Source organism: Accipiter gentilis, chromosome 18 (genome assembly GCF_929443795.1).
Source record: "Accipiter gentilis chromosome 18, bAccGen1.1, whole genome shotgun sequence".
Classification (NCBI taxonomy): domain Eukaryota; kingdom Metazoa; phylum Chordata; class Aves; order Accipitriformes; family Accipitridae; genus Astur; species Astur gentilis.
Genome location: NC_064897.1, coordinates 26,917,198 through 27,123,113, shown reverse-complemented (window position 1 = coordinate 27,123,113; position 205,916 = coordinate 26,917,198). Strand labels below are relative to the sequence as shown.

At 54.5% G+C, this 205,916-nt stretch overlaps 8 protein-coding genes and 1 long non-coding RNA gene across 20 annotated transcripts; 4 read left to right on the top strand and 5 right to left on the bottom strand.

Moving 5' to 3' along the window:
- Positions 1-1,865: 1,865 nt before the first annotated feature.
- On the bottom strand, positions 1,866-5,308 carry LOC126048014 (beta-galactoside-binding lectin). The gene is made up of 4 exons (XM_049822390.1): positions 5,236-5,308; positions 3,923-4,002; positions 2,461-2,632; positions 1,866-2,075 (listed from the first exon to the last, which is right to left on the bottom strand). Exons 1-4 carry the CDS (start codon positions 5,242-5,244, stop codon positions 1,932-1,934), a joined length of 405 nt encoding a protein of 134 aa, XP_049678347.1. The 5' UTR covers positions 5,245-5,308; the 3' UTR covers positions 1,866-1,931.
- Positions 5,309-21,331: 16,023 nt separating this feature from the next.
- On the bottom strand, positions 21,332-30,688 carry PDXP (pyridoxal phosphatase). Of its 3 annotated transcripts, XR_007508725.1 has the most exons (5): positions 30,020-30,688; positions 28,468-29,718; positions 26,596-26,739; positions 23,879-25,120; positions 21,334-23,355 (listed from the first exon to the last, which is right to left on the bottom strand). XR_007508725.1 is itself a non-coding variant. In XM_049822149.1 (2 exons), exons 1-2 carry the CDS (start codon positions 30,606-30,608, stop codon positions 29,393-29,395), a joined length of 915 nt encoding a protein of 304 aa, XP_049678106.1. In that variant the 5' UTR covers positions 30,609-30,688; the 3' UTR covers positions 27,962-29,392. The 3 variants fall into 3 exon arrangements, 1 of the variants encoding a protein (XP_049678106.1); XR_007508726.1 differs by lacking the exon at positions 26,596-26,739 and having other exon boundaries at positions 21,332-23,355; positions 29,381-29,718; XM_049822149.1 differs by lacking the exons at positions 21,334-23,355; positions 23,879-25,120; positions 26,596-26,739 and having other exon boundaries at positions 27,962-29,718.
- Positions 30,689-31,278: 590 nt separating this feature from the next.
- SH3BP1 (SH3 domain binding protein 1) lies at positions 31,279-41,824 on the bottom strand. Its single transcript, XM_049822148.1, has 18 exons — positions 41,273-41,824; positions 39,392-39,434; positions 38,905-39,009; positions 37,993-38,069; positions 37,588-37,699; positions 37,414-37,490; positions 36,639-36,774; positions 35,906-35,974; positions 35,420-35,510; positions 34,995-35,137; positions 34,797-34,908; positions 34,620-34,701; positions 33,828-33,908; positions 33,603-33,719; positions 33,073-33,170; positions 32,756-32,885; positions 32,475-32,590; positions 31,279-31,990 (listed from the first exon to the last, which is right to left on the bottom strand). The coding sequence occupies exons 1-18, from the start codon at positions 41,332-41,334 to the stop codon at positions 31,644-31,646; spliced, it is 1,998 nt and encodes a 665-aa protein (XP_049678105.1). The 5' UTR covers positions 41,335-41,824; the 3' UTR covers positions 31,279-31,643.
- A 1,654-nt stretch (positions 41,825-43,478) lies between these two features.
- Positions 43,479-54,906, bottom strand: GGA1 (golgi associated, gamma adaptin ear containing, ARF binding protein 1). 3 transcript variants are annotated; one of them, XM_049822600.1, is made up of 17 exons: positions 54,641-54,906; positions 53,835-53,919; positions 53,453-53,528; positions 52,734-52,832; positions 51,298-51,421; positions 50,683-50,783; positions 49,502-49,582; positions 48,957-49,094; positions 48,733-48,814; positions 48,209-48,316; positions 47,754-47,909; positions 46,913-46,977; positions 46,593-46,771; positions 46,194-46,477; positions 45,807-45,976; positions 45,442-45,552; positions 43,479-45,264 (listed from the first exon to the last, which is right to left on the bottom strand). In XM_049822600.1, exons 4-17 carry the CDS (start codon positions 52,815-52,817, stop codon positions 45,154-45,156), a joined length of 1,794 nt encoding a protein of 597 aa, XP_049678557.1. In that variant the 5' UTR covers positions 52,818-52,832; positions 53,453-53,528; positions 53,835-53,919; positions 54,641-54,906; the 3' UTR covers positions 43,479-45,153. The 3 variants fall into 3 exon arrangements, 2 of the variants coding, with proteins under 2 accessions (XP_049678557.1, XP_049678556.1); XM_049822599.1 differs by lacking the exon at positions 54,641-54,906 and adding an exon at positions 54,484-54,634; XR_007508784.1 differs by lacking the exons at positions 43,479-45,264; positions 45,442-45,552; positions 54,641-54,906 and adding an exon at positions 54,484-54,634 and having other exon boundaries at positions 45,875-45,976; positions 46,126-46,477.
- A 14,622-nt stretch (positions 54,907-69,528) lies between these two features.
- On the top strand, positions 69,529-113,955 carry CARD10 (caspase recruitment domain family member 10). The gene is made up of 22 exons (XM_049822605.1): positions 69,529-69,783; positions 85,721-85,826; positions 97,924-98,142; positions 98,507-98,644; positions 98,976-99,301; positions 101,202-101,384; positions 101,738-101,893; positions 102,023-102,148; positions 102,322-102,516; positions 102,615-102,761; positions 103,482-103,597; positions 103,852-103,892; positions 104,600-104,720; positions 105,210-105,390; positions 106,222-106,345; positions 106,699-106,939; positions 107,233-107,302; positions 107,653-107,752; positions 108,233-108,391; positions 110,599-110,720; positions 111,363-111,478; positions 111,725-113,955. Exons 1-22 carry the CDS (start codon positions 69,529-69,531, stop codon positions 111,930-111,932), a joined length of 3,450 nt encoding a protein of 1,149 aa, XP_049678562.1. The 3' UTR covers positions 111,933-113,955.
- On the bottom strand, positions 72,343-80,611 carry CDC42EP1 (CDC42 effector protein 1). Of its 2 annotated transcripts, none has more exons than XM_049822601.1 (3): positions 80,315-80,611; positions 75,873-76,766; positions 72,343-74,835 (listed from the first exon to the last, which is right to left on the bottom strand). In XM_049822601.1, exons 2-3 carry the CDS (start codon positions 76,312-76,314, stop codon positions 74,030-74,032), a joined length of 1,248 nt encoding a protein of 415 aa, XP_049678558.1. In that variant the 5' UTR covers positions 76,315-76,766; positions 80,315-80,611; the 3' UTR covers positions 72,343-74,029. The 2 variants fall into 2 exon arrangements, with proteins under 2 accessions (XP_049678558.1, XP_049678559.1); XM_049822602.1 differs by having other exon boundaries at positions 80,415-80,611.
- Positions 113,956-114,050: 95 nt separating the features above from the next.
- Positions 114,051-144,202, top strand: MFNG (MFNG O-fucosylpeptide 3-beta-N-acetylglucosaminyltransferase). Of its 7 annotated transcripts, none has more exons than XR_007508788.1 (10): positions 114,051-118,695; positions 124,028-124,076; positions 124,610-124,712; positions 124,807-124,960; positions 125,431-125,516; positions 126,886-127,051; positions 127,587-127,672; positions 128,521-128,609; positions 142,723-142,833; positions 144,051-144,202. XR_007508788.1 is itself a non-coding variant. In XM_049822604.1 (8 exons), the coding sequence occupies exons 1-8, from the start codon at positions 118,357-118,359 to the stop codon at positions 128,588-128,590; spliced, it is 1,053 nt and encodes a 350-aa protein (XP_049678561.1). In that variant the 5' UTR covers positions 114,051-118,356; the 3' UTR covers positions 128,591-137,301. The 7 variants fall into 7 exon arrangements, 1 of the variants encoding a protein (XP_049678561.1); XR_007508790.1 differs by lacking the exons at positions 142,723-142,833; positions 144,051-144,202 and adding exons at positions 129,399-129,502; positions 129,611-137,301 and having other exon boundaries at positions 128,524-128,609; XR_007508787.1 differs by lacking the exons at positions 142,723-142,833; positions 144,051-144,202 and adding exons at positions 129,399-129,502; positions 129,611-137,301.
- Positions 144,203-152,340: 8,138 nt separating this feature from the next.
- Positions 152,341-202,557, top strand: LOC126048099 (uncharacterized). The gene is made up of 3 exons (XR_007508791.1): positions 152,341-152,852; positions 169,494-169,677; positions 202,342-202,557. It is a non-coding gene; the product is annotated as an uncharacterized LOC126048099 (long non-coding RNA).
- Positions 202,558-202,640: 83 nt separating this feature from the next.
- Positions 202,641-205,479, top strand: ELFN2 (extracellular leucine rich repeat and fibronectin type III domain containing 2). Its single transcript, XM_049822393.1, has one exon. It carries the CDS (start codon positions 202,982-202,984, stop codon positions 205,406-205,408), a length of 2,427 nt encoding a protein of 808 aa, XP_049678350.1. The 5' UTR covers positions 202,641-202,981; the 3' UTR covers positions 205,409-205,479.
- Positions 205,480-205,916: the final 437 nt, after the last annotated feature.

The window sequence follows — 205,916 nt, the reverse complement described above, 5'->3', positions numbered from 1 at the left end:
AAAGCTCACACTCATCTTTCTTCCCCCACCCTCCACAAAAGAAATCTTTGAAGAGTCTTTCTAAAAAAAAAAAGACTCCCAAGTGTGGTTAAGAGACATTGTGAGATTGCCCCGAAGTACAGCTTGGGGAGGTCAGCACATTTGCTCAGCTTTCAAGATCAGCCCAGCAGAGGAAGCTGCGAGGAGAGACCTCCACTATGTGCCCATCATCACAGCTCAGGGAGGGGGCCTTCACCAGCACCATGTCCCTGCTGTGGTTGAGGAAATCCCCAACTCCCTGGCCTACCGAATGTAGCCCCATCTGCCAGACTGTCAACACCACTGCATACACTGGGCCAGGTCTCTCACCTGGAGGCCATCTAGCCTAGCGTGGCTCACTTTCATACAGCTAAATTCTCTTCTCATCCCCAGAAAGGATGGCCTTATTGATATCACCCCACGGGAGGAGGCCCCAAGCTATGCTGTCCCCCAGCCATGCCTACGCACAGGGTGGCAATGTTAGATGTCGTGTGTGTTGTTATAGATGTAGCCCTAAAGAGCAAGTGGTCATCCAGAGCAGACTGGCTTTGGGCAACACAGGGAGGGATCCAGCTGCAGACCCTCAAGTTGCTTGTACACCCCAAGCGTTCCTGCCTTCCAGCTCAAAATCCCATCTTGAGTCTTTGTCTCCAACTTGTCTCTTCCTCCTCAGCTCCCAATTCCTAGCAGCCAAGCCTCCCTCTGCATGAGCACCTGAGACACAGGACCTGGCAGAGCCTCATGAATTATGGAGTAAGAACAGGAGGTGCTGCTGCCATAGGAGCAAGTTCCCGTGTTCCAGCTGCTCTGCAACCGCTTAATGGGAGGAATCAGCCCAGCCAGGCCTGCAGGGAATCCCTGTAGGACATCAGATTGTTTGTGCTTCACGTTGCTCATGGCCAAGCCTGGAAGCGAGGACCCAAAGATTGGGTGCTTCCATCCCGGGCCTGCCTGCTAACTACTGTGCACTGTGGAAAGGGCAGCTCCCACCTTTCCTATGCCCAACAGCAGTAGTCATTGCTGCAGAATTAGCATTAGTAGCTGGCTGACACCTTGGGTAACAACCCACAACCCAGTGAGAACTATGCCGTAACATCAAACATGCCTCATCATCTCCAGCCTCCTCAGAGGCAGGCCTCAGTTTAGACTGAAAAGTGCTCAGGCTTGTTTGGGCTAATATGAGTGAAGGAATAAAAAAAAACCAACATAGCGGACACATCCTTAGCATCCCACACCCTAGCTGGAAGAAAGGATTTGGATGAGGAGCCCACTGCATGCTCTACCACAGCCAGCAAGGCATCCTTTCCTACTGCTGTCCCCATGCAGCAGCAAGAGGTCCCAAGACAACATAGGAGAGCTGTGTCATGAGTAGGACCAGCCTCTACAGAGGGGCGCAGGCCAAAGCTAGCACAATTGAGGACTCTCCCCTCACCCCATGCCCCACTAGGTTTACCTAGCACAGCAGCTTAAGGCTCTCCAAAGTCAGCTGGGGAGGCTTGGTTCAGGGAAAAATAGATTTAATCAACCCATTTTACTCACACAGGGTAGGGTGTCAGTCTAGGCCTCAAGAGTGGGTGACTTTGCCTAAGGGACCCTTCCACTCTCCCCTCTAGTCACATCTAGACCCAGTGTTTCATCCTGAGACTCTCCTTGGGCTTTTTACCTCCCCTCTTCCCAGCCTTTTGACCCTCACCCTCCTCCCCATCCATGACTTTAAGGGCCAAGGCTGGTACAATCCCACCCACATACAGTACTCAAAGTTGGCTACCCTCCTCCCTGCACCCCTCCAGCAAGGTGACCAACCCATGTGGACTTGGCAGTATGAAACATTAGATTCTGAGACTGGGTAGACCAAAACTCTTTATTTATTGATTGTTTTTTCTGCATCTTTGAGATGGAGGTGCCAGAGGAAGTTATTCCCAGCTGATGGACTGGAGTGTGAAGTCCCCTTGTGCATCAAAGTAGTCAAAGACAGAGAGACCAAGCCGGTTAGGGAATGTGAACTGGTGGCCTGGCAGGTGGACTGTCAGATCATTTTGGTTGACGCCGAAAGTGATCTGCAAGACAAATGGAAAAGTCAGAGAAAGTTTCTGCCAAGATACCCTCAAGCCTTTCCCCTCCACAGCACTGCTGTGCCACCCTTCACTTTGCAGGGTGAACACGCTCAGCAGCACAACCTGCTCTTCAACAGCAGAGTGTTATTCTAGCCTCCCAAGAGATGTCTGTTCCCTGCTCAGTTCACCAGTAACAGCCCTTTGAGCTAGATGGAGCTTGCGTGTTTGATCCCCACCATCCATCACTGCTCAGAGCCCTGGGTGGTGGCACTGGCTGAGCAGGAGAAGCCAGCCACCTCCCGTAGAGACAGCCCCTGCAGTTGGGTGCCCTGTGCCAAACACCCTGCTTTTGCCAGGGAACGTACAGAGGGTGCATCCCAGGCCTCACCTCTATTGGACTCCCCTTCTGGAAAGGGAAGACAGTCTCCCTGTGCTCTGCACCCCACTCTTCCACCTTCTTTGAGTTGCACACAATGGTGTTCACATCACCGTGAGCATCAAAACGGGGGTTGAAGTGAAGCCCGAGGTTGGAAGCATCCTTCCCCAGATTCATAACAAAGCTGCAGAGAAAGAAGACGTCAATACTATGGTAGCATGTTGCTCATTACCATGAACATCTCTGGGTCTTTTGCTCCAAGCCCAGCTGAGGATAACCAAAGAGAAACCCTTTGCTAAACTGCACAGCTTCCCTAAAAAGATGGTGCTGCATCAGTAAGGGGTACTCTCCTCTGCTGGGGTGATAGGTCCCACAGTGCCATCCCTGGGAGACACACCACTTAGTTTCCACAAAGCTTTTAACAAGAGAAAGGTTCAGCACTTAGAGCCCCGAGCAGGGAGTTATCCTGCACCCAAACCAGCTCCCAAGGAGTCAGTTGCTTTCCACAGATTTCCTTTCAGCCCCAAACAGTTAGCTGGAGCTGCATTCTGCCCAACAGCCTTCTCCCCACCCTGCAGGCAGCTGAAATAATTACCATGTCATTAGCTGTCCCAAAGCATCTGCCATGGCAGTGGGAGGAAGCAGCTTCCCAGCCCAGTGTCCACCTTGCCTCCAGGCCTCTTACCCAGGTGAGTAGAGAGGAAGCATATTATTTGGCAAGAGAAAGCCCAGGAGGCTTCACTCCAACACTTTCAAGCTTCAAAGGCACTGGGAAGAGCTGGGACATGTTTCCTGGAACACCGCTAATGCTGGTACAGCAGCTACGGGCTCCACCTTACCCACCAAGAGCCCCCACCAGCTGCAGACCTGCACAAGGGCCAGGGGCTGCTGAGGCTTCCCTGGGGAAGCCAGCCACCCTGATCCCTGCACATTTCCACTTAAGCCCACCAGCTTCCCTCCTTCCTTCCCTGCCAGCATGAGAGGCATCTCCACTGCCTAAAAGCAAACTTCAACACCCTAAGAACCGCTGCTGCAACACGCAGCCTTTCTGTTCACACCATCAGCTGGAGCTGTGGCTCGGAGCATCCACGGAGCCAGAGCAACCCAAGACCTCCCAGCTGCTTGGGCCATAATCTCCTCCTGCTCATATTCATGCAGGGAAGAGGATGTAGCTGTGGGGCCGGTCTCAACCCAAAGCTCAGTATAGACACAGCTTCCATTTCCTTTGCCCTGCACTAGAGAGGATGTGGTCACTGCCAGTGCACACAGCTGGAGCTTCACATCTGCTTCGGCTTAGCCCCTTGGCAGTCGTATGCATCTACAACGTGCGTTAGGCAGTGACTCACAGGGAAGCGCTGCTGACGTTAACTCCTTCCAAATCTGCTCCTCTCCCATTCAAGGGAGGGATTCTTTCTGTCCCCCCACCAGCAGAAGACGACTCGGTGTGGTGCCTCGGCAGCACAGCACAGCTTACCTCTTGGCACTGGGTGCAATTCTCCCCTTGACGGTGAGGCGCTGGCCAGGCTTGAGACCCAGGTTGGTGCATACTGGTCCCTGGGGAACATGGAAGCAGAGACATTAGCTCAGTCCCTGCTGGCTCACCTGCTCTGACTTGGCAGCTCTCCTTGCAAGACAGTGCATTGCTTTGGATAGCTGGAGAGACAGGGAAGCTCCCTTCCCCCAGGGCATTGCACCAGGGACATCCCAGAGAAGTTACTCCAGTCACATGGGACATGTGCCCAATTTTGCAACCTTTCTCCTGCTGCTCTCATCAGCGTATCTGTATTTCACGGCAGTGAAACGTAAATACCTGCAAGCTCCCGTCGCACCCACCCTGTCCCGAACGTACCTGTGGGCCTTTTGGGTCTCGTATCATCCCACACAAGTTGGCTGTGCAGGGATGGAACCTCCACTCCCTTCTCCTGGCTTGGATTTGAGCTTCAAGCCTCACCCAGGTCTGGGGGCTCAGACACTTTGCTCCCCAGCTCCTAAGGGCTTGGTTGTTTTTCTTGTAGGCTCAGTGTTTGCAAGAGCCTTCTCCTGCTCCACGTACACACCTTTCCCCACTTTCTCTCTAGAACTAAACTAAACCCATATGTACTGATTTTTTATCACAGCAGAGGCAAGACCCCAAGAACACTAAGAATCTTTCCCCCACCCCACTTTAATAAATAAGCCTGTGGTTGGGGACACTCCCCGATTAATCACCCTCAGCCTAATGAAAGATAAATTAATCAAAGAAGTGCAATCACTCCTCTGACACAAGCATCTCCCCAGCTATCCTTGACACTCACAGAAGGACACTTCTGTATATTACATTTCCTTATGAGCGAGGGAGAGAATGATTCAGTGACTCATGAAAACTTCAGCCAGGAAACAAGCAGCGAGGCAGCCCAGAAGAGACATTCAGAGAGCAAGAAACATTACCGCAGCCGCTTCCCCAGAGCAGAGCTGCTGTAAAACAGGTTACCCCAGCTCAGGAGCCAATGCAGCAAGGACCCCCCCCACCACCCCGTACCCCCCCAAAGAGAACCTTCAGGGAAACCCCCCCCCACGCTCCTGCCAGAAGAAGAAATAGCAGCCCCCCCTCTGTAATGGATGCAGCAGGGATCCTTCCTCCCCAGCAGCAGGCACCCAGCTCTAGCAGACCCTCTGACACAAGGGCTGACGAGCAGATGGAGAAGAATAGTGCAAGTACCCTCATGCCAAGCCAACGCATTCCCCCCCAGTCCCCACTCCGTGAAGCATCACCTCCAGCAGAGCCACCCCATCCCTTTCTCTACTCACGCAAGACATGGTGCTGCTCTCCAGGCTGGTGCTGCTCTCCACCAAGGACCGGTCCCAGGCAAGTAGCTGATGGGAGCCCCACCCTCGCCTTTAAATAGAAGGAGAGCTGAGTTGTCCCAGCCCTTTTCCACCCCATCTGCCAATCAGACTGAGGAAAGGGTGGGAGGGGTTGATTTTGGGGGGAGGGAGGACGTATCAGGCAGATACCTCCTCCCACCCTCACCCAGGCTTCTCTCCAGGATGCTAAACCCGACCCATCCAAGCAGGCTGCCGGCCGCTCCAGGAGGAGATCCAGCCGTGTGTGGTCGTAAAGCCAATGGAAAATAGTTTTACAATGAGTGTTTTGCTATCCAAGGCTTTTATCCCACACGGAAAATGGTCAGATGGATTGAGACTTGGCGGGAAGGGTCTGGGAGGAGGGCTGGACTTTTCAGCTCTGGCTAAATCAGGAGCAGAAGAAATATCACTGAGGGCACACCGTACCTTAGAAACCCTTTGTGGGCCAGGTGAAACCCCAGGAGCAGAGGACTGAAGCTGGATCCAGGGTCATCCAGCTGCACTATGAAGCCTTGCCGTCCCCAGAGGTTGCCCAGCTTCTGACCCAGCCCTTACCCGCCGCTCTTGTAGGTACAGGACCCAAAGGAGGGAAAATAGTCCTTATTCTGCAGAACCCCTAAACGCCCTCAAAACCGTGCAGTTCATTTTGGTTGTAGGGCACAGCAAGCCAGGAGGAAGCTGTCTTGGAGGGGTGGGGAGGAATTATCCAGGAAAGCTCAGTGCCTGGCTCTTGCACCTACCCTGGACACACCTGGGGGGCTGAGGAACAAGGGGATGGGGGCAAAACGCTCGATCACAATAAGCCATGGGATCTATATGTCTTTTATCTGTCTCCACGTTCTGTTTGTGGCAAGTATGATTCACTCTGGGTGAAAGGATTCCTTTGGAAAAAGTTACCCAATTACTACATGGCTCAACTGTAATTACACTGAAAGAGGAGGGAAAAAATTCAGGCAGTGGGCCAAGCCCGTGGCTTAAAGCTCTCCTTGTCTTGCATATTTGTCTCTAAATCACAAGACGCTCTGTGATTTCCTTAGGAGGCCCAGAACTGAAACTCACTGAAACACTTTCTTCTTCTCTTTCTATGAGGCCCATCAGTTCTCCATCTCCCGAGAACGTGATAGTCCCCATCCCTCTTATCCCCACCAAGCACAACCCCAGAGGCTGTCACCCCTGGGTGTTTCCAGTTGGTGCCGTCGATGCCAGCAGGGAGACCCTCCTGCCTGCTGGAGCCAGGGGCGAGGGGGGCACGGAAAGATTCCAGCCTTCGGCCAGGTCGCTGATCACCCCACGACACAAGTGGGCTGGCGTAAAGGCCAAAGTGGGCTTCTCTGCTCTGACATTCTTGCTCCTTCTTTCCTCTTCTGGAAACCTGCCTCAGGGTTCAGCCTGTGAGCCTGATCCCTTCATAGGGTGAGGGACAAGAAGTGCTCCGTACCAGCAGGAGAAAAAGTGAGTAGAGCCAGCTTCCCTCTGCTCTTGATGTGTGTTTAATTAAATCAATTCCTTTCAAATCCAAGATTTTGTGAGACCGAACCCCTGCAAAGGAACCCAGACGTCTCTCCAAGGAGATGAGCTGCTGCCGGAGCCGTGGTCTAGCAGGTTGCAGGGGCCGGACTAGGAGGGACTGTTCCCTTGCAAGAAATGTTGGATGGGGAAGGGAAACGTGTGGCTATTTTCTCACTTAGAGCTGGAGACGGTGGAGGCCATTTGAAAGGTCAGGGGTAGGTTCTGTGTTTCCTGCACCGTTTCTGGCAGCTGGCCACTGTAAGCCAACCTCAGCAGCCACCAGCTCCTTGAGTCCTGCCTGTGCAGGGACCTTCCTCCGAATGCTGCTGGAAGATTAGAGACCAGCTCATGGATAACAGGTGATAATGAGGCAGGGGATACCATCCCAGGGGAGACTCTGGAAGGGCTGTTCACATGAAGGAAATTCAGCCTTTAGACTTAAGTCTACCTTGGGCAGCCTGAGTTTGTCTGATGGAAGTCCAGATGTCTCTGCTGGCTTTCAAGGAGCCTTGAATTTAATGGCGTTAACCTGACAGGCTAATACCATAGGCACGGGGGCCATGGGGTGTCCCATTGCCTGCAGGCCACGGGCTACCTCCATCACTACAATGCCATGTCTCCTTCCTACCTCTGGGTTAGAGCCACCACGATGAGGTGACAAAGTCTAAATCTCCAGGATCAGCGTCCTCAGCTGGTGTCCCCAGCCGCACTGGGGGACCACGCTCCACCACACTGAAGATGCAGAGGTGCTTGCCCGTTATTTTGAGGAGAGATGCGGTGTAGGAAGAGCCACTGTGGGTTGAGAAGGCCAGAGCCAGGCTGGCTAGAGCTGGCAATCCTCACCTCCTGTCACCTCATTCCTTATCAGTGCGTGGCGGGTCAGTTAGCTAGGGGATGTGCCAGCAGGTTATCAGGCCATCCGATCTGTGAAGGACGGAGATGAGGAAGATGAGGACAGATCACAGCAGACCTTGGTGGCACGGGCTTATCCCGCTGTCTGGGAACTCAGCAGTGGGATAGGGCTCTTCTCCTCCACCCTTCCAGCCAGGCTATTCCTCACCAGGAGAGCTCTCCTGCATTCGCATTGCAAATCCTTACTTTGTATTAGAGGGAGAGCCACTGATCCGCGTCGTACCTTGGGAGGCAAAAGATCTCCTATGCCCAAGCCGAAGGGAATGACTGGACCTGATGCTGTTGTTGCAAACAGAGCCCTTGGCCATGCCAAACTCCTGGCCGGAGGGAGCCGCAAGTGTGGAGGAGGGAGGAATGTCTGTGGGATATTACTTCAGCAGTGCCTCATCTCTGGTTGTGAGGATGAGGCAGGTGGTGTCTGCACCTGCACCTGCTTTCTCCAAACTGGGATTGTGTGCCCTGGACAGGACGGGGCCAGAAGAAGGGGGTGTAGAAGAGCCAGCTGCATCGTGGTTTAACCCCAGCCAGCAACTAAGCACCACGCAGCTGCTCCCTCCCTCCCCCTGCACCCAGTGGGATGGGGGAGAGAATTGGAAAAAAAAAGTAAAACTTGTGTTTTGAGATAAGAATGGTTTAACAGAACAGAAAGGAAGGAACTAATAATGATAATAGTAACGATAATAAAATGACAATAATAATAAAAGGATTGGAATACACAAAACAAGCGATGCACAAGGCAATTGCTCACTGCTCACCGACTGATGACCAGTTAGTTCCCGAGCAGCGATCCGCCCCCCCCAGCCAACTCGCCCAAGTTTATATCTGGAATACCCCTTTGGCCAGTTTGGGTCAGCTGTCCTGGCTGTGTCCCCTCCCAACTTCTTGTCCCCCTCCAGCCTTCTTGCTGGCTGGGCATGAGAAGCTGAAAAATCCTTGACTTTTAGTCTAAACACTACTTAGCGACAACTGAATACTTCAGTGTGTTATCAACATTCTTCTCATACTGAATCCAAGACGTAGCACTATACCAGCTACCAGGAAGACAATTAACTCTGTCCCAGCCAAAACCAGGACAGTGTGCAAGGCCAGAAATCACAGCAAAGACCCCACCAAGCATGTCCTATGCTAGGGGTTAGGCATCCCACTCAGGTCCTGACCCTGGGCACCTCCGCTGTGGCCTGAGCTTCAGAGACAGCTCGGCTCCTGGGAGCGACTCGCCGCCCTCTCTCTAGCCTTTCCTTGCACGATGTCCCCATCTGCTCGCTCCTCCTTGGAAAGTGCAAATTGCCCTTGTACGGTGAGCAATCCCAGACAGTCCTCAAAGAATTGGTGCTGCCTTTGGGGCCTGAGCTCGTTCCCCGACGCTGGCTGTGACCCATCATTCCCGTAGAAGGGACTGGACATCCCCATCTGTAGCTAGGGTTGCCCATGGTCTTCGTTGTAGCTCTTCTCCCAGGGCCTCAGCCTTCTTCCTGCACTCTCCTCGACACCCAAAGAGCCCGTGCTGAGACGGCACAGTTTCTTGAGCTCCCAGCTCTCCTCATGGACATCCCCACCCCTCCCAACCTCCAAGCTGTAATTCAGCTTAGCTCGAAGAGGGAAACATGATTGCTAAGGGTGAGTTTCATCACTGCGAGTAGCTTTGATTTAGGGCCTGCCTTCTGGTCTAGCTGATAGGCACTGGTATACCTCAGCATACCCAGACTGGTCCTGCGTGCTGAGGGCTGCAGTCCAGCTACTGCAAGTTGTGGGGTTGAGTTGAACTGCTGGGCTGAGCTGTTGGGTGGCTCTAACCAAGGTGGTTTGGCAGCCACCAAAGAAATAGCCCAGTCAGGCAAGTGTCTGAAGCAAAAGAGGGAAGATCTGCCCCCAAATCTGCTTGTGAGGGATGCAGCGATAGACGGGGCATCCCGAGTCGTGACCTTGGAGGACTGGGGAAGGGCCTGGCTGAAGAGCCCGTGGACTACGTGACCAAAGTCCACCTGTATACATTGCTCTCCAGCTGGAAAAAGCCTGTTTCGGCTGCAATTACTCCTTCAGTGATTTGCAACATCTTTCCACTGGGAGAGCGTCTTTGTACCTGTTCAGCCACTTTGTGTTATGTGGGCTGTGGTATTTTAAATTCAGGATTAGGTACGCTAAACTCAGATTTATTATCTCGCGGACACAGAGCCTCGCATCAGGAATGAGCCACAGCAGGATCTCCCAAGCTTTGCCTGCTGAAATGTTTCCAACCACATCCAATTTCCTGGATTAGGAGCCGTCTGCGAGGCTCCGGCTCCTGCTGACTCCAGAATCTCTGCTTTCATTAAATCAGTATGGAAATATGTTCCCCAGTGGTGAAGATAATCCTGCAAATGTTATCAAAGGGTACCTGGACAAGGTGTTTGATCCGGGCGAGCCCGAAGTTACAGCTTGGGGAAGCGGGAATGACTCCTGCTCATGCTAATGACACCGGGATGTGTTAGACACACCTCAGAGCGCATCCCAGGAGCTCCCCAAATCCGTGGTCCGCACCTCCTCCCCTGCACCTTTGGCTGCTCACGTTGGGCTCTGGTCTCACCTCTGGGGTGTAAACCTTCCGCGGGCACAGCCGGTGGGCTTTGCAGTATTTGGTGGGGAAGGGAGCGCTCCGGGTCTGCCAGCCAGGGTGGGATCCCTGCGGCTGCGGGACGGGCACAGCATCCTGACCGGGAGGGCAAGGAAGGAGCCGGGTGCTGGGTTGCAGCCACGGGCAGCGGGATCAGCCTGCGTCAGCCCATGGAGATGGTTGTTCCAAGTCATTCCAGTGCTCTTCTAGCACGCGAGAATGACGAGAAGCCATCCACTGATGGGGGATAGGCAGGAGGACTCCTCGCCTGACGGGGCTAGAAATACTGACGACACAGCAAAAAACCACCAAGCCTTCGATTAACTTGGGTGTGAAGGATCCTGACTGGGAGGCTGGAGCAGTGGAGTTAGCAGATCTTTAATGCCAGCCAGGCAGTGACTGGTCAGGAAGGCTTCAGGCTGTTTGCATTTCAGTTGAAGGGCACTTGGCCCAGGACGGCACAGCAAAGGTAAATCAAGGAGGGGCAGCCTGATGCTTTAGGAAAGCACGTTCTTGGTCTTGACGCAGAGAGGTTGCTCGCAATAACGCGGCCTGGACTGGGTGGTTGCTGCACGTAGAGTATTTCCAAGAGCTGCAAATGCAGGTTAAGAAAAGCCTTGCAGCAGGTCGGGCAATCGCTGCCGAGCCAGAGGGCTACAGCAGATCGGGGAGGGCTGGGAGGTGAATGGACTAAGGGTTAAGTCCTCCTGTAGGCAAAGTACAATTAGGGCAGCTTTGTACAATTGTACAACCCTGCCACGCAGTTTGAAACCGATAATATTTTTCTTATTTAAAGAAAATGGGAAATCAACTTCTGACCAGTGGCATGAATTTCCAATTTTCTTTAAATAAATCGAGTTGAAGAAATAGAAAGAAAGGAAAAGGTAGAAGTGAAAATGAGTTGGGGTGCAGCATGCATTGCTCAGGCTGTGCGGGCACTGCAGGCAAGGCTTCAAACATAACCTTTAAGAAATGACATGTTTCGAAAGCAGAGCTACAAGCTCAGCAAGTGCTGACTATAGAGGGGAAATCATGGCCATCGCTTGTCTGGATGTTGGCTAATGACTTCCAGAGGGCCTGCAACATAAGTCCAGTGCCACCACTGCAGGAGAGAAAGGGAATGTTGTGCTAAAATATGATGCTAAGGAGTATTCCTGGGCTGCTGGTTAGTGCTGGGAGTTCAAGGGCAAGGAAATGTAGCTCCATGCGGGAGGGTCAGATGTTTTGGCACTGATGTGCCGGAGCAGCAGAGCTGCAGGCTATCGACTGACTGTGGCCGCTGGCTCTGCACTGCTGTAATACCCAAATTGTGTACTTGCAGTGCCTTAGAAACCTGCCATTTATGAAGGCTATTTCAAGCCTAGAAACGACCTGCTGAGGCATATTCCCTGTCTCGGGTTGTTGTCTGTTAAAGTGACTTTTGAGACACGCTGGGCAGAGGTTTGTTTGCTGTACTTAATATGCAAACTGTAAGTGGATGCTGTGTTTGAACATGTTACCATAACTCAGATGCTGGTTTCAGCTCTTCCAAGAAACAGTGCTCCGGAGAAGTATGTTCATGGAATACAGGCACGTTCTCCTGGAACACCCTTGAGACCGAAACTCAGCCGCATGCCATTTTTCAGTGAGTGATGTGTGTAAAAACCAGTGTGGAATGATAATCCTGAAGAAAAGGGTTACCTTGAATAGGCTTTGCTGGCAGGAATGACAAAGAAGCCTGAGAACACCCCTTTTTTTGTGCATGCCAAGTGGTACCTAGAGTGTAGGCTGTGATATTAGTCTACACACACGGCAGAAACGGCATCAGAGCTGCTCGGGAGGTGATGCCAGCAGGGAGCCTGGAGCACATCAGGTTTTTCTCACTGAGACGTACCCCGCGTGGGCCATCGCATCTGCTTTGGCAAACGCGTTTGTCTGCAGCCGGACCACGAGTCAGCATCGGGGGCACATCTCATGCTTGGAGACCCTCCAAAGCACATGGGACCACAAGGCATCAGCACAGCCGAGCTGAAGCCAAGGCAGGCGAAAGGCCAGCTTGGCCTTTCTGAGGGGCAATGGGGCCCTGCCAGGCAGCAAAAGCTGGAGAAAAGAGAATTGCCTTGGGCGGACAGGCTCCTGCCCTCCCTTGGGGTCCTGTGGGTGGCACAGCTCATCATTCCCCATCATTCCTGGCAGGGGCAGCACCCCAAAGCCAGCGCAGCCCAGGACTCTCCTCCACTGCTTGACCGGGGACTCCCCAAACCCCCAAAACTCCCTCGGGGGGTTTCAGTAGCATGTGCCATCCCTCGCTTGGTGCCCCAAACGCTTCAGCGGTACTGAGCCTTGTTAGGCAGCTGCTGTCTGCCACCCTACAGCCAGCTGGAACCATCACCCTCTCGCTAGTAAGCTGTCTGTTATCTGCCGGGATCTGCTGCTGAAATGGGAGGGTGTTTTGGCAGGGCTTGGCACCCTCCCTTCCCTCGAGGCTCGTACTATTTGGGGAGAGAAAGCGCAGGGCGCACCTCTCCGATGCTATCGCAGGTTGGAGGCAGTGGAAAGCACTGGGATGCGTCATCCCTTGCAACGCTGGTGGTTCCCCCACTCCTTGCAAGGGCACCCAGGCACCCTCCGGGGCCGGTGGGCACACATGCACATCACTCCTGTGGTGAGGCTGTGTCGCTCTTTCAGGAGTTTTTGCAAGCGAATCTCTCTGAGGAAGCTCTTTGCAGAGCCATCTCTACCCCTGCCAGCAAGCACGTCCATCCAGCATCATGATGTCCCACCAAAGGCCTCGCTCTTCCTCACCTCTGGCTTCTCCAGCTTCCTCTGCTCCCTGGGGCAGAAAGCAGGTGCTGAACAACCCTGTCGACACCAAAGCTGGGCTTTGCCTGCCTGCAGCTCTTGGGAAGAGCCGGCCTTGGGTGCTCAGCCCAGTCCAGGTCTCATCTGTCCACACCTTATGGCAAAAGATAGGGTCCACGTTTGGGATGTCCTCAGTTCTCTCCTCCAGATGCGGGGCTGGGGCAGGTTCACAGCAGCAGCTGGTGGGATGGGAATACAGGCTGTTTCGTCAGGAGCACGAGCTCCCGCTCCCGCAGCACTGGCGGCAGAGATGTATCCTCCCTCTCTTCTGCCCTGTGCTCCAGGGTTGGGCTCCTCAGCCTTTCTCAAACAAAGGACCTTCTCATTTTTCTGGAAGAAAGCCAAGGACCAGCTCACATCCCAGCAGAACTGAATGGCTTGGGAGAAGGTGGGGGGAAGCATGTTGATGCACTTAGCACCAAAATAAACAACATGGCTTTGTTCTATGGGATCATAGTCTTGCTCTCGTTATAGTGGACATTGAGGCTGAGCACTGACAAGCTCGTGACTTCGGCTGGGGGTGCAGATCTTGACATGCCGATTGACTGCCCGGCCATGTGCACAGGCGGGGGGCTTTTCTTTGGGGCAGCTTTGAGGATTTTATGAAGCATTGTTGGCCCATGCGCTCTTGGTTGAGAGACATTTCGGTAGAGAGTAGGGTCACAGATGGGACAAGTTGTTGGTTAGACATAACGTCAGCTTCTGCTTAGCCTTTTCGCAGCAGGAGCCTGGGGGAAGAGGGACGGACATTTACTTGCAGCATCCGCGCACCGGTGATTTGGAAGCCTGCTCTTCTCTCCCAGCGCAGAATGTAAGGGAGAGTCCATCAGCCAGCCAGGTATTTTTGGGTGTACCCCATAGGTAGTCAGTCTGTGGGGCATACATCGTGGGATGGGTCAGCGCCGTCTGTTCAGCTGACAGCAGGTTCACCAGATACACCGTGAGGCCAAGTGCTGCTGCGCCAGTGGGAGGCTCAGCCCTTACACCCCGGGGTGCTGATGCCAGAGACTCCCCCAGAGCTCGGAAGGGCATTAATGCATTTAGCTTCTCTCTTGGAAAAAGCAAAGTAAATGGCTGCAAGGGAGTGCAGCCCAGAAGGGGGTGGCAGAAGGCACTGCCTGAGGATGGGGGAAGGCACTGGGCACTTCCCTGTGGGCATGATGAGACAGAAGCATTGAGGAGCAGAAGTGGGACCCCTGCAAAGCTCCTACCTGGGCAGACGGGCATTTATGACTTCCCCTTGGCTCTTCCAGCTACTGATGACGGTTACCCAACAGGGTTACTAAACCTGCCTGACTTCCCCTTCTGCTTCAGAGCCTGGGCTGGTGACAACATTTCAGAGATCACATTGACATGGTTCACATGGTGTCCCCCTGGCTCTGGAGGGCTTGTTCACGCCTGTTCACCCTCACCCTGCAGGTCCACAGCCTTAAGTCCTACAGTCTAAGAATGTTCTTGTGCAGGGTGGATTAGCTTCAAAAACCCTGGACATCTGAGAGGTACCGGCCTCCAGGCCCTCGGGCATTTGCTCCAGAAGCAGGCGACAGGAGGGATGTGTCATTTCCATTCCCACCGAAGCAAACAGGGAAAACCAGGGAGGTTCTCCCAGCCCCTGCACTGGCTAAATTTAGTCAGGCAGGTTCAAGCTGTAATATAATGCACCTCCTCCCATTCAAGGGGAAGATGGGGAGATGAGAGTAGTCTCTAGGTCAAGTCCATGATAAGGAGGTAACCTTAGAGGGAAAGCAATATCCCTACAGGGTCTGCTGTTGTGTAAACTTGCCCCAAGCAGGACAGGCTTTTTGCAGGACCCAGCCCTAAGCCAAACTCTGGGCGAGGTGTCCCCCAACCCAGGCAGGGTGAGCATCCTCGGCTTGTTTCACTGGCTCCGCCGCCCGAGAGCTCCTGGAAGGAGCAACCTGAGGACCAGTGTTGGGTGCAGATGTTGGGTTGGAGCAGCGTGAGCTTGGTGCTGGGCAGCCCCAAGAGAAGGCCACTTCTTTAGAGCTCAGTTTTGGCACCCCGTGGGGTGCCTGCCAGCCCAGGGGCATACAGAGAGGTCCAGAAACAGGGGCCTCCCTGCACACCCCTTGATGAGTGCCAAGCTGGTGTCTGTTGAGGATAAGAGCCGTCAGGGAGGGAAGTCTCCCTGGGCAAACAGGCATCAGCCGTGACTTTCCTGGAGAGGAACAAGCAGGGGGCAAAAGCCCCAGCCCTCCCCAAATGCCCCCCTTCTTAACAATAGCACTGTCAGCAAGGACTTGGGCTGCATGGCAGGGCTCCCCGTGGCCTTCGGGGACTCAGCTAACCCCTGACGAGACGCAGGGAGACATGCCGTTCTGACAGTCCTTCCCGCTTCGGAAACAAAGGCGTTTGTCTCTCTTTGTGGCGGTCTGTTTATTTCGGGGAAAGGGAAGGAAAAACAGCAGAGAGCAGAACAGAGCCTTGCCCCACATGCTTTATTCGACCGCCCTGGGGGTGCGAGCTCAGCTTCGTGGGCAGGGAAGGTTTTACTTGCCGAGCAAGTTGAGGAGGAGGAGGACCTGTGCCCATGAGCAGACACAGGAGGCAAAGCAGTGGCTGGGAGAAGGACCCAGTGGGACTGGTAGGGCAGGGCTGCTGGGGGCCACCCCTGCAAGTGGACAGGACCGCTTCTCCAGCCATGAAGGTTTGAGTCCAAGGAGGATGGCCAAAAAACACAAGCAGGCTGCCAAAAACTGCAAAGGCACTCAGCTTTCCCTAGCTGGCTCCCCACCGATGATAAGAGGTGACCCCAGTTGGTCCAGGCACCCATCCCACCTTCCCTAGGGGCTGGTCCCCTCTCCAAATGGCCCAGCCAGACTCTTGGCTTGGATGCCATAGAGAAAACAGGGCTGCTGCTCCCCCTCCACTCCTCCTCCTCCTCCTCCTCCTTCTGCTGTGCTGAAGGCTGTGGAGGGAGGACTGCCCGCCTCGCCTCGCCTCCCCACAGAGCTCAGCACTCCCAGCTGGTGGGCGAAGGTGCTCCTGAACTTGCTTGACAGGTAAAACCTTCCCTCCCTGTGAAGTCTCTCCCTGCGTTTATGACTGCCTGCCTCTGAGCCAAGGATGCCTTTTTGGCAGTTCCAGGAGTGGGCCCGGCTGGGTGCGGAACACTGGTTTTTCTCTGGGATTTTATTACTTGCTGTGTTTCTCAGGGTGTCTCAGTTGGCTTTCTTTCAAACTCTCCATCGCTTCACGGCTATCCGCTCTCTTCCTTCCCCCAGCCCTGCACGGACCCCACGTACGGCAGGGAAACCACAGACGGCACCTCTCGGAAATCCCTCTGGCCAAAACACCCACTACTGAGCTTCGCTTACAACCGCCACGTAGACTGAGCCATGTAGCATCGTTGTGACGCAGCCGGTGGGTCGGGGAGGAGATGGGGGGGCTCATGCAGGCCCTCTGCTGCTGCTGTGCTCCCATCTCCTCCTGCTCTCTGGCTGGCCGCGCTGGGAACCTGTCACACCAGTGCCAACACTATCTCTTGCTGGGCAATGGCGCTGAGCCCCACACCCTGGTGCCGGGCCGCCTAGCCACATGTTCTGGGCTACCTGTTCCCTGTCCCTCTGCCTCGTGATTACTGCTTGCCTGCAGGGACCCCTCAGGGCAAGGGAGCAGTTTGACCACCCTGGGTCCAGGTAAGACCTTCCAAGGAGCCCCACTGAGGCCAGTGCGTCTGTCCTTGCTGCTCAGACCCTCCAAGCACAGCCCTGGACCTGAATCAGACAGAAAGGAGCAGAGGTCCCAGGACTGATGTTCATCTCCAGATGTTCGGGGCAGCCCTCTGGCAGGGCAGGGTGCCGTGCTAGAGGGATCTGGTCTCAGCAAACACCAGCCTTCATCTCTTCTTGCCTTGCACAATGTCCATGAGGCTGAGGCTTCCTGAAAAACACCTCCTCAAGTTCCCAGGGAAGCCCTGTGAGCTTCCAGTAGCCTGGACCGAGAGGATCTGTTAAAGGATTCACAAAGGTGCAAGCGGATAGGAACTGACAGCAGCTGTTCTCACTTTGGGGCAACTCTGTCCTTTGGGAAAAGCAAACCTGTTAGTCCCAGGTCCAGCATATATTGTGACCTGAGCAAGGTCAGGATCTGTGCTGGGACTGGTTCATTCAATGCAATGGGGTTGTTAAACCCTTGGCCAGGGGCAGAGGCTGCTGCAATCACTTGGTTGGGCTGGATGCGACTGCTGGATGCTGGAGGAGCAGCTGTGGTGCCTCTTGGGCACATAAAGGGATTTGAGACGGAGTCTAGAAGGTGGGCTGCCGTGCCTATAAGGCTGCTAGCTGTAATGAGAAGGAGACGGCTTGCAGAAAGACTTTCTCTCTCCAAAGAGCAATGACTAATGCTGGGAAGCCATCACACCCCATGTTTTGGGACACAGGAATGGGGGCCAAAGGGAAGTGTCATTTAGCCCTGGAGAAAAAGGACAGTGGAAGATGGGGATGAACTTGTCCCTAGAACCAGGGCCTCCTCCTTCAAACCTAATAGTAAGTCCCTAGTCGAGGAAGGGTATTCCTAAACTGCATCTGTACAGCTCTGCAGCGAAGCCCAGGGCGATGGGCCAGCTGGAGCAGCTCTGCCAGAGGAAACCTAACCCCTCCACACACATACCCACCCTTGGGGATCACAGCATTGCTGCCGTTTGGGTCAGGCCAGCCTCAAAAATGCCAGGTTCAGCCTTCTTGAAAGCAGGCAACATAAGCAAAGAGCATGACTGACCAAGGCTGGTGAGCTGCAGCTGCCCGGGGGATGCTCTCGAGGACTGGCCCTGGATGCTGACCAGCTCCCCACCAAGTTACCATTTCCCCTTCGGAAAACCGGCACTCTCCGACTGCAGAAAGGTCAGGCTGTGCCTGGCATGCAGCTGCGTCTCAGCTCAATTGGGGGACAGATGGTTTTACCCCTCAGAGTGAAACCGAGATGCTGGGCTTTGCGCTGCTATTCCCAGAAGCAGAAGTGGGTAAGGATGCTCAGCCGTGTTGCAAGCTGGCAGTCCCTTTTGCAGGCAGGAGGTGGCTGCTGGTTCAGAGCGATACTCCCCATGGGGAAACGGGATGCTTTCCGAGAAAGGTAGGCTCTCGGCAAGCAGCATGCCAGCAGCTCTGGGCAGAGGTGAGAGCTGCTGGAGATAGGGTAGCCCAATTTGCCGGGCATGTGCTTGCCCTTTCCAGGAGAGACTTGCAGATGGCTCAGAAAATTTTGCTTCTTTAGGTTTTTTTGGCATGGCATGGGTCTACCCAGGGCAGAACAACACTCCTGTGTGTTTGCAGAGCCTCCCTCTGTCCGGGGTGCCCAGGGAAGGGGGTCTCAGGCCAGCCCTGCAGAGCCCCAGCACTGTGTCAGGGTGCAGGTGCCTGCAGTGGGCAGGAAAGGATGAATCCCACGGGAAGGTGGAAAGCAGGACATAAACGATGGTTGACACCCGAGCTTACCTCTTTTTTTTTTCTAACTTTCTGGGGGTGTTTCTAAAGACAAGATACTCTTTGGTCTCTCCAAGAGGCTGAAACCTGAAATGCACTGGTTTTCTTTCTTTTTTAATGTAAAGTTGTTCAGTCTTCTGGGATTTGTGTGCGTGCTTCTGGGAACACCATGACATCCACTAAGGAGAATCACCCAGCGCTATAATACCAGGGACCAGGCCTCAGCAGCACCAGCAGAGCTGATGGGAATGAAGGCTTAGGAGCGTGGCACAAGAGGCAGAGGCAGAGCTGGCCTGGCCAGAGGGAGAGAGGATGGTGGGTGAGCAAGCGGTGCTTTGGGGATGAGAACGGGGACCCCGAGACCTCTCAAGGCATCTCCTCCCCAGGGGATGTACCATACCGCCCTGCTCCTGCCTCCACCGAGCTGAGGGAGGAGGATGCTCAGGGCACACCAACACCCACCACTCCTTTTCGGTAGCCACAGCACCCTCCCCACTTCTGGGTCTCCCCCCCAGAGCAGTTTCGAGTGGATGTTTGGCCATTATCACAGCAAAACTGGGTGCCTGGAGGAAGCCTTGCCTCTCCCCAACACCAGGCTCCCATTGCTGGTAGCATCTCAACGCCACACCGGCTGCAGGTGGACCGAGTCCCTGGTCTCCGTCTGAAACCAGAGCAAGCACCGACAGGTCCCAGCTCCCCAACACGCCTTCGCCCAGCCGGTGTGTTTCAGCTCTGCCTGCAGAGGAGCAGAGAGCTCCCTCTCCATATTGCACCCAGGTGCCAAGCCTGACTGCTGCCGGCCGTGCCCGTGGGCCACCTCACCACAGCCTTGGCTCTCCCGAGGCTGGGCAATGCCATGGTGGCAACCTCGCTAGCGTGGTGGTTGCCTTGCTCTGGCTGAGCGTCTGTGGCCTCCTCCTGTTGAAACATCACCCCTCGAGGGCAAACCAGCTGGGCACCGGTGAAAGAGCTGGGCTGAAGGTGAGGGCTGCCATTACAACAGCGAGGCTGCCTACGTGCAGCTTCCCAGCATCGTGCAACCACAGTCCCAAGTGTTCTCCTTCCCCAGGCTCGCATAGCTGCAGAGGAGAAGGGGCGCTGCCCGGCTGCGCTGTGAAATCTGGCTGCTCACCCAGCCTGGATCAATAACTGCCCTCCACGTGGATCTGGAAACGGGCACCACACATGGATTTGGGTCTGCTGCACCCCTCGGAAGGGGTTGCAAATGGCCCTTTTCCTCACCCCGCTACTCCAAACTTCAGGTCTGATTCATAGAGATTTAGGCACCTGAAACTGCTGCTAAGGGTTTTACAGCAGTGCCTGAATAGATGACGTCCTCCTTCGCTTTGACTTGGATAGGCAAAGAAATACACTACAGGCCTGGAAAATAGAAATTGCGATTCTTGTAGCGGTGCAGCCGATGGAGCAGCGAGTAAAACAGTGAGCAGGGTGTCTGGCGTTCATCAAAGGATGATGAAGAACTGCGTAAGACAACTATTGAAGGGAGGATAATGTGCAGACTGGAAAACATACATCTATAGTATTGAAACTATAGGGCGTAGATGGAGGGCATGGTCCCACTAAGAGCAGCTGGAAGCATGACGGAAGATGCCAAGCGACAGCGCGGCACAGCCCGGCACAGAAGGAGCTGATTAAGTGTGCACAAAAGGGAGCCGTGACTTGGATGCAGACTGCAGGGCTGTCAGCCACATTGTACGCTGTTTACTGTCCAGGACACAGCCTTGTGCTCGCCAGTAACCAGGCTCTCCTGAGCAGAGATGCTTGCGTGACCAAGCCACTGCCGACCGGAGCTGTGGGGGGAAGCGAGGATGGGCTGTGATGAGAAACAGCTCCGGAGCGAAGAGCTGCAGCCACAGGGTGGCTGGCTGCACCCGGGGTGCCAGCAGTAGTTAGGGGCCCTGTGGTGTCGACAACGGCCAGCGAAAGAAGCTGACGCCCAGAGAACAGTCAAAATTGTCTGGGGTTATAAATCTGGCTTTTCAGCTCTCAGGAAGGGGCCTTGTTCAACAACTCAGAGGAACGCAAGTTTTGAACATGTGAAGGGACAGGACTTCACACTCTTCTCCCAGCCAGCTGCCATTTATCAACCCATATTTCTGTGAGCGACCTGACATCGGCCAAGATGACACCCCAGACCACCCCATCCTGCTCTCCAACCTTCAGCTGTTCACCCCTGCCTGACACAGCCTCCTCTCTTGTGGTGAAAGCATTCCTGTCGCTGAGCATCAGACTGATGTGAAAATAACTGAGTTTTTTTTGCAGCAGCAGCTTACGTTGGGTTTGCAGATCTATGGAGCAACTCTGACATGGAACCTCCCACTCCTTCCCTCCTACTGAGACAGACAGACAGACAGGAGGCTCAGGCAACAGTGAAAGTGAGGTCTGCTGGAAAGCAATTTCAGCTGCACTTCTTTCTATCCAGTTGCATTTTTTTCCTCTTACCATGCCCAGCACCGAGGCCTCTAGGTATCACCCAGCTGTGTGTTAAAGGACAGGGTAACAACTGGTCTTGGTGGGATGGATGGTGGCAGGGGATGCACAGCTCACACTCCGTTTTGTCTGAGGAACTGACAGGCAGTGGAGCCCCTGGTAGTTGCAATAGAAAGGAAAAAGGAAAGAGAACATTTGACATGAATATTATGAAATGAAAGAAAAATCTGGGGTCAATTGACTCCAGCCAGCATAACGGGAACACAAGGCAGAAGCCTCCTGCATCTAGATTTATTTTCAGCCTAGAGAACAACAGTCTAGGAGATGGAAGAATGAGAGCCCAAGACAGATGACTTACTACAGATGTCTAATTTACTTATTGCACCTGGCACAGCATTCAAGTTCAAGAGACAAGGAGCAGATAAGGATGATCCTTTGCGGGTGCCTTACTCTTCTGCATTGCGGACCATTGCCAGCGCAGGAGGAGGAAATATGGGTAGCGGACAGGATGCCTCCACGTCACTGAGCTTGGAGGTTTGCTGCCAGAAGTCCCAGGGTAGCTCACAGAGTCCTTTTCCAGGGAGTTGTATCTCTTCCTAAGTCACTACAGGGATCAGAGAGATTTTCCTGCTGCTGTTTATGTCCCATTGCTGGAGACGCTGTTCTGGAAAGCTTACAACACACCTAAAGTCGTAATGGCAGAGTTCTGTATTGCATCAACAAGCAGCAGCAGGGGATCTGCCTCAGACCCTCCACTTAAAAGACGGGCCAGCCAGGGCCATGTGCTACTTCCAATGACCAGCCCCCTCCATCCCTGGATTGACCTGAGGAACAAGCGTGCTCCAGTAGGAAGGACTGTTCTGCTGCTGCCGGGTCATCAGCAAGAGACAAGTAACCTTTGGGATGAGGAAGACCACTTCTGTAGAGAGTTCTCCTGAGCATTCATAACATCAGGCTGCCCAAACAGATAACTGAGAAGAAAGCAGCTCAAAAACCTGCACCAACAGGTAGATTTCCAGCAACATTGGCTCAAGGGCATTCAGAGTTGCCTGTGACCAAACAGGAGTCAAACACGGTGTGGGACTGCTCAATGACACAGGTCCTTTCACCCCGAAATTGTTGAGGGAAGGCAACTAATGAGACTGTGGTGGATTACAAAGCTGTGAGCATCAGGAAGCTCAGCCTAAACACAGCTTACGCTCTCCGCTGAAGAGTATGGTCACCCCATCTCCTGAGACGCGTCAATCTCCAGGTGAGCAAGGCTGTGGCAGGCACATGGTCCCCTAGTTGTACTGGAGTGCTGAATGGGAGCGTATTGCCATCCTTCACATCTGCACCCCCAAACTTTGCGACCGCATAAACAGGGACTGGCTCTGCTCAGTTAGCTGAATCAGCAACTTCCACGCATTAGGCCAGAGGAGGACACCATGTCAGGAACACCTCTGTTTTGTGAGGAAAGGGCACCTTGCCAGGGCCAATCAACATTGTCCTGGCAGGTGGGAAATCTCTAATCTACTGCCCACAAAGACTCAATTCCCTCCAGCATCTGTGCTGCTGAGAACAACTACTTAACTTGTCCACAGGCAGCTGTAGTCCAACAGCGGAGCGCACCTGGAGGAAACAGAAAACTGTATCATTTCAGGTTACTTGAAACAGGTTGAGTAGGGAAACAATTCTTGCCCCCTAATTTTAACCAGGTACCATTTTCTGCGCAGCTTCTGTGGGAGCCAGACCAGAGGTTCAGCAAGGGCCAGTGAGCAGAAAGGCTGGCACAGAGCTTCGGGCAACCTGGTGGACAACAGTGTCCATTTAAAGGACAGGTTTCTCTCACCCATAACAAGTGAAGAGAGCATCTCAGTGCTCAGCAATATCCTATTTACGGAATAGAAACTGCTATTTGCTGGAGCTGCACATCTAGCAGGCTAAATCACGGGACAGAACAACCTGGAAGGTTGCAGGCAGCTGCCCTGTGATCTGGGAATGTTTCTGGCATGATGTTTCCCTTGTGTCCATGCTGAAGGCTTACAGAGCTGACAGTGCTTTGCTGCGGTGGTATAGTGAAGCTACAAAGACCAGTATAACCCCCTAAGTTGGTGGAGTTCTTAACGGCTTTCAGTTGCTCTTAGCAGGTTCAGCTGTTCAGTATCTCCTAGGGATCATACGGAGCGCTGAAATAGCTTATCTGCCAGGAGCACTTCCCATACATTATCCACGCACAATTCCCAGGCAGGCAGAGTCCAATGCCACAGCAGCAGTTCCTGGATGTGCATAGCCACGCACGTCTCCTGGGCTGCCTGGCGAGTTTGCTGGAGTCAGAGTCTGTAGAGCAAACGAGGCAGCAATAAGGAAAAAATGGATAATGCCAAGGGGATGGCGAAGGAGTACCTGAAAGCCCATGTTATGGGGTGGATGGGGCAATGCCTCGTGTAAGGAGTGAGGAGAGGGAAGCTGTGCTGCAGAGGAGGGACTCCTACCCACACCGCTGCTGGAGGAAGAGCAAACGCTGGCTGCCTCCCCAGGGCAGGCAGTAACAGGCTGCTGCTCCTCACCTTCTCCTGCTCCTCCCTGCCCGAGCTGCTGCGGGACAGGGTGGTGCCAGAGCTGCCTGCCTTGGCAAAGGGGGACTCTCACTTCAGGTTGGGCGAGTACTGAGTGAGTTCCTAGGATCATGATCCTTTCTTGGCTCTGGAGGCACTTTCCCATGCAAAAAATCCTCCTCTGTCCTGCCAGTCCCAACACCTTCCAGATCCTCCCAGTTCTCTTACCATGTCATGTGGCTGAACAGTAACAACTTCCCAGCCAGGATGATCATTAGTTCCTCATATTAAAGGCATCTACTCACCGATTAATATCTTTGGGCCCATTTGTTGTCTTCCTGAAGTACCAGTCGCTTGGCCAACTTGATAAACTTCTATGATGAAATGACTGGCTTGGCAGATGAAGGGAGAGCAGTGGACATTGTCTACCCTGGCTTCAGTAGGGCCTTTGACAGTGTATCCCGTAAGATCCTCATAGAGAAGCCAATGGAAGTATGGGCTAGGTGAGGAAACAGTGAGGTGGACTGAAAACTGGCTGAACAGCTGGGCCCAGTGGGTGGTGGTCAGTGGCATAAAGTCTAGCTAGAGGCCAGTAACTAGTGGTGTACCCCAGGGGTCAATACTGGGTCTGATCCTGTTCAGCATCTTCATTAATGATCTTGATGATGAGGCAGAGTGTACCCTCAGCAAGATTTGCTGATGACACAAAACTAGGAGGAGTGGCTGATACACCAGAAGGTCGTGCTGCCATCCAGAGGGACTTTGACAGGCTGGAGAAATGGGCTGGCAGGAACAACCCTGTGAAGTTCAATGAGGAGAAGTGCAAAGGGAAGGAATAACCCCAGGCACCAGTTAATGCTGGGGACCACCCAGCTGGAAAGCAGCTTGGCAAAAAGGACCTGGGGTCCTGTTGGACACCAAGTTGAACATGAACCAGCAATGTGCCCTTGCAGCAAAGGACGCTAACAGTATCATGGGCTGCCTTAGGACGAGTGTTGCCAGCAGGTTGAGGGAGGTGATCCTTCCCCTCTACTCAGCACTGGTGAGGCCACACCTGGAGTATTGTGTCCAGTTCTAGGTTCCCCAGTACAAGAGAGAGGGGGACATACTGGAGAGAGTCCAGGGGAGCGTCACAAAGATGATGAAGAGACTGAAGCACCTCTTCTATGAGGAAAGGCTGAGAGGGCTGGGACTGTTTAGCCTGGAGAAGGCTCAGGGGAGACCTTGTCAATGTGTGTAAATACCTGAAGGGAGGGTGTGAAAAAGATGGAGCCAGGATCTTCTCAGTGGTGCCCAGCAACAGGACCGCAGGCAACGGGCACAAACTGAAACACAGGAGGTTCCCTCTGAACATCAGGAAACACTTTTTTACTGTGAGGGTGACTGAGCACTGGCACAGGTTACCCAGGGAGGTTGTGGAGTCTCCATCCTTGGAGACAGTCAAAAGCCACCTGGACACAGTCCTGGGCTGCTGGTGCAGGCTTGAGCAGGGGTGTTGGACCAGGTGACTTCCAGAGGTCCCTTCCAATCTCAACCATTCTGTGATTCTGTGAAAGGGAAGAAAAGCAGTATGCTTGAGAAGGAACATAGGAAGCACCTGTTAATATGCTGATCCCAGGAAAATAGGAACATGAAGAACATTTCAAACTAGGGGACATAAGCTTGCCACAGTCAGGCCGGTGAGAGCAGTCTAGCCAGAGGTCACAAAGCAGTAGAGGAAAGCAGCAGATGGCCATGGAGGAGCACACACAAGACTGCTTCCATGTTACCTGCCGTCAAATCACAAATGCTGCACACGAATGGGAGCAGTACAGCTCAGTCCATGCTGGCTCAAGGGATAGTTTCTTATGGAAGCAGGCTCACCTACTCATATATCTGACTCCTTTCCTCATTGCCCCAAGCTCCCAAAAGCCCAGAGAGACTTCTCACAGCTCCTTGCCTCCTCCATGCATCCATGCCCAAGGATGGCTAGAGTCTGGGAGGCAAGATGAGGTTGCCTCTCCCCCAGCCAGGGGAACACAGGCATCCCTAACCTCTCCCTGGGCCTTGCCCAGAGCAGGCAATGCTCAGCAGGTTGCTGCTTACATCATCCAGCCAGTGGTTGCCACAGTAACCGCACGGATGAAGGATTCGAGGTTCCTGGGGTAACGGAACGACTAGGTGTTGTCTCTATTGCACAGCAGGAAAGGATGATGCAGTTTTCTAGAGGTGCGAAAATAAATACCCTTCCCCGCACTACACCAAGCCAGGCTTCCCATCCACTCCATCCTCCCATGCACTGCCGCAGCTCCACTCTCCACAGCCCTGTGCTCCCTGGCAACTGTGCACTGCTTCCTTGAACAGTCAACCCAAGAAGAAAATCTGCTTTAGACAAGAAGAAATCAGCCTGCCCAGGCTGGAGCCATCACTTTTTTCAGTTTCAACAGCATGTGTGCTCTGAAAGCGTCACCAGACCCACCCGAGGGAACCCAAAGCCTGACCCCCATGAGGGTCACAGACCCCTTCGTGTCCATGGTTTAACGGATGTCTGAAGGGCTTGTATGGAGAACTCACCGTCCCTCAGGGACCCTTCCAGTCTAATTTTCTAATAAGATCTGCTCACACTCACCTTCATTATGTGCAGGAGCAATAGTAGCAGAGGGAAGCCACATAAAACTAAAGCCTGCCAGACCTGAAGGACCCCTATAGCGCTGCTCTCATCTCCATTCAAAGCAAGAGCAGCTCCATGGCTAGAGGCAGCACTTAGCCTCTGCTTCCATTGCTGGGGAAAGGAAGCATATACAGGACACAGGTCACCCCTGTCTGGTACCCTCAGCTACATGAAGATCCAAGGGAAGGCCAGGTAAAGCCTATTCCCCTTCTGCTCCAAGCCCACCTCTGCTTCATAGCAAAGCTCTCAGGCAGAGATGCACCAGATCAAAAGAAGTTACATGGTCATAAGATAGCAATCAGCCATCGCCTCTCCTGAGCTCTGTTTTCGGCAGCAGGCATGTGAAAAAGAAAACCTACTCTGCAGGCTCACCATTTGGGATCCAAAGGACGAACTCTGAAGTCTCTCTTTGGAGAGGTCCCAAACACAGGCTGTAATGCTCCAATTAGCTATTGGTCCTGGTGTGCTAGACTGGGAGACCACAGCCTCCCACCTTCCGTCTTCTAGCTAGGAGAGCTGGAAAGGACAGAGCAAACAAGGCAGAGAGCATGAGAAGCATTCCCCCTTAAAGCACCCTAGAAAAAAGGGGGCATCTCCTGGGGATGCTCTTGCTGTGCACCTTCTCCTCTGTACATGCACAGGTAACCAACTCAACCTATGCAATTTGCAGCCATACTGCGCATTCCCAGCAGTGGCCCCAAGTCACAACACCAGCGCTCTGAGTTGCCGCCCGATACAAGAACTGAGAGCTCTGAAAAATAAATCAGGGCCTGGGTATCTCTAGTTAGGCAACCGGAGTTAGCAGACACATTAGGTCTCTCTCTTGCTTTGCTTGATGATGCAAGCATTGGTCAGGCGCTCATTAAGGGAGTACCAGTCCTCTGGTTGTCTAATTGGAGACAGCACAGACAAAAGGGAGAGACAGACGCATACAAAGGGGACTGATTAAGATGACAGGCAGTCTTCAGAGAGCTCTTTGGATCTTCTTGTATTTTGGAGGGCTGTTTCCCAAGTTATTTTGGGGGAGGCGGGGGGCAGGGAAAGACACTCAGCACCTGGAATTATCCTACCACCAGTAAGTTGCATCTAGTTCTGCCACACGAGCTGACACAGCACTTAACTTCAACCGAGATCGGTTACTGAGCTGAACAGCTGATCTCTCAAGCAGGAGATGCGATGCTTGGTTACCCTCAACAGCTGTTAAAGGGGTCTGGCAGACAAAGGGAAGGATTTGGCTCCCATAGGAGGAATGGAGGACAAAGTATATTCAAGCGATTTCAAACTCTTCTTACCCCAAGTTTTCTCTCTCCTGGCTGGGACCGCAGCCAAACCCAGGGAGAGGATGCAGGCCATGGTAAGCTACAGTCCGGTGAAGGTCGCTTCCAGCTGTATGGTGACAGCCACCTCCCCTTCACTCAAAGCTTAACGTAGTCGAGAAGGGTCACAGCAAAACCATACTTGGGCAGCCCTCAGCCCTCTGCAAGCTACATGCGGGTGACAGAGATGGCACCTCACCCCTACCCCAGCAGAGCTAGGCACCACTGCACAGGGCCACACGGATCATTGGGGTCCACCTGACGAGCAGCAGGCAGACTTCAGGCGCAGCACGAGAAGTCACCTTTCCCCAGCAAGGAATCACTCATGCTGTGAAACGCAAGGGCAGCTGGCAAAGATTGCATCGCTCACTGCTCCAGTTCACCTGCCCGGACCCCGCGCGCCCTATGCCATAGCCCCACCGGCCACCTCCACCCTCAACTCCAGTTCTGAAACCCCAGTAAGAGACAACAGCAAACAGGAGCTGGAAGACACTGTCCACAAGACATTGTCCACCCCTCTCTTGTCTACCCAGCAGCACCCCCTTGAGTGAGGAAAGGTCTTGCCATGTCCTCATCTTCAAGGGCTCCAAGATACCTAGGCCACTTTCATCTTGATGGCACCACAAGCGAAAAAAGGAGCCCATTTCCAGCCTACGCTCACACTTTATTATATACAGAGACACGGTGAGTGTAAGAACATCAACATGGGACATGGACAGTAAGGGAGGCCCAAAGGCACTGCCTCCTGTCCCCTTGGTGCAACCAGTCAGCATCGTTTATACAAATAATACAGTATTTGAACAATAAATAAGTTTGATAAATAAGATCAAGAAATTAAAAAAAAAAAACTTAGAAAGACAAAGCAGCAAGGAATGATTTTGAGGGCTGTGACACAATCACAGCAGCGACAATACCACCAACATCTCACCTGCACACCAGCAGCTGGAGCACAGACCCCCATCAGCCCTTTTCTCTCACCATACTATGGCAAAATCCAACTGAGGAGGGGGAACCAGGGAGAGTTGTACAGTTCACTACTGCTGTGCTGTCGTGGTCTAGAAGCCCTCTCTCCTTCACAAGCCCCTTCGGAAAAGGCGCTTGAAAACCAGGTACAACCGCAGACCCACTGTGCGCAGTCACAGCTTGTCTGTTTGGCACAAAAAAACCTCTCAAACCAGTCTCTTCCCTTTCTGTAGTGCTTCAGATGGGCACTGGCACAGTTATTAACCGAGTCAGGGCAGGGGGTGGTGGGGGCAACATCTCTAAGAAATGGGGGAGAGAAAAGATGAGGCAATGCTCCCTTTCACTTGTGGGAGGCAGAGATGCTCTCATTCATCACTCCAGAGCAGTGGCATGCTCCTTCCACACGCCCTGGCACCGATGGGAGACTGGGTGGGTGACAACACCAGCCAGTCCCCTGGCAAGGAGGGGGTTACCACAAGGACTGCAGGGATGCAGCTCAGTAGTCAAGAGTTACACGAGTGAAGGGACAGCAGTAAAAGGCCGCCACTGGTTATCTAAGAGAAAAATAATAAGACAGCCGGTCCCTAACCCCACACAGACACACTGATTTGACCCCCCTCTCAGCCTCAAGGCCTCCAGCTCTCTCCCAGAGACGCTGGCAGCTGGCATATTAGGGAGAGAAGGACTCTGTCCATCATGGATAGCTCTCAGCAGAAAGGAGACAACTTGAACCCTGCCCCCTCCTGCCAATCCCCCCCATTTTGCCCCCAAAGGGCATTGAAATGTGGAGAAACCAGGAACTGAAGGAATAGGGCAGTGAGAGAGAAATGGGAACAGATGGAGATCTGGGATGGGAAACCTGACCCCTCTGCCCTCACGTGTGCAGACTGCTACTCATCCAGGCCCGGTATCAAGTCTGCAATGCTGTCCACATAGTAGTTGGGCACCAGATCCTTGGCAGAAGCGCTGTCGCTGGCCATGTAGGCCTGTGCCTCTTCCAGGCGGGAGACACCTGTCAGGGTGAGGATGGTGGAGAGGCCGCAGTTCTTGCCGAAGAGGATATCTGTCTCCAGACGGTCTCCCACCATGAGGGTGCGGGATGGGTTGACACCGAAACGCTCCACGATGCAATCAAACATGTACGTGTTCGGTTTCCCCACCACCAGCGCCTTGCGGCCCGAAGCAGTTTCCACCGCTGCTGTGAGGCTGCCAGTCCCTGGAGCAGAGAGGGAAGGGGATAGCGTGGAGAAGAAAGAGAAAAAGAAGTAGCCATGGGCTAGCTGGCGTGCAGCTGGCGTGCAGCTCAGCACCCCGGGTCATGCCAGAGGATGAGCAAGCGGGGTACTGGCAACACGGCTTCAGAAGCTGGCAGGGACGCATGAGGGCAGCCCTGCCCGTCCCCACGGTCAAGGAACCCCCTTGTCAGGGCCTGGGACGGCGAACCCCAACCGAGGCCAACCCCACCATCGTCCCACCGCCATTCCCAGGGGCAGCAAGGGAGGGGAGCGCGGGCTCACCGGGGGTGCGCTGGCCATCGCTGAGCGGGTGCCAGGGGTCGGGGTCGGTGGCTACCAGGAGGCACTGGGGGTCACGTAGGTAGCCGCAGGCCTGCGCCAACTTGGCAAAGGTGAACTGGTCGTCGTAGCCCACCAGGACGGCCCGCACCGGTTCCGTAGCGCCGGGCAGCGGTTCGCCCTCACCCGCCAGGCGCAGGCCGGCATCGCGCACCTCGCCGCGCAGCCCCTCGCCGCCCAGCACGAAGACGCGGCCTCCTCCGTTCCCGTTGCCGTTGCCGGCTTCGCCGAGGAGACGCTGGCGGAGGAAAAGAGCGGAACAGAGCGCGGAGCTGAAGACGTGCTCGGCGCGGACGCCGCGGAAACCCAAGCGGCTGAAGCGCCGTTCCAGCTCGGCCACGGAACGGCGGCTGTTGTTGCTGACGAAAAGGGCGGCCTTGCCGCTACGCCGCAGCCTCTCCAACAGCTCGGGGGCGCCGGGGACGGCGCGCTCGCCCGCCCACAGGACGCCATCGCAGTCGAAGAGCAAACCCTCCGCCGAGCCCAGCACCTCCCGCAGCCCAGCGCCGCTCAGCCGCCGGCAGCTCGCCATGCCCCTCAGCCGCCGCCGCCAGTCAGTCAGTCAGTCAGTCCGTCAGTCAGTCAGTCAGTCAGTCAGTCAGCCAGCCCGCCCGGCCGCCGCGTCCCGCCCCGCCTCGCCGGCCCGCCAATCACCGACCCTCGCCCGCCCGCCGCCACCAATGGGAGGTGGGGAGAGAGCGCCGAGCGGCGGCAGAGCTGTCCTGTCGCCCTCGAGGGGAAGGGGCGGGGCCGAGAGGCGGGAGGCCGGCTCCCGAAGTGACAGCCGAGCCGCCCTGTTGACTGCTGAGGGAGGCGGTGAGGAGGCGGGACAGAGCCTGAGCGCGCTTGCCGATTGGCTAAAGCCACCCTCCCCCGACACCTCCTCCCCCGGGTGAACGCGCGGCGGCAGGGCGTCCCCTGCTGCCCGCGGGGGCAGGGGAGCCGCCATTACCCCTCGGCCCCGTCTCTCCGCCGGTCGAGGGGAGCTGGCTGCCTTCCCGTCCTCGGGCTGAGCCCTGCCTCTCCGCCCTGGCGGCCCCGGGGAACCCCACTCTTCCCTCCTCCCGGCTGCAGCCTGGGGAGGAGCGGGCGGCCTCACACCTGCCTGCGACCGTGACACCAGCTCTTTAAATAATGTAGTTGCAAAATATATATATATATTTATATATCTCCGTGTCTGTGTGTTCCTGGGGCAACAAGGACAAGGCAAAATGGGGGAGAAGGGGCTGGGATCGTGGCTGCGCACCTGCAAATGGCCCCACGGGGCCAACCTGCCCACGCTGGCTCACCCTCTCCCAGACCCCCCCGGGGACCTGAGAGCGTGGCTGACCGGCCACCGGCGGATCCTGGGTCCCTTAGGGGTGGCTGGGCCTCGGCAGGCACACGGTGGTGCGGGGAGGAAGGCTCTGTGGAGATGGGAGAAGAAAGGGAGGCAGGTGGAGGGTCCCAGCCGGCGTGGAGCAAGATGGAGGAGCTGGAGGGGCACGCCGTCCCTTCAGCCCACCCTGGTTTCCACAGCGCCTGCTGGGTCTCGGCAGGGCACCGGACTCCATCTTCCCGGCCCTGCTCAGTTCTCCTCTGGTGGCAATGCGGCCGAGGGGCTTATTCCTCCCGCAGGCAGTGGTTGCCCCTCATCCGTGGCTCCCGGGGCACAGTCCGTGGTGGTCGCCGCGTCGGCCTCGCCGGCAGGAGGCTTAGGAGACGGCGGGGCATCTCGGCTATGGCGGCGTGCCGGCTGCGGGGGGAGCGGTGGTGGGACGGAAGGGGGTCGGCTTGGTACCCCGGCCATCCGTCGCGGCTGGGCTTTGGGGTTGGCCACGTGCTCGGGGGCTGCCGGGGTAGGAGCCGTGGTCCGGGGCTGCGCCACGGGCGGCGGCGGCGGCATCGTGGGTCGGGCCGGAGCCGGGCGCTTGCCTGGAAAGAAAATTAGGGTGGGCTGGGGTTGCCTCTGCTGGGGTCTCTCCCCAGGGCAGAGGGGGTCACGGTGCCGGCCATGAGTCAGGCAGAGGGCTGCAGGCAGACTGACGGACAAAATGGCCCTTGGACATGTCCCATAGTGGAGACCCAAGCGCACACCAGCTTTTGGGGGCTTTTCCCACCTTCTTCCCTTCACAAGGGGCCGTGAGCTTTGACACCTCTTTATGGGGGGCTTTTCAACCCAACACTGGAGGATGTACTGTGCCCATCCCACAGTCCCACCTCGGCTGGGGCTGGAGCACGCAATGAGGGGCTGGATCCTGGCCACGCTGCCCCGGTCAGAGGCCCTTCCTCTCATTTGGTGGCAGGGATATCCCCGGCACCCTTTTGTGCGGGGAACGGCGGGATGAAGGCAAACCAGAGGAGGTGGCATTGGGGGGTGTCATTTCCCCAAGCGCTGTGCCGTCTGGGGCACCCTAACCTTTGCAGGGGGTGTTTTCGGTCATCGTTGGAGACAGCGGCCCTGCAGCTTCGGGAGACGGTCTGGTCGCCACTGGGGAATTCGGCTGGGACCTGGCCTCAGGGTCGCTTGAGGTGCTGTGCAGAGAATGGGGCAAAGCAGGCTTGGTTGGGCATGGCGGTCCTGGCCATGAGGCACCTCGTGTCCACCTGCGAGGGTACGGCCCTTGGCGTGGGGTGGGACGGGGGGAGGACATGGGGAGAGCTGGGACAGCCAGAGCCCCCAGCTTCCACTGGACTTACACTTCTCCGTCTGGGAGAGCGGGTGTGCTGGCCGGAGGGGGTTTGGGGGTCAGCTCTTCCACCGGAGTGGCCTCACCAAGTCTGCCATTTGCAGGTGGCATGAACATGCCCGAGACGTTGAAATCTACCTCTGGGTGGAGAGAAAGGAGAAGACCCCGTCAGGAAGTCCTTGCTACCCAGAGCTTCCCCCGATGACCCTGTGGTGGGCAACTGGAGCAACCCCTCACTTCTCTCCTCCTGGGGATGGAGAAATGTCCCTTTCCCTTCCTCCTCCCTTTACCAGGGCTGCAGCCCCCCAAGCGAGACCCTGGCCATACCTCCGGGGAAGAGGACGTCTGCGTTCTGGATGAGGGCTTCCACCACACCCACCACCTGGATGGAGGAGACCGAGGCCAAGTCCAGTTGCATGGGGTCTCTGAGAGACAGGGATGGTTTGAGGCATCAGAAAAGGGGTTTTGGGGCATTAACCCTTTTGGTGTTCATTCCTGAGGGGGCAGAGCCCGAAGGAGAGACAGCCCAGCCAAGGAGGGGGTGGTGGGGCAGGAGGTGGGCCTTGTTCCCTGTCCTGGAAAACCCTGGTTTGGTGTTGGAGGCTAACGATATTGGAGGCCATTCATGTCACAAGTGCTCCAGGTCTCAGCTACTTTGCAGAGTGGCTAAGAGGACATGTGCTTGGCGAGGGGATGTGCCACTCAGGGACTATGGGGACAAGGGACAGGACTTGAAGATGGAGGTGCTTTAGACCAGCCTGAATGCTGCTGTATCAGCCTTTCCCATGGTGTTTGAGCTCAAGGCACCCCAGCCGGGGCTGGGGAGCTGCCTCCCACCCCTCCGAGCCAGACCTTACCCTGTGTTCTGCTGTGACCACAGCAGGTTGGGGCCCAGCACGATGGCGATGTTGCTTGGAGTCATTTTATTCACCTCCTGGTGTTCAGCCAGCTTGGCTAAAAACTTGATCAGATACCTGTGGGGTAAAAGGAGGGTGAGGGGGTGGTAAGTACGGTTATAGGGAGGGGAACAGCTGCCCCCGGTGATTGCTTAGGGCTGAAGAAGCCCTGTCCCTGCAAAACACCTCAGATTGTTGTAGCTCTCCTGGGGCAGGCGGCTGCAGGTGTCTTGCAGTCGCTGTAGGCGACTGTCAACGTCCTTTAAGCTGCAAGAGAGAAGAAAGAGGAGCGGAGAGCTCAGCCCATTCCCTTTGGCAGAGAGGGACACAGTGTGCAAGGGAGGAAGGCCGGCGTCGGCCGTCCATGCAGGCCATAGCCCTGGGGACAGAGATGCCCTGCTGCTGCCTTTACTGGACAGCTAAGGCAGGCATCCACAGAGAACAAAAATGCACCCCAAAGACTCAGAGGGATTTAATATGATGCTCATCTGGCCCGGGGGTGAGCACCACCTTGCCATGAGCAGCCACCCTATTTTCCCGTGACTATGGGGCACATCGACACTGAGCTGATCCCTTCAGAAAGATGCTCTCCCCCTTCCCCCAGGCTTTTTGCTGTGCCTTCTCCACCACCCCTTCCATCCCAAAAGCAAGAGGCCAAACTGGGCTGGTGGGCCGGTGAGATGGGGCTTATGTCGTTGAGGCTAAGCGGGTCTTCTTCACAGACTAAACTCTTCTTGCAATCAAAAAGGCTGCAGCCTTCCCCCTCCTCCTGCCATGTTTTTTATTGCTATTCTCCAAGATTTTGGGCCATCTGGATTTCTGCCGAGCACAGGACAGAACAGGTGCTGCGTTCTCATATCTCTCCACATGGCAAACGAGGTTGAGCAGCCCTGCTCCGAGTGCCAGGAGGGATGGAGGGGGGTGAGCGGGGGCTTTTTGAGCCCCTCCAGGCTTTTCTACCCCAATGCCCGGACCTACCTGGCCACTTTGACCCATTCGTTGTAGAGCTCGAAGGTCATCAAAGGCTGGGGCAGCTCCCGCAGGTAGGATTTCAGTGCACCTGGGAGGGGAGGGGGAGCGGCAGGGGTGATGGTGGCTGGGGGACGGCAGGGACTGCCCAGTCGTGTCCCCCTGCCCGGCCTCGTCGGCACCCACCAGCCACGGCGTGGGGGTCCGAGTAAAACTCCTCCAGGGCGTTGGAGCCGCTGGCCAAGCTGCTCTTCAGCTTCCTCAGCACTGAGGCACCCGCTGCCAGCCGAAAGAGTCCCTGGGGGTGGGGAGGAGAGGGAAGGGACGTGGGGAGGCTGCATTTGGAGGGAGAGGGTGACGGGGGGGCTCAGGAGTGCTGCCCACCTCCTCCCTCATGCCGGAGGCCAGCAGCATCATGACACAGGCTTCGATGGGCAGCGCAATCTCCCGGCCCAAGCTCTTGAGGTGCGTCTCTAGGGGCACGCCGTAGTACCCTGCCACTGGGGTGTCTGCGGTGAAGGTGGGCTCTGGAAGAGGGAGGTGAATGTCGGGAGGGATGGCAGCTGCCAGGGCCATCCGGCATCTGGCCATCTTGCTCCGAGCCGAGCCTGGCTGGGCGCAGGCAGAGGCAGGGCGGGCAGCATCCCCAGCCTGCCTCAAGCTGCGATCCCCATCCCACCAGCCTGACGTGGGAGGCAGCAGGAGGTGCAGGGAGGGAAAACTTGCCTTTCCCAGCCTCGCCGGCCACACTTGCATCCCCCGGGCTCGGCTGCAGCCCTCCCCGGGCTGCACAGAGAGCCAGTGGGTACCTGTCTTGCTGTGGCTTTCCTTCAGCTCCGCCAAAGCTGAGTCCAGAGATCCCAGTGACTGCCGGTGGTACTGGGCTTGGATTTCCAGCAGCTGCCGGACAGGGGACAGGCAAACAGTACTCAGTTTGGCACCAGCCCCTCTCAGAGAGACCCCATCCCCAGGACATTGCACCCACACGCAGACAGGATGAAGGGGGAGCTGCAAGGGGAATCCCCCTGGGGTCTGTGGGACCATGTCTGTAGTAAGGTGTAGAGGGCAAATTGGAAAGGGGGGGGGGTCATCGGGACAAGCTGCTCTGTTTGCAGTTGGTGCTAGTGGTGGCATTAACCCACGGTGGATGGAGCAAGGCCAGCTTTAGGCATCTGCTGGTGCCTGGGGTGTCCCTTGCCCTGGACGGAGGGCTTGGTGCGGATGGGGACAGGGCTGGGCTCAGACATAGCCCAGGAGATGTTCACAATTGAGGAGGAGCGTGAGAGAGGACTTACTTTGATGAAGTAGCTGGCGTAGCTGTCCTCTTTGGTGGAGAAGTGGTAGAGGTCAGCCATGTACTCATCCTGGGAAGGGAGACACAGAGAAGAGCAATCTTTCACCTCCTCCCTGGCACCCAAGGAAGAGGGGACACCTTCACAAAGTCCCCTCATCCAGGCTGTGAGTTGTCCAGACAGGGTCTCCGGGTGCAGTGGGGGGCAGGCTGGGACTGTGGGGGGATTCCTCCTTGCCCACGTCGCTTGCATTTGGGTAGTGACAGTGACCTGTCCTACAATCAGCGTCCTGGCACAAGTGGCTCAGGGTCAAGAGGTCCCTGCACCTCCAGCTCCAGTGATCCCACGGGCTCTGCCAGACAAGGCACTGGGCTTCTCAGAGAAACAGGGCCAAAGTGGAGAAAGTTTACGTGAACGTCCCCTGCCACCCAGCACAGACCCCAGCTCAGCTGGCTCCCAGCCCAAGGGGACCCCATAAGCTCCCTGCTCTAGCCCCTGGAGTCAGTCTCCTCTCTGCACCAGCTTGTGCTTTGAATCCTTTACTCTTCTTCTTCCCAAGGCTTGGGGCATCTCCCTATTTCTGCTCCTTGAGGGACCGGTTTTCTTGTGGAGGCCGGGACGTGCCGCCTGGCTTGCATCCGTCTCAGCGTGGGGGTCCCTTGGACAGAGCCGGTGGAGGGGAGCAGGTCTGCAGCCCCGGAGCTGCCGCCAGGGGAGAGCGAGTGACTGATCTCACCTTGCACTGCTCCACCTTCCTCTTCACCTCCTCTTCCTCTTCCTTCAAGATCTCCAGTTTGTTGGCAGCAGAAGATGCCCCCGGGCCAGCACCGGTGCCAGCGCTGTTACTGGAGCTCTTGGCAGCTTGGTTCAGCCTTTGGGGTGGGAGAGAAGAGGCACACCCCCGGCCTCAGCACCAGGGACGTGGGGTGGGATGGGTGTGCAGAAGGGGTATGGGGACCGTGACAGGGGATGGCAAGTCACGGTCCTGCCCTGCGGTGGTTTTTCCCAGCACCTCTCGCTTCCCTCACCCAGAGAAAGAGGCTGCTGCACCAAGGGGTGCGACCTGGTCGAGATGGGGAGCGCTCAGCACGGCTGCCTAAAACACCCAGGGTCTGCAGGACCCTTCCCATGCCCCCTTCCTGAGATGTCCCCTGCTGTCCACCCTCCAGCCAGAGGGAAGGCAGAGTGGAAATGAGCCATCAACGACCCACAGCTGCCCCGCTTTCCCAGAGAAACCCGGCACGGCACGGGCTACCCCGCGAGCGTCGGAGCGGGGCGATCTCAGTGGCACCGAGCACTTTGCTGCCTTTGGCGACGGCACTGCCTTTCTCTCCTGTGCCATAGAGCCTGCATTGAGGGGCGGGCAGAGCATTCCCGAAGAGCTGTTCCCTCTTCAACTTTGTCCCCAGCCCTTGGAAATTCGCTTTGCAGGGCAGTCATCTTCCTCTCTCCCCCCAGCCTGGCTGGGAGCTCTCCCTGGTATGCCCTGACCCCACCAGCATGCCCCGTACCTGCTCTTGATTGTGTTCCAGTCAGAAATCAACTTCTGGAGGGTCTTCTTGCGCTTCAGGATGATGGGAAGCTCCTCCTGGGGGAGAGAGAGGCCAGAGTGAGTGGGGGAGGCTTGCGGATGGGGAAGGGGGGGTGGGACAGCAAAGTGGAGACAGGAGGGTGGCCAGGGCTACCTCGCTGAGCTTGTTGAGCGGCTGCAGGACGTCGTGTTCCACAGCGATCTCGAACTCGGCCAGGATTTTGGCCAGCGAGCTCTGTATGCAGCAGCCCATCTCCAGGGCTTTCCTGCGTGGGGACGGAGACAAAATGACTGCGGGCTGGAGCCATGCCACTTTCTGACCCAACACCCCCCGTCGTACCCGTACTCATGTTGGGACCCTCAGCCAGCCCCTGGACCCTGCTGCAATCGGAGGCTGAAGGCGCTGGCTCTTCCTTCTCCCCTTGTGACACCAATGTTTGCTCCGACAGGGTTTGACAGCTCAGCTTGGCTGTGGGAGCCCCTCAGCCAAGACAGTGGCTCTGCCAGGGTCTGCCATCTTTTGGGGTCACCCCCAGCACTTTGTCACACTGGCACTTACCCGAGGCTGGACTCTGTGTCCAGTTCCTTGAAGCTCTCAGCCATCGTCGTGGACAGAGTCATCAAGGGCAGCTTCTTCTGCAGAGAACCAAGGATTTGGGAAAGTGATGGTGAGCTCGTTTGTGGCAGCTCCCTCCCCGTGAAGCATGCCACAAGACATGGGAGCAAGTGGCCAAACCCTGCGCTGAGTCCTGCCTCCTTCCCTGGTCCACCCATCTCCATTGGCCCTGGGGCCTGAGGGGGGGCCCTTGGGATGTCCCTTCAGCCAAAGCCAGGATCCAGTTAGCTAAACAAGACGCTGAGGCTCCATAGTTGGTTAGAAAACCTCCAGTCTTCTCTAAAATAGTCCCCTGTGGTGGACCGTGACACTGACAGAGACCGTCACCAAGCCCAGCCCTGCCACAGCTTCAAATGTATGGAGCAGTTTAATCACCGAGAGTAATTAAGCCAAACTGGGGCTTGTCAGGCTACCAAGAAGAGAGGAGCCCACAGAATCATGGCAGGGGCTAAGGAAAGTGTGAGAGGGATCCACTGTTTGCTTCCCAGACGAAGGCTGGTGAGGACCAGCCAGGACGTTCAAACCGAGGAGGAGGAAGCGGTAGCACCGCTGTGCCCAGCCATCCTGGGGTGCTCCTCACCGCAGCGCACCGTGGGTGCCAGAGGTTCACAGGAAGGGACGTGGACAACGGGGCTTTGGAGGGTTATTCAATGCAAAAACCACCGCCTCTGTCCCAGGAGGCCTCAAGTTAGTGGAGGCTGAGAGGGTTGTCCTGCTCTGCTCTACCCGGGTCCCTGCTGGAGATGGGACCTAGCCTGGGCTTTGGGCCATCCTTTGGCAAAGCCGGAGCCTGGCATCCCATTTGGGGGACGGAGCCGGGGCGAGTGTGGGCTGTGGAGGGAGGACTCCACTCACCACTCGCTTGTCCATCTCGGAGCCGCATTGCCCTTGCAGGCAGGCTTGGAGCCTCTTGGACACGCTGTGAGCTGCTCGCTTGGCTGGCTCGATCCTTTGCTCAATCTGGGGGCAGAAAGTTGGGACTGGGGAAGACCTTTCGCCAACCGTGGGTGGCCCGAGGCCATCTCCCCACCACCCAGCTCTGGGCGTGGGTAAACGCGGTCAGCATCCCGCGGCAGACCAGAGCATCCCTGGTCTAGGGAAAAAGGACCACAGCTCCCGGTCAGGATCCATCTCTCTGTGAGCAGCCGGGGAAGCCCTTTCCCGTGGCAGGAGCCTGCCATTCCCGTAATGCCATGGTCCTGGAGTCACTCCCGGGCAGGCTGGCAGATCCCAGCTCTGTGACTTGGACGTGCCGGCAGCGCAAATCGCAGGCAGGAACGGGGCAGGTTCCCACACCCAGGCACAAGCAGGCACATGCCTGCCAGCCCAGCCCGTGCCTCACCTGCAGCAAGTCTTCTGGCAAGAGCTCGGTTGCTTCTTGGGCTCTGCAGAGGAAGGAGAAAGAGCCATCAGCAGATGGGGGTGACCTCCGCTCAGCCTCCTCGGGAAGACAGATCCGTATGCGTCTCTTTTTGGGCTCCCGGGAGCCGGAGACGCTGGCTATGGCCTGGACCATCGTACACGAGGTTATGGGCAGAATGAACCCGGGGGGACAAGAACAGCAGGAGCGGGGCAAGGCAGCCAGCCTTGCTGGTTGGTGGACACCCCATCAGATCAAACAGGGCTTCCAGTTCAGAGCATCACAGTCAAAACATCCAGATGCAGCCTGTTTTTTGAAGGCAGGGTGCCTAGCAGGACCACGGAGGGATGTTCGCTGGTGAAACCTTCTACCCTGACCGCCTGCCTCTCCCCTGAAGGCAAATCCAGGGCAGTGCTGTTGGAGCCCAGCACGTGTCTTTGCAGGCCAGAAGGTGTGGGGTCACCGGTGCCGGAGCAAGGATATCTTTGTGGTCAAGTTGGGGACTAAGACCAACACCAACACCCAGAAAAACCTACATGAAACCAGCTTTCTGCTCAGTTTTGCAGCAGGTATTAGGAGCAAATCTGGCAAAGGAAACTTCCGTCTCGCAGCAAATTCTGCTCAAAACCAAATTCAAACCCCACCAGCTGCCATCACCACCAAACCTCCCTGATGCCTCCCACAGAGGAAACCTCGCTTCACGGCCCGCTGTCATTGCTGTGCCCTGGAACCCCGTTTGCTTTCCCTCTGCTGCTGCTGCTTTTTCTGCAGTTCACGTTTCTCTCTTTTCACCGCCCGCCAGAGCTGACGTGGGACAAGGCCGTGGAGCCGCAGGAAACGGGGGCGGCTTGGTTGAAGGCAAGAAAAATCATGTGAGATTGTGGCCCGCGGAGGAGAAGCTCTGCAGAGGGTGAAGATCTTGCTCATGGACTGCGTGAGCTGTCCGGCATTACATGGAAAGGAGGTGCATCTAACATGGAGAGGAGACATATTGAGGGAGGAGGGATGGGAAAGGGGATCATTCCCTCTGGGGAAGGCAAGAAGAGCAAGAGGCCACCAGGATGGAGGAGCTGCTTCCCTGTGGCCAGTCTGCTGGGCTGGCTGAAGGACCTCGGTGGTCCAGGGGACACAGTTGGTCCTGCTCAGCCTCCCAGCACTGGGGAACCTGCGGAGGTGGCTGTAGGAAAGAGGGAGCGAGGGGGCTGGGAAGGGAGGGCCCAGCCCTGTAATTTCAGTTCTGGGTTTTGCAAGGGGAGAGCTTTGGAAAGCTAAAAGAGAAAAATAAGGAAGCTGTGGAGGTAGGATGGGGCCGGAAGGATTTGTGTGAAGCTGTAAGTCCTCTGTGGGTGCTCCGAGGATCCCCGGTCCTCTCCTTGAACAGCATCCTGGGACACCCATGCTGCCGGGCCAGCTAGAGCTATGCAGGGCATCTGGGTCCTGGGGGACACCCCGGGCTCAGCGGGGAGGGCAAGTCCCAGCTGCTAACACCCTCCTGGTCACCGCACAGCCAAGGGCATGTGGTTGGAAGGTCCCTCTCCATTGCCCTCACATCCTGGGGATGCCAAGCTCGGGAAGGGCCTGTTTCCAGATGGATACAGCATCCCTGGGAGAGGTAGCTGGGCTTGGGAATCATGTCCCTGCTGAGCAGCACCAGTGCAGCCTTCCTGCTGCCCTGTGGGTGTGGGGGAGCTGGGGATTCACAGCCCCTCAGCTTACGCAGAAGATGCTCTAAACCCAGGGTCATTCCCCCCTTTTCCCTGGCCACCGGCCCTGGGAGATCAGTCCAGCCCCAGCACAAGCTGTCGAGGACTGGCATCCCGCTCCCTCACAGCCCTCCGGCACAGGTAGCAGAGAAGTCCTTACCGGCTGGTGATGTTGGGATGGGACAACTGCTGCCGCATCCGATTAAACTGCCTCTTCATCATCTTGAGAGCCGGGAGGAGACCACAAGAGCTGCTCCGCTTGGCTGTACCCGCCGCTCAGCACCCCTCGGCGACGCTTGGCATCGGATGCCGGTGGCCCCTCGGCTCCCCAGAGCCGCTCTGCCCCTTGCTTTTCCCTGAGGACCTCTCGCTCCCTACTTCTCCCCTTCCTTCCCTCGTTCCCCCTTTTTCTCTTTCCCCAGCTGGTCCCCTCCCTCGTCCCCCCCTGGGGATGCCCTGCTGCTTTCTCTTCCCGTCCCTCGGACTCCCTTCTCCTGCTCCCTCTCTCTGAGTTTCCTTCCGCCTCCGTCCGCCCCTCTGCCGCAGATCAGGTAAGAGCAGTTCAGGGCTCCTGCTTCGCTCTGTGTTCCTGTCACCACCCCACAAGTATAAATAACTTCAGCCCAGCCTTAAAGGGGAAATATTATTACAGCAAACACGTAACAAGGCAGGACAAGCACATGCCGCTGCCGAGCGCAAGCAAAAGGCCCACGCTCTGTTTCTTGCTCTCTGTCTCAGCCGGGGTGGGTTTTTTTTCCCCCCCGCTTGCCTTGCTCACCACCAGCTGCACCACGGGGCAGCCCATGGCCGTGCCAGCTGGCTGTGCGGTGCACACGGGGTGCCCGATGTACACCCTGCCCTACCTGGTCACCCAAACTCTGCCAACGCTCCTCGGGCACTTCTCCATCCTCTTCCCCCTGCGACATATCCCCCTCGTCGTGACGAAAGCAGGAGGACGAGCAGCAAAGCCACCCCTGCAACTCCTTCTGTGCCCCCCACCCCGCTTTTCCTCCCTGCCCGTTGCCGAGGCTCTCCGAATCCACCGCAAATCTGCGGCCAAGCGCTCTTGCCCTTTTCCCCCGGGGAGGTCCCCTTCCTCCCCGCTCCCCCACCGCTGACAGAGTTCCTCCGAGCAGGGCGGCCGGCCCAAGCGCAGAGCAGCAGCACCCGGGGACCACAAACTCCCGGTTCACAGGCTCGGGTGCTGCCTGCTCTCTGCAGATCTGCAGCAGGGCTCGCTCAGCTTTTTTTTTTTTTTTTTTTTTGTGTGTGTGTGTGTGTCTAAAAACATCCCCCTCACACCATCACTGCCTTTGCTGCTGGCTCTGTGAGATGGAAACCTCGCCTTATCTCTGGCTACCTGCAGCTGGGACTTTCCTTCTTCTGCACTAAGAGCAGAGGTTGCTGTTGGCTGGGTTACACGGCTGGCAAAGGAACTAACACACAAGCCCAGATGGGAAGCGGTCAGCTTTGTGGGCAGATGAGAAGCAGCAGAGGAAAAAGAGGTGGAAGGGCCACTTCACCTGTGCCCCAAAGCCTGAGGAGCAATAATTTGGGGACTGCTGTGCTCTTGGCTCCTTGGTGGCGGGGGCAAGCCTCCAGCAAGTGCATAGCAAAGCGGTGCTGGCAGCTGTTTTCAAGCAGAGGGAGCACAATTCTCCCTGCCCAAAACCACCAGATTGCTCTAAACCTGTGGCCAAGCACATCTGATCCCCCAGCTGCAATCCCCGGGGGTGTTCCTAACACGCATTGTGGTTGCTGAAAGCAGACAAGGGCTTCAAGCACCTATTGCAAAGACAGAAAAGCCCCACCAAACCCTTGCTGTCTGCATCAGGTGGTGGCCAAGCTGTGGTCTCTTTCGTCCCATGCAACATCAGAGCCCTGCTCCCGGAGCTGGCGCTGCTGCTCGCCAGAGCAGATCCACCTCTTTGCACCCCTGCAATAAAACTGCCCTGCGGAGCCACTTCTTCCAAGAAGCAGCCCCTGGCAAAGCTGCAAACAAAAAAAAGCAGCAAAACCCCTGCTCCCCGGGGGCTGTGGGGCACTGACCCCTGCCCGCGGTCTCTTCCCGGGGAAGGAGGGAAGCAGGCAGCGCCCAGCTCGCAGCCTGGAAATGACTCTGCTCTCAAACAGGAATTGAGAGTAGCTGGGGGACTTCCACCATCCCCTCTCCCTGCTCACGGGAGCGGGGAAATCATCATGACAAGGCCCCGGAGTGAGTGGGGGATGAATTACAGGATTGCAGGGGCAGGATTCGAGATGGAAACGAGCCCTTGCAGGGTGGAAACAGCTCCTCAGGGGTCAGGGGAGGGGAAAATACATGCCTTAGGTCAAAAGGCAGAGGGACAGGATCAGGAAAGAACTCTTTTATTTCCCATAAATACAGCAGATTCTTCGCGCCGGGCGTTTCATTTTAAATCTTTTTGTTTGTTTTCTTCCATTTACAGAATTTTGCACTGAAAATATATACAAGTCTGTTCAAGAACCAAACAAGATCTGCAAAGAAAAAACCCCTACAAAACCCTGAAAAGAGACCAGAAAGGGAAGTAAGACACAGCAGAACACCAGCATAAAGACCTTGCTTCCCCCTCTCCTCTACTGCTCGCTGCGCCCAGCTCCAAGACACCTCACCTTCACCGTCCCCAAGCCAAGAGCGCGAAGCACCCCGCTCGCTGCCTCCGACCTCTGGCGAGCCAAAGCAGGGCTGCAGCCTGCCCCTGCTTTTAAGATCAGGCTCTCTTAAAACCAGCTTAGGGACGGGAAGTGGCTCCCGTGGTCGCCAAGTCCCATAGGGATGGGGTTTGCCAGGGGATGTGCCACCCCTGCGTCTCCTCCGTGCCTGCAGATCCTCGCTCTTGTGTCACAGTGATCAGGCGGCTGGGGCGAGCCCCCTCCCTGCTGCAGGGAGCCAGGGCTGCCCACGGCTGTGGGCAAGGGTGCGCAAGGCACAGCTATACCCCCCCCCTCCCCATACCCCCCCAGTGCAGAGCTCAGTGGTGCCCCCCCATCAGTGATGGGCAGGACTCCAGTCTCTCCTCAACTCCTATAGCCCCTCACAGCGAGGAGACACCGAAGAGCTGAGAAAGCCCCCTGCCCCACCACACTCTCCAGCCCAGTCAGGGGGAGGAAGACCATGTGCTGCTTCCTCTCCCTGTCGGCCAAGTGGCTGTGGGGAGACTCAGCTCCCCACCCCTGCCCCCAGCACACCCCTCTCAGGGCTGGCAGGTGGGACAAAATTCTGGCAGCAGTCCCTAAAGCTTGCTGTGGTAGATAAAGCAGGTGGGAAGGGTGTGGGCTCACTGCGGGGGGGGTTCAGTGCCCAGGAGCTCCAGCTGAAGGGGACGGGAGGGCACAGAGCCCTTACCAGCACCGGGGGTCCCACTCCAGGGCCCACCTCCCACCAACAGCTCTCTAAGCAGCTGGAAGGAGGGAGATAGGAGATCATTCCCCCTGACCCCCCCCCTGCCAAAGCAAGGGCAGCTGTCTGCTCTCCAGTGCTAGAGAGACATCTGTCCAGCCTTGCTCCAAACCAGCTCCAGTGTGATCCCACCACATGGGAACCACTGGGGCCCAGCTCCAAGGAGGGGGCAAGGGGGAGCACCACAGAGCATGAAGCAGCTGAAGGGCTGGGAAGCACGGAGGGGACAGACAAGGAAAAGGATCTTCCTTCGCTAGGCCCTGCCCCAGGCTGAGGCTGTTAAATCTCCCCAATCCTTGTTCCCCACTGCACCTAGAGGCGGAAAGCAGGGTTAGAAGAGAAGCTGGACAGACTGGGGAGGGAGTGTTGCCTTCAAAAGAGCAGGGAAGGCAACTGTTCACCCACACGAAGCTTTCCACTCTACTCCTAGTCTTGTGGGATGAACATCTCCTGGCGTCTCTGCTCTCCTTGAGGCACGCTCCCTCTGGCCCTCGCCCGGCTGCCTGGAGAACAGAGCGTGAGCGGCAGCCCCCCACCCGCCCTCCCCATCTCCTCAGGCTGCTCCAGCCCTGCAGGGCTGGCTTCCCGAGGACTCTGCAGTGTAGTGCCTGCAATGTGTGGCCCTAGAGGTTTCCCCAGGACTCCGGTGGGGGGAACTGGTCCACATCCCCCATTTCATTGTAGGTTTGCTCTCCCATGGTGAAGGTCAGTTTGTACCGTAGCCTCACTTTCTCCTGCAGACAGGGGAGAAAGGATAAGCAGTCAGAAGGGCGGGGAAGAGAGGCATGAGGTACAAACCATTCAGGTCTCTAGGAAGCTGCAGAGAGCAGAGGGAATAGAGACAAGGTAGGCAGGCTTTGCCCAGGCAGCAAGACCAGCCTCTGCTCATGCCTCAGGGACGGTGCCGTTACCTTCTGTGGGTTAGCAAGCAGCAGGACTTGTGTGATGGCACTGGGGTGGACAATGGGGTTGAACGCCGGCAGCTCCGTGCCTGAGGGAGGCTGTAGCTTCACCTTCATCACCTAGGGAGAGAGAGAGAACACCACCACACATTCCTGAGGGTGACTTGGCAGCCAGAGACCTTGCTCCCGTATTTGAGGACCTTCCACTGTCTACTCAAAGAGAAAAAAACCATTGTGCTGGTTCCTGCTAATCTGAAGGCAACACAACTCGCTCTGAGTCCCATGGAGCTCCCTCCACCCACCCTGCCTTTCCTGCAAAGACAGAATCGCACTTCAGCCCAGTCTGGAGACCTCAGCTGCTGCAGCCACCTTACCTTGGGGACGGCAGACTGAAAGACAATGTTGCGGATAGGCTGCGGGGCCGTGCTAAGCATAGAAATCACCACCACAAGCACATCAGGCCTTTCAGGCAGGGCATCCTTAGCAAAGTGGAAAAGGACACGGAAGCCGTGCTGATCATACACTGTCACAGGGAGGATGCTGCCTGTGGAAAAGGCAGGGACAGGCAGCAGTCAGCCAGGAGGGAACTGGCCCTACAGCAACCTTTCCCCACCACCCAAACTCCATACAAGTGACAGAGACGCTACTCCTCCTCAACCTCCACAAAATCCAAAAAGCAAAAAGTTTCCTCACATTCTTCCCTTCCATGTGTGCACGATTTGTTCCCCCCAAGCTTGCCCCCCTCTTTCACCCTGGCTCACTGGGTTTGATTGACTCCAGAGGCACAGTGATGTTGGCCAGCGAGATCTCCTGGGGCAGCACGGTGGCAGGAGGCCGTGGTGGGACTGCAGTACTTCCTGCTGGTGTGGTGGCAGCTTTTGGAAGTGTAGCAGGGGCAGACAGCTCCGAAGTCAGGGGCAGCGTGGGGTTAGGGGACACACTCTGGAGCACAGGCAGAGCGCTGGGATTGTGGGCCGTGGTGCCAGAGCTGCTCCTGTTCTGGAGATCCCTCAGGGTGAGCCGTGGGGGTGGCTGCTGCTTCTCCCTGTAGGGAGAGAGAGAGAGAGCAAGGAGTGAAACAGGGCACTGAAATGTCATGTGCAGCACCCCAAAAATGGAAACGATGGGGAGAGATGTGAGATTGCACTATCCCTGCTTACCATCGCACTTGTTGAGACTCTGGAGGCAAAGACTGTTGCAGCAGAGTCTTGCCCAGGAGGTCCAGGTCATCCAGGCCACTGGTGAAAGGAGAAGGTTTTGGGGAGGATGCGCCAGCTTCTGCTTTGACTGGTGGCGTTGCCGTGATAGGGGTGATACTGAGCTCGGTGCTATCTGATGACTGTAAAAGAGTGCACGGGAGAGTCCCTCAAGCAGGGCTGCATATCAGCACCAACCATCAGATGTGGGATGTTTCCCTACCTACTCCATTTGCTGCTTTCACCACCCTCCCCACCCTCTGCCCTGGCTCCCAGCACGTTACCTGGAAGCTGTTCCAGCCACTGCTGTCACCAGCCTGGGCAGGATGTGGTGCTGGGTCATTCAGGCCTGCCAGGGGTAAAAGCAAACATGAAGCTTAGCTACCAAGTGGGTAAGAGCATTAAACAGGGCCCAAATAAGACACAGAAGCAGCAAGGCAGAACCACCAATGTGGTCTCCATCTCTGGCCCCCATCCTTGCATGGGGGAGAGCTGGGAGGGCGATAGTGTTTTTTCTGCCCAGAGATCCTCATTTACAGTCTAGTTCTCACTGCAATTGGCAGAGTAGTGAATACTACTGGGCTGGCAAGCCCAACTGACCACGTTGTCTACTTCATGCTGTTGTACTCAAAGCACCTATCTTAGGAAACAAGACACTTTGTTGGGAAAAGCATGACTCTACAGCCTTCTAGGATTGGCACCTCACAAGATCTCCATGTCAACAGTTCTGGAAGTCCAATGTATCTGTTGTCTGCTCGTGACTTCAAATGCAAGGAGTAAAGATGAAGAGCTGGGGGTGATCCAACCTTGTGATCCCATCTGGGGATGGCCATTGCATCACTGTTGATTTACCTGCCAGGTCAGTTTTCCCAGAGCAAATCAGAGGGCACATCCCTGCAGGCTCTCCCTGACTAGCCAGGAAAACCGCATGGGACTGACGTTCAGAATCATAGCAGAGTCTTTCCCTCCTTCTGCCTCACACTAAGTGAAGGACACCTCGTGGTCTTTCATTATTCACCTCTCCCAGAGCTCTCCCTTATTTGCGTTCCTGCCACAAGGAGAACATCCATGCAGACTGTCCAGAGTCAAGGAGAGAATAAAGAGCTTTTGCTCTGGATTTCTCACCTAAAGACATGAGTTCATCATCCAGCAAGGAGACAGAGCCAGCTTGGTCAGGCACAGGGACTGCTGAGCCACCTGAAAGGGTGGGCAAGGCTGGGTAGGAAGGGCCTGTTGCTGGAAGATCCAGGCCTGACAGATCCAGAAGTGCTGAGGTGCTGCCTGCAAAGAAGGAACAAGCTGAAACAGAAACCCTTATCCAGTGTGCTGAGGCCAGTTCCCATCCTTCCTCACACATGAGAGAGGGAACTCCCCCTCTGCTCTCCCTTCCAATTCCCTCTCTTCATGCATCAGTCATCTCTACAAGCCAATTTCCTGATCTCACCAGTCCCAGTCTGACATCCTGCAGGTTTCACCTTTCCACTTCTGTCTTCTCTTACATTGCAATTACATACTGCAGGAAACCAGCAACAGGGTCCCTCTGCTTGACCTTCCTGTCCCCATTCCCCAAGTCTCCTCACCTCGAAGGGGACCAGCCACCGTCTCCCCATTGATCTCTTCTCCCCGTACAAGCTGCTTGTAGAGATTGATCACCTGTGTCAGATTGTCATTGGCTTGCAGGATCTCTGCTACAACAGAATAGGTGGGAAGTAAGTTTGAAAATTGCGAAGAAACAGAGAGAGCGACTTCTATACCCCAACTCTGTCTGTTTCTTCAAAGCAAGGCCCAAGGAACTGCTAACAGCCCACTGCAGATAGCGCTTTCGCAATTGTTGCTGCAGACTGCACCAGGGTACCATGACACCTCCATGTCAGTCTCAGCAGGACAAGCTTAAGCATCATTCCTACAGTGAAGCGGAGGAAGCCTGTAACACCGCTGATTGCCCCTGCTTAGTGCCAAGCCACAGACTAACTAACCTACAGTGAGCAGTCACCCCAAACAGAGCGGCAACTGCTGATAGATGGCATGCCACGGGCAGCTCAAGCACAGGCTCCCTGAAAGAAGATGGAGGGAGGACAGAATGAGAAAGGCCAGATACGCTTACCCAGAGCTTCATCATTGTCTTCTGTGTCACTGGCGAGCCGGAAAAGCATGGGCCTCATGCGCTCGCAGCGCTGATACAGCTCCTGGGGGAGAGAAGAAAGGGGTGTTGAGGCAAGCAGCAGGATGCTTAGCTGGGGGTACAAAACAGGCAAGAGGAACTTGGGGGGATAATGGTCACCCATCTCTGCTAAGCCCAGGGAGGGTGCTAGGATGGCCTTTCCTCACCTTCATTAGGTCCTCATTGCTTTCCGTTGTCTCCCCCTTGCTGTAGCTTGTCACCATCTCTGTCAGCAGCCTCACATTGTTGTTCACCTCCTCAATGGCATTCACCCTCTTGGAGATCTTCTCCATGCGCTTCTGGTCCTGGAGGGGAAGCACATAGGGAAGGATGTCCTTGCTCTTGTCTGCAACTTGGAGAGGAGGAAGGCTGGGCCAGACAACACTCCAACGCCCTGGACTAAGGCACAGCAACGCTGCCCTCAAAACAGCTCCCACTCCAGTGGAAAACTCCAGATCATCTGTGGCCCAGCACTTGCCAAACAGGGATGGAATTGCTGCAGATCTAGTACTGCAGCAGGGCTTGGGCCACAGAAAGCGCCCACAGCCATTCCTTCAAGTAGCCAAGGGATGGCAGAAATCACACAAGGACTCTTTAGCAGCTGCTGCTGCAAGATTTTGGGCAGAAGCTCCTTATGTCTGCATGAGGACAGAGACCCACTGCTCCCTTAGTGCCAAGCATTGCCACCCAGACCATGACCCCCCAGCTCCACCTCCTGAACCATCTCCTTGATGAGCTTGTTGGCAGCCCGGAGGTCCTCGGGATGGGAACTTTTCAGGAGACGAGCCAGTATCTGCAAAAAAGAAGTTATCTCTGAGCCCAAGTTGATGGGTGGCAGCCAGAGTCAATTGTGCAACACTAGAGCCAGTAGAGTTACTACCCCTGCCCCAAACCCATATCTGGCAGAGGCAGCAGACAATGCCAGCCGTTCGAAAGCCCAGCCACAAGAGCTTGTGGGCCATCAGAGACCAGGGAGAGAAGTAGTACAACCGGTCTTCCTTTTCCCGTTGTGGTTCTGGTTATGTAAGATAGATCTTTCCCTGAAGATCCCCTGCATTCAAAACCTGCTCCTCCCTGCCTGTTACGCACCATGGAGACCCTGGAGCACAGCAGCACCGGTACTGAGAACAACAGAAAGCCTGGTTTTCGCAGGAATTACCATGGGATTGTAATGGACTCCTACTCGGACCTCTTCACACGCCTCTTCGCAGGTGCAACTGGTAAAAAGGGAGAGCTCCCACTTTCTCTCCCCCTCCACAGACAGTGAACAGTGCCACTGGCCACCTACAAATCTTCGTTTGCACACTGTGACCCATGGAGGCAAAATAAATCCCCTGCAGCAAATTGGGATCGCACCTCTGCTGCAGAACTAGACCCAGAGGAGCCTAATACTTGCTTAAATGTATCAGCACTGATAATGCAGGGGTTTGCCTGAGTGTTGACACAATTCTGATGGAAAGGCAATATAGGATGGGTCCAGGAGTGTATAAGTAGTTGGGCAATAAGTAGATTGCAGTGCTGGGGGTGGGGAAGAGATAACAGCAGCAGCATCTGGGGCTGGGATTTAAACCTCATGGCCTGGAACTCAGAAGCCTGGAGACCACACAGCAGCAAACCTCCCAGAACCTGCTGGGCTAATGTCAGCGCTTCACCCTTTGCACCATCCTGCAGCTAAGTGCTCCAAAGGTCAAACAGACCCACATGCCCCACCTCTGGCTGTTTCCTTTGTCATGATTTTGGAGCTGGCTCTCAGCATTCCTGTGATGCATTTTCTGAAGGAGAGCATGTGGAGCAGGGGGGTGAGTCTTTCTGGATCTCTACCTCAAGGGGATAGGAGATCCTGGAGCAGGGAAGATGTTGCCCACCATCCCTCTCCTTGCCCAGAGCCCTTACCTTGGATTTCTCTTCATCATCAAAGATTATGTTCTTGGGCCGAGGGGGAGGTGGTGGAAAAGGAGCATCGTCAGGCAGTTTTGGGTCGCACTTCACAATCCCTGCAGTAGACACCAATGGAGAGGTCAGGAGGACTCGCCCCACTGGGGGATGGGGCTGCCACCTAGGTCCTTTCTTCCCTAGTGGCCCACCAAACCCAGCTGGGACTGAGGGTGTGTGGGTTTGCTCCTGCTACCCATGATCCTGGATTGTGTTTTCATGGAAGAACAGCCCTCCACTCCCAATAAATATCCTTTCTTAGAAAAACCCAGCATCAACTGCCAAAGCACTCACAACCCTTCAGTCACAGACCTTTCCAGTGCCCCATCTCCTGCAGGAGCAAGCAGATGGCCCCTCCAACCCATCAAGAAACTCAGACCACCAGCAACTCCCTCTGGCCAGCTAGGAGCCCCAAGGCACCTGCTCTTGCACCTGCCCCTGGCGCTGAGCCAGACTGATGGCTGTGCTGGGTCTGGGCACAGGAAAGGGAGAGTCTGTTTTGGATTCTACCCGGACAAAAAACGGGGAAGGGCAAACCATCCGTGCCCCTTCCTCTTTCAGAGCACTGCCTCTCACCTTGTTTCTTCAGCATCTGGTAGGCTTCTGAGATCTTCACCTCATGAGGCAGCCCTAACGTCCAGCTGTACATCAGCTCCAGGATCTTTGACTTCACTTTTTCTGGTGTCCGACTGCCAAGATACTAGAGGAAGAGAGAAGTGGTGGCTTGAAGCTGATCTGAGCCGTTGCAAGCCTGGCCTGTTCCTCTCCTCCCCTCCCCCAGGAGAAGTGAGACCGTTCCCAATGGCACAAGGAGGAGGAAAGAGGAAGCAAGCAGGAAAGCTCACGAGGCCCTTGCAACACGTTCTACGCTGTGCTTGGTTTCCACCACAGGAAACACAAGAGGTGAGAGAAGTGCTGCACCAGCAGCCCCTCAGAGACACACAGGAACAGGTGGAAAGGCTCAGGCAGGTCTCTGTCACCTTGTGAAGGAAAGGGTACTCCAAACAGGAGCTGCTCAGCACAGCAGCCCTCCAGGAACAAGGGGACAGCAGAGCTGGGAGAGGGGAAGGACTGTGGGTAACAGTCCCTGGGGCAGGGCCCAGCCCTCTCTCTCTCTCAGGGGCACTCTCCAAAGCCTGGCACCTTTTAGAACTAGTTGAGCTCCAGATGACCAGCACCCAGCAGTGAGATGTCCAAATGTTACAGCTCTCCCTCTGCCATGCATTCATCCTTCACCCTTCTCCCCTTGGTCTGCTGGGGACATTGGTGTTAGAAACAGCACATGTGCCACTGGAGGCCGGTGGCTTAAGGTACAGGACATTCTCTAGGGCACCTAGCAAGGACTTTAGGATGCCGCTGTCACTGTCCCTGACTATTTGTTGACACAGATCACAAGCTGTGACTGGCAGATGAAGGGTTTCCTTAGTCATATTTAGTCTGTGTTCCCTTAACTCTATAGTTGCTGGTATTAACTGCCTTGATTGAATAGGAGAGCACGCACAGCTTATTCTGCTGCAGGACCAGCAGCATCAGCAAAGGAGCAGGTAACAACGTGGTGCTTCAGATGGACTCGCCACAGCACCACTGACCAGGCCTGGGCTTGCCCTCTGAGAGTGTCTCAACCAGGCTGGGACACCCCAGAGAGACGTGGTCACGATGTCAAAGCTGGGGGAGGTTCCTGAGCACATGCAGCACAGACAGAGCCCGACAGAGATGCAGGGAAGGTGACTCCAGGCACGCACATGAGCTCAGTAGTCTCACAAGCGCTGGTTGCATCATGTCTAGCTGGCCCTCAGCTTCCTGCATGAAGAATCAGTTGGAGCAGAGGGGTGAAAGCTCACCTTCCCAACAGAAAACTCACCAGGGAACAAGGAGTAAACCTCCTACTAGCACTGCCCTGTTTCCTCCACAACCCAGCAGGTGCCTGACCTTTCTGCTCAGCCACCACTTCTTCCCAAAGCCCTCCTGCCACCAGGCTTCAGTCCCCTCCAGCACGATGTTCTGAGACCCACCTTGGGTGACACCACTTTGATGAGTTCATTGAGGAAGCGGAACTTGCCCACCTCGTCGTGGAAGCGTTTGCCGCAGCTCTTCATGCAGGACTCCAGCACCTGGGGAGAGGGGCCAGGTGAGCCCCAGCATGGGGTCAGCAGCAGGTTCAGGAGCCAGCTCCCTCCTGCTCCACCCTGGCCAGGCATGGAACCTATGGCTATCCTCACAGCAGCTGAGTGGGACACCCCCTTGCCCTCCCAGGTGGCCAAGCACCCTCCCAAAGGGAAGCAAGAAGATTTTCCTCTTTGGGGTCAGTCTTTCCAAAGGTGGCTCAACAGCCCATGGAAAGGGAACCCCTTAGAGAGCTCACAAACACCGGGGTTTCACATCATGGATCCACAACACCATTAAGAATCATAGAATCATTTAGGTTGGAAAAGACCTTTAAGATCACTGAGTCCAACCATTAACCTAATACTGCCAAGTCCACCACAACAAAGCACAAAAAGCTTCCTATCAACTTCAACAGGTTATGATCCTTCCTAGCAACAAGGCCTTTCCTACCAGTCACCCCTCCTCTCTCGTAGAATGACCTTCAGCCCCTCTCCCACCCAAGGGCCCAGGTGCTCCAGGGCTTTCTCAGAGGGAATTCAAAGCTTCCCATGCTCCTCCAGTCAAACTGGAGCAACTCCACACCCTGGCCCTCCATCTAGTTCTACCAGCCTGCAGATGCCCTTACCGTGAGGGCCTGGATAGCTTCCCATTCCTGCGGAGACTGGATCTTGTGGGCAAGAAGTCGGGTAGCAAGCGGAGGACTGGAAGGAGCGAGGGGAAGAAAAAAAGCTAGCCCGTTATTGCTGAAAAGCCAGGTTCCTGTGTTTCTGTCTAGGAGTCCAGGGTTGAAAAGCATGTTGCAAGTTTAAGGCACTGATAAGGCACCAAGACACCTCAAAACCCTGGGGGAACCTTCTGTTAGCGGACCAGGACCCCCCACCCACCCCTACTTTGAGGAGCTTTGTGCCTATTCAGCTCTCAGGACAACCCCACTGAATTTTACCGGGTGAGGAATCATAACCCATGCTGCGACCCAGAGCACCCTGGGGAAAGGACAAAGCGCTTACCCCTCTAGCTCCTTATTGAGCTGCTCACAGAAAGCATTGATACCATCCCAGTCCAGGTCCTTGTTCAGGGGGTTTGTCGCTTTGTCTGCGGGTGGGAGAAACGGACAGTGAGAAAAATCTCCCCAGGCTCCCACCCTGTAGAGGCGAGGGGCAATATCACTCCCGCTCCCTCCCTGCCAACTCCACCAGGTGCATCGGTGGAGGACGACGTGTTGGGAAAAACACGCCCGCATCCACTCGCACCTTCCCATAGAAACCCGGCGCACAAACCCCCTCACCGCCACCGGCGCACGTTGACCCATCTCTACTGCGACAGACGCCTGCCAACTCTCTCCCTGCCCTGCCATCAGCTCCAGGGTCTCCATCCTCAGACCCCAGCCGACCCCACGACCACCCACCCCTCACGCCTGGCCCCAACACCCCCATTTGCCCCAAGCCAACCCCTCCAGGCTCACGCTGACACCTGCGATCCCAGACCCTCTCCGTGACGGTCCCCCACCCCTTCCCTCACACCCCACTGCCCTCCCCTTCCCCAAATACCAGCACCCCCTCCCCGTTGCCCCCCCCCCCCCGCCCCCGGTGTCGGCCGGGGCCCGCCGGCGGCGCGGCCGGGTCGTGTCGTGTCAGAAGCGGTTCCAGCCGCACTCACTGATGCACGCCTCCAACGTTTCAGGCTCCATGGCGGAGGGTCCCGCCGGTTTACCTCAGCGGGGTAAGAGGGCTCCGCCGCCCACCCGCCCGGCCCGGTACCGCCGAGCCATGGAGAAAGGACCGAACCGTCTAGAGCGCCTCTCCGACGGTCTTACCATAAAGCACCGGAAGTTGGGAGGCGCAGAGCGCCGCCCCGCTCCCAGCGCGCCCCCTGCCGAAGCGCTCCTCCAAGGCACCATAGAGTTCAGCGCGCAGAGTTGGGGGGGGCGAAGCAAGGCGCAGGACGGGGAAGGAAGCGGAAGGGCTCCAGGAGAAGGACGGAGAAAGCAAGTGAGAGCAAGCGCAGGCCGGGAGCGCCGGAAACCGAGCGTCGGACGGAAACAAGCCGACCTCCCTTCCCGGAAGAACCGTCGTACTGGCAGGTGAGGCCACTTCCGGTAGAGAGAGCGGGCACTTCCGCCTGGCGGGGGAGCCGCGTGTCCTTTCAAAGGACACGAGCCCGCCGGCGCATGCGCGCTGCGCGCCCGCCCGGCCCGGAGGGGAATGGCGGGGACCCGGTCCCTCTCCTTAAGGCCTTGGCGGCTGTGGGCGGCCTCTCGGAGGGGCTGGGGGCTTTAGGAGACATTATAAATGCCAGTAGGCGAGCCGCCATGCCCTGGTGGGAGTTATCTTTAAGTAGCTGCCGGTCGTGCCCTGGCAGGCCTTTCTCCTACCCAGCTGAGCAGCTGGGGGGAGGTTGGCGAAGGCCTGGAAATAACTGAGGGCTTTAGAAACATAAACTCCATTTGTTCTCTTTCTCCTTGCACCTCTGGTAATCCAGGGCAGCCCTAACTGTATCGCTTAATACCGCTCGTTTTCTCTGTGCCCCAGTGGTCTTGGAGGGAACTGTGTTCCTGTGGTGATTTATTGCTTTTGTTGTTTTTAAATAATGCCGGTGAAAGGTGCCAACTCGATGCCCTTTGGGGAGCACAGGCCTCTACCTCTTTGAAGAGTCCGCGGTGTACCGCATCAGTGCTGCTGCTCAAAGTCGCCCGCTGGGGCTGGCCCTGCCGGAGCCTTGGCCATAGGAGTGCAAGTACGATACTGCCTGTTCAGCCTTAAAGCCTCTGATCCTGGAGATAGACCTCTGAGTCAGAGTGGTCCTGCGTTGGGTTACTCATTTACAGTGCTAATCCCGCAGATGGCAGGCGAGGGAGCTGCCCTGATGTCACGCCTAATGTCTTTTCCTTATGGCTAGCTATTGTTTTGGGGGGGGAATTTTTGGCCATTAAAAAGTACTTTTCAGTGCTTGAATGTAGTTCTTTTTTTAACTGTCAACTGCCTTGTATCACAAAGCCTTTTTTTTTAAGTGCCTTTCATAGAAAATTGCCACATCCTTCCCTCTGCTGTGTTTAGGCACGTTTTACACGAGTTATTTTAATCTTATGAGTCAGCCTTGCCTGTCACTAGTACCTCTTTGATTTTTCTGAGAATCCTTAAGTCATCTTTAGGAGACTGAGGCCTAGATACTGCTCTTCTAGGTCATGTACAATCTGAGTAGAAGGCATACTTCTCTCCAACCCACAAAGCCATGCCTCTGAAGGAGTGGTTTTGCAGTCTGGTGTTTCACAGCCCCCTTTTGTTCAGGTTTCGATCCCTTGGAGTCTCAAGGTTGTTTATTTTTCTCTTTCTGGCAACACCCAGTGGTTACCAAGTCTAGGATGAATGGAGGGCTGCGCCTCTTTTCAGCTGGTTGCAAACAATGGCGAGTGAACTCATGCATAACTGTTGTGTCAGCAGCGGCTTTTCAGACTTTGCTTTTATTTCTCATCGATTTAGGAGTCTCTTTTCCCTTTGGTTATACCCGCTTTCCATCTAAGGAGGACCCTAAGTGCAACAAAAAAAGAGATCTGAGTCTGAATTTTGCTCCCTATAACAGTGGCTAGATGATACGTGAGGAAAAACCTTTCTCTTGTCCCACGATTTATTTTTGCCAACAGCTGGAGTCCCAAACTAGGTTTGGATGGAGTGAGACGCTCCATGTTGTAATTAACACCGCTTCCGAATGAAGGTACTGGAACTATAACTAGCTCCTAGCCAGTTGCGGAGCAAAGCGATTACGTGCAGGCTGGAGGCCTGGGTAGTTGGCGTGAAAGCTTGTGCTGGCGGAGGGGTGCAGGATCCCAGGTTTGGCAGGCCTTGCAGCATGCTGTCCCGCAGAGGGCAGCAGCAGGCAGGGGAGAGCTCCTGCCTGATCAACCTGAGCTTAGCAAATGCTCTTGCTGCCTGTACAGTCGAGGTGAATCCCAAAACAGGCAAAGTCTCCCTCAGCCTGGAAGGGAAGGCGGCCTCGCAGGAGTGGCCGGGTCGCCTGGGAGAGGGGTTTTCCACCCACCAGGTCATCTTCAGCCAGCTAGAACCGCCCTGTCACCCTCACTCTGTCCCAGCTTTTGTTTGGTTTCTCTGCCTTGTGTGTTTACACGAACCCTGCAGTGTTTTTCAGATGCGCTCGTGTGCGGCAGCAAGAGCTTTCCTGCGCTTCCTGCTGGGTCGTCGGCTCTGGCCTGTGATGTGAGGTTCCTTTCCCCGTTACATTCCTGTTTCCTTGGCAAGGCATTCTGCCAAGGCATACCTTTCACTTTCCTGAAGCTCAGTACTGCAGTCTTTTGTTCCCTTTTCTTGTTTTCCCGCTCCGGCTGACTGCAGCAGCTGGTTCCTGGGATTTTGGCTCAGTTTTACCTCTGCTACTTTCTCTTGGAACAGGACTGGCAGCACCTCTCCTGACATCACCTCGGACCATGCACCTCTTACGCAATCCTTTGGATTTGCAGCCCTGCTATTCCCTGACCTTGGCTAATCTTTCTTTTGCAATACTTGTAAGCACCTTTCCCAGCAGAGGGTTGCAATTAGAGAGGCAAGTATAGAATTGCATACTTCTCTAGAGGGAGAGCAGGTTTGAGCTCCTTTAATCTAATAGGAAATGTCTCCTTCCCTTTCATATGCAGCACTTTCTTGTGGTATGCAGTCATCCACCAGGATTGCTCCCTTCCATTTCTTTCAGCATTTCCCTTTTCGCTGTAGGAAGACCTGTCACCGGTGATCAAAGACATCCTTCTACAACTAGGGGAGCAGAATGAGGAAACAGGATGCTGGATAAGGGATCAGAAAACCTGCTGGCTACATCTCTGCAATTAAGCGTGCCTCGGAGCAAGACTCAAGGAAATACACAGCTATGCTCACTGCCTCAGTTTCCCTGGTCGTTAGCATGGGGGTAATTGCACTTGCTTCCTTTGGGGAATTGCCTTGACCTCTGTATCCTAAATTTCCTTTGCACGTTGGTTCTGTCATTAGAGCAACTGGCTGAGCGAGACAAGCAAATACCAGAGTTAGGGGTGAGCCGTGCAGATTGCTGCTCCTTGTGTTCGAGCCCTCCTTCCAGACTGGGCAACTCAAGGGGTCTCTTGATCCCTCGACCGAGTGGCCGGCAGTGCCCTCCTGGCCAGAGTAGGGAGTGGCAGTGCCTCTTTACCCCCTGGGGAAGGCTCACCTGGATTTGCCATTGCCGATAGCTTCTTCCCAAGAGAGGCCGGGGCAGTCGGGGGATGCTCTGAGAATATGGGAATGCTCTTGCTGCTGAGGAACAGTATCGGCAGCAGGCAAAGGTGAAAGAAAACCAGCAGTTCATAAGCCATGACTTAGGGGGCTGGTGGGTTATATATCTGGGTAAGCCAAAAACAGAACAGGGAGAGAAAGACCTGCCAGGTTAGAGAGAGCGGCTTAAATTTATGGGGCTGAAGTGAGCATCGAAGGCCCCAAGCCCGCAAGAGGGAGCCTTGATGAAGTCATTCACTGCACCACTGATGAGATCAGCTCCAGACTGGAACAGATCCGCTACTGATACAGTGTGCTTGGGATTCAGGTGTCATGAGAGGCACTTGAAAAGGTGAACAGATTCACCCATGCTTGCTCTAGCCCTGACTTGCTGTGTTATCGCTAGCAGATGGAAGGGATGTCATTAGAAAGCATAAGTATTGGGGAAAAAATGGTATAAGAGCCTGGATTTTGCTGAGATACAGTTTGGCTCTAAAGAACAGCAGGAGGGAGAAGGAGAAAAATCCTATTGCAAATGCATTTTTCATGGGCACCCAAGCATGATCTGAGCAGAGATCGGTGACACAAAACTAGGCATCCTGGAGCAAATCAGGGAGCCCAGCTGCGGCAAATCCCCAAGCCTGGATGATGAATACATCCCTGCATTGCGGCGACAACGAAGTGTGACTTAGTGAAGCGTTTGCTGGGGACGTTTAGCGTAGCAGCAGCCCGGGGAGCTCAGAGATGCAGCCATGTGCAGCCTCTCTTTTACAACGCGGCACAGGGAGGAGGCACTCTCGCTGCGGGGTGCCCTGGCGCCGAATGCACGTGCTCTCGGCTGTGCAGCTGGCTCAGGTTTGGCAGCTGGTGAGCTTGAATAGATGGGTTTTGGCCCGGGCTTGAAAATCCTCCCATTGCCAATGATCCTGCTTTGGCTGCAGCTGCCTCAGGTTCCCTAGGAAACTTCAGCTCTGGCTTAAGTCCGGACTGTGAAATGACAGGAGGAGGCAGTCCGGCAGCTCTCTGCCTCCAGCCTGGCTGCTTGGCCTCTGCCGCTTGGCACCGCAGCCAGCTTCAGCCCCGCTTTTGGCTGCGGCGAGGAGCAGCAGGGCGGAGTGAACCCAGTGCCGGGGCATGGTGGACGTGGGGTTAGGAGTAAAAAGAAAACTGTGACCCAGGAGGAGGACGGAGACGCAGAGTCTGCATACGCAGATTTCCCGAGGGTGGACCTGGCCTTTCGTAGGCTCCTTTCTGGTTCCTCTGGCTTCGTCTGTCTTAGTAAATGCAACAGGAGCAGGGCCAGGCCCGGGTGCTGCCTCGGGGTGATGGCTGGTGCCTTGCAGTTGTTAGTAGCCTCCATGGTGTGGTTTTGGGCTGTGCCAGTTAGCAGTGCCTCAGTGCCCAGGCACGGCTGGGGACCGTTCCCAACAGAGCCTTGGTGTCGCCGAACATTTAACCCCATGGATGGGAGCTGTGACCTGCTCCTTGCATTTAAGGCCAAGAGCGAAACAGCTACACCCTGCAAGCCCAGGTCCCTCTGAAGGCAGGCTTTTGAAGTGCGGTCCCCTGCAGCCTGCATATTTACCCCCTAATCTTCCACTTTTCCCCTCTCTGAAGATGGGAAATGTCACGCAACAGGTTGTAGGTGAGTGTGTGGGATGGGAGTGCGTGCACCAGACTGAAACTGGGAATCGCTCTGTCTGCTGGGCACGGCTGAACCCAGGGTTGTGACTCAGTGTCCTACACCCCGTGTTGTGGATCACTCACCACATTTGACCTCCTGCCTTGTGGGGTGGGAGAGATGCTATGAGGAAACGTTGCCTGAGCGCATGAGGTCATGGGGGTGTGGGGACCAGCTGCTGGATGCAGGGGACCATTCCGGCCTGGGTGCACAGACTTGTTGAATTTGCCCCGGGCAAGCAGAACAAGGAGCCCATCATGTTGCCCACGGAGCACATGATTCTGCAAAGGCTTCCCGTGCATGCAACTCTGTCCTGTTTCCCCCACCACCCCAAACTACATCAGGTTTGGGAACTCACTCAGAGAGCAGAACGGGGGCAGAGCTTATGTATCCTCCATTTAATGTGCTGCTGACAGACAAGTCCCCCAGCCAGGAGAAGGATCAGGCGCACACCTCCGGATGCATCCGAACAGCCTCTGCCTTGTCTCTGCCTGGAGGGGCTGTGTTCGAGTGGCACGCTGCTGTTCCCCTCAGCCCAGCGGGCATTTCGAAGGCAGCGTCCACGTTCTGCGTCTCACTGCAACCACGTTGCACCTTTGCCGTCCCTGATTTGCAGCCCAAATCCCCCTCCTTTGTCCAGAAGGAGGAGATGCTCCCAGCAGAGGCTGCTCCTCTTTCCACCTCTCTCCTCGCACAGAGTGGCTTTACGTCTTGAGTAGCTTGCCTCCCTGTAGCGACACTCTGGCTGAATTTCAGGAGGAGGATGCGTGCTGGGAGTCGATGGGGTTAAAAGCAACAGTGTCCCAGTGTGGCTTAAGAGTGGGCTATGAGACCTCTTCCCTCCAGCCATTCTCTAGCTGCTGTGCTTGCTGGTGTCCAGAGCAGGCACTAGGCACACTTGAGCTCATCCTGAGCTGGGTCCCTGGAGAGCTGCGTCTCTGCCGGAGTTCTTTCAGGAAAGATTCCCACCCCTTTCCTAATGAGACCGAGTGAGTAATAGAGATGTTCCTCAGGGACAGTGTTGTAAGGAGTGCTACGTGCATGTTCAGGACCGGAGAGCAGGTCTTCACTAGCTTTTCCCTGCTGTTGTGCACCAGACGTTGATGCGTGTCCCATCTTGACAGAAGAGATAAGCTATCTGCGTGGGGATGGGAACTTGCCTGGCAGTTGCAGCCATCGGTCCTCCTCGCATTGTTCTTATCAGATCTCCTGGCGTGGCAAGTCCATTTGTTGCACGGTGAATGGCAACATGTTTGGGGCTATTCAGCCTGGGGTATGATAAGATTTGTCTGGTGTGAGTCGTATTCAAAGCATTTAGTTTGTAATACCCTTTTCCCCTCTCGGGAACAAGCCTTCTCCATCCAGGAATCTGACTGCAATTAAAACTGGGTTTCTGCTTCGCTGCTGGGGGACTCTCGGGGGGGAGCAGTGCAAAGAAACCTGGGGGCAGCCAGAGAGACACAGCCACGTTCTGGCCCGGGTGTGTTGCCAGTGGTGGGGAAAATGAGGACAGCAGGAAGAGGCACAAACTGGAGGGAAGGGAAAGAGAGCCAGAGAGAACAAGCAGCCTAGCACGACGGCTGGGAATGCAAAATAAACATCCACTGTGGTCAAGCGAGGGCTTCTGTACGACTGCCTAAGTGGAATGGGTCAGAAACAGGAGTAGAGGCTCACAGGAGCAGTCCGGAGGAGGGACAAGATGCCCCATATAGGACTGGTCAGCAAAACAGGGTGTCCTCAAATGCACAGGGTGTCCCTTAGTGCCCAGTATAGTGCTGGAAAGGGAGATGAAGTGTCCCAGCAGTGCAAAGCAGCTGCAAGCAGCTGCTGCCTTGTTCCCTGCGGTACCGTGTGGAGATGAAACATCTCTGGGCAGTGCCGTGACCCAGCAGGCTTGAAAGCTCCTTGACCTGGTGGCAACTCTAAGCAAGGCTGTGGCTGTAGCTTCTCACTGGGAAGCAGGGAAAAAGTAATTTAGCACTCCTCGTGCCAGCGAGAGTTGGGACCTCCTCTGCACTTTGGTTGTCCTTAGAGCTCCTGCAGCAGGTCAGGCTCAGCTCTTTTCCCTGTGGCTTGCTCTGAAGGTCCATGGGTTCATGTATTTCTCGTGCCCTTCCCTCTGGAAGGCGGGGAGGAGAGAAACAGGGAGTCGTTTGTGTGGGCCTGGTCTTTTCTTAGGTCTCCTTCAAATGCAGTTCCCTCTTTAGATGCCCATTTCCCGCACTGAGTCAGTCATTTCGGGATTTGGATTCCCTTTTTTTTGGCAGCTTTTCTCTCCCATTTCCATCTGGTTTGGTTTTTACCATTTCATTTTGCAGGGCCATCAAGGGAGTGTGTTCAAGCTGATTTTGGAGCAACAGATAGTTTTGACTTGACAACCCCTTCCTCTGCAGACCTCAGCCATGGCCTTAGATCCAGGGTGGATCGCCCCTTCAGACCCTCTCAAAGCGGATGGGTGGTAAGGTGGCTTGCTGCTTCCCGGCGGGGATGAAGGATACTTGGCTTTAATGACATAAGCATGGGAGAACAGACCTTTTGTTTTTGCTCCCCTTCTTTCCACCCCATGAGCTGTTAATTCTTGTGGCTTTTCAAAACTTGCTATTTCTCCCTTAGCGTTTCTTTCTCCTTTTTATTTTTTTTTTTCCAGTGGATGAGCCACCCTTGGCATCGTGCCTTGTGCGTGTGACTCAGACAGTTTCTGCTTGTCTGAAGGATTCCTGCAAGTCCTCAGAGTTGTCCAACCCGCCTGGGCTCAGCGCTGGAGCCCGTGAGAAACACGCTCAAAGTGAGTCACGCAGTGCCAGCAGCCTTGTTCTCCCTGTGCGGGATGGACTGCTGCGCGCGGGGACTCGACAGTCACTCTCGCTGCGTGCCCATGCTGTCCTGGGGGGTTGAATCTGGGGTGGCTGCTCGGGGCTCAATGGAGGGAGGTCCCCACGGACCTTTTGTGTATGGCGCAACGCTGCGTTTCTTTTTTGCTTCTTCGAGCTCCAGCCAGCTGGCCTCACACTGTCTTTGTTGTGGGAAATGGTCCCCTTGAAGTCAGGGGAGTTGGGCTTGGAGCATCTCGGAAGTCCCCTGGCTTCCACTGTTGGAAGGCATCCGTTCATTTTGAATGCCTCTGGTTTTTGGACTTAATCGGACCCACCCAAGGGCTAATTTTTTTCAGAGGCATCGTATGCCTCAGCACCTCCTACTGATAGTAGCTGGTGTGGGGAGAGATCAGCATCTCTGATACTCGAGCTGCATTAGCCAAGGGAGCCCAGATTCTTTTTAGCTTCTCAGACAGGTTTGCAAAGCTGGATTTTTTTTAATTATTTTTTTTTAAAACCTGTCGATGGGAGCTTTAAGATGAGACCCTAAACAAGAAGGTTTTTTTGGATGTGAACTTGGGTATCTGTGACTCAATTTCCCCATGTGCAAGATGAGGGGGCTGCCATCTTCCTTACTTAATGGAAAGATAAAGCTGTTGGAAATCTTACTCTTTCGGTGCAAGATGCAAGTGGAGCATAAGACCTCATGAAGCTGATCCTTTGTGGAGAGCTCTTTGGAAGATCCTTTTCCCATTAAGCTAATAATATCTCATCTAGCAAGTCTGGGTAAAGCTGGGAGATCCCAGAAGTCCAGGAGAGGGGGAAGCCATGAGCCTTCTATGCATCTTCTCTTTGCCAGTAGGGAAGCTTTCAACAAAAGTGCATTTTTATCTCCAGGCGTGTTTTTGAAAGCCTTTCCCACAACCCACATTCCTGGCATGCCCCCACGAGGGAAAGAATTAGAGAAATGAAGGCTGGAAACGGAACTGGGTGGCATGTAATCAGTCCTCTGACCTCCCTTCCCCACGCTCTGCCAGTTCAGTTCCTTCTCCTGCCCCTCGGGCAAGCTGAGGACCCCTAAGACGTGACTCATCTGGCTGCTTGGGTTGATGAAATGGCCCTGATGCCTTATGAGCCAGCTCCCATGCACGTGAACAACCTTCCTCCCTGCTCTGTGCACAACTCGTAGCACACAAAAGTGTTGCCACAGACTTCAGAGCTGCCCGGGAGAGGTGTCCTCTGCAAAGGTATAAGGACATAACTTGGCCCTGCGAATGGAAACCATCCACCAGCACGCATTTGAGCTCCCCATGGAGATGGGAGATGTCAGTCACTGTGGCACCAGTGCCTTTCTGGTAGGGTAGGGAGAGAGATGGAGTCTGAGGCTACACCCTTTTGCCTGTGCTCTTGATCTGCTCCGCTACTTGGTGCAGGTTCCCTCCATTGCTGCCCCTAGCCTTGAAGAAAGATGGGGTTTTTCCACATTTTAGCTCTTCAGCTAGCTTTATCCTTCCTCCTCCTTATTCCCCACATCCTAAGGAGGAGAAATTGCACCCTACAGATGAAGGAGGGTGATGCTGGTGGAGACCCTACCGGAGGCCGATGGCCTCTAATCCCTCACCCCCACGTTCAGAGCATGGATGCTACTTCCATACTTCCCACAGGGGCTCCACATGACGCACTGTCAGGGAGCTGGGGCACGAGGGGTGGCAGGGGATTCACCTCCAGTCCTTTGTTCCTTCCCATTTTAGTTGATCCGAATGCAGAGACTTCAACGCCTTCCCTAGAGGAGCCGTCCTGCCCTGGTTAACCTCTTAGGCGTGAGGTTAGTGCTCATGGGTACTAGTTCCCTTGGGCTCATCATTGACTTGGCTTCTCCTGCATCTCCTGGACAATCCTTTCCTGTACACACCCTCCAGATCCACAGACCTGCTTATCCAGTCTCCTGCTTACCTCAGTGTTTGGCTGAGGTAAGTACATTTTGTTCTCTTGGTCCTCCTCCTTTAGGAAGCTGGCTGGCTTTCAGAGCTTAGGGATGGGTTGGGTGAAGGTTGCATCACTTATCTGCTGAGAGGCAAACCAACACCTCTTGACTAAAGGGGAAACCAGTCCTGTCAAACCTATCTGGGAATTTCTGTGACTGACAGGTGGAGGACTGAGCATCTCCATCAGGAGGTGGTGGAAGCCTCTTCTCAGTTGCGTCCTGAGCACTGGCCTCTGAAAATCCAGGGCTCAGCTTCTTGAAATCCACCCCACAGCCCTCTAAGGCAGGGGGCATTCCCCCCTAGGCTTCATAAAAGGGGGAAACCAAGGCAGAAATGTGGCTTAATCGCAACTCCTGGGAGGAACCGCAACCAGGGCCCAGATGAGATCAGAGAACACGGTTTAAATCAGGTCACCGCTTGATATTTATTGTGTGGAGTTTTTCTTTTTTTCTTTACTCCCGCACTGAAATCCTTCCCCAGAGGCTATTCAAGGAAATAAATAGCCAGTGGAAAGGGACAATAGCTTGCTGTGGAGTACAAATTATATGAAGCAGTAGGAAATAATAGCAGAGTGAGCAGCTGCTACTCCGAGAAAGAATGCATGGTCGGTCTCTCCAGCTCCCTTTGCCTTGAGCAGACACTGATGCCCGCTCCACGGCACAGGCTCTCTGGTGCCCTGAGTGCAGAATGGGACAGGCGCCTTTTCCCCTCTGCAGCATCCTCCTCCAGTGCAGCTTCTTTGGTGTCTTAATTAGCACCGAGCTGAAACCGCAGCCTTCTGTGAGGGTGCCAAGGGGATCTCTTGCCTCTTCTTCCAGAGCTTGGTTTGATCTGGGGGCAGCGGCCCACTCATCCACACACCCAGCGTGGCCGCCTTGCCTTCCCCTCTCTCCCTCTTCCCTTCTGGGCTAAGCGTCATGTCTGGCGATGACCCGTATCAGTCCTGCAAGGGACGGTTCATAGCTCATGTCGTCTAGAGAGGACGTGTTGGCTGCCCTCTTCTCCGAGCCCCTTGGAGCCCTTCCTCAGAGCACTGCTGGGGAGGGATGGTGGGGACCACTTTGGTGTGCTGGGATGGATTTTGGGGGCTGCCCCTGCCACAAAAGGCCCCGAGAAACCTCTCACAGCTGGGGTGGTTGGGCTACCTTGGCCGGGAAGTGGGGAAGCTTGTGGTTTTCCTCAGGGCTTCACACCTAGCTGGTTTATCTCCTGCCCGAGTAAGGAAGCAAAATAAATACTGCTGCCAGCAATGATGCCGCTGAGGATCTTGGCAGCCTGCTGGGGAGGGTGGCATTCAGTCTGTTCCCAACAGCTGTGTGGGTGCCCTGTGGTAGAGGTGGCAGCTCTAGGCTATGGTACCTGAGGTGCTGCTGTTTGGAACAACCCTGAGGGTCCTGAGATCCTATGGGTGTTCCTGGTGGCCTGAGATCTCCCCAGGACTAGCAGGAAGGCTGGGAAGAACTGTTAACCCCCAAACTTACCTTATGGGACCTCTGCAAATGGAGCTGCCACATTTTATGGGGTGAAAGCACTCTGCAGAGGACCTGCCCTGCCACCCTTCTGGCTGAAAGCCGACATGGTTGCATTGGTCTCTTCCCTCCTTAAAACATGATATTTTTTTTTGTTTTCTCCGTGCAAAATTGCAGGCCTGCCTTGCTCCCTGTTGGAAGCTCGCCTTGCCCTCGGGTTGGGCATGGCCCCCACCCTTGGACCAGTGACTGCTTGTCGGGTCTCTGCTGTCCCAAGGCACCCTCTGGGAATGCAGCAAAGCCTCCTCTGGTGCCAGCGGTATGAACATGGGTGTCGCACTCCAGTACAGACCAGCTGCCCTCCGGCCAGGATGAACATCTTTATGGGACCCTGGAGAGGCAATCCCAGGCAAGTACCCTATTATAGGGGGGTGAAAGGTTCCTGTATCCCTTGCATCAGTGGCTGCCAGCTTCCACAACCATTGCTTATATTTTCCTCACTGGACCCTCCACCTCCTTTGCAGATGCCCTTTAGCCGGATTTCCTCTTTCTTTGGGATTTACTTTCCCATCATATTACTGTTTCCCCAGGCTTTCTGCTTTGCAGTGTCTGCAGGGAAGTATCAGCCTGCCCCCTTCACCTTCCTTTCATCATCCCAATCACCACCTCCAATTGCACTGGAGAATTTCAGCTCTTCTGTGGTCCCTAAAGTCTCAGCTCCTTCCTATGTGGGGAGCACATACCCCTGCATGAGAGAGGCCATCTGCACAGGGCTGGTGTCTCACCATGCAGAGGCTCAGCTCTGCAGACGAAGGAAGTCGCCAGCGCTGGCAGAGTTGCTGCCTGGTTTCCCACTATTGTTCCCAGTGGCAAATAAAAGGGGGGTGAACGCCCCTGCTGAGCATTGTAGGAGGGGGGTTAATGTTATCTCGATAAAATCTCGTGGCCCCTCTCTGAGCAGCTCGTGCCTCTTTCCTGCCCATCTCCCTCCCTGCATATTCTCACATCCGTGGTACTTGCAGCTCTGCACATAACTCTTTGCACACATAGTTTTCCCCATCCCTCAGACACAAGCTGCTTTTCTTCCTGGGCAGCCTTCTGCTCTGCCAGTGGGATTGGTGGATAAATCCCAGTGAGAGCGATGTTTCTGTCTGGTCTGTGTGGGAAGTGGGGGGAAGGCTCCTCTACGTTGCTGGCCCGGGACCTGGACCTTTTCTCTGCCACAACATTTCTGTGTCACCTTGGCCAGCCACGTAGGACGGGATTTTTCTGACTGAGTTTAGGGTCTGTCTTGGGATGTAATTTCTTGAGCCCTAGAAGTGTTTCTCCCTGCTGGCTTAAAGTGAGTTCAGATAACTAACCCTGATGGTGGCTATGCAAACAGTGTCTTTGTACTGCCCTGCACAGGGACAATGTGGGTTGCTGGAAAGAGAAACCTCCCATAGCCAGTGGGATGCTCTGATATTTTGAGAGGGGGGCTCTGGGTTCTGTGTTCCCCCTGGGATGTCTGCAGGGGAGCAGGGTGACGTGAAGTTGCGTGCGGGTGGGACACAGCAGCGTGATGGGAAACCAACCCAATGCCGAGAAATCACCATCCCCAGCACCTGCTCCTGCTGACTCCACGCCCAGCTCAGGGAGGGTTTCACCAACAGCTTCAGTGACCTCGACAGCAAACAAATTTCCCAAAGCCTGCTGGGCTTTATGACCCCCTGCAAATAGGAAACATCTCCAGGGAAGGAGTGCTTATCAGCGCTTACCTCTGCTTGCTTCAGGAGGCTTTGGGGAAGAGCAGAAGCTGTCTCCCAGCTGGCTGTGCAGCAGCAGGATGACTGCACTCAGTTGCTCTCCACGGGGCTTGGGAAGGGGGCTGAGGGGCTGCTGGTCTCCTGAGCCTTGGCCTCCTCCTCCCTTTTGCTTTCCCACTGGCTCCTGGAGTCTGGCAAAACACCATCAATTTGTTCAACCAAATCTGGGACACTGTCTACTGACTCGTAGCTCTTACCTGGGAAGAAGACAGCAGGGGTGATGCTCCTCTGTGGGGACAACATTCCTGTGTCTCAGGGTAAGGGAGGATGGGGCTGTTGAACCTGATGTGCATGGCTGCTCAAGCGAAAAGGTTTGGGTCTCGATGGAGCTTGGGTGGGGGGTTGCAGATTGCTCCTACTTATTGTTAGCGTAATCCACGCAGCTGGGGCTGAATCTAGAGCCACGAGAAGAGAAGGAGCTGAGATGCCACTCATGTCACTCCTGCAAGGGACTGTTCATAGCTTGTGTCATCTAGAGGGGATGTGTTGGCTCCAAGCCCCTTGGAGCCCTTCCTCAGAGCACTGTTGGGAGAGATGGTGGGGACCATTTTGGTGTGCTGGTGTGGATTTTGGGGGTTGCCCCCCGCCACAAAAGGAAAGAGCTGGGATGCTTCTTTTGGCTGAGCTGTTACATGCAGAAAAGAAGTGAACATGGTGGTCGTACCTCCATGGCCAGCTGGGACGATGCTTGTCCTATATGGTGGCTGGAGTAGCACCCCTAAGGGCTGTGTGTGGTGGTCCCCTCACTGAGAGCCCACCCACCGAGGAAATTGGGAATTGGTTAAATCTCCTGAAGTCCCTAATAAGAGGAAGTGTACATAGGGAAGCTATTTCTTTGGATCAAAGTCTTATAGCAAAGGCTGGATCAAAGGCTTGCAAAGGCGGAGCTGCTGCTAATGTGTAAGCCATAAGGAAGTCTAGGGGTGTAAAATCCTCCATCTGAAGTGTTTCTGAGCTAAACTGCTGGTGGCTCCCTGCCTGGTTGCTCTGTCCCCTGAGGAAGATGGCTGTAAGGGCTCCTGCTCCTGTCCTGTGTCACCCCGGGTCCCCTGGGTGTGACCTGCTCTCACCACTTGTGTTTCTTGAGCTGCAAGCGATGCTGCCCACCAAAGCCTGGGTTGTGGCCCTCTGCTTTAACCCTCTTTGTACCTCTGCTGTCATGCTTGTCCTTCTGCTGAGGACAGGCCTGTTTTCATCTCCTCTCTCTCTGATGTCGTTTCTCACTTTCTGGCTTCACTCAGCCCACTCTTCCCTCACTGAGTGAGAAGCCCATGCAAGACCTCCAGCATGGAGGGGTTTTGGCCATGAGAGGAACACTAGCTGAGAGCAATAGATGTTCTCCTGGCTCAGGCACCTTCTCCAAGTGGCACTGTCTCATTGGCAGTGGAGGAATGGCTGACGGAGCTGCACAGACTATTTTTCTCTCTGCCTTAGGAAAGAATTGAAATCTTCAACCTGGATATGAAGACTGGGGACACCCTGAAGGTCAAGGGCAAGATACCCAGTGATGCTAACGGGTGAGTACAAAGAATGTACTTTGTACTTCGACTTGCTAGGACTGAAGGTGGGCTGCAGAGGGAGGTGATTTTCCAAGGTCGCCACGTACAAAAAGCATGAGCATAGCTCAGCGTTAGGGGAGCCCCTATGCCACCACCGTGCAAACTCCCCTGGTTCCTGGGCAGAATGAGGAAACAGGAGGCATTAAGCGCCTGCAACGCTGATGGAAGAATTGGGTGCAGAGCCGTGTGTTGGATCTCAGGTCTTCCAAGACCCTGTTCTGCCCGTGCAGCTGACCTTCCTTCTGTTCACCCACAGCTTCAGCATCAATCTCGGCTGCAGCTTCTCGGATCTAGGACTTCACTTCAATCCCCGCTTCAGTGAGTCTGTCATCGTCTGCAACTCCAGGTGCTCCAATGCCTGGCAGGCAGAGCATCGTGATAAACACTTCTGTTTCTCCAGGGGCTCCACTGTCAAGGTGAGGGGTCTGTGTGTGGTGGGGGAAGACCCTGGTTACCAGATTCCTGTACCCTAGTCTTCCCAGTCCCATCCAATGCCTCCTGCTCCTTCCCAACACCTCCTAATCCTCATCCTCTGGGTTTTTGGTCCTGCTTGCCATTTCCACTCCTTCAAAACCCCAACAATTCCTCTGGGAATTTTGCGTGAGCCCTGTCTGTCTCAGGCTTTTTAAGTCCTTCCTGCCCCTTGCACCTGCTCAGCAGGTGAGTGCACCAGGTACACATATGAAGGTAAAGGGCGTCTCCAAGAAGCAGGATCTTGCTGCTTTCTACTTTATTTCTCTCCCTAATCCCCTCCTGTGCAAACACAGGCTTTAAGGCAACCCAGAGTTTGGAGCAAAACCTCTCCCTCTGCTCTTCTGTCCTCACTACTCCTGGATCCACACTGCCATTCTGTCCTCCCTCTCCTCCTGCCGGGGATGCTGTCCTAGTTGCTGTCTCCCCCCATCTGATGTCCCGAGACATTAACAGGGCTGCATTTAGGAGCAGTCCTGTTCGTATTGCTGTAGAGAGGATGCTTGTTTCCTCAGTCATGGCTGGCTCTTAGGGAAGGGGTGGCAAGGTGACGGCTTTGGGGAACGATCCCTTTAATTTGCAATGATCAGCAATGTGTTCTCGTCCTGTCTGCTTGTGCGTGTTTATCAGTGAAGCTCCTTTTCCCAGGTCCCAGTGAGCTGGTGAGGGCATTGGGGTGACAGGTTTATACTGCCCTGTTCAGAGCAGATCTAAGCCATGTGGTGTATAAAGACACACTTGGGTTTAACTGCTTTGAGTTTACAATCTGAGTAGCTGAAACAGCCCCGGGAGAGATCCTGTCCCCAGGTCATAGTCTAGATAACAGGTCAGCCCCTTGATATCAACTGCTCTTTTCTTGCATCACCCTCAGCTCAATGCCCAGCACCTTGCTTAAGGCTGTAGGAACCAGGTCTGACCCTCACATATAACAGTCAGGCTTTTCACCTGAATGCTGATGTCCTAATCTTCTCCTTGTCCCCAATTCCTGCCCTTCCTCCCCTCTCTTCTCCCAGTTCATCATTGAGATGCTGGCAGACAAATTCCAAGTAAAACTGCCGGATGGGCATCAAGTGGAGTTCCCCAACCGGCACTACTACAACAAGATCAGCTACATGAGCGTCAAGGGAGACTTCAGGGTCATCTCCTTCAAGCTGGAGTGATGGGTGCCGCTTCCTAGCTCTAATAAAAACCCAAGCAGCGGGAGACTGCTTGCTCCAGCTGCTTTGGCTTCTGTGAGATCTCTGGCTCTGTGGGAAACAAAGCTCAGGGTTTTTCCACCAACAGGAAAGGAGCCCCTGTTGGATGGAAATAGCTCCTAGATAACACCAGGTGCTTTTCCAGGTCAGACCAGGATGTGGGGTGGATAGTAGGTAGGGCAAAGCAGGCTGTAGATGGGGTTCAGGAGGAGGAGGGCACTATGTGATTGCTCGAGGAATGGCTGTGTAATCTCTTCACAATGCACCGTTTGAGTCTCTGGGAGGGAGGGAGGAAGGGGAAGAAGAGCATGGATGTGAGCGATGTGGCATTCAGTGCCACAAAAGTGCGTAATTAAATGTTAGGTTTGGGAACCTCAGGGCTTGGGTTTGATGGGTTCCTCTTGGCTGCTCTGGCAGCCAGCAGGCAGGAGGAAGGGGTGCCTTGTCCTCCCCCAGGAGCAGTACCACGCAAATGGTGGCACGGGGAAGGCAGCACAGGTGTGCTCCTGCGCCAGCATTCCTGCCAGCAATAAGGAGTTATCTTCTTCGACTTTCCCCCTTATCTCGCCTCACTTATCTGCTGGCACATTCCAGCCGGGTTACCTATTACTCTGACATTTCCACACCGAACCCTACTGAGCGAAAGTGAGGCAGGAAAAGGCAGTGGGGAGGGAGGACAGGGTTGGTGCTGGGTTACGTGGCTCAGCACCTTCCAGTCTGTGTCCCTCGCGTGGGACTACAGGTGATTGGTGCAGATTATCAGAAGCTGCTGCTCTAATTAAAAAGTGTCTTGCCAGCCTCAAGCGAGACGGATGTGCGAAAGCAAACATCGGGGCACTTTAGGCTGGGTGGGAGGAGAGCAGAGAAGAGCATCTTATGGAGAGCCTGGTCCAAGGCAAGGTGGCGGTGCCCCTGTCCTCCCTCTCCCCTTCCTCGCTGCCCAACCTGCGGGACTTTCTGCTGCCTGAGCGCACAGGCAGAGGATGTCTGATGGGCTGGAAGGGCTTTAAGTCAAGCCAGCTTTGGGAAGGGTACCGATCTGCTTCAGGCTGCAGATGAATTGTTGCTGGGCTGGAGAGGAAGCTTTGCACCTTCCTGCGTGCTACGCGAAGCCGAGTGAATAGGATGTTGCTTTGTGTTAGCCACGGTGAGTGGCAAAGTACCGGGCTAGTTAATCCAGGGATCCCAGAGGTGCTGGAAAATCCTGCTTAGAGTGGAGAGGATGGGATTTTGTGGCTGGGGCACCGGCAGACACAGCAAGGGAGACGATAAGGTCGCTGCAGCTGAGGGGAGGCACCAGAGGAGAAGTTAGTATCAAAACTGTTTTAATAAGGACAATAATAAGTGCATGGGATACAGAGTGGAGGCAGAAAGGATATTCCACGGATGTGGGTCTTTGGTCTGGAGCTTGTGTTATGGTCTGGGAAGCAGATGGTGGGGGGGCAGCTTGTCCTGAGAGCCAGGGTCCCCACCCCGGAGAGTGCAGGGGTGATAAGGCTGATCCTGCCGGCTACCAGTGGTCAGAACTGGGGGACTCCCCGAAGCTGTCGCCTGCCCCGGCTTACTGCTGCTGGCCGACACGAGGCAGCCGCCTTGGGGAGGCTGAGGGAGAACGGGCTTGCCCGTAACCTCGATGGCCTGACTGCGAGCGGCACTCCCGTGTACAACACGCTTGCACGCTGGAGCCTCTTTATTCTGCTCTGACGAGCTCCCTGCCAGAAGCAGGCGGGTGGCGGGTGAGCTGCGTGGGAGCGGAGCCTTGTGGCCCCCCCCCCCCGACGCACGCCTCCTCCTGTCCCGGAGAACAAGGGGGGTCCTGTGAGGGTCCCTCCGGTGACCTCAGCCCCCGAGCATCTCGTCTCCACGCTGCGGCACAAAGGCGCTTCTGTGAGGGCCAGTTTGTATGTGGGGCAGCGTGGGGGGGGCAGCTTGTTCCAGGGTGGCCGCGTTGCACCAAGGCCACTCGGTGAGGGGCATTAGCCATCCTCCGCGCGTACCCCTGGGAAGGGGCGCGCTGGAAAAAAGGGGTGTGCGCATGGGGAATGAGGAGAGGGGGCAAGGATGGAGAAGAGGTGGCGTAGACCCAAGTGGCTGCAGAGTGGGAGTTGTCTTGTTCTGAGGCAGGGGGAAAGGAAGGGATTTTTAGGGCCCGAACTGCAGAATTTGGTGACCTGATAACCTCGCCTCTGCCTCCATCTAGCCAAGAAGCTTCTCCCCCCCTTGCTGTGAGGGGGCGGGGGTCAGACAGAAAAGGAGCCATCCTAAGTGACTGTCAGCAGCAGGAGGCAAGTGGAAAGATCCCTGCAATTATCTCTGTATGTGCTCTCACCTCCTGAATGCTGAGCTCGTGGCTTTTTTGGGGGGAGGGAAAAAGAGAAAGCTCAGCTCTGTGGGGTTTGCCTGCCCCTTGAGTCCCCAGCTGACCTCCCCCAATAGATAGATGTGCTATACGGGAGGGTCTTGCACCAGCTGGAGCTGGGGAGAACCCCATGCCCTACACGCCAGAGCTATTGGTGTGAATATTTCCAGGAGGGCACTCGTGCCAGTGCAGAGGGCAGTTGGGGGCTTTGGTGGGAGGACAGGGCACATCCCCAGACATGTTGGTGGGGCCAGGCTGAGGGATGGGAGAGAGAGAGATTGCTGGGGGGAACAAGATGGGGTAGGAAGTGGTTTTGGGTTTCTTTGGCACGTGGGAATGTCCCTTTGATGTCTAACGGCAGTGAGGCTGGGAAAGGGCTGGGATGCCCAGCGCTGTGATGCACAGCCCTCACCAGCCCTCTGCAGCAGCTTGGCCCAGCCCCAGGGAGTCCCCCAGGAGACAGGCTCTTCTCCTGCCCCCCCTCCATCCCCCCCCCCCAGTGCCCCCAGCTTGGCAAGGAGGTCACCCGCTGGGTCTGCCAGCAACGCTGGTGCCTGAGGTTGGGGGACAGGGAGGAGGGTGAAGACCCCGGCACCAGTGCCTCTGGAGAGGGGCCGCGATGGGAGGGATGGCCATTCACACCTTGACTTCATCATCCTCCTCCTCCTCCTCATCGGCATACTCGAAGGAATTGCTGCGCCTCCCCCGGGCACCAGCGTACCCCTCCTGCAGGCTGGAGAGCATGGCCTCCTCCTCCTCCTCCTCCTCCTCTCCTTGGTTCCAGGTGGTCTCGGGGGACCGGCTCTCCCCTGTCACTTGCGACCTCCACGAGCTGCTGCTGGGGGTCTCCCACAGACCTTGCGTCCGGGCTTGCCGGGGACCCTCGCCCTTCTCCGAGCTCCGCGGGGTGCTGGTCCCACCGTAATGGCGGGCCAGGACCTGGGCTGCCCGGTCAAACTCTCCCGCCTCGATGGTGCAGTCGTTCCAGTGCCCCTGCCACGGGATTCCTCTGGGCGCTGCCCCGGGCTCTGAAGCCCAGGCAGGGTCCTGTCCAGCACCCTCGATGGCGTGTGCCTCTCCGTTGGCACGGACCGACAGTCCCGACAGCGAGTTGGCTCCCGACAGGCTGCTCTGCCCGGAGTGGTCCCAGAAACTGGTCATTGCCTTGTCCTCTCCCTGGGATGCACCCGATGCCGGAGGGACCCCGTCCTTGGTCCCCTCACCACACAGGAGGTCTGGGCCATCTTCCCCCACCTCGTTCCCGTTGGTTTCGGAGAAGCTCATCACCTGGAGGAGCTCGCTCATCAGGGAGGGCCCCAGGTCCAGGCGGAAGGAGAGCAGGGAGTCCGAGCGCTTCAGCTCTGCTTCCCCGGAGAAGGTGCTCTCTTGGGCCTTTTCCAAGCGAGGGACGCGAGGGATGGTGCAAAACCCGGACTCCAGCCCTGCGAGGCAGAAGGGATGGAGGGTGAGGTGGGGGATGGCTAGGTGGGAGGAAGCCTGCTTTACATCTGCGGGGGACGAGGGACAATGCCACCAAAGTGGCGGAGGTCACGCTCTGGTCTTTAAAGGACAGGCCACTGTTTGTGTGGACATCTCCAAAGCCCAGAGTTACAGAAGAGGGTCTCCAGGTGGGTTCTGGGCTTGGTAAGATGCTGGTGGGGGCTGAGCCAGGCAGATGGGACCAGGAGATGGCAGCATTGCCTCAGCTTGCCTTTCCCTCTGAGCCCAGCCACCTCCCAAGGCTGCTGCAAGTCCCCCCAGATGCCCCCCCCCACCCCGAGACCCTCTGCTCCAGACCTCTCTCCCTGGGGAAAAGCTGAACCACATCCCAGTGCTGTGAAGCTGGAGAAGAGCCACCCAGCTATCCCGTCACGTCCTTCCCACAACCCTTCCCCAAAGGTCCCTCCTGGATCCGAGCCGGCAAGGACGGATGTGGGCACAATGGGGTGGAGTCCCTTGAGGACCACATGGAGATGGAGGGGTTGGCACAGCTGGGGACAGGGTTAGAACATCTGCATGGCGGTGGGGAAAGCCGTGCCATGGGTCCCCTTGACCTCGCAGCCTTGGTGTGGGCATTGCCCCACTGTTCCAGCACGCTCTTGGCTTCCTCAAGGAGGCTGCTCATGGGGAAAGCATAGGGCTGGGGGGAAATGGGGGGCACCCCCTTACAACGACACCACACAGGCTGCCAGCTCTGTGGGGCTGTGGGTGAGGGAGAGGAGGAGAAATCATCCGTGCCTCACTTTGGGGGGCACTCTGGGAGGAGAAATCTCCAAGTGCAGGAGCAAGGACGGCAGTTGAAAGCAAGGTTAGGGTTATCTCCTCACAGGGATGAGCAAGGCTGGGGATTCTTAAAAGTCCTGTCTCTGCTGAGAGCCTAAATTCCGTCAGCAGGGAAACTGAGGCACGGAGCGATGGAGAAGGGCTGCGGAGGATGCACCGTGCCTGGGCACTAGCCTCTGCCCCGCGCTTCACTCACCGTAGGTCTGGTGCGTTTTGGAGAAGCTGTTGGAGGCGCTTTTGAAGGAGAACTTGCTGGTCAAGCCCCGTCCGCCACCACCGTCGTACGTCCCCTCGTTAAGCTGTGGCAGGGAGACGGCGTTCTTGATGATGGGCGAGACGGCTGGGGGGGCGGGCGACGTTCCCGCTTGGCCCCCACCGCCCCGGCTCCTCAATGGCGTCCGGCGGACGTGCCGCAGCGTCCGGGCGAAGAAGTTGTTGGCTTTGGCCGTGTCGGCCCCGCCGTGGTTGCTGAGGAAAGAGGTGTCCCCGAAGACGTCCCCGCCACGTCCCACGTGCATGGTGTGCCGAAAGTCCCCCAGCGGCGGGCTGATCATGTCCGGGGTCAGCTCCGACTTCAGCCGCCGTTTGCCGTGGGAGCCTGACACCCAGCTGAGCACCGGCAGCTTCCCCAGGCTCATGTTGCACCCCTCGCCTTGGCCCTGCCTTTGAAAAAAAAAAGCCCCCAAACCAGCCCTTGATGGGCTTCCAGCACTGGGGTGGTCTGTCACATCCCTGGCCTCCCCATCGCTCCTGCTCCGATGCTTTTGGGGGAACGGCTCACGTCACCTTGGCTTTCAGCAGGTGGGAAGGGTGCCGGTCCCCCTGATTCCCTGCACTACGTCGCGCTCATGAAATCACCCACAGAGGGTACGTCCCCCGTGGCGAGGACGGTGGTGGCACGGAGGTGTCCCCACGGGGTGTCTGGGATCAATCCCGGTGCTGGAAGCTGTGTCTGGCCACGGGCTTAGGGGTTAATCCACCGTCTTCGGCCGCTGCTGGGTGAGTGGGAGCCGGTCACACGTCGGGCAGCGGGTGATGGGAGCTTGGGGTGGGCTGGCAGGGCAAGCGCCTCGGTCCCCTCGTCGGCCACCTAAACAAGATCAGAGGAACGGTGAAGCCCTCGGAGAGGATTTTCCCAACCACAACAGCTGCAGCCCCGGGACTGGCTGGGGACTTTAAAGGCAGTGCATGAGCAGCGTTGGGGAGGTTGCTACCGGCTGTCCCCCTCGCTTGGCACTCCTCTTGGGAAGGAAGAAAAAGGCTTTCCCTGTAAAAAACGTGCTCTCCCTCACCCCTCTGACCTCCCTTGGCGTGCCTCAGTTTCCCTTGCCTGCAAAGCGGCTTTGCTGGACCCATGCTGCAATACAGGCTGAGGATTTCCCTCCCAGGCAGCACCTCCTCCCGGATCAGTGCCCTGCCCGGCTGCCCAGGCTCCCGGGGCAAGAAACCTCTCCCTCCTTTTTGCTATTCAGATGAACCCTTGGGGAGAGGGTGAGGCCCGGGGACCTTCTTGGGAAGGAGGGGCGGCGGGGAGAGAAAATGCAATATTTGTATATTTGTTTTGTTTGTCCTCCTCCTCCTGGGTGCTGGGCAGACGCGTCGGAGCAGCATGGAGCCAGGGGTGCGGGGAGGGCAGCTGCTTTGCAGGCAGGGGAAACTGAGGCACGGCAAGGGAGGTGATGGCTCGAGGTCGGAGGAGAAGGCAGCATGGGTTCCTGCACTCAGGCGGGTCCCGGAGGCACTGGGACAGGCAGCGGCTGGATGCACGACGGCAGGGCAATGACCTCCCCGGTCAGCGAGGAGGATACTCGGATCAGCAGATGTCCCATCGGTGTGTGTTGGCAAGAGGGAGAGGGCTGGTTGGGGAAAGGAGAGGATTTGGGACACGGGGCACCTCGGAGCATCAGTGGTCCAGGTGCAAACCTGGGGACATGTCCTTCCCTGGGCTCAGTCCCCACTCAGGGACTGGGGGAACAGGATGGAGCTGGGTCCCCTCAGCAGGGCCGGCTGTGGAGGGCAGCGTGCCAAGAGGCGATGCAGGAGCCTCGCATCCCTCGGTCCCCGTGTGCCAGGACACCCATCGCTACGTGGCTCCATCCGTCTCCCCCTGCCACGCTGCCTGCCTGTCCCCGGATCACCTCGGAGCAAGCAGTCAGGCAGTGCCAGCGTAGCAAAACCTCCGGAGAAGGGGGAGCCCTGGACGTGAAGCTGCTTTCCCAGCTGGCTACACGTGTTTTCTGCCTTGCCCTGGCCTTGTTTGCTCACCCGGGGTCCCTCTTATCTGCCAGGGGTTAATGCCTGGGGAAGGGAAAACAAACCACCCCCAGCAGCTCCCAGTACCATTGGCTGCCTCCAGGGTGGCAGTGGCTGGTGGCAGCGGGTTTGGTGGCAGGTTGGCTTCCCGCTGCCCCCCAGCTCCCTGGCTTTATGCAGCCCACGTCTGCCTCCTCCTCACGGAGGCCGTGCGGTTCTGCCTCTCGGCCGGGATGGGCCAGGCACGTGGCAGATTTGGGGTGGGAGGACAACCGGGGAGCGATTTCTTCTCTCTTGGCAGAAGCCCACCCATAGCTATTGGGTCAGGGCTCTCCCGGAGTGCAAGGAAACCACTGGGGTGGTCCCTGCAGCACAATGGGGGGGGTCTCAGGACCACAGGCAGAGAGATGCGACCCCATCTTTGAGTTGTCCCCGGGTCCCCCCAGGAAGGTGCGTGACCCCGGGAGTGGGTATTAGGTGAGTTACAGCCCTCGAGTTTTCCTTTCCCTCTGCACACTGGAGCCCCCGAGAAACCCAAAGTGGGGACCGAGCCCTTCAGCGTGTGCTGCAGGACGGCAGGGCTACTCTAAGAGGTGGACTCCCCCCCCCCCAAATCCCCCACACAGCAGAGCTGCCCTGCAGACCCCTGCAGGGGACCGGGGCTGGCATCATCCTAGGGATGGGGTGGGGAGGAGGGATGCGGGAGGAAAGCATCCCCTTGCTCTCTGCCTGGAGAACTATGGAGCGGAGAGCTGGGAGGAGGAAAGCTTTTCTCCTTCCTTGTCCCTTGGTCACCACGGGGCCACAAGCCAACAGCTCCTGGCCTCCGGCTCTCCCTGCCTGCTGGCAGGCACTGGGAGAGGAGGGAGGGAGGGAGGAAGGGAGGGAGGCAGCTGGTGCCCAACCCTACCTGGATGGCAGGTTTCTGGCAGCCCTCTTGGGCTTTTTCTCCCTCCAATCTCCCCCTTTTCCTCCTTCCCTCTGCCCCTGGTGCGTCTCCCTGCCGGCTGTGCCCCTCTGAGCCCTCCCCTCCAGCCAAGCCAACTCCTCCACGCCGGGGAAACTCGTGATTTTACGGGCAAAGGTTGACCTGTGCCCTCTCCTTTCCTCCACTGGGCAAGGGGACCTCCCGTCTGGCCACCCGTCCGTCCGGACTCCGCTTCCGTCTGGTAGCCTGCCACGGTTGCCAGCCCCTGGCACAGTGAGCCCACAGCCCATCCCGACCTCCCCTTCCCCGGCATCCTCTCCCTGGCTCCCTCCTCGCCTCCTCTGGGAAGCCCCCTGCCCTCAAAGACCAACCGCCGGCACCTCCTCCTCCTCCTTCCAGCCTGGCCTCCCCCGTTTCCCCCCCGTGTTCAGCTGGTTTCCACTGGTTTTCCATTTGCCAGGAATGGCCAGAGCTGTTCTGCTTGTTGGGAAGAGCGGAAACCAGAAAGGGGGGGAAAATAATCCAGATGTCTAGTTGGCTGGAGCTGCTGAAAGCAGCCACTTCCCTCCTCCTCTTCTCCTTACAACTACCCCCCCCCCCCAAAAAAAAAGGGACATACTCCAAAAGAGGGCGAGGAGATGTTTGGGGTGGTCTCAACAGGGGAAAGAGCGGGTGGAAATGATTGTGGGCGGCCAGGAAGGCTTTCCGAGCTTTCCCAAGTGCGGAAAAACCTCCCTTTACCCAGAGGAGGGGAGGCAGACTCCCCCGTTGGGTCACTGTTCTGGGATGGGGAAAGCCGGCAGGGACAGGCTTTTGGGAAAGGGGATAAGGGCTCGGCTGGACGGGCTGGGCCTCTTCCAGCTCCCCTGGAGAAGTGCCGGGCAGTAGGCGGACAAGCCTGAGTCCGACCCTCATGCTGCCAGCTGCTATATATATATATATATATTTATATCTCTCTGTGTAACAAGGGTATTTTTCCAAGCAGACGTGCTGGGATGTGGAGAGAGGCCGGGACTCCAAAGGCAGGCAGTTTCCAGCCATCCTTTCCCTGCCCCCTTGCCCAAAAGTGCTCCCTTTCTTCCTCCAAACCCCCAAAATCCAGGCGCTGAAAGCCTGTGGGGCTTCGAGGGGTATCCAGAGCAGGGTGTGGGAGGGGGGTGCCCCACTCCTTCCCCCATCCTTGGGATTCCCTCCTCACCCCTTTTCTCTCCTGACTCCCCCCCCCTCCCTGGCCGGTCTCCCCTCTCCTCGCTCCCGCTTTCCTTCCTCCCGGTTTCCTGTTGCATTCCTGCCTTCTTCTCCCTTTCTTTTTCGCCATCCTTCCCGTCTCCATTGCCTTGCCACCCCTCCCGCTTCTCCCCTCTCCGACCACCCTCTCCACCCTTTTCCTTCTTGCTCCCGAACCACCCACCCCGCCAGCCCTACAAACTGAGGAATCAAAACTTTCAAGGATTTACCTCTTCCGAACCAGGGTTATTATTTTTTTTCCCCCCGTCCTCCGGCCGAAAAGTTGGGAAACACTCCCCGTGGGCCCCTGTAACTTGCTCCGAGGCTTACCGGTGCTGCGTCCCCGAGCGGATGGGGGAAGAAAGGGGAGGCATGCCCCCTTCCCTTTTCCCACGGCTGTCCCCCCAAGGCTGGCTCTCCCAGGCTGACGCCCCGATGCCACGGGAGAGAGGGAGCGAAGCTGGCGGGGAGGGGACGTGGGAAGGAGGAGGGCGGGCTGCAGCACCGCCGAGCCAATCCTCGCCTCGGCAAGGAGACCAGAGAAAATGAGATTTATTCCAACTATCCAGGACAGAAAACTTCAGGAACTTCTCTGCTGCTCCCCCCCGCCCTCCTCCCCACTTCCCCAGTGCCATTTCCCGTCCTCCGGCATCGGCTGCCTCCCGCTCCCAGGCGCCCGCTTCAATGGATTTGGGGGAAGGGGGAAGCCCAGGTTGCTGGCTAAACTGGTTGGGGGAGCATGACCGGGGGGCCAAAGGAAAGCAGTTTGCCCCCTGTGTGTGTGTGGGTATCGCATAGGGTCATCCCGTCCCACGTTGGATGGGAAGTCGCCGGTGCCCGCGGTGTGATGCTGCCAACCAGGAATGGGGTCTGGGGGTGGGGGGTCATGCCAGGACCTGTGGGTAGCGTTGGGTTGAGCGTTAGCAGGATAACAGCCTCCGCAAAGGCCGCGTGGGCCAGGTCGGCATTCGTTATGGGGTCAGGACAAGCGTTACGGGGTCAGGACAAGCGTTACGGAGTTAGGACAAGTGTTGTATCAGCGGCAGCGCATCAGACCAGGGTGAGGGGGTGGCAGTGGGTAAATTCAAGGAGGTCCTCTTTGGTAGCACCAGAGAGGGTTTCTGCCCACATGTGGGACACCACATCCCTCTGGCATCGTGCTTCATTGCTTCGTCCCTTGATGGTCACAGGGCAGAAGACCCTATCAGTGCCAATGAGGGGCAACCTGCTGGTGGGCACGGTGTCACCGGTGCCATCGGTGACCCTCATGGCCTCCAGCCGAGACTCGGTGGCTCTGCTGGGGAGCACTTGGCCAGGCAAAAGCACCTATTCAGAGCCCTGTGGAGGAGAAGGGAGGCGTCTCCGCTGGTGAAGGCGAGACGAGACTTGTTGGGGTTAAGCAGGGCCTGGCTGAAGGGTTGACAAGATGTCTGCAGAGGAGATGTCAAAATGGAGCCTGGCCTTTTGCTAGGCTCAATTGGCTTGTGCTTGGCTGCCTGGACTGGAGCACCTTATTGCTTAGAGGTTTGATAAGCAGCAGTAGGGTTTTGGCATCGTTCTCAACCTCTTGGCCTCAGGCTTCTCCTCTGTGAAATGGGATGGTTGGGGTTTCTGCCTTCTGTGGAGGTCTTCTCCATTAGGAATTAAGAGCGCACGGACTGTGCATTTTGGTGGTACTTCTAAATGGGTCCATGTCTTGGAGGGAGACGGGAGCTCAGGGCTGGGGGAGGAGGGGGGGGGGGGTGAGCTGTGCCACCAGAGGGTAAAGGAGGAGAAATCCTGACGTGCATCCTCCCTGCTTGCCAGAGGTGTAGTAGGCATCTCTTCCCCCATGGCTCAGAGGAAGCCAATGGGGGTGGTGGGAGAGGCAAGAAAAGACCCTTTCTTTGGATCTCCTCCCTCTGCATGGCCCACCAGGGCATCTCCCCCCCAGCCCAAGGGGCTCCCCCTCACCCCCATCGCCGTGCCCTGCAGCGGGGGCTGCGGCAGGGAGCGGAGCCCGGGCGACGGCAGCCGCCTCCGCCGGGGAATGCAGAACAAATCTCTTCCAGATGGGACAGGGGCCACGTTCCGCTCCTCGCGGGGCAGCCGGCTCTCCGCTGCCTCCTCCTCCTCCTCTTCCCCCCTGCTCCAAGCATCTCCGCTCTCCAGGCCAGGCCAGGCTCCGTTTCCAGGAAAGCAGCTGGAAATCCCCCCTCCCCAAACCTTGTGGTCTTGTGGCCATGCCAGCCGGGCTGTGACTTTTGTCCTTCTGGGGCTGGCACTGAAGTGCTTTGGAGACCTCCAGGGTACGTGCCAGCTCCAGGACTCAGTACCCATCCTGGCCTCTGGCTGCCTGGGTACGAGCAGAGGTGGTGCGGCCCCACCGGCTGTACCCTAGCAAGCATTGCACCCTCCCAAGACCCCCTTCTTTCATATACAGCTACCTGGGAAGCAAATCCATACAATCCTGCCTCCCAGCCTGTTTAGCCACCTCGGCTGATAAATGAGAGGTGGCTGTGGGGCTGGAGGGTGCTGCAGAGCCACTGTACTACCCATGGGTGCCCTGGGCAGGAGCTAATGCCTGGACCCCTCCCAGCCCAGCTACCTCATTTACCTTCCGTCACCCCAATCTTTCATCCCATCTGTAACCCTGTGCCCCAGGCAGCAGTACCAGTCTCACCATTACAGAGAGACCGGCCATCGGGCTTATCATGGGAGCAGACAAGCGTCCCCGCAGCTTTCCCAGCTGAGGATTTGCTTTGATTCCCACAAGATCAAAGACAGGGCTGCACAAATTGCATCCCCTCTTCTTCCCAGCGCTCATCCCTCCGGTGTGGGGCCGAGGTCTTATCGGTGGCTGAGTGCGATGGGGATGGAGAGAGGGATGGAGGGATGCTGGGGAGGGGGGCTGAGGTCTCTGCCCCACACCTCCAGGTGCTCAGTCTTTCCTTCCATCTCGCTTTGCAGCCCCTGCTGCTCGCAGACCTGATGCTCGAAGGAGGCAGATGCAGGACTCCCCTCCGGAGAAGAAAAATCCCCCTTCTCCGTTTCCCAGGTGCCTGGGGGGAGCCAAGAGGTGACAGAGGCATCCCAGCTTATGGACGGGGTGCTTGCCCCTGGTTTTCTATTCCCTGCCATTTCTGTTTGCTGCCTTCCCGCCTGCCCTCCTTCCCTGGGAAATTTCCAGGGATGGGGCTCTAAGAGCGTGGCAGCCCCAGGCAGAGCTCCCGGAGCCCCATCCCTGGAAATTTCCCGGGGAAGGAGGGCAGGCGGGGGGCTTGGTGGGAAGGGGGTGCCTCGCTCGGCACACAAGAAGCAGATATCCTGTTGCTGCCCAGGGTCTCCGGCTCATATTTCCTCATTAACTGGGAGTGCTGCTCGTCTGCGGGTGACTTCCAGATGTTTCCATTCTCCTCACAGCAGCCGTGAGGGCGCATACCGCACGGGTATGGGAATTATTGCCAGCAGCGGGGTGGCGGACAGACCCCTGCCATGGTGGGAAGGGGGGTCCCTAGGGCCCCCTGCCCCACCACGCATCCCGGCGTGGCCTCATCCAGCTCCCCCTTACCCTGGTGCTGTCAAGTCCCTCCTCCCTGCTCCCAGCCCGTAGCCCTCGGCGCTGCCTTCAGCCTGCGTCTCGCTGTCCTGGGGATGAGCTGGAGGCAGAGCCGGTTTTAGGGTGAGCAAGCTGGGGTGGTGACAGGAGGTGACACCCTGGGGCGAGGGATAGGTGTGAGGCACCCAGCATCTTGCCCAGAGCGTCCTCGGTCTGATGCCAGCACTGGCTTTGTGGGCACTGGATCCCTCATGCCCCGTAGTTTCTTCACCGGGATGATTTCTCCTCTGGCAGCACCCTCGGGAATGTGCTGGGCCGGGCTCAGCCCATTTTTGGGGCTGTGCTGTGGGTCCCTCACTCTGTGCCCGTAGCCTTTGTGATAAGTGGGGAGAGGGATCAGACCGGTGCCGTTCCTGGCATCCTTGTGCTGCACCGGAGCGGGAAAGCGGGTGGGATGTGGTGAGCACCACCAGGCAGGCGGCAGCATCGGTTTAGACCCACTCATGCTAAAAGAGGGTGGGTCGACCTCTTTAAAAGCCCATTTCTAATTTCCTCCACCAATTCCTCCAGCTCCCCTCCCCTGGAGCAGCGGGAGGACGAAGGAATGGGATTGACCACGTCCCGTTTGTGGGGTTTGCAAGGAGTTGGGGGGGCTTTTCCCCCCGGGAGCTGGGCTGGGAACTCAAAGCCTTGGGGTTTGCCAAAGCCCAGGAGGAGGTAGGGATGAGTTCCCAGGCTTGCTGGCGGGCTGCCTCCCTCCCTCTGCCCATCTCCTCCTATCCCAAATGTTTTCATCCTTCTTCCTCCTCCCACCCTCCCCGGTTTCCTCCTCGTATGCCAGTCCTGTTCACTGGCTGGGGATGTGGGGTGCTGTATGGGGGGTGTTGTGGGAAGGAGGATGGAGGGACAGACCCCGCGACAGACCCCAATCTGCGCTCTCCCTACGGCTTTCCGCCGGTCGCAGAGGAGAGGGAAGAGGGGGGGGGTTTGGGACATGGCCGGGAGGGGAGAGAGGATGTTGCATAAACCAGAAGCAATCCAGGAACAGCTGCCTGTGGCCTGGAAACACCTCTGTGATTCCAGGCAGTGGGAAAGGAGATGTATATATTTACGTATATACATTACGTCTTCCCAGAACAACCCCCCCCGAACACCACTTGATTCTCTGCTTCCTTTTCATAGACCTTAAGGAAGCGCAGGAGGGACCGGGAGGGCTCAGATAAATAACATTTTGCTGCTTGGAGAAGCAGCTCTCTGTGTGCAGGGGCATCTGGGGATCTGTTTGCCCTCCCCCAAATACGTTCCCTCAGGAGAATAAGGAGGGGGAGCACATCTGCAGGAGTTTAAAGCCGGTGCAGGCTGGAGGGAGTTGGGATGGAGGTTGCTGGGGTGAGGAGAGAAAGGGGGAGATGGTGAGGGTAGGAGGGATGCAGCGGGGAGGGAGGGTGCACAGAGGATGGGGGTTAGGAGTGGGAAACTGGGGGGGGCTCTGGGGGCAAAGACCCTGTTGGAAATGAATTGCGTGAAGAGGTGGGGGAAGGTGCTTTAGGGAAAGGAGGAGCTGGGGGGGGGTCTCAAGAGAAGGGAGTAGGTCCCCAGGGTTGGTGTGGCATGGGAGAGGGGACTGTCAAGGGATGGGGGATGCATCCCTGGAGCAGACGGGGAGCGGGGCGGCAGGGATGAGGAAGGGTGCGATGTGCAGAGAGAGGATGTGGGGATATAGGGAACGAGGGATGGGGATGGAGAGTTGAGGGATGGGGATGGAGAGTTGAGTCATCCATGGCGGGAGAGGGAGACCTGTCCTGGCCAAAGGGAAGAGCCAAAAGCCGGGGGAAGAGTTGGACACAACGCCTGGACAACTCTTTTATCGTAATGATTTTGCCTGTCCATCCAGCCCGTGTATTTTTGGCCCACGGAAGGAAGGGGGTGGGGATGCAGAAGCGGCTAAAAATAGGGGTGTCCCTGCCCATTCCCCCAAGGCGGGCATCCGTCTGTCTGTCTGCCTGCCTGCCTGCGGGGTTGCTGCGGGATCTGGAGGAGGGGAGCAGGTCCAGCCTCCTCCCCACAACGTCTGGCTCTGCTTTTGTTTGTCTCGCAGCCCTACGGGGACAGGAAGAGGCCGCAGGGCCGGGGAACAATGGCTCATTCTCTGGGAGTCCGCGCCTGCCGAGGAGCGATAGGGGACACGGGACGGTGGCCAGAAGGCAAGCACAACCTCCCAGCGCCAACGCCATGGGAGCTCACCCCACCAGGAGACGATGGGGTCCACCAGTGGGATGCGGGACACACACACACACCCCTTCCTTAGCCCATCCCTCTTCCCTAGACCCCAAACCAGGCTCCCGTGCCTGGGTGGAGAGGGGACGAGGGACCGTCTCACGTGGGTGCGCTTTACGGAGGAGATGAGGGAGGCAACGCCGGCAACCCGAAGAGAGGTGGGAGCATGTCTCCAACCGGCACTGGGGAAACCTGTTGTTTTGCAGCCTCTCCTTGAGCCTGCGAAACCTGCAGGGACGGTGGCTGGAGCTGGCATCCCTGGTGGGAATGTCCCCAGCTGGGGCCCCGGAGGTATTTATTTGGGAGCTGTAGCGTGCCTCTGCGTCCCGGCCCTCACTGCGCTTGCCGAGGCGGTGCCAATACTGCTGGTGGAAGCTGTCCCCGTGCTCCGTGCTCCCTGCTGTCTGGGAGATGGCCAAGGGGCACGGAGGGGTGTGCATGGAGGTGGTGGGGGTCATAAATCCTTTTATCCCACCTCTTTCTTCTCCAGACCTTTCTTTTTGTGGCAGTGTCTCTCCCAGGGACCTTTTCCTCCCGGGATGTTAGATCTGACAGCGGGGTGCTGGAAACACCTCAGGGAGAGGCTCTCCCCACACTTCTCCAGTCGTGGTAGGGGTGAGAGGAGGTGGCAGTAGCACCTGAGGTAGGGGAGAGGTTAGGAGATATCCTGCAGAGGTTGAGCAAGGAGGGGACAGAAGAACCTCCCCATCTCCAGCCCCTTTTTTTCAAGGTCTCGGATGCTTGGGGCTGAACGCTTGCCAGGGCTCCTCTTGTTTACTCAGCCGGGGAGCTGACACATCCAAGGTCTCTGCTGACTCCACTTTCCCACATGCTGCTGGCGGGCGCATTCCAGGGCAGAGCGGAGATCAGCACAGAGGCATGCCGGAGGTTTCCATCCGGGATGCCATCCCCCCTCCCCGCTCCCCCCTGGGCATCCGGCACCTCCTGCCAGGCATCGCATGTGAAGAGCGGGCATCGCATCTGGCCAGCGTCCTGGGCTTTTACAAGCCGGGGCTGGCATAGAGTCCGAGCGTGGACCAGGACCCCGGGAGCTGCCTCTCAAGCCGAGTATCTGCGGCAAGGCTCGGTTTATCTCTCCGTTCGCCTCTGGACATCTCAGTCCCGCTCCCCGTGATGACCCGTGGGAGACACGCGGAGGGACAGGGGACGCCTGTCTTAGCTCAGTCCTCCTTAGAGGGACTGGGGGAAAGAGGCATCACCCTCCTAGGAACCAGTCCCAGCTTTTTGATCTTAGGACGGGCACCTAGTCCTGTGGCTGGGCTTAGCTTGCCGAGGGTTAACAGCGCTGCACGGGTGACTGCGTGAGCTGGAGAAGAAGCTGCAGCCTTCTCCTGCAGGCACCGGCTCTGGTCCCTCCTGGGCAGCCGCCCTGACCCAGCGTGGCTGCCTTTTGGTTTTAGGAGGAAATGCCACAAAGCTTTTAAAAACAAGCGCCAGGAGATAAAGAAGGCTTTGGAGCGCTGGCTGCGGGGCCGGGACGGCAATGTGGCCCTCGCCCTGTCATTTCGGCCGCAGGCTCCCTGTCCCAGCGATGCTCCCACCTCTCCGGGGGCACCCGGCATCTTTGCCTCCTCGGACCCGGGGTCGTTGGCAAAGGACCACCGTGACCTTTCCTCCCCGCCGCGGGCTGGCCCGCAGAGGCCCCTTTACGCCCAACCCCAGCGTCTGGAAGAAGGGGCCTCGTCTCCCTCCTCGGCTGCCGCAGGAAATATGGAGCCTGGAGGTCAGGGGCCAGCCGGCAGCTCCTCCCGTGGGGGCCAAGCAGCCCAACGCTGGGGCTTGTAGCACGCCGGAGAGGAGGGGAGGGAGGCAGAGCTGTGGAAAGCGGTGGGGGAATGGCCAGGCTTTTCCTGTTTATGTGACTACCAGACCCCCCCCCCCCCTCCCCAAGAAAGGCAGAGGACTTGGAAAGCTCGTTGCTCTTGGGCGGGCTCCAGCTAAAGTCTGTCTGCGGCTCTCAGCCCCCGGGGGGATCGCATCCCTGGGGCAGGGCGCGACTCATTCCCTTGGGAAATGGGCATCCAGCTCCCAGGGGGGCTGGGGTTACGTTCGGGGGGGGGGGGGGGGGGGGGGGCTTGCGAAGGTCTGGTCTAGCGGGGAGGCTGCCCGTTGGGTTCCTGGGAAGTGAGGCACGGCTCCTGCTGCGCCCCAGGCTTTGATTCCTCCCATGGTTGTCTCTGGCTTTGGCTGATGCTGGTCTCTGCGGGACAGTCCGAAGGGCAAAGAGCCACTCGGGCCAAGGCTGGGAGGTAGCTGGGTATTTTGGCTTTGGGACACAGGAACGGGGAGCTCTGGGAACGCCGGACGCGGAGGAGCGCTTCAGGGGAGGTTACAAATCACACCATGTTCAGCCACGACGGCTCCAGCACAGATCCCGGGCAGAAGGGCTGCAAGACCTCCCGCGTTATCTAGGGTCACATCCTGCAGGGCATCTGGTGTGGCCACGGTGGTATGCGGAGAAGGAAACGAGGTCCAAGACGTTGTGCTCTCGCCTTCACCTCTGGCACCTAACCGCTGTGGGCCACATCTGTACCGAGTTTGTCGGGTCTCAGCTTTGGGTTTTTTTTGGGGTTTTTTTTTTCAGTCCTTGGCCCACGGCTGAACGTGGGTGGAAGGGTGCTCTGTGCAGACCCACCTCTAACAGATGCCCTGGAGCACACGCCGTTAGGCAGAATTAAGGGGAGCAGAGGGGAGTTACGGCCCCTTTGCTGTTCCACAGGTAAGCCTGGGCCTGGCTTAGTGCAGCCAGCGATCTCCGATCAGCTGTAGGATGAGAAGAGCTGGGCCCAGCGTAGGTCAGGGCAGTGATGGAGGGGTGTGGGTGCGGGTCCAGCATCTTCGGAGTGGAAAGACTTGGGAAGGGCCTCAGCACTCAGGAGCAAGGAACCCTGGCAGGTCTGCGTGGCAGGAACAGGGACAGCCCTTGGCTCTCCACATCCTTCCCTTTGTAAGGGCTCCAGCAGAAGGCCACGCTGACCCAAAACTTTTGGGCTTTGCCCAGCCACCTCCTCCCCCAAGGGCTTGGACGGTGGGGTGGTGCCACCCTATGGCTCTGGAGCGGTGTTACAAGTGCTGGTGGCACTTGGCTGCTCTTTGCCCTCTTCGGAGACACTTTGCCCCTGTTAGCATGAGCTCAGCTCTTTTCCCTGTCTGTGTCCTGGACAGGTTTGCTTTCCAGCCAAGGGGAAAAGGTTCTGGCCTGCTGCAACCCCAGCAAAGTCTCAGCATGCCTCCCTCTCTTGCAGTTGCATTGCCCTCCCTAGGGCACTCGGGTATTCCTGGGGCTAGAAAATCACCAAGCTGGGGTTTGTTGCCCAAACCATGAACTGCAAGGCCGGGTGCACCAGGATGCGTCCTCTGACAGTTGCTGCTGGAGCTTTGATGGGTTGCAGGCTGAAAAGCCAACACGCCTTCTCACGTACATCGCCAACCTGGGCCCTCAAAGCTCCAACTATTGTAGCAGAAGGGAGTTTGGGGGGACTTAATTTAGGTTGTCTGTTGCTTTATGGAGCAAATTTGCTGGTAGGTCTGAAAAAGCAGCATCTTCCTTGCCTGACACGTGAACCCTGTCCCCTTCCCTGATATGGCACATGTTTGGTGTTATGGGACGCTATCACACCCTCCTGCCTCTTCTCCGTCCTGGCCAGTCTCAGCCTGACAGTGTCTTTTAGGGACTCTGGCTGCCAAAGACCCTGGGGCATGCTTTTGTTCCAGCTCGGGAGAGGAGCCATACGGGACTGTGATCATCTCAGGGAGGAGGAAGGGAAGCTGGAAGTGGTGTTTTCCATCTATGCTCCTTCCTTCTCTCCTGTTGAAGCTGCATGAAGGAGCAGAATATTTCTGAAGTGGGCTGAGCAGAGCTCCCAGCTAAGCAGCTAATCTCTTGGTGGCAATTTATTCTTCCGAATTCAAACTGCTCACAGTCAGTTTGCTCATCTGTGTGATGGCATCTGAGCTGGTGCTGGTGAGTCTCACCGTCTCAGGGTCTTTGACTTCAGCTGCCCTGCAAACACAAGGCAGGGTTTGTGTTCTGGTCTGTCTTTGCTCCCATCCTAAGCTAGTACTCATATGAAATGGTGAAATCATGCTTGGTCTGGGCAGCTGGCTAGCTTTGGGCAGAGGACCGCTGATGATCCTGTAGTCCAGTGGAGTCTTCCTGGAGAAGTCTCTCGTCTAGAGAAACCTGACATCCCACAAGGCTGGAGGTGAGGCTGGAGCTTTGCTGGAGGGGGAATAGGAGTGTTTTGTTTGCTCTGACTAATTGGGTGTCTGCACAGCTGATAAAGCAGTTGGGAGGCTAGGATGGAAAGGGCCTCTCGGTGACTGTTTGAGGAGGTCTAGGGGAGGCCATAGGTGAGATGGAGAGGAGAAGGTAGCTGATACGCATGGGAATGCAGAGGAACGACTGGCTGCTGCAAAGCTATCTAGACATATTGATCTCTGTTCTGCACAGTTCCATCTTCCCTGTCTGACTTCTTCTAATCCAGATTGATGACCCTGCTCATTTAACCCGTTTGACTTCCTCTGGCTGCGGGTCAGCCACTCCTTTTATTCAGCCAGGCTGGATCCGTGGCAGACCTTATTCACTGTGACAGACCTTACGCCCCAGGGAGCAGAAGTGGGACTCGAGGGAGGACAGGTAGCCCATTTCCACTTGCTGCTAACAAGGCAGGTCTGCGACTGGTGAGAACACCCGAGTGACACCGAAACCAGCAGGATGAGACATGTGCGGAGTGACTGGAGCATTTGTGGGGTCCTGTAGGACCACAGGCAAGTAACAGGGTCTCAAATCAGAGTGTCTGCGGGATGCTAATTGGGGCTATTGGCATTCTCAAGCCCTTTTTTCCAGGATAGTGCTGAGGTCACATTGTGATTAATGCGTTGAATGTCGGTATACGTGGAAATCTACCCCAAAGTTATTTCCCGAGAGGTGGAAAACACCACCTACTTCATATTTCTGTTTGTGGTGCCAGTTTCAAAGGTGCTCTGTGCAGCACCCAACAACTGGTTGAGGTTGACGTGGTCACATTGACCTCTGGTGGCTGCAGCCTTAGAGTGCAAGGAAAACACGAAGGAAAAAGCGGGTGGGTTTGGTGAGCTGTTGCCTGCTGCAATTAAAATGCAGTTGGGTTTGTTCCTTCTTTGGACTCCATCCCCCATCGCCTTGCCCCTTGGACAGTCATTTCTTTTCTGCCCGAAGCAGGTGTGATCTACACCCTCTTTGTGTGTACATCTTCAGTCCATATGGTTCTCCGCCCTTGGAATCAAATCCTGTTTGCACACACACCAGTAAAAACCAAAGGTGGATCCTCTGTTGGAGAGCTGAATTCACTCCCGGTTTCTAAACAGAGTGGGTCATACCTGGGGAGAGCAGATCCTGCTCCCCTGGATTCAGTGTAATCTCTGTAAGGTCAGTGTTTGGACTCTTCTTAGGCAGCGGAGGGCAGACTTTAGGGGTCCCCTTGCAAAGTCTGATGCAGAAGCAGCCATCTCGATTGGATTCACAGTGACCACCGAGATGGACTCTCTGTTGGCGCATTTTCTGGAAAGAGAGGGGAAAAAAAAGCTGGGATGGATCCCACAGGGGTAATGCTTTAAGAATAAGGCAATTGCGAGAAAGGCTGAGGTGGGAGCCAAGCCTAAGGAGATTTCCAGGCTCAGCCCTGTTGAGGTGGAGCCCCTTTGCCGGCGGCAGTCGGGCAGCTTTGGAACGAGTAAGCCCATCCCAGTGACTCGAATCCCGGCAGCCTGCTCTAATTCAGGTCTTCCTTGCCACCCTGCACACCTTGATGCCCTAATGAGGACAGAGATGTTTTGCCAATCCCTTACCAAAAGACTCCCACACGCTTTTGCCTCCTGTAGCTCTAGGCAATGGGTGTGTGCTCAAGGAGGAGGAATGTTGAAGGAAATATTCGTTTGTTTTGCTATCTCCACATACAGATACATGCATTTCCTTCCTGCCATGAAGGCCACTCATCCCTTTTTTTTTTGGGGGGGGGGGGGGCTCGTTCCTCCTCCCCTTCTGCAGTCATCACCACCATCGTGAAGGGAACAAACCACTGTCAGCATGCCGGGGCAGTCTTACATCTGCTATGAAAAGTGTCAGGGAGATGAGCAGGTAGTCAAAGTCCTTGCAAAAGTTGTTAATGTAAACACTGAGTTTGATGAGTGTCATTAGGAAAATAAAATTGTGGGTTTTTTTCTGTCTGTGTTAACTAATCCGGTGTGAACCAGCGTATGAGCCGATTAGATCAGGCTGCAGTCGATAATTCTGTTTCACAAATTCTTTCGAGTTTTCAGCATTGGTTTTTGTTCCACACAGGAACAAAAACTGCAGAGTGTTTTTCACGACACCCAATCATGTTGGGACAGCTATTGCAGGGTGGAAGTTATTATTAGGGGGTTTATTTCAAACTCTCTTCCTCAACCTGACTAAGGAGACCACCCCAGACCTTAGCAAAACTCCCTTCATTAGAAGCTGTAGGTCTTTGGAAATCACCAGGCTGCGAGAAGAGTATTTTGATTGGAAATAAAAAGGACCAAGCAAGAAATATATTATTGAAGACGTTCTGACCAGCTCACATTATGAACACTGCGTGGGTAGGAGGTTTCAGGGCAGGTTTGTAAAGATCCTGCGCTTCCCCCAAAACACAGGGCAGAACTTTACAAAGCATCTAAGCTCACCATCTGTAACCACAGCTTGAGCTTTATACTGACGGCATTTTAGCCACACGGTCAGGAATTTAATGAATTCCTTCCCCGCCTCAGACCTTCCTAAAGCTGTTTCCAGGCGGGGGCAAACGAGGCAGTGCCATGGCATACCCAGCCCTGCTCCCCGCAGCACGGGCTCGCTCTCCTCCGAGGGATCCCGCCGACCTCTTAGTGCCGCCGCTCGGATCCACGCCGCAGGGTCCTGCAGAAGACCCAGCTGCCTGTCACGCTCCGTGGGCCATGTGCGCTAAGCCCTTCCTCTGGCAGTGGAAACAACGCGTTGCTCACCATTTGCTGGCTTGTCATAGATTTCCTGTGTGAGCCGGTGTGGCTTGGAAAGTTTTACCAGTGCAACTATTTTGGCTAGGATTTGGAAAAAAAAAAAAAAAAATAAACCCAACAAACCCCAACCAACAACCCAACTCAACCCCCCCCCACCCAAAGACCCCAATGTCATTCCTAGAGTGAACTCCAGTGTGCCAGCACAAAAGTAGCTGCTACGGGTAAAGCTATTTTGGAAATGTAATACCTGGCTGTGAGCATGTGCAGTCTGGTGGGACCACGCTTCTCAGACAAACTGGGGCTGTCTTGTGCAACCGCAGCTTCCCTCTGAAGGGCGAGCTCTTCATCTTTGTGCCTCCAAACCCTGGCCAAAACCCCGGGATGGAACATATCCTTCCTCTCGGGAGCTGTCTGTCTGATCTGTTGGGATCGACGGCCCAGCCCAGAGCCTTCAGGGGTGGTCTGCTTGCTCCTGCGGTACCTGCGGAGCTCAGAGACCTTCTGTGAAGGAGAGCGGCTGACGGTGCTTGATGTGGGACCTGCTCTGTCTGATGTCTGCACACTCTGAGTCACAAAGCACCGCAGCCATTGCCCGTGGGGTCAGGGCGGGTGGAGGGAGAGGTTCCCTTGACATCAGCCTTGAGTTCATCTCTCGCTGGGTCAATGAGAGAAACCAACCATTTGTTTTGGGGCTTTTATCGTGACTGTGAAAATCTTATCTTCTATCACCACGTAACATCCTGCTCAGGAAATCTTTTCACTATATTGAGAGAGAGACCTGGGTTGTTTGGGAGAGAATAACTAGCAGGCAAAAAATTGACATGGCTTGAGTCAGAACGGGTTCCCTGCAGGCAGCCTTGCTTGTACTTGCTTTTTGATCACTCAGCTGGACGCGTCTGGCTGGAGGTAAAGGCTGGAGAGTGGAGCTGTGCCCTTCTGCTGGTGGTACCCTTTGGGGGGGGGAGCTGTGCAGCGCTGGGCTCGCAAGGGAGGGGAAGGTGGCAGTCGGGACCCCTCGCAGGGAAGGTGAGTCAGCAGCAAATTTATATGCTCGGGGTGTCAAGCGGTGCCTGTTGGGACGGATGCCACGCGAGAGGAGGTGGTGTTTGCCGAAAACCCTGCGTACGCGCGCGTGCCCGGTGTTTGCTCAATACCTGTGTATATTTTGCAACAAAAAAGGCTATGGATCCGTGTGATGCTCTGTGCATCACACAGGTACAGGCTCAAATCCCGGACGGTGGTTGTGCTTGATCTTGAAAAGAACATAGCGGCATGGGGAAAGGATCTTGCTAAAGCCTCCCTTCCCTCAAACAGCCTTGCTGAAGCTGGTGCAGGAGCCCCGTGGGGACCAGAGGGGATGTGTCTGCCATTGGCCCTGGGGGAGAAACAAATGAAGATGTTTGTTTTGGGTGCAGTGGGAATCCTTTAGGGCAGGGGGCCTAGTTCATAATTCAAGATTGTTTCATACTCCCCCTACTTTGGTTTCTTCACTTATCTGAGGGAGGAGAGAAAGGTTTTTCCATGCAGAGGTGGGGTCTGGAAGCTGCAGCGGTGGGATGCTGAGGGCATCTCCGTCTCGGGAATGTGTTGGCCGGGGCAGGAGCAATGTAGGGCTCCTTTTTGTTGTGTCTAGAGCCCCGCGGGGACGCACAGAACTGCTCTGGGCTACCCTGTGGGCTGACCCCAGGGCTGGAGGGAATCAGGTGAACTCCCATTTCTTATGAGCTTGATATTGCATTGGGAATCTCTTGCACAGAACGTGTGCTGTCTATCTTTGCCACTGAAGTCTGAGGTTTAACATGGTTGAGAGTGATGAAATGAAAGTGAAAGGGGGTTGCTAGAGAAACTTAAAACCACCTCAGCCTTGGAGGACTGAGCCACAGTGTCCGATTCCATCCCGGCGATACCCACAGATTTGGGCAAGGCGGTGCATGGCAGGGATGGAGGTTATCCTACGCGGGCTCTCTGGGATGCTGTGCGGACCCACAGATCCACTCCTGGGATTGCTGCGGCCACTTGGGCCGGGGGAGGAGGAAGGCTTCTTGGCATCTACCCCTGGCCTGGGGGACTCGGTGCTTGGTCAGGCTGGCTAGTGCAAGCCCCTGCACGCCCCAGGGTACAGCTCAGTCACTGCCCTGGGGTGCCTCCACACCCAGCTCCACCCACCCACGCTACCGAGGACTGGGGGCCAAAATTAAACTTTCTCGGCCTCGAGCAGGCTTCTTTCAACCACCCCCATTTCCTCCCCTTTCTTAATCCCACTCCCCCACCCCCAACTCCATCCAGAACCAGCCCTGCACCTGGGCTAGCCAGGCTACCCTTTCTGAAGCTCTTGAACCAAAAAAAAAAAAAAAAAAAAAAAATTAAAATCTCCTCCTTCTGCACCTCTTCTCTGCAGGCAGAGCTGGGGAGGCTGCACCCTGCCAGCAGAATTTCTCCACCCCCCCCTCCTCCATGGCCCCGGGGCCGGGTCCTGGCTGGGAGGCCAAGCCGGGTAACCCCTTCCCCCGCCGGTCTGGCGAAGGAAGGGGGGGTGGGTGAAGCCGGGTGCGTTTCGGAAGAGAAGTCACTGGCGAGCCACATCCTTCCGCAGAGCAGCTCCAGCCCGGGGCTGGGGGGGGAAGAAGAAGGGGGGGAGAAGAAGAAGGAGAAGGAGGAGGAGAAGGAGAAGAAGGAGAAGGAGGAGGAGAAGGAGAAGAAGGAGAAGGAGGAGGAGGAGGGGGGGAGGAAGAGGAGAAAGACGGGACACACACAGAGAAAAGCCTTTCCCCAGCTCGCCCAGGTGAGGAGCAGCCGGAGGGTCTCAGCAGCTCCGGGGGGGGGGGGGGGGGGGTTGCCGGTGGTCGGTGTCACCGCGACCCCCGGGGAGGGGAGGCGGGGGGGGGGGGGCGGGCAGGGCTGGGTTTTGCATTGCCTGCAGGGTTGCCGGTTCCCTCCCAGCTGGCTGGAGGAGGGAGGGAAGGAGGGAGGGAGGGAAGGAAGGTGCAGCGGGGTGGGGAGAACGTTTCGGACACACCTGCCGGGGAGGCGAGACGGGCGGCGGCGGAGCGGAGCGGGGAGCGGGGCGCAGCCCGCCCGGCGGTGGGGATGGCCGGTAAGGGGGGGGACCCCCGGGTGGGTAAGAGGGTCTTGCGGAACCCTTCGGGGTGATGAAGCCCTGCTGTGCCCATTTTTCCTCCGCAGGCTGCTATCTAAGCGCCGGGGTGGGTGGGTTTCGCATGGGATTTGGGGGGGGGGGGGGGGGGTGTTTGCTTCTCTTCTTCTCCTCCTCCTCTTCCTCTTCCCCAGCCAATTCCTCAGGGCTGGCCTCCAGCTCGCCATTCCTCGAAGGGCGCCTTCGGGCTGGCCGAAAGGGGAAGGGCGGCCTCCTTCCCCCCCCCCCCAACCCCCGGCTTGGGGGGCTGCGGCAGGCAGGAGGGGGGGTACCCCGGGCAGGAGGGGGGGTACCCCGGGCAGAAGTACCCCAGGCAGCTCCCAGAGCCCTCCACCCTCTCTCTGTCTGGTAGTTGCTGGCACAGCCGGCTTGGATTGCTCAGAGAAACACTTTGATTTAAAGGCATAAATCCGCTGCCGAGGAGCGGAGCTCAAACCAGCGCAAATTCTGTGACCTGCTGTTGCGTCCTCCTTCTGCATACTTGTGTCCCTGTGGCAAGCGAGCCTGTCCCAAACGAGAGACATCAGTTTCTGCAAGAAAGGCAGTTTGTTTTCTTTATTCAACCTAGGACAATCCAGATCTGTATCGGTATTTAGGCTCCTAAGCCCTTTGGTGCTGGAAATGAGACACTTGAGTATCTTTTGTGGATTCAACAATTCTCTTTTCCTGTTATCCTTCATCCAGCAGACCCTGAGCCTCCCATATTTCTACTTGGAGGATTAACTTCTGCACAGCGCTCTTAGCTATCCCTCTTGCTGTGCTAGTTGGCTGTCTGAAATCGCATGATATCATTCTTACCACAAGAAAGAAAAAAAAAAAAACCAAAGAAAAAAGAGTGGGAGATTTCCTTCCCTCTGCCTTCATGCATCATGAACCTCTACACTGCCCTTGGGGGCGTTTGTGTGGCTGGGGTAGGGAAGCTGGACTCGATGCCAGCACCAAAGCGGCAGGTAACGGTGCGCGCTGGGGAGGAGGGATGGCTTCTAGGTCTCAGAAGATCTTTGCTCTCCTTTGCCTTGCCAGCTGAAAGGATTTGTGCTGGCCTGGGAAGCAGATTCTGTTTCTCAAGTGAAAATAGATAACGCTGGGTGAGTTGATACACAAGCTGGGAAGAGAGCTCCTTGCACGTACCTGCTTCATCACAGCTTGTAGGACTTCATGGAGCAGGTTCACCGCTGCTCCAAGAGTTTTCGGTCCGCTGACTTCAGGGCGTCCCTCTTACTTTATTTGGTTGACAGAGGCATTGCCTTGTTGCTATGTATTTCCAGGGCTCCACATGGATATGTGGAATATACATGGAAGATACGCTTCTGCGATTCCCCTTTGGCTCCAGTGCCTGTAGCCAAGGTGCTCCACGGGACGGTGCCCTTGGGAACTTCAGTTTGGTCACTGATGCCTGGGATGTGCCCAGGGCAAATGGATCCCCAGGGAAACCCTCCTTTCCAACCCCAGTGTGAGAGAGCATGTCCCAGGCTGTGAAAACTCTTGCTCCTGAAAGTTTCCTGTTCTCGGGGATGGGGAAAAAGGGAAGATGCGTGATGGTTGGGGGGATTTAAGTGTGCTTCAGGGGTGAAGATGACATTTTCCCTAGTCTTCTTACTGTATGTACTCCTAACTCCTTTATGTACCACTGTCTTCTGCCTCCTGCATAGCCAAGGCTGTGGGTGGGCACTCAGGATCCTGCTGGACCAATTTGTATGTAAAACGGCTTCTGATGTATCTGAGTCCCATTTGTAACACTACTGAATCATTTGCAGGACCATACCTCGACTCATGTTCTCCCACACCTACTCATGCCTTTTACCCTGTGCTGCTCCATCATTCCTCAGACATTCTCTTTCCTTTTATCCTCCCAGCCCTGGAGAATGCCCCTCTCCAAGCCTGCAGCCTCTCGGAGCAGGAGGAGGAAGAAGACAGCATCTGGGAGAAGATTGAGAGCGCACGGCACCAGCTGACCCGCTCCCTGAACCCTGCGAAGCTCACCCCGTACCTGCGCCAGTGCCGTGTGATAGACGAGCAGGATGAGGAGGAGGTGCTGAATTCATGCCGGTTCCCTTGCAAAAGCAACCAGACAGGTGGGAGAAAACACAAACTTGCACTTAGATAGGCCTGGTTTGTGGGGGACAACCTGGTTTTGACACGCAGTGGATGCTACCCAGCACGTGGTGGTGTGGCTTCCTGATCGCTCTCGCTGCAGCGCTGCCCTGGCTTTGTTGTTCTCTGGGATGCTCTGGAGCCAGATCTCCGTCTCATCCTCTGTGAGCCTCCCCCTGGGGGAAAGGGGGAGCGCTCCCACCCCATTCCCTCCTCTGGCCATTCCCGTTCTTGTGGATGGAGGCAGAACTGGTGGCGATGCTCTTTCGTATCACGAAGCTGGTCTGTGCTGTTTTCTCTCTGGTTTGTAGGGAATTCATCCTAGCTCGTTATCCCTTTTTCCAGGTTATCTGATGGACATCCTCCGGCGCCGTGGGAAGCGAGGCTACGAAGCCTTCCTGGAATCTTTAGAGTTTTACTACCCGGAGCACTACACCCGGCTAACAGGGAGGGAGCCAGCCCAGCGCTGCTCTATGATCCTGGGTAGGGGCAGGTGCTTCGTCCCCCTTTCAGCTGCTGCTTGCGTGGGAAGGGCCAGAAATCTGTGCGTAAATCTGTGTATAAAACCCTGGTTCACACCACCTGTGTGCGAGGAGCCCTGAGAGCTCTGTGCTCTGGATCTGGAAGGGAAGGGGCCGTATGTACGTGTGTGACGGACCGTCATGCCGTAAGCCTGGGACAAGAAGGGCTGCAGACCCACAGGAGAGCTTGGCACCCCTTGATGGAAAACAGAGCGCTGGGTTGCTTGCTTTTTTTTGGGGGGTTACCCTTGTCTCAGCAGCCAGGACATGATACTCCTTTGTCTCCCGCACAGATGAGGAAGGCCCTGAGGGACTAACTCAGTTCCTGATGATGGAGGTGAAGAAGGTGAGGGCTCAGCGGAAGGAGCACCTGCTGAAGGAGCATCAGCTCCAGGTGAAAAACCAGGCGTTGGAGCAAGAGCAGGCCCGGCTGGAGCAGCAGCTACAGGAGCTTCTGAAGGTGCAGGAGCGTTGCCAGCGGCTGAGAGAGGAGTGGGACACCAACAGCGTGGAGCTGCTGAGGCTGAAGGACGAAAACTACATGATGGCCATGCGCTACGCGCAGCTCTGCGAGGAGAAGAACATGGCCGTGCTGCGGAGCCGCGACCTGCAGCTGGTGGTACGGCCCCGGGGAGCGCGGGGGGCTGGCGGTGAGAGGTGGTGGGGGTCTGACGGCCGAAAGGGATGCACGTGGGTGTCCACGTGTGGTGGCCCAGGCGCGTGAAGGAGCTGATGGCAGGTGGGACACTTGTTGGGGTGTCTGCTCTTGATGGGGAGCATGCCCTGAGCAGGGCAGAGCATCCAAGTCACGAGCACGGCATGGGAGACTCGCCGCTGCCCCGGGGCAGCTGGAGAGACATCACCAGCTCCTGCTGCGGCTGGAGATATGTCACCTGGAGGAGCCAGAACCAACCTCTCAGAGGAGATGCCGGGGTGATGCCTTGCCCAGCATCTCTCGGCTCTCTCAGCCTGGCCGTTGGTACCAGGAGATGCCCCGTCTGCTCCCGCACGCGCTCGCTGCCCTGCGCTTGCCCGCTCTGCCGGTGGGCGCCAGGCAGCACAGGCATGCAGGAGGCAGCCGGTTCTGTCAAGCTGCCTGTTTCTATTTACTCCTTCCCCGGGAAAGGGCTTGTGTTTTCCTCTTTCTAGTGAGGACGGTGGCTGTGCAGCCACCCGCACACGGGGTGCTGGGTGCGTGTGGGCTGCCTGGAGCTGCCCAGCCTGCCTTGCCGCTCGTAGGAGCGTTTTAGCCCAGAGTCCATCCCCGCCCCGCCGCTCCCCACCACCTCCTCGTCTCTCTCATGACGTTTGGGAGACTCATGCCCCGCATACCCGAAGGAATTCATGACGCTGCGCTCCAGCTGCCAAGCTCTCACCTCCAGCAAACACGCGCCCATTTCTTGCCTGGGCAAGGACAGCCCTACCTGGAACTTATTAATAAATCAGTTTCCTCAGTGCTCTGCTGCCTTCTGGCATTCCTCCCACCGGTCTGGGCCTGGACCTCTCACGCAGCCCCGTGGTTACCTTTCATTCCTCATCCTGCTCTAACAGCCCTGGGATCCTCCCCTACCTTTTATCTGGTATTCCTGCCGATGCCAGCTCCCCTGGGTCTCCTCCGAGCAGGGAGGTGAATTGCTTGCAGGTGACTGTGGGGTGGAGAAATCCCCCTGGAAGCAGGGTGGGCCACCAGGTCCCAGCCTGCCTTCGCCTCCTGGCTTCAGGGTCTGGAAGTTACCGGTCCCTGGAAGTCATTCTAGGTCTTTTGGGCAGATTTGCAGAAGTAATCCAGTTCCCGACTCCCTCCTTGGCAATTTTGGCAGTGCTGCTTAGTGCTCAGTGGCTTTGATAGGTTTCCCCTGCCCTGTTTTGCTCTCAAAGCCTTACCTGGCTGGGAAACTGTGCTTCTCTGATCAACCTCATCAGTTGTTACAGGTCTGTGAAGACCTCCCTCACTCCCAAAAGTAACTGACCTCCCCTGTCTCCAGTGACGTGTTGGTGGAGGAGTGTGAGAGCAGCCCAGGGTCTGATGATGCATCTGTGGTTCCCCGCAGCCTCCGGCAGCTTGAGCCTCAAACGCTTCCCAGGCTAGAGGTGACCTCGCCATACTGGATAGCCCCCAGTGGATTTTTCTACTGCAAATTTCTTTCTCAGCTGTTCTACAAGCCGGGAAGCCTTTGAGAGACTCAACCCAGAAGTCCCTAGTCCACCCAGGCTCAAGGCCAGCTGTACCGGGGATGCCCCAAGGTAGCGAGAAAGTTGTTGCACCGAGAGAGGATCCTGAGACTGAATGCGCTTACGCAAGTGCATCTTCCTCCTTTGCCCTGCGGGGCAAAACTTTTGTGTGCAGCTGTGCTAACCTTGGCCCAGCGGTAGGATTCTCCTTCGCGTGGTTGCCCAGCCCTCGCTTTCCTCGCCTCCAGACCCTTTTTTCTGCCCAGCGTCCTCTCTGCTTCGCTCTCCCGCTAAGGCAGAGGTGCAGGGCCATGTGTGTCGGACCGTCTTTCTTCCCTGGGTTGCAGGTGGACCAGCTGAAATGCAAAGTGACCAGCCTAGAGGAGGAGTGCAGCCTGCTGCGGAAACAGGCGTCTGCGCCGCCCCAGCGAGAGACGGAGGAGCGGGGCCACCCCGACGCCGTGTCTGAGCTGTGGGCTGAGAACCAGCGGCTCACGGCATCGCTGCAGGAGCTGCAGGGCATGTTGCAGGTACCTGGCGGGACAGGGCAGACTCTGGGTCACCTCCTTCCCTGGGGCATCCCCAGTGCTGGTGACGTGGGTACTGGGAAGATGGGGGAAATCGCTGTCCTGGGCTGGCCTGTCCCTTCCTCTGAGGACACTGCTTGGCCGTGGTGGCTGCCGTTGCTTCTGGGTAGTGATGGGTCCTTGCTTCCAGCTCTGTGGCTCTTGGATGTGCTTACAAGTGTGACTTTGTGCCTTGGAGCGCACAGTAGATTAAAGCAGGAGCGATGATGGCCGTCGTGCCAGTTTGCCTGTCTCTGCCCTGGTCCGGTGCTCCCTCGGTGCTTGTGGTACAGTGACGGTACCTTCTCGCCTCCTAGAAGCCCGGTGAGGGTCCAGTGCCAGGCTCGGAGCAGATCCTGCTGGATATCCTGGAGCACGACTGGAAGGAAGCCCAAGACGACCGGCAGGATCTCTGCCAGAAACTCAACTCCCTGCAGAACGAGCTGCAGTGGGCCGAAGAGCTGAGAGATAAGGTAGAGCATCCATCACCGCCCCTGTCCCTGCACACCGAGCAGGGCCTGGAAGAGAGGGGAGGGAAGGGGCTGGGAAACCACAGCAGTTGCTTCCAGGAGGGCTAATGCTCGCCGCTCGCTCGTTGCCAGTACCTCCAGGAGGTGGAAGATCTGCAGCTGAAATACCGGACGCTGCAGAAGGACTGCGATCTCTACAAGCATCGTATGAACACGGTGCTGCTGCAGCTGGAGGAGATCGAAAAAGAGCGGGACCAGGTAAATTGCTCTTCCCACTGGCTTTCCACCTCCCAGCAGGACCAGGGCTTTTGTCTCTGCTTTGGCTACCCCCTCCTTCCCCAGCGGATCTTCTCCATCCACGCCAGGGTGGGAGGGAGGGGTTAGTAGCGCAGTTCTCTGCCTTTTCTCACTCTCAGCCTGGCTACTTGCAGGCAATCCAGAGCCGTGATGGGGTGCAGCTACAGTACTCCCAGGGCCTGATCGAGAAGGACCAGTACCGCAAACGTGTGCGGGCCCTGGAGGAGGAGCGGGACGAGCTCCTAAGCAAGCTGAGCCAGGCAGAAGGGCTGAACAGCACGCTGGAGGCACAGCTGCAGCGGTGCCAAGGCGGCCGCAGCCTGGGCAAGGTGAGGGTGGCTAGAAAGAAAAGGGAACAGAGAAGGCAGAGGGCTCAGGACTGATTTCTGGGGGACACAGTGGGATGATGGGGTCCCTTCTCTCCCAGATGTGCAGCTCTTCCTACTCCCTCTGCTCCAACCTCAGCAGCACCTGGAGCCTCGTAGACAACCCTACCAGCTTTACGACTGGGCTTGTGGATGCGCTGGGGGTCTCTGTTATCCCGTTCCCAGGAGATTCGGCCATTCAGAGCATGGTGAGTGCTTGACCATGAGCTGAGGGCAGCAGGGACCCACGCTGCTCGAGAAGGGCACAGAGGCATTGGAGCGGGTTCATTGTGGGCCTGTGACTTGGTGGGAGACTGGGTATGGAGCGGTGTGTAAGGTGGGAGCAGATCCCGGATGCAAAGCTTAGTGTGCAAAGTGTGCAGCGCTTTAGCTGGGGGGGCAAGAGGGAGAACTGAAAGCCTCTTCATCCCATGTAACGCCCTAGGAATCAACAGCCTCATGCAAGATGTTATCCTCCCCTAAAAGCTGTGTAATCTACACATGCTGCGGGCTAAATCCTATCTCTTTTGAATCCTGTAGCAGCATCGTATTGTTTTTAAGGGAGTCAGGTTCTTTCCTTTGACTCTTTGACCTCTCATCCTCCTAGAGCGCCCTAAAATGGGCAGTCCCACAGGTTACTCGCGCCTTTGTGTGCATGGTGGCTAAAAGTGAGGTATAAGAACAAGACTGGAAATTCCTTTCATCTGCTGCTACTCCAACAGCTTGTACATTGCAAAAAGATGGGGGTGCGGTGTCATGCGTCTCCATCCATGCTCTCCTCTTGGGAAAACAAGGTGCCCCTGGGATGTGGATGATCCCTGAAGAGGCATGTGGTACCCAAGGAGCTGTTTGCAACCTGGCCTGAAGGGAGGGGAGAGGTGGTGCTGGGTGTTGGTGTTAACAGGAATTTCTCTTTCACTCTGCCCAAGGAGGTGACTCCTGACAGCGAGAAGGATATCAACCGCCTCTCCACTTTCCCCTTCCCACCTTGCATCGGCTCCATCCTTCGTCGGCAGCGGGAAGATAGGTGCATGCCCTACAAAAGGTGATCGCTGGGGTGCTGCTTGGGTCTGTGTCTCCTCTGTGGGGCTTGTGGGGGCCAGGGAGAGCAGTCTGGTAGGAGAGGAAGGAACCTGAAGTGGGAACTGAGAGTGGGAAGGCTGGCTGGGGGCTGGGGGCTGGCTGGGGGGTGCTTCTGCGGGGGTGGCAGAAGGCTGTGGGGATGGGGTTGAGAATGGGATGCAAACAGGCTTTGGAAAAGCTGCTGCCTCACAGCTCCCCTTTGTGTCTCTTTTGTAGCTTGTCCTGTGGCTCCTTTAGCAGCATTGAGGATGCAACAGGTACCAGGGTGGGGGCTTTCCCCAAAGGGCTTAACTATAAAAAGAAGTGGTGGCTGTGGGGAGAGGGGTTGGACAACTGACCCTCCCTCAAGCCTTTGGTTTGTGCAGCTCACTGTGAGGGCTCTGCACCCGTAGGAGGGTGCTACGGACCCACATGTGTCCCCCCCAGTGCCTTGCCAGGCACAGCAGCTGGAAAAGCTGGCTTTTCCTCTGCATAGCAGGTAGCTATTCACATCAGCTCTGTTTAAATTGTGGAGAGCTGCGCTGATGGAGAACTTGATGTGGAGCTGGGGGAGGAGGTAACAGAAGAGAGAAATGCCTTTGCCCTGGGGTGTTATTGGATATTCCCTTCATCCGCTACTACTTTGGTGATGGGTTGTAAATCTCCTGGAGTGGGGCTCTGGTGCTGGCAGGTCCTGTGGTGGGTGCTGGTGGCTGATGTCTGGGCACATCCAGGTGACCCTGGCTGCTACTGCCTTCTGACCGAAATGCTGATGAAGGGAGCAAAGATTTGCTTGTTCTCAGGAGACATGGGAAACCCTTTCCAGGGAGGTGACCATTCAAAGCCTCTCTGCAGCCTGTTTCCCAGTCAGATGCTAGAAAATGCCCAGGAAGGGGTGACAGACCCTTTCCACCCCGAGAACGTGAGCTCCCTGCAGCGCTCGGAGAGGTGATGTGCCCCGTCTCCCTCTTACTCTCTTTCCTAGGCAGTGATTTTGCTAGCACCTCTCTCGGGGCCTTCTCCTCTTCTTCCAGTAGGACCTACACCAGGGTGAAGTCGGAGATCTGCTTGTCCGCGCTTCCCAGCCGTGAGGAGGTCACCAGGAGGTGATTGCTGCTCTCTGAGCTAGGCATTCTGAGCCGGCTGCTTGGGGGGACGTTTCATGGTGCTGGGGGACCACGCTTGGGAGGCTATTCCTTTCTGCGTTCCCCCTTGCAGGCTTTCTCGCTAGTGGGAGAGGAGAGGAATGAAGATCCTATAGTCCGTCCTTCCTAGAGGGACTCCAATTTTTTGCACTGTCCCGTTTGTTATGGCAGGGGTGGGGATGTTGCCCTGGGCTGGAAACACATCTGTCTAGGTAGGGACAGGAGTGTGGGAGCCCAGCTTGGCTTCGATATTGGGGCTGGTGGGATGGAAGGGTCTGTGGGAGTTCCTAAGAATTGTGTGTGAGCCCTGGTGATGGCTTTGCATGACAAGCTCTGTACTGCAGTGCTCAGTACAAAAAACACCCTGTAGCTGGACACAAGGCATAGGGGACCGGTTCTTAGAAAAGGCAGCAAACTTCAGTTGCTGGGCTTGGTATTTCTCCTTGCCAGGTCACTGGTGGTACAGCTCACTAGTATGGGTCACCCCAGCAACCCCTCACCCCAGGAGAAGAGGCTCGCAGCAGATATTTCCATCCTTGGAGGGAACAGGACAGGGATTTACGTCCAGTGGGTCAAGCCAGGCTCGCAGGTCGAGGATGCAGGACTCAGGGAAGGGTGCCGGCTCATTGAGGTGAGTCCGGGAATGGGCTCACTTTGTGGGTTTGCAAGGCACCTGGGATGACGCAGGGAGTGTGGAGTGATCCCTAGTGCAAGCTGACCTCTACCCAGCTTGAAGGCCACCTCCATTTCTCTTGTTTCCCAGGACTGCTCCCTGCCTAGAGCTTTATGCAGCACGAACACCCATCCAGGTCTCGTGGCATTCGAGCGGACCTGTTCGTGTAAAAATGCTAAGACCTTCTGAAACACTTCCTTCAGCTGTGGGAGGGGAGAAACAAAAAGCAGTCACACAATTAAGACGGCAATATGGCTATGTGTCCCTGGAGTTGTCTGTCACCTTGTAGTATATCAGAGCACTTTGCATCCTGCGTCCCACACACGCCTGTTGCAAAGCAATCAATTCTGGAGCAAGATTTCTCAGGCCTTCGTGACCCTCCTGAGCTATAAAGAATAATTGCTCTGAAGAAAGCTCCTGGAGGGAGGGAAGGGCATTTGTTTTGGCAAGAATTGGCACCACTTGAAATACAGCTACACTACTTGAATTAATATCCCACTTGTAACTGAAACCCCCCCCACTCTCCCGCCCCCACTCCCACGTGCGTTCATGCACACACATTTGCTTTCACAGCAGCCCAGCATCTGGACTGGGTGGTGGCTGGCAGCAGGTATTTCAGAGGCAGAGGAGGGAACCAGAGGCAGACTGAGGATGCCTTGTCCTCAGGAAGAGCTTTCCCCAGGCCTGCCTCGCTCTGTAATGTCTCTTGTGTAACCCTGATGGGTGAGGGAGCTGGGGGAGACCCTGCTCTTCCAGCCCTTAGGTCTAACGGCATCGGGTCCTTGCTAGCTGAGGGTGCCGTCGCTGAAGGAAGAGGTGCTTTCCCTGGAAAACTGCACGCGGGAGGTCGCCTACCTGAGTCTACTTCATTGGGATGAGCCCTCTAGTCTCATCTTTCGGCTGGACCTGGAAGGTAAGACCCTGGCAACTGGGTCTCCTTTGAGCCCGAGCTCTCTGCCTCCCTTTCCAGACCCTCCGCGCAGCCCTGGAGGTAAATCTCAGTTATTCTCTCTCCTCTCCTGTTTGGTCCTAGGCCACCATGTCTGACACAGGGGTTGGCCGTAGCTCCGGTAGCTTTCCCTGTCTGGTGTGGCTTGTGCATCCTCTGAGTTACGGGATGGAGGTACAGACCTTCTGTCTGTTTGCCTCCTCTGCACCCCCGACCCCAATCCGTAGCATCATAGCTGTGCTGGGGACTTGGCTATCTTATCGGTGACGGTTGTCTCCTGTGTCCCTGCCTATGGTGACCTATATCTCCTGCTCCAGGATACCAGCCTCTGCGGGAAGCCCTGGAAGAAGGGAGGAAGTTTTCTGGAGACTCGTTTTACGTACGCACCAACCTGTCCCTCCTGGAGCCGTCAGACCCTTACGCACTCTGCGTCAAGTGTCGGGAGATCCTCCATGTCACGGACACCATGCACAAAGGGCGGCTGGAGTGGTACTGCTCCCGCGTCGATCCCTTGACCATGCGGGACCTGGACAAGGGGACAGTGCCCAACTACAGCAGGTAACCAGGGTGAGGAGGAAGGCAGAGGGTACCTGCCCCATTTTTCTGCGGTGAGCATCCCCTAGGAGTCCTGAGAGGTGCAGACTGCTCTCTCAATAGTGTGGGCTGCCCGAGTCTCGTATGGGGAGCGGTGCGGTAGCGGTTGGGTGCCCTTGAGAGACTGGGAGGTTGAGAGAGGGCTTTGATATGCCTGTGCTTCAGCAGGTCTGTGAGGTTTGGCGAGGAGGATCACAGCAGGCTACGGTCCCTGGGGGCTCTAGAACTGCTTGAGTGCAAGCTCTCTGTCTTTTCAGGGCTCACCAGCTTTTGAAGATCCAGGAGAAGGGCCAGACGCCTGGGCAGCAGAGGGGCCACAGAAATAACGTAAGCCGAAGAAGCCGGCAGTGAGAGCTGTGTGTGTGCCTGTGGCCGCCCCACCACCTTGGCACGCAATCTGCCCCGCTTTGTTGGTAAACCAGCTCGTACAGAGGTGGCAGCTGGGTTAGCAAGCAGAGCAGGGGCTTATAGCCCAGGCAGTGTTACTGCTCTGTGGCTGCTTTCCTACCCGTTCCGCACTTCCCATACTGAACCTGATGGGTGGCAGACCCGGTCCCATGATTTTTGTATGTGCGCTCCATCCCCTTTGCCAGCGGGTCTTCTGCAGCCAGCTCTGTGTGTGTGTGTGTGTGAAATGGTCTATGCTCTCAGCCTTATCGCCCTCGCTTTCTCCTCAGCTAAAGAAACGGGCCTTGGACCAACTGCGCCTGGTGAAATCCAAACCGCAGAGGAGCCCGGAGCAGCCCCCTCAGCAGCTGTGGCTGGACCCCTGCTCGGGTGAGCTGTTACCCCTCTGCCTGCCCCATCACCCTTGGAGACCCCGTCGTCCCCTGTGGGCACTGAAGGGACATTGGCAACTGGGATGCCTCAGTCTCTCTGCCCAAGTTCCCCCTTATAACTCTGCTAAAGGGATTTGGGGAAGCCTGTGCGTATTTAAAGCCCCTGCTCCTTTTCCCGGGTTTTCTGGGGCTTTCCATTGCTTCTGTGGTTCTAACTCTTTGTGGAGAATAAACTGGTGTGTAACTCAAGGGAGTCCCAGAAAACGGGCAAGGGAGACTACAGCCAGCATATCTGCGTGCGAGTGAGTGTTGTAACCAGGGTAGGATCTCACCTGGGACATAGGATGGTTGGTAGGTGCCTCCATGAGTCAGGGTGAAGGGATGGTACAGGAAGAATGGGATGGTCTGTGGGCCGGTGACAGGCTGGTCTTTCATGTTCTCACCTTTTGGCTTTCTTTTCTTCATTCCTGACTTCCAGACCCAGACGTGAACCTGAAGCCTTACAGCCTGGTGCGCCCTGTGGTGGTCAAGAAGCCCCGTCCTGTGGTGCTGTCACCTAACTGCATTGCACCACGGCTCATCAGGAACCTGCTGGACTTGCCCACGTCTCGCCTGGACTTCCACGTGTGCCCAGGAGGTAGGCAGCAATGGGCGGCTGATACGTCCGGGGCTGTTTGAGGGGCCTGTGGCTGAGCGATGTAAAGCACGCAAATCTCCTTCTGAGGGCTCCTTTCCCCTTTTACCTCCTGCCACTTCTTAGCCATACAGTGGGAAGCTAAGGTGTTGCTCAAAGAGGTCACTTCTGTGGAGGTCTTGGTCAGCCCAATTCAGGGAAGAGATGCTCTTAGTCTTGGAAGTATGAGATATGGTCTGATGGGACTCTTGGAAAGCACATGAGGTGCCTCTTCGGCGGCTGAGCGTGGGGGTCTCTCAGTCATCCAGACAATTCCTCTTGACAGGTCATCGTTTTGGGCTGAGTGTCTGCAAGACATTCCCTCCTATTTTTAACTGTGTCCCATCCCTTTTGGCCCACAGGGAAGCCAGCCCTCCCTTCTGGTCTCCTGGGGCATGGGGATGCTCTCCATTCCCTTGAGTGGGTGGCGGTGGCCGTTGCGTTGCTGCTCTGGGTGGCTCTTCCCGGAGATGAAGTCCCTGGTGAGGTGGGATCTGCCGGTTGACTTCATACCGGCTCTTCCTCTGCAGGAATGAGAGGGTCAGCCTTAGTGCTGCTGTCCCCTTCCTTCTGCCAGCAGCGTGAGGCTGACATACCACTCCAGAGGCTGCTGGGGAAAGGGCTTTTCTCCCATAGGGAATTTTCGCAGAGGACAACTCCTTCTTTCCTCCTTCTCCATCTCTCTCCTTTCCCCGTGTTTAGAGTTCTCCCTTTGCCAGCTGCAGGGCTGAAAAATGAGTCGGTCTATTTTTTTTGGAGGGTGGTGATGGAGGTAGTGAAAAATCTCTGGTTTGCTGAAGAAGGATGGCTCTGCAAATTTTGGCCGCTGGGCTTCTTATCTGAGTGACTTGGCCATATATGCTGTCCTACTGAGCCCTCTGCAGGGTCCCCCTCACATTGCATGGGGACAGGCTTCAAAGCCATTACTGCAGCTGAGAATTTACACCGAGGGCAAAACGTCCCTTCTCCCCTGTCAGTTTTGCCTGTTGGAAGGGAAGGAAGGTGATCCGGGAGCCCCGAGCCATTTCTCTTTTCTTCGCTCCTGTATTTTCCTTTGGAGTGCTCCCCAGCCAGTGCAGAGTTAGCATAAGCCAACTGATCTTCCACAGGAGCCTACTGCCGCCAAAGGAAACAGATGGCTTTGCAGGATCTGGCTCTACCTGGGAAGTACCTGTGCCACCAGGCAGAGGTAGCAGAGGATGCCCAGCCAGCCTGGGGCTTGGGAGAGCCGGAACGTGCTCTGGACCCAGTTCCAAACATGCTGTCTCCCCTAAATACATTGCTTTATTTCTGTCTTAGGGGCGAGCAGCCCCTTGCTCGTGTTTCGGCAGCAGTATGGGCAGCTGCCTAGAGCGGTGCGGTCAGCGGGTAAAACCCAACTCCTGCTTCAGCCGCGTCGGGCTGCGGAGCCTGTGGCTCCCCGGGGAGGTCTCTGTGTCCGTGCGTTTTATCGTCTTATGTTGGGAGTTACCAAGGGCACCTGGCAGTCGTTGCTTTGACCGTGCCGGACCCCACTGTCCTGCCAGCTCTGCCCCCAGTTCTCTGTCTCGGCATCACCTCTCTGCTGCTCTCTCTGCTCTCCCGCCTGGCGTTGGCTCCGCTGCTGGGTGCTGTCCTTCTGCCTCCGAGCAGGGGGAGGTGGCTCAAGTTGTCACCGACAAAAGGAGGTTCAACTTGCCGCCCATCTTCCTCCCACTCTCCCACGCCAAGAAGCACGCTCCTCTTGCTTCCCCAGCCCTGCCGCTCGCCAGAGCCATCTACAAGCCTGTGCAGCTCACAAACCCTGCAGAAAAACGACCTGGCAAAAAAAAAAAAGTGATTATTTTTCTGCCATACTCTGTTATGGAGGGGGTGGGACAGCGTGGCAGTGGGGAAGCGGGATAATGGCTGTGAGCTGGCTTAGGCTGCTGCGGTACTGCAGCACAAGCGCTGCTCTTGCCCTGCAAGGTGTCTTCAGCTGTGATATCTTGCTTGTTCTGTACGCAGAATGCTGCAGGAGATCCGTGCCAATGTGTAATGTTGTATAATTAGACTCACTCTCCGGAATCCATAAACACTGAACTCGATAAGCATCAGCGCGGCAGCAAACGTGCGGGATCTGACGTAGAAAGTACATGCAAGAGGGAGAAGGGGCTGACGTCTCCCTTTTCATATCTCCTCTTGGCTCGCAGAGAAGCTGGCAGAAAGGGATCCCAGCGCAACCCATGCTCAGGAGCACCCTGTGTCTAGAATTGCCCCCCAGAACCAGAGGGAGAGCGGGCGAATCCGCATGATCCGAGAGGCGATGGAGAAGGTGCTGAGCTGTTTGGTGTGGGGAGAGAGGGTCAGGATGGGGCACCCCGTTCAGACTGGTGGAGAGGAAGGGACACCCGAGTGGGGGAAGAGGGAAGGTGGTGTGGTGATAGAGAAAGAGCTGCTTGCTTGGGGGCTGTGTAATTTGGAGGGTGTTTTAGGTCCAGGTGCTGTGGCGGCGTGGAGCAGCAGATACGGACTTTCCTCTGAGTCTCTGTTGAGCTCAGGTGAAAGAAATGGCAACTGGGGATTCGTGGGGGAGGTGGTGGGAAATGCCACGTGCAGATGTGACCTCCCTGCTCTCACATTCCTCATCTTCGCCAAAGCGGCAACAGCTCTGCTCAGGGCAGATGGAGAAACGTGGGGCTGTGGGTGACAGCGATGACAAAGATGATGTGAAGATGGGCTGTGGCGGAGCGAGGGGTCCAGTGGGCTCTTGAGTTGGCGGTGATGGAGTGGGTGACCCTGCTTTTTAATACTCCCCTTCCTTCTTGGCACTGTCTGTAAATTCCACATTTAATGGAATTACTATTGGAAAAGCAATGATATTTCACAGTATGGGATTTGATTTAATGTAACTGTCAGGGACTGGGGTTATTTTTTCTCTATTTAAATCAGTAAATCTATTCAATTTCCCTTCCAGAATAAACACTGCCTGCTAGAGCTGGGAGTTCAGAGTGTGAGGGATCTAATTAAAAGTGAAATATACCCCATCGTTATCCATGTCGAGGTCACTGAGAAGAACGTTAGAGGACTCAGGTAAGAAAAGACGGAGTGGCATGGATGAAGGGTATCGTGGGAGGAGAGAGAAACCCTTGTCTCTGTTCAGAGGGAGAGACAAGGATCGGGGTGGGACCACTTACTGTGCGCGTGTTGGAGTTGGCCGCTGTGAGGGGAAAAAGGGCAGGAAAATCGGCTTTTTATACACATGAGGGAGTTCCTGGCTGGTTTTGCCACCCCATCTCTCTGTGCCAAGGGTAACGCTCATCCCCGTGTTTTCCCCAGGAGCTTGCTGGGGAAGGTGGGCCAGCGGGACTCGGAGGTGCTGAAGGTGTGCCGCGGTGCGGAGCAGGCTCTCCACACTCTGCCGTGCTCCTGGGCCCGCGTGGAACCCCACGCCTGGAGCCACGCCGAGGAGCTGCCCAAGGTGGTTCGGGGATGCATCTTCCAGGAGCAAACCCGCCCGCTCTGGATCGAGGAGGGCGACGACTGAGCTGGGGGTAGCAGAGCGGGCACTGCCAGCTACCGTCCTCAAGAGATGTTCGCGGAGGTCCCTGCCTCCCCAAACTCCTCCAGGTAGCGTGTCCTCCCTCCCCGAGGGGATGCCGGCAGCAAAGACCCCCAGGGGAAGCCTTTCTGGTCCCCTTGAGGCCACCAAGAGCCGGGGTTAACACGTGCTGCCTCCCCCGTCTGAGCTTTTTTGTATTTTATTGGAGACACGTCTTCCACCGACACGGTGGAAAACACCCTCGTGGGCTGTTCCCCATCACCCTGGGCTGCCCTCGTCTCCGGTACGTGGTCAGGTTGCCAGATGGGGAACGTAGGGGAACCGTGTGGGATGAGGCTGCGCAGGACCGTATCTCACGCACATTTGAAGCCCTTCTCCCATCGCCTCCATCTCCCCTGCCCTGCGGCACTGTGTGCTCTGGGTCCCATCTTCCCCCGTCTACCTCGTCTCCGGCCCCGCGGCGCAGGGAGCACGGCTCGTGTGCCAACGCCCCGCCACGGCTGGAGTGACACTAAGCTCGCAGCCAACCCTCGTTTTACAGGAGCTGTACTCTTTATTGCTTGTAAATTATTAATGGAGCCTTTTATTGGCAAACTGCATATAAAGGAGAATTAAATACCATTCGTAAAGGGAATGGGTGGCAGGCTGTGGGCTTGTGTGTTAACTGGGAAGGTTTAGGTGATGCATGACGGGGTATTTTTCTCCTCCTTTAGCTGAGACCCAACTGCCCGACCCTCCAGGGGAAGGAGGGAGCGCTGCTTTTGCTGTTGTAGGGCAGCCAGAGGTGTGGGGAGAGGACAGGCTGAGCGTGCCACAGACCAAGCCCCCTCCTGTTTTTACTTGCCTCCAGTTTTTCAGTCCCTTGCCTCTCCCCAGTGCTGATGGTGGCCAGGTTGCTTTAGAAAAGCCAGGGAAAAGCTCACTTGATGTGTCTGGCTGAGGTCCCTAGAGCTTCACATCCCTCTATGCCCTGGTTATCGTGAAGTGACGAGTCGGCTACTTCATCCTCCTTGGGGACAACAGCAAGACTGAGCCCAGCCAGGCTGCCAGGAGGCTGGGGGCTGTGCCCCTCCACTGGGGGCTGTTCTCACCCTGACATGGGGCCGAGTGTGTGTTCAGACTCTGGCAGAGGGAGGACGGAGGGTTTGGGTAGCAGCAACCGTGCTCACCCGCCCTAGCACCGTCCTGACTCCTAATCAATCGCCGTTATCAGCCCTGCTATAGGAAAGGGGTGCCAGGACACCCACGCCACGGAGAGGCGGTGATTGTGGTGGTAGATGGTCTTTCCTGGGGCATGCAAGAGGAAAATGGAGTCTGTGGCTCTGGGAGGCATGAGGCAGAGGGCTGAGCCCACCGATCGTGGGGTCAGGGGGAGAAGATGGGCAACAAGCACCAGAGTCAAGTCCTCTCTGTGTCCTCCTTGCCCCTGTGATGAGGGCACTGCTAGTGCCATGCACTTTTGAAGCTCTGAGCAAAGATTAACTTGCTGATCTTCATGGGTCCCCTGTGAGGTGTTATTTCAGGCTCTAAACCAGTTGCCTGTGTCTTTTATGAGGACGAGAGTGAAGGGGGAGGAAAGAAAAGATTTTAACCTGCCGTCAGGAAAATGTAGAGCAAAGTCCCAGCTCTGCCCTGGAGCAATGCAGCTCTCCTCCCAGGGAAGGGGGGAACTGGTGTAACACTAGGCTCCAGATGAAAGCTCCCAAATGACATCCACTCCAGGGGATGCAGCCCGAGCATCCCGGCACAGCCAGCCCCCGGGGAGGGTGCTTGCCCTGCAGGCAAACAAACTGGGACTCTTGTTGAGCTGATGAGAAGACAAGTCCCAAGGCAAGCTCCCAGCCACCCTGGCACGGATTTGGAGATTAGAGTTTGCATCTTCACAGGGAAAAAAGTAGCGCTTGAGTACCCAGGGAAAACACTTTGTGAAGCACTGTGATTCAGGGCTACACAACTCCTCCTGCCAGTTGGCACTGGCAATTTCCCCCCCCCCCCCCCCCCCCCCCCCAGCCCTATGGCCTAAACTGAGGGTAGGTAAGAGCAAGCCCCCTCCAAATAAATGGATGTCCTCCAGCACCTCCCTGGGCCATCAGTGTTGTCAGCCGGAGGGAAAGGAAGGCAAAAGAAGTTTGCTGGGAGGCAGGTTGGCACTGCCCAGCTCTCCAAGCGGCAGGCAGCACTGCCTTGCCTGCTCATGGGCTTCTTCCAGACCCTCTCTTTATCCATCTTGTCTCCCCCTGAGGCTTTCAAAATCCAGCTTCAACTCGTTCTGGACACGGGTGAGAAGCGGGGCAGAGGGCTCCAAGGCAAAACATAAATGACCCACCTGCTGCCCTGCACCCCCCAGCCCACCTTCTTTTTACCTCTGGGGGGGTTGGCTGCCTGCTTGGAGGAATGAGTCACGGGTTAGGTAACAGGCAGAACGCAATTAGCAGCCCTGGGCACCAATTACCAGCTATAACAGCCTTGTGCAAACCTCTGTAACGCGTCACCCAGAGCAAGATTTCTCCCTCCAGGGAGGGGATGGGCAAGGCAGAGTGTGTCCCCCCCTGGGAAGTCACCGGCCCTTTCCTCGCTGCCCCCCCTGCCCCAGCAGAGCTGCAGCAGCATGGGGGTCTGCTGTCCCACGCACCCCCCCAATGATGGGTCGGTGAGCCCCATCCCAGGGCAGGATTGGGCACAGAATGACCCCCCCCCCCCCCATCCCTGGCACCCCAGAAGAAAGAGGTGTCTCGCAGCGCAAGAAGCAGGCTGTGCTCGCCTCTAGCATCGGGCACGTTCTGGTTTGTACGTGGTTGGGTCTGACCTGTTCCGCTTCCCAGCACTGTGCCCTGTACGAGGTAGCTTTGAATCACGTTTGTATGGTTTTTGGGGACATCCCTAAGGATCCTCTGCCTATGTCTCCCTTTCCCTCCCAGATAATCTCCTAGGCCAGGGCTGGGAGGTGCTGCAGGGTGCCTGGGAGCCATGGAAGCTGCATTTACAGCTGCCTGGGGCTGCTGGCGTGCAGCTGGAGCACTCGGAGAGGTTAATTTCTGGTTCAGGAGAAGTGGCTAGCCATGGGAGCAATCCCAGTATTTAGCGCAGAGGCAGTGAATCAGTCATACCAGCTTCACATCCCTGCAGCAATGTAAGGTCTGAAGGTGAACAACTCCCCCCCTGCCCCACATCAGTGTAAGAAAGCACTGCTATTCAAAGGGATCTAAAAATAAAACCTGCAGGGACCCTCCAAAGGGATATGGGAGATGCTCTGGAGATGTTCTTGCTTCAGGGGAAGGCTAGGAGTCTTGGAGACTCAGAGAAATACATGGGAGGAGGGAAGAGTGGATTCAGTGGTTTTTTCCTTACAAAAGAAAAAAGTTGTAGCCAGGGACAGGGCTGGAGTAAAAGTGTGTGCGCGAGGCCTGGGGAAACTGGGCACATGGTTTTAGCCCTGTGTCACGTCCCAGTTTCTCAGGACGATGACTCAGGTTTGCCAATTCCCAGGTCAGGATTAAGGTTGAAACGACACCAGGGTTCCTTTAACTCACAAAACTCAATTTTTATTTGCTCACAACAAGAATTGGTATGAAACCACATCAGTAAACCGTCACATATGCTAACCGTACATCACCAAACATATACTACAGGCCTTGCTTATTTGGGAATCAGGTCAGGGAAGACAATAAGGAGAGCCCTCCCGCTGGGTCAGGAGGTTCGGAGCAGACCCCCTCGCTTTCTAGACTCCTCAGAGAGGAGCCGAGGGGTGGCTGGGTCCGCTCCTAGTCCCAGACTTGGTCAACAGTTTGTGTCTGCAGGGATGAGGTGTAGGGATTACAGGAAAGGGAAAGGGAAGAGAAAGACTTCACTGGTCCTGGGTCCAGCTTTGGTCCATCCAGTCAGTCCCGGTGGACTTGGGCACATGGGGCTCCAGTTTGTGTCCTTTCATCATCCTTGCCCCTCCTGTGGGCAGACAGTCAACCTCTTGCCCCCCACCTCCTGTTGCTGATGGGCGCTGATGGGCTGCTCTTCTCCTGGGGCTCCTTGCTGGGCAGAGTTCCTTGTTATGCAGAGTCAGTCGTTAAGCAGAACTTGCCCCACCACAATGGTTGAGACATTAACTCCTTCAGCCTCTCACACCCTGCAGGGAGGTCTGCCCTGTGTGCCTGGAAAATGTCTAGTGTCCGGACACACGGTGGGAGTGTGGAACAGGGAGACCCTGGTCCCTGCCCTGACCCCTTTTTCTAAGGTCCCATGATCTGCTATGTGCATGGGGGGGGCCCTTTGCCACATGGCACCATGTCCGCCCCCTCCCATTTCTCCCAGGTCCCCATCTTATTACTTCTTATCTTTTTTTTTTTTTTTTTTTTTTTTTTTTTGGTATGCTGAGATTGGATGCCCACAGCTTGCAGCTCCCTGAGGAGACGCTCTGATTTCGGCAGCGTATGTAGAGCACTACCATCCTGCTGTCCCCACGCCCGCTCTACTGGGGTGGGGGTGTGGGTATCACCCCCCTCCTGGGCTGGTTGCCTCTCTGTACCCCCCAGCTGCTCTGTAAAGTGGCCTAGAGGTAGCATGAAGGGGACCTTCATGGTCATCCACCCCATAGCCAGCTAAACCAGTAACAGCTTGCAGCGATCCGTGGTGCTGACCCCAAAATTTCCCATCTGCGGTGGTCTTTGTCTTGGGAGGGGCTCTCACACTTTTTGAGGGTCTCTGGTATCCCTATCCCTGGAAAGCCTTTTCCATGCAGGACTTGCTCAGCTACACTCAGCACGTTCTGTGCCACGGCCCCAGACTGGCCTCGTTGGCACCCAAAGGGCTGGGGTGAAGGTGGCCATGCCCAGCGGTGGGGGGATGATGGGGGGGGGGGGGGGAAGGAGCTGGAGGTGCCAGTTTGCTGCTGTGCCTGCAGGACTTTCTGGGGTTCTCCATAGAGGGAGGTGACACCCCTCTTTCTTGCCTGGGGAAGGGGAAAAGGAAACATCATCTTGGACAGCACAAGAGCCACAGGGGACAAGTGGCTGAGCTCAGCCCTGCTGGAGGGGCCAAGGACCTGGGTGGGATGTAAACTCAGCGGTGACACTGAGCCGTGGACATTGAAAGGGAGGTGGCAGACCCTCCCTCGCACTCTCTGCTGCTGGTGTACCTGTTCCTGTGAGCGTCCCTGGCTCTGCAGCCATCTGGGCAGCAGGGTCTCCTTGGGCATCCCTGGTGGGGATGTGAGATGGGGTGGGGGGGGGACACAGGGCTGGAGGCAGAGGGAAAGGGACCTTCAAGAGCAGAGAGGGTCCGGGTCCTGGTTTGGGGAGATGGGCATCAGAAGTGGGGGTCAGACCCTAGTTTGAGACTCTGGGGCATATGGGGGGGGGGGGCAGCAGGGGACACACAGTCCCACTTTGGGGAGGCAAGACGGGGTTAGAAGGCAGGGGCAGCAATTCAAAGCAGCTCCCACAGGAAAAGCCTGGGGCTGGGGGAATTCCTGGGGAAACATGGTTCGGTATAGGACCTGGCACCTTAACTTCACCAGAGCCCCACATCCATGCCACCCTGCCCTCCTCCCGCAAAAGCGCAGGGCTGCAGAGATCCGCCCGGACGGTCACGGAGGAGCGGGGAAAACACTCAAGCAACAGGTTTGTCCTCCCAGATCAGCTGTTTGTCACTTTGGAGGTGTCCCAGCCCTGGTGAGACAAACCCATTGCCAGAGCCAGGGCTTCCCCCCACCCCCCCTCTTCATCCTCCACCCTTCCATCCTCTTCCTCTCCCCCCGGGGCTGGCGCTCCGCCCCATGCCCGGAGGCGGGACCCGGGGCCGGGTTGGGGGACCGGGGCTGGAAGGGAGCAAAAACGAGCTGCGAGGAGGGTGCAGGTGGAGAACCCCCCCCCCAACCGCCGCATGCATGGCACCCCGTCCCTTCCCTGCAGCCCTGCGCCCACCGCTCGCCTCCGCTCCGCAGCCCTTGGCTTGGACGGGTGGGCTGGTGTCTTCTGGGGAATTGATGCCATCGGTCCAGAGTCCTCAGGGATGGCTCTGATCTCCATTGCCAAGTCCTCGACCCTCAGCCTGGGACCCTCAGCCTCTCCGACGGGAGCGGAGATGCTCGCTTTCCTCCTGGCAGGCTGTGCCAGCCACCTGCCAGCCGCCCCGGAGTATTTTCCCATCACGTGTCGCTGCCTCGCTGGGTCATCGAGCTTTCTTAGTCTGTGAAAATTCCCTCCGCTTCGCCGCTATCCGCTGGGGCTGCTGTCTCTTCGGCTTTCTGGTCTTTCACCCACCCTATTCCTTGGCCACATCCTATTCAGACCTCGCTCTCGGCGGGTTCTGCCCGTTCAGAGGCTTCGAGAAGAGCGGACAGCTTCACGCGGAGGTACATGCAGAGGTTGTCCTTGTTCAAGAGGATACTGGCTGCGGCGGGAACGATTTGGGAGCCATGGGCCGTCGGCTCATCCATGGTCTCTCTGGAGCCGCAGTTTTCCTTGTCAGCGTGACTCTCTTCTCCGTGCGGCACCGTGGGGCTCAGGACACGACTCGGTACCCAGGGCTCAGGGAAGGGATTTCGGAGAAGCCAGAGCAACGGAGCAAAGTGAGCCCAGAGGGAGATGGTGGCAGGGAGCAGAAGGACCTGCAAGTCCGTCCTCCGGTGGGATACAGGACTGAGGAACGCCTGACACTTGGGGACATTTTCATAGCCGTGAAGACAACCAAGAGATTTCACCAGAGCAGGATGGAGCTGCTCCTGGACACGTGGATATCGCAGGCCAGAGAGCAGGTGAGCGTGTGGATTCGGACTAGAGAGGGGGGGGTTCAGTAACGGGGTGTCGGTGGTGGTGGGGGATAAAGGCCAAAGGAAGGGGAGGCTGGGCACTGCAATCCCCCCCAGTACTTTGCCTCGTTTTCCCTAATTCTCACTTCTGTTCATGTTGAAAGGGGGATGCTACCCAGCAAAATCTTTCACCCGTAGCTGGTTCCTGGGAAAGGCTGGCAGAGAGGATGAAGAGCTTGTGTGGGCTCTTCCCGTGAAGGCTGGGAGGACGAGTGCTCTCAGCAGGCATCACCTGCCCCTAACCTAAGCCTGCCTCTTTCAGCTTGATGTGCAAGGGATTTAATTTCCTCTTTTTTTTTTTTTTTTTTTTTTTTTTTTTTTTTTTTTTTAAAACCAGTAACACCAGGGGTCGCAGACTGCCTGGGCTGCACCAGACTGAAAGCACAGACCATCCTGGGTCTGTATGAAATGGTGGTTTTCTACCTCCTAGTGCCACGGGTTTGCTAGGTTTCGAGCCGAGTGGCTCCCTTCGACCCTCCGTCAGGATGCCCGCATTGCGCCTGGGCACCCTTCGCCCCGGGACGGTGTGGTGCAGCGAGGCAGGAGGGGCTGGAGGACCTCCTGGGGTACAGCAGGGGTGTTTGCAGCCCTGTTAACTCCCCAGTGCATCGGCACAATCCGTGCCTTGCTTTCTTGGGCAGATCCCCCACGTGCATGACCTTGAAGTGATGTGGGTGCATATTTGATTTTTTTAAATTTTTTTTTTTTTTTTAGCTGTGGGTCTGATGTTTCCACCCTTTGCTAAAGCAAGAGTTTGGAGAGTTTCCTTCCTGTTAGAGGAACTGATGTGGGGCACCACGTTGGCGGTGCTGTGGAGACTGGCTTACTGGTGGGCAGAAGTACTCCCCAGAGCCCCAGTACTTCTCTCCCTCCCTCGCAGAGCTGCTCCTCAAGAAAGAAGAAATCCTGGGGCTGCCCCCAAAGGGTGTTGTTGGGTTTTTTTTTGCCTCTGCCTGTGTGTGACGGGCACCTAGAAGACAAAATTCAGGCCTCAGCAAAGAAGGGGGACGGGGGCGGAGGTATCGGGTAGGAGAGCGCTTGAAGCAATGCAGGGTTTTCTGGGTAAGGGTGGTTTTCCACTTCATGGTGCTGCAACTGTCTGGTCTGCTGCGGTCGTCACAGGAAGCCGTGTCCTATTTTGAGCACGCTGCTTCTCCTGCCCGCGTGTCCCTCTCGGCATCTGAGATGCCCGGCTTCCTCCTCCAGATGCGCTTCTCCTCTCCACCTGACCTCAGCCCAACAGCTCTTTGGAGAAAACAAACCCAACCGCATGGCTGCACTGGCATGAAGCTATTGTGATTGGGGCTTTTGGAGTGGGTTTTTAAGGAGCAGCTCGTGTTTTCCTCCTCGGGCTTTTGACAAACAGGCGCCTGGCCATTCCGCTGATGACAGGAATTAGCTATTAGCTCCCCAGGTTCATCTGACCCTCTCTGTTTGGCAGGCAAATGATGTCCAACCCTGGGAAGAGGTGTTGAATTTTCCATGCTGCTGCCAGCCTCTAGGAAAGCTTCACAGACTGAGCAGGAGAATAGGAAGGAAGGGTAGAGGGGGAGCATCAGTCATTTTTAAACAAAGTGGGTTTTTGTTGTTATCAATTTTTGTTGCAAGCTCAGTGTTTTCCTCCCCACTCCTCAATTTTCCATGTTTTTCTTCTCTTTGTTTGTACTAAATGGCTTTGAGGGCAGGGGAGCGGGGGCAGGGAGGGAGGTAAGGAGAAATACATGAAAGTCAAAAGCCTTTTTTTTTTTTTTTTTTTAAATATGCTGCTGCTGAAGGGTTTTTTTGGAGGTAGGAGAAAGGGTTAGTTTTGAAAAATTGACAATATAGAAACCTCGCTTAGCAAAAAAAAAAAAAAAAAAAGAGCGAGTTCTCAATTTGCAAAGGACATTTACTTGTTGTGGGGTCAGGGATAGGGCACCAGACCTCCTATTATTGAGCCTTTATGGAGAGCCATAGGCTTTAAGAGCCAGTCTCAGAGCAATTACCTCCTCCTAGGGCTGACCCACCGTCTTGCTGTCTCGCTTGCCCTTACTCACGGCTGGAGACCGTTTCGGTGGGTCCTTCTCTGCAGGTGGCCAGCGGGGAAATTTTAGCAGCTGACTGTGCTGCTGATGCTAAGCCTGGTTTCAGAGCCGATTACCTGCGTGGTGTCCTCCCGGAGAAAGCAACTCAGACCTCACAGGTCAGGCTTAGGTGACTGTAACAGGAGGCAGGAACAGCTGTGGTTTTTATGGCTAGGACAGACTAATGGGAGCCAAATTAAAAGTCCTCTATGTTGGACTCTGTCAGGGTAGTCAATAAGAGAGAGAGATATTCTCCCTGAAACTGTGCCGTTTAGACAGAAGAGAAGATATGCAGCTGGTGGGAGATGGGGAAGGGGAAGTGCGAGGTGGGCACTCTTCGCTGGACCGTGCTCTGCCTCTTGAGAACTGCTCCACGACAAATTTTCCATTTGAGCTTGATGGGGAAGTCATTTTAGCAAAAGACCTTTTCCTCAGTTAAGGTTTTCGTCTAAACAGAAGTGTTGGTTTTGATGATTGTTTAGACCGGGCAGCATCTTGGAGTGGCTTACATTCTTGGCCCCAGTAGTTTTGATGGAGATTAGTCTAGGTTTCTGGTCTGAAATGGCATTTTTTTTGGTAATGCCAACTAATTCTAGCACCTCCCCTCCTTTCAGAAACCCAGACATCTAACCGATTGAAATGAAACCTTTGAATGTCCCATCCTGAACTGGCTTTCACATTTTCAGTGTTGCAAACACACCACAGATTTTGAATTCTTTCTCCGGACAGGACACAACAATAACCCTGCTGAAGTGTTTGCATTTTGGAGGGGGTTTCTTCCCAGAGAAGGGATACCCCGGGAGCCTGGGAGATGAACGTGGCCCTGGATTGTCAGATTCCACATCTTTATTCCCTTTTCCTAGTTTTTCCTTGCTAGGCTACTTTCCCAATTTGGGGTGAGGAGGTCTCAAAGTTTAGTGTTTATCCATTGCATGGGCTCGTACATTCATGAAGAGCTGCCAGGCAAAGCCGTTTGACACCAGTGGCTCCATATCACTGCTGGCACTGCCGTCCAGCAGACATCTTTTCCCACCCAGCCATCTTCTCCATTCCAGAACAGAGGGATGCTTTCCGTGCTGCATCCCTCCTGAGGCCCGGGTCGGCTGCCCCGCAGTGCCATCGACAGCCATCCTGGCCCAATCTCAGTGCGCTGAGGCACCACGACAGGAGATCCTGCACGACCCCATAGATGGTCTGGTGGAGAACAGGAGGATGGGTATGATGGGGAGGCTGCTTCTGTCTACCCCATTTGCCTGCAGGGACACAAGTGACACCAGGAGTTCCTCTGCTCGCATGTCCGCAGCATGGACAGTAGGTCTGGCGTGGCCAGAGAGACCTTCTGAATCTCTTCTGCGCTCCATTAGTAGGGATAACAGCGGCTGGTGTCTCCTTGAGAAAGACCTGCGTAACCAGGTCAAATGGTCCCCAGGCAGATTTTTAGCCGGGGCCCTTGTCTCTCTCTCCCGTCCCAGCCATCGTGTGCAGCTTTGCTGAGGGACACATGGCGATGGTCACTGGGATGCTGTTCCAGGTTGCCCACTCTCAGAGACGTGAGGGATGGAGAGACGAGCATGCAGGCAGCTGCCTGTGCTATTGTGATTTCCTTCAGGACAGAGCCAGGACACATAGTCCAGCATCTCTGGAGTACTGTAGCCAAGGTATGCCACGGAGGTCAGGGTTTGGGAGAGCCAGAGAAATCAGATTTGCCTAGTGCCCACACTCATACCCCCCTTTTTGCAGTTATTTTGGACAGTCTGGTGTTCCCCATGGTGACAATGTTCCTTCATCTTTGGGTTCCCACAGAAACATGTTGGGTGTCTGCAAAAAAACCATTTCCTGCCTTGCATCAAGAGGAAAGTGGGAACCTTGGAATATTTTCACAAGTAGAAAATCTGGGGAAAGATGCAGATTCCTATTCTAAGTCAATCAGATAAGATGTTTATTAGACACATGACTTCTAGTCAGTTTTAGATTTGTAAGCAAGTCATTTCCAGCAACAACATTTCTGTTTGTTTTGAAAATGTCAGAAAGTTTCAAGGGTTTCAGAATTTCTTTTCTTAAGATGAATTATTTGTCATAGTGGAAATTTCTGACTCTGAAATGCTGGTGAGGGAAATCCCATGCTGCCGACAATCCCTGCCTTGCCTGAAGGTTGTGATATGGTCCCCTGACCCAGAGCGACTCCTTTACCTGAGACTTAGCTAATTGCTTCTTGTCCCGCGATGACCTTGGAAGTGGTTTTAACTAAGAGACTTTACCAGTGGGGTGGGGTAGGAATGTGTGCATGGCCCGTTGCTGCAGCTCAGCTGTTGGAGGGTAGTTTGCCAAGCCGCTGTAGCACGTACGTCTGAGATCATGAAACCATCCTGCTGTCTCTGCTCGAGCCAGGTGGTCTCTGAGGGTCCTTCACTGCCGCCTTTTCAGGTGCAGAACATATTTCTCTTGCCATGTCCTCCTGACGGGGGCATATCTCCCAATTGCTGGGTGGGTGTGGGGAGATGTAGAGACTTGCGTCTCCTCGTCAGAGCCTTTGGGAGCAATGACAGCTCCTGGAGCTGTTGTCTGCCTGCCTTGTCCCCTTTGTCCCTGCCCAGGTGCTGCATTTAACCAGCCTGTGGGCAGCTGGTGGAGAGACTGTTTACGGCTCGCGACTCCTTTTTGATTTCATGAAAGCTCATTTTCTGCCTGAGGAAAGCTTTTCTCCACTAGTCCTGATCCCCGCCTGGCCCTGAAGAGGGGGGAGATGTGCCACATAATGGCAGAAAGGGAGATTAGAGAGGCCTGGGGGTGGAGGAAGAGGAGGAGGAGGAGGTGGGAAGGGGCAGGGGGCTGTGCACACTTAACACACAAACAGATGTTCTCCTTTTAACCCGAGCATCATTCAACCATGGTGCTTTTGTTTTTCTACCACTGACACTTAAGCCAGGGCTCCCTCACCCCCTCGCTTGGTGTCATGGGTCCCCTGCTGTCTGTTCCTAAGGTGGTGGTGGTGGGGTGGGAAATGAAGCCACACAAGCTCTGACGATTGTGCCATGCAGGAGGGGGGAACACGGTCATCCATCTGCCCAACCGCTGCCTGGGAGGGGAGCATGGCAGCAGAGGATGGAGTGGGGTGACCACGGCGAGCGTGTCCAGCTGCAGGGAAGAAGGGGTGGGTGACCAGGACCAGCACCAGCTCCAGCCCTGAAAGTAACCTCCTTTCCTCATTTCCCCAGACCTACGTCTTCACCGATGAAGAAGACGATGCCCTGAAAAGTAGAATGGGTAATGACCTGACCTATAACACCACCTCACCCTGCCTTCAGCCTCTGAACTGCTGCAGCCTTGGGAGGGTATCCAGCGTGAAGTCTGGCTCTCCTACACCAGCGCTGCCTCTTGAAGGACACCTCTCACCATGTCCCATGGGAGGACCCCAAGCTGCAGCGGTGATGATTTGGTTTAGTTGGCTTACCCCAGGGCGTGCAGGCAACCGGAGGCAGGGTGCTGTCTGCCTTAAAGCATCCATGGGTGGAAGCAGCCCATGAGCCCTTCAGTCCCTGCACCCTGGCTGGCAGCGGGCAGGGTGGAATTGCGGTTGGCAGGTGTCCTAGTCTTGGCCAAGATGCTTGGCTTTCTCCAGGTTGTATCTCCTGGTATGGGGCAGGATGGAGCCCACTTCACCGCAGGCTCGGATGGGTGTTTGGGGGTCCGTGAGGTGGTTGGCTGTGAACAAAACCCCTTCCCTCCTGCCCAGAGGTCCTCCCCGTGACCATGCGAGGTGGGCTGGCTGCGAGCCACAGCTTTCTCTCTCCTGGCAGGCGACCACGCGATCTTCACCAACTGCTCTGCCGAGCACAGCCACCTGGCCCTCTCCTGCAAGATGGGCGCCGAGTTCGATGCCTTCTTGGCCAGTGGCCGGAGGTGAGGCAAGGCTGCTGTGGGGGGACCCCTGAGAGCAAGAGGTACCCTTCTTACCCCAAGCCTCTTGTGGTTTTTTTTCCCCATCTCCCCTCAGCTGGTTTTGCCATTTGGATGACGACAACTACCTGAACCCTTGGGCTCTCCTGAAGCTCTTGTCCTCCTACTCTGCGACGTGGGACGTTTACCTGGGGAAACCCAGCCTGAACCGACCCATCCGGGCCTCCGAAATGCTGCCAAACAACCAGACGGTACAGCCCGTGGTGGTGGTGTGGGGGCCAATGGGTTGTTTTTAGTGTTCTGGCTCATTGGTTTTAGATGTACCTCAAAGAGAGACAGGTCCCAAGAGCAACAGGCAACAGCTGAAAACTCACCAGTCTTGTCTGAACATGGTTGTAGGTGTTGACTCAATCCAATCTACCTAGGGGAAGAGCCCCACGTTGCTGCTGCACCTTTGGGTACCAGTCTGCCAGGACATAAGCCTGCCTTGGGCAGCCCACCTGCTGCTGCCAGCAGGAACCTGGCCGCTCCAAATATAAGGAGGTCAAAATCCATGCTGTACTGCTGGCAAGTTCTTCTTCTGGGCAGCAGGCAGGGATCTGGGGCAACAATAGGGCTGTGTTTATCCTGGCATCAAAGCTGGGTCTCCAGCATTCCCATCTCAGGGAGTATGGTATTGTTTGAGCCTCTGCCATTGATTTTCTCTGCTGTTTCTCTCCAGAAATCTGTGCGCTTCTGGTTTGCCACAGGAGGGGCTGGGTTCTGCATCAGCCGCAAGCTGGCAAGCAAGATGGTGCCGTGGGCCAGGTGAGCTGTGCAGCTGGTGAGTATGGGAGCCTTTGGGGACGAGGAACACGGCTGCGCATTAATTCCTGGCCGTGTGAGATCTGGATTTGTGTATGTGGTGTTTACAAGGATGTTTGCAAGGGTGCAGAGTGCCACATGCACCACATCTACAAGCATGTGGGACTGGAGGAAGGATGTAGTGGGTGGGTCTGCCATCTGATTAAAAAGAGGCAAGAGCAGGCACGTCAGCAAACATGGTCAAAGGATGACAAACTCCCCCCTCCCCAACTCCTTTCAGCTCTTGGTTATTCTCCCATGCTCCTTCCCATCCCTTTCAGCTTCCTCTGACTCTTTTCCTATGTGCTTTCCCTCTCTGCCTATCTCCTCTCCCCTTAATCTATCTCTTTCCAACCTCCTGTACATCCCTCTTGAGTTAATTTCCCATTCCCCCATGCCAAACCCTCTTCAGAGTCATTACAGTGGCCACTATCATTTCCTCAGCTTGGTGCATGGAGAACAGAAGTAGGTCCCAGGGTCTTATGTTAGCCCAGCCTACAACAAGATGATGTTTTCCATGATGCCCTAGGTTATATCGCAGGCTATAGGCACATATGCTGAAAGGCAATGGCTGTGCCAGCCTTAACAAGATCTGTGCATACCCAGAAAGGCAGATCTGATCCACAGCATGTGGCTCGTTTAGCTGAAGCCCATGATATGTATTTTATGGTAGACCCAGACAGGAGGATCATCTATGATCTAGGGTAGAATGAAAGTGGTGTGGATAGATAACGCCTAACCTGGCGTAAAGTCTGCTACTACTGCGTTAAAATGCTCAAAACATTTGAACTTGCTGAGGGGTGTTATAGTAGACAGTGCTTCATGTTGTGTGGCTGCTTCTAGCTACAGGAGCCTTAAAATGGGGTTTAGCCTGTCATCAAAGGATGGCCAAGCGTGCGGTGTTACGTTAGAGTGGAGCCATGGATGGCTTATTCAAGCTGCACCGGACTGTCCTGTTTCTTCTTCCTCTTGGTACTGGCCATGTGGTCCCACTGTTTCTGTTGCACTGGCTTGTCTGACCCCTCAGGGATTCAGCGCAGCTCACCAAGCAGGTGGAAAAGTGACTTGGCAAAGTCTGCCAGCTCTCTGCGTCAGCTCACCGAGGAGCTGGATACGTGTCAAGGACAGCACCTGACAATTGGTGGGCCAGCATGGCTGGGAGCGGTCGAAGAGCAAACGCATTCCCAAATCTTTGCAGGTGGAACTCGGGGATTCCTTGCCTAGTTCCAAGATTTACTCTGGTTTACAGTTAAGTCCATTTACCTCCCACCCAAGTGGATGCCTATATCCCCCCTACCCTTTTCCTAACCCACGCGACCCGACTGTCTTCCAGTGGCAGGAACTTTCTGAGCACTTCAGAGCTCATTCGCCTGCCGGACGACTGCACCGTGGGTTACATCGTTGAGTGCAAAGTCGGCGGGCAGCTGCTGCCCAACGCGCTCTTCCACTCCCACCTGGAGAACCTGCAGCTCATCCCTCCCTCTCGGCTCATGCAGCAGGTGAGGAGGGGAAATGGAGCACGAGGGAGGAGAAGTGGAGGGGACCTTACAGGCACGTTGTTCCATTGCTGGCACTGACGTGGATTGAATCAATTGTCTGCTCTTTTGGGGAGGCTTTCCTGACAAATGCTTCTTTGAAATAAGGAGCAGATGTTGCCTGCAGCACAGATGCCAGTCACGGTGCCCCTGGGGTCAGTGGTGGGGAGCACATGTATGGGGAATGGGAGGATTAAGGGCATCCATGGGGGAATGTGACACAAGGACAAGCAGAAATGGTGATTGATTGGGGAAGGGGTTTTGACATGGCACCGTGTCTGCCTTGCGTGGAGAGATAACAAGGGGTGTAGGGGGCTTGGAGAGGCAAAGGACCAGCACAGTGGACCATTATGGGAAGGAAGACAGGAGAGATGTGGAAGGCAGAGGCCAAGCCAGCAGAGGAGGAACCAGAATGGGAGCTTCTGTCACCCAAAGCAAGTTCCTTGCTCCTCAACTCATGTCATCCTCCCTGCTCCTTTCCCACCGCCCCTCCTTGCAGGTCACCCTCAGCTACGGTGTCTTTGAGAACAAGCTCAATGTAATTGAACTCAGCGGTCCCTTCTCGCCCCAAGAGGATCCCTCAAGGTACGGGCCATGAGCGGTCTGGGTGCTGCTGAGGTGTGAGCCCCCAGAAACTAGGCTGGGAGGGGGAGGCAGCCAAATGGGGGGCAGGAGGTCTGGAGTGAGGGACAGAGAACTTGCAGTCACAAGGCTTGTTGGGTGAGGGCATTAAGCTGAGCATTAAGCTGTTTGTGAAGGCTTACAAGCCTTTTTGGATGAGTGGGAAGAAAAGCAGTATCGAAACATTTTATTTGGACAATTCCTGAGCCAAAAGTATTGCCGTTTATTTCACATTTTGAGACTGAACAAGCTAACCTTTTACTTCTGGGACAGGAACAGAAATGTTTCTTTTAAACACAGCAAAGGAAATTCTGCTTGCTTTTTCATTTTTTGTTTTGCTGAGAAAACTGAAGGGAAAAAAGAAAAAGCTTCACTTCAGGCTGACTGCAAACAAAAGTGTTCTTTGATTTACCTTCTCTGCTTTGAGTGAACAAACCTAAAGTTGTTATTTGCAGAGCACGGGTAGGAAGCTCCTGGCTGGAGATAGCAGGGGTGGGAAGCAGCTGGGCGATGAAAAGAGCATCAACAGAACCACGGAGCAGGGGTTGGTGTGTGCCAATCTCCCTATTTGCGATCAGGGTGAGCCATGGGCTTGGGCTACATGGGCCAGAGCTGCATTCAGGTGTCGGAGGGAGGCCTGGCTGCTTAGCTTTGCTGAGAAAAGACATCTTGAGGTGAACAGCCAGTCCTGGAGCTCTGTAGTGCAGGGCGGGCGCCTGAAGTAGGATGGGACGTGAGGGAGAGGTCTTCTATTCTCCAGCTGTGCGCTGGTGTAAAAACTGCCACCTGACCTTCTTTCGCTCTTTCCCCAGCAGGTTTCGATCACTCCACTGCCATCTTTATCCTGAGACCTCCTGGTGCCTGCAGGCTGTTGGCTGGTGATGCCTGAGCCTCAGCTACAGTGGGTCCTGGTGACATCCCTTCACCTTGTGTGTGTAGGGGGTGGGACACTGAAGCAGCTTGGTGCTCCCAATTTCCCCTCTTCTGTGGTGGTCTTGGGGATGTGTGATGGCTTTTTTGGTCCTTGCTGAATACCAGTGACACAGGACAAGAGACAAGATCTGTCCCAAAGATGGATAACGTGGGCTGGGCACATGGATGGGCTTCCTATCTGTGCTGGGATATGGGCAAGGGATGGGAGCAGTATCCCTGAGAAGATCAAGGACTGGGTAGTGACTGCTGGGCATCTAGGTAGAGATGGATTCATCTGGAGTAGAAAGGCCCTGGGTATGGGTAACCAGTGCCCGGTTGAGGATGGCTGATAGCATGTCGTGGCTCCAGCCTCTCTGAGCAGGTCCTCTTCCTCCATAACTGCCTGTGCTTTCCCCACCACCCACTCTTCCCAGCTGCAGACCCTTGGCTGAATCTCTGCTTAGGCAAGGTGATAGAAATGGAAAATGTGACCATTTCTGTGCTGAATGAGTGCTGGAAAAGCGTAGTGCTTGCTCAGCAGAGGGGAGGTGGGCAGAAAGTACAAAGAATCAGGGAATCCCCCCCCCCCTTCTGGGACAAAGGAGGGGGTGTGGGGTGGGAGAGCCAGGAGGAGCCAGACCGAGATGAGGATGGTTCCTGCACTGAACATTGAAAGCTTGATCTTGGATTGCCCTGCATTATTCCTCTCTTTTTACCTTCTTGATATGGGGTCAGGATAATCTCTTGCTCTAATTACCAACCTGTCGTCTGAGATTAGACTCCAACTCCTACCTGTGAGAGAGGAGACATAAAGGATTAGAACTGGCTGAAAGAGTGGAGAAAGGAAGAGATGGAGAAGGAGCGCTCAGGAGCGGATTAGAGGTTACAGCTTTATAATCTTCTCTGTGCCCTGACCAAAAAAAATTAAGTCATGAAGGAATGGAAACAGCAAGGCAAAGAGCTTTTTATCTCTGCATTTCTTTCCTCCAGATGCTAAGAGCAGCTTTCTGCCTTCCTGCTGTCCCTGCTGAGCGCAACAGGGGGAAGGAGCCGGCCCAAATAGGTTACAAGCTTTCTCGCGTATTTGTGGAGAGTCCTTTGCTCAGGACAGAGCCTGGCACAGAAGCTGGGTGATTCTGCTTGCTGGGGAATGAACTTTGGCACCATTTTGTCCTTAACCTAACCATGGTTAAATGGCTGGGGGAGAGCGTTGCAAGGAAAGCTGGAAAGCAAAGAGGCTGTTTTAAATGGCAGGTGGTGCCACAAACAGGTATTTCTCTTTCAAAAGCATTTCAAAACTCACTGCTGGGCTCTGTGAAAGATTCCTGTAATCTCCAGATGAAAGGACAAATGCCCTTTCTCTGAAGAGCGTCTCAGCTTTGATGCTGCTGATGTGACTAAGCCTGCTGCTGGTGGGCTGGAAGAGCCAAGGGCAACTATGATTGTGCCTCTATCGTTTTGAAAGCTGGCCACCTTGTTGCCTTCTCCCACCCCCCCAAGCACCAGCATCTCCTACACAGCACATACGAGGTTTAAAGGAAAGGCATCAGAAAGACCTTTCACCTCTGCAAAGGAGGATCTAGAAATGAATGAGCACTTTAGTTTCTGGAGAAGCAGAAAGCAGGAGCCTGTAGATCTGTTTTCCAGCCCGGTGGTTCTTACTGGCATTTAACCAGCTTTGTGAAGCAGCAGAGAGCCTTGCTTTCTTCTCTTGCACAACATGCCTTTGAACTGGCCAGCTGATGCCAATGACCATTCCTTGAGTCATGCAAAGCACTTGGCGCTCTCAGCTCCGTGCACCTAGGAACCACGCGGCTCAAAACAGAGACGCCCGACTATTGGGAGACAGATGCAGCATAAAGAAGTCCTGCCCCACAGGGCAAACGGTTTGGTTTGAATTCAACCAGAAGATGAAAAATGCCACCGTGAGAAGAAATGAGAGTCTTCAAGGGAAATCTACACTACCCAGATATCTTCTTTTTTTCCCCATTGAAGCTTTCAGCTGTTGTTAATCGAGACTTTGAGTTAAAAAGCCAGTCCTATCTGTAGATGTCCTGGTGACAGCCAAAGCAAAATGCGATTCATGTGCCCAGAGAAGAAGAAAGTGGTTCAGCAGCTTCACTTCCCTGGGGAAAAGCAAAGCAGAGAAACTGGAAGCCTGCTTTGGATCCTGGCCTCAGCTGGTCTGAATTGACCTGGTGACTTTTGCATGGCTGAAGATCAGATGTTAATGGGTTGAGTCCTTGAGTGGCTGCATGGGGACTGGTTTAAGACTGGGCTTCGTTGCTGGAGTGGTTAAGTGCCACTTCTGTGGAAAACGTCTTGTCTCATAAGGAAACCGAGAACAGATGAGGAGATGTCTGGGGCAGGGCATCTCTTGGGCTGTAGAGAAACGAATGACAGAAATGTCCTGTTATGCCTGTGACGACAATGCGCTGGAAAGAAAATAGCTTCTCAGAGTCGACAAAAGAAACCAGGTTTTCTCTAAGAACAGAGAGACAGCTTAAGGGGACATTCACCACATGAAATCTGATCAACGTTAAAACCTGAGTTAAAATTAGTTTCAGGAATGGTTCCTGCCTCTGGGGCTTGCTGTCAGATGTTGTGGTTTTACAGTCTCATTTTCCTAGTATATTAAAATATTTGGCTGCTTGGGAAAATGAGAAACAACCTCACGTGAAACTTTTCAGGGGACTGTCTTTTTTTATTCTCTTTCATGATTTTCTGATGTAACAGTTAAAGTTTTTGGAAAGGTTCCACTGGGTCTATTAAATATTTTTTCCCTTTCTCTTTTTCTTTTTTTATATCTCTCTCTCCCTTTCTCTATCTCATGCTCCCTTTTCTCTCCAAAGCAAAAAAAAATCTCTCCCAAGAACTAAAAAGGATGGAGATGTGGTCTTTATATTTTACTGGGAAAAATGGGGTCAAAGGTGTTGGCATGACCCCGCTGTTGTACAACATTAAGTGTGGTTCAAGTTTTCAAGTACAGAGACCTCTGCCTGCCCAACACCATAGCAACCAAAGCTATTAATGATGTTTAAGCTGTATACTGAAGATTCAGAAAGAGGAGAAGGAGGGGAAAAAAAGCAGTTACAGTATTTGAAAGGTAAAGTATTAAGTGAGGCTTTCATGTTAACAATATCCTTTCTTTACTTTCCCCTTAGCTGTGAAGAATTTTTATAAGGAAACCCCTATTTGACAGTGCAAAAAAAATGCTAATGACTATAATTTCTTTAGGGGAAAAGAGAATTTAGTTGAAATAGGTGGGAAACTGCAGTTGTTGCTAAAGACTTGAAGGGGAGAGGGAAGAATAGCAACACTAGACAATGTTTCTGTCTCTGGTGCCAACTCCTCTTAACAGCTCTGCTGCTGAAGAAAACCAGATTTTTAAGCCACTGTGGGATTTACCCAACTCTTCCCCAGATCGCAGCCTTCAGCTCTCTCCCCAGGCCTCTTGCTAAAGATGCAGCCTTCAAAAGATGAGCAGTTTATTAGACAGAAGCCAAAAGGTGAGAAATAGGAAGAGGAAGAAATGAGATTGGAAGGAAAGAAACCACCAAGCAAGGCCTTGGAGGAGAGCATGGGAATTTCAGCTGTGCATTGAAAGTGCTGTTTGGGAGCTGCCCAGCTACAGTGGGAAAGGGGATGTTGCCTGGACCAGCGGCTCTGGATGTTTTTTGCGATCAGGACAGTTGTAGCCCACCAGTGCCACAGAGGATGCCAGCCTGTGAGTCAGAGTTCACCTTGGCAGAGGTGGCTGGCCCCGAACCGCCTCTTCTTTTTTTTTTTTTTTTTTTTAAATAACACTCCAGATAAGTCAATGTCTTTTTGTCTGACAGTCGTACTCAAGTCCTTACAGCAGATTTGGCCTCTTTATTTTGATACTTCCTCTGCCTTTGCTTACAATGCAGGTTCTTCAGACAGCCCAGGGTGGGATCAGCAGCTCTTTTCATTAATTTATTTAATTTCTTTTTTCTTCAATCCCTGACCAACTCTACAAGACAGTTCATTTGCCCTTTTGCCCCACAGGCCACCAGAGCTCTACACACCTGAGCCCACTTCTGGGGTGGATGCAAAGGTAAAGGAGGGTGGGTGACTGCTCCATTTGGTAACTGCATGGGCACAGAGAGGCATGGACCATCCTTATGGTCTTCCTCAAGGCACCTTCCAGCAGCTGGTGTCAGAGGTGGGATCTCATACTAACTGGGACTTTCTTCTGTCCCAAATACTGCTTGGTGTATGGCTCCACTGAAGAGGATGCGAGTGTTACCATAGACATTAGCATGGCCAGGAAGAAGAGCAGCATCACAAATATAGAAATAAGTGTGTCTGTTCTCACCAGCTGATGCAGGAATTTTTCCTCTAGACTTTCTGCCCAATTACCTGGGAGGTTAAAGGAGTTCAGGGCTGAGCTGCTGTTGCTTAGTTGGCTTTGCCTCTTTCGGGCTGTTCCTTGATAGCCTGAGATTTTTGTCACTCCCTGTTTGATCCAGCTCGGACTCCAAGAAAGCTGGGAACTCAACTCTCTCCCTGTTTGAACAGTATGTGATTAATTACAGACCCAGAGAATGGGCTCCTTGCCTATCTCTCTCTCATGTTTAAATTGCCTTCCAGGATTTTGCTAGGCTAAGGAGCCTCTTCAGATGTTACATCTGACTGTGCCGCAGTCAAGCCTCCCTTGGTTTTGCTGGGAGCTGCATCTGGTTCATAGCAAACTTCGAGAACAAATTAAACTGAGTGCTTTGTACATGGATTTGCTGGCCCTGACCCTTCTGCCACTGCTTGAGAAGAAGACAGTGTTGATTTTAGCAACGTAGGAAAAAGAAGTGCAACTAAACAGGGCAACTGGACGGGGAGAGATGCTGCTTTTCTGAAGCGCCGCTTTCCCCATCCCACCCCCAGAAGTGAGGCACAGAGAGAATCTGCAGCTGGTGCCTTTGGCCAGGGTGTATCAGGTAAAGGCTATGCCATGAAATATCCAGCATTTGCACTGGCAGAGAATCCAGCAGGCGCAGTTGTGAGCCAAGGCCAGCTTGTTCTTGGTGCTGGACGGAGAGAAAAACGGTGCCCACCTTGAAGGACTTACAAGCGGACACAGGCTGGGGAAGGAGGGGAGGGCTTACAGGATCGATGAGACAGTTCGTCACATCTATGCAGGGGGAACAAGATGGTCTTTGGGACAGGGAGGGGCAGAGGTCAGGAACAAAGATTCCTCTCCACCCAGGAATACCATGAAGCAGCAGATCTGAAGGATGGCTGATATAAGCACATGGGAAGGGAGAGGTGAGGGATGAAGTAAGTGGTTTGGATAAGAGAAAGAACCAGAACAAAACCTACATCCTCTTCATGGCTGTGTTGGCAACTGATGAATGCTGGCCTGAGGACCGGTGCCTTGGGGCTTAGGGGTTCAACAAAAAGGGGAAAGCTGGAAAGAAAAAGGCAAGGGCTGTCTTCCCCTACCCACACACTCAACGCTGGCCTGTGGCTTCCCACTCGCGGCTACCCCAGTAGCATAGAAGGAGATGTGGGGCTTGGAAAAGAACCTCAACCTCTGCTCTGTGCTGTGTCTTCTGCCTGGGGGGACCGCACATAAACTCGGCTTTCAGGAGCACTCAGAGAAGCCGCAGACTGGGGCAATGAGCAGGATGGCCGTGCTGAAAAGACTCTGCCCTCTCCTCACTGCCCTGCCTTTCCCACATTACCTTTAGTTTGGCTGGAGCGAGGCTGACTGCAGAAGCTGGCCAAGCTGTCTCTGCTTGTGATGGTGTTTCTTCTAGTGTGCAGGGGAGAACGCTCCTCTCCAGGCTCTTTGACAGGCTGTTTCCCAAAGGCACGGCGTGGGGTGCAGACAGACGATGTCTCGGTGCAGCTGGTAGGGAAAGCAAGCCCCCTCCATACCCCCCTCCCTTTCCCCCAGCATTCAGCTAGTGTTGGACGGTGTCTGTTTTTAGCAAAAGTCTCAGAATCAACAGCTGAGCTGATTTTCCAAAGGGACATATAAAACAAACAGCTTGCCATCTGGTCTATTGTCCTGGAATAGCGGCTTGGAGGGTGGGGGGGAGAGGGAAGGAGAGGAATGAGGGGAATGAGAAACGGAGGTGGGGGAGAGGGTGGGAAGGAGGGGGAGTGAAAGAGAGGAAAAGGCAGAAAGGGGAGACAGGGAGGTCATGCAGTGGGGAGAGGAGGGTGAAGATGGAGACTGAGGGGAGAGAGAGAGAGGAGGTAAAGAAAAAGGAGATCTGTGTGAAAGCAGGGCTGTGGCGAGGGGAGAGGACCAGAGACAGGCATGGGGGCAAACAGGGCTTGCTTGGGATCACCCTGGCTGGATCCTTATCAGTGCTGTGAGCCACAAGGGCAGGCACCTCCAGCACCCCTCTCCTTGCTGAGCCAGAGCCTGGCCGCAAAAGAAACAAACTGGACTTACTGGCCTGGATAATCACTCCCCTTCCACCCACACAGCCATGCCTGCTTGCCTGCTGTACACCCCCCCCCTCCGCGTTGGCTTTTATTGAGTGCCGCAGGGCAGGGATTGAACTCCAGGTTTGGCAGCAGAGTAAATAACAGCAACACTGGCCTCTCCGGCCCGGGGGGGGGGGGGCGCGGGGGGGAGGAGGGCTGGTTTTAATCAAAGTTAAATAACAGTCAGTATTCTCTGACCCTTAATCCAATTTCCTAGAACTGGAGAATAATGTTCCAACTTAGACACGTGGCACTGGCCCACAGGAGAGGGACGGCTACTCAGCCAGCCAGCTGCGGGGCACAGCACAGCCAAGGAGAGCAGAACTGGGGGAGATGCCGTAAGGCAGGTAGTTCATCCCGGCTGGCCTGGGACTATGCTGGTCTGACTCTTCCTGGTGCATTTTTCCTGCGTTCAGTCATCCCAAAAGATGGGGCTGGCTTGCTGGCAGGCAGCACATCCCCATGAAATGTTGGCCCAGTTGATTAAAGGTTCTCTGATTTGCGCTGTTGACGGGAGACTTGGGACCCAGATGATGCCCCACATCTGCACCCCTGAAGGGCATTTTGCCTTCCATGGTGACCTGGGAATGGTGATTATGAAGTTGTTCTTGCTGTTGTATGGTCATGGCAGGAATCACTATGGGTTCCTGCTACGTGTTAAGTGTGAGCAAGACTTCAGTGTTGGAAAGAAATGGTTATGTTGTTATTAGTCTGGTAACACAAGGGTCTGCGTGATCGGAGAGTTTGCACTCTGACTTGGTCACATATTAGAATCACAGAGTTAAGGAGGTGGTGTTACTGAGCTATTGGGAGGTTATCTGGTCCTGCAGCAGGCCAGCCACTTTACACCCCTTCTGTCAGATGTTTTTCCAACCGACTTTTAAAACATGTTGTTCCAGTCGAGACTATTGCTGTCAAATTGGAAAACCAGGTTGCTGGTAATAAAGCACTGGTACAAGGTTGATCTCGGAAAGACAGGTTTGTTCTGCAACTCTGTGCCAACAACAATTTGTAGATGCCCATGGAGCAACTCTGTCAGGTTCTTGGGCACTGCATTCTCCTCTGTGGGGCAGCTGATTTGCAATTCTCTGGAACAAAAATGGCCTGGTGAGGCCAGGATGTGTTTGGAAAAAGGCAGAGACACATACTAGAGCTGAGGGCAGAGGAAGCCAGCTCCCTTCCAGCCCTTTTATCTTGCAAAATGACCTGGCAGTCCACAGTAGGGGCTTGAGCTGCTGTGGAGACAGAGCACCTGTCCGCCCTGTGGGTGGACCATGGTTTTAAGACCACTTTTCAGATTAAGCCTTTTGTAAGCCTCAATGCCATGGAGAGAAACGTCCTCACCAAAAGCTCCTTGGTGGTGAATGTGGCCCAACACACACAGCACTTGTGTGACTGCCAGTTCCTGGTCATACAATCTGGAGAGATCAGGTGCAGTTGGGATAGCCGAGTCCATGCTCCCATCTCAATCTCTGCTCTTCCAGTAGCAATGAGGACAGAGAGCACCCAGACACATCCAGGGCAACACAGGCTAGGAGTACGGAGAGCCCAGCCCGAGGAGGAGTGAGGTCTGTCCTGCACAGAGAGGCTAAGAGGATGGCTGATCCTTACAATGACCTATCCAGACAGGTCAGAAATGCAGCTCCAGAGATACCTTATGTTCATTCAGCTCCCCAGCCATGGGCACACACTTTGCTACCAGTCATCCAGTCCTGCCCTTCGAGAGTCCAGCCCTGCCGCTGAAATTATTAGCAGGAGAGAGGAAGGGGAAAAACACGTTTTACATCTAGTTGCCCGTGTGTTTCTTTTTCCCTCGCTCAGCTCACTCCAGGAAACACACTGCTTTTGTAACTGTTAGAAGTCCCGGGAATGGCCCCAGCCCTCTGTGCCGGCAAGGGGGCAGGAGGGGGAGAGGGGCTGTGGGGCTGGGGGCTGGCAGGCGACAGGCTCGGGTCAGAAACCTGGACAGGATGGACCCGCCGTGCCCCTGCCTTGCCTTGCCTTCCCCTGCCTTGCCTTGCCTTGCCTTCCCTTACCTTGCCTTGCCTTCCCCTGCCTTGCCTTGCCTTCCCCTGCCTTGCCTTGCCTTGCCTTCCCCTGCCTTGCCTTTCTTTGCCTTCCCCTGCCTTGCCTTTCTTTGCCTTCCCCTGCCTTGCCTCGTCTTGTCTTCCTCTGCTTTGCCTTGTCTTTCCTTCCCTTGCCTTGCCTTCCCTTCGTCTTGGTCCAGGCTGGCAGCAGCCTCCTGGTATGGCACAACCCTGCTTTGGCTTGCAACCTGGACCAGCCCTTTTTTGCTCTTGCTTAAGAACAAATACACAGTGCTGTGGCTCTGTACGCAGCTGCTCTGAAGCTGTGGCTTAGATCTGGGTTATTTTTTGCAGATAAATCCTCTTTTCTATCAGATTTGACATCAGGCAATCCCTCCAGATCCCTCCCTTTCTCCCTGTCTGACTTCCCCCTTCTCTTCCCTGCCCTGTGCTCTCTTTTCTTGCATCTGTGCTCTTCCCTCTATATGCCTCCCTCCCCTTTTCTTTCCCTATAGCCAGCTCTGTGTGAATATAATTTCATCTGCTCACTTTCTGCCGCTCTGCATGTCCACATTAGCCTTCGTGTCTCCACTGCCCGCAAATGTATGTATTTTACTGCTTTCCTTTTTGTATCTCTTTTTCTCACTCCCTCTCCTGGTTGTTTCTCTGTGGTCATTTCCACGGTGCTGTGAGTTTATCAGAGAGCCCTCTCTGCCCTGGATTTCTGCATGTTGAGATCAGGTGCAAAATACCTAGTAGGTGCTTGTTTTTTGGGACCCTGCTACAGCTGATGGAGCTTGGCATCCTCTGCAGGGGACTTCAGTGCTTCACACACTGCCCCTTGCCTTCCAGCTGATCTGAGGAAGAACTTTCAGGGTGGTGGAGGCAGAAAGCAATCACAGAGAAGGAATTAAAGGTACAAGCAGTCTGGGGGACAGTTGGAGTCACTGGCTGATGGATGGATGGGTGAATTTTGTAGGGCTCTGATAAAAAACATTGCCCATATCTCAGAAGAACTCTGGTCTTTGTTTCCCTCACGGTCTGTGCCCACACAGGCCAACCAGCGTAGGAATGGGGCAGAAGGCCATAGAGACCTGGAGGGAAAGAAGAAATTTGCAGAGAGTTGTAGTTAGGGCTTGTTCCAGGAATCCAGTGCGGATTTCTCTCTCTCTGTTCTTCTTCTCCTGAGAGTCTAGTCTGGGTGGCACAGGAATCATCCCTGGCTTCCCCCTGGGAGCTTTGCAAACCCTGAGATGTGCCTGAAGCAGGTCTGCAACACTGCTGCAGGACACCAGTAATGTGCATTGAGTTGTTCGGTAGGAGCTGGTACCTAGCAGGCAAGAAAACAGGCTGAGGGCTTCAGTGCTGCTTGAAAGTCATCCAGTTTGGGATAATGGGATCTCAATTTCAGTTGCAGAAAATTTTCATTTACAGGAGCCCAGGAAACTCCCAGCCTGACACCCCTTTGGTTGGGATTTAGCCAGGGGACCATGGAGAACGGGATCCATGCCAACACCTTAGGCATCTGGATATGAGTAGTGAGGCAAAAAGGAGGAGGTCTTGGCTGCCTTTCACTTTTTTTGGTGCCTTCTAAACCGGGAGCCCTCGTTGCAGTGACAGGCCCATCCACAGGTAAATGGACTGCAGCAGTTGGAGATTGAGTAGATGGGTCTGGAAAAATAGCAGTTGTGTTCCACCTTGCTTGCTCAGCAAGCCACAGCATGGCATCCAGAAGAGCTCACAAACTGTTTGGAAGAGGCAATGGATTTTCTGTCAAGCTGGAGTTGTCCTTTGTAAAGTAACATTTACATTTTTACCAGACAAAGTTTTTCTGGCCTGTGATTCTTCCAGCACTTTGGGTTAATAGGAGCAGGGGCTGGCTCCGTGTTGTCTGTGGCTCAATATTTAAATGACTGTCAGAGGGGGACAGAGGGCAGTGGTTTCAGCAATGCTTAATGAAAGCTGAAGGAAAGGAAAGGGAAGTTTTTACTCCACTTTGGACACTATCGGCTTACTTTTTACATTACTCTAACGAAGGCCAGGGAAGAATGATATCCACCCGCAGCTCCCTCCCTGGCAGAGAGGTGCCAGGCATGGCATTTCAAGACCACAGGCAGTCCCAGTGAGGGTGGCTACACTATGTGTTAGTCCCATCCTGAAGTCTTTTGATGGAATGCATGTGTAAGCAATTTCAATCTCTTCTTCCAGTGCAGGACACAGCACTGTTCCACTTGCCGAGGCTGCAGGACACCTTTGTTTGCTCTTTTAAAAAAAACCTCCTTCCCCTGCTTTTTTTTTTTTTTCTTCCTTTTTTTTTTTTTCACCTCTGCTTCACTGTTTTGTGATATTTACAAAAGGCAGCTCCTGATGGAAGTACTCGCAGGGCTCAGCTGCCTACCCATGACATGTGGGAGGAAGATTCTCCTCAGGGACTCTCCCTCAGATCTCTTCTGGGACTCCTCTCTGCTCCATCAGCCCCCCTGGTACTGGCATGTCCAGCCCCTCACTGCATCTCTCCCTCATAGGCCCCCAAATACCTCAACACACAGCAGCCCAGTCTCAAACCCAAGCCATCTCCCTGGATAATCCAGTTTCCACTCCCTCTTTCCAACTAACAATTACTCTGAACAGTAACCAGACCTGGTATTCAGCATTTCTGCAGCACTTGAGCGTGGAAGGAGCTCGAAGAGAGCACTGCTAATTAGCTCACATCTTATCTGTCAGGTCAGTGTTATCCCTGCTTGAATGACTTCAATACCAAACCACAAAGTGACCAGCTCCACAGAGGGACCTGAACTCCTCAGATTGTAATCTTGCTTTCTCCTCTCTGCTGAGAGCAATGGAAGGTCACCTCTGTAGTTCTGAGCCCAGAGATAGTGTGTCAGGTTTTTTGCTGGTGTAAATCAGCATAGATCCACAGGGACTTCAGACCCCCACTCTGTGTGCACAGTCTTGGGAGATTTCTTAGCACAACCTGGGAATCCACCAGTAGATCCGAACCTGGGTGTCCTGGGTCCGAGCAGAATGATCCCAGCCTTCCCTGCCTGTTTCGTCGTGGCACATTGGGATAGACAAAAGACAGGGAGATATCTAGGGGAGCTCTGGAGGAAAATTTAGGGTGAAGAATGAAGGCATGAACATCCCAGTGTGATGGAGGCTCCCAGGCACCCAGAGCAGGTGAATGGCGAGGATGTTTTGCCCCAGCGCCGTGGGACTCATTCAAAGTGGCCAGACCACGCTCTCCCATCACAGGCTGAACCTTCTGAAGGGCACCAAGCCTAAAGGGAGAGAGTGTGCTCCTCCTCGGCTCCTTTCACCACACCTCTGCTTTTCTTGCCTCTTGGAGCAAAGCAGCAGGGGATGGACTTTTCCTCCCACAGAATTGGGAATATATCCAAAAAAACCCTGGGAGTCCCCGCCACATCTCCACAGTAACACTGGCTCAGCCTGAGAGCGATGCCCGCGCTCTCCCACCCACCCCATGCGCAGAGCCGAACGCTGACTTTACAATCGTTTCTGTCCCCGTTTCCCCATCACGCTGGCTCCTCTGGGGCTGTGATCCAGCACTGACAGGACTTTGTGCTGCTCGTAGGTTGGGTCGTATTGCTGCTGGAGCAGTGCCCACCATGGCAGGTTGGTGTCAGGATCTGGCAGGGACAAACCGAGACCCAGTTTTCCAGGGGGTACTGGGGGGTGTGCAAAGCTTGGACAGTCCAAATAGTCCAGAAATGGGGCCAGCAGAGGGCACTCCGATACCACCGCTCACCCTCCGGACAGAGTCCTCGGATGGGGAACGGGGCCACCCCCAAAGTCCTACAGCCCTTCTCCGCTTTGCCCTGGGTGTAGGAGGCAACGGGGATCAAGGGCAGCAGCCTGCAGCCCTGCTTTCTTCGCTGCAGGAAGAGGAAGGAGAAAAAAATGGGCAAAGAGGTTGCAAGGCAGAGATGTGCCAGGAATCTCCCTGCTACCCACGTCTGCCTCCGTCAGCTCACAGCAGTGCCACGGCTCGGATACGGATGGTGGATAGAGTGCCTACAGCCCAGGGTTTTCCCCTCTGAGGCAATGGATGCAGCACGGCTCCGGCACAGGGCAGCTGAAGGCAGGCACTGCCTTTCACTCCTTGGAAGGTCTGCTGAGCCTCAGGCTCAACAGCAGGACCCGTCAGTCCCCTTCCTACCTACCCCGGTGGTGTCCCCGTCACTCAGATAGACGAGCTCTGGCCATATCCCAGCCATCGCCACCTTGCAGACAGCCTGCACGGTTGTCACCAGGACTGACTTGCAGGTGGAAGACGGTCGAGGTCGGTCCCTTGGCAGATGAGAGGATTACCCTTAACAGAGAGAGAGGACTGCAGCCGTTTTGGCAGTGCCGTTCGTGGCGTGGGGCGGCCGTGGCAACGGAGAGGGGTCGTGGTGAAGCCCTGATGGGTTGAGACATCCCTGTGAGAGATGCCTGGCAGCAGACTCTTCTGGAAAAGAGTTTTGCGCAGCCCACAGTGCAGAAAAACCTTTCAGGAGACTTGCTGGCAAACCACGCAGGATGCCGAGGACGGCTGCGATGAGCTCTCTCGTGTCTCCTTAACACCTGGAAGCTCTCCGCGAGCAGCTCAAGGAGTGCCACGCGCCGGTGCAGGAGGGATCGCTAGTGCTGCGCTCGCAGCAAAAGCGAGCAGCGCGATGCCTCTCAGACATCGCAGCCACAAAATCAGAGGGGCCTGGACTGGCCTGCCTATTTCTGCCCGAGCTCTGGATACCTTCCCCATCATAAAATAGTATGACAGCTACGTGGGAACCCAGGATTCCCTGGAGTTCTTGGGAAGGGGGTATCTCCCTGGCTCCTCTGCAGAGATGGCAGGAGCAGAGCACCTTCCTACGTGCTCTGAGAGCCTGAGCACCTTGCGGTTTTGCTGCAATAAATCTGGAGCAGCTATAAATCTGGAGCAGCTGGCTTAAGTTCCTCCAGGGTTCAGAAGAAAACACATCCAGCCTGATGGTTTTTGTTTGCCCACTCACTGTGTTTCTAATTGGAATGTTTGTAGCTTGGAAAATTGCTTCTTAGACTACAGTACCCACAGTCCTTCGCTGGCAGCTCGGCATAGCCTGTTTGTTAGGGCAAAGAAAACCCAGATCTCTGAACTGGGTCTTTCCTTTTCTGACCCATGCAGGCAGCTGTGGGTCTTCAGCCAAGCCTGGCCTACCGGCAGGTACGCTTACTTGGTTCCTTGGGAAAGGACTGGGGAGATCAGAGAGTGAGAAATACGGCTGTAGGTCCCTCCCTTCTCCCAGAGGCCATTTCCAGACCCCGGTCCTAGCAAGCAGGGTCTCCCGAGTCTGTTTCTCCTCCATTTCTGCAAAGAGCCATTCAGAACTTTTTCTAAATGAACCCTGAAGTCCAGTCTGGGAGAGATCACAAGGCAGAAACAACAAGCATAATGAACCATATTTAAAATGATATTTTTTCTGCCTTTGGAGTTTGGTTAATTTATAATCTATAAAAGTCTCTGCATAATTGTATCTTGATTAAAATGGTATAATTAGGCGCTCTGGATCTCTCTCCCCTTTCCCTAAGATTATTTCTGTCTAATTGCTTTAATCTGTGTTTTCATGCACCCACTAGAAAATCAAAGCATGCTCCCATGAGGACGCGGGTGAGAGTGAATAAAGCTGACGACTCATTAAGTGCAGCGGAGAGAGGAAACTGCATCTAAATCACCACTACATTAACGAGGTAAAATAAAAAATCAAAACGAATAAATAACAAAGAGATAGAGGATTTAAAAAAAAAAACAACGCACAACAAAACAACCTGACATAGATTTTAATATTAATTAAGAATATATTGAATAGCAAATTGTCTGTCGTTAAAGCCAACTTCCTCCATTGTTGATGGAGAGTGAATTTTAATTCTCCAAATCTGGGGGTGTTTTGTGGAGGGGGAAACTTGTGCATAATACAGCCCTGCTAGGGACAGAATAAAATTGAGCAGAGATTGAAGGACCTGGGTAGGAAGGGTGTCAGTCCAATCCAGCAGTTTAAGAGCAGTGCCACAATTAGCCTGGATTTGAGTGAGAACTGGATCAGACTCCAGGGGTACCAGCACCTGGACTCATGGAAAAGGGACTGACTGGCTGGCTGCATTGCTTGGGAGGCTGGACAAGGTCCTCCAGAATTGACCAAGTCCATCCCCTGCCCTGAGACCAGAACCACTTCACCTCTCCCTTCCAGGTGACTTTCTGTCTTCTTGTCAATCACGTTCAGATTACAGACTCTGCCAGCTAGCCCCAGTAACTTACAAATAGGTCACTTATTTCCCTCCAAGTGAGAAATCAGGAAAACAAGATATTTTTTAAAAAAAGCTTCTGGCTATGTGTATGGTTTATTAACATCTGCTCTAGGCTGCTGAGGAGAAGACCAAGGTAGTGCTGTCCTCTGATCTCTCACTGCAGGGGAAGCTAACCGTGCTGTTTGCTATTTGCCTAGCTCAGGTGCAAATTCCCACACATTGCAGCATACAGAGGCTGATTTTTACCCCAGATGTGGCTGAAAAACTTTGTCACCGAGCTGTGCACAGCACTGTTTATTTTCCGCAGTGCTATGCAGCCCAGGCAGGGCACTGTAGGGGTGCAACCACTCTGCTCTGGGATCTGGAGCTCCGCACCATGTGGCACAGCCGTGGTCCGTGGCAGGGTTGGTGATCCAGCTGCCCAGAGCATGGGTGAGCACCATGATTTCATCTCCAAAGATCAGTGAGGACGTGATTTGCCCTTAACCCATCCATTCCCTCTTCATTAGTATGGGATCTCATGGAAATGTGCACTCACATGAGGTTCTGTAACGGTCCTCAGCCAGTCACCTTGGCCAAAAATTGGTCGGTCTCTCTCTCCTCGTGACCTTCGTACTCATTGCTATACTCCAGTTCACATTTTTCTTGCCATATGTACACAGGTTTTGGAAAGTGAAGGCAAAAGGCATGTGAACATGGCCAGGAAAGCCAGGAAGAGCATTGCTTGACCAGTGAATGAGAGCTGTTGTCTCAGCAGAAAGCTTGTCCCAGCTGCATCCCCTGGACCCTGGCTGCAGGGCAGGCCCTGAAGCTTCACCCTGACTGAGGGAACACTTTGCCCCTGCTCCATCAAGTGGGCACTTCGGCGTGGGGTTAGGGGCACATATTTAAATGCTCTGCTGGGTCGCTGCCTGACAACAGCTCTTGGTCCCCCAGGGTTTCTCTGTCAGCATCCCAGGAGGACCAAGCACGGAGGGAGGCTCAGTGGTCATGTCAGCGTGGCAGCTGGCAGGATGATACTGAAAAAGAAAGGAGGATCAGCTGCTTGCAGCTCTTGAGTTCAAGAAGAGCCTAATCTAATTAAGTGGAGACCACTATCAAATTACCAGCTCTCTTTTAACGTAGCCATTTTAAGTGGTTTGGTGTATTTATAGCAGGCGAGTTAGGGAGGGTTTTTCTCTCTTGAGGTTATGCTTGTGTGTAAGGGAGAGATGTATAATGTTAAGACTCCTGCTTTGAATCAGTTCCCACCCCCAGCCTGGAAAACATTTTGCACAAGATTTAAGACACCAAAATCAGATCCCAGCTAGCCTTTTCCTCTGCCTATGAAGGCAGCGTCTGTCTGGGTTGTTTCTGAATCTTGCCCCAAGCCAGCAGCACAGAGGTTTCCTTTTGGGATTAAGCTTTCCTTAAAGCAAATGCATCTTGCACGACTGTCTCAGGCCAGTTGACAGCCTTGAAAGGGCAAGAGGAGGGGCTGGCTTGCCCTGGTCAGAAATCAGCAGCCCGTTTTCTGCTGAACTTTGATGGCAGTGGGATGGACCTGTCGCTGTTGGTTAGAGACTGAGTGGAGAGGCTCTCGGCCCCACAGCTGGACGTGGGTTGCTGGTTGATGGAATGCCCCCAATTTGTCTTCCCCTGATTAGCGTCTCTGGCAGCCGGCAGCCCTCTCCGTTACTCTCCCTGTAATTCCATCTCTGGGGGAGTTCCCGTGCGGCAGGATCTGTGTCAGATGATCCCCCAGGCTCGAAGGAGGGAGGAGATGGGAAATGCTCGTTAGGAGCTGTTTCCATGCATAACAACAGTAATAATCCTTAGCCCTTTATCTAAAGCTTTTACGAATGTTAATTCATTAACCTCTCGCAATCACCCTCCGAGGTGAAGGATTATTATCCATAGGATTGGACAGATGGGGGAAGCTGAGACCAGGATCGCCCAGCCTGAGGCTGTGGGACCAGGCAGTCAGATGCCACCAGGTCCTCCCTTGCCCTCCAAAAACTTGTCTCTCCTCTCCAGGTAAGGGATGGGCTGGCTTCTTCAGGTCACCCTGACTCTAACAAGAAAAGACCATGCTGGCAATGTTTGCTGTTCATCTCTGGCTCCAAAAGAGCCTTTCAAGATGACTTGGGGCACTGAGCCTTGTGCCTCTCTGCCACCGTAGACTGTCACCATGGGAAGGTTTGACCTGCATCACACAGAGGCCATGACACTGACCTTTCTCTGGGTGCCGAGACCCCCAGGGTGTTTCTGTGGCTGTCAGATCGCTACCTGTATAATTGCTTGTAAGCAGAGAGGAAAAAGGAAGGGGGGGGGGGGGGGGAGAGAGAGACTTAGAGAAAGGGAACAAGGCAGAAGGCCTAGAAATAAGAGACGTTTTTGTCTCCTTCACCATCCCCATCTCCCTTCCAGCTGGGATTTCTTCTACTCTTAATGATGTCTCTCATTCCTGATGTGAAAGATTAAAACCCAAGAGATTAAAAGATTATACAAAGTGGAGGAGATGGACTTTGCTGCCTCCCTGCCTCTCGCTGGGACAGACCTCTGGGAAACCTCTCCTGCTTTTCCCATCTTCCTTCCCTTCCCCTCCTTTTCCCGTCCCAGCCTTTGATCTTTACAGATCAAAAGGCCCTTGCCTTCTGACAGTTTGAGCCATTCTGGCCATCTTCAAGGCTACTCTCTGATCCTTGCTCAAGGGCAGGTGGAGAGAGAAAGGATACGTGTGAGCCTGGGGGAGCCAATGACATAATGTCCTAGCCGTCCATCTTCAGTAAATCTAGCATTCTCTGAGGAAGCTGCCTTCCCCAGGCAGTCTATATTGTTGGAGAGCTCTGTGACAAAGCAGGGAAAAGCTCCGAGGCATCCTGAACCCACTGCGGTGAACGTACCACCCATGGTGATGTGAAGCCCCTCTTGGGAGGTGAGCGTGTGGGAAGAAGGCTGGAGCCGACCAAACTGGCGGTGGGTTCCCTTAGCTAGTCCTCCTCTTGCAGGGCAGGTGTCAGCACAGACGAGGGACCCCCTGAGTAGATCTTCAGCTCTGACAAAGGGATTTTTTGGCAGCAAGTCTGATAGAGCAGAGGTTCGCTCCTGTTCCCTCCCAAGGTGCTGGGGGTGTGGAGAGGAACATGTCTGTTGTGCTTTGGGTTGGTCCCTCCGTTCTCTGCTCTTCCTTGGGACACCGATTGCTCCAGACTGCCTTCTGCCAACGGGGCCTTTGAGGACTTTAAACTGTCCCACTGTGGTTCCAGACCAGGGCTGGAAAAGCCAATGCCTTTCTGCCCTTTAATTTCACTGCTCCCTCCTTGGCTGAGTTCACTGTTGCTCTTCTTGGTGGCACAAAACCCAACAGTTAGGGCTCAGCCTGGCTCTCCCTGGGCAATGTCTGCAATATCAACAGCCAGGAGAGGGACGAAGGCTGATTCCATGCCTGGAGCTGCTACCTTATCCCAGGAGAACCTCCTCGCTGTGGCATTCTCAGACACCTCCCAGCCTGATGGAGACAGCAGCATACAGCCCTTGCCCCCTCCTCTAGGTCCACAGCTATTAGGGGAGAACCTGGAAGCGCTTCCACCCTGGAGGCTGTAAGCAAGTTAATGTCCAATGCACTCATGGGGTGTTATTTCCAAACACGCTGCCCCTTGTAATGAAAAGTGTTGCTCCCCCCCCCCCCCCCCCCCCCCATTCGGCAAAGAACGAGGCATCGGCATAACACTGCAGGAACCGTTGATGCTACGTAGTGCTTACGCAGTACTCGCCGTCTCCCACAGCCGTCGCAACGTGCTGCTACCCATGCAGAAGGAGCCTTATGTCTTTATTCCTGACAGCTGTCAGTCTCTGGAAAACAATCCCTTCCCTCCCTCCTCCCGGAGTCCCAAAGCCAAGCTGGGAGACTGGGAGCACAGGAGCAAGGAAGGAAATCTGCCAACTTTGTCTTTCTCCCTCTTGCTCTCTCTTTAGCTGCCTGTGAGGGAAGTTGCAGGAAAATAATGAAATAAAAGCCAAGGCCCAGAGAAAGCTGATTCATCCACAGCCCAGGGCCAGCGGCCGGCTCCAAGCAGAGCTGTAAAATCAATCTGTCACTGCTCACCGCAGTATAGATCAGTGGAGAGATTCTGACTGCAGCGAGGGCAGAGCCCAGCCTTCTCCCGGGGCCCATTTTCCCCAGCCGTGGGACCCAGTTGTACCCAGGGGGGACCCAGGCAGACGGGCAGGGGAAGAGGCAGAGAGGGAGAAGGGCTAATCTGCCGGCTTTATGAGCTGGAAACGCTCCCAACGAGACTCCCTTCCCTGGCAGCACGCACCTAAGGCAGTGCAGGCAGCCTGCGTGGCTGCCTTCCCTGCCTGACTCTTCCCTACTCGTGCGGGCAAATGGCACAAGGGCCAGGTGATGGGGAAGAGCGGGGGGATGTCTGCACCCCCAGCCCCTACTCCCCAGAGGTACCGTCCACGTTACCCCCAGTATTCCCCAGCCTGGGCTCAGAGGGTTAAAAAAATCAGTTTTATCATCACCTTTGTGACTCCCAGATTCTGGGCTATTCTGGGACTTAACAGCTCCCTGGCATATGTTGGAATAACACTAGGGAATTGCTCTAATAAGGTCAGCTCTCTTGTTCACCCCTAACAGCATCTCCCGTCTTAGAGGATGTAGCAGCCCAACGGAGCAGCAGCTGAGCAGAAAGGTGGAAACCAAGGTGGTTGTCGGGGCTGTTTCCACCCCCGTTAAGGGGGCAGAGAGGTCAGGCCTGGCTGAAGAGTGGTGGTCTCAGAGGCATCAGCACAAAATAAATAGAAGGTGATTCTTCTTCACTAGTGCTGGACATAGAGAATGAGGCGCCTCTGCAGCTGACTTAAAGTATCTATGACGTCCTTAGGAGGTTTTTTCCCTTGGTGAAGTTTTTTTTTGGGTTTGTTTTTTTTTTTTTTTTACTTGCGAAGTAACAAACAACAGAATCTTTCCAGGGCTTTTGACAAGGTCAGAGCGTCTGCAAAATAAACATGGGGGTGAGCTTCTGTACCCTCTGGATGATGATCTGCAATAGGATGAATAAGCATCAGGGGCCTGGGTTCGAATAAGATTGAGGACCCAAATGTCCCACACTGCTGGGGATGTGGTGCTTGCTTCTGCTTGTCTCTCGGGGTAGTTCTGTTCTGCGGGATTTAAGTGTTGTTCCTGGGTCAGTGGGAGTATGAGCAAGTGCTGTTTGACTCCCACGGGCCCTGGCAGCACAAGGATCCTGCCCCAGCACTTCTGAGTCCAGAACGGATCTGTGCCAGCAGGAAAGCCTCTGGGAGACTCATCCTGAACAGACTGCAAGATGATCCTGGAGGAACTCAAGCAGGAGCAAATCCTGCATTAATTTGGAGTTGGAAACTTTTTGTCCTACTTCAACACCCTCCGAGATTAGATAGTGTCTGTCCTTGGAGGAGGTAGAGAAAGATGGAAGCAAGCCTCTGTTCCTTTAGCTTTTAGCTTCAAAAGAGCTTGGAGGAAAAACCCCACGGTCATAACCCCCTAAAGTGATAAAGCCAAGGAAACTGGAGTCCGTAGTTGCCAAGGCAAGCTTCCTTCTCTCATGCCAGGTGGAGTGAGTAGCTTTGGCATTTAATCCACTGGGAACAGACATCTACAGATGGTCCAGGGAACATCCAGAAGTGTCCTCAGAGCTGCTCACCTCCGGTCTCTGAGAGGAGTGTGTGTGTGTCTGGATGTTTTTTTCCCACTTGGGTTTGCAGGTTTGGAGTAAACCAGGTTACTACAAGCTTCCTATGTGTCATTTTCAACAGGGCTGATGACCTTGTGTGTTTGTACCTAGTAGAATAGCTTGTTCCTTCGTGCAGTCTAGTTGGTGCGTGTGATGCCTGGGGCTAGTTTTGTAGATGGGTCCTTTGCATGTGTTGCCTGTGTTTTGAGGGAGGTAACTCATTCACGTAGGGCTACTGATTGCTTGCCCCCCCGTGTACAGTGTTTGTGGGTTTGGTGTCCTGTCCCTGAGGCTGTTGTACGCACATGAGAAAGCTAGGGGCAGTCCTGTACTTGCTGGGTTTGGATTTGCATGAGGTTATTTCTTTCCCAACAAAGACAAAAATGTGCAGGTGTCACGAACGAGTGGTTTGGACTGCTTAAAGAATCACCGTCAAAGGTATTAGCAAAAGCGATTTAATAGGAGTTTATAAAAGCGCGACTTCACAAAGTTTGATGGCAAGGTTCACTCTATTACTTAATACATGGGTGAAGAGTAGAAAGAAAAATCAAGTTAGAACCAAACTAGAATGATTTATACAGAGACTGAAAATGCAAAAGAGTAAGGGAGAAACATACAAAGGAGGATTGAGTTAGAATTGATTTTTCATGATTTGTACAAAGACTGGAGGTGCAGAAAGATAGGGGGGACCCTCCCGTCAAAGTCACAAGGTTCAGAGAAGATCCCCCTTGCTTTCTAAACTCCTGTTGGAGCTTAGGTGCGGCTGGATCTACTCCTAGTCCCAGACTTGGTCAACAGTTTATGTCTAAGGGATTATGTGTGTAGCAGCAGTCTGAGGTTCATTTACAGCTTGAGGTAAATCACAAGATTTAGTAAAACTTAATTACTGACTAATTTAACATTTACAAAGCGATTCAATAGAATGTAGCTAGGTCAATTCACCCATGCATGCACACAGACACAGAGAGAGATATATAAACAGGGGTATACCTGTTAAAAAATTCCCCTCGAGTTCAGTGAAATGTTCACGTCAAATGTCTCAGCATTCCTCAATGGGTGACGGATTGAGCCTCAAGGACTGAAGGTTATCAGCCCAGGTCCTGTCGTCAGCTTTCGGTGACGGTCCTCTGATTTTTGCAAACTAGAGAGTCTGCGAGCTCCGCGAGGCGTCCCGCTCAGAGGGAGATGCTGCTCACAACCTGCTGCGGTCCAGGAGAGCTCAAAGGGCCTCGCTTGGGACAGCTGTTTATAAGTTCGCAAGATGGTTGACTTTGGTCACTGTAATTTCATTCCGGCCGTAATTCTTGTCAGGTAACCACACCAGTGAGTCACGATCCAAGCAGCAGGAGGCTCAGGTGGGGTTCCAGGCGGCAGGAGTTTCAGGTGCAGTTAAGGCATGCCTGATTGTCCTGACTCACCGTTCCATAGCCAGGGTAAGAAAGTACGGGGCTGTCCCAACTCACTGTACAAGACACAATGATGGCCAGTCCTGACATCGCAACGTGGCCCGGGGGGGCTGCAGCACCTCGGCAGGGGGCTCAAAGGAGCCCACCGCTCCCCTATAGATCTGCAGGTGTGACATAGATGGGGTAATTACATTGTTCTGTACTTACACAATAAGTAGCAGGATGGGGAGGTGGGCCGCAGGTGAGCTTCTTTAAATGCAACTGGACATCGCAAAAGAATGCATTTAATAACTTGCAGTGGGGCGTGTGTGGCAGAGTAATTCCTCTACAGTTCTTGGACTGTGTGAAGAAAGTCATTAGTTTCCCATCAAAGGTTACACGCGTTTGTACGTCTGTACCCGTGTGCGTGTGAGTGTTGCAGGTGGCAGGGTTAGACGTCTATTTTCCTAGAAGCTGTTGCAAGCATGTTGATATTTATGCTGAGGGGAATGCCTTCCCCCAGCTGTTGCGCCTGTCTGTGTTTGTGTGAGGCAGGGGTGCAGATGGTGTCCGTTCAGCTGCAAGTGGAGGTTTCAGAGCATTTCCATGTGTTCTTGCAACCTCTACGCGTGCCCGTGTGAAGGGCACAGTCGGCTGGCACAAGGACACGTGGGTGTGAATTGGTCATGAGTTAATGTAGGTTTGGGGCAGGTTTCTGACATCAGAGTGACCAGGGGCCAGAACAGCCTTTGAGCAGGGAGCAAATAGTCCCACAGCGCTAGGATGGACCTCGAGACATTTCTGAGCAAGACTATATGGTGTGGTTGCCTGGAATAGCAGGAGACTGGATCGCACATCCCAGGAAACCAGCTCCCATCCAATGTCCTATGTTCCTAAGTTTCTTTGCAGCTGTTGCATGTCTGCGCGTGTCCGAGTGAGACAGACAGTCCCTCCGCAGCTGCGGTGAGTGCGAGGGATGCGTCGTGTCCCTTCAGCCGTGGTCTGCGTGTCTGCATGCCTGTGCAGGGATTCTTCACGTCTAGCGACATGTCATGTGCGTTTGTGCTTTCTGGGAAGGGGCTGGGGAGGAATTTCTTAAGAGTCGCCCTGTGTTTGGTAAGGTGGTTTCTTAGCAGGTGTTGCCTGCGTGCAGTATTTGGGGGCTGAGCTGTGGCTGGCTCCTGGTGCACATGGAGGTTTGTTTCTTGACCGTGAGCAAGATCTCCACCGGCGATGGCATGCGTGGGTTTGGGTGTAGGGAGGCGGAGGGTCTTCCAGTAAGCTGTTGCATGTGCGTGAGGGTACGTGGTTACGGGTGATTTCTGAGGAGCTGTTGCGTTTCTGCGTGCGGTGATTTGAGGAGGCGTACGAAGGACGGTCTCCCCAGAGCAGTTGCACGCGTGTGTTTGTGTGTGGATGAAAAGGTCTCCCCCACCTCCTGTTGCATTTTGACGTGTCAATTTTCTCAGCAAACACTGCAGGGGTCGAGGTGTAGTTTCCCACGGCTGTTGCACATCCCTGTGTCAGGAGGTGTACAGCTGTTGCATGCGCATGTGTGTGTATGTAGCTCCTCACGAGCTGTTTCTTGTACCCGTATCGTTCCTAGAAGCTGTCGTATTTTCATGTGGGCGGCTTGATTCTGAGAAGCTGTCGCCTCTGCGTGTGCGTGTATGTGATTCCCCAGCAGCTGTTACTTGTGCGTGTTCCCGGGAAGCTGTTGTATGTTGCGTGTGGCTCTTCAGCAGCTGTTGTAAGGAAATTGCGAGCGTGTGCGTGTGTGTGTGTGTGTGTGCAATTCCCCAGCAGCTGTTGCATGTGTGCTCATGTCTCCGGTGGAGGCCCACCCCTTTCCGCCTGCACCGGAGCGGTGGCTGTGCAGGCGAGGAGAGCTCGGAGCTGGCTCCATGGGAGAGGGACCATCGCCTGTCACAGCCTTCCCAACTGGGAGAAGCGGTGCCGGCTCCGGTCCCAGAGCCCTATCAGCCGAGCCCGTGGCGAATTAATCACCCGCCTTTTAAATGCCAATACAGCCCTTTCTGCCTTCTTCCCCCAGTGATGCGGATGCGGCGAAGGCAGCAAATCCTCCGGCTGTGCGTGTCCTCCCTGGGCTGCTGCTCCGTCCCCGCCTGTCGTGTTCGCCTGTGTGCGTGGCTGGGAATGCTGCCTAGGTGCAGCCGGGAATGAGACAGCGGTGGGGCAGGGGACAGCACAGCTCCGAGGGGTGACACAAGGTGGGGGATACCCCCCCCACCCCCCCAAATCCACGCACACATCCGCAGGGCTGCGAGTTGCTTGAAGACAGGGGTCTTTTGTGCCTCCACTTCGTCTCTGTCATGCCCCGTATGGAAGCCGGGAACGATCGCCCCTCCAGAAGCAGGTACGTGTGCGAGCGCGTGTGTGTGCGTGTGTGACACGTTTTTGTGTGCAGTCCTTGTGCAGCTGCCTCGTGTGTCCTCGGCTGCCGGTTGTCATCCGTGTCGCCTCTCGGAGAAGCGGCTGAGATTGGAGGGGGAGGACGGAGTTGGGGAGAAGGGCAGGATGGATGGCTTGCCTTTCTCCCCCAGCCCGTGCATGCACTCCCTGGGGGGGGTGGATGTCTCTGGTCTGAGGATGAAGGCAAGGGGTGAGTGCAAGGGAGATGGGGAAGTGGCCGGGGCTGGGGGGGGGGGGGGGGGAGATAATGCCCACATGGGGTGATGGGAGGGAGAGAAGCTTGGAGACAGGTCTCCCTTTCAGTGTGTGTGTGTGTGTGTGTGTGTGTGTGTGCACTCGCTTAGGATCAGGATGCTGAATAGGTCCGGGGCTTGCTGCACGCAGCTGGGTTTGGCCGGTCTGCTTCTATTCAGACCTTGCAAGAGGAGGGGATACATGTATATGTATGTACATGTATGTGTGTGTCTGTGTGTATATATATACGTATACGTAGAGCTATAGGTATATGTATATACCCCCCCCCATACGTGGATGTGCACATAGAGATATAGATACCCAGACATACATGCATATTGCCTGCGGTTATGGGAGGGAGAAGGAGACAGCCTCATCCCACAGCCCCCTGCTCCCTGCCTCTTTGCAAACTTTGTCAGGGAGCCTTTGCAGACAGTGGGGATGGGTGGGTGGGTGTGCGTGTGTGCGTGCAAGTCTGTGTGTGGTGTGTGAACATTTGCCTGTTTTGGATGCAGGGGAGTGAGTAAATTGCTGCTCTGCTTTTACACTGCTCTGCTGGGAGGCTGACTGGCTGCAGAAAAGTCATTGCGTGGTGTCTGTCGGGTGTGTGAGTGTGCGTGTGGTGGTGGGGGGAGCTGGGGTTTTATTTAGGGGTCCAGGACAGCTACTCGAATGCATACGTACGTGTATATGCATTGCTTGCAGGGTGTCTGAGTGCCCATTTATTCCACCAGAGAAAGCATGCCCACATTTTTATGCATAAGGATCCTCCTGCTTTGGGGCATGGGATGGGGGGGGGGAGAGAGGAGAAGCTGAATGAATGAATGGGAGCAAGAGGAGGGGGAAGGAGGAGGCGTGGGGGTGGGGGAGAGAGACGAACAGACGCATCCTATTCTCATCCCAGGACAGGCAGGAGTGCACAGCTGCTGCTGTTCCCATTCCAGAGCTCGGATCTGGCTGGGGAAAGGCAGCATAAATCTGCTAATGCTGCAGCGGGCAGCGTATTCGGGAGCTGCTGTACGTAATGCTCTCTCATGTGTGTGCTGGTGCGGCTCCCCCCTCTACCTCTGCGTGCACGCACGCGAGCACACGCGTGTGTATTGCATGTGTGCGTGTGTGCAGAGGCGGACAAACAATATGCTCGCCAACATCCTTGCGAGCACCCGGGGAAGGAGGTGTCGGCGATGGGAAGGAGAGCATCGCTCGTGCGCTGCGGGCGCGTGCATCTTGCAGCCGTGCACAGCCCGCGGTCCATTGGCACCCACTTTGGGCTCACGCAAGCGCCGGCTGCTGGGGGCCGGTGTGTGCACAGAAAGTGGGTGCCCATGTGCAGGCCAGACTTAGGAGCTTCTCCCCCTCCTTTTACCCCCAAAAGCCTGGAGAGCACAACCCTTCTCCCCATCCTGGAGGTAGGGAGCTATAAATCAAGCTATGGAGCAGGGAGAGGATTATTGCTGAGATTGGAGGGGGGTGGGGGGGGTAAAGATTATGTAGGGAGTGGGGAGGACGCGGGGGGGGGGGGTTGGGTCCATGTCCCTGGAGGGGGCCTAAGGGACTGGGGAGCCTGGCTGCATTGCACGCTGCGAGCCAAGGAATTTGTCATGCACCGGGAGGCGGGAGGGAGCGGGAGTGTGTGTGATGTGGGGGAGCTGGGGTGGAGGGGGAGAAAGGGGGCTGTGCTGGTCTATGGGGGGATTTCTGGTGACCTGCATCCCACTCCTCCCCCCCAGCCCCGGTCCTCACACCCACCGTCACTCCAGGGTCCCGGGAAGCGCAGGCTGACAGCATCATTAATGTAATATTCAAAGGCAGCTTCATTTGCATGGAGCATGCATTATTAATATATTTAAATACAGCCCCCCTCTCGCCTCCCCCCTCTGTGCAGACTGTACCAGCAGCAGTGAGGAAGCTGCAGGGAGTGGAGGGGTGCCGATGCGGTGATGGGGGTGAGAAACAGCCACTTTAATCCCGCTGATTTCCCCAGCCTAGAAACCTTCCCCCCCCCAGCCCCTTCCCCACCTGCCACCCTCCTCACCCCATTATTTTCCTTTGGGAAGTGGTTGGCTTTCAGGGCATCCAAACCCCCAAGCATGCAGATTTGTCGGTATGAAGCAAGCCGTCTTCATCGCTTTCCGCCCCGAAAAAACTACGACACCGAGGGAAGAACCGTGGATGTGTGGCCTTTCCCTCTCTTCACCCAGCTCCAGGCAAAGTGGGTATTTGGGAATACGCTGTCTGATCCACTGCGCCGGTGCGAAGCTAAGCTGTGGAGCAGAAGCCGCTTGGAGGGTAGAGAGGGCGTTTGGGAAAGGGGGGTATACGGAGGTGTAGTTTTTGCTGGGGGGCAGCTTGGGGTTAAAATTGGAAAGGTAAAAATCACAGGCAGAGCGGGAAGGCAGGAGGGAGGGAAGCATAGCTGCGATGATGTCCGTGATGTTTATTCCTACCTGGGTCGTGTCAGAAGCCAGCTGCAGCTCCAGGCAGAGTGCAGCTGCCTCATCTGACCCTGTTGAAGAGTGGTGGAGAGCACGGCTCACCTGGGAAAAAAGCTAGTGGTCACATCAGGGCCTGTTGAAACCTCCCAGTGCTGTCAGCAGCTGTGCCAGAAAATATCAGCGCGTTTGCTGAGAGAGACAGGGACACCCGGCTGCTCTCTCCCTCATCCCCAATATTGTGGTTTTTTTCCCTCGGTCCCCTGGAAGTGTGGGTCTGGGCTAAGTTCTTTCTTTTATTAGTGCGAGGGAGGGCAGAGGACATGCAGGGAGCACCTCTGTCCTCACGGTCTTGTGAGCTGACGAGAGGTGTCCTGCTCTGCGAAAGGGACCTGATGTCCCCCAAACACACTTGCAGCCCTCACCCATGCCCGGGCACCAGACTAGGACAGGAGCAGCTTAGGTGCAGAGCTCCAGGAAAATATCCCCTTTTCTGGGAACAGAAGAGCTTTTGCATTTCTCCTCCACGGAGGAGCAGAGCTGTCCTGAACAGTGAGGGATCCCAGGCTGGCGGCAGGTATGGGGAAAGCCGGAGCTTCCCTGGGAACACTGCGGGTTCTGCTGGTGGGGGTTGTCCAGGCTGGTCCCGATGCTGCGTTATGGTGGGTGCTTGAGGTCTTTTTGGGGTTCTGCAGGGGCAGAGCCCGGTGTTCCCCGATTTTCTTTCCATGTGGGAAGAGGGGTGAAGGAGGAGATGGAGTTGAGGCGCTGAAGGGAGGCAGGCTGAACCGGCAGGGGGGGTCAGATCCTCTTTTTGGGCAAAGCTCAGGGAGCAGACCAAAGGGCTGTGACCCACCTCCAGCCCTTTCTCCCTGCTGGGTCAGGATGGGTTTCCTGCAGCTGTGAGCCAGATGAAGGCTGGATTTAAAGCCCCAGATGAGTCAAGCTTGGCACTTTGGAGGTGACAGTGACCGTGGGACTGCTGTTGTGTTTGCTTCAGTGGTGAGATGGTCTGGCAGCAGTTACGGCTTTGCTTTAGCAAAGCTGCATTGGTGTCGTGGCTTTCCTGTGCTCCCCAGCCAGGGTTAGTTTTGTGGCTTGCTTTGCCATTCCCTGACCTCCTCTTCAAGGGTTTATAGCAGTTCTTTGGGCCTCCTGGGAGCTCAGGGGTACCTAGCCATTGCCTGAGACGAACCACTTTCCTCACGGACAGGGCTGACCAAATAATTTTCTGTCACTGAGGAGAAATGACCTCATTTGCTCAACACTCATAAGCCAAGAGGAAACCCAGTTCCAGCTGACCAGCTGAGGTACAGAAGGAGGGAAGGGCAGTTGTCACTCTTTCCGTGGCGTTATAGGGGTGGGAAAGAAGCTATGAGGAGCCACGTTGAGGTGAACGACTTGCTGGGCTTGGTCCCTAGGTGTTGCCTCTTGCAGGCAGTCTTTAAGGTTCTCAGGCAGCCCTGGTTTGGGTAGACGCAGTGGCTACATGGTGCCCTATAGCATAGCACCAGATGCCATGGAGATGGGCACGGGATCAAAACCCCGCAGGAGAATCTGTCCTGGTGTTGAAGGTGGAGGCCCATCCACCCTCCTGTGCTGACCCAACTGATGTGCTGGGGCCGTTCCTTCCCATCTGCAGCCGCCGTGGGGGAGTGCATCTCCAGCTTTTCAGCCCTTTAGCATCAGATTTTGTTCCAGGTGATGCTTTGGGAGCCGATGGTGCAACATGAATTTCACAGAGGTGAGAAGATGTGTCTGGGGGCCAAGAACCCATGTTCTTCTTGTGTGGAGACACCCCGACACAAGGTTAACACCCGTCTGGTTTTGGTAAGCTGTAGGGGAAGGACTGTTTGCAAGAAACTGTGGGTGCTTTTGACTTCTGTGGGTGTCAGCTAGTCTGATAGCAGAGAGATGGAGCAAATACTGTTGTGAGGAAGGATCATCAGTAACGTGACTTGGGGAGGGGGTCACAAACTAGGAGGAGGGATCACTAGCTCTGCCACAACCGGCCTGTGGGGAAGTCCCTTCCTTCCCCTCTGTACTCCTCAGCGCTCACCTCACTTCTGAAGGGCTTGGGTGATAAGCTAATCACCATGGAAGGCACTATAGTTGGGCAGACTGTGTCTTAGCATGGTGTACAGGCTACCAGTTGCCTTATGGCGAGGTGTCATATGTTTGCATTCATTCTTTCCATGGCTCATGCACTCAATCTGTAGACCAGATGGGTCCGAGCTGCCTGTGTATTTTTAGGCTACTGTGGGGACTCCATGAGCTATCCTTCCTCTGGCAACACTGGTTTATGCATGAGATCATGTATGTTTGTGAACGAGGAGAGAACTGTTTTTTGCTAGGCTTTGTCTGTCCTACCCTCTTGTACGCACAGGTTACCTCTGTGCGTGCACAAGGCTTGCGTGCGCATGTGTCCTTCCCTCCTCAGCTTCGTCCGTATTATCCATGTATATGTGTTCCTGTGTGCATTTGTGTACGTGCCTGTGTGTGATGCGGGTAATTGTACGTGGGTTTATTTGTGGAGTGAGCACATGTGCCTGTGTGTGTATATGCACCTTTTCCATCTCTTGGATTTGATGTCTGTTCTCCAGGTGTGTAAGTATGCAAGCGTTTGTAGTTGTGTGCCATGTTCAGCTGGAGGACATCCATCCTACCTGTCCATGTATCTTCTTCTCCCCACCTCTCAGGAATCTGCTTCTTCGTCTCCCTGGAGAGAGGTCCTGTGCTTTAAGAGATAGTCTTGAGTTGTATTACCAGCTGCCACATGTATGAAGCGAGTTAGCTTTCCTGACAACTGTGTACTCAAGTACATCCAGAAACATCAAGCCTTGAAGCGCAAGGGAGGCCCCATTCATGTTATTTCCAAGGCTTTAGGGACGCCAGTCTGGAAAACCTGGCATTCAAACCTGGGTGCTACGCTAGCTGAAGGAGGGTGATAAATTGGAGAGAATTCAGAGAGGAGCAACAAAAATGATGAAAGGGCTGGAGGGACTTATTTATGAGGAGAGATTAAAAGAACTAAGTATGTAGAGCTTGGCTAAATGATGATATGATAACAGTTTACAAGTATTTGAGGAGTGTAAACACCAAGGAAAGGAAGAGATTGTTTAAGGTGGTAAAAGATGGGCAAAAGCAGAGGTATGGGAGCAGGCTGAGCAATGAGGAGGATATTTGGCTGTCTCTGAGGTTACATGCAAGCTTCCTGGTGTGAGTGTTCAGACCGACTATGAAATAGTCTGGCAGGTTTATGGAGATGCAACTGCTTGCAGCAAGGAAACACATGGTGGTGAAAAGGGGTGGAGGGAACAAGCTAGACTTGGCCCGTGATGGAGGTGGAGTGATCTGCAAGGCCTCTTCTTCATATGCAGCATCACCAGGAATATTTTGAGAGATGTTTGTCTTTCACCTTTTATTGATTCCCTGTCTCATGGCTGGGGAGAACCTGCAGACGCTGTTGTTGAGGGAGCAGAGAGGTGGTACAGAAGGAATGGGTAAATGGAGTCTGATGCAGGCGGAGAACATCATTCCCTCCAACTCTCAGTCCTCTCTGGCTGGAGAGGTAGTCTAGAGGAAGAAATCCTGTAGGAAGTGCCTGTAGGTGAAAAGGCGCTTTGCCATAACAACTTCCTAGGAAGGTACAGGCTGAACCTACCAAAGCGAGTGGTTCCCTCTTTCCAGACGAAGATGGCTTGGCATGGGGACAGCGGGGTCAGGAGGATCAGGCTTCCCTCCTCTGAATTCCTAGTCACAGATGGTCCAGAATTGGGACAACAAGGTCAGAAGGATTAACACCCCTCCTTTTTTTTCCCCATTGCAGTCGCAGGCCAGGAAAATTGAGTCAGATCATAATAAAAGGATTAGTGTGGAGAGGCTGCCGTGAATAGAGTGATAGACAGGTCAGGGAAATGGAAGGGAATTCAAGGGGGTTGGCCCTGTCACAGATGGTCTGCTGTGTTTACCGACAGAGAAAGGGGATTTGGTCTTAAAAAGTCTGGAACAAGGCATCGAGGGGGCTAGCACTCAAGCACAGATATTATTTCCAGCAAGGATCTATCTGGGATGACTGGTTAAAATGACTTCAGACATCCTTCCAGCTTTAAGAGAGAGGGGAAAAAAAAATCCTTCCTGGAATGGGCTCTATTGTTTGCTCCCTTGTCCATCCATCTCCAATAAGATCTAATGCACCAAAATAATACCGTTACTCATAGCTAGTCTTGTGGCTTCTGGGTCAGCCTGGTTATGGAAAGCCATAGGAATATAAGAAGGACCCTACTGAGCCAGGTCTGAGATCCTTCCAGTCCAGTATCTCCAACAGTGGCTGAAAGAGGGAAGAGTGTAAAGACAGGACAGCTGTGTAGGAACACCTCCTCTGAACATTCTTTTAGCCTCCGGTGATGTGTGGCTGAGGGACCTTGTGCTAGCAGATCTGTTGTACACTTCACAGGTCTCCGTGGATTTGTTTATTCCCTGAATTTGTCCAGCCAATTTTTGAAGCCAGGTAAAGTTTTAGCATCCACAAAATCTCACGGTAGGAAGTTGTGCAGCCTAAGCATGCAGAGTGCGATGCAAGACCTCCTGTCATTTGTCTTGAACCTGTTACTTTCTGGTTTAATTTCCTGACCCTTGATTCTTGAGTGCGAAGAGACAGTTAACACCTGTCCCCTCTACCCTTCCTGTGTCATCCATGGTTTTATAGAACTGTCTCATTTTGTGCTCTCTATTGTCTCTTTTCCAGTAGCCCTTCACCTTTCATCTTTCTGTATCTATCAGCTGCCTCTTTCTTGGCTACAGACTGCAGCTTGGTAGTGGCAGAAGGACATGGGGCATTGGTAGGTGGGAAGAGACGTCGCAGAGTTGAGCTGTGCCAGGTCCCACACAGGTGAAGACTTTTGTGTCAGCTACAGTGGCATGGTGTAGGAGGAGGTGAGGAAGCTGGGCAAAAACTCTGAAACCAGTTGAGGGTGCTCTCGGCCATCAAGACAGGACTGGGCAGGATCCTAGGAGGCTTGAAAAATAGGAAAGGGAATTCTGAAGTGGACCTCGGGGTGTGGGGATAGCTTCTGTGAGCGTGGGCGGTGGCGGTCAGCACAGGCAGGAGTTGGGAATGGTCAATACAGAACAAGTGAGGGAATTGAAAGGCCAGAGGTGATGGAGATCTGATTGGGGCTGAAGGATGTTCTGATAAGCAGATTGATGGTGGGACAGTCTGTAGACATGAGGGTCTTGGGAAAAATATGGCTTGGATATTCTGCTGGTGTGATGGGCAGGGGAGGGGAGTGGGAGGAGCAGGTAAGAGGACATGGACTGTCTACGAGGAGACTCTCACAGTCTCAGGGACATCTTGACCCACTTGAAAGAGATACCCTAGGTCAGGACTAAGCTTTTCTACGGCAGATTGAGAGATTTAGCAACAAAATCGTTGCTGAAATTAAGTTTTTCTCATATTTCCTGGCTAGCTGAGACCCTCAGCCAGGCAATGGAGAAAAGATGAATGAAAATGAAACACCAGCCATCTTGTGCGTGGTCTTCAAACAGAATAGGTTCAGAAAGAGGAAACAGGCTCATGCCAGGAAGAAAAAGGCCCTGGTGAGGTGCAGCAACCTTGTGGTATTGGAGGGTACAGGGGAAGAAGAAGATGCCCTCAGTGGCCTTTATGACATTTGCTATAGAGGAAAACTGTTCTGAGTAACCTCTGGATTAAGGGCTGTAGGGGACTGAGGTGAGTGGTGGAAAGTCTGCTTAGATGCTGTCGAATGTGACCTGGGCCAGGACAGGCAGCAGGGAGAGTGAGGGACAGCACTGGCAGCAAGGGGAGGAGATGAGGGGAGAGGTTTGGTGTGAAGGAAGGTGCAAGGGGTGAAGGCAGAAAGGCCTGAACAGCATCACAAGGAGAGCCAGTGGTGGCAAGATCTCCGTGGCAGCCATTTATGCCTCGAGATTTCAGTCTGTGCTCCCCACTGGATGCCTCTCATGGGGCAAGGAGCTCTTCTCCAGTCCCAGCAGCCTGTTCCCAGCCTGTTCCCACCACGGGACAGTGCAGCTGCCTCGCTCTTCCTTGCAGACCAAGGAAGGTGGTGGGATGTGTTGTATCGCACCATGTGCGTGTAAAGCTTTTCTGCCAGTAGTCAAGTGTGGAGATGGCGAGGGAGAAGGTTTCTTTTTTGCCTCCCCTCTCACTTTCTGTCCTTTTCTTTCTTCTGTCTGGTCCCCCATGCTGGCCGTAACCTTTCTTCCCTTCCCTGCCTGCTCACCTAACACCGGCTGCGTCCCGTGCCTCTCTTTGTTTTCCTTCAATCCCCGCGATGGACCAGTGACAAACCCCCACTGTATTTTTTTAAATCAAAGCCCTTTATCTTGAATTGAGCAAGGGCAGGAGAAGCATCTTAAGGCATCCGTTGTATTTTCTAGCTCTGCCTCAGAGCAACTTAAAGGATGGCTCAACGGGATTAGTAAAAAGCGCAAGATTGGACAAATGGATTTGGCAGGGGCTGGCTGGTGGGCCTGGGGGAGTGGGAGCTGGCTGTGCCGGAAAGTGGGAGAGCTGGGCTCTGCTCAGGGCCTTCGTCGTTGCCTGCTGCCCACTGTGCTTCTGGGCACGTGAAGGCAGCTGGACTGATGCTGAGCACAGTCCTGACGCTGCCCTGGGAGAGAGCAATCTCAGCCCGCAGCACCGCTCTTTGCTCAGCCAGGCTACTTAGCGCCGGCCGGGCGCTTTAGGGCCAAGGCACGGGGGGAATATCGCTCCGTGCTTCAGGGATCATCGCCGCCAGCGCGAGCGGCTCTGCAAAGCCTCGAGGGACACGCTGATCACCACGGAGCTATGTACAGCTGGAATAGCGCGGGTCAGGCCTGAGGAATGAGCCGGGATGCCATTCCCTGCAGTCGTGGGTCCCCGTGGCGAGATTCCCGCTCCCCCCGCCAGCCTGCTGGGTGCTGCTGGAGGTGTGAATTAGCAGTCCAGAGGCACCGTCATTAGACTCTGCTTCCTTGGCTTGGCTTCTTCTGCTTCCCTCCTCCCTTCTTTTGTCTTATGCTTTTGCCAGTGCACGTTTTAGAAGAAAGCGTCAGGCTCGCGGGGTGACAGAAGGGCAGCCGGCCATACGCGAGCTCTCTGCACGCTGTGCGGCCCCCACCAGTTTGTGGCTTTTGCTCCCCCAGCGCCTCGCTGGCAGCACTGGTTCTCCCCTCCTCTCACCCGGGGTGTCTTCTCCTCGGGGAGGGGTTGGCTCTGCCTGGGGTGGGAGAGGGTCTGCACCAGGCTGTCCCTTCACTTGTGATGACCAACCTGATTTGACTTGCCACCTGTACACCCAGCCACCAGCGTGTCCCAAGAGGGACCCGTCCCTTCCCCACCGCACAGCGAATCTGTGCCAAAAAGAAGCCCGGCTCCGTTTGTTCTCTGATCCCACGGGTCACTGCTTCCCTCCTTCACCTGAACCCCCTCTGTCCTGTGTCGTGTTCTCAGTGGGGCTCAGTGGTCAGAAAGGGGACCAGGAGGAGCATCTTGCCCAGCTGCAGCCAGCTCCTACAGCCCGTTCCCCATCAGGCAGATACTCCCTCCTTGCACGTGGTGTTCAAGGGCATACTCCCGTTGTGTTATCCTATGTGCACGCACAGGGCAGCGTGAATCGAGCGTCCAAGGGAATAGAGATTCACACAACCTTGGTCTTGCTTTCCCAAGCCTCCCAGAAAGATGGGATGGCTGGATTAGCCAGGGATATGACTGCTCCTCCCCAACGCGAGGATTTCCCTCACAGGACTTGCCACGCCATCATCTTCTCATTAGTCGCCCTTCTTTTCCCGAGCAGATGAAGGGTCTCTCTGGGATCCTGTTTCCTCTCCACTGTCCTCCTGTACCAGCCTGGCCATATGTCCCAGGGCTCGTCTTTGGTCTGGGGCACCTTCAGCGTGTGCTGCCCATGGGGGAAGCTCACAGTTTTTCCACACAGAAGAGGATTTGCATGCATGGAGGGGGAGAGACAGCCTGGCCTGTTTATTCTTACTGCTCCGTATTATCTTCCTTAATAATGCCACCTCTGCCTCACATGCTAATTAAGGCTCAAGATTGTTAATGTAATAGGGAATTTGGGCAGAGACCACACAAGACTGGCTGGATTAAGTTAACCTTATGGACTGTTAATGGATCTCCTGGAGGGGCATTTCTGCCTAATGAGAATCCAGCTTGAATGGTAATCAGGGACTTGCTCTCCGCATGCCCAGCAGAGCCGGGAAAGCTGGCGAGGCTGCAGGGCGGGATGCGGGAAAAGCACGGGCAGGAGCTGCTCGTGAAGCCGAGGAGGGAAGAGAAGGGTGCAGGGCTGGAGGGAAAGACCTCGAGGTGAGGGAAGAATTGGGGTGGGTGGAGTAGTGATGCTGGTGGTGCTGCGCAGGGAGAAACAGGCGCTGAGGCTGGTCCCGTGTTTTTTTGTGGTGGGCATTTAAATATTAACATGAAGGGCTGTTTCTGCTGGTCGTGATTGCCAGCAGTGAAAAGGTCACCCAAACAGCGTTAGCTGTGAGCAAGGCTCCTCTCTAGGGACAAAAGCCTGGCAAGATCCTGGCCTGGCTTCCAGACACCTGCACCATGGGTCGTGGCTGCTGCTACCCAGCAGATCAGAGAGCCAGACTTTCCCAGCCTGTCGTCTTGTACGGTGTGGGGAAAATGTCCTGGAAGGGATCTGGCACTGAGCACTCTGATGTGTAAAGAGTACACTGCCTTGCTGGTGAGCAACAAGGTGAAAGGCTGGGTCTCTGTTCAGAAGAAACCTGGGGACAAATTAAATGGGACAAAATTGAGCTTAGAGGCGAGGCTTTCAGTGTATAGGGTCGGGTGAAGTTTGGGGGTATCACTGATTCAGGGTTGCAATTGAGGCGAAACAGATGAAACTTAAATGTTAGGTCGCATTTTCAAGGCAAAACTGTATCATCCTGGGACTGGATGAAACTGGGAGCTAGTGAAGCCTTCCAGGGAAGGTGTGCGTATTTTCATATCTGGCTCTTGTGTGCTAGTTTCATCATCCAGAGGGAATAGGTGTGGAGTGGGATATAGGGCAAAAGCAAAGCCTGAAATGGAGGCCAGTTGTTTGCATTTCAATTTGGGCAGCTAAGTAATTTAGATCAGCCCCAGAACAAACACGTAGAGCTCAGGGTAGGGTGTTTGGGAGGAAAGTAGTGATCTGCAGAATTGGTTAAAGGAATAAAGAAGTGTGTTTGGGGTTTTCCTCTTGCTCAAGTCCCACTGCCACAGGAGGTGCTGCAAGCGGGCAGGCTCCGTGCTTTGGATCCTAGCGGGGAGGTTACTCGGTACACATGGGGTCTGGCCGAAGGTTTAGCCTTCTGATGTCAGAGCAATGACGGAGCAGCTAAGACATGTTGCTTTGGCTCCAGAGGCATGACTTTGAGCTGTGCTGACTTGTGCGAAAGGTTTCTTACACCAAACCCAGCTGTGGGTGATTCTAGCTGGGGAGTTGAAAGTCAAACAGGTATCACTGTAGCTGCAGGAGCCTCTCTGTATTCCTGGCTGTAGGGACCGCTGCCTCCTAACTCTGTTACCTTGAGCTGCCTTACCTGGGCTGTGTCAGCTTTAGACGGCCCACGGCTTGGATGTGAGCCATGGACCTGGTTTGTGGTGCTCAGGGCTTGGGAGGTGGAAGTTTGTGGGTTTGGGTGAAAGTTTGTGGGTTTGTGATGCAGTTCCTGGGGGTTGGAAATGGGTGACAAGGACACGGAAAGGGAATAGGTCCAGTTCAGGTTGCCCAGTGAGGTTTTTCTTCCCTTTCTGGCTCTTGGTACAGGAAGATACCGGGGAACTGCAAGGAAAGGAGTTCCCTTGCTGTGTGTTGGTGTGTGGGAGTTGGTTCCCAGGGCAGAGTACGCTGCTGCCAGTGAGTGAGGGGAACCGAGGGAAGGCGAGAAAGGAAAAGCAGAGACCAGGAGGAGAGGCAGTGCAGGAGCCAAACGGACTGCTCCACCCAGAGATGGATCCCATCCCTGCAAACCTGTATGCACCCTGGGGTGCACGCAGCACGTGCACACTTACCATAGTTTTGCGATGTACTCATCGCATTGCTTTCACAAGGATGCTCACTCTGCAGGTGTGTCACATAAATGCTTCCACACACACGAGACAACCCACAGGGGACACATCGCTCCCTATGACACCTCACAAATGCACCGACGCTTTCAGCGAAGAACAGATTCGCACCCATACGCGCTGTTCACCCCGTAGTACAGCACTTGGGTGCACACATGTACACATACACGTTCCATGCATCGATACCTGGAGTCCACTGCTGACAGCGGGCACGTGCAAAACACCAACACACAGATGCTCACCAGAGGCCACACATTCTTGCACCCATGACACCACGTTGTCCCCTTTCAGCATTATCCTGTGCAGATGGACTCCCTCATGACAACGCTGACAGACACACGTGTTTTTGTGTCTTCCACGTCTCCTTGCTTGCCAGCACAAAATTGGCATCTGAAGGTGAGGCAAAACACATCCCTTTGAGAGGAACGAGATGAATACCACACCGACGTGCATGTGCAAACACACATACGCATCTCCCTTGGCTCCTGTTTGCCTTGCTTTCGCTCTCCCTTTCCTTTTGTTTAGCCAGTCCATGTTTAGCATGGTGCTTCTTCCATCCCCCTGAGCACAGGAGCAGGTGGTTTGGAGGTCAGTTTAGGATGACAGTTCCCTTTTCCACTAGTGGGTCTCTTCAGCTGCTTAGCTCAGTGCTAAGAATCTCCGAGATGAATATCCTCCTTGCCTATCCACACACGACACCGCTGTGTTACCTCTCAGCACCTATTAGAAATCCTGAGTCCAAAAGCCTCTTTAAATTGCCCCTGTGACTGTAGTTTAACCCGAGTAGCACTTCAGGCCATGGTGGCTTTTCCAGGTTTGGCAGCATCTGTTAGCTTTGACAAAATGAGGCAACTCCATCTCCATTCTGCTCTGTACATGTGCCTTGCTGAGGCCCAAAAGACTCTCTTACTTGTCCCCTTTCAGCCTGCATTATTCATCTCCTGTAATGCACATCGGATGTTTGTGGGAAGAGGCATGCAGGTACAATTGAGCATAGTGCCTGTAAAAGCATCCACAGACGTTCCTAGCTAGCTGAAATTGCCTGCGTGCACGGGCCAAGTTTAGCTGAGAGAGGAAATTTTTACTCCTCCAAAGCACTTCTGAAAAGCGGGTGGTGGTGGAGGTAGAGGGGGTGGTTTGGAGGGGTTGAGGTGGTGGTAGGGGGCTTCCCCACATGTTTCTTCTGGCTCCTCTTGTGCCGCCGCACGAACAGGCATGGGAAGGTGGGAGTGCTCTGGGGGAAGGTGTGAAGTAGGTGGCTTTGGGGAGCGGAGAGTTTGAGTAACGGTGGGGAAGGTGTACCTGCACGCGCTGGGAAGGGGGCCGGGGGGGTGCTTGGTGAAGAGCTGTGGACGCAGGGTGCCACGGCACGCAATGCGTGGGAGGGCAAGGAGCTCCTGGAGGAAGAGGCTATTGCAATGTACGCTTCACTGCCTTACGCTGAGGTGCGTCCGTCCGTGCTCGGAGCCCATGCCCGTCCGATAGCGCAGGACAAGAGCTGGTGGGGGTCCCTCCGTTCTCCCTCCGTATGGATGGGGCTAGACCTGACTGTGTTGCCTGTGGCCAAGCCACCCCTATGCCAGCCCCTTCATGTCCTCGGGCTCTTCCTTTTGTACCTGTGCCAGTACCCGCTGCTCCAGCGATTCCAGTACAGCCACGGACCCCTGCACAGCATGCCCGCAGTTGCGCTCACACCCAGTTGCTCTTCCCCCCCTTAGAAACCCCATGCTTTCCCGTGCCTCTCCCATTTCGCGGGAGCACACAGGTGCTTGCCCTGATGCCGAACCCTGATTGCTCTTCGTCATCGTCATCGCTAGCAGTATCACGCTGTGACACTACCGAGCTTGTTAAACAAGCCTGGCAGAGTGCTTGCCTGTGCCGTCCCTGGTGCCAGGCCGGTCTCTCCCCCCTTCCCTCGTCCCTTCTTACCCACCTTGTGCATCTCCTTGCTCTCCTCATGCCTGGGGGAAGCTGGTGCCTTCCTGGCCAAATCTCTGCTTCCCATAAGGTTTATGTATTTCTTCACCACGATAAGGGTTTGCAGTCACATGCCCTGATGCCACTATCAGCCAATTTCAGAGCACTCGGGGCTGCTGGGACCTTGCACTCTTCTTTGCATGCAAATTATGCACATCTAACTCCAGAAGAAAGGAGGAAAGGAGAAGGGATGAGTCTGGATGCTTTTACAGGCTTTCTGCTCCAGAGACTTTGCCCCCAGGAGCTGCAACACGTGTCAGCGGACAGATACACGGGCTTTGCTGGGAGATGGTAGAATGGGCAGAACTAGAAAAAGTGCAAAAAAAAGGGGAAGATCTCAGGGATGGAGGCAGTTTCAGCAGGGTTGGCGTGGCAGTGGTACGCCTGTGTGCACGTGCGTGCATGCAGGTGCACAGAATAATACAGCTGTCTCCCAACTGAGTTCCAGCCTCACAACTTTCAAGGATGTAATTTTTTTGGGTGAGCGATGCTGGCTGTCTGCGTTTCATGTGTAGTTTGTGTTTGTCTGCCTGTGTTGGATGTTGATGAGTATTTGTGTTTTCCATGTGACAGAATATGGCTGGTGTTTGATGATGCTGGGGCTAGCATTTAGGATCCAGAAGGATGGTATGCCTCTGTGTGGGCTGAGTTAGGTAGGTAACAGTGTCTGATGCGATCAGTTTGTATGCTGCAGGCGATTCGTAAGCGTAGTATTTTTGTGTGTGATATGCAGCCAGCGGTGCTTGCTTGACTTATGTTCCTAAGCACGTGAGGATGTTTTATGGGCTTTTGTTTTCTTATAGAAGCATGCGTTGTGGTATGCAGGTGTGCTGTTTGCACGGATATAGGCGTTCCTGCGTGTGTACGTGGCACTTTTTCTGGTCTTTGATATGGAGGTGTGCTTATTAAGTGATGTGCTTTTGTGCAGTGACAGTTACGCATAAGTGGTCAGGAGTTTGTGTGGCAGATACGTTCAGATATTCAGCATGCATTTGTACAGTGGCCATTATTTGCTGTGCTGTACGTAAATGTTTGCGTGCTGGTATGAGCGGTGGAACAGGCTGGGTGGATTCGATGTGGTCGTGTGATGCTTGTCTGAAATCTCACATATGCGTGTTAATACAGCTGTGCGACCTTGTAGGTGCAGGATGTGTGTGAAGAACAGAAGCACCCCACCCTGAATTTTTAGGGGATGTATGCGAGGTGGTGCAGGGGGGGTAAGAAAAGGCTGGTGAGCGTGCGTGTGTGCAGCAGCATGAGTGTGAGCAGCGTGAGCGTGAGCAGCGTGCTTGCAGGGGGGCGTGCCGGGGTGCTGTGAGCGGGGCCGGGAGGCGGCGTGTCTGCGTGCGTGCGTGCGGCCGCGTGTGTAGGCACACTTCACCTTCTTCTCCTGGCACCGCTCCGTCAGCACCTTGCCCTGCACCGGGCCGGGTGCCGTCTCCTTTTTGTTGTGCGGTGGGACGGCTAGGCTCTTAGGCTGCAAGGCCATCCTCTTTCCATCCTTTAAATCTCTTTCCATCCGTCCGTCTGTCTGCTCTGCTGCCCGTGTCCAGTTGTCTGTCCCCATAATCACCGATACGCCCTGACTAGCTCACACCCCGCTCTGCCTGTGGACTCGGCAGCTGTGCATCTCTCCGTCCCTCCCACACACACACACACATTCACACACACACACACACACACCCCCTGGATCTTCATCTGTGGTATATTCAGTTGCCATTGGAAACCTAAGAAAGAAGTGAATCTACCCTCCAAGTCTTAAGCTGGTGGTTTTTTTCCCTTTTCTTTTTTTTTTTTTTTTTTTTTTTTTCCCTCCCCTTTCCTCCTCTCCTCACAGAAGACGAAGTCGTTCGCAATGAATCCATGGCAGCTTCGATCGGGCGGTGAGCTGGAGCACCTACTCGCAGGCCACTCCTTGATGTGACCGAAGAGAGGGCCTTTTCCCAGCGCTCGCCGAGGAACGCCGGAGCCCTGGAATTACCTCCCGCGCACCCGGGCACCCCCAGCACAGGCACGGCGAGGTAAGCCAACCTCGGCACCTCCGTCTACGCGCTTCTCTCCATCCCTCCCTCCCTCTCGTCGCTCGTTCCCCAGAGGTGCGAGGGAGGGGAAAGGCAGAGGTTTCTGCAACGCCCTGAACAAAAATCTAGCCTTTCATCAGCACCCCCCCCCCCTCCCTTCCCATAACGGGGAGCTGCTCCCTCCCTCCCGACCCCCTTTCCTTGCAGCTCCGCATGCGTGTGCAGGGAGGGCTTGTTTGCAGAGCAGCAGGGGGAAGTGCTGCGGGTCCCCCGGACGCGGTCCCGAGCGCGTTCCCTTCCTTTCCCATCCCTCCCTTGGCACACACCTGTCTGCTTTTCTCCCTACGGTATTTTCTTCCCCCTTCCCCTGTTTCTCGGCAGAAGGGGTTAGCCGGGCTGACTCTGCTGCAGGGGCTCCGCGGCCGTGGCCTGGGTCCTCTCGGGGATGCAGCTTGCAGCAGAGCAGGAGTGGGCATCACGCTAGAGGGAATGGGGCATGCTCCCTCCTCATCTCAGGGATATTTTGGGTATCCCGCTTTTCCCCGGAGGCCACCGGCCTCCATTTCCTAGCCAGGTACCTCCTCTGACTCCCCAGCCCAGCCTGGCACAGGTTTTGGGGTGATGGGCATGCTTTTTGTCACTGCTTCTCTGCTCTCCCCTGGTTGTTCCTGCCCGGCTGGAAGGGATGTTTTTCCTGCTGGAGACAGTGTGTTTCATAAGCTGGGAACGCCGTGTGCCCTGAACAGGCAGTGAAGGGGCCCTGTGCCGAGCCTGACCCATTTTGGGGCGCAGAGCTCTTGGGAACACCTAAAAGGGCCTCCCGCTGCCTGGGGCTGCCCTCGGTGCCCCTTTCCCCGGCTCCTCTGCAGGGAAGGCAGAGAGATCAGCCGCACTTTTTCCATGTCGTGTCTCTTGCGCTGCTGGAGCTGCTGCTGCGCGGGGATGAGCGGGGAGCAGCTGTTTCTCCCATCGCCTGGGCAGGCCCAGACACGCTGCCAGCCCTCGAGGACCACGGACGTGCCTGGACGTGCTTTTCCCCAGAATAAGACCCTAAAGCAAGTTGCTGCTGGCAAGGCAGCGGGCAGAGGGCATGCTCAGAGGAGCGGATTTTAGAAGGGAGGTTTGGGGGTTTGCATCTGCCAGGCTATGGTTTCAGGCTCTGCACAGACTCTGGCAGATGCTGAGGTTTTCTGAGTCAGATTTTGGGGGTGCCATGTTTCTCCGAGGGGAAGGGGACGGCAGGGTCTGTGCTGCTGCACAGCTCTGGCAGTGGTGCTGGTGTGGTGTCCCCTGGAGGAGGTGATGGGTTGCTCCCCTCCTGCCCAGATCCCACCTGGTGATGCCAGAAAGGAGGATGCATCTTCCAGTGCATCTCCCTGCTGCCACCGTGAGAACCTGCCGTCAGCCTTCCCCGGCTGCAGTTCCTCGATGCCCCCTCTCCGACTGCCGTGACACCTACCCTTCCACCCAAACTGCTGCCTTCAACTCCTGTCTGGTGCTGCCAGCTGTTTTTCTTCCTCTTCTGGGGTACCCCTGAGCCCTGCTTTTCCCTCTTTCGACAGCACCCCTTCCTCACCCCTCCAGCGCTTCCCATCCCTCATGACCGCTCGGTGCACACCATGCGGGGCAGGAGCAGCTTTGGGCAGACTCGGGAAGGGCTAACATTCCCCGGCGGGATCATTTCTGGATGCTGCTGCCAGCTGACAATACTGTGAAGTGATTTTTTTCCCCACGGTTCACACTTTTCGGTGCACACGTGCGTGTGTGTGTGTGTTGCGGGGTGACGGATTTGCACTGTCGATGTGTCACTCTTCTTCTTGGCCAGGGCCTGGCAGGGAGCGTGACCGTGCAGTCACACTCAGTTTCGTTATTGGGGAGAAAGCAAGCTCTTCCCAGATGGAGCCTCTGAAACCATTTGGCATTGGTTAAATTCCTCAGCCCTCTCAGGACATGGCTTTGGCAGTGGCTCAGGGTGGACAAGACAATAAATCCAGCTCTAGGGAGCTTGGTACTGGGTCAAAACTGCTGCAGCTACGTGGTAGAAAATGCTGATCCAGTATGAACTCACTCTGCTGCTTCAGATTTGTTTTAGAAAACAATGTTGGCTTAACTCTGTACTGGCAAGGTTTATGTTGCGTTGGGTATTATCTGTCTGCACAACTCTAGCTTGGTGCTGGCTCGAGTGTTGTTTGTCCTTCCACATCTGGCACGCGCTCCGGATCGTGTGTGCTCTGGCTAATTTGACAGATGCAATTCCATGCCGCAGCCAGCCTGGTTCAGTCCCTCCTGTTGGGCAAGCCGGTTTGAAAGAGTGTTGAATTACAGTCTTAGCAGGGAGCAAGCCACGTCCCATACCAGGCAGCTGCCCTCCCGTTTCAAGAGTTATAACAGCCCTGGTCTCCCAGTGCCTTGAGAAGTGATGCACGGCGAGGCAGAAACCCAGGTCTCTGTAGCTCCGTCCCTCCTAGCACCATGCCAGGTCCAGGGAGATCCTAGAGAGACAAATATGTCCTCTGGCTGGTGGCCACATCTCTGCCCGGTTCTCCCCAAGGGCTTCTGAGCGGTGTCTCGCCTGCTGCCCTGGAGAACGCGTGTGTACGGGGACGAGAGGATGGCACCAGCCGGGAGGATGGCAGGCATGGCGCCGAAGAGGAAGAAGAGGGAAGCGTTGTCTCAGCAGAAGGATGTTGTTCTCCAGCCCTGACCACCCCACACTCCCATGGTCAGCGTACAGGGCCCTGGAGAGGAGTTATCATTCCTCATTGGATCACGATGGCAGAAAATAGGGTTACACCATGAGCGGGAGCCAAGACAGCCCCATGGGAGGCAGGTGTTCACTTGGGACAAAGTACGAGCGCAAACCCTCACCGTTAAGCTGTAGGGACTTTTTCCAGATCTGTCACTCAGGTGCTTGTGTTGCTGAGGGAGGTAGTTCTGTTTGCAGGGTGGGGGAAAGGGCAGGAAGGTGGTGAGGGGTGGTTCTCCTCGTGTTTGTGTGTAGACGTGTGCAGGTCTCTGGTGATAAGGAGGAGCATTTGCTGAGCAGGTTTTGCGGTCAGAAGCCAGCTTTACTTTAAAGCCCAGCAAGACGCGCTCTTGGGGGTCGAAGCCAAGAGATGACGCTGCCTACAGAAAACCTTGTTGCTGAGGTCCCCTGAACCCTAATCCCAGCAAGGTCTCCCACCGATCACCATGCTGTGCCTCAGTTTCCCCTACCTTTACGTGGGGTGGGCTGTAGCCACAAACACCAGAGGAGAGGTGGTGGATGGGGAGGAGGGATGTGAAGGCACGCTTACCGTTTGCATGGTGCTTCAGGCTTCACAGAAGGATGCTGTGGGGAAAGGGAGGTGCAGCCTGCGGACTCGGCTGGCATGGCTGCCTGCTGACCTTCGCAGGGGGCTGGATGCTGGAGGAGAATCCGTAATGACCGGGATGCTGCGTGCCAGGGCCAAGGCACTGATTCACTCAAGCCTCTGTTTGTTTGGGAAGAGAAAGGGAGTTTGTGGCTCGTCGCTTGGGAAACAGAGTGGGGATTCAGCGGCGGAGGGCAGGCTTCTTGGCTGGGCCTCCCCGAGCAGCCATGCCGTGTGCCTGCGTGTGTGTCAGGGGAGCAAAGGGGACCCTGGTACAGGCCATGGCTGGCAGCCGGCCATCCCCGGTCCCCATCGCTTCACCTCCCCCTCGCAACCCCTGCACAGCCACTGCTGAGCGGCCGAGGACAGCCCTAGGATGCACGAGCCGGACCGACCCACGCACGTGAGGCGAGGGAGAGGAGTAAAAGCCTTGCTAGAAGAGCAGCTGGATGGGATTCCTGCTACCTCCCTGCCCGGCTTAGCCCGCACACGGTAGCACAGCATCATGCCAGCCCAAGCAGGCACCTTCGGCGGGGTTGTGCTTGTTGTGTGAGGCCAGGTCACAGGCTGGGGAGTTGTGTTGGGCTAACTCGGGGGATGAAGAAGACTTCTTCCTCCTCTGAGCTCCTCCCCTGTCTCATTCCTGCTGTGCTTCTTCAGGCGTGAGCCCTGCCTCATTTCGTGGAGGTAGAGACCTGCAGGCAGTGGAGGGAGGTGTCATGGAGGGAACGTAGGGGTATGGAGGGGATGGAGACACTAAGAAAGAGGGAAGACCTGACAGACAAAGGGCAGAAGCAGCAAAGGAGACGAACGGAGAGGGAGGCAGGACGAGAGCAGCATGGCCCTGCAGTGACCATGTGGTGTGGAAGTCTCTTATCTAGATATTACAGGCTAGAGTTCAACCTGACCATGTTTATACTGGGCACAGATGTGGTCTGAAAAGCTGTGGCAGGAGGACCAGCACAGGGGACCCCTCATCTCCCATCCACCTACTTAACCCAGGGAATAAGCAGCCTGAGATTTCCTTCTGCTCTGAGCTGTCTTCTCCTGTGCATGTTCCTCTGCTCCCGATACGGAGGAGGGAGCACGGCTGAGAAACCCCTTCCCGTGTCCTCTGTCCTCCTGGCCCTGTGGAGCCAGAGGAGGCGAGAGTGCTGCCCAGCACTGCTGGGAATTGCCTCGCTCTGTACTGGGGGGATGTTGGTGAGGTCTCAGAGGCAGCCACAGACTTGCCTTTAGGCTGCTCCCCAGAAATACTTATGGCCACATAACCTCCCATAGGGAATGAATTCAACACGCTACATGAGGCAGAGTTTTCTCTACAATTGCCCCACCAACACGTCCCGTTAAGAACTGAATAGCAGAACTGAATATCTGAATAGATAAGAGGAATTTATAGAAGTTTCTCTTCCTCTTTTATGAAATATACTTGAGTACATATCTCTCAGGTAAAGTAGATATGCCAGGTCTGTCATAGGGTAGGGAGGTTTCATACGGATGTTCTGAGTGTCATTTTTGCTGGGAGTATGGCAGTTTCCAGAAGCTGGAATGCCAGCGTTGGCTTGCAGGTGAACATCTACCCACAGTCGGTCGTGTGTTCACTGTCACACAAACCTTTGGGTGCTTCTTGCCCATCTTGAGCTTCCTCCCTGTCCCCCTGTTATAGGACCAACAGGCCATGGCTTGAAGTCAGTGGCATACGAAGGCCATCAGGCTGTGGCCGGATCTGAACTGCCATGCCTTTTAAAGCCAGACAGCATGGTGAGAGCTATCGAGAACCAGCCCGGCACAAAGAGAGAAACACTCATATAATGGGGCTACTTATTTGAGTTCCCCAGCATTTCCCATTGCGTTTCATGTCTTGGGGCTGATTCAGTTGAAAGGCAATCAGTGGAGCTAACAGCCCAGCATTGTTCTGCTCACCTTCTGATTTACTTCTTTTCATCCTCACTGGGTTTCATCTCCTCCCAGGTTCATGCATCCCCCAGCACTAAGGTCACTTTCTTTTTATTGCACCTTAGGCTGTATATAATCAAGCTAGCTCCGTTCCTGCCCTGAATCTTCTAGGGTCAAGTTGGAAATCACTATTCAGCCAGAGACCCAAACAAATGAGCAAAACTAGCCTGGTCGGTCAGAACAGGGTGGAAGTTATCCAGGAAAACTTGCACTGATCAATTCCAGTCACCTCCTGTGTTTAAAGTGACTCAGTATCTCCATTTTTAGGATGTTGCTGGGGAGCCAAATTCTCTTATGATTTCTCTCATATCAGCCATCCCTACCAACGGTGTTTCTGAGATTCTTTTCCCATATCTGCTTAGATGAGGAACTGTTCGAAACCATGCTGGTAGAATAATGGGTGCTGGGACAAAGCCAATCAAAAAGAAACCAAAACCCACTGAAAAAAAACACAAAACCTCCCCCCCCTTTCCCCGAACAATAAGTTATCAAGTCCAGATGGTTAAACCCGAGAGTTTGGAAGGAGCTTAAGTGATTGAGCTGCTAACAAAAATATGCAATCTCTTGTGAAAAAAAGCTACTGATTCGGGGAATTGGAGAAGACCAAATGTTGTACCTATATTTAAAAAAAGGCTCCAGTGATGATCCGGGGAATTAAAGATCAGTAAGCTTTGCATCTGTATCTGGTAAACTAGTGGGAATGATAATTAAAAAGCAATGCTTGAAGACATCTGGAAGATTGTGGCCTGATAGGGCCTAACCAGCACGGGTTCAGCAGAAGAAAACTGCATCTTGCTAATCTCCTACAACTCTTTGAATGTGTCAATAAAGCAGTGGATAAAGGAGAACCAATTGATATAATGTATTTAGACTTCCAAAAGGCTTTTGAAAGAGCCTGCACAAGAGCTACTAAAGAAGCCAAGTAGTCAGTGAGAGACAAAATATTGACAGAGATCAAAAACTGAGTAGGAGACTGAAAGAATGAGGGGATTAAACAGTAAAGTTTCACCATGGCAAAAGGTTAACGTGGCCTCCAGGTTCTCTTCTAAATCCCAGGTGATTTACTGTATTGTTTAATGACTTGGAAAGGTGGGAGGAAAGATATGCTGTATGAAAATTTGCAGATGAGACAAAGTTATTAAGTTGGCTAAGGCCAGAAAGGGCTGTGAGAAATGGCAGGGAAAGAGAGCGAAGTTAAATGAACGCGCTGCGCTCTGGTGAACGAAACTCAGCATTGATACGTTCAAAGTAATGTGTGTTGCAGGGCAGACTCGCAGCTTTTTAGATACCCGCAAAGGTGCTGAATGACGGGTACGAGCCAAATGAAAGTGTGGGCAGATGTCAGGGAGCTCTTTGCAGAACTCTGCCCAGTGTTGTGCCGCCCTGGAGCAGGCGGGTGGAGAGTGCTCTGGAAGAGCTGCGAGACTCTCGGTACGCCTGCCTCATTTGGAATTGTGTGCTGAACCAGGGTCTGCCTATTTCCGAAGGGATGCTGGAGAATTGAAGGGGCTCTGAGGTGAGACAGAAAGCCTGTGAACAGCCCCAAGTGAAGAGAAGGAGGAGACAGGGTGTCAGACAGCGGGCTGGGAGGGGATGTTGGAAGGAAATAAAATTATGAGACTTATGAGTACATCTGTCCTTCCTTTCCCCATCACACAGGAGTGAGGGAATGCACAACGAAATTAAAATGTATGGGATTCAGGTTCACAAGGTTGGGCTGTGGAGCTCTAAGTCGTGAGATTTTTTGTCAGGACCAAGAATTTAGAAAGGTTCATAGTGGGCTTGTGTATTTTTGTGGAGACCAAGAATATGCAAATGAGCTTTAACTAAGGATGAGCACAGTTTTGGAGCCTGAACCTTCAGGTTCAGTCTTCAGAGCTTATATTGACCTGCAACTCATAGCGGCAAATAAGAAAATGAAGATAGGACCACATTATCCCTCATCTGTCTGCTTTGAGGTTTTTCCACCTTTTCCCCCCAAAAATCTGGTGATATCTTTCATGAGAGTCAGCCTGGACATCTCTCTGATCTGGAATGGTTGCTCCCCAGCTTGCACCTTACCTTAATAACACCTACAGGGACATGAGCAGTGAAATTCTGTTCACCTCCCAACTCCTCCTAGCATCACATGTATTCAGGAGCATCCTTAAGCTCAGGGATGAATGGGATCAGATTCCCTCCTAACATAAACTGGCATAATCATGAAGTTTAACAGGGTTTTTTAGTCTTTCCATTTGCCAGGCCAAGCTGAAGCCCAGAATTAAAAATCTGCTGGGGCTGAAGGGAGAAGAGAAGTCCCTGAGCCTATTGAAACTCTGAAACCTTATCTGATTATTTCCTCCTCTCTTCAGTGTAAGGAGCTGAATCTATAAACGCCTCCTCCCTGTCCCACAGCGTTCCCTGCCCAGGAGCATGGTCCCGGTTCTTGGGAGTTTTTTACTGAATACATGACATGGGGTGCTGAACTCATTAACAGCTTGGCTAACTGAGCTTGTTCACAGAGTTTGATTTCTAGCTATTTGTGTGTAGCACACACAAATCTCAAGACTCCTCGTAAGATTGTCTCCTTCCTGGGCAGCCCGCAAGGTGTGAGCCGAGTGACTCCTTGCGCAGGGAAATGTTTTTAAGCCAGGAAAACAAACACCGAGGATCATCTCCACACTCTTTGCTGGATCTCTGAGCTCTCTTGAATTCTTAGAGCTGTGATTTGTTTTGGTGGGTATCTCGGAGCTACACCCACTGCAGCTGATGTGGATAGAGCGGGAGCAGCCGGGCTCGTGTCCCAGTGCCGAGAGACCTGGGGTCAATATCACACCTTTCCACGGGGTTAAAAGCTCCTGTATGGCCAGAGGGAACTTTGGCAGTGTTTCAAAGCTGACATCATCACAGCCCCTGCGAACCTCTGGGATGGAAGCGACATCTCCAGCACCTCTCCTGGAATCCAGGAGCTGGGGACTGCGGGGGCTGAGACGCTGACGTCAGCCCCGCTGCGTGCCAGCAACCCCAGGGCTTCGGAGACGGCTTGATCACCACTGCTCTATTATAGCACCTAAAAAGACCTCTGGGATCGGAAGATGATTGCATCTCTCTGCTCTATTACAGCAACCAATGAACCTCCGGGACCAAAGGATAAATGTACCATCTCTGGAGTATTATAGCATTTAGAAACCTCGCTCACTGACTCACGGCTGTCTTCCCCCCTCCACTACCACCACCTTCAACTTCTCTCGGCATCCAGCCACCTTCTCCACTGAGGTGTAGCGGGATAATCCCTGTGCTTTTACATCATCTGGCTGTGTGCAGCACCGAGATGAGACTACACTACTTTTCACTTCTTAGGGTACCGGGGAACGTCGGTGTTGTGATGCATTTGCTAGCCCTTTGGTCTACGAGTGCAGCAAGGGACCACTTCAATAGAGCGTTTCCACTCTTAATACAGCATCTGTGAACCCCTGGTACTGCTCTGCTGTGGCAGACCATCTGCTCTTGCCTGTTACAGGGTAGGGGCTCTTCTCACGCTGTTATGGATGTTTCAGAAGACAGCTCAGCACCTGGGAACGGCCATGTCATATCAGCAACTGGAGCTTACGGACAGGAAGGGGATGCTTTGAATGCCTGGTCAGCGATGCTGGCATTTAGAAAGCACAAATTAATTTCTGTGACACCCTAGAGAGGTGGAGTTCTGTCGTGTTATGAACCTGACTTGTAGATTCTGGGGAAAATCCTAAAAGCTTTTGGTAATAGAGGTTTTAGTGAGTTTAATGCCGATGGAATTAAAAGTCTCTAGGCACTCGTCGTGAATGGATTTACATCAGGGAGATTAGAAAAGGGAAAACATTATTGGTGTCCAGGAAACTCAGGAGAGCAGCTGTCAGCTGCTTTAGATGGAAAGTTCCCCAGCGGGCAGGCGACCCGACAGCCAGGCAGCGCACACCCTGTGGGGTGGGCTCGCACGCCCACGGGCTGGGGACAGGTCCCAGGGCCCGCTGCGAGTCACGTCACACGTGAACTCTTGCAGTGTTTGCACTAGCCAGTTTTACGGACGCATCGAATGTGAGCGAACGCAGTGATCGCCTCCCCATTTCGCCTGGCACGCTCTTACTCAAAGACCCAGATGCCTCATCCAAGTGCTAGTGGCCTTTCCCGGTGTGTTCATTACCATTCACTCCTACAGAGGAGCGTGGAGGAGGAAGACCTGCCTTCCTCCCTGCCTGCAGGGACACACTGCACTGGACGGACTGCAAAACAGTCTCTTCCTTCATGGATGGGGCTTTTGCTGTCCCCTTTTTTCCCCAACAGAAACGCACCTGGCACGTAGCTATGAAGTGTAACTATAAAGTGCAGTTAAAGGGGAGACTGGGCAAGATCCTTATGGAGGAATTTTGTGAGGTTTAGTAAATTCATGGAGACCACATCCAACTCATGAAATCCGCTGGCTTCGACTTGTCTGGGAGAGTAACCTGGGGAGCCTTCACTGTATATTGGCCAGGTTCTGCTCCTTTTTCTAAGGCCTCAGTGCTTGAAACTGCTGGAGAAAGCATCCTGGGGTCAGATGGCCCCTGTCTGTGCTCCTAGATAAGAAAGGCATGATCCTGGAGGGTTTGGCCTTTCTTGGACTTCCCTGCTGGGGCTGTGTTGCTGAGGCTGTGCTCTTTGCTGAGGGATCATAGAGGCAATAGAAGAAAAGACACCAAGAAGCCTACAGGGAGAGTGAGAAGGGTTTTGGCCTTAAGTACATGAGCTGGTTATGCTCCTCTCAGAAAGGCTCTGAGAGCTGATTTGTCTGCTGTCCCTCTTGTTATTTCTCTCCACAGTCCTCATCGCTTGTTGGTGCACCTTGTTGAGAGCAGAGATCAGGGTTAATTCACCCTGGCTTTCTGCTTAAGTGGGACATCATCAAGCTGAGGACTCAGTTCAAATCCTGCTTCAAAAATCTTTATCTCCTCTGCAGCCTAGGAAAGCTGGCTGGGAGATCAGGCTTTGCTAAAGCAGGGAGCTCCCTGCCCCAGGGGAGATGGGCAGGCAGGAGAGCAAGGTGCTTTGCCAGGGCAGAGGGGTAATAACCTGACTTTTACCACGTAAGTGCTCACAAGCACCACCTCTACCAGCACGCCAAGAGCTACCCTTGCTTTGTAGCATGAAAATAATGCCCTGTCCACAACGTACAGCAGGGAGCTGGGATTCGTGCCATCCTTTTTTCCTCCTGTTGGCTCTGGGGAGCTGGATGGGAGGGGAAGGCTGCTGGAGTGGTTGACAGTTCCCTCAAAACAAGGCAACTGGTATTGAGTACCAGGAGCAGGGCAGGCACCGATGTCTCTGATGTCCCTCCCAGTGAGGGGGTGGGATGCCATCAGGGGGTCCACGCAGGAGGTGGTGGGAGTGCAGGCTGTCGGGGAGGGGAGATGCTCTCCTGGCAGGCTGGCACGCCGCGAAGCGGCAGGGAGCGAGCGGGCACTGTGGCAGACAGCCCTTGTCCCTGGGCTCCCATTCGTCAGCTGGGAGATGCAGCTAGGACAGGAGAGGGACTTTTTAAAGTAGAGCACCGGTTTTAGAAGCAAAAATATTAATATGGTGATTGGGGACGTGGCAGCGCATGGTGAGCGATCAGCAGTGATGTCTGGGCAGGAACTGGAGCTACCCCTGGAGGTGCAGGGCTAATCTGTGGTGGGGAAGAGAGTAAATCTATTGCTGTGACCGCTTATCCCAGGAAGGTGTCTGACCCGGCACTGCTGAGGATATATTTGTCCTGCAAATGTATTGCATCTGAGCTGCTGGGCATGCAGGTGCCTGCCTTTGGATGGGTACACAGCAAAGTCGGGGCACACTTCTGCGTGGGTTGCATTGGCACTGATGGAACCGGTGTATCTCAGCAAAGGGAGCCACTCCAGAAACAGCTTTGCAACTGGCACTGCAAAAACTTTTTTGTCCTTCCTGCATCCTAGGTGAAAGAGCTTCTATCTCACTGTCGTCTTTCTTGAGGCACCTCTGTATCTGTCGGTCTATCCACAAGTGCAAAAAGAACATCGGTGTGGGTGCCCCCCCGCCAGACAGCGGTGCTGGCTGTTGTAATAAGCTCTTTCAGGCAGGATGTGTTCAACCCCTGTCAACAGCAGTCGTTGTCTATTCCCCGGCAGAACCATGCTTCTGGAGGACATCTAGCACAACTAACTCATCATGACAACCAGCAGCAACTTCAGGCTGCTTTCACAGAGCTGTTTGTGGAATCACCTCAGCCCTTTAGCACAAGCTGTACGCTTGCAGGAAGCCCTGCCGCTACAGAAGAGAGAGGTTTCTGCTTTCTGCCAGTGGTGCATCCCTGGCAAAGTGCTGGTCCATGGCTAACATGTTTGTTGCTGACAGGGCAGCTATCAGAGCTGCAGCAGTAGCGATGGGTAAAGCAACTTGTGCTGCCGTGAGCTTTCTTAGGAGGCGTGAGATGGGAAAAAGGGGTTCTTCAGCTCAGCGGGACCGTTGAGAGCACACGGGCTTTGCAGCTGTAAGGATGCTGTGAAGTTGTCAGCTGCAAAAGACTGTGGTCTTCAGGCCTCGACTTAGACGAGGGCAGGTTCGTGAACGCACGATGGGACACGCTCACTGCTTTCCTGGAGGTGGGAAAAGTTATTTGAGGGCAGCCTCTAGGATTTTCAGGACCCGTCAGTTGCTTTCTGGTACTGAGGCAATCTGATATTTTCCTGTTGGGACTGACTAGCAGAGTTTCAAAGCCCTCTCATTTGCATGATTAGCAGCGTTTATGCTCACTGTTTTTTTCAGGGACTGCCCTGTGCGTGAAACTATATCCTCACCACAGAGCACTGGGCTGAAGAGAGTGGTGGAGGGTGGAGGCCGAGTGCACCTTTGATTTATTGGAAAATTACAACATTGCCTGCAAATCCACGTGGATGTCAGCACGGTTTATATTATCTGCACCATGGCGGTGTGTTATATTCTCGCAACACGCGGGAGGGTGAGAAGGGGCTGACTTTTCGTGGGGAGCTGCCTCCGGGCGTTGCTATTTTTTTCCTTCATCCTTGGAATTGGTGAGCCTGGTAGTGTTGCGGGGTGACATGTATGAGGAAACCTGACACCAAGCTGAAGGACCCATGAGGCTGTATCATGATGTAGCCGACAAAGCGAGCTGCTTGCTGTTGCTTTGATGTGATCATATGACAGTTTGATGCTTTATTCAAAGCACTGGTTACAACTTCCTTACTCTACTTTCCCAAGCACTTCGAGGCCAACCAATGTATTAATAAATTAGAGGGATTAAAATAAACAGCGCTTTGAAAATCATTAGACATCCCAAATGCCTGGAAACAAACAGCAGTTGAAGTAAAAATACAAATGCAAATAGGCTAAGAACTGGGCCATAAAATATTGTAGCCTAGTGTGGGGACAGCTCTGGAAAGAAAAAAATGTGTTTATTCCCTTGTCTCTTTGAGTCGGGACAGATGAAGTAGTACTGGGGTACCGCGAACGAGGAATGGTCCCTGCCCCAGTTCCTGCGGTGGTACAGAGCCTGCCCCACCAGTGGCTTTACTGGCTGCAGAAGAGGGATGTGGGGAGATGAGGCCACAAGCACAGGCCACAGGGCTGAAGCTCAGGCACGATCTGAAGGCTGCAGACTGGAGACCATCTGGGTGAGCAGCTGTCCTAGGCAGCTCCTTCTGCTGCTCCCGGTCCTGACCCTCACCCTCCAGGCACTGCATACCCAATTCTCTCCTCCTCTCAGCTCATTGCCTTTCTCACTCCAAGTCCAGCTCCTCCTTCCTTCTGTGAAGATCCAGGCACTGACACAGCCAATTCCCACAGCATCCATTTCATTTTCCCTCAGTGGTACCAAAGCTGGTCCCCCAGCATTGGTGGCCACATCAGCAGAAATTCTGGCTGCTGCCAGGGCGATGAGAGACCGTGTTACTCAATGACATTTCTTCTTTCTTCATCCTGGCTGAGGTGATGCATTTATTGCTGAGAACTGCCTTTTTTTGTCAATCTGTGCCAGCTCGCGGACACACTGTAACAGCACTGTCCCGATGAGGAAACACAGTCCCCAGGGACGTCACAAGGGGTGCAAGCAGTGGATGAGAGTGTGGCTGATGGTCTGATTGCTGTGATGTTTTGGGTGGTGTTTATAGGGGAATTACCTGAAACAGGAAATGTTTGAGAAATGCATCAGAGCAACACACAGATCTTTAATGTGTTTAAAAACCAGTAGGGTCCTGCTTAAGAAGTGACAGTAATGAGGGCTGTCAGTCTCAGATCTATGACTGTGGGATGCTTTTAGGCCAGAGAAGCACTAAGGAATCACAACTGGCTGATGCTCCCAGCCCAGCAGGGAACAGGGAGATCCAGTTTTTCAGGCTGTTTTTGGAGGTCCTGTGTTGGTGAAGGAGACATTCACTGCCTGTGGACTGAGCAGCCTATCCATACTCAGAGAAGACCATGTATTCGTGAGGAGGAGGAAGGGTTCAGCTGTGAAATGTCCTGCTTGATTCAGGAATTGCCCGGACCATCTTGAGTTTCTCTTGCGTGACAGACTTCTCAAGCATCACTGGCCAGGGAGAAAGCAGTCAGACAATAAGAGAAAGCTGGCCTAGGAAAAGGCAGAGCCTGTCTGATAATTGAATACTTCTCCCTGCCTGGCCAGCATGCTGTGAGTGGAAGGCATCGTGAGGCCAAGTGCCTGCCACTGCCAAGGGACTTTTCCCTTCCACACAGCCACTGGGATTTCTAATCCAGGCTGGGTAGGACAATGCTGTCATGTTAGTAATGGTATAACTCTCTTAGCAGTCTACCGGTGTGACAGAGTCACAAAGAGAACAGTGTAGGCTGAATATGCACTCATGCTTGCTAAGCCTGTAATCCCAGCTTTGATTTTCTCTCCCTCTCTTTCGATTTTTTTTTTTTTTTTTAATAATCAGTTCAAACTTAATAAAAGTGATTCACTAGTTGCCTGTTTATCTATCCTTGCCACAGCATCCAATTTGGATTGCACAGGGCAGAAGGATGGGGGGCAGAAGGAAGAACTGGGAGAGGAATGGGGAGGCTGGAGAGTGTCCCTTTTTCCTCTCTCCATGGAAACTAAGGCTGGTATCTTTCTGTGAACCTGGAAGTCTTGGCCGTTATTTCCCCCATGGGCAGAAGAGGTTGGTGATCAACTCTGTTCTCCCATTCTAGTTAGATATTTTGTGGCTTTCTCACTAATGCTTCAGCAGCTGTTAGCAGCTGATGGGAAGTGTTTGGTGATCTGTGGGATGGAAGAAGGCAGGGTGTGTGAGTGCCCTGGACTTGTCTGGGCTGTGCCGTGGTTGTTACACTTGCATGAGACACGAGTCAGTGATGGAGCTAAGCCCTTCCAAGGCTGTGTCTTGCAATCACGTCTGAGAGTGCGTCTGCACCTCTTTGAGGCTGATCTCTTTCCTCTGCAGCTCCGAGCAGACCCCAGATGCTCCTCAGCCCAGGCAGCTGCAAGACCTGCTGTGGCGCTGATTCCAGCACCATAATGTGTTTCTGCATCTAAACTCTTTTGACTCTGTCTGCCTAGGAATCTGACCACCTCTTCTCAGAAACCACTTGGTCTGGGCAGTGAGATTCACGGAAGGTAGCCAGGGAATCGCTGGATATGCGTGTGAAGACTTTTGCCCAAGAGCTGATGATAAGAACTGCTTTGCACTGCTCTCCTTGCCCCGGGCAGTCGCTGGCCTGACTCACACCTCCCAGGTCCTTCTCCCAGGTCAGCCTCCTCCCTCTTTGTCTCCAGCAGCAGGCACAGCCCTGCTGAACTGCTCTGGGCTGCAGATGGCCGTGCTTTTGGCTGGGTGACACTGAACACGGGAGACACGGAGCAGGTCATCCAGAATAAGCGGTTAAGTGTAGGCTGGTGCATAGGAGGATAGTGAACAGGAGAGGGCAGAAAGGTCAGAAAAACTGAAGATGTGGACAATTGTGCAGGAGCATTAGAGGACTACGGAAAGGTGAGTTCAGCTAGCCTTCTGCTTCACCTTAGTTAAATACTGTGTACCCATGGCTCACCGTGGCAGGACTGGTCCCGACTCCCAAACAGCTGTGTCCAGGTGACCCATGCGTGGTGCTGAGACAGCCTGGCATAGAGAAGGCAGCTCCCTCTGAAGCTAAGGGGAGCTGTGGGGCACTCTGGCAGCTTGTGGGGTGGTAAGTGATGGCAGGGAGCATGCTGTCGTGCAGGATCAGCGAAGCACTGCTTATCTCTCAAGCTGTCTGCTTCTCTTGCTCCGTGTGAGTATCTTGTCACTTCTTCTCATGTGCTCATATCACCTTTCTTTTCTTTCCCTCACTTTCTTTCTGTGCTTGGTGCATGGCCCAGTGAATATAATGCATAGATAACCCTCTATTCTCTCTTTTCTTTTCCTCACCATCTTTCTCACTCATCCTTTCTTCCTGTCTCTCACTAACGCTCTGTTGCTCTCTCTGCCAATTTATTCTTCTCTTTCCTCCCACACTCTGTCCCCGTTTAATCAATCTCAGCAGAGGCCTGTTTTCCACCAGAGCTGCTGTTTCATGCTTACTCCCTTGGAGGGAGGGTGGGCAGGTGTGTGGTTAAGGTACCAGGTAGGAAGCAGGAGAGCTGAGCTGAGACTCTTTTTGGTGGCCATGGCTAAGTCACATCACTCATTCTGTGGCTTGGCTCCTTCCCTTTGACACGGGAACGCTACAGCTATGAGTGAATCTGTAGTGCTTAGAGGTTGTAGGGCCAAGGTCTGTGAAGCTCCTGGAAGCGGGCTAGAGCTCTTTGGGTGCCCATGGAGTGCTTGTTTGTCTTTGGTGCCCAGCTAAGCCCAGAGTCTTGTGCCCAGACTGACACATTGGAGGCACATTCTCAGCCCTGCCCATTGTCCTATTCACGAAGTTTGCCTGATCCAGTCTTTCATGAGAAATAACCCCATGGGATGCAGGTGAGAAGACTCAGCCATGGAGTTTTGATCTGTGGTGATCCAGAGCTTTATTCCCTGCAAATCCCTGGAGACTAAGGGCAACCCCTGTTCCTATAGGTACTACCTTTGCAAACCAACCACACCGAGTTCCTGCATCTCCCCTTCCAGCTCTTCTTCTCTCTCTTCCTGCCATGGCCCTTGTCCACCTTTGCTTCTTTTCAGCACGGTGTCCCTCCACTTCCACTGGGAGCTTTCACCTCCCCATGGCAGCACACGCTCCATACCGGAGCCTGCCTTGCCTGCTAGCTGTTGAGGGCTTGCCCGGAGCTGCCAGATGCTTGCACCTTCTTAGCTCTCATGGGTAGGAGTTGCTATGGGAGACAGGGAGAAAGAAAAAGTGCCTTCCCTAGCAGCACTAGGAGCCAGAAGTCTTCCATTGAGTGGAGAACACCCCCCTCTTGTGCTCCTTCCTCCCCTCAGCCCCCCTTTAGAGAGCACTCTGCAGAAAGCCGCCTTTGAAGCCCCTTAATTAGTGTCCCGCGTGTCCTGAACGGAGCCCTTCATTACCACCAGCAAGAGGCACAAATTGGCATGTGTTTCAGGTTTGGGCTCAGCGCCAGAATTTTGTTCCAGTCCCCTCCCTCCAAACCTCTCCAGCTTCCCCCCCTCCTCAGCACACATGCATGCACACACACTCACTCTCTCTCACCGAAAAACACATACACACAAGGGATCCTGCCAAAAAAGAGACATCCCCTTTCCAGCATCACAGATTTGAGGGAAAAAACCCAAATGGCAAAGGTCACTCTGCTCCCTGCCTCCCCCTGGCTTGCTCTTGGCTCTGCTGACCCTTCAACATATGCAACTGCAGGCTGGGGGTCATTATCAGCCCCAGAGTATCTCTCACAGCCTGTGGATGTACTCAGAGGGTGCTAATTAGTGAGAGAAGGGCTGATTAGGTTAGAAATTAAGTGTTTATTTTCTCTTCTTTTTTTGTGTGTGTGTGTAAAAATAGTGGAGCCAGATGGAGTCTCAGGAATGATGGGAGAAAAGGCAGCCAGGAGTCAAAGGAGGGGTATCTGTACCCCATCACCCCCCTCCTGCATGCACGGGGCCCTGGGTGGCCAAGCACTCTGCAAACTCACGGCATTCCTACAGCACACACGCAGCCACCACACGCGCCCCGCGGCTGTCTTGTCCTTGATAGGATTGAGCTGGACTTCTCCTCTCTCCCCAATGTTGTGTAGAAGCTTTTGATGCCTGCAAGAGCCTCTCATCTCCATCACCTCATCTTTTCCAGACCAACCTTAACTGCTTTGTTCCCCCGCCCTTTCTTGACCTCAGGTCCTTCAAGTCACTATTAGCAGCAGCAGGTGACAGGTTACGAGCATCACCACCCTTTCAGTGCCACCCCTCGTCTTGGTGGTCTCTCAGACCCCATAGAGTGCCACCCCTTGTCTTGGCAGTCTCTCAGACCCCATAGAGTGCCACCCCTTGTCTTGGAGGTCTCTCAGACCCCATAGAGTGCCACCCCTTGTCTTGGCGGTCTCTCAGACCCCATGGGCACTGTCCCCATAGAGACATCCCACCTCACAGGGCCTTGCCCTGCCAGACTGCGGACATTCGGTCTATCTCTGCCATGGACTTTGCCTCTCCATTGCAAAAGTTGCAACACAGGGCTCCCAAAGCTGATGAAGGCATCTGATTTCCAGGAACACCAAGGCTTCTATGCCTGAGCAAACCCTGCTCCTGCCCTGACATCAGGCCATTTCTCCCCCGCACCCTTGCTAGCCTCAGCCTGTTACCGGCTGCGCGATAAGGAAGAATGGATCATGATATGACTCAATAGCAACTTTGCCTTGCTAGAAGGCTATTCTGTGCTTCCAGCTCTCCAGGGAGCAGCTCCGAGGCTGTGAGGGGCAGTTGAAAAATCATGTCCTTCCTTCCACTTACCCCAAAGGAAATCTCTGGGGCCACTACTTTGGATGCATTGGACATCGAGCCTTTCTCCAAAGGCCACAGTTTAGGTTGAGAATACTCAGGTCCCAGCAGGCTGGAGGAGAGGGAGGGAAAGAGGCTGTACTTAACTCTGCTCTACAGCTTGCTTTCTGGGGTGGGAATTGTGCTGGCAGACTCCTAAGATGGTGGTGTCACAGCTGGAGGTTGGTAACAAGTTCTTACCACCTTGGAGGGTAAGAACTAGTCACTGTGATGTGCTGGAGGAGTATTTACAGGGAGTATTTGCTCAGCACCCAATGGGATGTTTGTGATCCCTTAGCATCATGGCTAACTGGGATGTGTGGACCTGACGGCAGGGCAGATTCTCTTGCTGACTCAAGCTGGTGAGCCCCAGACTCTTTGTTGCACTTCAGTGCCCTACTAGAAAGTGTCTGGTGCACGGGGGCTTTGTACCTATGAAACAAGAAGTCTGGCTTCTTGGGACAGTGGGAGAGTAGCTAGAGGACCCCCAGCTCCAGAGGTGTACGTGTGGTGGGAAGAGGGGACACGTTTGTGTGCTGGTGTTCCTCAGGCTGTGTGCTCTGAATATGACTGCATGCATGACTGTTTTGCTGTTGCATGAGAGGAGGGCGTATTTGTCTGTGTACAATTCAGGCCCTATTCCCTTTTCATTGCGACAGTGCTTTTTTACCATGTGGCTCCTGCAAACAGCCGAACAAACAAACAAACACACATGGGAACCCAAACTCCCTATTACCACCACATTGCAGATGCAGCCTGGCTTGGCCTGTATTTCTCCCGTTGCCACAGCAACGGTAAGCCAGGGAGTAAATTAGAATATCCTCTCTGGTGCTCAACACCCCCATATGGCAAAATAATAGTGACAGTGTGGAAAGCCTGGTCTGTCTCCCCTACCTCTCCTTCCCAACTCCAGTTCAGCAGAGACCCTTCAGAGACCTGTCATACGCCTGTCAGAGCCCCAAGGAGATCACAAGCCTCCTCCATAGGGGACGAGGGAACACCATCTTTGCTGTGACTGGCAATCACCCTTATTCCCTGCTCCGGTTGCTGTGTCTCCCATGGCGGGTGTTTAGGTCTGAATCAATGTTCAGTGTTCGTGGTCTCAGCTCAGCTGGCTTTTAACGAGTCCTGTCAGCTCCACTAGAGACCAAACAGCATCCAAACCAGGCTTAGCAACCTGCTTCTTGCTTCAGCAAGCTCTGCTTACAGCTGGGAGATACAGAGCCTTTAGAGAAGAGCAAAGCAATCAAAGCACATTTAGGACCAAGCCTCCTGTCCAGCTGAGCTCAGAAATACGCTCGCTGGGACAGCTGCCAAAAGGGCTCCACCAGCTACGCTTTGTGTTGGCCTTGGGCACTTCCAAAGTCGGCGATGTGCTTAGGAGAGAGATCTGTCTGCCCAGAAAGATGAGTCCTTGGGAGGAGATGAGGGACGGCTGTCCCTGGAACGGCTGTGGGGCAGTCCCGTGGAAGGAGGGGAGAAGCCAGACTTGCATTTTCTACAGCAGCTCTTTCCATGTACGTCCTAGTTTGGAGATTCTAGGTGCTACTAAAGCCTTGGAGAACAACCCGCATCCCCTTTTCTGCCAGCAGGCGATTATAGCGTATCCATCATTTGTGCCTCCCCCAGCTCTGGCCACGAGTACCTTCATTAGGAATCTCACTGTGTTTGGCTGGATTTCCCCTGAGAATCCGATTTTAAGGCTCCCCAGTGGTTGCTAATGTGTAAATACAGCGTGCTTCAGCATGGCAATGTGAGTGCCCGAGTGGATTGGAGCTGTGAACTCTTCAGCAGCCGAAGATCCTCCCCACGGCTCCCTGTTGTGAGAGCCACCTCGTTTCACAGGGAGACGGTGGGTGGGAGCCCAGCCTGGCTCTGGGCGTGCTTACAGATCAGCGCGGATGGGTAGACCCCCAGGCCTCCTCATGTTTCTGTGGAGGACAGGGGAAGAGGCAGGAGCAGCCTAAAGAAAAGGCAAAAAGGGCCATTTGATGATTAAATGCTAGAGCACAGCAGCAGTGTAAAAATATACATATATCACAAGCCTTAATTAACACAAGTGAAGGGAAAAGGAGGAAAAAAAGCCACTTTTTAAAGGTTTCATAGAGACTATAAACTGGCAGCAGAGAAAAAAAAACATAATACATGCAAATTAATGGCATAAATTTAGGGTTACTTAACTTCACAAATGTTAACAAGCTCATAAAAAAAAAAAAGTCATTCTTTCCCAGTTTCCTGTCGCTGTTTGTTTAATTCTCTCTCTCTCTCTCTCTCCCCCCCCCTCCGTTGAGAAGATTATGTTTTCAGTATATTCCTCCTAAATTAATTCTGGCTCTCTCTCTTCCTTCTCCCTCCCTCCCTCCTTCGTCTCTGTCTCTCTCTCAGTGCCTGCCTCTGTCTGTTTGCCTTCCTTTCCTGCCTATCTATCATATTCTTAATGTCCCCATCATCATAATATCTAGTCTTGGATACAATACCGTCTCATTTCTCTCCCTTTTTCCTTGCCTGGCTCTCCCCGGCTCCCACCCCACCCTTCTTCTCTCCAGCTCTCGGCTTTCTCCCCTCTTCTGTATTTATTTTTTTTTTCTGTATCAGTCAGTATAACTCCAGCCTGGTAATGCTATACACAACACTGCCAATTTCCAAACATGCGTTTTTCCCTGCCACCGGCAGACAAAGAAGGCAAGGAGCAAATTAAGTGGTCTCCGGCTGAACTGCTCGTTTATCAACCATTTGAATAGCTGTTTGTTGCTGCAGACTGTATAGCCGGAGGCAGAGGTAAGAGTGTGTGGGCAGGCTGCATCGGTACGCCACAGTCCCACTTTGAAACAGCTGGCACAGTTCCCCCTACACCGTCCCCTTTATTCGAGACTCTGCCTCCGTACAAAGGTGGATCACAAAGGGCACGAAGCTCCTTGCTGAGCCCAGGAAGTCATGAGCCCTTGAGGTCACGGTGTCTCTGCTTCCCGCGTGTTTCTTGCTTTGCTTACAGATCAAACTAAGTTTAGAAAACTCAGGCAATTGCCAAAACTCATTTCTCCAGAAAGAGGACATGCGCCTTTGTTCTGCTCCTTTTAAAGCCACCAAGGACACCCAAGTTGCATTACTCGTGACGTAACCCGTCCTATCCGTGATGCTACAGCGTTCTGTTCTTAGGCTCTTGTTCTCATTGCTTAAAGGGAGGATGGTTAAAAAAAAAAAATCTCGTTTTGACTTATGGACCAGACTGAGTCATAGGAAGACATCATTAAAAAAAAAAAAGGGGGTGGATATCATCATTTTTGGCCACAAGCCATCCCTGGAGCTTTCAAAGTAGCCTGTAAATATTACTGCCAGCTCTGTTGCAGTATCAGAGACAGCAGTCCTGGCCAATAGCTTTTCTCCTCAATGGCCCAATTCGGTACTTCAGAATACTGGAGAGCAGAGGAGGAAAACAGTGTTTTATTCAACATAGCAATCTCAGGAAAAGGGAGGTGAAATTACAAGCCGGCGTCCCCGGGCAGCAGTGAAAACACAAAAATCCAAACAAGCAAAGGGAAAAAAAGGAGAAGTCTCAATTTCTCAAAGTGAGAGAAAGGCTGTTGGTGGGTGGGTAACAAAGAGGCTAGGAAGAGGAAGCACAGAAGGAGAATCTGTTGTGTTTGGAAGATGTGGGAACCATCAACACAGATGTTGCAGAAGAAAGCAATTGAGAAGCTGAATGGGACTTGCATAGGTTTACAGTTGGGTGCATGCTTAAGTATGTTGCTAAATGGAGACCTGAATGAGTGAGAAGAGAACGAGAAATAATCATGCGGGAGTCCCCGTGCAGTATCAGCCTCTGTCCAGATTGACATCACAGGCTTTCCCACTGATTTAAATCATCGCTTTTCCTGGGTAGGAAATGAGTCAGGGTGACTACAGAGCTTGGGGTTTGGCCTATGCAGATTAAGAGGAGTAGTAAGGAATAAATAAAATACAGCATACGCAAGGGTGACTAAAGACTGGAAGAGGAGCAAAGAACAGTGTGGGGGAAAGAATACGGGCTACGGTGAGGAATGAGGAGGGATTGCCAGATGAATTATTTGCTAGGGCTACCTGATGAAGCCTCTGGAGAGAGATTCAGGGGGCTGTGGCGTCACTCCCTGGTCATGGAGTGTATATTACCTGGGTTAGTGGGTGAGACATTTACGTGCCCCTAACAGCTGAGTGATACTCCTGTTTTTTCTCTCCTTTCAGCTTGGAAACAGTCTGGAGCAAAGTTTGTTTCTCACTGAACATATTTGCAGCACCTAGGAAACCAGAGGCCCGATATCAGTTGTGGCCTCCACGTACTCTGCTACTAAGACCATCGAAAGAGGCAGAGCAGCGGATAGGTGGGAAAAAAAAAGATTGAAATCTGGACTGAGCAAGAACAAAGGAAAGGTGGGGAGTGTTTTAAATTAAGTTGTCCCCTATTTTTTGATTGCTTTATAGCTTGAATTAGCTTTGGCCTACATAATTAAAATGGAGGATGACAAGGTGCCAACAGAGACAATTACTTTGTTGGGTTATTTGCATGGATCATCTGTTTGCTGCACGGCTGCTGTAGGAAATGCAACACCATGAGTAGACATATATAATTGTAGAGAGGGGGAATGAATAGATGTGTTTCAAAGAACAAGGAGAATTCTAAATGTCAGCAAAGGGGTATATGACTCAGTCATTGGGAAAATACTATTATTGGATACGTAAGTAGGACTGTACAAAGCACTCAGAGGAGGGATGCTACTAGAAAAAAGGAGAATTAATAAGTGAAGGTAGCATTTGGATAAGTGACAGTGAATGAATGAGATGTGCTGTAAGTGCCACGAGCCAACACAGGGCCCGGAGTGAAAGCAGAGGGAGAATGCAGGGTGAGGGTGGCGAAGGATGAAAAGAGAAGGATCACGGACAACGAGGAGGAGCATTACTGGAGACTGCTGAAACACAATGGAACGGATGAGTGTGTGTTAAAAGACTCTGCTTGGCTTTTGGCAGAATAACGGTGACAGCGTTTCTGTTTTACTGAGTTGGGATTAAGGAAATAAATGAGGTGGAACTCCATGGGAGGAGAGGAAGGGGCCGTGCTGAGGAGGCAGGAGGAGCCCCAGGACTCAGCCGGAGCTGAGGTGGGTTAGGCTGCGACGGACGAGTGGTGTGGAGGAATTCTCCCCTTTTTTCGAGAAGAAAAAGCAGTGTTTAATTGTAACAGATGATGTTGTATAGATTACGGACATGGTTGAAAAGAGCAGTGCAGGATCAAGGCATTTTGCATGAGTTCAAGCCAGGCACCGAGAATAATTAACTAATGCTCCTGGTACAGTCGATGACAAAATTGCAGATTTCTTGAGTCCGGAACATATTGAACTTGAAACCTTCCAGTTGCCAAATCCAGGGCACCATCCCAACAGCCCTGTCCCACAGGTCTGGCTGGTCATCCTCACAGCCTGAAAGGCTGTGTGCTAGCACGTTTGCCCAAGCAGAGGCCGAGGAGTCCAGCCACTTTGGTGAATGGATCAGTCCAGTTTGCAGCAGGGGCCAGGGGATCTCCAGTCCTGGAGGAGGATATTTCCAGAGCCTTTAGTTTGGGTCCAGCTGGGAGCAGCACCAGTTCTTATTTTGGTTTTGAAACCTTGAATTTCCAGCAAGCTGCTTTTTTGGCTGGCTTGGGTTGATTGAGTTGGTAGAGAGACAGATGTAGGTGGATAATGGGGAGAGGGGGTGGTAAGTGGCAGAGCTATTGCCTTAGCGAGAGGGAAGGATGCCGTATAAGTACTGCCAGTCCCCATTCAGTGAGCAAGTGGTGAGTCAAGGGTAGATACTGAGTCAGCAAGAAGGCGGACGGGTGGGTGGGTGGGTAGAGCACCCTGGCTAGCTCAGTACAAACCACTCAGCCACACGGTTGCGCTCGGCTCCCCGTGGGAAAGTCGCAGGCAGCGGTCCAGGCTATGGCATCCCGGGTTGTCCCCTTCCCGTGCAATTCCCTGGGCTCCCTTTCGGAGCCTGTGGGGCTTCAGAGAGGGCCCCTGACCACGGCCTCTGGTGGCCACTTTTTTTCCTTACATGGTCATGATCCTACTTGCAAGCACTGCCTCTCTGCGAGGTGTGGTAGTAAAAGAAGAGGAATAAAAACAGCTAATGAAGGTAGAGAGCGCCCTTCAGCCTGTCTCACCCCAAAGGTATCACTCATGCAGTCAGGGAGCTGGTGAAAGGTAGGAGCGGGGAGAGAGGAAAGAAAGAAAGAAAAAAAGAAATGAGGTAGAAACGAGAGTGAGAGAGAGAAAATATTTGAGAGATGAAAAGAAATTACCATACGGCAGGATCCTGTTATTCAACCTAATTTTCAAAGGACTGCAGCTGTCGCACTGAGATAATCTGTTAATTATAACAGTCATTGTGTTTTGGCAATGGAAGAAAAAAACAGGCTCTAAACAAGGCAAGGTAGTGGGGAAAAGAGAGGGGAGGCACGGCTGTGTCAAAATGCATGTCAGATGTTAGCTTGAAATATAGGTGGGCGAGCTGGCCGGGAGGAGGGTCCCTTCCCAGCGGGGCTGAGCTCTGCCGTTGCCTGAGGGTGGTGGATGAAGGGGAGGTGGAAGCAGCCATGTGGAAATACAAGGTCCTGTCCAGCATGGGGCTACTCCTCTGGCTGAATCCAGGCAGGCATTGACCAGAGGAAGAGCTTTGAGGTGCACAAGTGTCCCTGTTAGCCTGTGCTGTCACAGCATTTCACGGTCACCTGAAATTCGCCATGTCCTCCCCCCTGCCCCTTTCCTCTGCTTCTGCCCCACACCAGGTCAGGACTGCATCTGTCATATTTGAACCACCATCTGTAACAGCTTCTGCTTCTGGTTGACTCTCCATTTGCGGGAAAACTGAGCACAGGGGCTGCCCCATCTTTTGACACCTTGCAGGCTAATGACTTGGGGTAATGACACATGACTGTCAGACACACTCTGGCTGGGAAAGCCACTCAAGGGCAGCCCCTTCCTCTCACTGGAACAGTGGCTCAACCTCTGGAGTTTTCGTGCTGGAGTTGTACCAGGGTGGCTGCTTGTTCTACCTGGAGAGAGGTTTCACTGCCAGCAAGGGAACCTCTCTTGCAGGGAAGGTTCCCTGGAAGGCGAGAGCACATTGAAGGATGCTGGAATGCCAATGCTTGTGCCCTGCAAGAGTTTGCAGGCCTGGAGGTATCCTCCGCAGGATGACTGGCCGCCAGTGCGCCTTGTGAAGTGATTGCTACCCTCAGCCAGCCCAGGACCTATGTGATTCCTTAGGCTCTGAGTCCCTCCAGCAAGAGACAGTAGTGAACTGTAATGCAAGGGACTAACCCCCTCCATGCCCCTTCCCTGCAGGGTAGCGTGTTTGGGGGCACTCCACACTGGCACCGCTGGGTTGCTGAGGATGAATGTATTTAGCATCCAGAAATACTGGAGGTATGCTTGGTTTGAGTGAGGGCATCTCCCAAATACCTTGTGGACCTGCTGTTCACAGCCAGCCCAGTGAAAACCAGGAGCTGCTCTTGTAGGAAAAGGGCAGCAAGGCGTCCACAGGACTGCAGAGGCATCACAGTGACCCTGAGGGGATGGGGCTCTTCATACAGCCCAAGAATTTCTCCTGACCTCATGCCGGACATGCTGCCCTCCCCTGCACACACACAGAGCCAGTGCTCCCACCCTGTTTCCTACAGCAGCTCCCTCCCATGCACCCAGAGCCCCCACTCCTGCCCCGTTATCTGCCGCAGCTCACACGCACACTCACGCAGACCTGACGCTCCTGTCCCTTTCCCACTGCCCCCCCCCCCCCCCCCACTTGCAGAGAACGGGGGTCATTCCCCATCCCCTACAGCAACTCCATCCCACGCGCAGATGTACGGAGCCAGCCCTCGCACCCTTGCTCCCTACGGTGGGTGATTCACGTCGGGGGACACGTACAGAAGGAGTGCTCCCACCCTTTTTCCTACAGCCCTTCTCCCCTACACACACTCGCACGCCCGTGGCCGTCTCCCGTGATCCACGCACGCCCACGCGCAGCCCGCGCTCCCACCCCGTTCCCTACGGCTCCTCACCCCCCCCGCCCCCCCCCCCCCCCCACTCCCACCCCTTTCTCCACAGTCACTGCTTCATGCAAACACACGTGCACACACACGTACGCTCGCACCCAGCGCTTCGCCTGCTTCCCCACGGCAATTCCGCCCCCCCCCCCCCCCACCAGGAGTCAGCGCTCATTCTCTGCTTCACGGAGTGATTAACCCACGTACACACTCGGCCCACACACCCACCCCATCACCTATAGCAACTCCTCCGCATATACTCCCCCTTTGCCTCGCTCCCTCCCCATCGCCAACAGGAATTATTTCTAAGCCTTCATGTCTGGGTTCATGGGATGACACCAGGGGCAGTGATGTTTCCCAGGCCCCCCTCTCCCCTGGAGGGAGAGCGATGAAGGTGGCTTTATTGCTGCTAATATTTTTTTATGGAACCTGTAATCTCTTGACATCCTTTTCTACCTGGAGGAGGCTGTTCCCCACGCCTACCCACATGCGTGCACTCCTGTGGGCTGCTGCGGGCTGTCTGGGTGGAGCTGGTTTGATGCAAATCCCCCTTAATCTTCAATAATCATATTAATATAAAAGGTAACCATTTCACTTTGGAAAACAAAGGTGGCTCTCTGGCCTGCCAAGGAACCACTGGCATATGAAAGACCTTTCTGGCAGTATTTATCACTCTAAAATAAGATTTACGCTTCTAAAGCTCTTTCTTTTCTTTCATGCTTCTGAGCTGCTTCATTTTTCTCCCCTGAGCTTTCCCATTCTCTCTTTCTTGCTGCCTAACAAATTAGGCATCTAATCACTGTTGGGGAGGCGCGATGGGAGAGCAGGGGTTTTATATACAGCATCGTGTTGGGTTTTTTTCACGGTTAGTCTTTAAGCTGTTTGGCTCAGCAAAGGTTTGGAATCAACGGCTGTGCATTTGCTTGAGCCTGGGTGCACGTGTATGGCAGACGGTAACTTCAGGTTAACACCTGAACCCTTCCCATGCCCCGAACTGGCCAAAGGGCAGGACTGCAGAGCAGCATGTCCTTGGGGCAATCCTACAGCCTGTATTTCAGCCCTCTGCCCTGTGCAGGACCCCATCGCTGCTGGCTGGAGTTCGAGCGCTGTGAGCATCCTTGCAGCCATGTCCTGGGAGAAGCAGCTGAGATCCTGCGTGGTTTTGTGGGCTTCCTCAGCGCAGTGTCCTGCTGGGATCCTAGTGCTCTGGGCTTCCTCATGTCAGGAACAGCTGGAGTTTGGGAGCTGTGAGCTTCTTCCCCCCTCATGGCAGGGCCAGCCCAGCTTTCAGAGGGATGATTTTTCTCCCAGCAGGCACTCTGGATTCATATACGGTGAAATGAACCTGCCCAGAACTGAACCACGAGACTTCTTTTGTGGCAGCACTCTGCCAAAATTCACAGAGCCTCTAATGTTGAGTGGCCACCCTTCAGCAGCACCCACTGATACTGGTTCAACCCCTATAAGGGATGGAGTCTTTGTGTGGTTAGTGACATGAAAACACTTTTCGTTGCATGACTTTCTAAGGTGGCTCTACAGCTTTTTTTTTCTTTTTTATGTTTCTGCCTAAGCCAGCTCCTCTGTCCTCTAGATTTTTGAAGCTACAGGGCCAATTTTGAACAAATGTAATGTTGGGATGGATCTCAGAGATGCTGAGATCTTACATGTTTCATGAAAATAGGAGGATAAATTAGAGAAGACAGAAAGCGAGAGAGAAGCCTTCACAGAGCCCCATTAAAGGAAAGAGTGCTGTGTGAGCTCGACCCTTGGTGGACATCAGAGAAGCTGCAGTAGAAGACATTCTCTCTCTCTCTCTCTCTCACATACATGCATACAAATGTCTTCCATGTCACAAATCCACAGGTCATTGGGCTTCCTGCTCCCTCTTCTCTCAATCCCCAATTTCTCAGGGCTTCTGGAGCACCTTTGGGAACAGCCACAGGTTCTCTGCTGCATGATTTGATGGTAACTCCTGCAATAAACGGGAGCATCCCTGGAAGCAGTGGGGCTGAGAGGAAAGGGGCTGCTGTGGTGTAAGTGCCACACCAGTGCTGCAAGCTTCTCCCACAGCACTGTCCTTTCACTATAGCTGGCGCAAAAGCAAGGACCATCTCTGGGTGGTGATTTGAAGCAGCTGCGGTGATGCTCAGACCAGTGCCTATTACAGAGACTATCCAGCAGGTGTGGAGAGTCCCTCCAAGTAAGGCACCAACTCCCAGTACCAAGCGCCCCTAGGAAAGGCTCCTTTTTTCGGAAAGTGGCTAGAGAAATCCTGGAAGGACCTTGAAGCCAAGAGTGGGAATGCAGAGACCCTTGGGGATGGTGTGTGTGCCCTGAGGCCGCCAGCAGCAGGCAGTGCACTGAGCTGGGAAGAGGGCTGATGCCCAGATGAAGCGCAAAGCGTAAGAAAGCATCAGGAGCTTTGGCCTGGTTTCGGGGTGTCCCCAGAGGAGCCAAGAATGTTTGGCAGGTTTTTAATGCATGCATTTCTAATGGGAGGCTCTTAGCACCGTTTAAGCAATGGTAGAATTAAGTGCTGGCTTTTCCAGTGCACTGGGCCCCAGGAGGACAAGGTTGACAAGGTCAGAATTTCAGGCCCAAATTGCTGCTGTATGTGGGTTTTCTGGTTTCCATTTTACACCATGGCCTCTAGACCTTGTATCCTTTCTCTGTCATGGTCCTTCCACCCCCCAGCCCCCAGCTCCTCCCTGTCCCTCATATCATGCCTGTCCACACTTTCAGTGGTTGTATTTTAACCTGCCCTCATACCTGGCCCTCTAACTAGTGACTGCGCTCCTGTGTCACCCCCCGTGCTACCTTGATCCCCAAGCCAAAGGGTTTTCTGTGGCTATCACGACATCCAGCTCCTAAATCAGATGTGGGGCTCTCCTCCTTCTATTTTGCCCTCCCTACTATCTCCTCTGAACAGGGGAACCATCCCTGTGGCCTCCTCTTCTTCTCCAAACACTCTGGTGCAAAGAAATGCCAATAACATTGAGGTATCCATTAGTAGGGAATAAACCAGAAGGAAATCGTTGGGACCTCAGAGCTGATGGGTTGACTTTGTGGCAGCCAAGGAAGGTACAGCCATTCATGGGCACAATGCCACTACTGTTCCTTGATGCTCTCACATACGTGAGGATGGCCAGGAGCCCAGGGAACATTGTAAGAGCCATCTTGGGTTACAATGGAGAGTGTTGGAACCCTACAGCCAGGTAGGCCCAGCACATTGGGGGTGGTGACCTTGCACCTGCCCTATAAACCAGATCCCATGTCCCAGCTTTTCCCCTCACCTGTAATCACAGCCTCCCTCCACACCAGGCTCTCCACAACTCGTGTGTCCCCTTTCCTTGGCTCTTCTCTGGGCTGGAGTTGCTTGCCCTTGCTCTCCCTGCCCACCCTGCATCCCTACATCTTCTTGCTCTGTTGCCTGAGAAGCAAGGGAGGGAATCAGCCAACTCCACTGTCAACGCCTTTCAGGCCAGCAGAAAGGACAAAATGTTGCTTGTGTTGTTGGACTCCAAAGCTATCTGATTTATGTTCATTTGGCTCTAGACAGTTGAGGGAGGGCATGGTGCTGACCCCCATCCCTGGCCTCCCCTTGCCTGTGAATTGCCAGTGTCAGGGAGCTCCTGCTCCCTAAAGTGCAGGGCATGGCTGTGGTGGAGCTGGAGACCCGCATTCCTATGGCATTGCTCCGGCAGGGACTGACAGCACTGGGCTGAGCTGAAATGGAGTCCTGGGCCATGGGCAGGGGTGGAGGAAGCCACAGATTGGGCTGGCCTCGGAGCCCTTAAAACCAGTGTGATAGCAGGGAGACAGGAGCCATTGGGGAAAGAATGGCAGGGTCTGCGTATTTCTTGTACATAGCCACCTTGGGGACCCAAGGGGAGCAATGAGTTTGGCATGAGGAATGGCTTTGACCTTCCTTTGGCCTGTGGCTGAGGCAAGGTTGCACAGCCAAGGTGGGAGGTAGATAGGAAGCAGGTCTTCTCTGCGTGGTCCCCTTGCTTTTGACACATAGCAAGGATAAACACCACCTTCATTTCCATCCACCCCCTAACCCAGCCATCTCTTTCTGGGCTGCTAGGACATCTCCCCTTCCCAAACTCTCTCTGTGCTGCCTGAGTGCAGCTCCCTGGGTGGGATGGGGTGGCTCTCAGTGATTACTGGGGCTGCTGCAGAGGAATGTGGTCCTGGCCTCAGGGTTTCTCCCTGTGCCCCATGAACGAGCTACAGCAGGCAGTGATGACTTCAGCACAGCGTTTGGAGCAGTCTGTCCTACTAGAAGGGGTCAAAGCAAGGGGGCTGGGATGTTCCTGTATGGAGATGGATATTGTGCAGGGTATTTGGTGAAGTGAGACAGGCCAAAGCATAATGGTCAGAGAAGGACTCTGGCTAAAATCTGGGCTATGCTTTTCACTGCTTGCTGAGGGGCTGCCCCTGGCCTCTCCTGGGGTGGACATAATTTAGGCACCAACGTGCAAAAAACGTGATCGTACCTGCCATTCTTTTGTTCAGTGGAAGAGACTAGGCAAAGTGAAGGAGCATTAGAGGGGAAGGTAAAGGAACAGAGATGGTATGGGGGATTGGCTGTGTCTCTGCATGCCATCACCTCTGAAAAAGGTGGGACAAAGCAGGGGACTGGCACTGAGGAATATGAGAGGTCTGTGAGTCCCAACCTGTGGAGAGCCAGCTGTGCCTCCTATATGATGCATCTGGGGAGACAGTGTCAGGAAATTATTTCTCATTGGATTATAAGGCTGAGAAACAAAGCAACAGACTGTAAAAACCTCTGCCTTCTGCTTCAGTGCTGGCTGATGCAAAGCTGAGGCAGCAGCTGGAGGTTGTCATATGACAACCATAAATGACATGAGTTTGGTGGCCTCAGATGATGAGCTGTGGGGAACAGAGGCTTTCTCTCTGTCTTTTCCATTGGTCTAGCTCTTCCCCCCTCCCTTCCCTTCTCCATCTTGGCTTTACTTTTTGGATTATTGAATATTTAAGTGTTTCTCTGTGACACTATCTCTGATCCTTTAATCCAGCTGGCCTGGTAATTCCACAGACCCAAATCAGCTCAGATTTCTCCACAGACATAAGCCTTGTTCCTCAAGGGTTCACTCCTCCTCCATTTATCTTCCTTCATTTTATTTCTGCCCTTTGTGTCTCTGTGCTAGAAATTGGTTCGCCTTTCGCAGCAAAAGCTTCAGTGATATCTGTAGTGAGCAGCCTCCCCCCAAAATAAAAGGGGCAAGAGGGGATCTATTTTTCATTAACTAAGAATCCTTTTCTCTGTTTTTTTTTATTGTCTTTCTCCTCAAAATTAAAAAAAAAAAAAAAAGACAGCATAGTGCCCACATGTTTTATCTGCTGTATGAAATTATTTCCTCTGCACCGCCTGAGGACATCCCTGCCAGGCTCCTGTCAGCACACTGGGAGAAGGGCTGAACCTGTAGCCGGAGGGAAGGGTGCTCCAGGCTGCCTTTCCCAGTCAGAACCAGGAGCTTACCTAGAGCCATTGAAGCAAATGTCACTTTGCTGCTGATTCCTGCAAGGTGTCCTTTCCCACAAATGGGCAGTGTTCATAGCCCCCAAGGGGAGGTGGCAAAGTAGGAAGGTGGAAGCTGTGCACCTCTCTTTGGTGGGGGTAGGTGGGTGATGTGCTCCAGCTCAGACCTGCTGGCATTGCTGGGTGAGAGACTGGAGGCTGGTATTTGACACACTACTTACACCCTTCTCCCCCGCCCCGCCGCCCCCAGCATGCTCAAGCCAGGCTGGCTCACCTCAACAGCTTTGTCCCTTCACCAAGAGGCAGGAACAATTTTTAGAGCACAAGTGGTTACACGTGGCTTGAATTATTTATCCCTCTTGCATCAAGGAAGGAAGGAAACAAACAAAAAAGTGGTGTTTTTTGTTTTTTGTTTTTTTTTTTTGTTTTTTTTTTTTTTTTAGGAGGGAAGGCTTGTCTGCATTTTCCCTGCTACGTGCTTTCTGTGTACATCATTTTCAGGCAGCTGAAAATCTGTGACTTTGGTTGTGCTTGGGGCTTGCCTTTGTTTACACTAGGAGTTTTGAGCCACCCGCAATAACAACCTTATGTTTCCTACCCTCCATCCCCTTCCCCTTCTACCCCCATGCTGCTGCCTTCCCCCAGGTCCCTGGCTGTGATCACATACTTAAGGGAGCCTGGGTACCCTTCTGCATACCCCTGATATGAGATTATACCTCGCGAGGGTTCCCTTCTCAAAGGCTTATCAGCATGGCAGGCAGTACCACTCCTCTCTTCCTTGCACCCCCCATAATGCGGTCTCTTCCCCATCTCCCTCTTCTCATGAAACCTTGCTGTCTATACTCTTATCTCAAAGACCCCTCCAACTGATGCCTCTTCTTGTCTCCTGTGTGCTTTCTTTTCCAGATTCCAGTGACAGATGGATCTCTCTCGTGCACACTTGCTCTTTCCCTCTGTATTTTTTGTTTTCGACATTTTTGATCTGAAGCTCTGAAGCTTCTCAGAGGGAACCCGGGAGAGAAGAAGGAGAAGGAGGAGGAACCGAGGGAGCGTGAGCGACAGAGGAGGCAGCCCTGCCTTGTTCTTCCAAATCACACCGTGGAGGGGCGGGGGAAGACTAGAGAGGGGGGAGGACTTGGGTTTGTTTTGGGGTGGGTTCAGTGTAGGTGGGGGGTGGGTGGGAGGGAGAAAAGTGGAAAAGGTGGTCGAGTCGCTCATAAGCATCAAAGAAGATTCGTTATCCTCGGTCTGAATTTTTGTTTAGAAAAGAAGCACAAGGTAGTTCCCTTCCAGACCAATCATCCATGCTCATAGCTTTTGGGTGTGCTGGAAGCAGATTGCACGTGTTCCCCCTGCTCCATGCTCCTGGCTTGACCCAGAGGGCAAGAAGAAATAATGGTAACGACACCCAATAGGACTGGGGTGCTCATGCCCTTGCATCGCTAAACCCCAGTTACTGCCCCTTTCTCTTCCCTCTGCCCCTTAGTTTCCTTTTGCTGTGGTCCTGAGATTTGGGGTTGGGTTGGTTTTGTTTTTTTCCATCCTGATGAGGGCACCACTGCAGACCATGATGTGCCTGGGGTTGTGGGCAGCTGCCCTGCTCTGCTTGTTTTCCCCTGGCACCGTGCGAGGTGACTGCTGGCTGATTGAGGGGGACAAAGGTTATGTGTGGCTGGCCATCTGCAGCCAGAACCAGCCCCCGTACGAGACCATCCCCCAGCATATCAACAGCACGGTGCACGACTTGCGTCTGAACGAGAATAAGCTCAAAGTGGTGCTGTACTCCTCCCTCAACCGCTTCGGCAACCTGACTGATTTGAACCTGACCAAGAATGAGATCTCCTATATCGAGGACGGGGCTTTCATGGGCCAGTCAAACCTCCAGGTCTTACAGCTGGGCTACAACAAACTCACCAACCTGACAGAGGGCATGTTGCGGGGCATGGCCCGTCTCCAGTTCCTCTTTGTGCAGCACAACCTAATTGAGCTGGTCACCCCTACTGCCTTCTCTGAGTGCCCCAGCTTGATTAGCATTGACCTGTCATCTAACCGTCTCAGCCGCCTGGAGGGGAACACTTTCACCAGCTTGAGCAATCTGATGGTGTGCGAGCTGGCTGGCAACCCCTTCAACTGCGACTGTAGCCTCTACAGCTTTCTTAACTGGCTGGCGCTCTTCAACAATGTCACCAAGAACTATGACCGGCTCCAGTGTGAGACTCCGCGGGAGTTCGCTGGGTACCCGCTCCTGGTACCTCGGCCTCACCACAACCGCAATGCCATCACCATCTTCCAGTCCATGTGCAGAGGTGGCACCATCCCTTCCCTCTCCAGGGTCAACCCTACCCCTTACACCCCTGACTCCCAGCGAGACCTGGACGAGGGCTCAGCCATCAGCCCTGGGGACTTCCTCTCAGTCAAACCTCCAGCTTCCTCCACCACTGACTCCTCCTTCAGTCCCAGCATCAAGCTCCACGATGTCACCATTACCTCAGCCATCCTGATGGTAACCATCCCCATGCCCTACAGTAAGATGTATGTGCTGGTCCAATACAACAACAGCTACGTTTCTGACATAGCAACACTGAAGAGCAAGAAGGAATATGTCACTGTCAACAAGCTGAAGGCCCACACTGATTATACTTTCTGCGTGGCCTCCATCCGCAACAACAGGCGCTACAACCACACTTGCCTGACCTTTGCAACACGGAGCAAAGGCAGGGAGGACCCTATTTCCAGTACTTCCACCACGACACACTATATCATGACCACCCTGGGTTGCCTCTTTGGGATGGTCATTGTCCTGGGAGTGGTGTACTACTGCCTGCGGAAGCGGAGGATGCAGGAGGAGAAACAGAAGTCCCTCAATGTCAAAAAGACCATTCTGGAAATGCGTTACGGATCAGATATTGATACCAGTACCATGGTCCATCCTTCCCAGAAGCTGGGTGAGCCACCAGTCATCCCTGTCTCACGGATGTCCTCCATCCCTTCCATGATTGGGGAGAAGTTGCCCCCATCAAAGTCAATGGAGGCTGGGATGGAGACTCCTAAAGTCACCACCAAAGGTAACTACATTGAGGTGCGGACTGGTGGTGGGGATGGGCTGGAGCGAACCCAGCGGGATGAGGACCTGAGGGAACTTGACAATGGGCAAGGCTCAGCTGCTGAGATCTCTACTATAGCCAAGGAGGTAGACAAGGTCAACCAGATCATCAACAACTGCATTGATGCCCTCAAGCTGGACACAGCCTCATTCCTGGGTGGTGGGACTGGTGTTGACTCAGACATGGCCTTTGAGTGCCAGTCCATCCCAGCCAGTTCCTCGGGTGGGCTAGAGCGGCCCAGCTTTCTTTCCCCACCCTACAAGGAAAGCTCCCACCACCCTTTGCAGCGCCAGCTCAGTGCTGATGCTGCCGTGGCCAGAAAGACCTGCAGTGTCTCCTCTAGTGGCTCCATCAAGAGCGCCAAGGTCTTCAGCTTGGATGTGCCTGATCACCCACCACTCAGCAAGTCTGACTCCAAATACATTGAGAAGGGCAGCCCACTCAACAGCCCTTTGGATCGTCTTCCCTTGGTGTCCCCGGGCGCCATCCACCACTTGGAGGTCAAGCCTTCTTACCATTGCAGTGAGCACCGTCACTCCTTCCCAGCCCTGTACTATGAGGAAAGTGCTGACACCTTGAGCCAGCGGGTGTCATTCCTCAAGCCACTCTCCCGGTCCAAGCGAGACTCCACGTACTCCCAGCTCTCCCCCAGACACTACTTCTCGGGCTACTCCTCCAGCCCTGAGTACTCATCAGAGAGCACCCATAAGATCTGGGAGCGATTCCGGCCTTACAAGAAGCACCACAGGGAGGAGGTTTACATGGCGGCTGGGCATGCCCTGCGGAAGAAAGTTCAGTTTGCCAAGGACGAGGATCTGCATGACATCCTGGATTACTGGAAAGGAGTCTCTGCTCAGCAGAAGCTGTGACTCTCCCTCGCTCTTTCCAAGGAAACAATACAAAACAAGACCCCCCCCCCCCAACAACCAGAAAAAAAATATGCCACTTGACTGTGAAAAATAAACCAACAACAAAATACTCCCGACAAATACAAAACTGACAAAATCGTTTCTTAAAGTTTACAACAACAACAGAAAGCTCTCACACACACAGACACACACACGCAGACACACACACACGCCGAATTGTCTCTACTGTGTTACGGGGACCATTGTTCTGCCTGCAGATGGTTGGGAGGAGCATCCTGCTCTGACACTGTGGTAACAACACTGGAGTGTGTGGGGGGGTGGGAATGGCCTGGGAGAGGGTGGCAGTGGTGGCAGGGGAAGGGCAGGGATGGACACTCACTGGGCATGAAACTCAGCTGTGAACTATTGCTCTTTCTGTCCCTGTCGAGGGCTGATTTTTCTTTTGGGTGGGAGGGGAGGGCTTTGGTTTAGAAAGCTTCTCTGCCCACCTGATACACCTGCTTTTCCA

Excerpts from the sequence above, each read along its gene's own strand:
- GGA1 (XM_049822599.1), bottom strand. The coding sequence starts at position 54,514 with ATGGAGCCTGAAACGTTGGAGGCGTGCATCA. Across the intron at positions 50,784-51,297 it reads CCAGATGCTGAAGAAACAAG|GGATTGTGAAGTGCGACCCA; the intron begins GTGAGAGGCAGT and ends TGTCTACTGCAG. Across the intron at positions 47,910-48,208 it reads GGTGGCTGGTCCCCTTCGAG|GCAGCACCTCAGCACTTCTG; the intron begins GTGAGGAGACTT and ends CCTTCTTTGCAG.
- SH3BP1 (XM_049822148.1), bottom strand. The coding sequence starts at position 41,334 with ATGATGAAGAGGCAGTTTAATCGGATGCGGCAGCAGTTGTCCCATCCC. Across the intron at positions 38,070-38,904 it reads CCGAGATGGACAAGCGAGTG|AAGAAGCTGCCCTTGATGAC; the intron begins GTGAGTGGAGTC and ends GGTTCTCTGCAG. Across the intron at positions 31,991-32,474 it reads CGAAAACACCCCCTGCAAAG|GCAAGCGCCCGGCTCCGGCC; the intron begins GTTAGGGTGCCC and ends TTTTCTTTCCAG.
- CDC42EP1 (XM_049822601.1), bottom strand. The coding sequence starts at position 76,314 with ATGAGCCTGGGGAAGCTGCCGGTGCTCAGCTGGGTGTCAGGCTCCCAC. Across the intron at positions 74,836-75,872 it reads CAAAACGCACCAGACCTACG|GGCTGGAGTCCGGGTTTTGC; the intron begins GTGAGTGAAGCG and ends TCTGCCTCGCAG.
- MFNG (XM_049822604.1), top strand. The coding sequence starts at position 118,357 with ATGGGCCGTCGGCTCATCCATGGTCTCTCTGGAGCCGCAGTTTTCCTT. Across the intron at positions 118,696-124,027 it reads TATCGCAGGCCAGAGAGCAG|ACCTACGTCTTCACCGATGA; the intron begins GTGAGCGTGTGG and ends TCATTTCCCCAG. Across the intron at positions 127,052-127,586 it reads CCTCTCGGCTCATGCAGCAG|GTCACCCTCAGCTACGGTGT; the intron begins GTGAGGAGGGGA and ends CCCTCCTTGCAG.
- PDXP (XM_049822149.1), bottom strand. The coding sequence starts at position 30,608 with ATGGCGAGCTGCCGGCGGCTGAGCGGCGCTGGGCTGCGGGAGGTGCTG. Across the intron at positions 29,719-30,019 it reads CGATGGCCAGCGCACCCCCG|GGACTGGCAGCCTCACAGCA; the intron begins GTGAGCCCGCGC and ends TCTCTGCTCCAG.
- ELFN2 (XM_049822393.1), top strand. The coding sequence starts at position 202,982 with ATGAGGGCACCACTGCAGACCATGATGTGCCTGGGGTTGTGGGCAGCT.
- LOC126048014 (XM_049822390.1), bottom strand. Across the intron at positions 2,633-3,922 it reads ATTGCACCCAGTGCCAAGAG|CTTTGTTATGAATCTGGGGA; the intron begins GTAAGCTGTGCT and ends CTTTCTCTGCAG. Across the intron at positions 2,076-2,460 it reads AGAAGGGGAGTCCAATAGAG|ATCACTTTCGGCGTCAACCA; the intron begins GTGAGGCCTGGG and ends TTTGTCTTGCAG.
- CARD10 (XM_049822605.1), top strand. The coding sequence starts at position 69,529 with ATGGAAGAATTGGGTGCAGAGCCGTGTGTTGGATCTCAGGTCTTCCAA. Across the intron at positions 102,517-102,614 it reads GCGGCCGCAGCCTGGGCAAG|ATGTGCAGCTCTTCCTACTC; the intron begins GTGAGGGTGGCT and ends CTTCTCTCCCAG. Across the intron at positions 107,303-107,652 it reads AGAGGGGCCACAGAAATAAC|CTAAAGAAACGGGCCTTGGA; the intron begins GTAAGCCGAAGA and ends CTTTCTCCTCAG.